Source organism: Thermobia domestica, chromosome 10 (assembly GCF_964235325.1).
Source record: "Thermobia domestica chromosome 10, izTheDome1.hap1.1, whole genome shotgun sequence".
Classification (NCBI taxonomy): Eukaryota; Metazoa; Arthropoda; class Insecta; order Zygentoma; family Lepismatidae; genus Thermobia; species Thermobia domestica.
Window position 1 is genome coordinate 248,618,296 of NC_137463.1, and position 282,203 is coordinate 248,900,498.

The following is a 282,203-nucleotide window of genomic DNA, read 5'->3' on the forward strand; positions in this document are numbered from 1 at the left end:
CTACTTTGTTTTTTTCTTTCTTTTCACCTACTCCCATCTACATAACTATGCCTTCTCTTTCTCTCCCTCTCCCTTCCTGTTTTTTCTGTCTTTCCGCCTACTTTGTTTTTCTCTCTTTCTTTTCACCTACTGCCATCTACCTAACTATGCTTTTTCTCTCTCTTTCCACCTACTACCATCTACATAACTATACCTTCTGTCTCTCTCTCTTCCTGTTTTCCTCTGTCTCTCCGCCTACTTTGCTTTTTTCTTTCTTTTCACCTACTCCCATCTACATAACTATGCCTTCTCTTTCTCTCCCTCTCCCTTCCTGTTTTTTCTGTCTCCGCCTACTTTGTTTTTCTCTCTTTCTTTTCACCTACTGCCATCTACCTAACTATGCTTTTTCTCTCTCTTTCCACCTACTACCATCTACATAACTATATCTTCTGTCTCTCTCTCTTCCTGTTTTTCCTCTGTCTCTCCGCCTACTTTGTTTTTTTCTTTATTTTCACCTACTCCCATCTACATAACTATACCTTCTCTCTCTCTCCCTCTCCCTTCCTGTTTTTCTTCTGTCTCTTCGCCTACTTTGTTTTTTTCTTTCTTTTTACCTACTCCCATCTACATAACTATACCTTCTCTCTCTCTCCCTCTCCCTTCCTGTTTTTCTTCTGTCTCTTCGCCTACTTTGTTTCTTTCTTTCTTTTCACCTACTCTTTGTCTCTCCGCCTACTTTGTTTCTTTCTTTCTTTTACTTACTCTCATCTACATAACTTTACCGTTTCTCTCTCTCCCTGTTTTTCCTCTGTTTCTCCGCCTACTTTGTTTCTCTCTTTTCACCTACTCCCATCTACATAACTATTCCTTTTCTCTATCTCCCTGTTTTTTCTCTGTCTCTCCGCCTACTTTGTTTCTCTTTCCACCTACTGCAATTTACATAACTGTATCCTCTTTGACAATTAGACTATTTGTCTTTTGTTTTCCTTTATTTATTTATTTGCTTTATTACCTTCTAAACCTAACCTAACCAAAGTTTACTTTGTGTTTATGTTTTGCTTTTCTCTTTGTCTTTTCCTTTCTTTATCTTTTGTTTCTTTTTCTTTGCTTTTCCTCTATTTGATTCATTAACTTCTAAACCTGACCTAACCATGATCTGTGTTTCCTTCCTTTTGGTTTTGCTCTTGTACCTTTTTCGTCGCTTGTAGTATTTCCTCTTTACTTTTTCGTCGCTTGTAGTATTTCCTCTCTTCCTCGGTACCTATTATTGTCTGTATTTTTTCTCTTCATTGCTCTCTAGCTATGTCATACACAAATACCTTTCCTATTTTTATAGCTCCCTGGCTATTTGTTTTGTTTGCTATGTACGTTTTCTAATTATCTTTTGCTTTTTATTTTGTAACTTTAATTGGATTATATTTCGCCTTATATTCAATCACTTCATTAGAAGCTCGTTGTTAATTATTTGTATTTTGCTAATAAATTAGGCGGAGCCACTTATTTTTTTACGGATCGTATGCTCCTAAGAACAGCTAAGCCAACTTAACCATACTCTGTATCTCTGTCTCATGGTAGTTGGAGTCTCTTTTTTTTTGGATGTAGTCCTATGCCTTTGTACTAAGACTTCATGTTTATGTTTGGTTGTACATATATTATTCAGCATGCTTCTACGAAACAGCACACATTATATTAGACCTCTCCCATACTAGTCTTGGATATTTACATATGGCTTTTACTAGACTTGTCGCTACGTGTCCATACTTTAGCTTGCTACTTGAAAAATTTCTGCTAATAGATTTAACATACGTAACACGAGAATCATTTTAAGATGAGTCTTTTGAATTTTAGTAGATACTATATTCATATAAGGTAATTTATACTATATAGTGTAACCATATAAGAATCTATACTAGATATATACATAGTGTATACATATAAGACTTTATTGTAGATACATACATACTCCGTATATACATATAAGAATCTATACTAAATACTATATTCATATAAGTTAATTTATGCTATATTGTGTAACCATAAGAATCTATACTAGATATACACATAGTGTATACATATAAGACTATTGTAGATACATACATACTGTGTATATACATATAAGAATCTATACTAAATACTATAATCATATAAGTTAATCTATGCTATATAGTGTAAGCATATAAGATATTCTATAGTAAATATATATACATATAAGACTTTATTGTAGATACATACATACTGCGTATATACATATAAGAATCTATACTAAATACTATATTCATATAAGTTAATTTATGCTATATTGTGTAACCATAAGAATCTATACTAGATATACACATAGTGTATACATATAAGACTATTGTAGATACATACATACTGTGTATATACATATAAGAATCTATACTAAATACTATAATCATATAAGTTAATCTATGCTATATAGTGTAAGCATATAAGATATTCTATAGTAAATATATATACATATAAGACTTTATAGTACATATTATATACATATAAGAATCTATAATAGATGCTATATTCATATAAGGTATTCTATACTATATAGTGTATGCATATAAGATATTCTAAAGTAAATATATATAAATAATGTATACGAATCTAATACAAATTATGTTATGTTTTAGGTTAGCCATTGGTGTGGTCTATTCAAGAACGTACTACCGGAAGTATTAGAGGTACTACCAAAGGTATTATTTTTTGATCAGTTTGTAATAAATTACTCAGACTATATTGTATTAGTGCTCATATTAAAAATTTTGCTTTATTAGCTCTGCTTATTTATTAGATCATTTTATAGCAACTTATTTTGATAAATCGATGTTAACTATAATTTAATCAATTGCTAAGCAAGCTTAGAACACTTACAGTGTGATTATTTTATTCGTTCGTGTTATTTTATTTTATTGGTTCATTTGCTTAGCAAATTCAACTTATTTATTGGATTGTATGCTAAAACATACTCCTAAGAACAGCTACCCTGTGAACCTACAAATAATTTCTTATTTTTTATTGGTTCGTATGCTAAAGTATACTCTGTTGAACACCTACGGTGTTATTCGTTCGTTTGTTTCACAAACTCTTAAGAAACTTTGTTTCAAGTAGTAAAAAATTGTCTTTTTGTTTTAGGATACTCCAGCAGATCAATTGGACTTCTCTCTTTTGGACCTTTGAAGAAATTGGAATTTAAAAAACCTGCAGATATCCTGTAAGTATGCAACCAATATTAATTCCATTACATATCCTGTTTCATAATATACTTTCTTGAAATAATCTTTAATTTGTTCAGCAACTTTGTTTGATCATTTTATTAGAAGCTCAGAACACTTACAGTGTGAACCTACAAATAATTTGTTGGATTGTATCTTTTTTTATTCTCTAGTTTGTTACACAAACTCGTTTGCTGTGCAAGCTCTTTATTTATTTATTTCGTAATAAATTACTCGAATACTTCGTGTGAGCATACTAAGGATGTTTGAACAATATGTGAGTGTACTAATTATTTGTATTTTTTTTAGTCGGAGCAACTTATTATTTTAGTTTGATATTAATTATTTATTGGTTCGTTTTCATTAAAGAAAACTCAGAGAACATTATGTAAAACAGATAGAGTTCCAAATTAATAAAAAAAGCTCATTGTTAAACTGAAAGTTGATAAAAGAGATTACTAAATAGCTTACTGTGCATTAATTTTGTAACAAAATGATAAATATAGAACTGAAATTGTATACTAATAAATGTTTTTATGGTTTCAGTGTTGACAGCGGCATACAAGTGCACCGAAAATTAACACATCGTGTCCTGTTAGATCTGTTGACATCTAACCAGCGGTGGTAAGTGTTGCAAACTTTAAAATTTTTAGTTCAAAGAGTATATGAACATTAAATAATTAAAATTTTAACTTAATGAAACTACAATATTAAATTTTACATAATGAAAGACATACTGACAAATAATTTTGAGTAAACTAACTTTACATGTGCGCAACTTAATTAATGAACATCTAAACTTATATTTTCGTTTGAAACATTTAATTTTTTAAAATTACACTTTGCATTAACATTTTTATTTTGCAGTTAAAGAGTTTCATGTAAACATATAATGAATTACATTTTACAATAGAAGTTTCATGTAATGAAATGAAAAAATTGCATTTTACAATAGAAGTTTCATGTGAAAATTACATTTTTAATTTACACTTTTGCATTTTTTATTTTACAATCAAAGAGTTTCATGTGAAAATTGCATTTTTAATTTACACCTTTACATTTACATTTTTAATTTACATCTTTACATTTTTTAATTTACATTTTTACATTTTACTTTTACATTTTTTAATTTACACTTTTGCATTTTTTTATTTTACAATCAAAGAGTTTCATGTGAAAATTGCATTTTTAATTTACATTTTACTTTTACAATTTTAAATTTACACTTTGCATTTTCAATTTTACATTTCACTTTGTATTTATTTTACAATCAAAAAGTTTCATGTAAACATATAAAGAATTGCATTGTAAGAATTTAGTGTCATTTGAAAAAAATAGACATTAACATTTACAGTTAAAGTAGAAAAATAAAATTAACTGAACTTTCATTAGTAGTGCATTATAAAAATAGTTACAATAATACAAAATTTACAAATTGAATAGTCACAAAAATAATTATTGATGATATTAGTTTTCTTTGTTAATGCATTTCATTGAATACTGTAGAACAGCTATCATATTAATTATTTTAATTGTTTAGTTAATTTAATATGCTTTTTTAGCCGTACACCTTTGAAATTTAGTAATTGATCTTTTAAATAGATATGCTTTTCCTAACCTTATTTATTTTAATTTTGCTATTCCTATTTAATAAATTTTCTCTTCTGATTGATGTTTACCTATGATTTGTAACTAATAGAGCTTTCATTCTAACCATACGTAATTTTTTTAACTATAATTTGTAACAATTAAGTATTTCAATGCTATTTTGAATAAACTGTAATAATTAAGTATCTTTTAAAATCTGATACTGTTACTTCTTAATATTTTGGTAAATTAAATATGGTTTTATTAATCTATTTAAATTAATTCATTATATTCATTTAACCTTTGGTGTCTGATAAAGTTCTGATGCTTTGGGTCATAAAGTGTTCTAAACCTTTTTAACCTTGTTTCTTAATTGATTTTTGCTAAACTATTTCTTTTTTGATATGTTTTGTTTACTATGTTATTTTTATTTAATTGTGTTCCTGTTTATTACTACTTGGATTTTTTTATTGCCAATGTTATTTTGAAATGATTTTTATTCATTGGAATGTTTATATCAGATATGTTCATTTTTTCAAATATGAAAATATTATTGTCCATGAAAAATAAATATTCGGAAACATTCGGTTAAGTTCGGAAATCTTCGAAAATGTGACATGACTTTAAATAATACATGTTTGTAAAATGGCATTATTACTTTAGAAAATATTTTCGTTGATACATGATTAATCAGTCTGTGTACAAAATTACAAACTAAATTATCTGGGTACGAGATTACAAACTAAATTATCTGAGTACGAAACTTTAAAGTAATTGTATTTTTGTACAAGATTACAAACTAAATGCATTTGGGTACGAGATTACATTTCCGAAAGTATAAATAGAGCGCAGCAAGCCGCGGCGGATCAGTATAGAAGAAGTACTGCTAGAGTAAAAACGTTTCTACTTGTTGTTAACGGGAAGTGTGCTTAACTGATAAATTTAAACAGTATCTTTGAGAAAATACTTAGTAAATTATAAGTCGTGTGGAATTTTGGGAATTTACATTATTTACGTGTATATAAGAAGCTCAGAATTATTAATTGGTCATTCTACAAAAAGCAGTTCCATCGTGTAGACGTGTTCTTTTGAATACAGAATAAATAGAGGAATAAGAATATTAGAAAAAGTATAAACAAAGTCCATAAATCAATTGAAAATCATTTCGTTATAATTACTCGTGGAGGTAACATCGCTCCGTTGGTTCTAAGTTAGAAGATTTTTGGAAGTGGGCGTGGTCAAAGGAATAGTATTTATAAGATTTTACGTGAAAACATAGTTCAGTTTGTTTTTGTACTTTGAGGCGTAATCTTCATTTTTAAGAAAGATATTGGATTTACTGTTGACAATCATATTTGAAGAATTTTATTTTGGGTGAGGACAAAATAGTAATTCGATTTCGGTATAATTTTGTGATTACAGATGGCACATATGGAATTAATTAAGGAAGCTGAAAAGCTTGTTGATTTGCTTCACCGATTTGGATATGCTGCCTCCGAAGTAGTATATTATACCTGGAAACGTTTGGTAGATACTTATCATTCCAAGGGTGTACGTGTACCCAATGAAAAATATTATCAAATGTTAGCAGCATTATTAAACCATTTTAAAGGAAGACAGGGTGTAATTTTGGAGGGATGCATATCAGCTGCCGATATCACTGATCTATATCGGGCAGGGTTCTTTCGCGTAGCTGAAATAAAAAAGCAGGCTTGTGAAAAGCTCAACCAGTTGATATCATCTGGTAAGACAAATGACTTATCTGTTGAGATCGCTCGTGAGCTATTAGGTAAACCTCTGAACTTAGCAGGACCGAGCTGTGAAAGTTCCGGGGAACCTATGAAGTTACCAGGACCAAGTTCTGCATGTTCTGGGGAGCCTAGGAACTTGCCAGGGCCAAGCTCTGCAGGTTTTGGGGAGCCTATGAACATGGTAGAATTTGGTTCTGTAAGTTCTGAGGATATGCCTAATGCAATGATTGGTATGGGTGCGCCACAATTTGAAATTGTAGGTAAAAGTCAACGTCATTATGCATATTATGGCATTAAGGGGAGGGAAATAAGTATTAAGTGTACAACCGAAAATGAAATAAAAAACCCTGAATCCTATATCCGGGCATTATTTGATTTTGTAATGAACCAAGCATTAAGTGATGTTGATGAAAATGCCCGGGTAGGAATAACAATTGAGAGCTCGGCTTCAAAGCTGAATAAGCCTCTGTATGTCTCATGGAGACGTAAATCGGAATTGAACTCGGAGGTCCTCTTCTCCGTGATAGAGAACACCCTCAATTCAAATGAGGATTATTTATTCGGAGGTAATGTGACTTGTAAGGTCCATTATGTTAACCTTCGCAAGGGAAGAGGTAAGAATCGAACCAGGACTAATCAGAAATATCTTCCATTAACAGAGTTTTTGGAACAAAAAGTAGTTCCCATGGAGAAGGACGTGTACTGCCTCCTCAAGAGTGTAATTCTGGGGATGGCAAGGGCCGATCAAAATCGTTCACAAGTGTATGAGTTGAAAAATAATCCAAAGCGATTAGTAAAAAAAGCTGATATTTTGTGCAATGATTTGGGGATTGAGGCTGAAAAAAATAATGGATGTACATTGGAAGACGCTAAAAAAATACAAAACCATCTTGCACCCAACTATCAAATCATTGTATATGAAAGGAATCTTGAAACGCGTGAATTTAATGTGATATATCCAGGAATTAAAGGTGGTAAACAAATATTCATATTGTATGACGACGATCATTACCAGCTAATTGAAAACATGCGTAAACTTTTGGGAACCGAAGATTATTGTAAATCATGTTTAAAAGGATATAATAACAAAGGGGTTTATCATAAGTGCTATCTTAAATGCAGATTTTGCGAACACTATCATGAACCAAATAATGATGACATTAAGTGTGAATGTACTGATTGTCATAGGTTATTTCCAACGAGTGAGTGTTTGATAATCACAAAAGTGTAAATAAAGGAGGCAAGAGTATATGTGATTATGTAAAGGTGTGTAGCGATTGTGATGTCATGTTTGATTTACGTCGTAGGAAATCTGAACACAAATGTGATGAACGTTTATGTAAATCATGCTATATGCATGTGGAACGGGATCATATTTGTTATGTTCAGAACCAGCGTCTTACCAGGATTGAAAAGTATTTGTACATTGTGTTTGATGTAGAGACTATGCTGCTAGATACAAATACTGAGGGAGAGCAGGAACATGTTGTTTCTTTAGTATGCTTAATGACTGTTTGTTACGCATGCAAGGGTAAATCATTGGATGATTCATGTCATGTATGTGGGGATGAAAATGGAAATCGCGAGTTTTCTTTCAAGAGCATTGATGAGTTTATTAGTTACGCACTAAAGGTTCATTGTGCTTTTGAAAAAACTATTGTGCTTTCGCATAATGGATCGAAATTTGACATGTACTTCGCAATTAGAAGTCTCATTAAATCTCAGCATCTTTCTCCATCAGTTACAATGACAGGACAAAAAATTATTGAGTTGCGGATCGGGAATAAGCTTGTTTTCAGGGATACCTATCTTTATATGGGAGTCCGGCTGTCTGACTTAACCAAAACTTTAGGCCTTAATCAAAATTTAAAGAAGGGAGATTTCCCGTATTTGTTTAATATTCCGGCTAATCAAAATTATGTAGGTCCAATCCCTGATATTAAGTATTTTGATCCCGATAGTAGAAGTCCTGAAAATAGACAGCAATTGTACGTCTGGTACGAACAACGTACTTTGACTGGCGAGCAGTATGATCTGCAAAAGGAGATGCTAGATTATTGCCGCAACGATGTGAGAATTCTAACGGAAGCCGTTGTCAAATTTTCCGATCTCATTGAGGAGAAAACTGGCGGTATCCAATGTTTCATTTCTGCAGGAACCATAGCCAGTCTTGCTATGTTGGTCTACTGTACCTTATATTTACCAAAAGACTTAATCCCTGTAATTCCTCCTCTTGGCTTTGATTACCGTGACCGTCAAAGTGTGAAAGCATTACAGTGGTTGCGGTATTTAAAGAAAACAAGAGGTACTGAAATTCAATATACTGGAAATGGTGGGGAAAAGAAATTTGGAAAATATAAAGTTGATGGTTATGAACCAAGTAGTAATACTGTGTATGAGTTCCTCGGTTGTTTCTGGCATGGTTGTCTCAGCTGTTACCCTGAATTGCGTCACAAACAACTTGACTCTACCTCACATCATTCTACATCCATGCAAGAACGATTCGAGTCTACCACTATTAAGGCTAATTATCTGCGTAAACGCGGTCTCAACGTTGTTGAAATGTGGGAATGTAATTGGGACAATCAAGTGAAGAAGGACAAGTCCATACAAGAGTTCATTCGAACTCAGTGTGCGGATATTGTCGATCATTTGATCCCCAAGGAAGGATTTAATGGTGGTCGAACCGAATGTTTTAAAGCTCTACATGAATGTAGCAGTGATGAAAGTATTGCGTACCTGGATGTAACTAGTCTCTACCCCTGGGTAATGGCGCGTAAGCCGTTGCCAGTAGGTAAGCCAAAAATACATAGGGGGCCGGACTTCCCAGATGTGGGAAGTATTCATGGTATGGTTAAATGTACCGTTTTGCCTCCAACTGATTTGTATTTTCCGGTCCTGCCATATGTTGCGAGAGGGCGATTACTTTTCGGACTCTGCCGTACATGTATGGAGGAGGAAAACATCAACAATTGTTTGCATTGTGAAAGTGATCGTGCCATTACCGGCACATTCTGCACCCCAGAATTGCATAAGGCTATAGAGTGTGGCTATAAAATACTCGCCGTTAAAGAAATATGGGAATTCGAACTCGTAGGTTCGGAGGATTGTAATGAACGTAGTTTATTCCGCGACTACGTGAATTCTTTCCTCCAAATGAAGCAGGAATCCTCTGGTTTTCCCGATTCATGCCACACTCAAGGAGACGAAGAAAAATTTATTAAGGAGTATCTAGTCCACGAGGGCATACAGTTAAATCATAGCAATATCAGGAAGAACCCGGGACTGAGGTATATCTCCAAGATATTCCTCAACTCATTATATGGAAAATGGGGGCAGCGAACAGATCTTCCGCAATCGAAAATTGTTGATGATCCAGAAACATTTTTGACCTACTTACTGTCAGCGCAATATGAGGTGCAAACAGTGTCACACATTGGTGAACGTCATCTCATTATCACATATAAAGACATCGAAAATGAAAACAGGCCCTGGAAATTTTCGAATGTCGTGCTTGCTGCCTTTATTACATCTTGGGCAAGGCTAAAACTCTATGATCTCTTGACGGCTGTAGGGCCTGAAGCCGTATTATATTGTGACACGGACAGTATTATGTATGTTCAAAAACGAAATGATAAGCCCAACCTTACCATTGGTTCCTACTTGGGTGAGCTAACTGACGAAATACCAAATGGGTGGGAAATTGACATGTTTATAGGTTTGGGACCTAAAAATTATGCGTATAGGTTAAAAGAAATTGGGTCGGGAAAAGTAGATTATTGTTATAATATTAGAGGCATCACATTAGATAGTAGGACTCGGGAAAAAATCACGTTTAATCACTTTTTTGATTTAGTCCGCGGAAAAATTGAAAAAAAGGAGTTAAACAATCCAGGTAGGATAGTTCGTAAGAGAGGGTTTATCATTGTATCTCGACCAGAAACAAAAACACATCGACAAGTCAATAACAAAAGACGTAGACTTAACCCAACTGATAAAACAAATTACAGAAGCATACCATATGGATATAGAAGTGATAGTCTTGTCCTGTGATGAGTGAATGGTTGAATGTATATGTGCAATTTGTAAATATTCCCAGTGCATTAATTTTTTATATAATTTATCAATGATATGAATGAAGGGAAATAAATATGGCAATCATACATTGCGCTCCTTCTGGATATACCATATTAGATTCTTTACAGTATAAGGTTTCTTTCTATAACTCACAAGTTCTGCTTATTATATCACCTACACAATATACCTAAGCTGCATCCTATCTTCAATTTGTAAATAGCCTATTATATATTGTAAATAGATTTTTTATACAAATTTTGTAAATAGACTTTTCATATATTGTTAATAGATTTTTCATATTGCAAATAGTGTTTTTATATAATGTAAATAGCGTATTTCAAATATTAAATTGTTTAATGTTAATCAAATACAAATAATACAAATACCACTATAACATTGTATATATCATTATATTCAAACATATATTTTACAATTTTTATTTTTATTATATATCTACATTTTTATTTTTATTATATATCTATATTTTAATTTTTATTATATATCTACATCTTCTTATTTTATTATATACAATCAATTTTTATTATATATTTTACATTTTTTATTTTATTATATTTACATTTTTTTTAAATTTTTTATTATATATAATTGTTTATCATTATTTTTACAATAAAAATTTTTAAAACTAAATTCGTGCCTTTAATTTCTATATCCTATACAATTAAAAAGGTACATAATACAAAAAGTATGTGTATTCTGTATAAGATAAAGGAAGAATACATATACTTCATATACTATTATATAGGTTTATTTAGGTATATTATACTAAAGTATGTGTATTCTGTATAAGATAAAGGAAGAATACATATGCTTCATATGCATAAAAATAAAGTATAGATAAAGGCACAATATTAATACTTTTCATAAAATTACAATATCAAATTCATATATTCACTCAATGAATTATTATTTTATTAAATTCAATAATAATCTGAATCAAAAATGTCAACCGAGGTTATAAATATATCCTAAAACATGAAATTATAAAATGCGGTATCGCAATGTTTATTTGTTCGCGCAACAAGTTCTACGTCATAAAGAAAATAATCAACATCAATGAAGCAACCAAAAATAAACAGCAGCGCAGGTGTTATCAAAGGTAAGTAAACTTTCTCTTCTTACTTAAGTTAAAGTATTGGGTAAACATACAAAGTGCTCCAAAAAATACCGTTAGCGTTCGCGGCTGTTGGGCGGGCGGCAAATATACAGAGCGGGCGGCGCGACAATAATGGCGCTATCAAAGCTAGCGTTTGGTACAGCACGGGTGCCGGGCAAACGGCAAATATACAAAACAGTCTCGCAACGGTAATGGCGCCAGCGCAAAGGTCACACATACGTGATAAAGTATACAAAGCGAGCGGTAAAAGTATAAAGGGAAGTCGCGACAAACTCCAATAGTAAGGGCAACAGCGCAAAGGTCACACTTGCGTGATAAGATAAAGGATTATCAATCTGGTGTAATTGCAATATCATTACTTCAATTGAAAAAACTAATTGAAGTGTACTTAAAATAAGTCATAAAAGGGAACAATAATTACATTACATACAAAAATTATCGAAAATCTAGTTACTTTTCGGTGCAACACTGCAAAAAATCACTAAAAATCCCTTTAAAAATCAGGAAAATTTACCTATTTAGGGGAAAAAAGAATCACTGTAAGTATTCTCAATACAGGCAACACTGCGAAATCCCGACAATATAGGGATATAACTACTGCTGATAGTATACGATAGTGTCGGGGATGATGACACCTTTACATCGAACTTTGCTTGTCGTGTAAACATTATTTAACATTAGTGTCTTCATCTTCGACGTACCTATGAGCAATTTACTGTATATTCGTGTATTGAAACTGGTGAAACAAATTTCAATGTTTTAGAATTTAAAAAGAAAAAAAGAAGCCAGGGTCGAGAAGACTCAGACAACTAACAGCAGAGATATATTATCTTGTAAACTATTTGTCCTTGCCTTGTGAGCTTATTTGAATTTATTTTTAAGACCTTTAGGCAACTTTGGCCGAATGGATGATGATGGGAAAATTAGTGGAATGAAGAAAGTGGTAGGATACTAGACAACTTCGAGAAAACACACACATTCGAAAAATGAAATGAAATGAAATGAAATCTTTGAGTTTTACGTCCCACGTTTATGCCGTTTAGGCTAAAGGAGACAGTGATGATGAGTAATGAATGAAATGGTGGAATGAAGAAAGTGGGAGGAAACGGGAGAACCCCGAGAAAACCCACGCACACGGTGTTTGTTCACCACAAAGTTCACTTGGCGGGGCTGGGATCGAACCCGAGACCCCAAGCACCAGAGGTGAACGCTCTACCACTGAGCCACCGCGGTCCCCACACACACTCAATGTTTGTCCACCACAAAGCTCACATGGCACTAACCGAGATCGAACCGACTTCCACATACACCAGAGGTGAAGGCTTCACGGTGTAGCTACCATGACTTTTCTTGTCTTGTTTGTTCTGGGTAATACTTGTAACTTACAAGGGAAGAGAGGGAGATTATATATCGAAGTGGAAGATGGTTTATATACCAATCGAAAGCACTAATGAAGCCTATTACAAAACTGTAATAAAAATTTTCCGAATGCATATACTATGCGAGTTATATGGATATATAGAGTGTCCAGATAATCCGTTACCACACCTTGAAATCACAAACGATAAGACAGATGCCAAAACTCGAAAACATGTGTTTGATCATTTTAAAAGTACAACGTATCAAAGCAAAAATTCTTGTCACAAGGCCACCCGCAGTGTACTGGGTGGGATCCAACTCAAAAATTACAAAAGGTAAGGGGGTCAAGTAGCATATCGTTCGAAACTTCTTGGGAAATGAAAGAAGACGGAACAAGTCTCAGTACTCTAAAATTACCTTGTGCAAAATGGCGGCCGGTCAAACTGTCAGCAAAAACGTCATTGTAAAGTCGATGGCCACCCCCAAAAAAATCTTGAAACGGTGAGGCAGATGTCAAAACAGGAAAACATGTGTGTCATCATTTCAAAAGTACAATGATTGGAAGTAAAAATATTTGTCTCTGGGTCCTCCACAATGTCCCAGGCGGGGTCATGTTCAAATTGTTCAAATGGCAAGGGAGGTCAAATAGCACATCGTTTAAAGCTGTTATTAAATGAAAGCAGAAAGAACAAGTATGGACGCTCTACGATAATACTGTGCAAACATCTTGCATTTTAGTTGTTCTTTCTGTAACCGGGTTTTAGTTTATTTTCACTTTAATTCTTGTACTCAACGGAAAGAAAGGAAGTGCCCCTACTGTGAGATTCTGCTCTTTGAGCCCAATAATATCTAAATAAAGAAAAGAAAATAATAAAATAAAAGCAAATTAAGACATAAAGAAAAGAAACGACAACATTTGACATCTTTGAGTATAGAACTGACTAGTTAACATATAATGTACTTCCACGAACATAAATAAGTAGAGGTTGGAGCCATCAGAAGTAAAGACTCTTACCTCAACTTATTTATGTTTATGACTGCACAACAGTGGTACTTATGCTCGTTATCTGGTTTATCAATTATAAAATGATTCAAACGAAAGAATTCCTTGCATCAGGAAGAGTAAATAGGTACAAATATCTCAGAATGAAAACAAGTGCCGATTGCAAAATGGAAAGTGAACGTGCTCAGAAAATCGAAATGAAGATGTACATTTTGACCGGCCGCCATTTTACACAGGGTAATTTTAGAGGATCGAGACTTGTTCCGTGTTCTTTTATTTCTCAACAGCTTTATTTGACCATATTTGCCATTTGAAAATTTTGAGTAGGACCCCGTCTGGAACCTTGTGGAGGACCCTGGGACAAACATTTTTACTTTCAATCATTGTACTTTTGAAAAGATGACACACATCTTTTTCTTTTTTGACATCTGTCTTACCGTTTCACTTTTTTTTCTTTCTTTGGAGGGTGGCCATAGACTCTACAATGATGTTTTTGCTGACAGTTTGACCGGCCGCCATTTTGCACAGGGTAATTTTAGAGATTTGGGACTTGTTCGTCTTCTTTCATTTCCTAAGAAGTTTCGAACGATATACTACTTGACTCCCTTACCTATGTAATTTTTGAGTTGGATCCCGCCTGGGACTCTGCGGGTGGCCCTGGGACAACAATGTTTGCTTTGATACATTGTACTTTCATAATGATCAAAAACGTGTTTTCCAGTTTTAGCATCTGTCTCATCGTTTGCGATTTCAAGGGGTGGAAATGGATTTTCTGGACACCGTGTATATTCATATAACTCGCACAGTATATGCATTCGGAAAATTTTTATTACAGTTTTGTAATAGGCGTCATTAGTGCTTTCGATTGGTATGTATCCCTTCGACATATAATCTCCCTCTCTTCCCTTGTTAGTTGTATCTTGATTAGCATGGTGCAGCCTGCTACATTTTACTTTCGTTCCCATGGTATGCTGCTATATTTTTACGAGACAAGACGAGACAAAACGAGGCGAGACGAGACGGGACAGAACCTCTCGAGACGAGACACGAGACGGGAGGAGCACATTTTTTCGAGACGAGACATGCTTTGCACGAGACGAGACGAGACAGCCTGAAGTCTCGTCTCGTCTCGTCTCGTGGTAACACTAGTGGAAAATTATCCATGACGAATTTCACCCATCTAAGGTATCTGTGCACTGGGTTCCTCGTTTGCTGACACATTTCCAGAAGCACTAACTCATTGATCTCAAGTTGCTGTCGGCAAAACAAGGGCGCGTGGCTTCCAGGTATTGCAGCATCCGCCTTATTCTCCCGACCTCGCACCTAGTGACTGCCTTGTTTCCTTAAATGAAGAATTCGTTGCGTGATCACCATTTTGACATCACAGGTGACGTCATTCATGAGGTAGAAGAGTGGTTTAAAGCACAAGTGCAGACTTCTACAATGACGGAATTCGTAAAATGAAGGAAAGATGGGGGAAAATGTGTAAATATGGGTGGTGATTACATAGAGAGGGGTTAGCAACTACAAATCACATCAATCCCTGTGTACTGATTTTTTTAACTATGATAATTAAAACTTTACGATACCCGCTAATGGATATCATGTTTGTCATGAAAAAAATACTAGCTTCTTTAGTTGAAATATGTAAGTTGATTTTAAATGAAAATAGCCAAATAAAACATATACTTAAACAATTTAATAAACGAATAAGACAAATACGGTAAATTATTTATCGTAAAGCGCATTAATTTCCCGCATTTCGGCTTACTATGTATCATGGTATGTTTCTGTATCTTGCGTATCACTGCAAAGGTGAAAGAAATAAAGCCTGCACGTAAATCGTGTAATTCTTGTTTATAGAATTAAACAAATTGTATATGAAAACTCGGAAAGTGAAAATCAGGGACACAGTCGGGAGGGGGGAGGGGAATCTTGCTAAGCACTCTGCCTCCACCACGACGCCAAAAATACAGACCGTTGAGAAAAAGTATAACACATTTAAATCTCAAAAATGTTTTTTTTTTTTAAAAAAAAAAGAAGTACACATACACACACAAATCAATTTTGGAAATATTGTAATGGAAACGAAAATACCAATATTTTCACTTTTCTTACATACATCAGCACTACACCTCCATTGTCTTAAGGGGGCAGACTATTAAATATTTTTCAAAAGCTAACAATTTTTCTTTTGCCAGTTTTTCGTAAGTGAAAAGAGATAATGAAATGTAACTTACCTCAGTAATAGATAATGTTATTCTACACCCGAAAATACGAATCGGAAGATTTTTTCAGAGTTGCCATCCATAGAAATTACAGTGTGACCAGAATTTGAATCACCCAAAAATCTAGGTTATGGCAGCGACTAAAAGAATGAACTCAACGGCAATTGATGACTTATCATGCTATCTGTGTTCCTTGTTAACTACTTTTTAAATAATATGTGTATTTATTTTGTAATAAAGAGTCCAAAATAAATAACTTTTAATAAACAGTAGAATTAAAATACAAGTGTTATTTAAAAAGTAATTAACAAGGAACACAGACAGCATGATAAGCCATCAATTGCCGTTAAGTTCATTTTTCTAGTCGCTACCATAACCTAGATTTTTGGGTAATTCAAATTCTGGTCACATTGTAATTTCTATGGATGGCAACACTGAAAATTCTTCCCATTCGTATTTTCTGGTGTAGAATAACATTATCTATTACTGAGGTAAGTTACATTTCATTATTTTTTTCACTTACGAAAAACTGGCAAAAGAAAAATTGTTAGCTATTGAAAAAATATTTAGTAGTCTGCCCTCTTAAGAGCATAGAAACAAAGACTATTATCTGTAGTTTAGATCCTCTTTCTTATGCTTGTAAATTGTCATCATATGAGAAAATGTGTTTACGTCTGTGCCAGGGGCGAACCCTCATTCACCGGGTCCGGACCTCTCTCTCGAAATTTCGTAACTCGACATACACATATACACTTTGTTAATAAAACTATACTTGTTTAGCAGAGAAATCAGGACTGCATCAATTTATCTGGAGGCCTGGCGCTACAAAAAATATGTGAACCCTGCTGACTTCACCTAATACATTTCTGTAAAAGTACAGTAGGAAAGTTAAGGGAATATGTTTCATATTTTTGGTCATATTTTCTTTTATAATCAACATTATATCTTCATGATGCGTTTTAGATAGCTAGTTCATATTTTGATCACAATGGGGGCTCTGTACACCTGGAAGCCCGGGACTATTGTCCCCCCTAAGCCCCTTCCTTAATTCGGCCCTGAGAGAAATGATTGATGTAAGGCCCCCTAAAGATTTGATTTTATACTTTGTTTGCACTCTTTCTTTTCTTATAAAATCAAATTGAGCACTTTTTCTTCTGTATTTCGCCTTTTCGGGTATATAATAACACTGATTCAATACTACGTAGACGTCGTGTCGAATATTTTTAGACCTCCCTAAACTTTGAACCTCTCCCAGCAAAAATTTCTGGGTGCGCGTGCTCTCAAGCTCGGTGCAAAGTCTCAAGCATATTACCAAAATTGAAAGAATGACAAAAAATAGATAAAAAGGACCGAAGCTTACCAAAAATGACGAAAAATTCACCGAAACTTAGATAAAACGTCAAAAAATACCTAAAATAAAAAAGCTCAAAATTGGCAAAAAAAAAAAAAAAAAAATGCTAAGAAAAAGTCTACTTTAAATTTGCTACTTTTTTCAGAATAAAGTATAATATAATATGTACTTGATAAGAATTGTATCCGCTAGCTCAAGTGGTAGAGCGTTGGCTTCGCATTCGGGAGGTCGTGGGTTCGAATCCTGCTGCCGACCATTCTGACTGAGGTTTTCCAGGGTTTCTCTCAGTCCTACCAGGTAAATGCCGGGATTGTACCTACTGAAACAGGCCCTGGCCGATACCTTCCCAAATCCTTTCCATTGTTATTGTTGTTGTTAGATATCCAGTGTAAAATGGCCTCTGAGCTGTATCTGGTGATTGTTAAATAAATAAATAAATAAATAAAATACCAGAAAAAAGATGGCATTTCATAAGCTTCCGCCCCCTAAACGATAGCCAACCGAGTCTTTCTCAACTTTTTTTCACTGGTGACACACTTTACTGAACCTCCAGGGCATTGTGACACACTTATTTGATATTATTATTATTATTATTATTATTATTATTATTATTATTATTATTATTATTATTATTATTATTATTACCTGACCAGGATAGCTGTGCGGTTTTGGAGGGATGGCGCTGCTGTTGTGTTTACATAATTTTCGTGGCAAGCGCAGTGGGACAGGGGAGCGGAGAGTTTCATTTTGCAGTGTATCCAACGTTTTTTTAAAGTTGCAGTTTAGATGTTGTGCATAGTCTAATCTCTTTACGCTTAATAGAAAACGCCGTAACTTATGTATGCATTGTAGTGGACCATCTCTGAAGTAATGCAGACATATTGTGAATAGTGATTTATGAATGGAAATTACCAATTTAAGAACAACATAGCACAGTTGACAATTCAGTGAGCTTCTACCGTGTATTAAGCAGATTGTATAAAAATTGATTACGTTTTATTCGATTTCATTATAAAACAGTAGCAGCCTGTAAAACGCAGGAATGACAATGTCAGTGACTAAAAGATTAATTTTGGGTTGATTGCTTAGAGTTTTGCGCAATATCTTGTAACTGTAAGTTTAAATCAAGTTAAGGTTAAGGCTCATGATGCTGCTGTTTAAGTGTATGTTTATCGATTGACAAATAAATAATTTTTTCGAGTTTTAGCCAGGGAGGAATCTCGAAACGTTTCCTCTCGAGAACTGTGAAAGTCCTTTCCGCTGGTCTAATGGCCAGCGCATGTGCTTTTATTGTATGTGGTTCTGGGTTTGATTCCCATTGAGAGAACAAAATTTAATTTTTCAATCCTTCACTTTCATTAATCATCTGTCTCCTCTAGCATAAACAACATAATCATGGGACGTTAAAATAAAGAAATTTCATTTTTTTGTTCCAGAAATATGAACCCTTTCGGGGAAAAGGAGGTGAAGAAATTTTTCCTTCATTTTTTAAAGAATTATGGGATTGGATAGCTTCCCTTTAGGGATTGATTTGTACAATTTGGTTCAGTGCACCCTTCTTTTAGGATCATTACAGAAAACCAGCCCTTTGGTAGAGTTCGAATAAAAGTATTGATAAAACATCAGCGTATGGGTAGTGTAAGAGTAAGTATCATTGCTTCAGCACACAATAAATTTTATTTATGAGGAAAGAAATTACCTCTGGACTAACTCTGAATTTCTCTCAGGTTTTAGCTATCAGGTCACAAAGAATTAAATCTACTAACTGTTTTCACACACAATATAATTTTGAAACTTGGGAGCCTAGTGTTATATTTGTGTCTGTAGTATATAATAATGCTGATACATTATTCTGTTGAACATCTTAAAGGTATTTGTCGATTGACTTCAGAGGACTGAGTTTAGCCCGTAATCACAAGTTGCCTATAGTTCAAACATATCAGATGTACGGTCTTGTTTAATAAAACCTGCTCCTCCCAGTCCTCTATCTGAAAAGTCCTATATTGTTATTCACAATGAAATTCAAAGGCAAAGTCAGTCGTCTTTATTCAGTTGTATTTTTATTTCAAGTGTAAGTATTGAAATGCGCTACGCATAGTTGCAAGAGGTTGGGTGTTTTTTTTTTTAAAAATACTGAACTGACATATCTAACATTGGCACTCATCTTCTTTATAAATTGATGTAAGAAACGGCCGATTGATTTCCAGCCAATTACTTCATCACCGGTATCTTTGAGCAATGAGATAACAATGGAAGACAAACTTCGTTCTTTTCAAACTTGATGCTTTGAAAAACTTATGAAAGTGGTTTTGTTATTCAAATACATATTCCCTCTAATCAATTTCAGAAGTAAGATTAATCTTAGAATAACGTAATGGCTGTAAGAGTTACCCTGAAAATGTATTTTGTATGTTTTCTTTTCTACGTAATTCAGAGATTTTGTCTGAATTTTACTGAAGTTATAAGGAACCTTCAATTATCAGGCACCCCATTTTAATCGCTCCCCCTCCGCCGTCAATGCAACACTTCCAACCGTCTCCCCAGGGGTCCTGGGTCCACCCCTGATTGAGATGGTACATAAAAATAACTTTGTCCAATCCCTGTCATTATTTAGCATGGTTTAGTATTTAAAAAAAAAACGATATTTCTGCCACATTTTGAAAACTTTATTTGAAAGTTTTCAAAATGTGGCCGAAATATCTTTTTTTTTTAAATTACTAAAGCATGCTAAATAATGACAGAGATTAGCCAAAATTATCTTTATTCACCCTCTCAATCAGGGGATGGACCCAGGACCCCTGGGGAGACGGTTAGGAAGGTGGCGGTGAAAGATTATCAGTTCTCTCTCTCTCCTAATTTTTGAAGTACATCCGAATATGATGTCAATGCAAAAGAATTTTCTTACTCAAGACCCCGATCGCTCCGCCCCTGACTTGAGCATTTGCGTGGAGTGGTTTATTACGAACAAGACAGAAAGAACTGTGATAGATTGATTACAAGTAGTCCGGTTAGAAACACTGCTGCTTGCATTTTAGTTCCAAAACCGGCCGCCCGCACTCGTTCGCTGGTTGTGTTATATTATTACAGTGGAACCTGATTAATTCGAACTTCTGTAATTCGAAAACTTCTTTATTTCGAATTTTTCTCTTGGTCCCTAGAATTTTATATACAAACAATGCTAAAAAAAATCATGGTTAATTCGAATTATAATCTGGATAATTCGAAGTTTTTGCCGTGTAAATCTAAAAGGAGGTCAAATCACGTACTGTAGCAGGCTTTCCGCCCTGCCCGCAGTCTACTCAGCTTGAAGGTCATCGCACCCCCCCTCCACTTCTCTCCCAGTACGTCCCAGTCGGTCGCCTTCCGTTCCTTGAATTTGTTAGATTCGTTTGTAATGACCGAGAGACTAAATTCTAGGAAACAAGCAAAGATCTCAGCATTTTTTGAAAAATGTTTATTTTTTTGAGTCTCATGACAGTTTTCTGTTTTTTATGATTTTTTCAATGTTCATGCATAATACAGTACTAGTGTATGAACGTACGTATTAGAGTACAGTATTTTACTTCATATTGTATTAACCTAGGCCTATGTTTTTTCTAGTTTTACAATGAGTGTATGGTACTTAAAACACTTATTATTAGCTCCAATAATAGTCTTTATGTTAAACCCTGAAGTTTGATTGTTTATTTCAACCATTTACAAAAACTTTTCTAATTCGAAATTTTGTATAATTCGAATTTTTCTACTAGTCCCTTGAGGTTCGAATTATCCAGGTTCCACTGTAATGATAATAATAATAATAATAATAATAATAATAATAATAATAATAATAATAATAATAATAATAATAATAATATCTATTATAATAGTGAAACCAATTAGTTTTTATAATGACTCTATATAGCACTGAGCATTATTGCTACAGCTGGAGGTATTGACTGGTACAGTCTGTCTCCATTTTAACTAATTATTATTAAATTCTCCATGGTTTTTAAATCGTAAAATTTCGCGACACACTTTAGGGGACTGCGTAACACACAACAGTGTCGCGAAATATCGGTTGAGAACCACTGAACTAATATATTTACGTACGAAGTTTACAATGATAAAAAATAAAACTAAATTCATACTTCTGGTGCAAAAACTCTTAGGAAGACAGGGTCTACGGTTGAATTCTGAATCGGCTCTCCTCTCCGTTAATTCTGGCTTTTTAGACTGGAGTTAGCTACTTAGCTCTCCAAATTGTCTTTATGTTGCTTGGCAGACGCAACAATGTCTACACCATCTTTACGACCTTTGACCAGACTTGGCACTGCTTGAACTCACTAACCTCAAAGGAAATTCTATTCCAGTGCGGCTGCGTTTAGAACAGTCATTTCGAACTCGCCAACGTACGAATTAGGAGCGGATTTTAACAATAATTTTCTGAAAACGATATTGAAACCGGAAGTTGTAATAGAAGTCTGTCACTTCCGGTCTTAATAGAGAGATTAGAGTGGAGATGGAATATATTCTTAGGATGCTTAATTGATTGCAGGAATCTGCTTGTCGCTCTCTATTTCCGTTTTTACTCTATATTAGTGGTGGTCTTTTATTGTAAGGATCCTCACTTTCAGCGCAAGCACGTGTTAACACAAAACGTGCTACTATTTACAAAACAGTACAAGCAGACGAGAAACTACAACCAGGAAGACACGAAACGAAGACGATGGAGTCCGAGGAGGAACAAGCCACCAGGAGACCATCTATAAAAGCGAAATCTGAAGAGGATCCCAGAGCGCGGACGGCCAGGAAAGCACCTTTCCGTGATTGGCCAGTTCAGCCCCAAAATCTTGACGTTGATTGGCTGAAGCAGTTCTCCATACTAGCTCCAGTATAAAATATAGGACAGGCCCTTATCATTTTAGGAGGCATAACTCAAAACAAGAAACATCTCATCCTTAGATTTCAAGAACGCACTAAAGATGCTATCCTTCAGAATTTTCAAGAACAAAACTTTGGACCTGGTGCCAAGATAATCATCTTGCGATCACAAGAAGAAGAAGAAGAAAAAATACATTCTCTGTCGTCTAATCTGAAATCAGAAGCAAGCAATCAAACCCACCACAGGACTCTGCCAGTACATCTCCCAATTCAGCCATTATATATGTTTCACATGAAGAGTGTACACAGATTACACCTTCGCCAAACTGCCTCAACAAGAAGAACATTGACATCACTCACAAAGATCAACCATCTGCACCACGAAGAAGAACACTGAAATAGCACAACCAATATCATGACCACCCACAAAGAAGAATACTCATCTAACTCAGCCAACAAACACGAAATAGTATATTAAGAAGAACAATGACATTTATCATACAATCAAAACTAACTCACAAAGAAAAAAGAACATCAATCGCACTACATACACATGTGTCATAAAAGGTGTGGACACGCAGCTCTCATTACCACGCATCAAGACTGAACTCACTAAACAAGCAGTTGACTTGGTTAGTATCACTCGCATCCAAGCCAAGAATGGCCCTATACCTCTCGTTCCTCTTTTCTGTACAAATCCTGCGCAGATCAATCATCTCATCAAGAGTGGGATCCAATTATTCCAGATTCACTTCAAGGTTAAAGCATCAAAGGCCACAGCAAGACGACAACCATGTTGTAATTGTTATCAGTACGATCATCCAACTCATTTTTGTGTCAATCAGAAGATTTGCTACAGGTGTGGTGAGAGCCACGGTGAAGAGTGTGACAGGCCCACCCATCCGAAGTTTTGTGCAACGTGCAAGATAATTGACCATAGAACCGTCCATAGCAGTTGTCCCAGAAGACCCACTCAAACAGTCTACAAACGGTTTTCAAACATCATTACCGCCAATCACTAGCAACCCACAATGACACCGGTTCTTATTAGGATCAGTTCCAGTTGGTGGACTCTACAATAGCAAGACAACAAGAAGATACAAACCAGCCAATCAGAGAAGAGCCAGCTCTTGAAACTCAACCAATAGCCACCATTCTTCAGGAAGCAATTCAAACAGCTACTCAGAAGATTATGAACTGGGTGGCTTCTATCTTAACGATGACCACTGTTCCAGACCAGCGACCACTATTGATGAAGGCCATTCAAAGAGCTTCCAAACAACTTCTTAACGAAGAAATTAACATCTTGACGTCTACACATGGCGAAATATATATCACTCACCCACGATCATCCAATACACATAATAGCCAAAGAAAAATTATCATCCCATATAAATCACCCATCTTTTTCACAAACAGAACACCCACCTGTTTTTGAACTAAATGCCGGAGCTTTTGACTGGCAATCTCCAAGGATCAAGAAATATCCAAACAAGTGAAGAACACACATTCACCATCAATATACATCCAGACCCACAGTTTAGGCCACCACACAGAAGCTGCCTTTATTTCTGATTGTCCAACTACACACAATATACATATTTTATTTAACTCTGGGTAACGTAGATGATGCTAGAAACCCTTCCACCCTCCCACATGTGTGTGAGAGTGGAAAATAGACTTAACTTGACTTGACTTTACTTGCCACTACAGACAACACAGATTTAACTAAATTTAATATTCAGATAGGCTTGACAGATAATTATATATTACTACAGACAATTTTACATGGAATTTTGCCCCCCTTCAAATGTGGTTTTGCCATGTAAATGCTTCAGCATGCAACATGACCGATTAAGGGTCTTCCCCCCTGGATTCCAGGTTTTTTGCCCCTCTATCAAAACACAAATAACTCTTCTCTTGCGCTTTCCTATCTTCTTGTTTACCCTTCTTTCCTTTTATTTCACACAATGACAGATTCGCGTGTAAATGTCTTTCGTTAAAGATAGAAACCGCGGCACACACCTACACCCGACAGATGCTTTAGTATACTAATTGCATGTGAGGAGAGGCATGTAGATAGATGGTTAATACCTTACTCTCTGTCAGGACGCGGGATTTCCTGAGGGGCGTCCTTACTTCTAACTTTTCTGTTTCTGGGCTCATCCAGTCTGTCCCGCGATGCGGCAGCGTGCGGTCCGCGGTGAACAGTGCACAAAAATTGAAACTAAGTCCCATATTATTAATAAACATTGACTAACCATACCGAATACAATATAGTAATCCCCAATAGTGTCTAAATGGCAAAAAGAAAAATCGGTCAGCCGGGAGCAAGTCAAATAAGCCCCCGGCACCTATAGAGTGCATCAATAGTGCAGAGACAAACAATTTCAGTGACTTTTTTTTAAGAACCACGTAAATTCATTCCGCAGTGGTCCTTTCCAGGGCCACTGTGAACATTTTGATAGGGAGTCTCTCAAGACAAAACAGTGCAATCACAATAGTGCAATATCAGTGCTACCAAGCAACTTTGGAAGTGCCGCCGAGGCCTCCCACAATCTCCAGACTCCCCGCAAGAACTCCCTGAGTCAGAGAGATGACGAAAATCACGCCACCAGGGCCGACAGGATCCACAGGAGGGGCGGTAGTCACCGAACCCCCATCAGAAAAGCCCTCACTACGAACCCAATGGCCACGCTGATGAATCAGCTTAAAACAATGAGATTCAGCAACATCGGTGCTGTACAGAAAAAAGAACGAAACCTAAATCCATCCCCATTAACAACCTGGATGAACTGCAGGAGGTGGCCAACCTCAATGTTGTTCCCCCACAGCAACCACCACTGCCCGACAGAGAAGAAGTACCTCCCACCTCAGCCTCCCTTGCGGCTCCGGAACAAGAAAACTTAATTGACATGGATGCCTACTCAGATGAGGACAGCCATCAGGAGTCAGACAATGACTTCAAGCAAGCGAAAAAGCAAGCCGGTCGGCAAGAAACTACCAACATCGGCTCTCTCATACAATTCAGAAACCAATTTGCCCCCCTAGCGGACGAAAACCTCGAAGATCCCTTGCCAGTCAACGCTTCAGACGAGACAAATGGACAAGAGAGAACTTTCACCAAGAAGCACATACCTCCTCTCCACATCTATGGTGTGGAAAAAGTGTATAACTTTACAAGAACAGTATCAGCCATCTGTGCCAGCCCCTCCAAAGTGGACAATCATGGTAAAGACTACATCACGTTCCCTTGTGCCACACTCAGTGATGTGCCACAAACAGGACGCTCTTATGCATCCGAGACCCCAAAGCGTTACCGCCCTTTCAAGGTTGTGATAAGAAAATTACCGATCGACACAGATCCAAAGGACATTCAGCAAGATCTAATAGACTTTGAATATCCCGTCAAATCAGTGACACAACTCAGGAGGAGGAGTGGCCCCGACGGTAAGAAACCACTATTCCCACTGTTTTTGGTCTCTCTTGTAAAAACCCCAGGACTATAAAAAATTTACAATCTGAAAAACTTCCTCAGCTACAGGGTCGTGGTGGAAGCGTACAGAGGCCAGAGTGTTCTCCAGTGCTACCGCTGCGAGCAAGTAGGACATTCGCAACGAACGTGCTGCGCCTCACCAAAATGCATAAAATGCGAAGAAGGACACCTCAGCACAATGTCCCTGAAGACCAGCAGGGACACTCCATCTAAGTGCACAAACTGCGGCGGAGACCACCCGGCAAATTATCAGGGGTGCCCAACCCTTAAGGCAGCCCGAGCAAGAAGAAGAATGCAACAACAAAGACCAAAAACTGAGCCAGAACCGCCCAAACCTACCAACGACACTGCAGACAAACCATCACCAATACCGACACCACCACGACGACAAAACTACGCTGGAGCACTCAACAGAGATTCAAAGTAACCCACACCCAACCCAGGAAAGACGGAAAACACAGAGAACAAAGCCAACAAGCAGACACCAGCTGATCAATCCTTCAGGAAAAAGCCACCAATGCAACAGCAGACGTAACCTCGATTACTGACATGATCAAGGAAATCAAGGACCTGTTCCAGTGGCTCAACCTGAGAACATTCCTTGAGAAAATCAAGACGGGACAGAAGATGATTGCAGAAGCAACTGACCAGGTCACAAGGATTACGACCATGTTTGAAATCATCGCCACCCTCGTTGATGATGGCACAGACTAGGACGACAATCTCCCGTTTTATTCATTTTCATATATTTTCCCTTCTCCCCTCCCCCTCCCCGAAGATCTACTATCAAAATGAGACGATAAAAAAACTTCCCAAGTTCGAACTTCATATATGTTGAAAATTTGATTGAGATCGATCGGGTAGCTAAAGAGTTATTAATTCACGAACATAGTCACTTTTAGTTTTATATTTAATGATTTTTGTGTATTTCTCCCTTCTCCCGCTTATCTACGTTGCTCTGTCAAAGTGAAATGATAAAAATCATCCTAGTCCCGAACCTCATCTACATTGAGAATTTGATCAAGATCGGTTGAGAGGTTCAAGAGTTATTTATTTTTTTTTCTATGTCTTCCTCCTCCCCCTCCCCTAAGCTTTACCGTCAAAGTAAATAGCTAAAAAAAACACTCCCAGGCCAGAACCGCATCTACGTTGAAAATTTGATCGAGATCGGTCGGGCGGTTCAAGAGATTAAGAGTCACAAACATAGTCACTTTTAATTTTATAATATAGACTAGCTGGGGGCTCCGCCCCAGACCCCCGAGTTTGCTTGGCTTACGGCCTCGCATTTCTTATCTATCGCCCTTTGCATTAACAGTAAATTTTATGAACTTGCTTTTCATATTTCCTGAATCTTCCCATCCGGGAGCTTCGCGCCCACACATTTTCTTTGCTCGGCCTACTGCCTCGCACATCTTGAACCCACAATTCTATCGTTTCTTTTCCTATTTCAACTATCTAAAAGAAGATTTTGTATCCCAAGAAAACGCCCATTTAAATAACATGTTAATTTCTTCATCCCCCTTTAGGCCCCTAAAAAATTAAAAATATTCACTTTTGGCAATTTTTCTGTCGGTTAGTCCTGGAAGGCTACAATCATGCCAAATTTCATCTAATCTAATCATGCCGAAAGTGCCTAAACATTTTGGGGTGTAGAAGACGTCCCATATAACATGGGAAAGATTTTTCAGCTCCCCATAAAACCACTCTATGGTTGGGAAATTTTTATTTCTGGTGATTGACTTAGGTAACGTTAACGAAAACGTACAAGCATACCAAATTTCAAGTTTTTATTCCAATTCTAAGTACCTAAAACATGAGATTATAGGTCCAAAAAAAGGCCCATTTAAGTAACATGGGGAAATTCTTCATCCAATCTTTAGACGACCTAAAAATTAAAAATATTCACTTTTGGCAATTTTCCTGTGGGTTTGTCCCGAAAAGTCACAATCATGTCAAATTTAATCATTGTAGCCCTACAGGAAGTGCTCAATAATTTGGGGGTGTAAAAGGTGTCCCATATAAATAACATGGGAAAGATTTTTCAGTTCCCTATAAAACAACTCAAAATTTGGAATTTTTTATTTTTATTGATTTACTTAGGCAGTACTAATGAAAACGTACAAGCATACCGAATTTCAAGTTTTCATTCCAATTCTAAGTGCCTAAAACATGAGATTATAGGTCCAAAAAAAGGCCCATTTAAATAACATGGGGAAATTCTTCATTCCCTCTTTAGACCCCCCAATTAAAAATGTTCACTTTTGGCAATTTTCCTGTCGGTTAGTTCCGGAAAAGCTACAATCATGCCAAATTTAATCATTGTAGCTCTACAGGAAGTGCTCAATAATTTATGTCAGCTCATGTAGTTTTATATATAGTTAAGATTTTATGTAGTACCCTAAGATGGCAAGAAGATATAATACCATTACGTAATTTTATGCAGCCCATGAGAAAAATTAAATCCTTGGAATCTCAAACAAAATAGCCGCGAGAGTCATGCTTGATTTAGTCACTGCTCTATAGTGATGAAAATTAAAACCGGAAATGGTTTATTTCTACCACTTCCGGTGGATGGATTACTTTCATCAACCAACTCGATTCCTAACTTCTGACCTTTTGCATTCTGGCTAAAATTGATGGTAATCCATCAAGGTAGTTCTTTAGGATTCCTTGTCTCCCGGAAGGACGGATATACGGACAGGGTAAATACTGTACAGGGTGTCCCAGTAGAAAGGGATAATATTTCGGGAAATGGTAGTATGTTTGATTCTAAGCAAAAAAGTTCATATAAACATGGGTCATAATCTGAACGGTTTGAGAGATACAAGTTGTGAACCATTTTTGACTTTATGTTGCAAATTGCTTACTCTGTAGTTATTCTACAGAGGTCGGACATAGCGGAATTGAAAGATGATGATATGGCCTTTCCAACGGTATGCAATATGCATCAGTGGCGTCTTCGAAATAGAAGTTATTGAGAGATATTTGGGAATCAGTGTTGCCATTAAATTTCTTTAAATAACCTTAACTTTCTGAAATTTTCCTCAATAGCACCCCTTCCAAAGATGGCACTGCTTCATGTTGCATACCATTCGAAAAGGCATTCCATCACCTTTCAAATTCGCTATGCAGAGTTAATACTAGGGATGGCCAGAACCGGTTCCTGGTGGAACCGGTTTTCGGGTCTGAACGGATCCGGTTCTAGAAGATCCGGTTCCGGAACCGGTTCTTCGGATCCAGGTCTGGAAACGGTTTTTCGTATCCAGGTCTGGAATTGGTTCTTTGGATCCAGGTCTGGAACCGGTTCTGAAAACCGGATCTTCAGGAACCGGTTCCTAAAATTTGTGACCATCTCTATGCTAAACCCGAGCTGCTGGCAGGATGTGAACAGTGTGCTAGATGAAATGGTGGAATCGACAGGCAGGCGCCCAGGCGGCGGCCGCTTGTCTTATTTGGCTAAATAAACTGGGTAACTGGCAAACTCATTGGCTAAACAGGCTAACTGGCCAACTCATTTGGCTAAACACCCACTGACGGACCAAAATTTTTTTCTGGGGGAACAAGCGGGTCTGGGCGGGGAGGGCACAAGCGCATGGTCCTCTTTGCAGTGTTTTGAAGGTGAACTTTGTGCCTCCTTTACGGGTCTTTGGGGGCTTCCGGATCAAGGTCTGGAACCGGTTCCTAAGATCCGGTTCTGGAACCGGGTTTTTAGATCCAGATCTGGAACCGGTTCCTAAGATCCGGTTTTGGAACCGGATTTTCGAATCCAGGTCCGGAACCGGTTCTGAAAACCGGATCTCCGAGAACTGGTTCCTCGCAGAACCGGTTCCGCCGGAACCGGAACTTTGTGGCCATCCCTAGTTAATACCGGGTGAGCAATATGCAACATAAGGTCGAAAATGGTTAACAACCTGTAGCTCTCAAACTGTTGAGATTAGGACCTATGTTCATATGAACTTTTTTTGCTTATTATCACTCATACTGCCATTTTCCAAAATATTACCCCTTCCTCCTGGGACACCTTGTATATATAAATGAGTTTGAAAGGACACATGAACAAACATGGTAAATATATAAAGGAGTTTTGACGGAAACATGGAGAGACAGGACAAATATATCAAGGAATTTTGTTTGATAAAGAAGTTCCTTAAAAATATGCACTACACATGTCAAGACAGCATTTAGAACGTACATGTGTCACACAAGATACTGTCGTTGGGTTAACGTTCTTGCTATTCAATTAAATGAGAGTAGTTAGTACGGTGGAATCAAGTTCTGTGAATTCAAATCTATGGTAAAATCAAGTTTTATGGATTGAATTTTATGGTGAAATCAAGTTCTGTTAATTCAGATTTATGGTGAAATCATCTTCTGTGAATTAAAATCTATTTTAAAATCAAGTTATTTGAATTCAAACCTATTTTAAAATTAAAGTTTTTGAATTCGAATCTATGATGAAATCAAGTTCTGTGAATTCAAATCTATGGTAAATCAAGTTCTGTGAATTCAAATCTTTCGTGGAATCAAGATCTGTGAATTCTAATCGATAGTGAAATCAAGTTCTGTGAATTCAAATCTATGATGTAATCAAGTTCTGTGAATTCAAATCTATGATGAAATCGAGTTCTTTTAATTCAAATCTAGGGTGAAATCATGTTCTGTGCAAATGCAGAAATTTTAGTTCTGTTAGTTCACATAGCATTTTCGTAGCTTGTCACAATGGTCTCTTCCGGAATATTCTCTTCAATGTGGTGCAAGTGATATGTAAATAATTGTATAACATTTCTGAATCCTGAATTACGTTCCTCCTTAACCAAACAAATTGCATCACGTGCTTATAACATCAGGTTATCACGACTAGCAAGAATCTTTACGTCATCGTCACCTCTTTATTTGCATGAATGTGAGAAGCAATTAAAAAGAGTTCGTAAACATATTACAATGGGAGAGTAAATTCTTAAGTGTCAAAGAACAGGAAATAAAACTGTTTAGCTACATTGCCTGATAAAAGGTTATTTCTTGCACGTGTTAATTTTTAGAATTTATACTGTAGCATTGCTTCCTAAATAGGAAATGTAGTTTTGTAATTGGAGCATATGGATATATACGACTTCCTTCATAATTATTCCCCGTCTTTTGTATGCGGCCTCTCTAACTCACACTTCAGGATGACATTTGTGAGTAAGGAGCAAATGTAATTACCTGAATTTGGAATCCCTGGTTTGTTTCAGGGATGGGCAAAACCGGTTTCTAGTGATTTTACCTAAACAGGCCAGTGATTTTGCCGCAAGCAGTTCTGTTTTTTTTTTTCACAAAACAAAAACGGTTTGGTTTTCCAACGAAACCGTTTTCCGTTTTCTCCAAAAGAGAATTTTGGTTTTTTACTGAAATTAGTGAGATTTTCGTCAAATTTGCCAGTGTAAAACGGTGATATCCGTTTTAAATCATGTACTTATTTTCAAACAAACTAACGAAGAAGCAATCCGATTTGGTTGAACATCGAACCAGTTTTAAATACGTAGCCTATATAAATTTGTTAATGTTCTGTGGGTCACAAATATACGAAAATGGGGCAAAAAGGTACAAGGAGCAAGATGGTATTTTTCCTCTAGTGGCTATATTTGTAAGCAATAAGTAATCATAGAAGTTGAGGAGGAAGAAGATATCAAGGCGGAGATACTGCATAAATGCCGATGAATTTGCTTTAAAAACAGAGTGTTTATCTAATGTGAAAGAAAAATGGTAGTGTGACTGTAAATTCCAGTTGATGAGTACTTAAGTATTTTATAAATGTAGTCTGAACATGCGAAAATTCTAAGCATTACGACGAGAACCGATAAGTGTTGGGAAGAAAGATATATAGCCCTCATGGCGCCATAACTACAAGCAGTGTTGGATAATAACGAGAAATATTTACAAATGTACTTCGGGGCAAGTTGATACAGAAAGACATGGGGCAAAATGGTACATGTACCATCTTGCCGCATTATTATTTATATGAAGGGTACAAGTAAGAAGTACGTCAAGTCACACTTTGTAAATTGTTCAGAAGAGCGTATCTACAGTTCGGAAGCCTATGCTTTACTCCTTGAGGGCATGTCACCCTGTACGCGAATCATTTAATAGCTAGTAAAAAATGATAGAGAAAGAACTTGCGTCAAAGAATAGGAAGGGAAATCGCATTTTGGGGAAAATTAAAAGAAGTCATCAGCACCCAAACGTGAATATTACTGCCTAATATGTTCAGAAATATATGTCGGTCCGGTGTTCATTGATTATATTGAATGTTGTGACTGCAAACAGTGGTTTTATGAGAACTCTACAAATTATAAAGGTGTTAGTCCTTTTATCTGTAGTGATGAGCGATATCTGTAAGTGGTGAATGATTAGTGATAGGAATTCTGTACACCTCAAGTTTCACCTCCCATTTATTTTTAATTTTAGTTTTATTGTTATCATTTATATTCAATATTACTTCAGAATTAGTTAATTGGTTTTTCATTAAAATTATTATTTGCGAACGAAGAATATGCAATAATAGTTTTGTTTTAACCTCTTATCGTACAGATTTTCAACCGAAAGTTGTTCCATTTTTAATGTATTTTTTTATTACTTTATTACAATATTCACGTAAGAACCTTATAAATGGTGGTGATAGTGTTCATTGTTGACCGGCAAGACTCGTAAATGATTTCTTCAGCAGCACTATCTGGTAGAAACATAAAGAAACATTAGAAAACGTGTATATTCGATCTTTTAAAAGAAGAACGAGTAAACGGAAGCTAGAACGAGTATACTCGTCGTTTTAAGTTTTCGATAAAAATAAAAAAAAAACGAGCATACTCGTCCTTTTACGTTAAGAGGTTAAAGTTATAAGATTAGAAGAATAATATGAATATAGACTATGAGTATACTAATACTATCAGGTTTCTATTTTCAAATTACAAATGCTGTATTGACCTAGTTTTTTCTATCTGCATCGTTGAATCTCTCAGTGTAACATTTGTGTTTACCACTAATATAGATTTAAAATGTTTGATATAGGTTTATTTGTACTTTTAGATTACAAAATTATATATTATTTATACGTAAAGAAAGCATTAATATTCTATGAACATGCCCAAGTATTAATATAATATTGACCCAGTATGTGGGGTAAGATGATATTTTCAACCTAAGCAATCAATGAAACATTCCTCGGCAACCACTGGGGAAACATCGATACCACTTTGTTCGTTTTTACTAGAAATACCAATCTTTCTGTCGGTATAAAAAGCTGCGACTTGCAATGAATAGTACTTTCACCACGTGATAACAAACAACAACTGTATCACCTTGCCCCATCTTCCCCTATATATATACCTACTACTATAAATTTGGGTTTTCCTGCTTATCCTCTTCTGTGGATAAAATGTTGCCAAATATTAGGGCTAGTATTGCCACATAGTTAGTTACTGACCTAATTTATGTACTTTGATGAAACTTTTGCATGTTATATCATTGAATGGATAAGTATAGGGGTTCATTCTCTTCTCATAGGACATGGGTACATTGATACTACCTTCTTAAAATTTGAGAGATGTACAGTCCGCAGCAAAAAGCCTGCAACATGAGCATGTAAGTTTATTGTGAAACGACGAAGTCTTTTGCTCCAAAATAAGTGTGCAGGGGAGGACGCCGAGGTTTCTCCTGGTGTGATTCGTACCACTTAGACGTTATGTTGATTCCCTTGGCTGTTAGGCATAGTTTCATAATAAACTTACATGCTCATGTTGCAGGTTTTTTTTTTTGCTGCGGACTGTACATAGGACCACTCCTTCAATTAGGGAATTGTCAAAAAACAAAATTTGGTAAATGTCCTCTAGGTCTCAAACATATAAGTTTGAAAATTTAGGAAGTTCTGCTTATCCCCTTTTAAGGGTAAACAATTGCCAAAATATTCATATTATCACGTGGAAGGTTATTGACCTCATTTATCTTCTTACATGACGCTTTACTACAGCATACGAGGTGCTCTTTTTCAAAACTTGATAGAGCACAAATATCTTTTTTACAACAATTGCATTTTTGTTCTTATTGTACATAACCCCTATCGAGTTCTGACAAAACGCTCATGATTTAGTGTTCTAAACACATGGCACATTTCGAGATTTGTCAATTCTGATTTCACAGCTCGACTGGTAGCATAAAAAGCATACCAGAAAAAAAAGCATATGTACCTTCGTTTCTCAAAATTTGCTCTATCGAGTTTTGAAAAAACGGTCTTCATACTATTATAAGTTGAGTACAGGGTCAGTTATCTTTTGATAGGACGTAGGAGCACTCCTATTAAATTTTGGGAAGGGTACACTGGCCCATCTCTTAAATTTGAGAATTGTGAAAAAAAAAAAAGATTTTTAATGTTCTCTACGACTCGACTTGTATATTTCTGTAAATTCGGATGGTCTAGTTTATTTCCTTTTATGAGTAAAAAATTGTCAATAATATATACGTAGTAACAATTGTATAGCAACAATTGTATGTATAGTAACAATTGTCAAAAATATATAGTAACAATTCAGATTTAGCGGGAAATTTAAATTTTGGCGGGAAAATTGAATTAGCACAAGGAAAGAATTCTGAATGTAGTGCTTAAGGTTCACTAAAATGAATTGGAACAAATAATAATATGGATGTACACAATGTATCGTTTTCTTTCTTTGAATATGAAAACCTTAAGACCAGGAGAAGTGCATTTAATTCACCTTTAAATTTTGGAATTGTCAAAAAAAAAATATATATATATATATAATTGTTCCCTAGAGCTGTGGTAAATTTAGATTATCTAACTTGTAACCTTCCATAGCAAAACAAACAAACAAACCAAAAAAATGAGAATGTTGAACTAATATATATAATCTTTACACTTTGAAATTTACTGACAACTTATAGTCTGTTATTGATGTAAAAGTTTAGGACTTGAAACTTGATAAGTAATTACTAAAACCGATTTATTTGAAACAATAAAAAAATTAAACTTTGAATTTTAGTCACAACTCATAGTCTACGATCATTAGTGAAAAGTTATCTTTGTTGACATCTGATTGGTTGAATACTACCTCTAGGTTCAATTTTTGGGTTTGAAAACTACATAATTATTGTAACTTATTAATTGGCATAAACAATTTCACACTTTGAATCTTAGAATTGTAGTTATGACTCATAGATAAGGTCATTGGTAGAAATGTTATTCATGAGGAATCTGTTTAGTTGATCAGTTTTAAATGTGTTTATTTTTTAAAAATGTTTCGAAAAGTTTCGTTTAAATTTTTTCGATCAAGCATCCCCCCCCCCGACCCAAAGTCTAGTGATCTCTAAAAAAAACTATGCTTTACTGACTGAAGTCCCTCTCAAACTATATTTTCTCAATCCACCATTGTCCGTAATTTATTTTCCAGTAAGAAATCCATTCCGTCATCTACCTAAATAGGAAATTTACTAAATATTAGAAGGCAGGAAGTACCAGCAGTAATTATTTCCTATCTACGGGATTACTTTGGACCGGTGCAAAGTAACCCCGATTAGAGGCTGAAATTTCCTTCTTCCAGTTTTATTTTATTTATGACATTACAATGTTTCACATTTCAATTTCAACTCTTGCTTCAAAATCCCACTATACACAGTAGTATTCTACGAAACTGACTTAACTTTGACGGAAATTCTTGTAGGTGATATCTTTCAAATTTTGTCGGCCTTTACAATGACTGCTTTCCGTACCTCTACAAACAACAAACCGTCCGGGTAATTAGAACTGATGTTAACCGCCAACATTATAGCCAAAATACAGTTATGTATTCTATCTTACTGTGACAGTTGAAACTTTCTCTTTACAGTTCATGGTTTTACTGACAGAGGACTGTGCAGCTCTTTTTCATATTTTGTGCGAAGTTACCCGCACGGTACACTAATTAATTTAAAGTTGCAAGACATTCATATCTAGTTTTGCTTTAATTTTAAAATTCTCTACGAAGTTCTGTTTTAAAGCGGGATAAAAAATAATTTAGGACTGCCTGCTCTAACCCGTTCCTCCCTAGGGGCCTGAGAAAAAACTTTATGTTAGTGACATTCTTATATAGAATTTATAAAGACACGACACTTTTTTCACTAACTTACAAAGTTCGTATAGTATTTTTCATTTTAAAAATATATAAAAGGGGCATTCATTTATCGACTATGTAAAAAAAAAAAAAAAAAATAAAAAATAAAAAAAATAAATAAAGGCGATGACATATGTCTGACAGTAATTTCCTGTCTTGCATCCTGGTATTATGTAATATAATCGTACTCTGATTTTTTCTTTTTCTTTCTTTTTCTTTTTTTACTCCTGTAGTAGTTGGTGGCGGCTGTTTAACACCATGATCTATGCCATTACAAGTACTTAACATGATCACACATCACGGTTGGACAATTACACATATCTAACCACATGTCTAGACACTTGTCTTGTTGCAGTTATCGCATACGGATCTTCATATGCAAATTTCTTTTAAGATCTTTATGAGCGGTGATTATCTCTTACTACAATCGCATACAAGAAGGCTGCACCAGTTAAAGAACTAATCCAACAGTATTATGAGAAGATTGAGCATTTCACATTCAATATTTACCGATCTAACCATAACCTAAGCATCAATCTTATCGTCATGTCAACGCTTTCACTTCACCATGTCATGCGGGAGGCGGGGGCAACGCCGACAAATGCTGGAGGGCTCGTGAAAAATTATCTTAAAAAAAAAAAAAGACTTCTCTTCATTCAATGGTCATTTCCACTGATCATTTTTTTATTGCGCTATGAAATACTTTCGAGCTGGCTGATTATGAAAAAGACTTCCCTTTTCGCTCATGCGTTGACTCTAACTAGTCGAAAGGACATGGGTGGATAAATGTAGTGAAATGGCCTCAGATGAATCTTCGGACGAAAAGTGGGTGGTATGTAGGCACCCCCAAGATACATTAATCCCTCACGTTTCAAACCTCAGGTCTCATTGGTTCATGAGAAATGGCACAAAGTCGGAAAAGTGGGATTAATCTATTTCTCAAGAATGGTTCCATCAACTTTGTTCAAACTTGGATGTATGTATAGGAGTATACAAGGGCTTCGTCTGAAAAATTTAACAGCTTCCTCCCCCACCATTTTCCCCCTCAAAAAATTCGATTCAATATTTTGATCCCCTTTTGACCTATGATGGTCTGTGAGCACAATTACAAATAAATAAATAAATAAATAAATAAATAAATAAAAATAAAAAATAAAAAAATGTCGCTTTAACCCTAGAATCACATATATTTTCTCCAAAATTGTATCAAAATTGGCCAAAATCGACCATACCGCACCTATAACGGGGCAATTGCAAAAAGAATAGTTATTGATGTAGCTTTTGCACTATTTGCTACGTGAATGAATGAGAAATCACACGTAAAAAGTGCTAAATTCACTGACGTTCCATTTGATGGCCTGCGATGCCCCTATCCCTAGTTTGGGATATAATGAAACAGTTGATATCTATCAATTTATTTGGGGATGAACACCGTTGTCACCTTAAAACGATCACGAAACAATGAATCATTGTGATTGTGTGAATTTATCACGAAAAAAAATACTGACAGGCAGGAGCGTTTGCTGCGATTTTTCTTGGGGGCAAGAGCCCCATCTACGTAAGAATTGTACGTTTTAATATATTAGTAAATTAGAAGCCAATGGATTAAAATATAGACTCTGTAAAACTTACATTGAGGACAAAGGTTATGAAGTTCTTATGCCTGGATTTAAAGGCAAAAAATCACAATTGTCTACTGCAGAAGCAAATGATATTAGGTTTGTTACAAGAATTCGTTAGGCAGTTGAAGCTATACATGGAGATGGAATGCTGAAAGAAAAGTATCGTCTGTTTGATGAAATATTTGACAATGAAATGATAGTTAGTATCGGTCCGTGTTATAGAATTGTTCAGTTTTTATACAATAAATTATCCAAACGTTCGACACCAGATGAAAACCACACTCCAATCATGAAATCTGCGAAAACTTCAGGAAACGAAAATTCCTTTGCAGCCTTTGTTGAACAGAAGAAATTGCGAACAAGAAAACCCGTTTGCATCTATTTATTCACAGGATCTTGAGGATTTTCCTCGAATGACTAAAATAGATTTGAAACTATTGTTTTTACACTTTTTTTTACACTTTTTCGACCGAGTGGCCTAACCGGGAATCGAACTCGGGATCATATGTTCGATGAAAGAGGTAATATTAGTATGCAGTATGTTAAAGACAATGACAAGATATTGAAAACAACAGTGTATTCAAGTAACATGCAAAGGAAGATGTACAAATGCTTAATCGAATATCAAATACAGAAGATTACAAAAGTGTAATTAGGTACTGTTGCGACTTTGCAAATTGTTATCGTACAGTTGACTCTTGCTTCCATGTTACAGCCATGTATTACCTTAGTTCTGGAAGATATTTGTCGAAGATCCCAAAACCAACACAAATATTGAGCAAAATATTCGATCACGACATTTGTGTGGTCATAAATGAAAACAATGAGGAGGACTGAAGTACGTATTACAATGCTCCTTTCACCCTTATTTGTTTTACACATTGAAATACACTGTACTTGTAGATCTTACATGTAACTTACTTTCCGTTTGCATTTCTTTTATTTCTTGGATGAAATGTACCTTTTATTCAAATGTTGAAATTTTCCACTACTCCACGATTTGTGGAATGCAAGAAGACAATAGGTATCTCTGAAATATATAATAGCATCTTCTGACAGAATAGGCCTTCTTATCCCCCCCTCTCCAGGACCTATGAGAGAGACTAGAACAAAGGTTACATTACATTATGTTGTTGATGGTTATTCTATTTCCAGCTGAAGTTATTTCACTTTGATCGTACACTGTAAGTATAGGTAACATTGATTTTTTTTTTCTATATATGAACACTCACATTGAAACTTCACGAGGTAGACCCTACTTACGGGAGTTTAATGGTAATTTTGACCTCATAATCATCTTCAGGCTCATTGATTCATATGAAATAAACACCAATATCAGTATTTTCACTTCGGCCCAAAATGGGGATGGGGACGCCACAAGGCCAGCAAATGGGGCCTCAGTGAGTTTGTCGCTTTTCAAGTGTGATTTCTCATTCATTCACGTAGCAAATAATGCAAAACCTACATCAATAACTGTTCTTTTTGCAATTGTCCCCATATAGGTGCGGTATGGTTGGTTTTGGTCAGTTTTGACCATGGCGTACCCGCGATACAATTTTGCAGAAAATATATGTGGTTCTAGGGTTAAAGCGACATCTAAATTTCATTTTTTCATAATTGTGCTCGCAGACCATCACAGGTCAAAAAGGGCTTGAAATATTGAATCGAATTTTTTGAGGGGGAAATTTTGGGGGAGCTGTTGTTTTCAGACGAAGTCCTTGTATACATCTAAACATACATTCAAGTTTGAACAAAATCGATCGAGCCATTCTTGGGAAATAAATTAATCCCACTTTTCCGATTTTGCGACATTTCTCGTGAACCAATGAGAGTTGAGCTTTGAAACGTGAGGAATTAATGTATCTTTAAGGTACCTATATACCACCCACTTGTCATCCCAAGATTCAACTGGGGCTATTTCACTTTACTTATCCACCCACACCCTTTGCGATTGAATTTCGGTACGCTTAAAACAATGACTGCCATGTTTGTACGTCATTTGTCGGTTCAAGGGAAACTGTTTGCGACCGTCAGTATAGGAACGGTTAAGGAAAAATACGATGTGTGGTTTTCAAGTGTCTATGACGTTGCTAATAAAATGAAGAATGAAAGAAGTAACAGAACTACTTTCAATCAAAGAAACAAAATTACTTTCAATTGATTGATTCATTGCAATTGATTCTCATTTGTCAACGGCCACAGAGACGGATCTGAATGATAACCTTCCACAAAGTCAGTTACGCCACATCCACAGTCAGTGGTCAATATCAGGCCAAACTAGAGAAGGAACTTGGGAAACATGCTGCAGAACAGCACGGAATTGATAGAACCACTTAGATGCAAAGCTCTTGCGCATATCTCCGTCGGAAGTGGTAACACCAGTGTTCGAAGTGGGGAAAAAGCAGAGACGGTATGTCTTATTACGATTTTAAGCCGACATACCGGTTATCTAAAGGTTGAAATAGATTGAAGTAATATGTTGTCTAAAAGATTGCATTTCTATTTACATAATAGAGAAACCACTGGAGAGTTTCTCTTTAGTTACGGGGGGAACGGACATGGAGAGACTTTGATTCCTCGGCAACAACTTTCTGAAAAGACAAACAAATAAATAAAAATATCCTCTCATGTTGTACCTTCGAAAATACTGAAAAATCCAGTTTTTATATTAACAATTTCCTGTAAGAAAGCTCCCGATCCCCTACTCGACTCAGGGGTACGTGCTTTATCATTGATGAAATATTACGGAATGGTAGGTCTTCATCCAAATCTGGCCGTATCTGGATTTATATTAGGCATTTTGACCGTAATACAATACTTCCTTGTTATAGTATAACATGGAAGTAATAACAAACACTCACAGAAATGTAATAAGAATATGACACCAATGTTGTAAAGAGTCCACTTGTACCTACAGTATTTTTCCAATTAGCAAATGTTTTGACTTGTCAATATCAAAACGTACCATTCGCGAAGTGCCTGGAGAGATTTAACACCCAATACCTTCCAAATAGTATTGGCTACTGTGCGGTAAAATTCACTACACCAGTGAATTTCCGAGAAAATTATACATAAGTTTGATGTATCACTTGCACCTATCCACACTTGAAAAACCGAAAGTTAAATCCAATGTGGCGGATCCAAGATAGCTGAGGTCGGTAACATGTGTCAGAAAAGTAGTACTTGATCCAATTTGTTTTGCATATTCCCACATTCATGTCCAGTTAATCTGAAGAAAGTAAAAGCAATTTTGTGACCGAGCGTTATAGCAGCGTATGATTGAATTCTGGATATATGAATATGCAAATACCCATAAATGTGCAAATTACCGGTATGGGCCGCTAAAATTAGTACAGCACACATTGGGTCGCGGAGAACTTTGCATTTGAATCAATTCTACACGAATTCCGAGGTGACACTTCTCGAACGTACCTTGTTAGACGCGAAGTAGTACATTATCAGCTTTAGCTGTCTTTGGTTGAGTTTTATGCAGGGGCGTACGCAGGGGGTGGGTCATGGGTATCCGGACCCCCCCAGAAATCCCGACTTTTTTGTAAATGTAGTCTACTTTTAGAAGCAATTTTAGAAATTTGCATATAATTTAGCCTGAAATAGTATTTGGACCCCCCGAAACTCTTTAGAACCCTCCCGAAATTAATTCCTGCGCACATCCCTGGTTTTATGCATACAATAATGCACATTAAGTGTTGAAACATTAATTTACTAACATTTCAATTCTAACATTTAATATAAATTTGATTTAATTCAACAATTTAATAGAAATAAACAGTAAAAATTATTCATATAAAAACTGCTGTGGTTGTTTCACTCTATGCCTTTCCGTTTACGGGTATCCTTGTACATTTCACGAAACTTTTCTGCTCCAGATTGGTTCAGCTGCTGGTAATCTAAAATTGTACTTTTGAAATGATCATACCATCTGGTCACATTTGGGTACTTGTGGACGTCATATCCAACGACCTGAAAATACAAATAACAGGTTGAACCACTAAAGTATCCATTTAGCTTTTGCTTTTCAGTATTAGCCAGGACTGTTGATGCTTGCGATCAAATTATGAGATAAAACTGAAAGGACGCTACCGGAGCTAAAAGTATTCAACCGCTCGAATTTGAATTTAGTACACGAAGGTCGTCCCGAAATTAATGCCTCCTATTTTTTTGTTGTTGGCTATGTATGTTCATGCCAGATGTCGTTGGTGTAGTGCTAATGCTTGAACCTTCCTCTTTTATTTGCAGCTGGTCCCGTTGTTCTGCGGTAGTTGGCGCCAGCATAAGACTATTCCAAAATGGAGCCTGATATGGACATGCGTATAATATAACGAAGTGTGATTGAATTCGTCACTGCTGAAGGAATTGCGCTGATTGAAATCCATTGTCACTTGGTAAAAGCTTATGGAAACGCTACAATAGACGTGAGCAATGTGAGGCGATGGGTACGACATTTTCAAGGTGGTGAAAAGGGTGTTCGTGACAAGCCACAACTCGGTCAACCCTGCACAGATGTCATCTCTCGCAATGAAGAGCGTCTTGATCAACTCGTCCGTGCTGATGGTCGGATAACGACCAGAGAATTGTGTACAAAGCTGAATGTCGGCTGTAATGTCTTGGAAAAAATGCTGGAACATCTTGGTTATCGCAAAGTCTGTGCGAGATGAGTGCCGTGGATGCTTACAGAAGATCAGAAATCTGAGCGAATGGAAAATTTGCCGGGACCTGCTGGACCAATACGAAGCTGAACGTAACAATTTTCTGGATAGCATTGTCACTGGAGATAAGACGTGGTATCATCACTGGGAGCCGGAATCCAAAAGAGAGTCCATGGAATGGCGACATGCGAACTCTCCTTCAAAGAAGAAATTTAAGACAGCCGATTTTACACGCGCGGCATACAGGCTCTGGTTCATCGTTGGCAAAAGTGCATAACGAATGGTTGGAACTATGTGGAAAAATGACATTCTGTAGCTGAAATATTGCTCTGTTTAGCTATGCTTTTGTTATTTATGTATCTCCATTAGTTTCCATTAAAAAAAAAATGAGACATTACTTTCGAAACGACCCTCGTAGAAATGCCAGATTTAAAAGGACGCTACTGATTATAGGTTAAGGGCGTGGTTAATAAGTCGCAAAATAATATATTCTATTCATTCGATTGCAAAGAGAATCTTCCAGGTACTCAATATAAGTGAAGGCAATGTCTAAATATAGCAAAAAAAAGTATAATTGATACATAAGTGGTCCCACCTAAGTTTTATATATGAAAATGTTCCTTTTTCCTTTTTACTATGTTCAACAATACTAATAGATAGATGAATATGGTTCACCCTTGTACAGTGCGGCAATTTGAAATCGAGACTGGTTGTAGAAAAAAAGAGAGAGTGAACATGGAGTTTAAAGTACGACCCTCCTGCACCCATACATCGTTGAGCCCTGACTGTCAGTGCATAGAAGGATTGCTGAAAGTTCTTTTGTGAAATACTGTTGAAAACCTTTATCGTAGCCCTCTTGATGGCCGTTACGTCAACAAAGTACAAACCTTTGAATGCAGACTTGAGTTTAGGAAATAGAAAATAATCGCACGGGATCAGATGTGGTGAATAGGGAGGGCGGGACAACACAAAGGTCCTCTTTCGGGACAAAAAGTCTTGCACAATCATTGCCTTGTGATTTGGGGTATTATCATGGAGCAGACGGCAATGAACATCATCCCGATACCCAGGCTTTATACGTATAATACGTTGCAGTAACCGGCTCAATACCTCAAAGTAAAATGAGTCATTAACTGTCTCTTCTGTAGATACAATTTGCTTATGCAGAGTGTACTTACTATCGTAAAAAATTGAGCAAAAGCTTGATTTTGGATTTTGGTTGACGCAATATTTTGGCTTGTGGAGAGTTAGCAGACAACTGCTCTTTACTTTGACGTTTTTTCGATGGATCATGTTGAAAAATCCCATGTCTCATATCCGGTAACGATATTCTGGAGGAAGTTAGGGTCTTCATCAGCGGCAGCAATCAGTTCTTTACAGTGACCATCCTGTTACTTTGTTGTTCATTTGTTAAGGAATGAGGCTGGAGATGGACACAGACCTTCCTCTCGTTGAAACCATGGATTATTATTTGCCGCCCAGCATTTTTTTTTATTCGCCTGCAACTCCTCAGTAAGGATTCACAGTGTTTCATTGCGGTCTTTCGTAATGAGTGTCCTCATTTTCTCCGCCAATTCCTGTTCTCCGTCAACCCACTACACTTAGCTCATCTACTGGTTGCCTAACAGTAGGATAATAACATTAGCAATGTCATAGTGTTTTTTTTTTTTTTTTTTTTTTTTTTAATGGAACGAGACACTACAGGCCTTTGAAGCAGGCAGCATGCAATAGGTTTCGTCATTCACACTAAAGCAAAGCGCCTGACATACATACAAGCCCGGTATACGTAGTTCTTCTGCTGTTTGTGTAACACAAAGTTATCGACCTTAGCAACGCCCTAGGGATCATGTTAATCTTACTGGCTCAACAACTCTAAAACGTTGAAAAGAATAACAGTGGCTCGTTTTTTTTTTTTAATTATATTCCAATGAAAATTGGCAAATGTACACAAAATTTGAAATTGGCTTGTGATTTTCGAGATCTCATTACTGAAAGAAATTGGTTACAAGTAAACATAGTATTTTAATTTAATTTAATTTTAATTTACCGTTTTTTTTTCAGCAGAGAGGTGATATGAGATGTAGACCTGCAGCTTAACGTAGGATCCGAACCACACGAAGTCCCTCCAAGTATCGAACCCGGTTTTCCCACGCCGAAGGCGTGTACACTAACGTTTAGCCACGAGCGAGCTTGTAGTATTTTATTATGAAGGCCTAGATTTTTTTCTTTCAAAAATTAGCTCTCATGTTACAAAAAAACTGTTCTCTTCATCCCCCGTGAACCAACTGTGGGAAGGATGTGCATGAATAAGACATTGCTTTACGGTAAACAAAACTACCAGTTACGACCGACTGATTTCACGACAACAGCCTTTTCTGTGTATTTCATTCAGTGTTTATCTTATCATATTTGCTTTATCTTTTGGGTGCCGAACTTTGCTCCTCTGAAAGAGGTTATTCGCTCCCATGACCACACCCACCTCTTATCAACAGTATGAAATTACATCTATGTTGTTAGGGCTTAAAGTCTTACGATTCCACAATAACTTTGTTTCTCGTTCCACTTTTAAATATGCTTTCTGTGGTCTAAAGGGACCCATAGACGATCCACGGTTTGTGTAAACATCATGTTTGTGCAAACACTGTGTTTGCGCAAACACTCGACCATACACGATTCAACTATTTGCACAAACTTCAGTTCAATTTTGAGTTTGATCACATAAACATATCCACTGAAGCAGCTTGTTTAGCGGTAGTAATTGCTTGTGCTTTGGAAGGGGAAAGACCCGAGAAACCAAAAAGGAGGAAAAGGGTGGTTCAAGAAACGGTCTAGTTTAGTCATCAAAATTTAATAGCCAAGGTTGAGATAAGTTCGACTATGGACTTATTTACGAATGGATCAACTATATTTGGTCAAATATTGGAAATAGTTACGCCTCTTTTTCAAAAACAGGATACAAATATGAGAGATGCGATATCTCCCGATCAGAGGTTGTTCGCTACTTTGCGTTATCTTGTGTGCGTAAACACGTAGGAGGACTTAAATTTGAAACAGCCATTGCACCCCAGACGCTTGAACAAATTATTATAGAAACATGTGAGGCCGCAATTTTCAGATTCCTGTTTTTATAATCTTCACTCTTTACCTTCCACAGTTCAGGTAAATTTCGATAAAGTTCAATAAATTCTCTCCAGAATTCTTGAATCATATTCATTGACGCCACAGCACAAGAAATAAGCGTTTGTATACTAGGCCTCCTACTCGGAAATAAATCTCGTGTTTGCACAAACATGTCCATACACGGTCCATATGATTGCGCAAACATCATGTTCGTGTAAACAATTTTTGAACGAGTTCGATGTGGAAAATGTTTGCACAAACGTTTGCGCAAACAGTTCATACAGCAGCATACACGGTCAAACTGTTTGCACAAACAGCCTTGTTTGCACAAACCGTGTACCCTGTATGGGCTCTATAAAGCAGAACTTCAGAAATAGATAAGTAACGATAATGAAAGAAATCGGGCAATAAAGTATCTACTCATGTGCAAGGCAAAGCAAAACACGGTTCCTAGGCTTAAGTAAGATAAATTTGTTTCACTTCTGTAAATAGTGTCAATGCCACTTATGACAAGACACCTCCCTTGTGGTTGTATCCAGGGCGCACCTACGGGGAGGCTCTAACGGATCCAGACCCAGGCCCGTATCCAGGGGGTCTAGGGGGCCGGGCCCCCTAAATTTTTCTGCCCCCCCCCCTAAAATTTTCACGGCAGGCTTGCAAATGAACTGTAATATGGTGTTGAACTATAATATAGTTGGATCAGGCCCTCCCTAACTTCAGCCGGCCCCCTCTACATTTTTGGGCTGGCTACCGGCCTTTCCGGACCCCCAAAACTTCGTAACTCTACTAACATTCTTAACTATACTTGTAACTATATTTATACTTAACTATACTTAACATTCGTAAATATACTTGTTCAACATAAATGATTGATGTAACCTAAATGTTTGATTTTAATCCTTATCTCTATTCTTCCTTTCTTTATAAAAATAATATAGTTCTATCAGATTTTCTCAGAATGTAGATGGCAGTGGTTAACACTTACCGTCTTTTCGGGTAACACAGAATAACACAGGTCTAATATTACATAGACGTATCGAACCCTCGAGAAAGAAAAGAAAAGTTGGACCCCTCCCAACAAAAAATTCTGGGTGCGTACCTGGCTATATCATTATTATTCAAACCTTTTGCATGCGAAATCCTAGGTTTGATTCTTCGTGGAAGTTCATGTAGTTCGGACCACGTGTTTAGAGTCATCTAAACTAGACAGTGACGTAACTAACGAGGCGGAAAACGGGGCTTGTGCCCCGGGCGCCGGATTGGGGGGCACAAAACTGGTCAAATACTTATTTTCACTATAAGGCAAGGAAAGGAGTTTTACCAAACTAAAGATCGTAAAAATTATCTCAGAAACTTAACAGGACAACAACGAGTCACCAACCTTAGGGTTAGTTTCAAAGCTATCTTTTGAGGACATTGTAAAAACCTTTGCAGCCAAAAGAGCCCGCAAAGTTAAAGTTTAGTTCCAACTTTTTGTGTTTTCATTTAACTTACATCGATCTAAGAGATTTGCAAAATGTTCGAGCATAATACTTGAGACAACAGCTTGACTGTCATGATTAAATATTCAATTCTAAAGCAACAGACTGTTGATTCATTCTACACATATACACATTCCGAGGGCTCAGTGGTAGAGCGTTCACCTCTGGTTCATGGGGTCCCAGGTTCAAACCCTGCTCCTGTCAAGTGAATTTTGTGGTGGACAAACACCGTGTGCGTGGGTTTCCTCGGGGTTCTCCCGTTTCCTCCCCCTTTCTTCATTCCACAATTTCATTCATTTCTCATCATCACCGTCTCCTTTAGCCTCACTACATAACTGTGGGACGTAAAACTCAAAAATTTCATTTCATTTTATTCGCAAACTTCTACGATTTTATGAAACCGGAAATAAATATTTTGTTCATGGATGTACAATCAATGATTTTCGGTGTATATAGAGTAGTTATTTCAGTTATGCCTACTGCCTGATTACTTCTCCTGCTTCAAAATATTCCGTTTGAGTGAACTTTTTTTTTTTTTTTTTTTTTTGCCTTTTTAGAAATCACAGACATCTGTCAGTTATTAGACAACATCACACATTTGCATGCGTTTAAGAACTTCACCTCAAGAGATGAAACATAACTGAAACATGTTTTGCAATTATACTGTAGTTATGCCTCGACTACTGAACAATGATAGGAACATTTTAAGGAAGGCAAGTAACTACGTGTGGCTTGAGAAACGCCGGAAGGCTGCTCTTAACAAAATTACAGTCCGCCAGCCACGATTTGTCTGTTTCCATTCTAACTTATAAGCTTGCACATATATGGTGTGTGTGTGTGTGTGTGCAATTTTTTTTTTATCTTCCAACAATCTTCACTCCATACTCTTGGTAGGAGAAATTAGCATAAACTAGAAAGAAGCACTGTAGCCAATAGTAAGTCCATTAATTCTGGGCAGATTTGCTTAAAAGCTAGGAATCATTATAAATTCTGTCAGTGTGCAAGTAAGATTAATTCAGGTTTACATCGGAAAAATTCTGAACTAAGTGAGAATCGTGAGTTAAATTTGTGTATAACGAATTTTGTCGTAAGAGTCAACAAAACTTTAGACAGGGTAGGGACAAATAGCTAGGTATTTAAATTATAGTAACAACAATATCTACTACTACTATTACTACTACTACTACAATAATAATAATAATAATAATAATAATAATAATAATAATAATAATAATAATAATAATAATAATAATAATAATAATAAGTCCTCATACCTGATGCCTCTTTTCTAGTCTAATGAGTAAACTGCGTGCCTAAAATGCGTGAGGTCTCGAGTTGGATTTGAGGCCGAAGAGCAGTAAAAACGGACTACAAGGGTTCAGATTCCACTTTAAAACTGCATGTTTCGTTCTATGTAACTTGAATGCTGACAAAGAACGTAAAGACATGAATGAATCAATTATAACTGAGTCCTAGAGATGGTATGGTGTTTCTCACTTGGCCACGGCAGTGGTAGTGGGTATAGACAAAAGTTTATTATTCCGCATTAGTGTCGTATCAACCAAACTAGGTTCGTGGCGTAACGATTGATAGAGAAGCCATGATTGAAAGCAGCCGATTAAACATTAATTCTGAATCTGAAATCGTTTGTCGATAGCTCTTTCTCGTATCGAAAATCAATTTTGATATAATATCGAAATTTGTTCGATTTATCTAAAAGTATCGAAAATAAGACATTGAAATATCAACAAATATTAAATACGAAAATATAGATCATATCCAATATTTAAAAAATCGAAAAACATTACAATATCGGAAAATTCAGTATATTTATTCAGTAGTGTAGCCAGGATGTGTGTTTGGGAGGGGAGAAATTACAAACAAAAAATTATATATATAAACATAAAAATATATAAATAATTACAAACATCAAAGTACCAAAGTACATTGTCGGACCTCTTTGGGGGGGGGCAGCCCCTCTGCCCCCCCTTCCCTACGCAACTGTATCTATCAGTCATAGGATTTATGATGATATTGCGATATCTGAACATTCTGACCGATCAATCAATATATTGAATATCACAAAAGCCAGTGATACAGAGCGTCAGAAGAAAATATAAAATGGCGAATAGACAAAGGAAATGTAAAAGTGTCTTTTTCCGAATAAACTTTTTAAAGTAAGTATCAACATCCTGTACGTATAACGGATCACCACGCAAAACTCACATTAAAGTTTACATTTAACTGAAACATCTACAGTAACTTTCTTGTCTGAAATGTAACTTTAATTCAAAACGTACTTCATAGTGGATATCATACACGTAGCGGTGTTTTTTTAAGGTCTAATTTCTAATATCAACTCTACCTTCGTGTGTACTTTCGCTAGCTACTTCATCTGATGTAAATATAGAAACCTTTTATTGTTTTATTTATTTATTTTTTGTGTCCTAAATTTGAATGTTATTTATCTGTATGAATCAATTATTAAAAGTATTAGATTCCTATTGTTCATAATGAAAATATTTTTAACTGAATATCGTGTACATCACAAATGCCTATATTTTTTTCCTAACATGTATTACTGTTTTCATTCACTTTTTCACATCCAAAAGTAATATGATGTATTGAACTAATTTCTTTTTTGCACCAACACATCTTTGTATCTGTTTTCTGCACTTTGAGAGCCAGAGCAAATTACATCGTCATAGCCGTCGGTAAGGTTACAAGAGTCAGCAAACATTATTTAGCTTCTGGAAGTTTGGCCAAGCCTTTCAATAGGCAAAATAAAATTTTATTGTTTCTTAAGGACTTTGGTTCACCAAAACCCTGTATGTCTGAGTATCTTTTATTCCGGAAGACAAAATCGCAAAGGGAGAAATTTGGATCTAGCGTCCCGTTGAGCAGTGAGGTTATATGAAACGTGAACCTACTGTTTAGCGTGAAATCTGAACTACATAAGCTCCCGCTGGGAATCGAACCCAGGTCTCCCGCTCCAAAGTCGCGTACGCTATCCATATAATCATAAGGAAACTGAGATAAAATCTAAAAATTTACTTGAGGAATAAGGATCAATTTTGGCTACGATGTACGGGATCAAGAGTCAGAAATCAAATTTGCTGATAGGGCCGTGATATTCTAACCGAAAGAGGTAAAATTAACGATTTCCGGTTTTAACGTAGATTACTTTAGAGCAAAAACGATGATAGAGAGATGCAATTTCCTGCAATCAAGAATACAATTCATTTTCTCCTTAACTATTTACTAGAACCTTAAGTAATAGAATTCTACTACAACTTGCGGTTTCAATATTGAGCAAATATCACACTATTTGGTCCAAAATCCCTCACATAGTGTACACGCGACACTACTACTTGTTTTGTACTTTCTCTGCTTCTTACTTCTGTTGATTAGGAATTATTCTGATTACGATGAACTTCAGCGTAATAATGACACAGATTACGGCTCGCTCGCTGTGTCACGGTTTAGTCTATGTATACCTAATCTGGGTCTTGGTGTCGCTTATAGGATCTGGTACCTGGTATTTTCGCGAAGCAGCCCAAATGTATCGGTTTTAGAGCACCATTACAAGATGTTATAGTGCGTCAATGATTCCCACTACTCAAGATCGGTTATTCCAGTGTTCGTTTCCGGATCTTCATTATATTGCACATTATCTGATTGTTCAGAGTTAATCATCTTGCAAAACTATTTTCATTAAGATGAATATTTACAACTTACGTGACTCACATTTCTACCAGTGTTATTAGGATCACGCTAGTAACGCTCACAAAATTGTACTGTTTGTCCGTCCGTCCGTTATTCCGCACTTTCTTCAACGAAAGCGATTTTTTGTTATAGGTAAATACACCGATTATCTTGGCTGAGATCGTTAAAGAACTCAATTTGTTAACGTCTTCACGGGTAACGGTGACTTTAACAGTGACTGTCCATATCTGTTAAAAACCTCTCATATCCTAGCTTCTATGCAACCTGCACAGTAGCAAAGAAATATTGGTTGCCTATATAAAAGGATGCGAAGCATTTCTTACTGTGAAATCCTCTGCTAATATCCCATACATACAATCGCGTGAAATCTCTCCTCAGTTCAACGAGGCAAATGCTGAAATTATATCTTCAAATACAGTCACTGGAAACTTGATTTGGCTTAACTTTAGAGGTACTTTTACTATTTGAAAAGTATCAAAAATGCACTTAAAATATTAAAAATTTTCAGGTTAGGTTAGGTTACATTACCTTTTAAAACACCACTACCATGTTCCTGAAGCATCAAAATCTTCCGCGTTTAGCAATATCAACTTCTACATATAAACTGAAATATGCTGTTGTGATCTGGAACCCATCGCAACAGCAATACCGACACAAACTGGATAAAGTCCGATCTAAATTTATCAAATACTTGACAGACAAGGGAACTGAAATCTATCCATCTTATAAAACTATCTAGCATTAACAGACAACTTGTGTATCCCTACGCTTGAACAAAGGCGAAACGTAATAGATCTGATTTTTCTCCATAAAATAGTACAAACAAGTTTAATTGTACGGATCTCATATCAACACTAAATTTTCATGTCCCGACAGTTAACCCTCGTGCTGATAACTCTGGCCTGTTCTATTGCCAAAAAAAAAAGCAAGGACCAACGTATTATTGAAATCACCAACCTGAAGAATATGCTCTTCTTATAACAAAATATGTGTCGAACAAAAAAAAAAAAAAAAAAAAAAAAAGACATCTGTAATAGGAACTATATGTTTAAGAAAACTACTGTAAATTTATTTTGTATTACATCATCATTATTGGTATTATGCCTGTTGTGTTAATGACAAATAAATAAATAAATAAATATAATTTATCGTATTAAACATAACTTTACTCCCAAGCATACACACTTAACGATCACGTAAGAACTCCAAATCATTTCTTACCTCCTTTCTCCTATAAATTTTCCAAATTTTTAGTAGAAACCACTAAAGTTAACCCTTGCTTTCATTGAAAATTCTGTCCCCTTAAGAGAAAACAAATCTGCAACATGTTTAGCAAATATAAGTGCGCTAACTGTTAGGCTGTAGGAAGAAGTTAAGTTAAAAAGCAATTTTTAAGTTAGGTTATTGTTTTAAAGATGACTCTATAAAAGTATTTTAATCAGACTTTTTATTCCATAAAGCGAATATCATTACAGAAAAACAAAACAGCATATCTTTGACAATATAAAAAAGTGTAATTAATATTTGTCCATTTTTTAAGAATAAGAAACTATAGTTCCTGTTATTATACGGACAACAGAAACAAAACAGATGGAAAGAGTGTAATTAATTGCTTTGATGCTCGTAACATTTTAATTACAAAATTATTCCCAAAATTTAAATTAATTTTCGTCTGTCTTGAGGAAATTTTGATTTAATGTTTATGAAGTGCACTTACAATTACAGTAGAATATTGCTATGTTGAATGATCTATTTACAGGCCTGTATTCACAGGGGGCTCGGGTCCCCCTAAAGTTCTAGTGACCTTCTAAAATTTTCAGGATAAGCTTGCAAATAAACTATAATATGGTTGGATTGGGCCCCCTATATTTTTAAGCTGGCTACGGGCCTGTCTATCTATCGTTTTAACTTGGTTAAAATAATTACAAACAGTAGTCTCAACGTACAATACAAGTTTATTGAAACGCAATGGCCATCGCAGCAACGTAAAATTTATGAGACGTATATATGTAACTCTAGTTTGCACAATCGGAACGCTGCACTGACTCAAGGTTTTAATCAAAACATGTAAAACTATTTTTCTTTCTTTCTGTCATAATTTCACTAAACTATTTGTTTTAATGTAAATAGTGCGAAAGTAGCTGCTTTTAAAAAATGCAGTCAGTATTTCAGAATCAATTCACCCGAAAAGTAGAAGATATTTGAATTATCAATTCATTTATCAACAAGAATGACCAGAAGCTGATATACAGGTTGGTGCTTACAGCGAATGTTAGTTATAAATAATATTGCGTGGCAAATAAATGACTGATGAGTCTAAACAGTTTCTAGTCTACAAGTAAGAAATGGAACTGAAGATGCGTAACAACAAGACTTAAATTTAGGCTGAGAATTAAGTAACATTCTTAAAAATTAAGAAGAAAAAAAATACAGCAAAAACATTGAAAAAGAAGTATAATACAAGACGTTGCGGGTAGGCGATATTAACCTCCATCTGTTTTAGCATTAGACTATGTATACATTTTTATTACTATTTCCTGCTATAAAACTGACACAAATCACACAGTACATTTGGGGTTTGAACGAACAGTGGAGAGGCATTCAAAGAAACGAAACAGTTCACTTGACCTTCACCATCTTCAACTCTCAGCAGTTTTATTACAGTTTTATTTCTGTAGCTCTAAGAGAGAGTAGTTACAAATCGGAAAAACAGATTTTTTTTTTTTTTTTTTTTTGCCGTCGAATTCAAATTTTAATTATGAAGATATAATGTTTGCTGAAAAGGTTATTGCTGATAGATTACACAAAGTTTTAGAACTCGACCCTAAAATTTTACTTATTTGTTACAAAACAATTTATAATCATTAATTTCTTTTAAACTTCATACAGGGTGAAAGAGCTTATGACCAGTAATATTCCCACTAGACTTCTGGCCAACTTTACAACGCCATCTTTGTGATTTTTCTTAAACAACGATAGAAAATGACTTTCAGAACCCAAGTTCTAAGACCTAACAAGATTTTATGAAATATACCATTTAGTCATCAAAGTTTAACAGGGATCAGGATCATAAACACTTTCCACTATATTGGCATGACAGACGTTTGTGGGCCTGAGCCTCTCCAACGCCATCTTTCAGCGACCACTTGAACTACATCTAGCCTAGCGACTAACAGATTCGTTACTTTTCTTTCATTTTCCGTTCAGGTGTGACAATTATTTTCACATGTAAAGCTTAAGTATTGAAGTGTATTAAACAACGCAGTAAAGTAAAAATCATAAGAAAAGAACAACACAAATTAGCAATGCCGCCCCTGCCTCAATGTAAACCATTTTTTTTCCTTTGTTAAAACTCAATTCCTTTTCATCTTAATAGTGCAAAAGTAGCTGCTTCAAAAAAGTGCATTTCATTTGTTTCTCTTTAGTTTACACGTATTCGTTTATATATAAATATTTTATTTTCCTAAACTTCTAAAAAAAACATTTAAAAGTCTTTAGGCCTTCATTCGTCTGCTTCTTCTTCTGCAGTCGCTTTTTGATACATTTGTTTCATCGTGTCGATCCCTGGTTGGTTGATTTCTTCGAAGCCATCGATAGATTCTTTCGCTCGTTCCAAGAAACCAGCAACGTTCTCGTATCGCGAGATATCGAAGTCCACAGCCTGTAACAAAATCGATAAGAAACATAAGTTACAAGATTATATTGTGTCTCGTTAGTTCTGTTAAAATGCAACACAAGACAATGAATACAGTTGTAACCAGTGAAGGAGCCTAGAGGAATATCTTGGAAAGAGTTTATATAAATCACTATAACTTTGTACCCTACGTAACCTCATGTGAAGGTATAAATTTCACAATGTGGCAACGTCGCAGAGATGACCTACCAATCCATCAAGCAGTTGCATCAACTTATTGCAGATGGCAGTTAAAGCCGTTAGCCTTGAAACTAGCACCATCTATTAGCATCGGTGAAAGTTACGTATATATGAATAGAAACCCAACACAAATCTACAAGATCACAAGATCAACACAATGCAGCACATGAAGCAAAATTCGGCTCTGAAATTAAACGACTTCTCGAGAAAAATAAATCATGATAGCCTTATCATTTGATTAACTTATAACATTTAAACAAATCATAACCAAATTGCGTAATAGAATCATTTTGCCACAACAGCTGTGGAACATGCCACCTAAATGTCCTTCAAGTTCTTGCGAGACTGGCGAACCCACGATTTGATGATGGTGACGATAAAATTTAAATCAGGATAAGACAACAAGAAAACGACACTGAAAATTTTGTAAGGGCGGAGACTCAGCCCTCTCAACGTCAATATTGGTTCCGGCGCCTATTTCGAACTAGCCTATGAAATTAAGGATTCTTAAACTTTAACAGTAGCGATCCTCGAGAAAATAATATCAATAAACAAAATTAAGTTTATCACCATAGGTAAGAGGAGGAAGTTTCATAGAGTTTTAAAAAGCTCTCATATAAGAATTAATGTATTAGGTAGGTAGGTTTTCTGTCCTTAGCTGGTAGAGCCGTCTCTAAACTTAAATATCACAATTTCACGTATACAGGGTGTTAATGAACTATACCGACAAACTGTAACAGGTGATTCCTCACATCAAAATAAGAGAAAAAGTTCATATGGACCTATGGCGAAAAGTGCATAGTTTCAGAGCTAGGGCTGTCCAAAATCGCGAAAGAGCCAAATTTCAAGAGGTGCTCTTTCGAATTCGAGAAACTGTGGATGGTGGTCCTTATCAGCGTAAAGGAAGTCACGCATGCGCATTCTAAAAATGCATATTTCATTACCTCCTGCCACTTTGGACCCTCCTTGAAATCAGGGTATATCTGAGGACTCTATTGGGAGCATATCTGAGAACTACACCGTATAGGGAATACCCTGTACACCTACTGAAAATTGACGAAATATGCACTTTTGGATTGTGTATGCGTGGCTTCCATTACACTAATAATGACCGCCATCCAGAGTTTCTGGAATTCGAAATAGGGCCTTTCGAAATTTGGCTTTTTCGCGATTTTGGACAGCCCTAGCTTTGAAACTACGCACTTTTCGCCATAGGTCCATATGAACTTTTTATCTTATTTTGATGTGAGGAATCAGATCTTACAGTTTGTTGGTATAGTTCATTAACACCTTGTATATGACTTCAGATACATCTATTCTTCTTGGGTGGGGGGCGCGGTGGCTCGGTGGTAGAGCGTTCACCTCTGGTGCTTGGGGTCCCGGGTTCGATCCCAGCCCCCGCCAAGTGAACTTTATGGTGGACAAACACCGTGCTCGTGGGTTTTCTCGGGGTTCTCCCGTTTCCTCCCACTTTCTTCATTCCACCATTTCACTCATCTCTCATAATCACCGTCTCCTTTAGCCTAACCGGCATAAGCGTGGGACGTAAAACTCAAAGATTTCATTTCATTTCATTTCATTTCTTCTTGGCATATACTTCACTAGCTGAAACATAATTCGTTTGCCGCAGCAATGTCACTTGCAGGAAAGATGATGATGGTGGTGCAAGATTATCTCATATAAATAACAATTTCACGTTTCTTATTAGAATACAATTGACTCAAAAGTATATTCAAGTGGGCATGCTTTCCCTTGGTCCACTACTGCGATAGTTCGTATCAAAACCCGTTACTAGGAAATTATAGCTGTGAGATTCAACAGTGGGAAGACTGTGGTGAGAAATTAGCAGTGTGCTATCTTTTGGATCTTTGCAATTGAATACCTATTCCCATTTTGTTCTCGGTAATTGAAGTCTCCTTCAGTAGCGCTGGTATGCTTTCGTGCACAATTAAAGTCATAAGGCACCCACAGTGGGTAGGCTCACTTTCAGCTGTGATGATGTTTCTTTGGCACCTTGTGATTACCCTCCAGATATTTTAACTTAACATCAATCAGTGTTTTTGCCTTGATTCTTCTTATTTATCACTACTAGTTATCTAACCTGTTAATAGATTTCACCAATCTTTATGTTTACTGTCAAATACTCTAGAATCATGACAAACAAAGAATGTGAATATGCCAGGAGAGACTGATTCGACTATAAACGTTGGTTGCGTCTACCAGTGTCGTGCCGTGGAAAATCAGCGCCCGGGGCGAGAGTATACGACGGCGTCCCCATACATATATTCCAAGCAATTTTTCCTTTTTTCTTCCGATTTTTTCGCCCCCTTACTTTGGCGCCCGGGGCCGTTGCCCCGCTCGGCCCCCCATGGCACGACCCTGGCGTCTATAATATCTATACCGTACCAAATAACTTAAACTACCTGCAGATGGTATAAATATTTGAAGCAAAATACTTTCCCAGCTTAAATTAAATCGTTTAAAGTTATCTATCCCTTATGAAAGAAAAACCTGCTGTGGATTAATTTGTGATTAGAGGTGTAATTTTTACAAATAAATTTTGGTAAACAATGGCTCTTCACAAGAGTTACGCAGCATATTCAATCTATTGTCACTTTCTAGTTATACAAAATGTTTTACCTCTGAAAGCGAAACCGTGACAGCTATAGCGTAGTCTGCAATGGTAATATTTTCTCCTGCCACCCAATCTTGTCCTTCCAGGAATTTATCCAGCCATTGATATGCTTCTTCCAGTTTGGATACCTTGTCTTCATCTGGAGAAGTTGCAGCACCAAACAGAACTGGATACTAAAAATAAAATAAAATACAATAAAGCAATGTCGGAAGGCATACCTATAATAAATTAATCTTAAGGTGGATCACTACGTGTTCTCGGTGCTACGCTAAAGGCTGCTTGAATAGTGCAGCATTGCCAGATAGTGTCGAGTGTTACTGATGCCAGATAATAAAGGGAGTAATGATGGAATTCTGCTTGGATAATTACTGGAGATATTAGTTTTTGACCTTTGCCACAATTCACAGCTAAGTTCCGCTTCTCAAACTGCAACGCTAGAATCCAGGGATTTTCTTGTTGTAACTACCACAGTAAAAGTTCAAATTTGGCAACAACGCATTATGGCGTTCTGCGCAAGTTTCTTCTCAAAATCTATTTCTTTATATGTAAATTAATATTTAAATAAAATGTGCAACATAATACGAAAAATGGCTCAGTAGTAGAGCGTTCACCTCTGGTGCTTGACTCCCGGGTTCGATCCCAGCCCCCGCCAAGTGAACTTTGTGGTGGACAAACCATGTGAGTGGGTTTTCTCGGGGTTCTCCCGTTTCCCCCTACTTTCTTCATTCCACCATTTCACTCATCTCTCATCATCACCGTCTCCTTTAGCCTAACCGGCATAACCGTGGGACGTAAAACTTAAAGATTTCATTTTTTTTTCAACTTTCAGAGGAGAAATATTTGTCGTCTTCTAGTCATTCCATATACTGTCTTTGCTAGGAATTTGATGTCATGTAGGAACTTTCTAGGTTTCGTGAAACTTCAGGGCATTATATCTTGACTGACTAATGGATGCTTAAGATCAACGAAGCCTTAATACTTTGATTACTTAGAAACTCTCTCGTGGCTATATAATTAACGTACGCGAGTGTGGCACGGGAGGTTCAAGTTCGATTCTTGGTGGGAGTTCATGTGGCTCGGATCCCAGGTTAAGCTGTAGGCCCACATCTGAAATAGCATCGCTGTTGAAAGAAACACTAAACTCAACTTTAATTAACTTGGATTAATTAGAAGTGACTTGAATTACCTTGGATAACTTGAAAGCACCTTATATCTAGGTTTATGTTGGATTGTGACTGGTTGCTTGAAGTTATCGTGACCAGCGAACGAGTGCGGGCGGCCGGTTTTGGAACTAAAATACAAACAACAGTGTTTCTAACCGGATTACTTATAATTAATCTATCACAGTTATTTTCGCCCTGTTCATAATAAACCACTTCACGCATATGTTCAAATTACGACAAACACAATTTCAAAAGTTATGTAAGTTATTTTCAGGACATTTTAAGGGACTGCAAAAAAAAAAAAAAAAAAAAAAGTACACACACCCTCCATATTAATTTGTCAATAACTTGCCAGTAAACTAACCTGAGTGTTGTACAAAGGAACACTGAGAACTTTGTAGCATTAGAGTGTAAGGAATTTCTACTTCATCTGTTAACAAAACCTCGAAGTTCATCTTTGGGAATCAAAGTTATACTTTGGCAACTGCGCTTTCATTGTTTAAAGGAAGTTTTATTGTGTAGTTTTGAGATAAGGCGTCTTCGAAATTGCTACCAATTTGGACCATGTGATCGATCGATTGACAGTTCCTTCAATAACAAATTTGCATTGAGATCATTCTCGGATGTGATGCAAAAGACTGGTGATAGAGAAACTGATAATCTAACCGCCTCCGAAGGAGATTTTCGTAATAATCTTTGTAATTATAATCAGTTTAATAGAATTACTGTGCAAAATGGCTAACAACACTCGTTATAACAGCAGAAACAATGGATTGAAGTCACCGGCTGCACTTTCAAGTAGGTCAGAAATTATGAAGGATATATGTGATGAAGTGAAACGTACTGTGCAGACACCTGAAGTCATGAAGCTAATCGTTGATTCAATAATTGAATCTGTAACGCGTGTTGTGATAGAACGTTTGGAAGAAACGCTAAATTTCAATAGTGAAGTGATTGAGGACTTACGGAAAGAGTTGGTACAAAGAGACAAGAAAATAAGTGATCTGCAGGAAAATATAGATGAGTTAGAACAATATCAGCGTAGAAACAGCTTAAGGATCTTCGGTGTACCTGAGAAGATAAATGAAAACACAGACAACCTTGCACTGGAAATCTTTGAAAAGAGACTGGGCGTAAATTTAAGTACAAGGGACATTTGCCGTTCTCATAGAGTAGGACAGAAGAAGCCTGGTAGTCACTGGCGCAAATCCCGGGGGGGACGAGGGGGACATGTCCCCCCCAATCTTGGACCTGGGGGGGACTGTCCCCCCCAATAATCTGATTTAAAAAGTGCTTTTTCGGATAAGTGTCATGATTTTGTCCGACTGCTCCAAAGGAATGTAAGATGAAATTGATTTCTCTTGGCTTTTCCATTTTTTTTAAAAAAAAGAATCGTATTCTGTAGTATTTCAAACTGTACTTCGTGCTGTAGTGAGTTTAGTAGTCTCATCAATATGTATTAATTCCACTTCCGCTATTTGGACACAAATTGCAATAAATGCCAGAGGAGGATACGCCCCTCTCCTCATGCTGGAAAGTTGTCTCAGCTGTAGGTACGGGCAAAAATTCCGGGGAAATGAGGAGACATGTCCCCCCCAACATTGGAACTGGAGGCTCTCCCAATAATCCGATTTGAAAAGTGCTTTTTGCAGATAACTGTGATAAGTTGTGTCCGACTGCCACAAAGGAAAGTGAGATGAAATTTGTTTCTCTTGGCTTTTCCATTTTTAATGAAAATGAAGGAGTGCGACTGTGCGTGCGTGACTATGAAATCTTATTTCCTTCTCTCCCCTAGGCCCTAGCACAGGAAGAGTATATAGACTATTCAGTGTCAGTAGAACCCATCTTTTCAGTAAATGCGCATTTAATCTATTTGTAGTAACAGCCTAGGCATCTACTCATGCTTCGTAAGCTAACTCTATAGCCAATGGAACCCGGAGGTTCAATGCCGCGTTCACAAAAGCTCTGTACTGACTTCTATTCTTAGACAACTGGATCCAGTTTCTATTTTGTATTCTTATTTCTGCCAGATCCATCTTAATATTGTCTTCCCATCTGCGCCTAGGTCTTCTTAATAGTCGTTTTCCGATTGGTCTTACCGCTAACACTTTGAAAGCGTTCCTACTTTCTTCCATCCTAGCTACATGTCCTGCCCACCTAAGCCTCCTAGGCTTGATGACCTTAACAATGTTTGGTAAGCCGTATAATTTACGTAGTTCGTCGTTATGAAGTTTCCACCATTCCTCATTCCCGTTCCTCTTGGTCCGAATATTTCTGTCGGGATCTTCTCAAATACTTTCAGTCTATGCTCTGCACTCAGTAAGCGACCATGTTTCGAAACCATACAGAACAACAGGAATGATTATCGTTTTATACATTTTAAGCTTCAAATTTTTCGACAGAATTCGCGACTTCAGGAGGTTTTGAACTGAATAATAACACGAATTCCCTGTTTTTAGTCGACATTTAATTTCTTCGTGAATATGATTTTCGTTTGTTAATATTGATCCTAGATATTTGAAAGTATCCACTTTATCAAAAGTATTATTTAATATTTTAACACATACATAATTTGCCGTATTACGGTCCCGACGCACTTCCATGTATTTAGTTTTCTCTGCATTTACTTCTAAACCCATGTCCATGCAAGCGCGTCTAATAAGACCTCTACATTTCTTTCTATTTTTCTCCTATCATCCCCTACTAAATTTACATAATCAGCGTACGCATAACCTGGTGAACACCGTTCAGCTCTAGGCCCTGGTTGCTATCTTTGATTTTCCTTATAGCGTATTCCAGGACAAAGTTGAATAATAATGGCGACAACGCATCTTCTTGTTTCAGGCCATTCTTAACGTGAAAGCTCGTGGCCAAAAATTTTCCTACCCGGACTTTACTTTGGGATTCATTTAAACATGTCTTAATTGATCTAATTAGCTTTTTCGGTATTCCAAACTCTGTAAGAACGTTGTACAATGTTTCTCTCCTAACCGAGTTATAAGCCTTTCTAAAATCAATAAATAGTTGATGTATCGGACTACTGTATTCCCGCTTGTTTTCGAGTATTTGGCGAATGGTAAATATTTGGTCGATAGTTGATCGATTTCGTCTAAATCCATACTGATAATCTCCAAAAATTTCATCTGCGTATGGGGTCAATCTTGCTAATAGAATATTTGAAAGGATTTTATAGGATGTTAACAGAAGAGAGATGCCTCGATAATTATTACAGTCAGTTTTGTCGCCTTTCTTGTGGATTGGAACAATGATTGATTCTTCCCACTCTTGTGGCAATTCTTCCTTGTTGTAGATAAGGAGAATGAGTTTGTGTATCTTGTTCCACATTTTTTTGTCTCCAGCTAAAACTAACTCAGCCGGAATTTCGTTTACACCCGAGATTTGTGTTTCTTTAATTTCTTTATAGCGATTTTTTACTTCTATTCGATTGAGTTCTGGAATATATGGTTCTGCGGTGTGTATCTTCCTTTCTCCACGCACATTAGTTTTTGGCTGCGTGTTAAGCAAATCGTCAAAGAAATCTTTCCATCTATTTGAAATTCTATCTGTATCAGTGAGAACTGTTCCATCAGCTTTTTTTTCATATATAAGAACGAGGTTGATAGCCTTTCTTAAATTCATTGATCTCTTTGTACATGTCCCGAATGTTTTTATTTTTACTATTGTCTTCAAGTTCCTAAATTTTAGCTTTCAAAATATCGCGTTTCTTTGTTCTAAAAGTTTTGGAAGTTCCTCGCCTGATGTCTACGAAATTTTATGTAGTTATTTCATTCGGATTTTGTAGCCAACGTAATTTTGCCTGTTTTCTCTTCTCTGCTAGTTCGAACCATGGTTTGTTCCTACGTATTTCCGCGTGTCCCAATTTTTCTTTTGAGAGAGGATATTTCGTAAGCAAAGAAAAGAATTTAATTGCTGGAATATTTTTCTCTATAATCTTAAGGTTACATCTGTTAAGTAAAGAGTGTGACATGAGTCAGATTTCTGAAACGATTCCTGTAATGCTATTGAGATTATAGTCATTTTGCTCAAAGAGCATTGTTGCGTCATACATAATTGATATTCTTTCTTCATAGTTTTGGGGAAGTCGTCATTTATATTACTATAAAACAATTTTAACGTGGATCTTTGTGGATGCCTAATTAGAAACATACCAATTATAAATATGCATGTATTCAGATTTCAGAATGTTTTCACGGCAGTGATTTGTAATACTGATATGTACTACTACTTCATCTACATCACCTAATATATAATATACTCTACAACAGTTGATCAGATTCATCTACCGTAATATGAGTTTCATCTCCCTTATCTAGAATAAGCCTCAAATCTGCCTACCTTCCAATGTTGAAGACAACCAATGGCGTATTTAAGATTTTCTTTCGAGGGCTATGCCCAACACAAGGAAGGAAGTGGGCAATTGCCCACCTGAGTTTGAGAATTAAATATATTTTAATTTATGCATAAATTGAAGTTATAATGGCAAGAATTACAGATCGATAAATCCTATATGATATGATACAAAAATTTAGAAGTGAATCTAACCCTTTATTCTATTCATACAAGAAAAAGAAAGCATCCTCTTGGCCGTCCTAATTTCCCGGGCTAATTATTCCCCCGTTTTGATTTTCTTTAATTCAAACATTTCCTTCTTTTAAAAATAACTAAACGATATAATTGTTCCTTTGTTATAATAACTAAAGTCCTGTCATGTTGATATCCACACATGTTGGTGTGGAACACTAGTTTCGCTTATCAACTCCTCTTAGTTTTGGTGTTACTGTTGACGGCCAACTTGAGTCACAATTGACAACGGTCGATAAAGTATGATAGGCGAAATGAAAGTAGTAACGTCAAGAAAAAGAAACAGAAAAATAGAAAGGATGACAGAACAATTAAGGACGCAGTTCTTACATGGAATGAAATTTGACAAATACAGTATTATTTCTGAACAAAAAGCATAAGAAAATGGAAAGTTAATGACATTCTTAGAAATGGTAAGAAGGATTATTTTTGTACGTGGAATGCGTAAAACTAACAAATTATTTCGAGGGGAGAATGAGCCCGATAGCCTCCTAAAAACGTCACTGAAGACAATTCTGCTCCCGTGATCCTTCACAGCAGTTTTTCAACTTCATAAATATTTTGAACATCGCATATATATATATATATATATATATATATATATATATATATATATATATATATATATATATATATATATATATATATATATATATATGGGAACGTCTTACCCGTCCCCCCCAATGTTGAAGACAGATTTGCGCCTATGCTGGTAGTACACGGCCAATTATTGTTAAATTTGTTAGTTATCGCTCACGGGCTGAAGTGTTTAATCAGAAACGGAAGCTAAAGAACTCTGGAATTGTATTATGTAGTTCACGATTGCAGCTACTGCAAAAGGCACTTAAGAAATTTGACCCCAAGAATGTGTATACAAGGGACGGAAAAATTGTTGTAATCATCAATGGCAAAAAGAACTACGTTACGAACGCTTCTCAATTACAGGAGCTGTAAAGTTTGCACTCTACAGTGTGTGAATGATAACCTTACAGTGTGTGCAAAAGTGTGTAACTTGCAGGTAGTGCAAAAGTGTATTTATGTTACAGTTATCTGTTCTGTTCTATGTTAGAAATATATTTTATACTTTAAAGGACAACTATGGTAAGTCCAAATCAATTTTGCTCTTTTGTTATCTGTGTACCGTGAGTTGACAAATTTATAATATATTAGTGGATATAGAAGTTGAACTTGTACAAGGGTACTTGTACCAATGTTGTAAGTTAGTTACTCATCACGTTACAAATCTCAACTGGACACGATGAAGTTAACAACTTAACAACACGATGAAAATGCTAAATTTTAAGCACTGTTTTATTAAGTGTGCGTTAAGTTATAAATACAAAAACGCCTATGTTAGAACTGCATTTATAAGGCAATTTTTTCCCATACTGTTATTTCTTCTTTACTGTAAGTTTAGTCATCTATGTTCTATGGCATTTTATTTTATGTTTATCGGTAGAAAAGGCAGTCATCATGTCATGTGTGTCAGTGTAGCCTTTCGGTTTCGTCAGGGCTTAATTACTGCTTTAATGGTGTTTTTTACATACATTTTAATTATAATCTTTGTATTTGAATATGGGTAGTACAAACATAAACAATGTGGGGTTTCAGATCCTTACTCAATCTGCTGCTTCGTCAAATTTTAAGATTATGCATGCAAATGTCCGTTCTCTTTTTTTCCTAAAATTGACGAAGTACGGCTACTCGCTGTCTCCACAAAATGTTCCATTTTGATTATATCGGAAACATGGTTGGACGATTCTATAAGTACAAGGCAAATTGAGATTCCAGGATATTCAGTCATTCGCAGTGACAAAGGGAGGGGTGGAGGCATGCTGATTTACTACTTAAAACATATTAAAGTGAAAGTTGTTGAATTTCAATCTAACGATGTTTATCAAGATATAGAAATGTTAAATCTTGTTGTTAATGTAAACCACTTGTCAATTGGTATTACTGCTGTATATAGATCTCCCAGCATACCATATAGGGAATTGTCAGCGATCGAAGATGCCGTATTGGAACTATATCCACAAGTCGACCAAATATTCGTTGTTGGTGATTTCAATTGCGATCAACTCTGTCCAGATAAACAAGAAACTATTTACTTGAAATTTATTATTAACATATTAGGTTTCACACAGTTAATAAATGAACCCACGAGAGTCACTGAAACTACCGAATCTTTGCTAGATTTAATTATTACTGACAACCCGGAACAGGTACACTCGTTTGGAGTTAGTCCACCCATTGGAACATCAGACCACAGCGTAATTCACGTCACTCTCAAGCTTCATACAATATCCAAAATTCCCAGTAGAGTAATTCAGTGTCGTACTTACGCTTCATTTAATACCGAATCGTTTTATCATGATGCACAAAATTACAACTGGGATGATATTATTCAAATGGAAACAATAGATAGTAAAGTTGAATTTTTACAAAACTCTATACTTGACATTTTTGATAACCATGCACCGCTCAAAACGAAAAGGCTATCTAAGAACACTCTTCCCTTTATTTCAAGTAACACAAAACTTTTAATGAAGTTGCGTGACCGTGCTTACAGAAAATATAAAAGAACGAAGAATCAGTTGCATTGGGAGGATTACAGACGTTTGCGTAACTTCACAACTACTGTTGTGCGACAAGAAAAGACTGCGTATTTTTCTGATCGTATGAGATCCACTACTGATGTACGTAACATTTGGAAAACTTTGCGTGATCTTGGTGTAGGTAAAAGCGATTCATGCTTGATTCTTCCAGATGATGTAAATGACATTGAAGCTATAAATTCACATTTCACAAGTGTATATAAAATGTCTGAGACAAGCACTGAAGTACTTGATCAACAAACGCATTGGTTTTCATCGCGTAAACTAAATAGCAATATTGAAACGTTTAAGTTTCACACTGTAAACGAAACAGAAGTTAAAACTGCAATACACAGTATTAAATCCAACACATGTGCATTTGATGGAATAACAGGAAAAATGCTTCGTCTGTCTGTTCCGTTTATTTTAACTCCACTAACTCACATAGTAAATTACTCACTAACTCAAGGTTGTTTTCCAGAACTGTGGAAGCGAGCGAAGGTGGTTCCACTGCCCAAGAAGACAGTTGTACAGTCGCTTGATGAGCTTCGTCCCATCAGTATACTTCCAATTATCTCCAAAGTACTAGAAAAGGTAGCATTTCAGCAATTAACAACTTTTATCAATAAAAATGAAATATTGCCTGTTACTCAATCCGGCTTCCGTAAAGAACATAGCACAACCACAGCCCTTTTAGAAATTACAGATTCAATTTTGAATTCAATAGAAAATTCAATGGTAACAGTTTTGGTCTTGTTGGATCTTTCGAAGGCTTTTGATCTAGTAAATCATTAACTCCTACTGGCCAAAATGAAATATTACAACTTCTCGGAATCAGGTATTAAATGGTTCCACAGCTATCTCTCTTGTAGACAGCAACAAGTAATATTAAGAGGAGAAAAGACTCAGGTATCTACCCCATCCCTGATAAAGGCAGGAGTTCCGCAAGGTTCAATATTAGGTCCCCTATTATTTTCACTCTTTTCAGCAGATCTTTCTACAGTCATAAAACATTCATCAGTTCACTTCTATGCGGATGATACCCAGATCTTCATCAGTAGTACGCCTGAAAATATTATGGACACAATAGAGTTACTTAATACGGATCTTTCAGCTGTTAGCAACTGGTGCCTTAAGAATGGTCTTTTACTTAATCCATTAAAATGTGTTTTCACTGTATTGGGAACATCACATCAGTTGAGCAAAATCAACCCTGATGACCTAAAAGTAACTGTAGTGAATTCCAGTATTCCATTTTCTCCCTTTGTAAAAGATCTAGGCTTAATAATAGACCAAGGGCTTAGCTGGAATAAACACATTTCTGAACAGTGTATTAAAGCTAAGCGCATCTTACGACAGCTTTATAAATTGAAAGGCTATTTATCGCAAGAAACAAGACTATACCTTGTTAACACTCTGATTTTGCCTCTGTTCGATTACTGCGATTCAATATATGGTAGCTCTCTCTCCACTCAAAATACTAGAGCAATTCAGAAAATACAGAATTACTCTATACGCTTCTCTCTCAATTACAGGAAGTCTCATCATATTCTGCCGGTACTTAATGAAAACAATATCCTAACCATGTCCCGAAGACGATATCTTCGATACTGTTGTTTACTATACAAAATAAATTCACATAAAGCACCATCTTACTTGCATCATAAATTAACATGTAGATCAGAAATTCACCGTTACAATACCCGAGGAAGTAATAAGCTGAATATGCCCCGGCATTCTTTAAAAATAACAGAGAAGGCATTTTCAATCTCGGCAGTAAGAATCTGGAACTCCCTACCAAAGTCAATCACTGACAAACCGTATAATTTATTTAAATCATCACTCCAAACATTATTATTTAGAGATCAGAGACAAAGCATTGGCACACATGACAAGTTTACTACAGTTTGAAATTGGACTAGCAGTATGAGTATAGTTTTTTTTTTTCATTTACATTTACTGAGTGTTTTATTTATCATTAGTATTATTGAATGTATCATTTTATGTTGTTATTTGTATCTTGTATCTTATTTGTGTCTTTATTTTTTTCCTTTCTTTTCTTTGTAATTATGACAAGGGTTAGGTGGCAGAGCAGCCTCCGGCTGAACCTCGCCCGCTGAAATAAAGAGAAATTCAATTCAATTCAATTCAAAATTCAAGATTTGAATCCGCCCCTAATTAAGATGGTAGATAAAGATAACTTTCTCTGATATCTAACCTGTCATTATTTAGCATGGTTTGGTAATTTAAAAATCCAGTATTTCTACCATATTTTGAAAAATTTATTAAAAAAAAATAAACTCAATGTTACATTGGGGGCGATAGGGGAGCGATTAAAATTTAAAGTGGGGAGCCTGACAATTGATTTCTTATAGCTCCAGTGAAATTCAGAAAAAAATGAATTTCATATTAAAAAAGAAATACAAAATACATTTTCATGGTAACTCTTACATTAATTATGTTATTATAAAGTTAATGGTACTTTTGAAATTGATTAGAGTGAATAGATATGTATTTATGTAACAAACCCACTTGCTTAAGTTTTTCAAAATATCAAGTTAGAAGAACGAAGTTTGTCTTTCACTGCTATCTCATTGCTCAAAGATACCGGCAATGAAACAATTGGCCGGAAATCATGCGACCACTTCTTACATAAAATCATGAAGAAGAAGATGAGTGCCAATATTAGGTACGTAAGTTCAGTTTTTTTTTTTTTTTTTTTTTTTTTTTTTTTTTTTTTTAAGGATCCCCTCTTGGAACTATACGTAGCACGTTTTAGTACTTACACTTGAAATAAAAATACAACTGTTTAAAGACGATTGATTGCCTTTGTCTTTGAATTTCATATGTGCACACAGGATTTGTTATACAAGACCGTACATCTAATATGTTTGAACTATATGCAACTTATGCTCACGGGCTAAACTCAGTCTTCTGAAGTCAATCGACAAATGATTATATATTACAGATAGAAAGGCAACACTAGGCTCCCAAGTTTCAAAATTATATTGTGTATGAAAACAGATAGTAGAATTAATTCTTTGTCACAAGAGACCTAGGGTCTGAAAGAAATTCAGAGAGAGTTCAAAAGGAATTTCTATACTCATAAATAAAAGTTGTGAATTTATTGTGTATTGAACCAATGATATTTATGCTTAGGCCCCTACATTACCCATACGCTGATGTTTTATCGATACTTTTATTTCACATTTACGAAAAGGTTGAATTACGATAATAATCCTAAAAGAAAGATGCATTGTAATCAGGTTTTACAAGGCAATCCCGAAAGACAAGCTATCCAATCCCGTAGCCAATTAAAAAATTAAGGAAAATTTCTTTTTCACTTCCTTTTCCCCCAAAGGGTTCACATTCATCGAAAAAATGAAATGAAATTTCTTTAGTTTAACTTCCCATGATTACGCTCTTTATGCTAGAGGAGACAGATGATTAATGAAAGTGAAACATTGTAAAATTAATTGTTGGGCTCTCACAGAACCACGTACAACAAAGACACATGCGCTAGTCATTAGACCAATGAAGAGAACTTCCACAGTTCTCGAGTGGAAACGTATCCGAATTCTTTCTTGGCTACAATTCAAGAAAATAATTTAGTTGTCAATCGATAGACCTACATTAAAACAAATACAACCATCGCGAGCCTTAACTTGATTTAAACTTACAGTTACAAGATATTGCGCAAGTATCTAAGCTACCAACCCATAATTAATCTTTTAGTCATTAACATCTTATTACTGAGTTTTACAGGTTTCTACTGTTTTATAATGAAATCAAATAAAACGTAATCATTTTTTATATAATCTGCTTAATACACGGTAGAAATTCACTTGTGTGCTATCTTGTTCTTAAATTGTTAATTTCCATGCATATACCATTATCCATAATACATCTGCATTACTGCAGGAATAACCATTACTGCATTCAATAACAACTATATAATTTATGGAGTTCTTTATTAAGCGAAACAGATTAGGCTACTTATAACAGGTAAACTGCAACTTTTGAAAATCGTTGGATACACTGCAGAGTGACGCTCTCCGTTCCCCTGTCCCACCGCGCTTACCTAGAAACTGATGTAAACACAACACTAGCGCCCTCCACGAAAAACCGCACTAATATCCTGGTCACGTAATACCTTGGATAACTTGAAAGCATCTTATATCTAGGTTTATGTGGGTTTACCTTGGATAACTTGAAAACATCTTATATCTAGTTTTATGTGGGATTGTGATTGGTTACTTGAAGTTACCTTGGATAACTTGTAAGCACTTTGGCTCACTTGAAGGTATCTTAAATAAGTTGGAATTATCCGATTGCTTGACGGTATTTTAGGTTACTTGGGACTGTCTTGAGCTATTTCAGGATAACCTATCTCCGTTCATTTGAAAGTGTGCTAGATTAGTTGTTTTTTTTTTTTTGGGGGGGGGGGAATATGAATGTTTTAGCTCAGGATGCATTATCCTTTTAAAATCTTTTATCTGGGTTATAATTTACAGATATTCTTGGGATTAGGTGCTTGCTCTATAACAGATTGCTTAGAATACTTATTTATGGGAATAGTCTAAATTCTTCTTTATGTGCCTTTATTTAGTTGAAGTTATCTTGAGAATATATTGTATCCTAGAATCTGCTAAGTTATTTAATTTTATCTTGGGTTTTGAAGTGTCTTTAATTTCTTAAATGTTTCTTGTCTTTCTTGAAAGTCTATTGGAAAATCTGAGAATGTGTCTATAACCTACCTTATACATAGGATTGGTTGGAAGTCTAAAAACTCCGAATAGGTATTTATTTTCTTACGTACTATAAATTAGAGACACAGATATGACACATTACGTACATAAGTCTCTGCAAATCTGTGGTAGAGCGTTCCCATGTCGAAGTATAGCCGTTGGTCCACAACAGCCCTCTTCTTAGGTTCTGCAGGGTAGAGCGAGTCATCTTCACCATATTGGTTGACCAAATACGACATGATGGCTCGACTATTTAGTGTTAGAAAAAAAAAAAACAAGTGTAATAGGTAATTAACACAGGTATATGAAAACGTATATTACATTTACATTAAACATTTTAATTAATTTCTTACGTTAAACAAGTTATTAAGCATTAAAGAAAATTTTACTCAAATATTTTGTTTTATAAGGATTCGTTAAAACAAATGATGACAAGAAGTAACTTGTATCACATAATTACAAGCATTCCATTTATTAGGACGTCACTAAAAGGTTTTATCACATTGTAAAGCTAGCACATTCGTTACTCTGCACGGTTATTCTTGAACGAAAGCGATTTTTTACGTTCTTTACACCGGAAGGATACTCTTGAACAAAAGCGAATTTTTACATTCGTTACTCCGCACGGTTACACTTGAACGAAAGCTATTTTTTGACGAAATGAGGGGAAATGATGAGGTAGGAAATAGGACAGAGATAAAAGGTTGAGCAAATGAAGGGAAATGATGAGGTAGCAGAAGGAACAGAGATAAAAGGTTGAGCAAACGAGGGGAAATGATCAGGTAGGAGAAGGGGCAGAGGTAAAAGATTGAGGAAATGAGGGGAAATGATGAGGTAAGAATAAGAACAGAGATAAAAGGTTGAGGAAATGAAGGGAAATGATGAGGTAGTAGAAGGGACAGAGATAAAAGGTTGAGCAAACGAGGGGAAATGATCAGGTAGGAGAAGGAACAGAGATAAAAGGTTGAGCAAACGAGGGGAAATGATCAGGTAGAAGAAGGGACAGAGATAAAGGGTTGAGGAAAGGAGGGGAAATGATGACGTAGGAGAAGGGACAGAGATAAAAGGTTGAGCAAACGAGGGGAAATGATGACGTAGGAGAAGGAACAGAGATAAAAGGTTGAGCAAACGAGGGGAAATGATCAGGTAGAAGAAGGGACAGAGATAAAGGGTTGAGGAAAGGAGGGGAAATGATGGCGTAGGAGAAGGGACAGAGATAAAAGGTTGAGCAAACGAGGGGAGATGATGAGGTAGGAGAAGGGACAGAGATAAAAGGTTGAGCAAACGAGGGGAAATGATGAGGTAGGAGAAGGGACAGAGATAAAAGATTGAGGAAATGAGGGGAAATGATGACGTAGGAGAAGGGACAGAGATAAAAGGTTGAGCAAACGAGGGGAAATGATGAGGTAGGAAAAGGGACAGAGATAAAAGGTTGAGGAAATGAAGGGAAATGATGAGGTAGGAGAAGGGACAGAGATAAAAGGTTGAGGAAATGAAGGGAAATGATGAGGTAGGAGAAGGGACAGAGATAAAAGGTTGAGCAAACGAGGGGAAATGATCAGGTAGGAGAAGGGACAGATATAAAAGGTTGAGGAAATGAAGGGAAATTATGACGTAGGAGAAGGGACAGAGATAAAAGATTGAGGAAATGAGGAGAAATGATGACGTAGGAGAAGGGACAGAGATAAAAGGTTGAGCAAACGAGGGGAAATGATGACGTAGAAGAAGGGACCGAGATAAAAGGTTGAGCTAACGAGGGGAGATGATGAGGTAGGAGAAGGGACAGAGATAAAAGGTTGAGGAAATGAAGGGAAATGATGAGGTAGGAGAAGGGACAGAGATAAAAGGTTGAGCAAACGAGGGGAAATGATGAGGTAGGAGAAGGAACAGAGATAAAAGGTTGAGCAAACGAGGGGAAATGATCAGGTAGGAGAAGGGACAGAGATAAAAGATTGAGGAAATGAGAGGAAATGATGACGTAGGAGAAGGGACAGAGATAAAAGGTTGAGCAAACGAGGGGAGATGATGAGGTAGGAGAAGGGACAGAGATAAAAGGTTGAGGAAATGAAGGGAAATGATGAGGTAGAAGGGACAGAGATAAAAGGTTGAGCAAACGAGGGGAAATGAAAGGGTAGGAGAAGGGACAGAGATAAAAGGTTGAGGAAATGAAGGGAAATGATGAGGTAGGAGAAGGGACAGAGATAAAAGGTTGAGGAAATGAAGGGAAATGATGAGGAAGGAGAAGGGACAGAGATAAAAGGTTGAGCAAACGAGGGGAAATGATGAGGTAGGAGAAGGGACAGAGATAAAAGATTGAGGAAATTAGGGGAAATGATGACGTAGAAGAAGGGACAGAGATAAAAGGTTGAGCTAACGAGGGGAGATGATGAGGTAGGAGAAGGGACAGAGATAAAAAGTTGAGGAAATGAAGGGAAATGATGAGGTAGGAGAAGGGACAGAGATAAAAGGTTGAGCAAACGAGGGGAAATGATGAGGTAGGAGAAGGGACAGAGATAAAAGGTTGAGGAAATGAAGGGAAATGATGAGGTAGGAGAAGGGACAGAGATAAAAGATTGAGGAAATGAGGAGAAATGATGAGGTAGGAAAAGGGACAGAGATAAAAGGTTGAGGAAATGTGGGGGAATGATGAGGCAGGAGAAGGGACAGAGATAAAAGGAGAAAACTTACCTACTAAAAATTAGGTCTACAATTTTACAGCCACAAGTTAAAAGGAGAAAACTTACCTAATGCTTAAATTTCTGTATGTAACAATTAGTACGCAATAAAAGTTTTTTCCATTTATGCAATAAAATAGTATGTTTTATTATAGATGTGATTTTCCTCATAAGCTGCCACTGACTGATCAAATGTATGCGACGTCCTTAATAAAAGATTTTGTAGTGTGCAAGGGTGCCGATTTCTTAGTAAATTTGGGGGAGGGCATTCAGGTGCATAAGGTATATATGAGAGAATTTTAAGACAAATTGCATTCAAATTATCCCAAATATTGTATATTGATAAATACAATAGGGGGCCACAACAGTTTAGGGAGGCCCGGGCCCCCCCCCCAGGATCGGTATCCATGGTAGTGTAGGTGTAACGTAACAATTATTTCTAATCATAAATTATCTCTTGATTAATTTGTTATGTTGAAGAAAAAGAAACCTTTGTTGATTTATTATACACTATTTTACACACACTAATTTACAGAACGCGTTTAAATAGCTGTTTCACTTACAGTGAGAATATGTAAATAACAAGCTTACTTTCAGAATGCATATTAATTTTATTCTTTCCGTTTCAACACTTCATATTTACTTTCTAAATAACTTTTATTTTAGGCTTGAAAATTAACGCTATAGTATGAACTTAAATAGCAAGTGAGGACATCGTTACCATAAATTAAAAATGTAAGAAAACAAAATTAGATATGTTCATAAATTGACAAGGATAATAGAACCTTAATTGTCAAGATTTCACTGCCTTCACTATGTTAAAGGTAATAGTAGAATTATAATTAAAAACCCATATTGTGTTTTCAGCATCTCCGAAGGTTAGGTTCCTTATTGTAAACAGCTTGCGTCAACGCAACACAAAATTTGCGATTTAGGGCCAGTCCTACAATATCCTGATATTCTTTCTGATTACTATCAGTCAGAATTAGATATCAGGAAGTTGTCAGTTACTTTAACCCGTGGTTCGTTCTACAATATACTGTGCCTGATATATACTCTGTCAGATAGTTAACCCGAAGCAAGGTTTTAACGGACCATTTGATTGGTTGGTTTTCTGTTGATCATACTGAAAACAATTGAAACGTCAAATTTATAACTAAAATTTATAACGTTAATTTCGTTATATATTACACTGCATTTTATAATACTACACGTAATAACACAATCTGAGCTTTTAATTAATTCATTTATTTGATATTCCACCTCTAAAAATATGTAAATTAGATTAATAATTTAGATATGTTTTTATATATCATTCAATTTCAATAATTAAACAGATGCCCTTCTTTATCGCCACCAACGACCCTCCAAACCTCGCCGAGTGACAGACCCAATCTCCTTCAACATCAAGGTTATCGAGAACAAACTTTCCGATGGCGATGTCCATGGAGCAGTCAGACTCCTCATCTCTGATGACACTTTGGCGCCTCCAGAAGCTACAGTGCTAGATGCATTACGCAACAAACACCCTACACACAGTCATACTTTCACACCCCCTGCACTCATTGACAACGCTCCAGCCGTCCCTAGAGTTTCTGTCAAAGAAGTACAGAAAGCTCTTCGATCCTTCTCTTCCGGCTCTGCAGGAGGTATGGATAGTTTACGCCCTTCCATTCTCAAGGATCTTTTGCTGTGCCAGGATATCGATTCTAGAGACCGTCTGTTAAGCACTATCAGTGATTTTCTTCACATAATCCTCACTGGAAACGTACCTACAGAAATTAGACCGCTATTTTTCGGACCGTCGCTTATAGCGTTAAGGAAGAAAGGTGGTGATATACGCCCCATCGCTGTCGGTAACGTTTGGAGACGGCTTTCAGCCAAGATAGTATGCCAAAGAATTAGGGAACCGTTAACTACTTTCTTGTCACCACATCAGTTGGGAGTGTGCGTTCCTCATGGCTCAGAAGTTACAGCCCATGTCACCCGACTGTATTATTCTCATCCCCACAAACAAGAGAAAATTTTCTTGAAACTAGATTTCCGGAATGCGTTCAACGAGATCAACAGAGACTCTATGCTTACAGTCGTAAAAACGCACTTCCCTTATATATACACTTTCATACATCAGTGTTACTCACAGCCGAGTCATCTATTTTTTGGTGAAGATATCATACTCTCCCAGCGAGGTGTTCAACAAGGCGACCCCCTAGGACTTGCTTTATTTGCGCTAACACTTCAATCTATTGTCAGAAATATCAATACCGAGTTAAACATTTGGTACCTCGACGATGGGACTATAGCTGGAGACAAGGAAGATGTCCTCGAAGCTTTGTCCAAGATTCGTACTCAATCTCGTGACATTGGATTACAACTCAATTTCTGCAAATGTGAAGTCGGTTTCCTGGGAGTCTCAAACGAACAGGCCAGGCCCGTGCTGGCCCACCGGGACACCGGGACGTGTCCCGGTGCGCCCTCCGAAACATAACAGTATAAATAAAGGTACAAGATTTAGTAGTAAATTCTTACAATTTTATTGGTAAAGAACCCGTGAAAGGTGCAGTGCGCCCTTTACATTAGGCGCCCTTGCGAGTCCACATCAAAGGTGAACGATTTTATTTACTCTTCTGTATACCACAGTTCTGTACAATAAATACATACAGTTACTATTGGTAAATAATTCGTGAAAGGTACAGTACGCCTTCTACATAAGGCGCCCTACGAAACATCACATTATAGATATGTGGTTTTAGTTATCTTGTATACGAGCTTTGTATAATAAATTCAAATAGTGATTTTTAATAAAGAAGCTGTAAAGAAGACAAGGCGCCCTTTACATGAGATGCCCTGCGAAATATCACATTAAAAATATATATATATATATTCTTCTGTATTCCAGTTTTGTATTATAAATGCATACAGTTGCTATTGGCAGAGAACAGGTAAAGAGTATAATCACTTGAAAAAATATTATAAAGTTATGTAGCTATAAAACGAAACAATGTAATACTTTAAGAATAGTTCGGATAGTCAAACGTACGAAGCATTCATGAAATACTACATTGACACTAGTCTCTAATTTACGATTTTTACGGCATCGAAGCTTGCACAGTCTTAATATGCATCCATATATCCGAACATATTGATTGTTCCTGTGTGTTTTAAATCAGTGTTCGGATAATCAGCACCTATTGTATTTCTAAGTGGTCTTCCTGTCACCACGGCATGGTGCGTCCTCAGGTTGTGGCTCCAGGAGAAGGCCTCTAGATATAGATGTTAGCTGCGAATATACTGAATAAGCAATCGCGGACAGACAAGGCGTGGTCCTCCAGCTTGGGGATTTGGTGTGGCGCTAACAACTCATCCTGTAGGAAAAAAGGCTTGTTCAGATATATTCACAGAATCCTCGGATCAGAACTGATAACTTGGCAGGAACTCAGCAAAGTAAAATCGACATGAGAATTGAAACATGGAAGATAAGAAGTCTCTATAAAGCAGGCGCATTAAAATGTGTAACGAATGAGTTTAGAAATAGAAGATGGACCTAGTGGGATATCAGGAAGTTAGATGAGAAGGAAATGGAGGAGTCAAGTCGGGAAATTTTACGTTCTTTTACGGGGAACGAATTGAAAATTACCAACTAGGTTCAGGGCTTTTCGTTCACAAATATCAGCAATATATAATACGTAATATCAGCAATTACATGGGTTGAATTTGTTAATGGTAGACTTTCTTTTACTTCTCTTAAGACTCGGTGGTGTAATATTATTGTTTTAAATGTACATACCCCAACAGAAAATAAGGATGACAATAAAAAAAGCTTTTATGGAAGAATATAACGGGTATTTGATCATCTCATGCAATACCATATGAAAATTCTGTTAGGTGGTTTCAATGCGAAGGTAGGACGAGAGGGTATTTTCAAACCGATTATAGGGAATAAATGTCTGCATAAGGAAGGTTGTGACAACGGCGTTAGACTCGTGAACTTTGCAAATCCAGAAACCTTATCGTGATGATTACAAAATTCCCACATTGCGACGTTCATAAATATACTTGGACCTCACCAGACGGAAAAAACACATAATCAAATTGATCACGTTTTAGTAGATGGAAGAAAACAGTCTAGCACAACTGATGTTCGGTCGTTCAGAGGAGTTTATTATAATAAGAGAGACTATCGTTGAATAAGAAAAATATTCAATATCTGAAAACGGAGCGGTTTAATTTAAAGAAATTAGAGGAGAATCAGGTGAGAGGGGAGCCAGATTGAAGTGTTGAATAGATTCTCGGTTTTAGAAGGTTCGGAGTGCACTAGTGTTCAGGATACTTGGTTGAAATTAGAGATAACATTAAGATTTCAGCAAAAGAAATATTGGAACACGCAGAAATACGTAGGAACAAAGCATGGTTCAACCAGGAATGCACTAAAGTAGCAGAAAAGATAAAACAGAAGAAACAGCGTTGGCTACAAAATCCGAACGAAATAACTACATAAAATTTCACTGTCATCTGGCGGAAAACTTCCACAACTTTTAGAACAAAGAAATGCGATTTTTGAAGGCTAAAATTAATTAACTTGAAAATAATAGTAAAAATAAAAAACATTCGGGACATGTATAAATGCATTAACGGACTTCAGAAAGGCTATCAATTTCGTGCTTATATATTAAATGAAGCTAAAGGAACAGTTCTCACTGATCTTAAATAGCATCTTAAATAGATGGAAAGATTTCTTTGACGATTTGCTTAACACAGAGACAAAAACTAATGTGCGTGGAGAAAGTGAAATGCATACAGCATAAGCGTATATTCCAGAACCTAACCAGACAGAAATAGAAATCGCTATTTAAAAAATAAAGAAACACACAACTCCGGGTGTAGACGAAATTCTGGATGACTTAATTTTAGCTGGAGGGGAAAAATTGTAGAGCAAGATACACAAACTCATTCTCCTTATTTGGAACAAGGAGGAACTACCACAAGAGTGAAAAAAATCAATCATTGTTCCAGTTCAGAAGAAAAGCAACAAAACTGATTTAATAATTATTGAGGCATTTCTCTTCTGTCAACATCCAATAAATCCTCTTAAACATGCTATTAGCAAGATTAACTCCATACAGAGATGCAATTATTGGAGAATTTCAGAGCGGATGTAGGTAAAATTGATCAACTATCAACCAGATATTTACCATTCGACAATACTTGAAAAGAAATGGGAATACAATATCCTGACAAATCAATTACTGACTAGACTCGAGTAGGAGGGAAACATTGTACAACATGCTTACAGAATTTGGAATACCGGGTACCAAAAAAGGTAGATTAATTAAGATGTGTTTAAATGAATCCAAAAGTAAGGTTCGAGTAGAGAAATTCTTGTTCACGAGCTTTCACGTTGAGAATGGCCTGACACAAGGAGATGCGTTGTTGCCATTATTATTTAACTTTGTTCTGGAGAACACTATTAGGAAAATCAAAGACAGCAATCAGGTCTTAGAGCTAAATTGTATTTACCAGGTTATGGTGTATGCTGATGAGGTTAATTTAATAGGGGATGATAGAACAATAGAAAGGAATGTAAAAATCTTAATTAAGCTTGCAGGGATATGGGCTTAGAAGTAAATGCAGGGAAAACTAAATAAATGGAAGTTTGTCGGGATTGTAATACTGCATTTTATGAATGCGTTAAAATACCAAATAATATTTTCTTTCGACAAAGTGGATACTTTCAAATATCCAGAATCATTATTAACAGACCAAAACCATAATCACTAGAAAATTTGATGTCAACTGAAAGAAGGGATTTCGTGTTATTATTCAGTTAAAAATCTTTTGTTGTCGCGAATTCTGTTGAGGAATTTGTAGCTTAAAATTTAAAACGATAATCATGCCTGTTGTGCTGTATGGTTGCGAAACATGGTCTGAAGGAAAATCGCAGACTCTGAGGGAAAATCGCAGACTGAAAGCATTTGAAAACAAGATTCTTAAACCAGTATTCAAACTCTAAGAAAAACTGGAATGGGGAATGGCGGAAACTTCATAACGAAGAACTGCATAACTTTATACGGTTTACAAAAACATTGTTAGGGTCATCAAGTCTAGGAGGCTGAAATGGGCAAGTTATGTAGCCAGAATGGAGGAAATTAGAAACGCTTTCAAAGAAATTAGAAACTGGAAATCCAAATAGGAAAACGAAAATTAGGAAGACCGAGGCGCAGATGGGAGGACAATATTAAAATGATTTTCGCAGAGATTGAAATATAAAGTAGAAACTGGGTCCAGTAGGCTAAGGACAGAAATCAATGGAGAGTTTTTGTAAACGCGGCACTGAAGCTCCTGTGTCCATAGACCATAGAGCTATATTAAGTTGTTGATACATTTAGCTTCTTTTTATTTGACAGAAAGGTTATTAGGGGAACTAAAAAGTTTTTCTCTAGTAAAGAGGCTTTCGATTCAAGGTGCCCACAAATTAGCTATTTACGTTAGTACCAAAACAAATTTGGTGGTGATTTTGATATAGAAAGGCATCCACACTTTCTTTGAAAGTATATATATATGACAGGGGATGACAAAAAAATCTACAAACACTTCATATAGGACACGTAAGTTTGGCCCTCCACTGTACAACACGTGTTGCAATTGCCGATCGTTTGTTGTTTTCAATGTGTCATGTGGACCTTCCTCCTCCGTCAGCAGTAAACACTTTACGTGTGAGTGTCGTGGTGTGAAAGTGGTGCGTAAAATGGGCGATATGACAGACTTCCAAAGAGGCATTCAGTGATGTGCCGTAAACTATAATTTTACGTCTACGCGATTGTCTACTGTAATCTATACGTAATCTACATTACACCTTTTCCCGTGTAGACTATGTAGACAATCACTATCAAATGTAAGGAAGAATTTCGTTGCTCGTTTGTTCATATTTCCTCATTCAGTTGTTTTGCTTCGGTGCAGCGAAAGATTAGGGAAACGACTAACATATAAAAAGTAGAGGAAATTGTCTAATCTGTATGTTTACTCTGCTCTGCACATACCACTTCCTTAGATTTTCCACTTCGAACACTGCTTTTATAATGAAATTTACAAAACTAATTCTCACCTGTGGGCTTTCAGTCTTGAATCTGCTGTATTTGCCAATTTTTTCTTGCATATTTTACAAAATGCATAATATTTTTCATTTTCCTTTATCAAGACGAAACTAAGTATTCGAAAGTTACTATTCGCTGGTCTAGGCATTTTATTTTGTACGCAATTTCGCAAGGTAACGACAAAAGAAAGCTCCTTTATTGTCCACGACGCCATATTAAATTACGTGTTGTTGACATATTCTACATAGTCTACGTTGTTTACATTGTCTACGCATAGTTGACACGTAAACGTAAACTATCGTTTTTTACGCGTAGACGCACATCTCTGGGCATGATAGTTGGTGTCCATCTGGTTGGAGCTTCAGTGGCAACAGTGACGAACATTGTAGGGGTATCGAAAGGCACTGTGTCCAATGTCACGAGGGCATACACAATTCATGGGCAAACGACGTCTGCAAAGCACAACAGTGGTCGAAACACAATCCTGTCAGATAGGGACCGGAGGGTATTAAAACGGATTGTAGCAGCTAAAAAGAAGACCACTGCAATGAAAATTACGTCTGAACTCAATTCCGGCCTACAGAACCCGGTTTCATCGAAAACAGTACGACGGGAACTTCATAAAATGAAAATTCATGGCAGGGCCGCTAAGGCCAAACCCCTGGTTACAGCAGTAAATGCGAAGAGGCGTATCCAGTGGTGCAAGGACCACAAGGCATGGACTCATGAGCAGTGGAAACACGTAATGGTTCCGATGAATTGACCTTCACCTTGTTTCCAACAACTGGTCGTGTTTACGTATGAAGAGTACCATCGAAGGCCTATGATACAGATTGTCTGCTCCCAACTGTAAAGCATGAGGATGGTTCTGTTACAGTATGGGCAGTGATATCGTGGTTTTCTGCAGGGCCATCATAGCCCTGCATGGAATGATGAATGCTAAGGCGTATGAGGCCATTTAAGGGAACAGGTTATACCCGTGGCCCAAATATTGTTCCCTGATGGTGATGACATCTACCAAGATGATTTGGCACCCTGTTACGCTGCAAAACGGTGAAATCATGGTTTGGGGAGCATCACCAGGAGCTATCACATCTCCCCTGGGTCCCACAATCACCAGATCTGAACATCATTGAGCCATTGTGGTAGTCTGTTAGAAAGGCGTGTTCGGTCTCATTTACCCTCCACCAGCATCCCTTAAGGAACTGGAGCATGTTTTGGAGGAACAATGGTACAAAATTCCACACACCACGATTCAAGAGCTGTATAAGTCCATTCCACGTCAGGTCCAAGCTGTTTTGGGGGCAAAAGGAAGCCCCACACCATACTAGGTCTGATTTTCACACTTTTGCAAACGTTTTAGATTTTTAGATTTTTGTCCAACCCCTGTATATATATATATATATATATATATATATATATATATATATATATATATATATATATATATATATATATATATATATATATATATATATATATATACCCGTTTGTATTGGCGCCCTTTTAGTAGAGTTGTCCACCGCCCTCATTAGTATCCCAGCACGGCCCTGGAACAGGCCAACATCCTTTACTCCCTTTTCAACGAAGTTGCACCTGGAATTCAACTTATATCATCCGACAGAGCCTCCCTTTTAGGTGCAGCGCTACACACTGATACTCGACGCATTTTGTTATTGGACAAGATATCTAAATTAGATCTCTTCTTCACTCGCCTGTCAAAGTTATCTACCCACTCAGCTTTTTATCTCCTACGGGCCTCATTAGCCATTCCAAGACTGCTATATTTCCTTCGTAGTTCTCCATCCTGGCATGAGACAGATCTTTTGGAACAATATGATGAATCCATCCGACTTGGCCTAGAATCTCTTCTCAACTGCTCTCTCACAGATAACTCATGGCTACAAGCATCTCTCCCTGTGGATCACGGAGGTCTAGGAATTCGTCGAGCCCTTGACTTGGCTACTCCATCTTTCCTTTCATCCATGTATAGCTCTTTGCCTTTGATCACTTCTCTTCTTCGCAAGGATATTCATCAGGATTCGGAAGCTGAGATAAATGATTGTATCTCCCAGTGGATATCGTGCGGCGGACTCGATCTACCTGATTTCGATAAGAGAAGTTTTCAAACTTCATGGGACGCTCCTCTTATAGACTCCAGATTATCTTCTATTCTTCAGTCCTCCACCAATCCTGAAGATAAGGCACGTCTTCTTGCCACTTCTTCCCCTGAAGCAGGTGCCTGGTTACAAGCTATCCCATCTTCTTCCCTAGGGCTGCATCTTCCCGACGAAAGTTTTCGAATCGCTTGTGCGTTACGTTTGGGAGCAGATGTCTGTGAACAACACCAGTGCCCTGCTTGCGGAAGTTAAGTGGGTAAGAAAGGTATACATGGGCTATCATGTGTTCACAGTGCTGGCAGATACTCTCGACACTCCACTGTTAACGATCTCATTATGAGAGCCCTCATATCCTCTGGAACGCCTTCCGTGAGAGAGCCAATGGGGTGTAGTCGCTCTGATGGCAAGAGACCTGATGGAATGTCTTTGGTGCCTTGGAAACGAGGGAAGGCTTTAATATGGGATTTCACTTGTACCGATACCCTAGCCCCCTCTAATCTTCCTTCATCTTTGACAAAAGCTGGGACGGTTGCAACTCGCAGAGAATATGAAAAGAGACGAAAGTATAGCAACCTGTTGGACAAATACCACTTCGTCACCATAGCCATTGAAACTTGTGGGTCCTGGGGTCAGGAAGGTCTAAACTTCATTAATGAAGTTGGACACCGTATAGCTATTAACACAGGAGACACCCGAGCTTCATCCTACCTTATACAAAGGATAAGTATGGCTGTGCAAAGAGGGAACGTAGCAGCGATGCTAGGAACTCTCCCTCCAGGAAAAGCTTTGGACGAAATTTTCCTTTTGTAATCACTCTCCTCTCACCAAACTCTCGAAAAAAAATATTATTGTGTATTTAATGACTTTAGATTTCTGGAAACAATGTGTGCAGAATAAAGTGATTATAGTGGGAAAAAAAATGTAAAAAAAAAAAATCCTTATAGAATTGTTAATTTTCAAATAGTTGGAATGATCCCCAAATCTATTTGTATCAATCAGTTTTAATTTGTTGTTCCTTGTCGCCTGTATACCTTCAAGATTTTAGTAAATTGAACAATACCTGATTGTTACATATTAAAAATTTAAAATTGTAAAATAAAACAATTAAAATTATACAACATATAATTAAACTCTATATTTTATATAGAATATATTTCTTCATCTTCTAACTACACAAATTACATGGCGCTTATGTGCGGGCACTTGTAGCCAACGGGTACTACTCATCGTTATAAATTGGCATATATTCGAGCTAAAATGGTCTTCTAGGCTTCGCTATGTATTGAACAATCTCCTAATCGTCCTCTGACAATATCAACAATTCTTCGATTTCGTCCATGATTCACTACACGACAACTAACAAGTAGCTGATAGTTGTTAACAGGCAATTGAACTTCCTGTCAAAGTACCAACCAGCTGATAGGGTTTATCAGTCACCTGATTGTTATCAGGACATTGTAGAACACTTATCGGGAAAATGTCAGAAGGATATTTGTATCAGACAGATATCAGAAGATGGTAGGATTAGCCCTTAGTGTGCTGTCATCGGCAACGGCTTTTAATTTCTTTTTTTTTCGTTCCGTTTGGGGCTTGCGAATTTTGCGAGGACTAGTACGGAATGAAATACGGAATTAAGGTCACTAACCACGTTGTTACCGGTTTGGTGGTTGATTGTTGAATTTTTTAACAGACATTCCAAGTACAATTATTTATGATATTTGAAAATCATACTATATAAATTACTCTGTCATATTATTACGATTATAGTTAAATGTTCCAACCTTCTCGGTAGAATGTTCTAGAGTCAATAATGCTTCTTGTAGACGATCAAAGAAAACTTAAACAAGACCATTCAATACCTCAACTTTGCACGTTCAAAGGAGTATTGTTCAAGACACTTGAACAAGAGTCTCGAATGGTTTTGAAACAACTTTTACACGATCATAGAGGTATTGAATCATGTTTTATATACTTGTTGATAGGTAGCAGTCAGAAACAAGTGACTGAAAGTATCGAAACTGCGTACTGATTTAGTTCAGACCTGCGCATGAGTATCTATAATATTAGCATATCTTGCCTAACTTTCTGCAGGCATTTGGAATTTAATAGATTAACGGTATATTAAATCATTTAGAAAACAGGTCAATTGATTCTGTAGCAATCCCCTTCGACTTTTCACCTTTGGCGCAAAACCCGGGGGGTTGAGGGGACATGTTCCCTCCAATCTTGGAACTGGGGGGGGGGCTGTCCTCCCCAATAATCCGATTTGAAATTTGTTTTTTGTGGAGAAATGTGATTTTTTTTGTGTCCGACTACCACAAAGGAAAGTGAGATGAAATTGATGTTTCCCCCAGAATATGCCTCAAATCTGCACCTCTCCCAATGTTGAAGAAACCTCTGCATCCCTGATCCTTCAGAACATTCTTTTTCAATTTCCTGAGTATTTTGAACATTGCTTACAAAAAAAAAAAAAAAAAAAAAAAAAAAAGATTATGGGAACGATTCCCCCCCCCCCCCCAAATGTTGAAGAGAGATTTGCGCCGCTGCACTAAGTAAAGTGCTTTTTTACATTAAATGCACGTTGAGTTATCTTAAGTTAAAAGAGTAAAGTGCTGCTTAGATATAAAATCCCTCGATTAAGCTTTCTAAAAAGCTGATTCTTCAAATGGCGTACTGATGGCAGAATCACACTCAAAAAGAAAAAAAATCGAACTGTTTCCAACAAAATTTTATCACGAGGCAATGACTGTTTTTTGATGTTATTTATGTATGGCATCGAAGACTGTTTAAAGAAAAGATGAAAAAACAGGAAACCAAACGAAGCAATGATAATATATTTTTTTTTCAGCCACCGGACTACCAACCATATCTGCATCAGGCTTCACAAACCTATCCTCATATTTGGTACTGATTAAGAATAACCCGTCAAACAAATAGTAATTTTACCTTTAAAATGTGTAAGTGCGTATGAAAGAGGAATGTTTAGGACAATAATTTCCACTGTCGAAACATGCCTGTATAATGTAGGAAACAAGTAATTTATGTTTAGAAGTTTAATGTTACCAGTATCAAATCATTACAAGGGCTATAGTTGAGTTTAAATGTGTGAATATGATGTCAAGGATTTGTTGCACTATTCTATCCTTAGGTTTCTTGCACTATAACCTCCGTCGATGGCGCGCCTGCTTCCGACGGACGTACTCTCGCGTGGACCCCTTTCTATGTTCCTGCCCTGAAGCTGTTAAATAGCATTCTCGATTTTAGTGTTTTTTTTTTTTTTTTTTTTTTTTGTTTTTTTCACTTTCGTATATGTGGCATATGTCTGGATGCGCATTTGTGCCTTACGGGAAAGTCCTCGCAAAATTAACCTGCACGCATGAAAGCAACTCCTACTTTAAGAAATAATTCCTGAAATACTACGTGTGAATTCCGTAATAAAATAATTGCATATTTTATAATAGGATAACATGTAATCAAGGGTATTCCAGTTTACGAGCATACGAGGTGTGGCAATTAAATAACAAGACTTCCCACCTCCTGTTGCGCAGGATCGTGGGGGGAAGGTAGCTAATAATGTGTTGTTGATCTTGAACCTTCATGAGCAGCCACTGTTTGTTTCATGATTCTGAACGCTTTTCTTTTCTTTGCAGGCTTGCATGAAGAGGACAGTGTTCTGTAGTAGTACCGGAATCATGGTCAACAGTAAAGTTGAGCAGTGCATTAACATCAAACTTCTGGTGAAATTAAACAAAACACCGACGGAATGTTGTGCAATGTTAAAAGATGTGTATAGTGATAATGCTATGTCACGTGCGCGAGTTTTCGAATTCTACAAACGATTTTCAGAAGGTAGGGAGGAGGTTGAAGATGATGAACGACCCGGCCGCCCTTTGAGTTCAAGAACGGACGAAAATGTTCAAAAAATTAATGAACTTGTGCGGAAAGACAGACGCCTGAGCTTTCGAACGGTCGCAGACATGGCGAACATTAACAAAGAGACAAATTTTGCATGACAATTTAAACATGACAAAAGTTTGTGCAAAAATTGTCCCGAAAAACCTCTGTGAGGAACAAAAGACATTCGAAAGACCATTTGCTGTGACGTCATGGAACGACTCAAAGCTGAACCAGACTTGCTAACACGTGTGTCATCACATGTGATGAAACATGGATTTTCCAGTATGACCCGAGACTAAGCGTCAATCCATGCACTGGAAGACTCCCACGTCACCAAGAATGAAAAAAGCACGAATGAACAAGTCGAAAGTGAAGGCAATGCTGATAGGTTTTTTTCTTTTTGATATTAGAGGTATCATCATGACGGAATGGGTGCCTCAGGATCAAACTGTGAATCAGACCTACTAGAAAGAAGCCCTAATCAAGCTGAGGGAAAAAATAAGGAAGAAGAGACCGGATTTGTGGAAGAACGATGCATGGATCATCCACCAAGACAATGCGCCTGCCCATAATGCCCTTTCTATGAAGCAGTTTTTAGCAGCCAAGCGCATTCCTGTGCTCGACCATCCTCCGTATTCCCCAGACCTGGCTCCCTGTGGCTTCTATCTACTCCCAAAAGTGAAAAGTACATTGAAGGGAACACATTTTCAGTCTGTGGAAGAGCTGAATCGAAAAACGGCAGAGTTGTTGAACAGTGTAACATCTGATAACCTACAGCATTGCTTTGAACAATGGAAGGCACGTATGCAGCGGTGTATAGATAGGGTAGGGGAGTATATTGAAGAGGATAACAGTCAATTGTAACTTAATAGATCACATTTATGACATCAGTCTCGTTATTTAATTGCCACACCTCGTATTATCAATCTGTACACAATTTTTTTATTATCACAGATTAATAACAGTAAAACGTCTTATTAAAGCAAGAAAAGTCATATATATATATTTGATGAGCTCTTTCTTAATCTACACCCGATTTTCTTGTATATTAAATTCTCAAATTAATACTTATACCTATCATTGCTTCAAAATTTAACAATAGTTATGAGCATGCAAGCACTGTAACTACATAAATCGTGTATATTATCAACAAAAATACGAACTAATAATATCTTCCAGCCCAGATATTAGCTTTTGTTATTTAAAGCACACTTTGGCCATCAGGTAATTATGGAAAAGAGTAACAAAAAGATATTTATTCAACAACTGCCGCTCTGTCTCACGAGTCACGACGCAATCATAGTTGTTTTGTATTTTCCTGCACTCAATTCGAGCGCTGATTGGCTATTGAATGCTCTTGAATTAGATTGTTTAGAACAGGACCGAAACGAAATCTCTTGAACGAAACTATTGAATTCAAGACAAAAATGACGTCCGTGCTGACGTCTTTTTCATCAAATAGTCTTGAATGGTCTTGAACAAGACTCTTGTTCAAGCTTTCTTGGATTATCTACAAGCTGTATAAGAAAGAATGTCTACATAATATTGTACAGTATTCTGCGTATCTTGATGAGGCTTTCAAGGTTAAACAGAGATTCTTCATTTGCTCTTCTCTTCGAAGTTTTTCGTACACCTCCCCGCCACACACAAAAGGGTAATTTAACCCTTTATAGGCGGTTGTGGCATATAAACACCGCCGACTTTTACATTCATTGTGAGTGTGGTATATAAATACAACCGGAGAGTACAAGTGTGGTTTCTAAGACTATTTTACTTTAATTAGTCAAATAAAACACTCAATTACAAATCATAGGCTTGAATGGCTTTTAGGGCGTCCATTTTTCGTCCCTGAAGAAGACCCATAGCCGTTCCTAAAATCATAAAGGTGGGGCATATAAACACAAATAGACCATTCCTTTGATGACGTGTGTGGTATATAAACACACCTGGACTGATATGGCTTATAGGCCTCATTTGCTATCAATTTGCTGAATAAGATACTCAATAACCAATCATAGGCTTGAATGACTTTTAAGGCTTCCATTTTCTTCGTCTTTGAAGAAAGGCTGATAGCCATTCGTAAAGATATTAATAAATCCCGAAAACCGATTAAAAAAAAAAAAAAACTATTCTGACGATTTTGTTTACATTACGGTTATAAATGATTCATTACCAACCCTACAATATTGAAAACTGATCTCTCTTGGAAACAATCGATAAGAGATAGTTTGCTGATTGGATTAACAGGATGATTAAAAAGCAAAAACAAAAACAAAAAAAAAAAAAAAACGGCTGTAGACGCTAACGATTTCTTTAAAAATATGTCAGATACGAGTATAAATGTTTCGTTAATCAAGTTTCATTACAAGATAAATGAACTAGCACTCTTCAACACAAAACTATGTCATAATCATGACCACATAGTAAGAATTGGCACAAAAAAAAACTAAAGGATTTTAATTTGCACAATCACATAATCTCCTTCATACTCTCTTGACCTTGTTCCAACCGAGTGTTACTTTTCTGCTTTCTCATCGATCAATCACTTACAGTGACAACACGATGACAACAGTGTTAAGAAATTGTATAAAGTACCTTTTCTGGCTTCAGAAAATCAACAAATCTATCGGAAGTGAAATCAGTTGTCTTATTAACAAGGAAATATAGCCACTGGCAACAGCAGTGACTGTATTGTCTTCTAGTAAATAATTATATTAATTTTGAAACCTGTAAAAGTCTCAATGTTTCGTTTATTAATGTTACAATTTATAGTACAGAAGATTTTTGAATGCCGACCGCAGGCCCGTAGCCAGCCCAAAAATTTAGGGGGGCCCGGTAGAAGTTAGGGGGACCCGATAGAAGTTAGGGGGGCCCGACCCAATCATATTATACTTCATCACCATATTATAGTTCATTTGCAAGCCTACCGTGAAATTTTATGGGGGCCAGCCAAAATTTAGGGGGACCCGGCTCCCTCTTGCCCCCCCCCCCCGTGGATACGAGCCTGTGCCGACGCTATCTTGATATTTCTGCCCACTGATTTGTAAAGTATTATTCCTTTCCTTTTGTAATATATTATGATTCTAATGCTTTGTTTGTACTTTTGTCCTTCAAATCCATTCGAATGCCACTGCGCTGTAAACATGTATTATTTTACGAGGGTTGATCAAAAAGTAAGATTACAAAGCCTGTAGTAAAACATGTATATATTATTTCATGCAACCAATACAATCAACAGAGAGTACGACATAGTCTTCATATTGGTTGAGGGACTTGTTGCATCGTGGGATGAGTTTGAATATTACCTCTTGGTAAAAATTAGGGCCAATTCCGGCCAATTCCGGAATTTTCACTTTCCGGAATCCGGAAAGTAAAATCGGAAGATTCCGGATTTCGGAAAAATTCTGGAATTCAAAAAAATCTGGATTTCGGAAAAATTCCGGATTTTTTCCGAATGTCGGAATTTCTCTGAATTCCGGAATTTTTCCGAAATCCGGATTTTTTTCGAATTCCGGATTTTTTCTGAATTCCGGGATTTTTTCGAATGTCGAAATTTTTCCAAAATCCGGATTTATTTCGAATTCCGGAATTTTCCGAATTCCGGGATTTTTCCGAATTCCAGAAAGTAAATTTTCCGATTCCGGAAAATTTTGGCCATCCCTAGTAAAAATCCTGTCCTTACGTGTTCAGCCATGTTGTCAATAAGTGTTTCACTTCCTCTTCTGAAGTGAAGCGACTGCCTTCTGGGTGCTCCTTCAAGTGCGAGAACAGGTGAAAGTCGCTTGGAGTGAGAGAGAGAGAGGTCGACGATGCCAAGCGAAACTGCTTCAACAGCATAGTGGTCTTCTGGGTTTATGCAGAGGCGCGTTGTCGTGAAGAAAGATGACGTCCTCGGCGAGAAGTCCTGGCCGTAAATCTCTACCAGCTGCTGGTGTATTTCGCATGTTTCACCCACAGAAATCGAACAACTGAGCGGACGTCTTCGGGAGACCAGTTTTCCAAACGAGTCGATATTTGTGTTTGCCTACAACTAGCATCGTAAGTGGTGAGTGCCTCAAACTCAGCACAGTTGCCAACTCCATGTATTAAAATTATCGCACACTCCTCATTTTTCTATAACAGACGATTTCCAAAAATATCGGCCTAGTAACCTTATTTTCCGATCGTTCCTCGTACTTATTCGTCCTGTAGGCTAAAAGAGACAAATGATTAACGAAAGTTAATTATTATAAAATAACTTGTTGGATGAGTATGTGGAAGGTAATGGGAAAAGTTTGCGAAAACTCACGGACACGATGTTGTTCATTACAAAGTCACATGGCGTGGGAATTGAACCACGGAGCCCTCGCAACCAATAAAGAACGTCTAAGACGCTGAGGATATCTATTTGTTTTATTTACACGAAATAACTATACAAGTCCTAATTTTGTGCGGATCACCAACTTCATTTTAACCTTTATGAAACGATGATACGAATTTCTCGATATAACTTATTCGAGAAACTTCCGTCCAACATTTGATAATAATTCTCGCATCACACTTTCGACTTCCTACTAGAAGTACTATCACCGCTTTGCTAGTTCTTTCACTGGAGAAGCAAGATCTGGGCTGTAAGATGGGAGTACATATCCTTCACGTCTCACGTAAATGTTCGTGCGCCATAACTTATCCGGTGTGTTTCCAGGTGGTCTATGTTAATTTTATATATTTGAACCAATGAAAGAACTATGAAAGTAGCAAACCAGTTCCATTAGGAAGTTTGAAATGAAACGCTAGAATAGTTATCTAATGTCGCACATAACCCTTTGAACAGGTTATCGGGAAAATTTTTCTGCACTATAGTAAATGGAAAAGCAGCTCCTGTATATAGTTTCATGTAAATAAAAATATGCTAATTTTTGTTATTTCCATGTAAGTGCAACTAACTTTAAGACTTACTGTCATATTATTTAAATTAAATATTTACAGTGCTAAGATTAAATATCTATATTTAATAGAATCTAAATTTTAACAACTGTGGTAAAATCGAAGTAAATTTATAGAGACAGCAAACGGAAGCCATTGAAATGCACGTACGTTAAGAAAAAAAACTTTTCCATATACAGGGCAAGTCAAGATGATGGATCCGATTTCAGTAATTAATCCTGTGTAATCTAATAGACATATACCAGGTGTACCAGTTAATAATACGGATTTGGTCAGCAAAGAAAATACGAAAAGTTCAACAGAAACAACAAAAGGGGTTTATTCAAAGTAATGCCCATCACTGTCTACACATTGCTTCCATCTTTCAGGCAATTTGTGGATACCGTCCCAAAAGAACTTGGTATCCTTGGAAGCAAACCATTCAGAGACCCACTTTCCCACTTCTTCATATTCGGAAGTGCTGCTGAGAAAAGTGCGTGTGTCATTGACCGGAACAAGTAATAATCTGAAGGAATAAGGTCTGCTGAATAGGACGGGTGAGCTAATATTTCCCAGCCTAGGTCCTTTAACGTGTCTTTAACAGGCTTTGAAGTGTGTGATGACGCGTTATCATGAAGCAAAATTACTTTGCCGTGTCTTGTTGCCCATTGTGGTCATTTGACGATCAAAGTCAGGTTGAGATTGATTACTTGTTATCGGTAGCGATCACTATTAACGGTTTCATCGAGTTTGAGAAGCTCATAGTATACTACACCCTCCTGATACCACCACACACAGAGCATTGTCTTTTGTCCAAACCGATTTGGAGTTGCAGTCGATATTGATGGTTGGCCTGGATCAACGCACGACCTTTTGCGTTTAGGATTTTCAAAATAAAGCCAGTCATCAGTCACTATGCCATGTAGAAAGGATTTTCTTTGGTGAAGTTGAAGTAGGTCTTCACAGATGACTTTTCGATTTTTCATTTGTCTCTCAGCCAGTTCATGTGGCACCCATTTCCCTTCTTTCGAAACCTTACCCATTGCTTTTAAACGATTGGAAACTTTGCTGAACAACGTTTAATTTTTTGGCGAGTTGTTTCTGACACGCATCTTTATCCAATAATGCTTGCAGTTCTTGGTCCTCAAACTTTTTCGGTTGACCTGGTCGTTCGATGTCATTAACATTGAAATCGCCACTCTTCAAGCGCTTAAACCAGCGTTCACACGTATCTTCAAATGAAGCATGTTCACCATAAGCTTTCCGAAGAATTCGAAAACTTACAGCAGCACTTTTCTTCAAAATGAAGTAATGAAGTAACACTTCCCAGCACTTGCTCTTTTTTCAGCACGAACTTTGCCATGTCTGAGCATAAAAATTTCTATACAGTTAACAGCTTCGTCCCATTTGACCCCCAAGGACTGCACGCTTCTTATCACTAGAACGAAATAGCAACACACCTGACATTGAACCGAAAGCACTCTGCTGCAACACCACCTATCGAACAAAATCCGCATTACTAACTAATACACCTGGTATTATGGTGAGACATGCGCATCGAAACCATGCAAAGTTTAGTTTCCACGCAGTGTTTCCACTTTCTACCGCTAAGAGTCAGCAGCGAGCAGCCAAGGAAAATGGCATTGACTAGAGAATACAGTAGATATCTTTCTGTGTTCTTGATTATCACGTAAACAAGTCTGTGATTACTTTGCAACGGCATTTCCTTACCGAATATCGAAGAGACCCACCTACGGAGAAGGCCTTCGTACGTGGTATGAACATTTCAGAGATACAGGCTGATCGACTGGCTTGGATTGATATTGACCTCACATGATACAAACTGCGTAACACTGTGTAGAGTTTCAGAATGTACCTGCAGGTTCATAAAATTTGTTACGGAAATGATCGTGTCCACACAGACACTCTAGATCAGCGTTTCCCAACCTTTTTCAACTTGCGACACATTACGGGTGTGGCTTGAATTCTCGCGGCACACTCATAGATATTATTATTATTATTATTATTTGCAAATATAAAATACCATGGTATTTCTTTCTGCGATTACTGATCTGCTTCTCACAAAGATGAAAGCTCGATCACTGGTTTTCCCCCATGCTAATTCATTATGCTAATTTTTTGTTCTAATTTTAAAATAGAAAACAATTGCAATGAAATATAGGACTCAGATTTTTAAAAATACGCTTTCGTTTCCGAAAACTGTATTCAACCTTTCACTAAGAACGAAGATCACTAAATAACGAACAAATGTCTTGTATTTTTAACTTTGCTGCTTTAACAAAAACCGGTGCATATTATTGCAATCACACAGCTTGCGATGCGTCGAAGTCAAAACACAGCTGTTGAACAAAGTGCTGTTCTGTCATTCACGTGCGAATGAGTGTTCTACAAACGTTCACTTGACGCGTACCGTAAAAGTGCTTCCCATTTCTCGGTGTTAGCATGACTCTCCATTGAAGCGTAACATAGCAGCTAACCGTGGAAATGTGTACGAGCCGAAATACTGTCTGCTACACAGTAATAGGTGTAGAATAATATATTACAATCACAATATTTTTTCCATGGTAGAGTTTCATAGTAATGTGAAATACAAAAATATACAGTTTTTTCCTATGTCTTGCAATTTGGTTGCTATAGAATTAATAATTTTGTTTCGATTTCCTCACGGCACACCAGTACGCCGCGGCACACCGGTTGGGAAACGCTACTCAAGATTAAAGTATCATTTTCTCCCTATCACATTGTATATTTTTCTGATCTATAACTTCACGTCATCGCAATATACATAAATCAAAGGAACTGTTTGATTATCCTGTGCATGGTCTGAGATATCAAGGCGGCGCAAACACGTAACAATGTTAAGAGTCAGTATATCTAATTTATAGGCAATTACATTATATGTTAATTGTGACGATTTGAATTCCATTTTGTTATAGAAGCAACCTACCTCTCCCAAAGCGTCAAATCTTCATCAACAAGAGTTGGAATACAGTGTTGTGGATTGATCTGAAATAAATAAAATTAAGACTTAATCTTGAACATATCCTTAATTAATCTATGTACGTAAGAATAAAGGATACGAATTATATGTTTGAGCTGTAGAAATATGATGACATTATTGTGGCTATGGCGATGAAGGTAGTGCTGTTAAAAAGTTATTTTTTTAATTGGAGAATACCAATAGCAATCACACTCGTATTTTATTACCTTATTTTGCTCACCGTTTAAAACTAAACATAATCCCTATCAGTATTAAGAGTTTTCTCCTAAATTTTGATTTGTAATAATCCGAAGTTTGCTAAAACTACTGCAGTCCGTATTTTCAACGCATCTGTTCAGTAGCTCTCTAGCATAATTATGACAGTTACGTCGATTAACACATGGAAGACGGCTCCATCACAAAAGTGCATTTCTTCAAAACCAAAGATCGTAGTTTTTGCATTCCCTTAAGAAAATTACCACAGTACCAACCCAGTTAACACATTTTTACATTGAACAAAAACAAAAACAAAAAAAAATCTAAGTTTTACGTCCCACGGATATGCCGGTTAGGCTAAAGAAGACGGTGATGATGAGAGATGAGTGAACTGGTGGAATGGAGAAAGTGGGAGGAAACGGGAGAACCCCGAGAAATCCCACGAGCACGGTGTTTGTTCACCACAAAGTCCACACGGCGCGACTTGGGATCGAACCAGGGATCCCAAGCACCGGAGGTGAACGCTCTACCACTGAGCCACCGCGCTCCCTTGAACAAAAACATTTATACTACTCTACGAATCGGCACAGTGAGGAAATATATTTTTTATAGAACTTAATAACACCATTTACGGAAATATTACGTTTCTTTCTTTTGCACTTACAGCTGAATCTGTTGAATTTACTTGGAAATTGAGAGCTTCCTCGTGTCTATTGGATAGCGTTCACGCCTTTGGCGTTGGAGGCCCGGGTTCGATTTCCAGAAGAATCACATTTGATTCGGATCCTATGTTAAGCTATAGGTTCACGTCCCATAGCCTTGCTGCTGAACCGCACGCTAAACTCAAAACCCAATCCAATATTCTCCGAAATTTGAACATTGCAAGAGTATTATAGTCAAGTCGCTGTATGAATTGTCCTCCGACCATGTACCACTACCGTCTAAAGGAAAAGACAGCGGCCTGTTATTGGCTGCTGATGAATTCATGTCCTAAAAAGCATTCGCCTGTTGCAAACGTCACGCCAATAAGCAAAAGCCGTACAGTCGTAACTGATTGGGAAATTTCAGGAGGGGTGCGCTAAATTGTAATACCATTAACTCCACGTGCTTCCAGGTCAGCGAGGATAAACAAATGGTTTGACCCAAGCCAGTAGTACCAGGAGTGGAAGTATTATATTAATAATTATTTACAAATATATATTACGAAACTTGAAGCAATTCTGTATCCCAAAAGAGACATTTCTTCATTTTCCTAAACACCTGCCTGGATTATTTTTGTGACCCGAAAAGCATTACATAACCCCAAAAGAGACATTTCTTAATTTTCCTAAACACCTGCCTGGACTATTTTTATGACCCGAAAAGCATTACATACCCGTGCAAAAAAGACGTTTGATAACCCTAAGTGGGAGTTTAAATGAATATTGACTTCACGGCTATAATTTAAAAATTATCTAAAGTTCAGGCGGGGTGGTAGTTGACATCTTCAGGGTGGAAAGCACTCTCCCCGCCACCAAAAGTATGCCTTGACGAAGTTCTGCTTGGTATCGGAATTGGTTCTTAGCGTCCAAAGCGGTAAACGCTGACTATTTAAGTTAAAGGTTATATCTATCTATATTTTTTATTCTTTTTTTAAGGGTGGGGCCGCGGTGGCTCAGTGGAAGAGCGTTCACCTCTGGTGCTTGGGGTCCCTAGTTTGATCCCAGCTCGCGCCAAATGAACTTTGTGGTGGACAAACATGTGGGTTTTCTCGGGGTTCTCCCGTTTCCTACCACTTTCTTCATTCCACGATTTAATTCATTACTCATCATCACCGTCTCCTCTAGTCTAGCCGGCATAATTGTGGGACGTAAAACTTAAATATGCCATTTCATTTTTCTTTTTTTTACGGGAATGATACATTTTCTGCTAACCTTGAAATATCTGGTTTCTCTTATAAAACTATTAATCATTGAAACAAATTTGAATTTTAATATTACCTCAAGAAATTCTGGTTCCATCTGTTCTCCCGCCATTAAATTCAATTCCTTTAAGTTCAGCTCCACTCCAACTGCTCGGGCCACCAACACAACTGTTCTGCATGGTGCACTCAACTGTAGCCAATACAAGTCTGGCATTCTGAAACTAAGAAATGATTTAGTTATATTATGACATCATACTCCAATTGTGTACTGGAATCTGAAAACGATGGTTAAAGAAAACTCAGCAATATACGTACTTCCAGGCCGTTTATTATGTTTGATATGTTCAATTTGTTTACTATGTTTGAGATGTTTTCTACAAGGTGTAGAGTTATATTTTCAAACCGCACTTGAATAAATTTCAAATTCCAATTTTACTAATAATTACTAATTCTATACTAACAGACCTATAGTTTCATTTGATTTCGTGCTTTGAAGTTAGTGTAAAAGCGCTGTTTGAAATGTATCTAAGCCTTAGCACTTTTACATTGATATGAGCAGTAGTTCTTTGAAGTAGACATTGTGCATTTAAAAGTTTTGAGAAATATTTTGTTAAAATATAAAGAATTTGCTAAGAAGACTTTCAAGATTTGACGTGAATAATTTAAATCTATAGAGCAGTCTCTCTATTACAAAATTTTAAGTAAAATATTCTTTGTATTATTAATAGCAATAAAATAAGAAATTCATAAAAAATTCAGTATTTTCTGCTATAAATTCCATAATTTTTCCGCCTTAAATTGATCTGACCTTGCTCACTCAGAAGAGCATTGATTTCTTTTAATTTTAATCAATGCTGTACGTCTCCAATACCTCCACAATCCTGAGTATGTTCTCCATAACGACGTGTTGTACATTATTTTCTAATTATTTCCGACTAATTTTCCTTCGTCTCTCCTAAAATTTCAATAACGCACTTTGAGTCGAAACCAGGCCCGTATTTAAATATTTTACACTCCTGGACCGAAGACAATGTTGGCCCTCCCTTATTTGTTCGGTTTCAGTACACCCACGGACGCTTAACTTGAGTCACTAGCAACAGGGCGGGGCGTACAGAACCTGAATTACGCTAGCAGCCAATAAGCAACCACCTCCCTTATTTGTTCGTATTTAGTATAGGCCTAAACAATACGGCCACAGACGCTTACATTGAATCACCAGCAACGAGGCGGGGTGTACAGAATCAAATGCTCTGATTACGCTAGCAGCCAATAAGCAACAACCTCTCTTATTTGTTCGTATTCAGTATAGGACTAAACAATACGGCCATGGCCGCTTACATTAAGTCACCAGCGACAGAGCGGGGCGTACAGAACGAAATGCACTGATTACCCTGGTAACCAATAAGCAAAAAACCTCCCTTATTTGTTCGTGTTCATAATTCGCCTATATAATATGGACACGACTACTTACTTAAGTCACCAGCAATAGGACGGGGTGTATAGAACCAGGCTCGTAGCCAGCACGAAAATATAGGGGGGCCCGGTGGAAGTTATGGGGAGCCGATCAAAAAATATTAGTTTATCCCATATTAGTTCATTTCGAAGCGTTCCGTGAAAATTTTAGGGGGGGCCAGTAAAATTTTAGGGTGGCCCGGCCCCCCTAGACCCCCTGGATACGGGTCTGTATAGAACTAAATGTATGGATTACACTAGCAACAATCTCCCTTATTTGTTTGTATTTAGCATAGGAGTAAAAAAGTACGTCCAATTCCACTTACATTGAGTCACCAGCAACGCGGAGCATACAGAACCAAATGCAAGGATTAAACTGGCAACCAATAATCAAAAACCTTAGGTCTTTATAGCTCAATGAGCGTTTTAAGGAGAAAATTCGGTCAAACTATGGTATCATTGTTTTCAGTAGAGATCTTCCTTAAATTTTTAACTCGTGATAGTGTCTTTTCTCCATACAGCATACCTTAATCTTGATTCGTTAATATGCCGCCTTGGGCCCAGGATCCTGTGCCGGGAAGATTCTAGAACACAGGTCCCCCCATATAGGTTAAAAGCTAAGTTAGTTCTTTCCTGTACCAAAGTAAACTATTTAATTCACATAGTATTGCCGAGCGAGCGTTAGCGAGTGAAGGTGGGTTAGAGTCCCGCAGAGCACGTTGTTTTCTGTCTTTATTACAGCTAAGTGGGAAGGGGGACCTGTGTTCTAGAACCTACAGCGATATATCCCTATTATAATTAATCTGTACCTATATTATCAACATTGATCAGAGGCGCAATAATTAAGCATATAGCTTAGATATAATTAAAAGAAAGAATGCTGTTATTGACAGGACATGTTGTCATGAGTAAGATTATTAGTTTATTATTGATAGAACATGTTGTTATTGTCGAGATTATTAGTTGCTATGGGAAAGCTCATTACTGAGTTATACACACGAAATTAGAGGATACGTATACGAAAGATATGGTTGTTGTTGATATTTAATGTACGTATAAAACAGAAGAATAAATCGACGATTTCTGGACGCAATTCATGTTTATGGTTAGTAATTAGTAGCTGATATGTTTATTATAATTAACATGATAATTTAAAGATACGTAAAACGAATCAGGGCTAAAGCGAAGTGTTTATATATATTTCGTTTTATCTGGTGCCGAAGACACGGGACTATACTATACTATTTAGTTCCGAAGAATAGTAAGAACTGAGTTTATGTGCATACGTATATATACCTTTTTATGAGTTTCACTATTTTGAGAAGTGGGAAGAGAATACAAAGAATTGCTAATATGCAGAATTCCGAGATTGAAGAAGTACCCAGCATTTCAAATGAAACCATACCTGGAAATGCCGTAACTCTGTCTGAACATTCTTATTCTAAACTTATTGATATGTTTAGTCAACTACTAGACCAGAAATTTGATCAACAACAAAAATTATACGATAAAAAGCTAGGTGAAAAGCTAGATGAAAAGCTAGAACAGAAATTTGACCAACAACAAAAAAGGCTAGAACAGATACTAACGCAGCAAAAATCTCTTGCAGATAAAGTACAAGGTGTACAAGAAAGTTTCGATCGGCTACAACATAATTTGAAAGAGGATTTGCACGTATTGATTAAAAGGGTGAACGGTACTGATGTGAATAAGAAAGTAGAACCGGAAGAAGATCAGAAGAAAGTCGATGAACGAAATGAAAATATTGAAGAACAGGATGGAAATGAAACAATTGAACCTGTGACGAATGGTGATGCGGAAGATGCTACAATTGAAGAAGAACCGTCATCTCCGGCCAAGGAAACCTCCACTACTACTACAGGCGTATTCAAAATTGAAGTGAAAGGTCTACCGAGATTATACAGGTTAGAGAAATTGAAGAAATTGTTGACAAACGATTTGAAGTTGGGAAGCCATACTATTTGGTCACCGAAAAGAGTGAGTTCTTGGATTTATTTGATCTTTAAAACTGAAGAAGACCAACAGATGGCAGTGAAGACCTTGAATGGATACAGTTGGAAGAAGCGAGTTCTTTCAGCCGAAGTTGCCGAAGCTGATCATCGTAAACGAAAATTGGAAAACTCTGTTGATAAGGATTCTAAAAAGGCGAAAGTTGGGCTACCTGTAGGAGATAAAATAAAACAGGCAACAATACCTTTGTGGGATGTTACTTATGGAGAACAGTTGAAGAAGAATAATGAAAAAATAAAATCTTCACTCACGCGACTGATGGATTTGTTGCCGAGAAGGAATTTGGATTTAGCAGATTGGACAGAAGAAAGAAAAGAGAAGAATGAAGGACTTGCAGACTTTCTGGAGCATTCGCCTATAAGAAAAATTACGCATGATTTGAAAGATTATTTCCAAAACAGAGAAGGTAACTGTTTGAATGTGACATCGTTCTATTTCCTGATCTCCACTGAAAAGGAAGAAGGTGAGAAACCTCCACCACTGCAGCTGTTGTTCGGGAAAGAATATGTGAAAGAAACTGTATGTGACGTGAATTTCCGAGTATCTACAGATTATTATTTTCAAGTGAATGCTTTGATAGCCGAGCAGCTTTATACTTCCATCACGAAAGTGGTTGAAGTTGATGAAGAAACTTCCTTCATAGATGTGTGTTGTGCCACTGGAGGAATTGGATTTATTCTTGCTAAGAAATGTGCTCAAATTCTTGGCATAGATACGTTGAATCAGACAATTGAAGATGGCTATATTCTCGTTTGTGACTCCTTGTTTAGTTTGATTGGATCTTTTGGACATGTAACTTAGATTTGAGTTACGGAGTTTGAGAAGGTTGTATTTAAGTAATTTTACTTTAAATAACGTTATGATTTTGTCTATTATCAGTACTTTGTTCGAATAATAACATTTTGTTCAGAAGGGGAAAACAAAATATTTTTATGCCGATATATTATGTATATTTTGTTTTATGTTATTTAATCTTGTTGAGTTCATGTTTATGATCGCGGTTGCTGAATTTATGTTAGCATATGTCTTAATATTATGTGCCTTATTAAGTCTTTCTCTTATGATATACCTATTGTTTTGTTCATCTCTATTTCATCTTATGTGTTTAAAAAGAGATTCGATTGTATTAACTTGAAATCCATGACAGTGAACTTAAATTGAAGCTTTTAAATGTAATTATTGCCTTCTGATCTTGTTGTTGTTTTGATAAGATGACGATCTTAATTATAAATAATGTTGTTTGTATATGGATGTTATCGCTCAATGTAAAAGAGGAACAATCAACTAGTAACTCTACGTAAGTCATCAATTACTTATAATTTTGAATAGACCCATAAATGATATTTATAGTGAATCGACGTTTTATGATATGTGATTAGTAATAAAAGAAAAATATTGTTATAAATGAATTGATATATATATATATATGGAGAAAGAAGAGAAAAGAAAAATATTTATATAGATGTAATAATAATAATTAATACGAGGATTGATGTAATAATAATTAGTACGAGGGCTATTCAAAAAGAGAATGTTTTGAAAATACACAGGGTTCTTTCCTTCACTGTAATACTGTTACGGAATTCCCGTTCTGGGCGACATTTACAGCGATATATCCCTATTATAATTAATCTGTACCTATATTATCAACATTGATCAGAGGCGCAATAATTAAGCATATAGCTTAGATATAATTAAAAGAAAGAATGCTGTTATTGACAGGACATGTTGTCATGAGTAAGATTATTAGTTTATTATTGATAGAACATGTTGTTATTGTCGAGATTATTAGTTGCTATGGGAAAGCTCATTACTGAGTTATACACACGAAATTAGAGGATACGTATACGAAAGATATGGTTGTTGTTGATATTTAATGTACGTATAAAACAGAAGAATAAATCGACGATTTCTGGACGCAATTCATGTTTATGGTTAGTAATTAGTAGCTGATATGTTTATTATAATTAACATGATAATTTAAAGATACGTAAAACGAATCAGGGCTAAAGCGAAGTGTTTATATATATTTCGTTTTAAACCTTGCCTCCTGTGCCCTGTGCATAAGCCCGGGTCTGGTTATAATCTCCTCCTTACGAGCACTCTTCATCTAAAGTTTTACCATAGATTCTATGGTACTACTGGTTCTTAATAATGTGTTTCATTTTCGTATCTACCATTACTAGAGCCTCTTCTAGTTCGTTATTTTTTATCCACCCTGTATATAGTGCTACAACATAATTTCTCAGATCTAAAAAATTTTGAAGTCTATTTATTTGCTGTACACTGTAATTCCACTAGAAACCAAGCAATTTGCGTGTGTTTTGCAATTTTTATGTCAATTGCTGAACAGTGCCAGAAGAAAATTAGAGTCACGTAAGAAAGAAGAAGAAAGAAACGATAACAATAGGTTATGAACTCAGAAATTAGTACAAAGAAGATGAAGAAAATACACGAAAAGGGCAGCACAGATACGATAATAGTTGTGGGTCAAAAGGAAGGTCATTTCCATTGCACCCATACTAGTGACTACCGCTGTTATATTAGCATTCACTAGACGTAGTCACGAAAACGAAAATAGCAATTCGTTTGCATTCCTGATTTTCTTTCTTCCCTATCTTTTATGTCGTTTGTGTGCAACATGAAAGAAACTTGTTAAACAGAACTTAAAGTTTAAAAAAATAATCGTTAACGTTTATTGGGTAATTATATGAAATATTTCTTTCAGAATATGTGAAGAATTATAAGAATGTATGTTTTACATGTTATAATAGTACAAATGTAAACGTTTGCTCCCGATGTGTCATTTCCAAAGGCTAAAACATATGAAAACTGTAATATATGGTTAAGAGTCTTCATCCCGGCGAAATTAAAATACCGCTAATTTTACATTAATTATGTGATATTTTCAAATAGATAAAAGATAATTGAAATGTGGAACAAGAGCGCCCTAGACAATATCATTTTACATGAGAAACCGTTATCATGACTCACTTATCTGCCTTCGATTTCGACCCATTTTGAATATCGGCATTTATTTTCGCGTTTCTAAACAGCTGAAAACGGAAAGCCACTAGGTGACTTGTGATAACGGTACCTCACGCAAAATAATATTGCCTAGGGCGCTCTTGTTTCACATTTCAATTATTTCTTATCTATTTGAAGATATCACATAAATACTGTAAAATTAGCGGCATTTTAATTTCGCCGGGATGAAGACTCTTAATAAAAAAATAGTTACTGTCTGCAACCACACACCCTTTTGCTATTCCTTAGCCTATGCCTATTGGTATACGTGTGATATACGCTTAACCTTATTGGTATACGTGTCGAAGGAAGTCTGTGATGTAAAGAAATCTTCAATACATGTTACTCCGCCCGAATATCAGAGAAGATCTTCCCTCTCAGGAAGTGCTCGAGGTGCCGGAAGAGATTATAGCCGGTGGGAGAGACGTGAGGAGAATGCGGTGGATGAAGAAGGGTTTCATACTGTAACCCATGCAGACATTTTGCGCGTGCATTTTCATGCAACAAGAAAAGACCAGTCCAGATGACCATTGCTGGATACATGCGAGAAAAAATGTGTATTTCGTGGACTTCAGCAATGTAACGCCTGCAGATGGTTTCGCCTCTCAGAAAGATAAGATGAATCAGATCCACCATAGATCACTAGACCAGCAACAACAACTTCCAGGGATTTTGGAAACCGTCCTAGACTTTGATCAAGATCCAACCATTGTCCTTGGCCGTTTACGATTGTCGTCGCAGTTTTTTAAAAAAATCTAAAGTGATAATTCCGATGCAGGAAGCTTTTCCAGTTATTCCTTACAATTAGAGAATTGCACGTTTTCAGTGTTAGGCAATGTACAGTACATCCATGACACTAATGTTTTCACATTACTGGTTGCATGAGCCACCAAACTACAGTGGTGTGAAACTGAAACATCAAAAGACTTTTTTCCCAGACTTCCTTTCCACGGTATCCATGAAGAGCTCATCCGAACATGATGTAACTCAGTGTTCACGAGGAATGGAGCGTTCATTCGTCATTTCTGGCCCAAATGAACTGTGAATATATCTTGTGCCTTGTTGTGTACAATATCCCAGTTTGAGTTTGTAAAAGAAAGTCAATCTCAATTGTGTTCTTCGTGGTGACTTTCGTACAACCCTGTTGAACAACGCAGTGGCTCCTTACTGTCTGAGTACTGTCCTTAGCCTGTTTGCTAGACGTGTACAGAATTGCGATGTTAGATGCGTGAACTTCGTCCATCGCCGTGTTCTATTGCGCTGAGGTGAATGTCCCACTGCACGCCATACGGACGTTTCATTCGCACCGACTTAAGATTGTTTACAGTTAGACATGACAGCTCTTGACTCAGATATTTGCAGTCACATCGGTATGCAGAATTAAAGTATTTCATAGAAACGTCGTACAGATGACACTAATGACAAGAAACTGTATAGTATTGAAATAAAACACGCCGGACATTTTGGGTCTAAGCTAAAAAAAAAAAAAAAAAATCGCATCTTGCTCTTAAATTCGATTCCTTCAATACGTCCGCTTTTTAAAGTCTTTGCAGTAATTACCTTCGAATCGTGAATTTTTAGTTTATTACCTTTTATTACAATGAAAATGTAATAAAATCTTATAAATATTATAAAAATGTTATGAAAAACTTTCTTCTTTGCTTCCTTTACTTCTACGAGGATATATTTTTTCGACTTCCGTTAACCCACCATAGGAGAACCACTGAGACACCGAGACGGTGAAATGCGCATTAGTCAAGTCTATCAAATTAATCATGTAGTTCATACTTGGTGAGCGCTTTGGTTCCATTCGATATGTTATCACGCTCGCTACTCTACAATGATTGAACGGTAGAATTGTGTTTGTGTAGTTCACACTTGGCGGGCGCTTTGGTTCCATTTGATACGTTATCACGCTCGCTACTACAGAATGATTGAACAGTAGGATAGTGTTTTGGTAGTTCACATTTGGCGGGCGCTTTGATTGCATTCCGTATATGTTATCACGCTCGCTACTCTACAATGATTGAACGGTAGAATTATGTTTTAGCATGGCATTTGCGCGACATCCAGTGAACAGATTTTGCTTATCCACGTTTTGCCATCACACATGGCTCAACAGATGCTTCTCGAACGCCCTCTAGAACCAATAGAAGCTTGATTTAACGCTCAGATGACCACACTGGATACATTGGTAAATTCTAGTGCTGTTAAAATGGATTCTTCGAATATTCGAACAACGAATAATTGTTCAAATATTGGCAGCGAATATTCAAATATTCCATGAAAAATTATTCGGACAATCAATTTTAACAGCACTAGAACATACACCAACGCATCCAGTGTGGGCATCGGAGCGTTAAATCAAGCTTCTATTGGTTCTAGAAGGCGTTCCGATGTTGCAAGATCAGAATCTCACGGTATTACAACAACCTGGCAAAGTCTAACACAAATCCATGGGGGAACGGTGGCTAAGTGGCAGTGGGCTTATCTCTGATGCGTGGGACCCCTGGTTCGATCTCCGGCCAGGTAAGTTTATGGTGGACAACATCGTGTCCGTGTGTTTCCTCGGGATACTCCTGCTTCCTCCCACTTTCTCATTCCATCAATTCTTCCATCATCATTTAGCTACTTGTTTTAATTATCGTCTTCCTTAGCTTCACAGGCATAATCGTGGGACATTAAACTGAAAGATTTCATTTCTAATACAAATCCAACAACTCCCTGGAGAAGTTGCGACATTAGATTACTGCTGAGGAACCATACAAAGTAAAAAATGGGTGTGTTTATTCAACTTAATTTTAACACAAGGTAGTGGTTCCAGCGTGACTACCACTATGCGGTGTTAGTTCAACACAGACCCCGTGGTGTTGGCGTTTAACACAGGGGGTGGGTTACGTCTTTAACACACAACCGGTGTTGAGCCGTGCCGTAAGCGTTAATGAACCACAAAATTACTCCCTCAAAATATGTTAAATCGCCTATATGCGTAATGTGTTTACATTATGCTGAGTCTAAAAGAAAAACACTTTAAACGAGTAAAAAAAAAAAATACGCCAGTGGCGGGGGAGGGCACGAACCACCACTCCTTCGAATACTAGTCGAGTGCTCTTCCGACTTGGCCACGGAGGCGATGAAGAAAACGTCGCTTGTAGAGGAATAAATTGTTGAGGTCTTTTGAATTTGGCTAATCAGAGTGCTCCTTTAAGCCGCGTATATTCGACGATCACCGTTCGGAACAAGATAAAATCCGCTCGCCATGTAATTTTATAACTAAATGACGACTGTCTATTTACTTTATTTTATAGTTCTTCCATATTCACTTTCAAATGATCGGCGACAGTTGCCATCTAATAAAGTTGGTTGCTTCTAGTACACAATCGCTTAGTAAAAGAGGCAATAAATGCATCAAATGTGGGAGATGAAATTTTGCGTATACCTGGATTTGTTTAAGTATTTATTTCTACTGTGTTTGTCTGTAGCTTCAATTCATAAGCCTTTATAATTAGATGCCCAACATATTTGGCAATCACGCAGAAAACAACACGGAAGATTCTACACTTGTGTTAATTTAACACACAGGTTGTGTGTAATTTCAACTACCGGCATTTGACACACAACTCCAAATGGAGAGTGAGTTGTTCTAAGCACTTGTTTGTGTTATATTTTAACACAATCGTGTTAACACATACGCATGTCGTTGAAATAACACAACGATCTTTTTACAGTGTATGATCTACCAGAGCCTATGATTAGTGTCCATTTGAGTATGAGATTAACCTCCCTTATCTACAGTTCGCAGTGGGATTTAAACTACCAGAGTGTATTTCATGCTCTCCTACCGGGAATAGAACCTGGAACCTCTTGCACCACATGAACTGCTCTTTAGTCAATAGATTATTGATGAAGTCTACGACCGCCTTGTAAAGTAGAACTGAATATGAAGTTCCACTACTGTGAATATACGTATTTTGATGTTCAGAAAATATTTTTAGTATGCGTGATAGATAGCTATTGTGCATGAAAAGAACAAATCACACAGAGATGCGTGAGCAGAAGTTGTGACGGATATTGATGGATGCCCTCCATTTTGATAGGCGCTGCAGCAGAGACATAGCAATCTGTCTCATAGACAATGAAAACGCAGAGTATATATTATTTTGTTACTATAAAAGTAGAAAAGTAGGACATAAAGGGATAACTGTAAGAGAACGGGTCACGTGATTTCTAATCATCAAAAGAAAATATTCGCTTCGTAGTATTTTTAGTCTAGAAGATGTTACTGTCGTGCCTTCTCTCTAATGATTGGGAGGAACGCCGCACGCAAATGAAGCAGAAGATGTCCTTGAATATTTGGATTTCACGACTAAACGGTACCATCCACTTCTTTTTTCTCATCTCTCGTTAAAAATGCGGTGGCTCAGTGGTAGAGCGTTCAACTCTGGTGCTTGGGGTACCGGGTTCGATCCCAGCCCCCGCCAAGTGAACTTTGTGATGGACAAACACCGTGTGCGTGAGTTTTCTCGGGGTTCTCTCGTTTCCTCCCACTTTCTTCATTCCACCATTTCATTCATTACTCATCATCACCGTCTCCTTTAGCCTAACCGGCATAAACGTGGGACGTAAAACTCAAAGATTTCTTTCGTGAAAAATAATTAAAAAGAAAACTATAAGTACACAAAACACAAGAAAGTGCATCCCACAAAAATTTGACACATCAGTGTGTATCGATTGAGTATGAAAAGAAAAAGCTTACGGAATTCGTACCAGTGAATTCAATATAGAGTAATACCCAAAGAGTATTTCCTAAAACGTAAGACGCAGTGGCGCATCTAGAAGGTAGAAACGGGGGCAACCAGAACCCAGACTATTATATATATGTCATGAGTTTACAACTTTTCCATGGGCCCTGCACAAGTTTCCAACTTAGAGCTCCTCCGTGGCTAAGCGGTTAGCGTACGTGCCTTTAGCGCGGGAGACCCGAGTTCGATTCCCGGCGGGAGCTCATATGGTTCGGATTCCACGTTAATCAGTAGGTAGACGTCTCATATAGCCTCGCTGCTGAACGGGACGTTAAACTCAAAATCAATTCAACTCATCTCAACTCAAGTTTCCAACTTACCTCTCTCCCGATGGATTATGGCTGTGTTGGACGTAGACGTTGTGGATATCATGTATTGTTTTACACATTGCATAATAGTAAAATTTCAACTGAAACTATATCTAATGTTTAACAACTTTTCTAATAAAGAATAAAAGGCAACGTTTACCATACACTTTCAAAAATATATAAACAATAGCTTCAATCATTTTTGTCACTCAAAAAACTGGGGGTGCTAGGCTCCTTTGGCCCAGGCTGGATCCGCCAATGGTAAGGTGTATAACACACTGTTATGAAAGAAATGATGGGATGACTTGTAGAATTCAATGGAACGCATTTTTTTAAAAAAAATCAGCAATATAATGCTCCTTGCGACATTTTTATATAGCCTGATATAGAACCCACGACATCTTGAATCGCGGTTAGCCCTCTCTACAAGAGAATCACACATAAAAGTGAAATATGTAAACGTATAAATCAATCAAACTAACACAGTTCTAGCTACATCTATGTTAATATTTCCGATCAGGGGCGGATCCAGGGGGTCGATCGGGGCAATCGCCCCCCCCAGAAGAGGAAACTTTCTTATTTTATATATATAAATAAAATCCATCCCAAAGTTTGGAGTCCTTAAAAGTAGCAGTATGACAACCTACCGTCCACCCCAGAAGTCGGTCCTGGATCCGCCCCTGTATTCTATGATGTCACAGTTTGTTGTTCCTCTTCTCGGTAAATCACAAAGAGAGACCAAGATCATCAATAGCGTGATCAATGACTGAATACACTGGCAACACTTACTTAATCTATGCTCCACCTTATTCCATTCCTCCCTTTCCTTATTAGAGGCATTATATAGGAGCGTAATGTTATTATAGTCACACTAGTGGGATACATGACATTGTAATGTTATTAGTATCACTATAGTGAGTTATATAACATTGTAATGTTATTAGTAGGGCAACCCAAAAGCATTAAAAGCATAATAGCAATTTACACATATGGTTGGTACCTTGAACATGGTTGTGGTTGTCTAAGGGTTCAAAAGAAACTAATTTTAAAAGCATAATTTTAGAAAATAAAGCATAAAGCATAATTTAAAATATATAGCACAATTCTTGGAAAATTCTGTTTAACTGCAAGTTTAACATACCGTATTAATATATTTTTAAAACAAATATTTACATTGCAAAATCATTGAGAACATAACAATGTAACAATGAAAAGCTTATTTTTATTTCTGTAAATTTTTCGGTGTAATCCTTTGATCTGGAGAAAAGAAAAAAGGAAGAGAAGAAGAAATCTTTCTGACAAAAATGAATTGTACAGGAGAACTCCACACTATATTGTTATGTGTACCTCTTGAACTTGAGCACTTTCTGTACTTTTTGGTGGCATCTTTTGCTTTCCCTTTCTGTATATATGCACCTCTAAGGCGCACACAAGTGATAGAAAAAACTGACTCAAGTAAAGCGTATCTCTTTATAGTGCATTAAGTAAAAAGTTCATTAAATATGAAAGAAACTGATTGCATAAAATATGAATAAATAGATCAAGATACACACTTAGAATATTTAATGTACAGTAAATATGATCTTATGAATCCGTTAAATAATGGATATTCTATACATCAAATATTTTTCAAGAATGAGCCGCTAAAATGATTTTTTTTTTTTTTTTTTTGAAAATTTATAAGGGGAAATTTATGTTTAATTAAGATAAAAGATTTCTTCTAACTTGTGTGAAGGGAAGGAGCTTAAGATACTAATCGCAGTGCCTCTTTGTATAGCTAGGCTAATGCGTTGTATTATACAATATACACGATTAATGTAAAACAATGATTGAAATTAACAATAAAGCATAATAAAACAAAATTTGGAAAAAAATAAAGCATAATTAAACAAAAAATAAAGCATAATGTGGGTTGCTCTAGTTATTAGTATTACCCTACTCTAGTGAGTCATATAAGAATAGAATTAGGATCGCGCGTAATTAGGATCACATTAGTGAGTCTTATAGGATTGTAATGTTAGTACTTACGTACGTTACTCTACACAACTCTTGAACGCAGGGCCGGATCCAGGATGGACTTCTGAAGGGGGTTGTAATTTGTAATACTGCTACTTAGAGCTACTTTTAAGAGCTCCAAACTCTAGGATGGGTTTTATTTATGTATAAAATTAGAAAGTTTCCTCTTCTGGAGGGGGGTGTCAAACGCCCCGATCGCCCCCTGGATACACTCCTGCTTGAACGAAAGGTAAATTTAAATTTTGTTTTTGAAATATGTAGATAGCTAGAGTGATAATCTCAGCGAAGTTCGTTACTGAAGTCAATGTATTAACATTTTCATGGGTAAAGTGATCTTAATGATGGTTTCTCATATCCCATACATAGAAATACACTATATGATCACAAGTATCCGGACACCTGGCTGATAAAGACTTACAGGTTCGTGGCGCCCTCCATCGGTACTGCTGGAATTCAATATGGTGTTGGCCCACCCTTAACCTTTATGACAGCTTCCACTCTCGCAGGCATACTTTCAATCAGGTGCTGGAAGGTTTCTTGGGGAATGGCAGCCCATTCTTCACGCAGTGCTGAACTGAGGAGAGATATCGATGTAGGTCGGTGAGGCCTGGCACGAAGTCGCCGTTCCGAAACATCCCAAAGGTGTTCTATAGGATTCAAGTCAGGACTCTGTGCAGGCCAGTCCAGTACAGGAATGTAATGGTCAAGAAACCACTCCGCCACAGGCCGTGCAGTATGAACAGGTGCTTGATCGTGTTGAAAGATGCAATCGCCATCCCCGAATTGCTCTTCAACAGTGGGAAGCAAGAAGGTGCTTAAAACATCAATGTAGACCTGCGCTGTGAGAGTGCCACGCAAAACGATAAGGGGTGCAAGCCCCCTCCAAGAAACACAAGACCGTACCATAACACCACCACCTCCGAATTTTACTACACACGCTGACAGATGACTTCACCGGGCATTCGCCATACCCATACCCTGCCATCGGACCGCCACATTATGTACCGTGATTCGTCACTCCACACAACGTTTTTCCACTGTTCAATTTTCCAATGTTTACGCTCCTTACACCAAGCGAGGCATCGTTTGGCATTTACCTGCGTGATGTGTGGCTTATGAGCAGCCGCTCGACCATGAAATCCAAGTTTTCTCACCTCACGCCTAACTGTCATAGTACTTGGAGTGGATCCTGATGCAGTTTGGAATTCCTGTGTGATGGTCTGGATAGATGTCTGCCTATTACACTTTACGACCCTCTTCAACTGTCGGTGGTCTCAGTCAGTCAACAGACGAGGTCGGCCTGTACGCTTTTGTGCTGTACGTGTCCCTTCACGTTTCCACTTCAACCACATCAGACTCAGTGGACCTAGGGATGTTTAGGAGTGTGAACATCTAGCGTACAAACTTTTGACTCAAGTGACACCCAATCACCTGACCACGTTCGAAGTCTGTGAGTTCCGCGGAGCGACCCATTCTGCTTTCTCATCATGTCTAATGACTACTGAGGTCGCTGATAATGAGTACCTGGCAGTAGGTGGCAGCACAATGCACTTAATGTTTTGGGGGTGTCCGGATACTTTTGATCACATAGTGTATATGATGAGGTAAGAATTTTTAAAGGCTAAAAGCATTGACGGCTCTTGAAGGAAGTCGCAGCAGTAAAAATTATTCTTATCTCTTCAAACTAAGAGAGATAAAATTTGCCTAATGTACTAACTTTTATACATTAAAATCAGAATATTGTTCCGTTACTTTGAAACGATGAAACTTAACACATGCATACTGTTCCAGCAAATCATGTTAGAAATAAGGACTATTTTGTGAACAAGTTCCGAGTGTCCATTCTGAATTTAAACTAGTATTATCTTGCTCTAGCACTTCATGGGTTAGAGATAAAGGTTATTTCGTGATCAAATTCTAAGTGTGCATTCTAAATCTAATCTAATATTTATCCTACTCTGTGTTAGAGATACAGACTATTTTGTAAGCAAGTTTTGAGCATGCATTCTGAATCCAAACTAGAATTACCTCGCTCTAGCGTGTATTGTGTTAAATATAAAGAGTGTGAAACTGCGCTAACATCGTTTTGACATAACAATTAATGTTTTAACACCATCTATCAATGGCATCATTTCTACTCTCCTTATTTTTCCTTCCGCCATATCTTCTATCTCGTCTCTTTAGATACAGTTTCTCCTTAACCAACATCTCAACCAAATTCTTTTCCTTTTTAACAACTAAATTTAGAATTATTTATTTTCTCCCTTACCATTCTAAGCAGTTTCGTATTTTTTTCCGCTTCGACTCAGCTAATATTCTTCATTCTTCTCAAGAGTTCTTTGATAGTTAACATACACGCCTTTACATAAAAGTTCTGGGTTCGATTCCTGATGTAAGCTCATGTGCCATAGTAAGCTGATATCCATGTGCATCGGTGCTGAAACTGAACGTTAAACTCAAAACAAACAGAATGCATTCTTCTCCATACTCACATTACGCTTATAACCATCTTTCGTAAGTCTTCGTAGTGTCCATACGTCTGTCCCAATGAAGTAGACAATATTCCACGCGAAACAACCTATGTTTTGAATCTTTCTTTTCGTAACTCTTTGTTCAGAGACCAACAAAATATAATTTTCTTCCTTCTAAAGACTTGTTCTTCCATTTCCATCCTTGGTTCTCAGTAAGATATAATATAAGTCAGTATTCGAAGTGGAAAAAAAAGCAGAGGCGATATGTTTTATTATGATTTTTTGACTCAACACACCTGTTATTTAAATATTGTATTGATCACTGAAAAACCAGAGACGGTATGTCCTCATTACTGAAAAACCAGAGATGGCATGGCATACCACCGCAAACCGTCTCACTTCGACCACTGGTATAAGTGAAAGGAAGAAAGAAATAATTGTTAAAAATCTGACCCAGAAAATGTGGATTACATAAAATTATGTGAAGAAGAAATGTATGGAATATATACACTTTTTTTCTTTCTTTCGGACAGGTGTATTTATCACAATGTAGTGCACTGAGTCATCCTAGGTTCAAGAGAATGGTATTGTTACTTATCTGTCAGGTGGTAAATTGTATGTCATTTGTGACATAATGATACAGTACGCGTCTCACCAAATCAACATCACATAGCATGGTTAAAATGAAAGGATGTTTCTTTTAATAGACACCTGCATTGTGTATGTGAACACGCGTGTATGTCTGTAGAATTCCAAATGAGTGAGTCATCAGTAACGGGAAGTAGACAGCAATATTGTTGCTTTGCTGCGGCGAATGACTGGAGTTATATACACATCGAGTTTCGAAATAGTAATTATTCTTTTACCGGAACGGAGCATATAGTTTCCTGACATTGCAAATACAAATATTTGTTATTGTTTTCAAACAATATACCCTAATTCAGCGTTTCCCAACCTTTTCCAACTTGCGGCGCACTACGGGTGTTACTTGGATTCTCGCGGCACACTTATAGATATTATTATTTGTAAATATAAAACACAGTGGTAATTTTTCTGCGATTATTGATCATATTCTCACAGAGATGAAAGCTCTATCACTGGTTTTCCACCATGATAAATCATTATGTTTATTTTTCATTCTAATTTAAAAATAGAAAAAAAATTGCAATGAAAAATTGGAATCAGGTTTTTAAAAATACCCTTTCTTTCTAAAAATTGTATCCAACCTTTTACTAAGAAATAAGATCACTAAATAACGAACGGACAAACAAATCTCTCTTACTTTTAAAACACAAATGTAGGTAATTTGTCGAAAGGATTGAATGATATTTTAAATTTTCAAGTTACGAAATAGTCTGCAACAATAAAGAAGCAATAATGGTCATAACAATGATAACCATTTTTTTTAACACTAGAAATGTACAGAAAAGTAACCCGGTATGAAACTTAAAATTGTAGATTTATAGTAGAGGTGATGTGAATGTGAAATACGAATATACATTTTCCCTACGTTTTGCAATTTGATTGCTATAAAATTAATAATTTTGTTTCGATTCCTCGCGGCACACCGGTTGGTAAAATCTGCCCTAACGGTTAACAGAGACCAAGGTGGCTCAGTCATATAGCCCTCACCTCTGGTGCGAGGGGTTCTGGGTTCGACACCAGGACATGCGAGTTTGTGGTGAACAATATTGTGTCTGAGTTTTTCCGTGGTGTTGTCGTTTCCTTCCTAATTCTCATTCCACCAATTCTTCCATCATCATTCATTTGCTCTTTTCAGGACCTACAGCTCAGGGGCTGAGACAGCGGTTTAAACATCCGTAGCTGGCTCCTAATTAACCTAGAGCAGTGGTTCTCAATCTAATTCCTATCACGACCTCCATTTTATCACATCCTCTTGCTAGCGACCTTCTTATAATTTCTGGTTTGTAATAAGCTTGACTGGGATTTTTAATATACTTATTGCGGAGATCTCACGATATCCATCTATTTCTATAATAATAGAATCAATTTCTTGTACACTATAGTGGATACAGCAATTTTCCTAACAGCCCATGGATTAAAAACAAATTTGGTCAGTTCATTCATATACAAATATCGAATCCGACCCTTCATACTGTTTCAAAATGGAGACCGTTTGAAAATTTTACAACTTCATAACTCCCTTAATTTTGGGTCATATGATAAAAAATAAAGTGATTTCTAATTTTGGTTTAAAAAACTTGGACAGTTGTTAATAAAGTTATTGAGTATTTTAACTTTCGAGAGGCCGCCACTTTGAGTAATATCCGGTATTAGATTCTAATTATATTTATCTCTTCCGTTTATCTTCGCTACCCCCATGAAATCCTCTTGCGACCCCTAGGGATCGCGACCCCCAGGTTGAGAAACCCTTACCTAGAAAGATGATTTAGGTGTCTATCTCTTCAGTAAGGATCAAACTTTCCAACGGAGAATGTATTTTTTTCATTTTTTAAGTTTTCTTCTTCTCTTGCGGGTTGGGCACAGGGGCACAAAAGTTACCTCGTTGGAATCTGTGTTCCTTGAGCTTTCCGGGCTCGTATCTCTGTGACAATTAGGGGCGTCGCTAGGGCTGTCAACGTCAGGTTAGACGATAGTCCATCGAAAAATATACAGGATGGTTTACGTAGGTACGATGTTCCGATTTTTTTCTCCGTTGCTATTGCACTTATGCCTTTCAATTTTTGTACAATCGTCACCAATATCTACCGTATATGTGAGAACATTTTTTCTTGCGTACGACAAATAACAGTGTTGTCATAGTTCCACAAACTTCAAAAAAATTGTTTTTCAAATTTTGTTTTTTCTTGTTCTTTTACGGGTTGAACACGGGGATCACAAAAGTTAGCTCGTTGAAATCTGTGTTTCACAAGCTTTACAACGAGGTATCGTTGATGTCTCTGTGACAAATAGAAGGGGATACTAGGGTCGTCAACGTAAAAGTCCATAATTTTCTTGAATTCCCCGTCGGCCCTGGAAAGGCTAATCATCCGTCTCTCTTAGCCTAAAGGGCATAATCGCAGGACGTTAAACTGATGGATTTCATTTATTTTTCCCCGTTAGGCTAAAGAGCATAGCCATGGCACATTGTATCAAAAATTTTATTTCATTCTCCGAATGGCTAGCATTCATGAGGTTAGTACATAGTACGTGTGGATACAGGTTCAGTTCATCCTCATAAAGACAAAATGTTCGTTTTTCATTCAGCTTTATAGGAACTTTAGGGGTATTCGAATTAAGAAGCAATGAACTCCATGATAGAAAGCTAGGAATGGAATCGACGGGGAGCCACTGGGATTCCAGTTAACTAATTTTCCAGTTAAACGTGCGCATTGTGGCCAACTATAACGCTTCCTAGGATAGCAATTGGCTTGTCTCTTATCGCAAGCCGACGTCTTTGATTCAGGACACTTAGAGGCTCTGCACACCAGCCAATATACTACAGGTTGCAAAATATCAAATTTCAGCTGACTTCTATAAATACTACTTTAAACTAAAAGTAACTTCTGAAAGGTTGTGTCAGGGCTACCAGGAAATATTCTCGTAAATAGTCACAGCTATCTTTACTCTTTCAAGAGTGAATGTCCACCGTTATGATTTGAAGGTAACATTCTAATGATGAGTAAAAATTTACATTATAAACAGGCTGAGATGTTTGTAATGATTAGCATTACGATAATTTCAAACACAGCCTATTCATGGGCGGAGTTAGGAATTGTCTCCTGAGGGGGCAGACCTTTTGTCTGCTGAGGGGCACGGTAAATACAAAGGAGAATTGAAGGATCTTATAGGTGGCATTTTTATTTTTTGTCAAAAGTTGGAGGGGCAATGCCCCTATGCCTATTAAATAAAAATAGAAATTTTAAGTATTAGATTGTTCATTGAATCTATTTAATATTTTTAATATGATTATGTTGTTGATATTGTTGTTGTTTAACATTTTTTAAAAGTACAAAGTCTGGTTCATTGGTGGATTTGGAGTTTAGTGCCCCGTTGAGCACCAAGCCTACGCAGACCTACAATTTCATGTGCAATCCGAACCCTATGAGGGCTCCCACCGAGAATCCAGCCAGGCTCTCCCACACTGAAAGCGCAAACGCTAAACATATAGCTAGGAGGCAGTTCTATATTACACTCAGTGGCGTAGGGAAGGGGTGGGCCCAGAAGGGACCCCTCAGGAAACCCCTCAAAGGGTTTCGATACTGTACTTTGGTACTTTGATGTTTGTAAGTTTTTTTCTCGCATGTCATCATGTCATCAAACAGTTACTAGACAAGTCGCGTTCATAAACGTCGTCTTTATTCTTTAAGAATGTTTGCATTTTGGGGCTACAGAAATCGAGTTTTCCAAGAATCCCTACTGTCCAAAGGGAAGAAAGGAAAGAGAGTCAGAAGGGCCGATATGCATATTGTGACCTTGAAGGTATTGTTGTACTGTTTAATATGGAATGACCACAGTTTTTACGTGTCTTCTTTGACCCAAAGCCAGCTATAGTGCTGCCAAAATGTCTTGAGGCGTGGCAAAAATGTGAACTAAAGCTCCCCCCTCTACACACCCACACGTTGAGCCAATAAGGATTCAGTTGTTGCTAAGCGAGAGAGCCTTGCAGCCGTCTACGCGAAAGGGAGTTGAATTCCTTCAGCTAATAGCAGCGCTTGGAACGAAAGACTACGTGTCAAGTCAATGTGGTGTATCTATAGTAGACTGAGCCAGGTAATACTGAAAAGAATCAGTTCCTTTTCAATCATAATCAAAACATTTAATCTTTACCTTAGTTGAAGGGTTAAGAGGGAATAGACATATTTGAACCCAAGAAATCATTGACCTCAATAAAAATAACAAAACACGTGACCTATCATCGTATATTTTGACTCATTCACAGCCGTTCCCGATAGGATTAACTACAACAGGAAACCTCGGTTTAATACTACTCACTTCCAGTCCCATTTATTGTGCTGCCAAAATGTCTTGAGCCGTGGCAAAAATGCGAACTAAAGCTCACACCCACGCGTTGAGCCAATAAGCGTTCAGCTGTTGCTAAGCGAGAGAAAGCGATTGGAATTCCTTCAGCCGATAGCAGCGCTTGCAACGGAAGACTAGGGATCAAGTCATTGTGGCATTAGTACAGCATCAAAGAAAATGACGATCAATTGATTTCAATAAATGCTCAGCAGCTAGTTTTCTTAATCCACAAGGAAAATAAAAGAAAGAAAGAAAGGAGGGGTAAAATAAAGATTTTTCTTTGTTTTGGTTTCATACAGATGAAAAATATTTGAGGAAACATTGTTAACAGAAGAGGATGCAAAACAATAGTAAAGACTTGTAGTGTGTGACTATATTACAGCCATCTCCTTCCTATGTTTGACCAGTTAGAGCAATTGAGAAGATTTGCTTGAGTTAGACGTGTTCAGAATGTCCAAATAAGAACTTTGCAATTGCAACATTTCGGAAAACGTTTTACAAAAATACTTAAAGCGGAAAATGGACAATTGTGTTAAATTCAGTGAGAGCAAACAAACAAGCAAGCTAAAAACAAAGAGAAAAATCTAAATAAGAAATATTAGAGGAACTATTGTAGTACTAAATAACCATGTTTCAGAGTTGGGTTGTACTGGCGCATATGATTTTAGAGAGAGAAGTGGAAGAGCGAAACCTATATCGCTGCTCCCTCTATAAAATCCGCTGCACTGATATGTCCCAACTCTGGAATATGGTTATTTAGATAGAATGTGTACTAGTTTCTCTAATATTTCCCTAACCGCCTTTGATATCTCATAGTTTCTGAGCTAGGTAGCCTCAAAGTTACAATTTTCTCGATTTCGGCATCTCGTAACTTTGAAACAACGCGGTTTTCGCCCTATGTTCATATGGATTTTTTTTTATTGTTTAGGTGTGAGGATTTCACCAGTGGATTTTGGCTACATAATAAATGAACACCCTGTATAAGGTATATATATATTTATAACAACACTAAGGCTCCTCGCAAACAAAAATCCTGGCTACGCTACTGATTACACTGTCGTGGCCAAGAGCAACATCACGGAAGGGTGATAATTTCCGTGTCGAAGAAGTGCACATACATACATATGTATGTACTGTATGTATAATATCCCTCACCGCTGGCCTAGTAGCTAGCCCATGCATCTTTGGATCACGGGGTTCTGAAATCGATTCCCGGTCCGAGGGCGTTGAAAACAACACGGTGATTTGGATTCCATAGTAAACTGTAGGTGTACGTTTCATATCGTGTCGGTGTTGGGAAGGGACGCTAAAGATACACACACACACACTTATACCAAAAATTAATGCTGCAAATTTTATTCGATATTCCGATGGAATATTCCTAAATTAATCAATATGTTATTTACGTTATTTATTTTGAGTTTCTTCCTTGTTACCTATATTTACAAGTAAAAAGCCTTTGTAATGTCTGCCATGATGCAACATTAAGGGAAAAAATCAATAAAGATGACAAAAGAAAGAAATACGTACCTAGTGGTGTCTTGGTTCAATTCAAGCTCACGGTACTAAGCGACGAAAGGAATTTTAATTGACAATCCATCTCCCCACCTTTTGTTACCCCTATTATTACGGACATATTCTACGAAGTCTTTTCGTTTTTGTGTGAGAAAGTAGGTCGGTAGGGATAGGGAAATCGATGTAGTTACCAGGAGACAGCCAGCAAAAATAAAAATCTGTACAAAGGCTTTCTATCTTATTGTGCTTCTAGTAAATGGCTTTTGTAGTGAATGATATATTATTCAGAATGTACCCTCTTCATACTTTCCAACGTAAAATATATAAAAAACAGAGATTGGCTACAACTGCTAAGTTCATTTTATAAAGAACGTTTTCAAGAACATACTTGAACAGCTAGTTTTCTTAGATTTTCCTCTATGCAGCAGCGAAGTAATAAAGGAAAGGGCCTTTTTATTAACGTGGGCTCTGAACCGCGGTCAAAGTTTTTCAACGGATGAGCCCTCACTGGGAAAGTGGTTTGGAACCAGATCAATTAAAATAAGCTTTATTCATTAAAACATATTTGGTGCAATTGCAGACAGCCTGGTGTACTAATCGCCGAAATTAAAATTATCCTGGCGCGCTTGCGTGTCGGACACTCTCATCGCCAAAATCCTCCTGGCACGCTTGTGTATCGGACACTCTCATAACCGAAATCAAATTATCCTGGTGCGCTTGAGTATCGGATACAGTCATCGCCAGCATCAAATTATCCTGACGCTCTTGCGTATCGGACACTCTCAGTGCCGAATTCAAATTATCCTGGCGCACTTGCATATCGGACACTTTCATCGCAAAAATTAAATTATCCTGGCGTGCTTTCGTATCGGACACATACACTCTCTCACTCGTTTCTATTTATTGCGTAATGATAACCGCCTGTATTTTGAAGAAAATACATCGCCTCAGTATTCGAGAGGTGAACAAAGGTTCATACCATGATGCCAGGAATAACGCTGGCGTGCCGTTCGACAATATTGGCCGGATGTAACCTCTCCGCCCGACACCGCCACCCATGCACACGATGTTCATCCGTCGTAATACAGAATTGAAACTCATCACTGAACATGAAGTGTTGCCATTCATGAGGATTCTGCGCTGCCCAAGTGCGACATCACTTCACACACTGTCGTTTACGCACTGTTGTTAATGGCAATCAACACAGGGAACGGTGCATCCGCAATCCAGCTGACACAAGTCATCGAGACACGATGCGGGATGACACAGGATGCAGCAGAATCCAGTACCTCTGCCCAGATGGCAGGCGCAGATGTCACAGGGTTAAGTAATGCTTTCAGTAAAGCCATATCTAGCATCTTGGTGCTAGATCTAGCATAATCCACAAGCATTTAGCATCTAGCATCTTGACTTTAGCATCCTGGCCAAATCTAGCATAATTTCATTTTACCCTTTGTTAAAAAGAAAAAGAATGAAAATTTAGATGGTTTAAAGACGTCGGGAATTATTCTTTTTAGTTGAAGCGATGGTTGAAACAATGAAACCAGTCAGTATTTCTGCGGTTGTAATTTTTTGTTGAACCCAGAGCAAACGCAAATGTTCAAAAATAGCAACGTGACTGCAAAACATATTTACTTACCTATAGTTTTATTACTGCCAACTGACACCTGAATGTGTGATTATCTGGGATGTTTCTGTTCCTTTCAATTTACAACTTGAGAGGGGACGGATTTGAGCGTCAGGGGACAGCTAGTAATACACTAAAAGAAATGCTTCAGGGCTGTGTCGGAAGCTGCATGTTGTATATATATTTCTTAAAATGTTGTCCATTCATAAAATATAAATTCGACCATCCTCCCCTATAACGTGCCATTTATTCCTAACAGCGTCATATTAAATTTGTACATGAATACAGTTAATACACTTCATTAAAATAATGAAGATAAGAAGGGGCGTGTCTTTAAAATTAGTTAAGAAAGATAATTTGAAAATCTGGCATAATTTACAAAAATCTAGCATAATTCAGACCCGTGTTTGGCATCATCGCGAGTCTCGAATGTGGCAACCCTGAATGCTTTACATGAAATGATACGATTTTCCCTTATGGTCTGTCGTGGTCGACGGGACCTTCACGTTGTGTGTTGGTGCCTTCACGTATACACTGGTTCCAACATTGGGCCACAGTTACATCGGAATGGTCCACATGTCTGAACCGCCCTGTCCATTCCTTCCAAAGATGTCCCTGATTTTCATTTTCTGATTTTTCATATACAATTTGTTTAATTCTAAACAATAATTACACGATTTACATAGAGACATTATTTCTTTATCTTTGGAATTACGTGTAAGAAACGGAAATACACCATTCTACATAGTAGATAGAAATGCTTAAAATTAGTGCGCTTTACGCTGAATAATTTATTGTACTTTTCTTATTCATTAAATTGTTTAAATTTATATTTTATTAGGTTATTTCACGAAGAAATTAAATGTCGAATAAAGTCAGGGAATTCGTGCTATTATTCAGTTGAAAATCTCTTGTCGTCACGAACTCTGTTGAGTAATTTGAAGCTTAAAATATATATATCTAATACGGTAATCATGCCTGTTGTCCTGTATGGTTGCGAAACATGGTCGCTTACTCTGAGAGAAGAACGTAGTCGGAAAGTATTTGAGAATAAGATCCTTAGAGAAATATTTGAACCCAATAGGAACGGGAATGGGGAATAGCAGAAATTTCATAACGATAAAATGCAAAATTTATACCGTTTACCAAACACTGTTAGAGTCATCAAGTGTAGGAGGCTCAGGTAGACGGGTCATGCAGTCAGAATTGAAGAAAGTAGAACACTTTCAAAGCTTTAACTGGAAATCGAATCGGAAAACGACCATTAATACGACTTAGGCGCAGATGATAGAACAATATTAAGATGGATCGCGCAGAAATAGGAATACAAAGTAAAAACTGGATTCAGGTTAGTGATGTCAACCGGCTCGGTTCAACTGAGCCATCGGCTCGAGCCGGCTCGGTTGCGATGAGCCATCGGCTTGGTTCGGCTCGGCTTAGGTGAGCCATCGGCTCGAGCCGGCTCAGTTGCAATGAGCCACCGGCTCGGTTCGGCTCGGCTCAGGTGAGCCATCGGCTCGAGCCGGCTCGGTTGCGATAAGCAACCGGCTCGGTTCGGCTCAGGCGAGCCATCGGCTCGAGCCGGTTCGGTTGGGGTGAGCCATCGGCTCGGCTCGGTTTGGTGAGCTGTTGGCTCGGCTCACTTCTCGGCTCGCCTCGGTGGTGACTGATCCGTGAGCCGAGCCGCTCGAGCCGTTGACAACACTAATCCAGGTGGCTACGGACAGAAATCAGTGGAAAGCTTTTGTGAATGTGGCATTGAACTTCCGGGTTCCATAGATCATAGAGTTAGTTATTTGGTTATTTTCACTTAAAATCAAACTTTCATATTTCAACTGAAGGAGCTACGTCTCTTTTTCTTTTTTCCTTTCTCATTTTTTGTATCGCGTACACGATGTCCATCATTTTATATATTTGTTGTATTCTTTTAAAGCTACAGTTAGGAATTAAATTGTTATATTTCACAATTTTTAGGTAATTTTTCCATCTTCTCAGAGCATTTTATAGATCATATATCTATCTTTTAGGCAGTGGCGGATCTAGCCCGGGGCCTAGGCCTCCCCAATTTTGACAAAAATAAATTGTTATTCTTTATATATTTTTGAAAGTTCATAGTGAACTCATGATATACCTATCCTAATATGGATTCTGACTGCTACCAAATTTTTACCTTGTAGATCCGCCATTGTTTTTACGTCGTGAATTTCCACTCCCCTATTATCATTAACTCCTAAATTTTAATTTCCGTTTAACTAGACCTCAGTTTGTAGACCACATTCACCTGAACAAAATGATTCTTGAGAATGAATTCGAGAAAATAATAATAATAAAAAATTTGTGGTGGTAAAAAGTACGTAATTTGTTATAATTAACAATATTGTGGAAGAAATTACTTCCCCATTAAGCAAAACACATTATTAACTAGCAGATTGATGTTTATCTTTGCCTGATAGTGACACATATACTCCTTACGCACATATTCATAAAAAAGTCACTCCTATACAGGGTGAGACAAAGAGGTGTTAATATTAAATGGGTGTTCTCTTAGTTTTTGCTTTGCAAATTGAACCATGGCGTGCCAATATTTAATTGATGAGTGCAGGAAAATAATTGCTTGGATGAAGATTTTTCAGTCCCCAACCATCGTACAAGAAATATTCAGGGCCTGGAACTTACGGGATGCACTTTCGCGACTGATAATTGGTAGTATATACGAAGAGTTTGTAAGGACGGGGTACGTTCAAGTCGATTGCAAGGGAAACAGTAGTACAAAGAGATCTGTCCGAATTGAAGAGAATATCATCCTCGTCCAGGGAGCGATGATAGCCAGCCCGACCAAGTCCTTGCCTAAAATTTCTCCAGAGATTAACATTTCTCAAAGGTCAGTGGTTAGAATGTTACACCGTGATTTAGAAATGAAGCCATATCACTTGCAGATCCTGCAGCATCTCACGAACGCAGACAACCAAATATGTGTGAATGCTACACAAATTATCTTGGAAATGATAAGCATGGAGCCGGACATTCTGTTCATGTTTTCTGATAAAGCAACATTCCACATCAGCGGTCGTATGAACAATCACAACTGTGTCATCTGGGCGATCGAGCACCCGCAGGAAGTTCGCGAGCACATGCGGGATTCCCCCAAGGTGAATATTTGTTGTGCAGTGAGCAAATTTGGAGTGATTGTATCCTTCTATTTTGAAGACGAGATCGTCAGGGGACAGAATTACCTTGCTATGATGAACACGTTCATGGTGGAGAACGCGTCACTCTTCAGCGAGGATACTTTCAGCAACAAGGCACCCCTGCCCATTACAATCAGACGGTTCGGGATTACCTGAACGACACGTTCGGTAAACATTGGATTGGTTGAGGTGGTCCTCTCCCATGGCCAACACGTTCTCTCGACCTGCTGCAATATGATTTTCGGTTGTGGGGCATGGTGAAGGATCGTATGTGGTCTAGCAACTTGGACGACCCGAAACACCGCATCACTCAGGCCATTCGCTACTATCCCTGCTGGACAAACTCCATAAGTGCATTGAGTGGGATGGGTGCCAAATTAATTGAAACTCTGCCCTGCTACCAAAACCTTACCTTGTAATTAAACGTGAGTAAACTCCCATTTAATGTTAATATCTTTTTGCCTCACCCTGTATAATTTAGAGGACCATATTACGATTGCTCCAAAGGTTCATGCCGAAAACAGAAACTGCATTTTAGTAATCGGTTTTAAAAAAACTAAATATTACTTGAAGAATAATGTACTGCTTTCCAGGTGGCTTCATTTGTCTGTATGTTAAAAACAATACGATTCGACTGACATCTTTTGAGGAAATAAGAAACTCCTTTGATTTATTACCGTTATGTTGAAACAAAGCATAATATACTATAGTATTTTGTTATCTTCTCTGTTTTGGTATTAAGATTAAAACCGGTTATAAATCAGCAACACGGTTAACCTAAAAAAAAAAAACTTACTTTATGAATGAGTTCTATAAGAACTAGAAAGTCACAAATTCTCGTAGTTCAATAACCAATTTGCATAACTAGTACACTCAATCGTACTCTAGTGATTTGAATTTCATAAACTGATTTTTATTATCCAGACCCGTAGAGTTTATACGCTGACAGGAAAGACACGCAAGGCTACCTAAATAATAGTCTACAATCAAAGTGTTATTCTAAAGTTCTTGAAGTTAATTTTCTTTCTTGTCACATGCTTTATTAGACTCTACTTCCAATGATTCAAGCTCCCCAAATATCCTCTAATTTTGCAATCTTAATTTAACTTATTTTCAGATGCCATATAGTGATGGAATTGTCAGAAGTAGGGTGACAACACTACAAGGGCCGTTCGGAAAGTAACCACTGATTGGTTAAAAAGAAACAAAAATAAATAAGAAGAATTTATTGTATACATCTGAAAACTACTTCTTTGCTTTATTTTTCAACCTAGTTTCCATAAATATTCAAGCACTTATATCTCTGCACTATAGTGCTGCCAAAATGTCTTGATTCGTGGCAAAAAAAGCGAACTGAAGCTCATACCCTCGACATACCCACCCGTTCAGCCAATAAGTATTCCGCTGTTGCTAAGCGAGATAGCGGCTGACGAAAGGGTGTGGAATTCCTTCAGCCGATAGCAGCGCTTGAAACGGACAACTAGATATCAAGTCAATGTGGTATATCTATAGCTTAGAAATTCCATCAGCATAAAAAAATCTCCCGCTCAGTGGCGTAGCAGCTGCCCCCGCAACCCCGCAGTGCGGGGGGGGGGGGCGAGGTATACGGGGCTCCGAAGTCTTGCGATGAATAAAGATTTAAAGAAATAGAGCTTCAACCTTACTTCTGTCGGCTTTACAACTAGGGCCCCTTCTCTATACTTTGCGGGGAGGGGGGGCGGAAAAGTGTGCTACGCCACTGCTCCCGCTTGTCCCTTGAGCCAGGATGTTACAGCATTTTTGAGCTCCTCATTATCACCAAAGCGCTGAGATCGAAGCAACTTCTTCCGAGATTCTAAAAACATCGATTTTTCACGAACTTTTGCATTAATTTTCTGAAGAGTTAATCAGTGACCGCTGATGGCCTGCCACTCTTCTCTTCGTCATGAATGTTTGTTCGTCCACTTTTAAATAAACGAACCAATTCACGAACAACTCCTTCACTCATCACACTTGGTCCATACATGGTAACAAAGTTCTTGATGAATAGCTGTAGAATATTGTTTTGCCATAAGAAAGCGTATAACAGTTCGCATCTCACACTTAGCAGGGTTTTCTATTGCAGCACGCATTTTGAGACGCTACAAAAGTGGAACTAGTGATCAGACAACCTTCACTCTACCACGGCTGGATGCAGATTGATCTATTGCGCACGTTTACGCAAAGACAGTAGCGCTGACCCACTACTTCCTGCGCGATGACCAAGCCTCGTACATTAGATTGTTAATTTTATATATTTCTATGGATTTATATAATTTTAAAGTTAGATCTCTTGTTTGATTTTGTGAGGTTCCTGGTTTGATTCCCGTCCAAGTAAGTTTGTGGTGCACAACATCGTGTCCGTAGATTTTCTTGGGTACCCTCGTTTCCTCCCAAATTCTCATTCCACGAATTCTTTCATCATCATTCATTTGTCTTAATTATTCCTCTCCCTTAGTCTAACAGGGATAATCATGGGGCATTAAATTGAAAAAAAATCATTTAATTTCATTTTCTTGTTTGATTTTAAAAGATCAATATCAGTCTTTTTGTATGCAATAAGCTTTACTCTTGAGTAAAACGGGATTATCTAGTACACAGGTGTTAACATCACAAGTTTGAACAGAATTTCATATTTTCCTGATTTTTCACAACACATTTGAAAAATAGTTTTTTTTTTAAATACAGGGTGGTCCGGAAATGCGCGTACCTCCCTTTAGTTTCAACAGTAGAGTGTTAGTTATGGTAGAATGTCTGTACACAGTTACCTTGAAGTCTTAAGAGTCTTAAGAGTCATAAACAAAGGGTATGATCACCATTTATGTTGTAACCTCTGGTGAAAAACAACTACCTGAATCAGACGTTTCCTGGCCGCTGGATTGGAAGAGGTTGTGCATCTTCACCAACTCCCTTTGCCTGGCCTCCAAGAAGTCCCGATCTGACGACAGCAGACAATGTTCTCTGGGGTTTCATAAAGCAAAAAGTAAGAAACACTCGATCACACAACGCAGGAATTACGAGCAGCTGTGGAACACGTCTTCACCCTTGTGACTCCGGAGTATCTCCGCAAAACATCTGCGAGAACTTGGCGCAGAATTCAGATGTGTTACGACATGGATGGTAATCATACCGATGTTTATGACTCTTAAGACTTCAAGGTAACTGTGTACAGACATTCAACCATAACTAACACTATACTGTTGAAACTAAAGGGGGTACGCCCACTTCTGGACCACCCTGTACTTTCGTTAAAAAGGTTGCAATCAAAACAAAATAAATCATACCAAAAAGTAAAAAAAAAGTCAAATAAAAATATTTTTAAAAACATACTTTTGTTAACAAAGTTACAAACAAAAAATAAATCGCGCTAAAAAGTAAATAGAATCAAATAGAAATATTTTTAAAAATACTTTATTTTTAAAAAGTAACAAACAAAATAAAACCTATAATACTAAATAGTAAAAAAAAAATATGTTTTAAAGAAAATTACTATATAAAAATCCTCTACTTACGCATGATTTTTTAAACAGAATTTTTAAAAGTACGATTTACTTTATTGTTTTCTTTTTTAAAAAAATAAATCATATTTCTTTCTTTTTTCTAGTTTTTAATACAGTTGATTATTGTTGAATTGAAAGCAAGAATTATGTCTGGTCATTGCAAAAGTGATCGAATTGGAAATAAATGACTACTGATATTCTTCTATGCATAAAACCTATTTTAGGCATATTTCAATGAAGTAGAGCTTATGTTTACATTTTTTGAGCTGAAATCGTTTCTTGGCATCTTACTTTACTACCAGTATGTCATATCAGCCTAATTTGACTACCATATTACAATAATCATTCTACCATCACTAGTAATCATCGAACTGTGGTGTAAGGACAAGGGTGGTGAGCTGTACAGAACACTAATGAGACTCTATAAGTTACTATCGGACTTCAGCAAGAGTAGGTATCGCAAAAACTGAAATGGAATTTCTCGTTTTACTTCTCACGACTATGCACTGGGGCTACGCGAAGCGGAGACAGTGATGATGATGAATGAATAAGTGGAATTAAAGAAAGAATCGCACGTACACGGTGTTTGTCCATCACAAAGCTCATTTGGCACGAACTGGGATCGAACCAGAATCCCATGATCAGAAGTGAGAGCTGTACCACTGAATCATCGCAGCCCCGAGAGTGGGTATTGCGTCAAGAGCAAAGAAGCATGTTTTCCCTTAAACTTTTCGCGAAAAACGGCCAAAATTTAGAATCTTCTACGGAATTTTTGGCGATATCGTTTAGAAATGGCATCCCACTGATTTAGTCATGCTACGCCACTGGTATTTTTATGATTAGCTTTAGTGATGAGCGCAAGAGTCTTGGTCTTGCAGTTTTTGCAAGAGTCTTGCATGCAAGACCAAGACCAAGACCAAGACCAAGACCAGGAATCCCGGTGCAAGACCAAGACCAAGACCAAGGGGTGCAAGACCAAGACCAAGACCAAGACCATACCTGCAAGACCAAGACCAAGACCAAGACTCTTGCGCAAGAGTCTTGCACAAGTATCGGTACTACTTGAATTTTTTTACAGAATATAAAAAAGGAGATGAATTTCTTGGCTTCAGTAAAAATGCTGCTGGAGTGAATGTGTTCCCAGTAGTTTATGCAATCCGTGTGAGTCGATCTGCCCCTCTAGCATATAGCTACATTATGTCGTTTTCTGAAATGATTGTTCGCGTTTTCTGTAGATATTGCTCGTTTTCAACAGGTATCATCTTGCGCCATGTGAGCTTTTTTGGTGGACAAACACTGTGTACATGTATTTTCTCGGCGTTTTTCCGTTTCCTCCTACGTTCTTCATTCTACCATTTCAGTCATTTCTCATCATCATTGTCTCCATTAGCCTTGGTGAATAACGTGGGACATTAAACTAAATACTTCATTTCATTTCAAAGCATATTAGTGGTGGTGTTCTTGCAAAACTAAAGAGAAATGTAGTATTGAACATCGGTAATTCCGTACACCATAGTGTCGACTACATGGGTATGGCCTTGGCTCCGAGACTCAAGCATCCGTTGGAAATTTTTAAGGTGTGCTCATAAAATTAATATTGAAAAAACATTTTCATGACATTGACAAAAACTTAGTGCATGTGACCGCAAGTTTGATTTCATGAACGGATGCTTATACGTTGAATAATTGTTTATTAATATAACTTTTAGCCTCCTTAGGTATACGGCACATCGAGGATTGAACCATATAGCCAGACCCGCAACCAGACGGGGGGTAGGGGTGCCTGGCCCCCCTAAACTTTTCGTGACCCATCCAGACATCAGTACAAAAATCACAGACATCAGTACAAAATTTAAGATATTTTTAAGGAAATTTTTAATGACTTGTCCCCTTAACATATTCGTGCCCCCCCAAAACCTCTGTGGCTTTTTTCGGACCTGGATATAACATTATACTATCTATTCTATATTATAAAATTGAAAGTGACCATTTTTGTGACTCCTAACCTCTTGAACCACCCGACCGATCTCGATCAAATTTTCAACATAGATGAGGTTTGGGCCTGGAAGTGTTTTCATCATTTCACTTTGACGGTATAACTTCGGGGAGGGGATAAGGGGGAATTATAAAATAATAAATAAAACTTAATAACTCTTGAACCAAACGACCAATCTCGATCAAGTTTTTAATATTGATAAGGTTCAAACCTAGAATGTTATCTGTCAGTTTACTTTGACGGAGGAGGGTGAAGGAGGAGGGGTAGATGTACAAAAATCAATATAAATAAAAATAAAAGTGACTAAGTTTGTAATTCTTGAACCGAGCTCAATCAAATTTTTAACATTTATGAGGTTCGGTCCTGGAAAGTTTTTTAGAGTTTGTTTCAGTTTGATGGTAGAACCTAGAGGAGGAGGAGGGGAGGGGGAAGTATATATAAAAATAAATAAAACTTAATAACTTTTGAAACACCCGACCGATGTTGATCAAATTTTCGACATAGATGAAGTTCAGGCCTGGAGCGATTTTTATCATTTTACCTTGACGGTGCAATGTAGGGGAGGGGGATGCGAAATATATTTTAAATGATCGAAAATGACCGATATTAAAATTGAATCTATAGTTTTGGGGGTCGCTGAGATAAACAGTGACACTTCTGATGCTGTTTAAATTCAAATTCAGCCCCGGAGCTTGGCGGAGGGAAGGGAAGAGATACAAACATGATCGAAAATGACGCATAATAATGATCAAAAATGATCAAATATTAGTGTCGAATCCATAGTTTTCGGCGTCGCTAAGATGAACAGTGATACTTCCGATCCCGTTTATATGCAAATTCAGCACCGCAACTTCGGGGAGGAACGAGATATATAAAAATTATAGATAATGACCATTACCAATGTCGAACTCATAGTTTTCGAGGTCATTGATATACTTTACTAATAGTAAAAAGTACCTGACTAACGAAATATATTATTATTATTATTATTATTATTATTATTATTATTATTATTATTATTATTATTATTATTATTATTATTATTATTATTATCATTATTATTATTATTATTAGTTTAACCCAACGAAGTGGGTAATTGGTGCTAGTAATCCATATTCACAAGTAAGACTTCAAACAACTTGGAGTTTGATGCCATTATTTTGTATTTCTAATACAGGTCAAAAGTATTTATATAAATTGAGTTTACACAAAAGACATAGACAGTTGAGTTGTTTTCAGTTTTCACTCAAATTATTCTAAAATATTAAGAGGTTTGATGATAATAATTATTATTTTAATTTTCTCTCTATCTCTTTTTTCTTTTGATCAATATTGCTAAACATATCATCATCATCATCATAGCTATTCTGCCATTATTGACAGGTTACTTGCTGCAACTGGGAAGGTTCGACGGTCCTCAGCTAGTCTTTTCGTCTTGACTTAGCAATTTTCTGTTTTAATAATTCCCTTCAACTAGTCTTCTTCGCTCCCCCCTCTTTCCTTCCACAATATCCTCTAGCTCGTCCCTCATAATACAGTTCCTCCTCAGCCAATATCCTAAGAAGTTCCCCCTCCTCCTCAGCCAATATCCTAACCAGTTCCTCTGCCTCCTCTTAACAATATCTAAAATTCTTCTTCTTTTACTCTACTGCTAATATTTCTAACACCTTCTCATTCGTTTTCCGTTCAACACAGCTAATTCTCACCTTTTTCTCAATACCCAGGTTTCGATAACCTGAAACTTTTTCATCGCTTTTGCGTAATTTCAATGTTTCTGCCCTGTAAAGTACATATTGGAATCAGTAAAACGAAATCACAATATTTAATTGGAAGTTTGTTTAATACAAGGATTAGCTAATCGTGGTTGAAAAGAAAGATCTGACGCCTTTAGAGTGTAAAAATAATTTTGCCATTCATGGTATTTCAATGATCTATGCCGTTTTGATTGTCTTTCATGCGTCTCAGGGGTAGCCTCCCCTATTTGGGAACCACTGGAGTATTGACTCTGTTAAAAAATATAGAAAGATTACGAAACGTCGTGATTTATCTTATAAGTAGTGAAGCGTGGGCACCCATTAAAAAAAAAAAAAAAAAGTCATCACCTATGTTGTACACTATCATACTTACACGAAGTTAAACTATATTACATTTAGAAACTTACATTGGATTTCCATTACTGTTGGCGTATTGTAGAGTTTATTATCCCTTATGTCCATAGTAAAATTTACCTATGAAAAGCTTGAGATTTCTTAAATGCAAGACTTGCAAGACTCTTGCATGCAAGACCAAGACCAAGACCAAGACTGGGTGTGCAAGACCAAGACCAAGACCAAGACTAGGGATGGCCAATTCCGGAATTTTTACTTTCCGGAATCCGGAAAGTAAAATCGGAAAATTCCGGATTTCGGAAAAATTCCGGAATTCGGAAAAATTCCGGATTTCGGAAAAAAATCCGGATTTCGGAAAAATTCCGGAATTCGGAAAAAATCCGTATTTCGGAAAAATTCCGGAATTCGGAAAAATTCCGGAATTCGGAAAAATTCCGGAATTCGGAAAAATTCCGGAATTCAGAAAAAATCCGGAATTCGGAAAAATTCCGGAATTCGGAAAAAATCCGGATTTCGGAAAAATTCCGGAATTCGGAAAAAATCCGTATTTCGGAAAAATTCCGGAATTCGGAAAAATTCCGGATTTCGGAAAAAATCCGGAATTCGGAAAAATTCCGGATTTCGGAAAAAATCCGGATTTCGGAAAAATTCCGGAATTCGGAAAAATTATTTTTTCTTTTTGTAATCCTAAGAATTTTGTTCAAATGCAAACGAACAAATTTCCTTTTTGTAATCCTAAGAATGTATGATGCAAGTTAAGCTGAAACTTATATCTTAAAGTATACACTACTCAATCTTCCCATGGTTAATGAGATGTAGTCCAAAAGTACGATGTACTCCTAATATTTAATTTTTGTTTTACTGTGATATTGTCCAGAGGTAAGACATATATTACACTGAGATAAACAACTTGACATAATGAAGATGTTATCATACGTAGTTTTCCAGAAAATCGTGAGAAACGATTTTTTATGAAGTTAAAATATGCGTCGCTTGTTGCCAGTGTAATGCAATTGATAACTTTTATGCTGGAATAGTCTTCTTCTTCTTCTTCTTCTTCTTCTTCTTCTTCTTATTATTATTATTATTATTATTATTATTATTATTATTATTATTATTATTATTATTAATCGTTTATGTACTGTAAAAGAAAAATATGAACCGTTAAGTAGTATATTTTATCTTGTTTTTTGATATCTTCTAACAGTAATAACAAATTGCTTGTAAATACGCAATGATTATCAAGGACAATGGCATATTAATGTAAGGACTACTCTGCAGACTAGCAATAAACAATAAACAATAACATAAACAATAGTCCCAAAAAAAAAGTAACTAACTTGGGCACGTCAGAATATTCGCGAGAATATAGGGACGCATTGAGACTAGCAAAAAACGTGGTGTTATTATTACTCAAAGGGCCGTACGATGGAGGCTTTAACGTTAATGTTAATGGCACCAATGAGCACTTACTTGCTCTAATGGTTAACCTCACTTTTGAGATGATTCTTAGAAGTGGGCGTGTTGGCATGCAGTTGGAGTACTAACGATTTGCGTCACTATCGAACACTAACTTAGCACTAGCGACGTTTAAAGTCGAAATTGGAGTCTGACATAAGTGGCTTGTCAACTTCACGGACATTATATTTTCCTTGAATGCGAGAATTTTGCGCCCTACCACAAAAATAGGAAAAAATGCACTCGCAATATATTTGCACTGGAATGTTTGCGCCCTACCCCAAAAAGAGGGGAAAATGCGCCGGCTATATATTTGCACTGGGATGTTAGCGCCCTACAATTCAACTTATTATTGTATTGTGTAAAGTAACTTCCACTCGCACTTGAACTAGGCTTGCCTCTCATCGTCTCAGTGAGTTACTCCATCCGTTATAATATTCCGAACAAATGAAAAAAAAAAAATACAATTTTAGTTCACTAAAGGGCAATCCATACAAATACAATTTTTCATTATACTACAAAATTTACAATAAACGTATAAATGACTGATATATAATTATTTATTAATATAATCAAAGAGTATAATTTAATCTACAAAAGGCTGTTTGGCTCTACCCAGATATCTCTGTTCACAATCCTTGAGAGTTGTTTGGCTTTTCAGGACACAAAATATAGAAAAGAAAATGTAAAGTGAATGTAAAATCAGTTCAGTAATATTATCAAGAAAACTATGTACAGTGTGTTTACTTGCTGGAATTACACTTCAAACACACAATTGCGTTCAGTCGTTCTTTCAGGAAAAATGTTCCGGGGGGCACATTTAGTATTCCGGAGGGGGGTCACTGCTGGTACTATTCTATTTATTATTATATTATAGACGTATTATTTTGGTCTCCTCCGAGGGGGCACTCTGAGAGCTCTGGGGAGGCCAGTGTTCCCCCAAAATCATCTCTGGAAGAAGCAGTGATTGCGTTGATCCGTTGTGTTCTTTTGGCTTATATTGAAGTTTATTCTCCCCTTATATAGCCACAATGAAAATAAATCACAAATGGCATGGTTGTGGGGGGAGGATTGTTTATGCTGTAATGTCAGCCCCTCCGAGGAAATGCGTAAGCTCCAATAGGTTCTTTTATTTCGCAGGTCTCAAACTTCCCGGTGGAGGTACATCGCAGGCGCAATTTTCCCTGTTCTTGAGGTAGGGCGCAAATTTCCCAGACGCAAAATTCTCGACACCGTTCGAATGACCTCGGAAGACTATATCTTTTTCAATACTTTTTTATAATTTTTTACTCGAGATTTCTTCATAGCTTCTTATTAAAATACTTACTAATATATCCTCATTTTATTGTCCTAACCAATCAATATGGGTATGGTGTCAGTAAAATATTTAGATTGATCGAGCCTCTGGTGTGTAACCACAGTATCATGCCCCCATTAGAAATCTTGGCTAAACGAATCAATATATGTTGCCAATAAAATAGTTTAGAATGATTGAGCCCCTGGTAAATAACCATAGTATTTCGTGACAGACCCCCCCCCCCTTCCTATTACCATATTCTAGCTACGTGCCTGACTCAGCTAAATCTCTACATTCTTTACCAAGCACACATTTTCTAAAGCGGAAAATGCTCTCTAAATACCTAAGCTCATTATTTTCAGCAGATGCACAAACTGGGTAACATGCTATCTACATGAATGTTATATATGTCGATTACTGGAAACCGCTTCTCGCTATCTATTACCATATTTACTATATAATGATTAACGTTAAAACCGGAAATGGTTGATTTGTACCGCTTCCGGTTTGAATATTACATTCATCAGGGAACTCGATTCTTAACTATTGACTCTGTACATCATGGCCAAAATTGATTGGTAATCCATCAGATAGTTCTTGAGACTGTTTGTTTCACTGACGGACAGAATGAATATATGGCTATAGAGTTTTGATAAACTAAATTCGTTAATGAGTGATGATGGAACAAATATAAGAAAGGGAACCAAGAGTACCACCGGGAAAATTTTCGAACACAAAATTAGCCATCGAAAACCCACATGTCCTGGGTTAGAATACCATAGATGAAAACTCTACCACTGAGTCATCAATCACCCGCTTATTAGTTTTGTTAACTATTATATTAATATAAATTAATGAATGCCTGCTTATGTTAATTATTGAACAATTACATTGTATACTTCGTAAAGTCAATTTGTATTTACTGTACATACAGTGAGCGCAGAAAGTGTTCGTACACCTATGCTATTGAAACGAGAATGCCTGCGAAAAAGAAACAGAAAATTTAAGAAGTGTAATAACACACACAATATGAATAATGAAAACTAAGCTTTATGAATATATCAATAAAGAACCACAAAGACAAGTTTAATGGTCAGAAAGTAAATAAATTCCGTAGAAAATATATAGAGTAGACGCAAAAAGTGATCGTACACCTGACGTACGAATACGAAACAAAGATACCACAACTGGGGTTCACTAGTATTCACCTGAGTATACACCTCTGTATAGCATGACGAGTAACAGAATGAGTTTAGTTGTGAATAGGAGTGAAAAAACTGCACGGTGGGCTGTCGAAATGGGAAGCAACCGAACAGAAACAAATGAGGAGACAAGAAAAGTAATTATTAAAGTGCATAAGAAGGGTAAGTCTTTGAGAAAGATAGCAAACCTCAGGGGCAGATCCAGAGGGGGGCGATCGGGGCCATCGCCCCCCCCCCACATGAGGAAACTTTCTTATTTTATATATAAATAAACCCATCCATAACAAGTTTGGAGCTCTTAAAAGTAGCAGTATTACTGCCGACCGCCCCTTCCCCAGAAGTCCGTCCTGGATCCGCCCCTGTATAGAGTAGCCACAATCGAGTATTTTCCGCTGTATGTTTGGAGTCGTTGTCTTGCTGAACAATAAATTGTTTTCAAGAACCATCTTCTGCCCACTAGTATGGAGATATTCCTTTAATATGTTAATATACACTTTGTAGATCATCACTCCATCGATAAGGTGGAGACGACCCACTCCTGAGGCACTCATACAACCCCAGACGAGCACGGACCCTCCTCCGTGTCTTACTTTAGAGACGAGATTTTGAGGATTCATCTCTGTATTCACCTTGCGCCATACCATACGCCTCCCATTGGACTCGATAAAATTAAATTTATTTTCGTCCGAAAATATGACCCTATTCCAGAAAGAAGCCTGATCCCTTATCTTTATACTCTTTTTCAAACTTTAGTCTCTTTATACGATTTGTCTTGTTCACCCAGAACATTTTCCTGGCTATCCGACCATGATACCCTGCAAATATTCCGCACTGTACTGGCTGATACTTTAACACCGCGTGTTTCCAGATCCGTTGCCAATTGCACAGCACTACTTTTTGGAACCTTTTTTCTTTCCCTAATAATGTAACGTTTAACTTGTTCACTCAACACTCTTGGTCTTCGAGTTCTTTTTTTATTATTTTTTTTATGGTTTCGCACAGTGATAGAAACATTATACATCGCAATTATTGTTTGTACTGTTGAACAAGGCCTGTCTGCAAGGTTTGCCAGGGGCGGATCCAGGACGGACTTCTGGGGGGGGGCGGTCGGCGGTAATACTGCTACTTTTAAGAGCTCCAAACTTGTTATGGATGGGTTTATTTATGTATAAAATAAGAGTTTCCTCTTGTGGGGGGGGGCGATTGCCCCCTCTGGACCCGCCCCTGACTCTATAATACCTTGAAACAGCTTCGCACACCTCCCCAATCCCCAGACATGAACCCCATAGAACATCTATGATCTGTTCTGGAGACAAGAATCAGAAGGCACAGCTTGTCTACTAAAGAAGGCCTAAGAAAAGCTATTCAAGAAGAATGGGACATAATCAGTCCCGAAGCTACAGAACTACGAACTACTACAGGTGAAATCAATGCCACGAAGATTACAGACAATCATTAACGCACAGGGTAATCCCACAAAATATTAAATAACGTAATATACTTTATAAGCATTAATTCAAGCATAAGTGTACGGTGACTTTTTGCGTTTACAAAAAAGGAATTCTCTCTTTTCTTCTGAACAAAACAGTGATTGTGTTTGTTTGGCCTTTCTCTTGTATATAGAAATAAAATGTATGAATGTGTAGTCTTAATTCTGGTTATATATATATTTTTTCACCTCCCGTTCTCATGCTAGCTGTTTTCAATATAAACTATGCACGGTGTACGAACACTTTCTGCGCTCACTGTAGGTATGTTGACAATAAGCGAATGTTATTAGAATATTTGTTGAGATTTATTTTCCTTCACTGCCTTTCGCCTGATTAAAAAGTAGTTTGCAGTGCTTTGGAGCAGCTGCAGGTGGGAACGCGATAATGTTTGAGACATACCGGCGACTTTTTTGTGTGTGAAAATAAGATCTTTCTCATAAAGTAGTAAATAACTGCAGTAGCAATTGTCTACGTAAATGATAAAGACATATCCAACTACAAGAAATTAATACAGTATATATAGCCTATTCATTATTGTGTTTCTCTTTTAACAACTACTAGCTAAGGATGGCCAATTGCAGAATTTTTACTTTCCGGAATCCGGAAAGTAAAATCGGAAAAATTCCGGATCTCGGAAAAATTCCGGATTTTTTCTGAATTCCGGAATTTTTCCGAAATCCGGAATTTTTCCGAATTCCGGAATTTTTCTAAATTCCGGATTTTTTCCGAATGTCGGAATTTTTCCGAAATCCGGAATTTTTCCGAATGTCGGAATTTTTCCGAATTCCGGAATTTTTCCGAAATCCGGAATTTTTCTGAATTCCGGAATTTTTCCGAATTCCGGAATTTTTCTAAATTCCGGATTTTTTCCGAATGTCGGAATTTTTCCGAAATCCGGAATTTTTCCGAATTCCGGAATTTTTCCGAAATCCGGAATTTTTCCGAATTCCGGAATTTTTCCGAATTCCGGAATTTTTCTGAATACCGGAATTTTTCCGAATTCCGGAATTTTTCCGAATTCCGGAACGTAAATTTTCCGATTCCGGAAAACAAAATTTCCGGAATCCGGATTCCGGAAAATTTTGGCCATCCCTAACCAAGACCAAGACCAAGACCATGGGTTCCAGTGCAAGACCAAGACCAAGACTGGATGTGCAAGACCAAGACCAAGACCAAGATCACCCCGGTCTTGGTCTTGGTCTTGCATTTGCTCATCACTAATTAGCTTGTTGTAGTTTATGTTCTTTTCCAATGTCGAGGCTATGCGAAATCTATTGTTTGAAACTGGAGACAAGTCTCACAATAGGAATCAAACATGAAAATGCTTACAAAAAAAGCGTGTGTTACCATTCGGTCACTAAGAGGCACAGTAGTTTTATAGCGCTAAGGAATAGCAGTTCATAAGTTCATTGTTAACTTATCACTCTTTACCCAGTAAACAAAATGCTTGGTTTCGCTAGTACCATAACTAGTAAAAATAGTGGTTGAGCTATTAGCTATAATATTAGCCGATTCTAGCCCTAAATGCCAATTCCCAATCAAAATTTCTTTTAGAAAACTATGAATCGAAATGCACAGCTTTGCTATTTTAGACTTCCAAACTATCCTGATGCATAAGTGTCGGATGTCTTATTGAACGACTATCTCCGTCGATCGTCTGTTTGTAAACTGGCATCAGACCAAAAACGGTAGGAGATAACGAGATGCTGTTTTTTGCAATCGATTCAACGTCCTAGGATAGGTTCCATCCGGCACTGGTTCAGTGGTAGAGCGTTCACCTTTGATACATGGGGTAAGCGGTTAGATCCCAGCTCGCGCCAAGTGAGCTTTGTGATGGGCAAAAACCGTGTGCGTTTGTTTTCACGGGGTTCTCGCGTTACCTCTCACTTTCTTTATTCCACCATTTCATTCATTTCTCATCATCACCGTCTCTTTAGCCTAGCCGGCATAAACGTGGGACGTAAAACTCACAGATTTCATTTCATTTTTCCAATACTTCAAGACATTCCAGTAGTCGAAAAGACAATAACTAATTGTTAAGTACTGCCACGTACAATCTCAGAGAAACAAATGTTAGAACTAGGTTGTTTTTATAAGTAAAGACTACAGTTGAAGTGTTAGATCAAATCTTTGTGTTACACCACTTATTTCTCTGCTAAGCAAATACAAATTTATTAAGAAAATGTACACGTAAATATCTAGTTACGAAGTTTTCGGAGGCGTCCAGACTCGGTGGGCTTACCGCGTGGGTGGGCTTCTGGTTGACAACACTTGATAGAACGGGATACTTAGGTTATGTTATGAGTTTTGTGTGGTTCACTCGGACCTAGATTCCGGTTCTCAGACCTCGTCTGACCCGAAGACCCAGTTAAATCCGGTGACTCAGACAGGTCTCAGTGGTCTCAATAGAATCGATGACCCAGAAGCTGGGAATATATCAACTCTATAGCTATACTATCGAATTTTATGATGGATTAAAAATGTCCAGTTCTCATATTCGAATATTCATGTCTTTGATTCCCTGTGTGACACTTCTTAATCAAGACATTATATGTACACTAATTTATGTCAACTGTAATTTCATGTTTACTTGTCTTACCATGCTGAAAAGTAATGTAGTGATTTTGAATACAGGGTTAAAAAAAAAAAAAAAAAAAAAAAACATTGTTCGGGTTCAGTGGTACCTCATATCTATACGACAACACTTAAATCCGTCATTTAAATCGATGTTTTAAAATATAGTGGACACACCCATTTTTCCCGGACAATCAATACGTATTTATTTGTGTTTCTGGATCCGAGTAGATAATTTCATACAATTTAGTTCCAAATAAAATTTCTTTATGGTAGCATATATCAAAAGGCCGTAATAATCTTGCTTTTATTTCTTGTCAACTAAAGTATTGAAAAGCTCCAATTGTAATCGTTTCTCAGGGATTTGAAAATAATAAAATATATTTTTTGATATATTTAGTGCCATCTCTGACGCTATTTCGCCTTTGGTGCGAGCAGTTCCGGGTTTGATTCTCGATGAGGATACTCGGTCGAGAAAGTATAAAAGCTTTTCAGGTGAGCGCCATCCTGTGTAAGGTTTTCCTAATTCACACCAGGCAAATGCCGGAATGGTATCTAATATAATGATCCCAGGCCACTTTCTTCCCTCCCCATTCCATTTTTCCTCCTCCCAAATTTCCTACGTAGTGTGATCGCTGAAAGATGTCACCCAGGGCCGGATTAACTCATCTGGAGGCCCGGGGCTAGAAATAAATATATAGCCCCTGCTGACTTCGCCTAATACATTTCTGTGTAAGTACAGTAGGAAAATTAAGGGATTATGATTGATATTTTTGGTCATATTTTGTCTTATGATGATGAGCATATCTTGTATAATTCTTTTTAGACAGCAAGTTGAGAATTTGATCAGAGTGGAGGCTCCTGTCCAACCAGAGATCTGAGGCTATAGCCCTCCTAAGCCCCCCTTAATCCGGCCCTGACGTTATCTCTCATATATGACGGATTAACATGACCATAGATGCCGAAAGCCCAGAAATCTAATTCCTAATCCCTAATCTTACTCTTTTCTAAAAAATATTTTTTCATTGCAATGTCTAACAAAACTACTCGTTAAAATACTATTTCAAACATTGAATAATAAAATACGCGCTTACCTTATTCTGTTAACTGTGAAAAGGAAGTCGAAAGCACAGACGTCGAGGAAAAATGTATTCTTTTAAAGTGGAGACAGAGCGTGGGGAAAATTTTTCGTTTTAGAAGGCTACCTTAACAACAACAGTTGGTTGCTAAGTTCCAGCACGCTCCGTCGATATTCACCACCACAAATGATAATGTAAGTGTAGTTAGTTGCTCCGTTTCCACGTGAGAGCGCGCACTGGCTACAAAAATCGACCAATACCCTTTCATGTCCATTACCACGTATTTCCTATTTAGTGGTTGGGGAATTTTCTTATTTTATTTTTATTTTTTTCCAATTTTATTTTTCAGGTTGTGCTAGTAAATCCTATCGTTTATTCTAGTTCTCGCTCCGGTTTCGATGCTTTCTGTGATACTATGATCAGGGGCGGCTCTGATGCTAAGCAAACGGTTTGTTGCTCCAAAGTCAGAAACACATAGATACAATTAAAGGCCACATTCCGTAACGGTTTGCGTGAATGCAACACAAAATCTGTGTTCTGTTTTCGATAATAAGCACATTAGTTATAATTGACTTTTGCGTTTCGTTAGGCTCAGCAATATTTGCGAAGGATGGTACGGAATGACGCCGTTAATATATATCACACACTGCACATTTTAAGTAGAACTTTAATATAATAAAGTTGGATAATTATAATTGAGAATCTGCATTTCCAAACGTCTTTTAGATTTCTATTAATGCATTTTGTACTTCAGCTAAAAAAATCTTTTACATAGAAATGAATATTTGTTGTTTATTTGTACTGTACACAAATCAACACCGTTGGCATGGGTATCCATTTAGCAGTAGCGGATCTAGAAGGTAAAAGGTAAAGGGGGGGAAGGCAGCCAGAACCCAGACTGTGATAGGTGTATCATGAGTTTACCATCAACAAACTGGGGGGCTTCTAGGTCCCCCGGCTCCGGGCTAGATCTGCTACTGACTTCTAGGGAACTATATTGAAGAGGCTGTAGTCTAGAAGAGACTATAAATTATTTAGAATTGTTTTATGCGTCTCATAAGGGGAAAGAGGGGATCAAAGGGAAGAAAATTGTTTAAAATTTATGGCAAGAAGAGAATATTCTAGAAGCACCTTTCCCGGTGGGAACATTCTGTACAAAAGTGTAACAGCTTTTTCAGGCAAGCCATCCTGAGTAAGGTTTTTCTGGGTTTTCACACCAGTCAAATACCGTATTGGTACCTACCATAACGATCTCAGTCCCCCTTTTCTCCATTCCTTTGTTTCTCTCCAATGCCCCGGATATTGCGCCCCGTCGAGGGACGTCATCCCTCATACTGATGGGCTAACATGACTTTAGATGCCGAAAGATCAGAAATCTAAATCCTAATCCTAATCCTAACCCACATAGCACACTACGTCCCTGGGACGTCCCATTTTGATCCCAATCATCCCATTCAGTTCCCGGGATTATCGTCCTGAAGGATTCCCATGTAGGATGTCCACGTGACGTCAAAGATGGGACAGGAGGTCCGAGAGAAAACCAATAGACATCCCTTCGTGGTCCCGTTGAATATCCCGTATCCCGGGATATTAGCGGACATCTGAATCTCCCGCGGAAATCCTGTGGATGTCCCGGGAGCACATTCGGATAATCCCGAGCTGTCCCGTCGTCCGTTGCGGGCTCAGTCTCGGACATCCCGTGGACGTACTTGTGCCATGTGGGAAGCTATGGAAATGAAATTCGAAACATAAATTCCTCTTCAAAAGTAAGTGGTCACGTGTTCCAGTATTTCCGAAAATTGTATTTCTAAAGGGAGTAAGGTAGGTGTACACCCAGAACTTTTTCTTGGGAGGGGTCCAAAGTTTGGAGAGAATACAATAGTACAAGACACTACGTCTATGTACTATTGAACCAGTGTTATTTTACATCTGCAAAGAGGATAAGTAATTGTTAAATACAGAGTGGCCCAAAAGTAGGTACAGCCGTAGGTACAAATCAGCTCACTGTAATTTCATTGTTATCAAACATGTAGACCTAACTTCTTTATTATTTGTTGTTAATATCTTTTTAGTTATACTTTAAGCTCGGAACAGCCGAAGCAAATAATCCCACAAGCTAGAATGTTATGCTTGATCAATGCATGGGTGTATACCTACTTTTGGGCCACCCTGTACTGTTGCCTATATTCTCACAAAAAATATAGAATTTGATTGTTTTTTATAAAGAAAGCGTACAAATGAAGTGTAAGATCAACATCTATATTCTACACCAATCATTTTTTTAGTATTTTTTTTTTAAAGAAAAAGAAACTACAAATGTGTCGAGTTAACAAATTTTGGGTCCGCGCTCGGCTGACTCCCACATGCCCTGGAGTAAGGGAAACATTTCTATAATTTATCACGGTTAAAAACCTGTTTGAAATTATTTTTGGAACGCTGTTTTAATTTGGGCCAAGGTGCCTTAATATAATTTCATTTTCATTCAAATATGAATCCTAAAAAATTGACAACGGTACTGACACTCATCAGGGGGAAACGCCTGAACTGTTTTAAAGTGAATTTGGGAAGTTGGGTTGAGCTTTGTTTGTTTTGTTTTTATCATATTCTACTTTGATTGAAAGACGCATCCTAAGATAGAGAAAGATTTCAAATGTACTTTTCATTTTTCATAAATCTTATTCCTCTCGTCCGAAGGCAGTCAGTATTCTAAAGTAATTATGAACATTTATTCGTGTAAGAGTACTCTTAATTTCACATAATGGGTTTAGTTCACTAATCAAAACTCCCTTATATGTTCACACTGTCTGTCCGTGTGTCCGTCTGTCCGAGAAGCAATAAAAATCTCAAGAATTACTTGGTGAGCACCATCAATTTTGGCTAGGATGTATCAGCTCAAAATTAGGAGTTAAGTTGGTTGATAATGATAATATTGAAATCAAAAGTGAAAGAAATCAGCAATTTCCAGTTTTATTGTTGATTACTATAGACCGAAACGGTAATAGATAGCGAGAAATAGTATCTTGCAATATATTAAACGTCCCAAGAATCGCGTCTGAGCTTTGAAGTACTAAGAATCAGACGTAGTACAAAAGTTGGTTTTGTGTTTGTATTACTCCGGGACAAACCGTTAACGCCGTTTTCCACACACACAAAAAAGTCCTCGCGCGCCTGCACAGAGCCGTCAAACGTCGACCAATGATTGCCGATTGTTGGAAGCTCCACCACGACAAAGCTCCAGCCCATACCGCTTTCGTCGTGACCGCCTACCTGGTCCTTGACGCAGCCACCGTACAACCCCAATGTGAGCCCACCAAACTTTTTTTCTGTTCCCAAAGTTCAAGAGATGCCTGAAATATCACCGTTCCGATGATGTTCCGCCCTCCAACAATCTATCACAGAGTCTCTGAAAAATGTTACGGCAGCTGACTTCCAGGGAACCCTTGCAGCGTGGGAATCTCCCAGACAACTTTGAACAGTTTTAACAATGTGTACCGATCGGATCAATAATGCTTTTTATCAGACCCTGTCTCATTACTTCACGGACAAACCCCGTATCTCGTTTCTCTGAGAAAATCCCAAAGCAGTACTTTGTTTTCGATGTGAGTTCTTTACAGACGGTTTTGTCAGAAATTACTCAGGCAATTTGGTTTATATTTCATAAGCAAATGTTCCGTTAAGAAACCTACAATATGACATAAATCACTTTTCATTAAAAATTCAAAAGGTGTAGTTTACTCTAGGAGTAAGTTATTTTTGAACGATTTTATCTAAAACGACTCAGAAAATTTTATTCAAATTTCATGAATAAATGTTCTATTAAAAAGTTCATAGTATGGCATAATTTGTTAGCCATCATAAAATCCATTAAGGAGTACGAAGTGCATTCAAGTTATAACACCTCCAATTTTTTCTTCTCTGACTATAACAGATAGATTAATGCTGTTTATTTTAAAATACGCAAGCACGCGTTGTCAATGCGTGACAGAAATTGCAACATCGTACCATTCTCAACGAGTGCTCGCGTATTTTAAAATAAACAGCACGTATCTATATGTTATCAGTCCAAAGGAAAAAAATGGCGCTGCTGAGAAAAATAAATGCTTTTTTTACGTTTTCTCACAAACTGTTCAGTTAATTTTGTTGATATTAAGTAAATATATATTTCACTAACAATCCTACAGTTCGGTGTAAGTTATTTCGCATGAAAAAGTTCACAAGAGGTAGTTTACTCTTGGGGTGAGTTTACGCACCATTTTCTCAACAACGATCAAGATAATTTTGTTTACATTTTATAGAAACTCATCACAAATTATCTCATTTCCAACTCTTACGGTTAAGGTGGACTTACCTTGTGTTTATACGATTTTTTTTTCACAAAGATTCTCACGTAATTCGATATGAAGAATCGATTGGTAAAGGTTGCGCTTTCTGGAGGTGACTACATCAAGATTAATTACAGGGTCAAATTTCAAGAAAGCCCTTTCGTAATATTACGCTTCTGTGGGTTATTGCGTGCACATCCCAATGTATTTTTGAGCAGCGATAAATTCAAACTTTAATTTTGAATCGTTTTCTCTATATCTTGAATCGCTTCTAGGAATTACGCTACACAAAGCTTAATATCCTCACAAATTATTTCATCTCCGAATCTCGAAGGGGCCGCGGTGGCTCAGTAGCAGAGTATTCACCTTTGTTGTGTGTGGTCTCTGGTTCTATCCTCGCTCACGCCAAGTGAACTTTGTGGTGGACAAACACCGTGTGTGTGTTTTTTCTCGCGGTTCTCCCCTTTCCTCTCACTTTCTTAATTCTCCCATTTCATTTCTTCATTTCTCATCATCACCGTGTCCTTTAGCCTAGACGGCATAACCATAGGACGTAAAACTTAAAAAGATTTTCCAAATCTCGATTCGAAGTTATAAATTGTGAGCCTATTGAAAATAGCTGAATAGTCAACTCTTGGGTTAACTTTACATTTTTTGCTTCAATTGATATCCTTCCTTTAGCTCATAAAGAGAGTCGATTCAGTGTTATTTTGGAATACAGGTTTCATGTTCCACCATATGACATTTTATATAGGTCACCTCCATATGTGCAACGGAAACCTATCTAGAACAAAGTTATCTTTAGTTTTGCGTATATGCAAATATAGATTAACTATTCTCAGAACTAATTCTAAAAATCGATAATGAACTTGACATTTTCAATGTTATGAACATAAAAAACTCCCTGTCATAATATTCTCCCCCCCCCCCCCTGAGCATTCTTTTAGCATGGTGTTGCAAGAACTCACATGTCCAGTGTCAATAAGCACGGAGAGGGCAATCAATACATTATAAACAAACAATGTTTTGCGTGTTAGAGTTGCAAAGCCACGCCAAGCATTAGCACGAATTAGATAACACATTCCAATGTCATGTTTACTCTTAAAGAGAAGTGCATTTTATTGCTGCTTTACACGTCTATTGTCTCACTTGTCAGTGTATGTAGGTCATTAGTGCCATTTCTTTAATAATAATTTATTGTAAATTCTCACGGCTGACATTATCAAAAAGAAGAAATGTGCACAATCTTGCTTGTCTCTTTGTAAAATACAATGTTAGGACCATTATAGAAGTATATAGCTTGTAGTTTTCTTTGCATATTTACCGGGTTTCACCAAGGAATCATAAAATCGATAATTAAATTTTTGACGCAACTCAGGTTCTAGGGATCACGGTGGTTCAGTGGTAGACCGCTTATCTTTGGTGGGTGGAGTCCTTGGTTCGATCCCCATTCAAAAATGTTTGTGTTGGACAACACCGTGTCCGTGGGATTTCTCGAGGTACTCCCGCTTTTTCTCCCACATTCTTGTTTCACCGATTCTACCATCATCACTCACTTGCCTTGATCATCCGTCTCCCTTAGCCTAACAAGCATGTGATCATCCGTCTCCCTTAGCCTAATCGTAGAACGTTAAACTGAGATTTCATTTGATTGTTTCTTTCCATTACAATTCGTTCCCTTAAATCCTAGGCTAGTCGAGAAAGCTGTAGCGAACGCGGCCAAAGTGGCTATTCAGTAATTTTACTTTCACCAGATGTGTAAATCATATTGTGAGCCAGTCAGGGTTTCCAGGTCTTTTTGCCAGGTCCAGGTGTGTAATAGCAAAGTTGCAATACTCTGCACAAACCATCTTCCAAGCAGCTGTTTCTTGCTACAATCCCTTTCCCTGGCAACACGTCTTTCCTTTTTTCCTTCCTTTTGAAATCTTTTAAACAGCAGGCGGTCTATTATTCCGACCCGCACCAAATACGCTCGAGCTGACGTTTTCTCAGCGATTTTATTGCTTTCGCGTTTATGATTAGCCATCTACATTTAAATACATGGTCAGCGTATTCCAAGAGTACGCATGAACAATAAATACGCTTTGCGATCGCCTCAAATAGCCGGGTACTTAGCCTATAGAACAAAACAGCAGGACTTCAAACTGAAAATCTTTCTCTAACCATGCAGGCAAGAAAAGAACATAGTGCGTTTTGTACGGCACATACTATACACTACAAGAAATCTATTTTTGTCTTTCCTTGTGGCCTTCCTAATTTTGATATAGAAAAAATAAAATATCCCTACCAACTTCTATATCAGTTAAGAATAATAAGTTTTATATACGTTAAGAGGAGAATCATATCAGACGTGATACAATGGTTTTTGCCCTGCCCAACTACCAGTTTCCATCTCTTAATAACAGTTTTGTGAGCAATAACTCCATCGTCAAATCACATTTTGGTGGTTTCTGTGACGTGTTGGTTGCGTTTTTGTTTCGAGGAAACGAAAACGAGATTTGTGAGAGATTGTTGAGTTGTTGGAAATGATGATGATAACTCCCCCTTCCTTCCTTCCCCTTTAAAATTTACACACAAACACACTAATCTGTGTGTATGTGACTCATACTATTATGGTCATTTCAATAAAATTACAGACGCCAACCGCAATGGAAATAGATATAAAACAAGAAAAACTCCAAATTGTTGAGGTCAATGATTTCTTTATGTTTTGAACAATAACGGAACGAAATCAGGTAAAGCACAAAAGTTAGGACTTACTTCAATACTAATCCTACTCCGTTGTGCACCTTTCCCTTGTTTGCACCGTCATCCAATTTTGGAATATATACGTAGCTGTACTATCAAGAATTAAATACCTTGACATTCGGGGTAGTTACAGAACCATTTTATTGGAGGTAAACCGTTGTTGATTTACAACGGTATGTTGTATTCTTTATCGTATACTTGTATTCTCTTCGAGCAATAGTTGGTTTATAAATATACAATCCTGTTTATTTTATAGAGGAAGTAAAAGAAGAAAATAACGTACGATTAATATATATATATATATATATATATATATATATATATATATTAATAAAATAATTGAATGTTGATACGTAACTAAGAACGACGAATTGAAGGTTGTCATAGAAACAAACAAACAAGATATAATGTTATGTAATGTCATAGTCTCGCTGTTATGTTGTATGTGAGCTAATGTTTAACGAAGCTTCAAAAAGATAATAAAAGATTTAACAAGGTAATATAGAGTCGGTCAATTTTACTACTTTACGAACCATATTTGTTATATTTAAATGGTGCCGAAATGTCGGGAAACTGTGATTTAGATTAGAAGAATAGTAAATCTTTATCACCATTGACCGAGACGTAAATTTTACTTTGCTTCGTAGTGGAACTAAAATATACAGGAGCGTAAAAATGAGTGTCCCGAGAAATGATTCTATTGCGAATACAGATACGGAAGATGGAACGAATACCCTTCTGAAAATGTGATTAATAGAATGCCACAAGAAACAACCCAATCGAACGTTACCTTGGAAGTAATCTTTCAACAGATGAAACAAATACAACAACAAATGCAACAAAATAATCACATGAACCAACGATTGGAACAAATGCAACAAGGAGGTGATGAACAAAATAATCACATGAACCAACGATTGGAACAAGTGCAACAACGAGATGATGAACAAAATAATCACATGAACCAACGATTGGAACAAATGCAACAACAAGATGATGAACAAAATAATTACATGAACCAACGATTGGAACAAATGCAACAACGAGATGATGAACAAAATAATCATATGAACCAACGATTGGAACAAATGCAACAACGAGATGATGAACAAAATAATCACATGAACCAACGATTGGAACAAATGCAACAACGAGATGATGAACAAAATAATCACATGAACCAACGATTGGTACAAATGCAACAACGAGATGATGAACAAAATAATCACATGAACCAACGATTGGAACAAATGCAACAACAAGATGATGAACAAAATAATCACATGAACCAACGATTGGAACAAATGCAACAACGAGGTGATGAACAAAATAATCACATGAACCAACGATTGGACCAAATGCAACAACGAGATGATGAACAAAATAATCACATGAACCAACGATTGGACCAAATGCAACAACGAGGTGATGAACAAAATAATCACATGAACCAACGATTGGAACAAATGCAACAACGAGGTGATGAACAAAATAATCACATGAACCAACGATTGGAACAAATGCAACAACGAGATGATGAACAAAATAATCACATGAACCAACGATTGGAACAAATGCAATAACGAGATGATGAACAAAATAATCACATGAACCAACGATTGGACCAAATGCAATAACGAGATGATGGACAAAATAATCACATGAACCAACGATTGGAACAAATGCAACAACGAGGTGATTAACAAAATAATCACATGAACCAACGATTGGACCAAATGCAACAACGAGATGATGGACAAGATAATCACATGAACCAACGATTGGACCAAACGCAACAACGAGGTGATGAACAAAATAATCACATGAACTAAGGATTGGACCAAATGCAACAACGAGGTGATGAACAAAATAATCACATGAACCAACGATTGGACCAGATGCAACAACGAGGTGATGAACGGTGGAAACAAGTGCAACAACAAAGCAATTACCTGAACCAACGACTGGACCAGATGCAACAGCGAATTGAGGAACGGTGGGAACAAATGCAAATGCAAAATAAAGACGATTTTATGCAATTATCTGAACAAATTGACCGACTCTAAATTACCTTGTTAAATCTTTTATTATCTTTTTGAAGCTTCGTGAAACATTAACTCACATACAACATAACAGCGAGACTATGACATTACATGACATTATATCTTGTTTGTTTGTTTCTATGACAACCTTCAGTTCGTCGTTCTTAGTTACGTATCAACATTCAATTATTTTATTAAATATATATATATATATATATATATATATATATATATATATATATATATATATATATATATATATATATATATATATATATATATATATATATATATATATATATATATATATATATATATATATAATCTTACATTATTTTCTTCTTTTTCTTCCTCTATAAAATAAACTAGATTGTATATTTATAAACCAACTATTGCTCGAAGAGAATACAAGTATACGATAAAGAATACAACATACCGTTGTAGATTAACGTATGTAACTGAGTACCCAGTGACGTAATTAAGTGAGGGAAACGATGATTGTATCCCGGGCGCCAGATTAGGGAGCGCAAAACTGGGCAAAAATTTATGTTCACTATAAGGCAAGGAAAGGAGTTTTAGCAAACTAGAGATCATAAAAAAAAAATTACCTCAGAAACTCAACGGGACAACAACGACTCATCAATCTTAGGACCATATCTTTATAGAGCATAAGTTAGCTTAGATGCGTTGATTTTGAGTTTAACATGACTTTCAGTAAAATAAACACACTGCTGAACAAGACTGAACTTATTTAATATAAAAACACATTTACACGTGACGTTTCGATCTTCCAGCCAAGATCCTCATCAGACGTACATTCCATGATAAGGATCTTGGCTAGAAGATCGAAACGTCACGTGTAAATGTGTTCTTATATTAAATAAGTTCAGTCTTGTTCAGCAGTGTGTTTATTTTTCTGATTTGATTTGCAAGACGTATGACTATGATTGTGTGTCAGTGATTTTCAGTAATGAAGCTATATGATACGGGACCTACTGATTAACGTGGAATCCGAACCACATGAGCTCAAGCCGGGAAACGAACCGGGGTCTCTCACGTCAAAGAAAAGCGTAAGTTAGCTTCAAAGCTATCTTTTGAGGACATTGTAAAAACCTTTGCCGCCAAAAGAGCCTTCAAAGTTAAATTTTAGTTCCAGCTTTTTGTGTTTTCATTTAACTTAACATCGATTTAAGAGATATGCAAAATGTCCGAGTATAATACTTGGAACAACAGCTTGACTGTTTGTCATAATTAAATATTCTATTCTAAAGCAACGGACTTTTGATTCATTCTACATATATGCACATTCCGATATAATTCCGAAAACACTTCTGATTTGCAGTTATGATTAGACTATAAAAATACTGTATGTTAAGTATGATACTCTCAGTTTATTTGGCAACCAAATAATAATTAGTTGGAGATAAATGGAATAGGACAGTGGTTCTCAAACTTTCCTATAACGCAGACCCCTTGTTCATTCGGAGAGTGATCTGCGGACCCCTAGCAATGCTATCTGAAATTTCATATGGTTTTAAAAAAAATATTGCATTATTTTTCTTGATCATTTTCTTGTTAGTAGTAATTCTAATTAGTATATGCCATCTATTCTAAAGATACATAATTGTTTCCTAGTGAACGAAATTTCAATTGGAAATACAGTAATTTTCAAGACTTTGAAAAGCAATGTCTTTTTTTTTTTTTTTTGGTAGGGAAATCCACTTGATGAATTCTTAAATGTGGGGTCACTAATATGAGGAATTAAATTCTTTGTGTTTTTCCATAATTGCATTGAAAACTGGAATAAGTTTTGTCACCATCAATCTTAGATTCGATTCCCCACATTAAGACTATTTCGTTTTAAGGTTTTAATACTGCAAAGGGCGGAAAAGGTCTGTTCATGTAAGTAAGTGGTAGGAAAAGGCATCAAATGTTGCAATGCCTTTTTTTAGACAGTTCTTCATACTCACAGCGCACACGCAACCAAACGCTACAAAGTTCATTTTCTTTGAAAACGTTTTCTCATGAAGCATCGCAGGATAGTTCAAATAGCAATTCTTCTTCTGTGTTAGAGAGATTCATACCTCGTACGTCATGGATTTCTGCTTTAGTAAAATGATTTCCAATCCAACCATTACGAGGTTGTGGGACAGGGAAATATTCTCGAAAACTTGCAACTAATGCTTTCAAGTGTCCTATAAGCGTTTTGTGCATTTCAGCAGAAAGTTTTTTGCCTGAAGAATCAATGAAACCCTTTGAGACTGGAAATGATGAATAGTTATTGTTTTGTACTCGTACTGCCCATAGCTGTAGTTTCTTAAACTTAAAAAGTACTTCTTGCATAACTACTGTTAGTTCTATTTTATTAAATAACACATTTCAATTTTTAGCCGTTGTGGACCCCATTTTGGGAATCACTGGAATAGGAGAATTACTGTGTGATGCCAACATCAAATGTAGCGGGAAGCGTTTTGGTTTGGTTAGTCAAGAGGGGGGGGGAGAGGGAGCTGAGGCGAGTTCTTACCCTGGGTGACAACTAACCTAGCTGCGTCGCTGTGAATATCTGTGTAATTTGTCACCAGTGACGGCTCTTGAGGGAAGTCATATTGATAAAATTTAAACTTTTTATCACTTCAAACTAATTGTGGCCACGAGACGAGACGAAACAAGGCGACAAGTAATGTTTTCTAAAAATCCCGCTTCCTCTTGTAAAATTTGTAGAAGCCTCGTCTTGTCTTGATTATCAAAGGATTCTTTCGTGGGTTGTCTCAAAAATTTCTCGTCTTGCTTTGTAAATTTATGAACTTCTTATTTGAATGTAATATTGGTAGAATTTTACAATTAGTAAAAGGAGATTAAAGTGTCATACAGAGATAACTGTTTAATAATTAGCATTAATTAGGATTAGGAATTAGATTTCTGGGCTTTCGGCATCTATGGCCATGTTAGCCCGTCACGTATGAGGGATGATGTCTCTCGGCGATCACATTATCCGAGGAAAGGGAAGGAAGAAAAGATTGTGGAAAGAAGAAAGCGGCCTGGAACCTATATGTCAGATACCATCCCGGCATTCGCCTGGTATGAATGAGGAAAACCCGGGAAAACCTCACTCCGGATGGCTGGCCTGGAAAATGGTTTTACACTTTTCAACCGAGTGTCCCCACCGGGAATCGAACCCGAGACCGCTTGCACCAAACTAGCATTAATTGAGAAAAAGATAGCTACGTATCCTTAGGTTGTTTAACTAATGTTCATACTCATAATGAATTTAACTCAAAAATTTCATTTCATTTTCATAATGAATTTAAACATAAAAGTCGTTCACAGCACAGACCTACTATCGACTGATTTTAGAAAACCAAATTTTCGGAGTGTAATGAAATACAAAGAAGAAGAAGGAGAAGAAGAAGACTAAACTTTTGATCTCGTACAAGATCATACAGGAAGCTCATGAAACTTCTCGCCTCATAACAAATTTAAAAGCGTTCTGTCGTGGTTAACAATACTTCAAAATTCATTAATAAATAATTTACTATTTTTGTACATTAAAAAACTAGAATAATAAGTAAGTTTTCTTTACCCTTAGTGGAAGCGATAAAAATTTAAATTTTGTCGATTTGACTTTCCTCAACAGCCGCCATTGTTTGAAATCATAATTACTCGATTCTTGTGTATGTGGCATCCCTAACCCCAGTTTTTAATCTATCTCTTTATTTCAGCTCTCTACCTTTTCCTCCTTTCTAATAATGGCTACATTTCTCCTGCCCCACTACTAAAGAAGAAATCCCATTTATACTGACTGTGAGTGCTCACTGAATTGCGACAACCCCTCCACACAAGAAAGTATGGCCAGTAGCCGAGCTGATTACATGACCACCCCGACTCAGGGGCGCAATTTAAGGGCCCGCAGACCCTGCATTGCAGGGGGCCCGAAGCCATCAAGGGGCACCAAATCGTGAAGTGGGACGTAGAGAAGAAGCCCATTTTACGCTATCTGCGGGAGGGTCCCCAAGCCTTTAGTTACGCCACTACCCCGACTGTTAGTATTACAGAGAAAGAACACAGCATTATCCATAGGGTTAATGTCAGCACAATTGAAGAAACTTGGGAAGGTAACGAAATTTTACTCATTGGAATCTCCAAATCTTCTTTAAAATTTTCTAACAACGCTATTACATATGCGGGCAATACTAACTTCATTTTGTCATTTGATTTTGAATTTAGCGTTCCATTTCAGCAGCGAGACTATATAAGACGTTGGCCTAAAGCCTTCGTGGGATCCGAACCTCATGAGCTCTTCCGGGAATAGAACCCAGGCCTCCCAAGACAAGGCGGGTAAGCAAACCACTAAGTCACGAGGAAGGTTTAATTTTTGAGGGGGAAGGAGAGGGAGAATTCTACAACTTTGAAGGGAAAATTTTCATTCCGTAACATGTATGGATAAAACACTGCTTTAACTAACAGTTCTATAAATTATTGAAGGTAAATATTGTTTCCCTTAGGATAAGCTACATACCGGTACATCAGATGTTAATGGAAAGTCAGTTTCCTTAACAAGACGTTATATAGTCATTAATAGTACGTTAAATTTAAAGATCATTGGTTGAGGCCACGGAGGCTCAGTGGTAGAGCGCTTACCTCTGAAGCGTGGGTTCCCTGGTTCGAACCCCGGCCAAGTAAGTTTGTGGTAAACAACACCGTGTCCGTGGATTTTCTCTGGGCACTTTCGTTTCCTCTCACTTTCTCATTCCACGAATTCTAGCATCATAATTCACTTGCTTTAATCATCGTCTCCCTTAACATAAAGGGTTCGATTCCCGGCGAAGAGCTCATGTGGTTCGGATTCCACGTTAATCAGTAGGTCTAGGGATGCGCACGAGACGAGTCGAGACAGGATTTTCCTGACAAAATTCGAGTCGAGACACGGCTCTTCCAATAGAAAAATATACATTTTTCGAGTCGCGACATCACTTTTACAGCGCATTTTCGAGACGAGACAGCCACAAATCTTGTCTCGTGCGCATCCCTAAGCAGGTCCACGTCTCAAATAGCCTCGCTGCTGAACGGAACGTTAAACTCAAAATCAACTCAACTTAGTATAAAGGGCACAATTGTAGTATGTTAAACTGAAAAAAAAAAGACTTAAAAGTCATTGGTTAGACTTAGCATTAAAACGATTCTTTCCTGTAAATTTGAAGAGTTATACATTCCCTCCCAAACATTAAAATAATAATGATAATAGCAACATTCTGTCATAGTAATATGAATTAGGTCACCCAATGATATGCAGCCTTTAAATTGAATATCCATTGCATTTTACTGATTCTAAATAGGATAATGGTGTCAAATCAATAACGCTTTTGATTACGTCACTTTTCATGCCAGTTTGTCCGAGCAAATAATATGCATTATTTAGTACAAGGCCACAACCCACTCAATGAATGGGGTTGGGCGTCACGCAAATTATAAAAGGCGACATTTTAAATTTTCATCTGTATTTGTCACATGAATATTGATCAAATTACGTGAATTATTTCACGTGAAAATTAAGTAGGAGAAAGGATTGGAAAACACAGTAGTTGAATTGTTTAAGATTAGCTGTAATTTCATTTTGTGTAGAGTATAATGTATAAATGCTCTTTCAGCCCTCCCGATTATGTTGTGGCAAGCGCGCACGCCTTAAGTGTACCATAACAGGTTTGATTCCTAGTGGAAGAAGTTTGAAATTGAATACATTATGGTAGTTCGAATTCTACGACATAGGTCTACTAGAGTGTTGCCAGATATGACGATTTAAAAGTAGGGAAGTTGTGCTCAGGACGGCATAAAGAGAGGAAGGACGTAAATATTGTATAATCTTTTTCAATATTTTCTTTCATTATTTTACTCGAGATTTCTTCATAGTTTGTTATTGAAATACTTACCAACATATTCACATTTTATTGTCCTAACAAACCAATATATGTTGATAGTAAAGTAGTTTAGATTAATCGAGCTCCTGGGCCTTCAGAATTTCATGTCACGCTTCCCCCCTCCTCGTTACGAAATATTGGCTAAACGAACCAATATATATTCCAGTAAAATAGTTTAGAATGATCGAGCCCCTGGTATGATGACCACAGTATTTCATGTCACGGACCCCCCCTTCACGAAATCCTGGCTACGTCCTTGTGTGAGACCATAAACTGAAAGATTGCATTTTTATTTTATTTCATTTTTGGTAAATGTTTATTTTTGCACTTAAAACCCGAAACATCTCCTTGCGCACGCCACTGCACATGTCAACTAATATTCCCATCTTTAAAAGAACCGTCAGTTTCAAAGAGTTAAATTCTTGGACAGAAACCTAAAATTGGATAACCTTAAAAGGAAATATACAGCGCGGAACTTAGCCATACGACATAAGACAGGACTAAACGAGGAAAATACCATTGTAAACTCTGGCTCCATGGAACAACAATTACGTAACTGCAAACCAGGAAGAAAAGAAGAATGAATAGAAGGAACAAGCGGGGAGTTAACTTTCATGACATGAAATCTGCATAATAAAACACATTTTGCAAATAGTTCGTGTGTGTCCTTGAGTTCACAGTGATTATATTGCATCTGACTGAGCGCCTGACTCGTCGGGGAAGTAGGCTCAACTATTTGTGTGCAAGTGAATCGAAGAACATTGTCTGCAAGATTTCCCGAGAGATATTTTTCATACTTAATATATATATATATATATAATATATATATATATATATATATATATATATATATATATATATATATATATATATATATATATATATATATATATATATATATATATATATATATATATATAAAAGATATAAAAGAAAAGAACTGGTTATGACTGGTTGGAATTTATTGAAGCACTCGGAAAAATAAGTAAAGAATGAAGAAGTAAGCTTTCAGAAAGAAGCAAATCGTATTTTGTGGGTTGATCAACGAAGAAGACTCACCATTGGTTCGTGTGGGTTGGATTGTTGTAGTATATGAATTATAAACGTGTAGAATACAAAACAAGCAATGGAATAGTTCGAAATGTGGGTTTGGAGAAGAATGTAGAAAACTAGCTGGGCGGAAAGAAAGATCAATGAAAAATGTGAGGAATAGTTGATGAGAGAAAACAGTACCACAAATGATTAAAAAGGGGCAGGAAAGTATTCAGGACCTTATCTGAAATAAAAAAATAAAGCTCGTTAATCCTAGTTGAAGCAAGGTGACCAGAACTTTTACTTTCTAAAACGGGACGCATACAAATCGTCGCCGGGGGGGGGGGGGAGGAGTGAATTCTACATTGCATTTTGGGACTCAGCAGTGTTTTCAATTTACAAAATACACAAGTAAGAATGATAACACAGTGTTTCTAACTTAAGTATACCTAACAATACTTTTAACTACTTGAACACTCAGAATTCCCACTCAATTCCCACTTGAACCACAGAACACTCTATTCTCATTTGAATATTCAGAAGTTCTAGGCACGGCTGAACCTTTTCAATGAGTGTTGATACGGAAGAGTGTAGAATTTACATTGATCATTTATATTTTGAATAATAATTACCGGACACCTGAGTCATTTTTGCTTAAAAACGGGACATTTAGGCGTCCCGTTTGAGAATCAGAGAAAAAAACGGGACAAGGGTTGAAAATAAGGAACTGTCCAGGGTAAAACGGGACGTCTGGTCACCTTGAGTTGAAGACAAGGTGAGGGGGGGATAAAGGAAGAAGGCTAGGACAGTTATGTGAGGTACCATCCCGACATTTGCCTGGTTGGAGTGAAGAAAGCCTCACTCAGGATGGCTAGCCTGAAAAAACTTTTACATTTGTTCGACCGAGTGTCTCCACCGAGAATCGAACCCGGGACTACTTTCTCCTTCCCCAATCTGCGATCGCCGAGGGACATCATCCCTCACATCTGATAGAGTAACGTAGTCATAGATCACGAAAGTCCATAAATCTAGCTCATAATCTTAATCGTTCCAATTTGCTGAAAAATTGTTTCTATAGAAACAAATGATTTCACTTATAGCAATCCTGGAGCAGAAAATAAAATAGTTTTGTTGACGTCAATTCTCTGTACATTCTTTTGATAAGACGTAAGCGTTCAATTTAATAATGGATCGTTTATCATGTTATGCCCCCATAACTTTTAAACTAACAGGTATAAAACGCTGGAATTTCTTATCATACAAATATCAATAGGGGGACATTGTACTCTACTATAGTCAGATTAATAGTGGTGCCAGTCCAACACAAAATTGTAGCTTTTATTTCAATTTACACTATGTCATGTTTTCACATATTCCAGTTCTATATGTAAAACAAAAATTCAAAATACCACACATGTTATAGAATGTTTCAAAGGACGCTACAGTATCACAAACAGTGGAATACAGTCAAACTTTTGAGGCTTCAACGACACTAATAATACAGGGTGCGGCACGTAAAACCGGCCCGTCGTAATATTCTGGTATATTGTGTTTTTGGCAACACTTAAATAATCTACCTTCCTACCAAGAGATGGCGTGTCGAGGTCGGGTCGACTTACGTGACCTGCAGCAGTCACGTGCAGCCGCAGCCAGTGAAACTTGTCGAAACCAGTTGAGAAAAAGGCCTCGTTGTGTTAAGCCGGGTGAGTGTCAGTGTGTGATAATGCCGTATTCGATACCCGAGCGTGTTGCCATTGTTGAAGGGTTCATTCTCACTGGATCTTTTGTGAAAACAAATAATTTGTTTCGGGAGAAATTTCCAGGACGTTCTGTGCCAGCAAAAAGCACCATTCAGGAATTGATTGAAAAATGGTGGCGTACAGGATCGGTTTAAAATGCTCCCAGGAACAGACGACCATCTGTCTGCACACCTGAATTAAAGATGCAGGTGGAGGAGATAATGACAAGAAGTCCTCGAAAGTCAACCAGGAGATTGAGTCAACAGGTTCATGCGAGTGAGAGAAGTTGCAGACGTGTTTTAAGGGGACTGAAGTTAAAACCGTACAGGATAAGTGTTGTGCAAGAACTGAAGGAGCCTGACCTGCAGAAGAGGGTGCATTTCTGTTTACACCAGAGAGGACAATCAGCAATGGCTTGTGGCCTCCTCGGTCACCAGACTTGTCCACGTGTGACTTTTACTTATGGGGACTGTTAAAGGGAAGAGTATACGAAACAAATCCACACACAATTGAAGAACTCAAGACCAGGATCCAGGATGTCACCAATAGCATTACAACACAAGAACTGACAAGGGGATATATGAATCTCCTCAATCGTGCTCACATGTGTGTTGAAGTGGGCGGAGGACACTTTCAGCACCTGCTGTGAAGGTGAGTAGTCATATTCAATACATTATATTTCATTTATGTGTTGTAGTTAATCATATTCAATACATTACATTTCATTTTATGTGTTCACTTTACGGGCCGGTTTTACGTGCCGCACCCTGTACAAGTAAGACGGGGTAATGGGTATCCAAAGTACCCTAGTGTCCAATAGTACAGTCATTATGTGATGTATTTTGCACAAATAGAAATAAAGTTACAGGAAATTTGACTTTTTTCGAAGTACACTCATGTCCAAAATGATTGTCGCATATCTATAACTGTCTTCTTGTAAGAATATAATTTGATAGTGATTTTGTAGGGTACTTTTAATACTGATACTGTCTATAATCAGGAAATGTATATTTGTGGTAAATTTCATAGGAATAGAATTATAAATACGAAAATTAGAATGAGTAAAACAAAATGTTGCTAAATGGACAAGAAACGTCTATTTTATTGTTCTTATTTACTGATTTTCTCACATGAAATTTACCACATACATGTCTTTGCCGATTATACACATACTAACATTATAAGAAATACCTGGCGAATTCGTTATCAAATTATATTCCTACAACAACATATTTATAGACATGCAACAATAATTTTGGACATAAGCTTACATTATTTCGAGAAAAGTGTTTAGATAAATATCACATCTAAATAAGTAGATAGTTTTCAATAGACATAAAGACATGTATATACATGTAGTATAAGAGGATTCAGCTGCTCTTCCCGCCGAAACTAAATCACGTGACTGGAACCTGTGGTACCGTCACTCACAGTAATTCGGGTAGACCGAATTACTGAAAATAAGAACGAATCAAATTATTCAGAGCGCGTGGGTTTGATAGAGTTAGCCATGATACAATTAGCTACTGCCAGTAGCAGACGATGCGATTAGTTACGACTGCAACCGTCAGGGTGACCGATATCACTTTCGTTGCATTGTGGGAACGATATGGATTTCAATTGTCTGTATAGTGGTGCATCAGGATGACCAGTGTGTAAATACCTAAAAATTTGTTAGCTGCAAAACGTGTTTTATTTGAAAATAATAATTAAAAAAAATTTTACACCTACTAACCGCACTTCAGTGAATTTGCAAATGTATAGTCTAGGACATGTAGTATTTTTCAAAGTACTTTTCGGGTAGCTACCTGAAAGCCTAGAATTCCGATAGAGGTGTCCAATTTTTTTTTTTAAATCGGGAAAAATCTCTAATGTATGGATCGTGCCATTTATAATTCTAAAACTTGATTTATTTTAGAGACAATGAAAGGCGAAGCATGAAGTCGAAGTAATTAGGATACAAGTAACGGCTTCCTAAATGGTAATGAAATTTTAGAAGGGTTAAAGCAGTGTTAATTTCCGGAGTTCAAGATGGCGGAATGATGTGATCTCTATATATCAAATTTTATTGTTCATTTTTGCCAGACACTATTTATATATAAAAATTCTTTTTAAGAATTTTAACTATATTTACACGTGCTATGAAGACACATCAATACTTTTCACTAAAATTCCTCTGTCTCTTAACTTCTCTTCTTATGTCATGGAACCACAGTAACACTGAGCTGCGATAAATTAAACAACTGAAAACAAGTTATACATAATACTGTCCTTAATATCGGCATTTATTCCGAAGTTGGTCATCCGTCTGGTTCTCCACCGAAAGGGTAATAAAAGCTATAAATCTTTAAAATTTTTCAACTTTTACTTTGTTTACCTGTTTGCTTGTCTTATCTCGCAAAGTGGGGAAAGGTTAGGTTGGGAAGACTCTAGACCACAGGTCCCCCATATAGGTTAATAGTTAGGATGGTTCCTTTCTGTAGCAAACATTGTTTAATTCACATAGAATTGCCGAGCGAGCGTCAGCGAGTGAAGGCAGGTTAGAGCTCTGCAGGGCACATTGTTTTCTGTCCTTATTACAGCTAAGTGGAAAGAAAGACCATTGTATTGAAAAAGTACCGTACAACTTTCGACACATATCTTTCCACTTACTTCCTTACCACACTTTCTGTAATTTGTTTTTAGATTCATTAATCCATGACTTCCACAAAGTTTTAAAAGATTTTTCTCATTATCAATGCATTGCTTCACAAATTTAATCGCTGTTAATTCACATCCACCTCAACGTTTTTGTATATTTGCAGCCATGTTGACAATACAAATGCTCATTAGTTTCCCCACAATGTAAACCATTTGGTAACCTTGCGCGAAGTAGTTTCCTCCGCCTGCCAAATAGTTCCATGTTTACAATCCCTTATATATATAAACAGAATTTTTGATTTGCGTATATATTATTAAGCACACAAACGAGCAAATTATCCATTTGTTCCCAGTACATTTTTAATATTTTGCTTGAAACGGAAGACCAACTTTGGAACTTAACCTTTAATATCTTCTTCCAATTCCAATAACACACTTTTGGTTGCTTAATCTTCATATCATGGTTTCAACAGCTCATGTGATCATTCTCCTGATTTCTTTTTACGGTACATCTCTTTTACAATATTGCATCCTGACTGCATGAGTTCATTGTAACCAATTATATTTTCTTGGCATCTTGTGTACCATTTAACCACATTCTGATGTTGTGAAAAATCAAATTCCATGGCCTGAAAAAGTAATAACGTGCATATAAGTTATTAAAAAGGGAGAATATAAGGACGTAATGGTAACCTTAAAGGTAAATATAAGATTGGGTTTATATTTTTAAGGAAAGTCAAATATAACCGGAGTGATATAAAAATAGTTCCTTGCTGCCAATATTTAAATATTTATCTGGATTCATGATTCCACTCAAATTCCACGATATTTCAACATCTCTCTCCTTTTACATAGGGGAAGATCTTGCTTATTACACTGAGGAGGGAGAAGGAATTGAAATTGAAACATCTTGAAAAGTTCGGACTTGCCGAGACTCGAATCTGCACGTTTTGTTTTGAAATCTAATACGTTATCCAGTCACTATGGTAATCAGTTCGTTGGGTTAACACAAACACTATTAACTAGTTAAAATTCTTTCACGTAAGTCTAGACGAGGCACTAAGGACCTATGAAGACATGATCATTACGTCGCATGACTACCAGAGGAACGTAACTCTATTTTCGTAGGTTTACAGGCAAGAGGACAAAAATATTTTCTTACAAAGATGTGTTTTTAATAAGTTGGCAATTGAGCTACATTACAACAGATGATCGACAAGGAGAACAGATGGCGTTACGTTCCATTTACACCAAGTGGGGCTTTCAAAATTGTGTTCAAACATGAAGAAAACGAAAACCACATCTTTGGAGTTACCTTTCTCTGGTTCTCATGCGACGATTAGTTGATTTAGTTTTCTTTATCAAATTTTATAATTAAATTGTTGTAATTCTATTATTACATTTTTATTGTTATTAACGATCATAGCAAACCATTTCATTTCACAGATTCAACTTGTTTCAAAGAAAGCCTGACTTGTGCGAAAAATAAGTTTGTACATTGCAATAGATGTAATTTCCTATTATTCACCGCAAATTCAGTACTAACAGTACTGACTGTAGAACAGAAAACCTAGTGTGAAACAGAAAATCACTTTACACGAAACAAATCTGAAGTAGCGTACGAAATAATCAGTTCGTTGTGAGATCGGCGGTGGAGTGCACCTCGTTGGTGATCTCCGTTGCAAGCTTACTTCTACGTTCGCCTTGACATACTTTGTGTATCCTTTATGATACGTATTGTGTGTCACTCAATGCAACTTCTCAAGCCATATTTACAGTTTAGTCTAGTATAGACCTATATCAGTTTTTGTGCTACTCAACCTTAGTTTTGAATTACTCTCAAGTCTCAATGAATACTTTACATAAAAATAGCGTTACGATTGAATCTGATATGACGCGTAATATCACTCCAAGTGTCACCAGCACCCCAACTTGGTTAATTAACGAATTCCAGTTAAATTAAAGACACTGAGGCCATTCAACTCCATAAAATAGACTATAGCTTGTACCTTAAGTATAACATGGGCAACTTTCTTAGTCAGCAATCAGGAACCATGAATTTTTTGCATAAGTCAAGTATAGCTGGCCGGTACTAGTATACAGTATACCTGTGCTTGTTTCTTGATTCTTCCAATGGAAATCAGTAACGACGAACTCAGTGCAGTGCTTCGCCCATATGGAAAGTGATAAATATCACAGAAGGAAAGTGGTACAGTAGGCTACCTTTCCAGTTCACAGTGGCAATAGACTTATGTAAATGATTTTAGGGAAACATATTCTCTTCAAAATTATGGTTTGTGGTTATCATGCTTGTGTTATGTACCAAGGTCAATCTCCTACATGTTATATTTGCCGGGCGCTTACTTATTTTGGAAGCATCTATTCCAGGAAAATTAAATGACAGGTGACTCTACTTCTGGCACCATTGAATTTAAGAATTTAAGATGACTGAACTATCCAGTGGTAAGATGTAAACCACCGTTAGTTACTGTTCTTCCTCACATGATTTAGAATTACCAACGTTTCTAATCCTCAACCAATGGTCTTAGAGTCCACCGTCAAATCCATATATTAATTTACAATATGAAAAGAGTTTTCCCCAGCTGTCTATCAATACTGGATCCCTTTAGTCAGTTGTATCTGAGAAGCCGAATAAAAAAGATAGTGTCCCTAGTGAGACCTCCAAGAAGATTCAAGATATTCCAATGACTCTGACAGCTGGTTTCTAGGTCAACTGCCCGAAACAGAAGCGTCTGTTAGTTCATAAGCAATTTCGAAATAATTTGTTCTGCTCGAGCCTCAGTTACAATCATTCCAAAGAGAAAAGTGTTCCAAAAAAGGACACCCAAAGTATCTAAAGAACGGAACGATATCACAAGCGTTCTATCCGCGTGGTCTTTAGTATAGTGCAGGGGTGCTCACAAGGGGGGGCTATGACGCAAACTGCGTCATTGAAATATTTGGGGGGGTTAAAAATCTATATAAATATGTTTGATGGGGGGAGGGGGGTAAAATTAATCGAAAAGAAGATTTTTTTCATGGAAGAACACCTACGGATAGACAATCGGGGGAGTGCGTCATGGACATAAGGGGGGGGTGGGCACCACTGGTATAGTGTGTCTCTACTTCAGTGAATGTTGAGAGCAACATAATCCAGTTTAATTCCTACGAGACCATGTTCCATATTGTGTATATCTTAATACGATCTTACACGTTTCTGACATAAGACCACCAACATCAGGAACAGATTTTAACATTTCTGTTTTTCTTTTTTAAAAGAATATGACAAGTTCAAAGACTGATAGTAAGACTTTCGTCATAATGACCGCAACCGCACAACTTTCTTTACAATGTATTTTAATTATACTAAGTAACCAATAATGTTCTTGTTTTTTTTGACGCTCCATTACACTTAAACTGCCGCCATAAAAAATTGATCTTCCCAGGCCATGGGCAATGCGGTATATATACATGTTGCATGATCAATATATATTACTCTCGTGACCAAAAAAGTGTATATTTTTCTTATAAACCAATTTATTGTACCAGCAGGCCCACTAAATGAACCTCCCATAAGAAACTAATGATCGGTGTGCACACACCGTGGGCAGCTCGGCCTGAGCAGTAAGCACCATATGTGCCCACATGCTGGGCTGTCCGGCGCCCTGGTATATTACAGGGATAGCCCATGGTGTGAGCAAAACGGCAGTCTAAGTGTTAATCATGCGCTCACAGAGAGGAAACGAAATGACACACATGTTTGCCAAGCGATTGGAAATTAGTTTGACAATCGACTTTCAATAATACAGGCATATTGCGCACATAAAGAAGTCATAGCTCTTCCAGTGTCCAAGAGAAATTAAGGTATCGAACCAGCTTGTTCGTGTGTCTTCGTTGTATGACTTTAAAGTGGGCCTGTCAACTGCCGCTTGAAGTCGTCGCACAAGCCAAGCATTTGAGGAGAGTGCTGTGAACGAACACACCATCAGACATCGGTTCTAAAAATTCCGTTCGGAAGATGTGTTCCATTCAGATGAACCTCGCAGTGGACGACCACATGTGTTGGATGACGATGCCCTGAAAGCAGTCATCAAGGAGGATAGTTATCTAACGTGTGATGAACTTCCAGAAAGGTTCTGTTTCCGGTGAAATACTATTTGCCCTGCATGGGATAGGGAAGTCATATATGGGTACCCCACACATTGTTGGCAGCCAACAAGGAACAACCTGTGACAGGCTATTTGTCCTTACTCATTCGGACACTGAACACTCCCTTTTTTATCGCCTTTTCACTGCTGACGAGACGTGTGTCCTCTATGACACTCCCAAGTGCACCAGACATTGGTTGTCACCACATGACCCTGTTCCTCACACCTCAAGACCACTGCTGCGCCCACGAAAGGTTATGCTCTCTGTATGATGGAATTGTGAGGAAGTGGTACATTAGAAGCTCCTTGTACCTGGTCACACCATCACTTCTGACCTTATTCTCATCAGTTGCAAATCGTGCACCGCGCATTGCGGTAGGAGCCGGCAAGGATGCGTTATTTTTGCAGGACAATGACAAGCCACATGTGACAAATAAGACCCGGGAGGCCCTTCAGCAACTTGGCTGGAAAACACTGTGCCATACATGATATTCATAGAACTTTGTGCCAACACATTACACTAGTTTTATTCTCTCGACAATTACCTCCGTGAGAGATCCTTCGCAAATGAGGGAGACCTGCAGAACCCACTCATGGACCTTGCATCCACGACTGCCGACATTTATCACTTGGGCATTGTACAGCTGCAAGAACGTTGACAAGTAGTGTTGGAAGTTGACGAAGATTACTTCGAAACCTAAAGGTACGAACCACCCACTGTACTAATCTTTGTTTATCACTGCTCTAGAACGGCAAAAACTTTCTTGGTTACCTTGTATGACGTTGTATTGGTTGCGTACAAATGTGCCGTCTGTTAAGAACCTTAACAGGGAAACCCTTTCGCTCCCATTTATTTACCTTGTTCCAGAGTGTTCAATCCTGTCCATGCAACAAGTCCATAAGTCCAATGTTCGTTTGTGTGTTTCATTAAATCCTAATACCTTTGCAAATGATAATAATCGCAATCTATTACGAAGCTTTATAAACCAAACCTCAAATGATTTCATTTCCTTACAAGAAGTGGCGTTTACAGAATTACACTTTTTATCCCAATGTTTTACATATGTAAATGTAGACCCACCTTACCGAGGTGCCGCTACGTTATGTAAACGAGGTAACAAATGAAGTTTATCTGCCACCTGGGAGCGGTATTAGTACTAATAGCGACACTATGCGTATTCTGGCACTAATAAAATCAAATAGCACGGAAACAATTTTACACTACTGAAATTCTACCATTGTTTCCCACTGTTATGACTAACATAACGATTGCGGGTAATTTTAATGTTGTCTCTAGAGCAAGAGACATAACTGGAAAGTTCATTCCATCTCCTGCTCTTCAGCAACTGCTTTAGTACTAATCCAGGACGCTTGAGTATATCATCAGCTGCATATAGTTCACTTTCAAAACCGGAAACATAAGTATGAGTTTGGACCGCGCTTATGCGTTCTCTAATTTAATATCTTCTCTCACCAATATTAATTTGATAGTATCCCTGTTCAGTGACCATTCTGCATTAATTTGGACGTATAAATGTGCACTTGGTTTCTCTCTAATCCCTGGAAGAGCAGCTTGAAAACTGATTAATTAATTGCTTACTGACACTGAAACAAAATGCTTATTTCGCACTAAGTGGACGTACTGGCTCCAGACCTCCCCGAAATCACGACTTTTCTCTAAATTTAGTAATTTTGGCGGTGAATTGACAAATTTTAGTATAATGTATCCTTATATTGATTTTGGAACCGAGAAAGTATTGGAGTCCCAGAAATACATTCCTGCGGATGTTCCTAAAGTCGACATTGGCGTCCGGGAAGGTTATGCTATGCATTTCGTAGGATTGGAAGGTCATCGCATCACGAGCTGTAGCCGCTCGATGAACGATGCACTCAAACCTGTAATGTCGATAGCTACAAGGAGAAGGTTGATAAGTTTTTGTTTGTTCGATCAAGAAGGACTTTAGCTGCACGTGCGAAAGTTTCAGACTATTCAACGTATTCTTCTCGAAGCTCAATGCACTTGGCAACACGTTGCTCCAACTGCAAATCTCTAACCCCTCCTAAAAGTGATTTCTTCTGTTCTAAAAAAAAAAAAAAAAAAAAAAAGTTCGACAGCTGTTATAACCTCCTCATTTCTGCTTTCCGGTCTCTCTTAGGGAAGAAACAATAGTTAGAGGGCGCAAGGTCTAACGAGTAAGGTGGATTGTCAATTGAAACCTTAAATCCTTCAGAATATCCATTGTTCTTTTAGCCTTGTGAACGAAAACATTGTCTTCTACAGAAACAACACACATGCCAACTTTCTCCGGAACAACCGTGGCAGATGAAAGATTAAATGAACCTGGACATGAGAAAGTCGAAAATCTGACATCGGAACCAGTGGAAATATCATGGGTGATAGAACGACGTTTATCACATTCCTGAAAAAAATGTGAAAGGCTATCACAAAAACTGAAAGCCTTTGTCTATTGAAATGACCCATAATCTCAAATCTGCATTTGTCACATACGAAGAAATTGAATGCTTTCAGTTCATGTGAATTAATTTCTTGCTGGTACGACTTTTGTAAAAGTAGCCTGCGTCATAGTGTTCGTCTTCTATAGTTACCACTTCTCCGTAGATGGAAAGCACACTAACAATTTTAGCATTTTCAAAGTCACTAAAGGGCATATGTAATTTAACTAACTGTGGCGTATTGTGAGTTGAATCGAGATCCCAAAGAAATTCACCGTGTGCGTCACGATAAATCACTTTACCTCGAGAATCACATAGTATTTGTTCATATGTAATCTGATTTAATAGTATAATATAAAGCAGTTTCTTACTGAAGTCCATTTCGATAGAAATTATCTGGTCTGGCGATAACTCAAAAAGTAGAAGCTATCCATTCATGCACTTTAATATACTTAGGACGATTACCAACGGGGTGAAAGTTAATTCTGATCATATTCACTCTAACTATTTCTCAAGACTGTTTGCAAACAATCGAAAGACGAACAACAGACGGAATGAACAAGATCGCAGTTCAAGTTCTCCCTTAACACTAACGAACAATAGAAGATATAGACGTAACGAGCATACTCCAGCCAAACGATGTGCACACCTCACTACACAGACCAAACTGAATATTTCGTATTCTCTTCAGATTTGATTTATGTAAAGTGATTTTCTGTTTCACAGTAGGTTTTTTGATCCACAGTCTGATACGACTGAATTTACAGCGAATACACCGTAATTGGAAATTACACCTATTGTCACACAAGTCACACTTTCTTTTACGTCATAATAACTGATGTAAAACCGATTGAATCTGTGAAATGATAAGGGTTGCTATGATCGTTAATAATAATAAAATGTAATAATGGAATTTTAATAACAATTACGTAAATAATAAAATTTGATGAATACAATTATCTGAACTAAGATAATCTCTTCAAAGAGCCTTGGTGGCTAATCTAGACTTACATGAAAGCATTTTAACTAGCTAACAGTTCTTATGCAATCTCAAGGAACTGATTAGCATAGCTGAGTGGTTAACGCATTGAATTTCTAAGCAGAAGACCCAGGTTTGAGTCCCAGAAGGTCCAATTCAACTTAGAAATAATACATCAGAACATATTAGAATCGCCTTGCGTCTCGAGAGATCCACGTAGCATGTGAAATAGCAACATTTAAACAACATTTATTATTGGAGATTACTTTTCAACATGCTTGAAATTCAGTCTCTACTCAGTGTGATAAGCAAGATCTTCTCCGGTGTAAAAGAAGAGCTATTGGAATGACGTGTAATTGAAGTAGGAGCATGAGTGGAAACAAAGATTTACAAACTTATTTCTTTCAATTGTTGCAAATCGGACATTTAATGTTTATTTCAACAAATTTAAAACTCATCTATGTTGAGTGTTTTTTTTTATTTTTATCCCATATGCAATATGTAGTGAAACAGTACATTTATAAACAACGAGTTATAATGTCTTTATTATAAGGAACTCATTGGACAACACATTGCAAACGATAGAGAATAAACTTAAAATTTGAAAAAGATTTGGAATTTAGTAGGTAGATTCCATCACGTCTCTCTCATAAGTCAGTTCTAAATCTTTTTCAAATTTATGATGTTCAGTATTATGTAAAGTATAACAGTCGTAGAGAATTAACTAAATCGTCAACATTCTAAACAGAAAAGGAATATCGCAAAATACACTCTGACACTACAAAAATATTGAGAAATGCCCTGTGGTGCAGATGCAGAATAGCGTCGCATTACATCTTCACTAGCTACGTGTAGAAGGACACTTATATTGATACATAGAGTGACTACTTTAGGTATTACAAAATTAAATCAAATACCATCTAGAAGAACAGTGCTATTTCTAAACTTACGTCAGCAGTTGATATTGTAGAGACCATGGAAAAATCTGCAATGGTCATGTGGTCACCAGCTACCCAATCTCTTTCACTCAGAACATTATTTATATATTGGAATGCTTCGTGTAATTTCGGAAGCTTCGATTCATCTACATCTGCGTTGCCGAATAAAACAGGAACCTATATGTAAAGTAAGATTATTATTATTATTATCATTATTATTATAGATTGATTATTTTCTATTTACGTCTTCTATCAGCTGCATAGGATAAGATAGCTTAAAGTAGGATCTCACCTATCGTAAATGCATCCAATGCTTTTCCACGGACAAGGGACCACTTTTTTTTTTTTTTTTGACAACTCGATTTCCGGAAATGCTTGCTATCACCGGATGCAGCACCCAAAGAAACCGAGAAAAACAAGTGTTTAGCCGCATACCGTGATCAGGGCTGGAGATGAAGGGGTCCAAAGTTCGAATACACGACGCAGAAAGTACATACAAACATCATGTAATTTTGAAACGAGTGGAGAAATTGAGATCAAATTTGAGGCATGAGTTTCGAGTGTGAAGCTCTTCGGAATAGGTATATTGCGCATCATGGCGGCCATCTTAAAAGTCGCCATATTGGAATTGTCGAAAATAAAGAAACAGGAAGGAAATCATGTGGCATATCAATTTAGACTTGCTTGTCAAATATGAAGTTAATTTTTACCAACTCTGCATGGGACGGGAGTCGTGTTTTGGAAGGTACTACGCCGACATTTTCCGGGGGGGATTACTCAAAAGTAGGTTACAAGTTCAAAATGCTATTCGCTATTAACACTAATTACTGTTGGATTAAGCATCTGTAGGTTCCGTCTCATAAGCAACCTTCTCATATAGCTGTTTCGAGGATGCTCAAGGTGCTATATTGATAGGATTGTATGCACCTTTCAAGCTTGATTTAACAACATAATACTCCCTCATCCACAGCAATAACTCTAACACTGTGCCCACACTCACAGCCCTATTTTGATCATGTTTCTGGTTCACGTTCAATCGACTGAAATGGCAGAAGACACTACCATTAATTTCGCCTGCTCAAAATTTCCAGCATCCGTAACTACTCAACACATAAGGGTTGTAAAAACTAACTTCATATTTGAATTTCTGGGAACAAGCGAGCCTAAATTGATATGCCACATGATTTCCTTCCTGTTTCTTTATTTTCGATAACTCCAATATGGCGACTTTTAAGATGGCCGACATCATGGTCAATATACCTATTCCGAAGAGCTTCACACTCGAAACTCATACCTCAAATTTGATCTCAATTCCTCCACTCGTTTCAAAATTACATGATGTTTATATGCACTTTCTGCGTCTTGAATTTGAAATTTGGAAGCCTTTATCTCCGGCCCTGTTCACGCTCTGCCGCTAAAAACTTGTTTTTTCGGTTTCTTTGGGTGCTGCATCCAATGATAGCAAGCATTTTCGGAAATCGAATTGTCAAAAAAAGAATGGTCCCTTGTGAGAATCGAACCCAATACAACTTACACCAAAGTTAGACGAGCTAGTCACTAGACCATTGAAAATGTCTATTATTTGTATTATTAATATTTTCACTATATTTTGATTAAGGTAGGAGAGGCACTATCTCAGTAATAGAGCGCTCTTTATTGTTCAAAGGGTCCTTGGTTAGATCCCACCGACGTGAATTTGAGGCCGGCAACATCCTGTCCGTGGATTTTCTAAGATTTTTCTCATCCCCCACATTATCATTCCATCAGTTCTTTCACAGTTTTCTTTACATTCATTTACCATCCGTGTCCTTTAGCCTAAATAGCATAACCGGAAGATGTAATGTATTTTAAAAAAACATATTGAGAAAAGCTCTAGTATTCAATACACGATGTCAATACCATAGCCGCAATGGCTTACGGGTTTCTGTGATATCACGTATGGATACCTAGCACTTGAATGAATGTGAATTGAAGAAAACATAAAATGGAATAGAAATGCAATTTTTAATCTATCATCATACGTTTACACCTTTACGCTAAATAATAATAGACGATTAGTGAAAGTGAATTATTATGGAATAATTGTTGGAGTGCGAACATAAGAGAATCCCAAGAAAATCTACAGACACGATTTTCTCCATCAAAAGCTCATATAGTCTGGAATCTAACTAGGGAATTCTCTAACGAGAGGTTAGAGTTCTACCACTGAGCTACCGTGGCCCCGACGGATCTTCAAGATTTTTAATATCTACGTTGTCTTTCTTTTAGTTGCATTTGAGCCAGGAGTAGGGAAAAAGTGCACTATACGTTTTATTTTTGAAGTATAGTGGCGGAGGCACAACATCGAAAGATAAACCCTGAGTCAACCGACCAACAACGTGTTCTACTGAGCTCTTCAGGAACATTGTGAACTAGACACTCGTAAATGTATCCGTGCAATGCTGATGAGTTAGACAAATACCACATAACTGTCATATGACGATTCAGCGTAATCGGTAAAGTGAAAGAGTTGGACACATGGATGCTACATGGGTACACGCCGTCCAATAAGTATCGCCGTTTGAAGGTATGCAGTTCTCTCATGAGTGCCACATGAATTGATACCGCCCAATAAGGATTGCCTTTGAAGATATGCAGTTCTTTCATGAGTGCCACATGAATTGATACCGCCCAATAAGGATTGCCTTTGAAGATATGCAGTTCTTTCATGAGTGCCACATGAATTGATACCGCCCAATAAGGATTGCCTTTGAAGATATGCAGTTCTCTCATGAGTGCCACATGAATTGATACCGCCCAATAAGGATTGCCTTTGAAGATATGCAGTTCTTTCATGAGTGCCACATGAATTGATACCGCCCAATAAGGATTGCCTTTGAAGGTATGCAGTTCTCTCATGAGTGCCACATGAATTGATACCGCCCAATAAGGATTGCCTTTGAAGATATGCAGTTCTCTCATGAGTGCCACATGAATTGATACCGCCCAATAAGGATTGCCTTTGAAGATATGCAGTTCTCTCATGAGTGCCACATGAATTGATACCGCCCAATAAGGATTGCCTTTGAAGATATGCAGTTCTCTCATGAGTGTCACATGAATTGATACCGCCGAACAAGGATCACTGTTTCCCTGAGTCAATGAAATAACCAGGAATGTTTCCTCCATCGGATTGTCACTTGTAATGAAAACTGGATTTGGTAGGACTTGTAAACCACCAGAACACTGTTTCGATCATGATCAATGCCAAGAACGATTTGCAGAAGAAGCCCACAACCTTCAAAAGGTTTCGTTGTCGGCATGGTGGTCTTTGGAGATTATCTATCATGTTTTTCTCCAAATCCTTACAGTGCCAATCTCCATCAAACGCACCACAATATTGTCTGTGAGCATCTAGCAACAGTCAACAGATAGGATGCTTTTGTAACCCAGGAGCCTGATACTGTGTGAGTTTCTCGCCCGAGCTAGTGTCGCTCTACTGCAATCGGAGTGTTGCTATCACTATTATAGCCTTCAATAAACACTTCTACTTTCAATGATGTATATTGTGCTCTCCTATCTACATTACACCCGCAGGACACTGATTTCCTGTATGATGTACCGTATAACACTATACAGATATAAATATAAAGAAACAGGGTAAGACCACTATGCAACACACATATACACAACTCTCTGCAGGAATTCAGTCGCCAACACTATTTACATGCTCACACTATCCTGAACAAATTTAGAACACAAGCAACTTGGTCCGCTACACAAATCAGAGGAACTTGGTGATCGAATCTCGAAATGTGAATCTACCAACTCATGTTGCTGAAAATATTTCAATTCTCCTATGCTCTCAAAGAAACTGATGAAAGAACACAATTGTACCAGCTGATGGCTAGATATCAATACGATAAAGATTCTTCATCACACGCTAAATACAAAACCCATTAGGTACACTTGTATTCAAAAGTTAATGTTTCCTGTCATAAGTTTCTTTCACTAAATCAGATGCGTTAAAATTCTTCAATTCTTGCATTATTTTCTGTTTCCTTGAAACTCTGAACAGAGAAGGTTACACCTTCATGCTGCAAGATAATGCGTACCTCCATCAAATACACACCACAAACTTGTCTGCAAGCATCTAACAACAGTCAACAGATATGGTGTCTTCATGCTGCAGGACAATGAAGCCCCAAATGCTGCTTACAGGACGATACAGATTCTGCATAGATTGAAACCCTTCCTCAGCCATTGTATTCTCTCTCGGCAACTACCATCTTTTCCTTTATCTCTATCACTCTTGGCAGGGAAGAACTTCCCTGATAGCTGAGCAACGTGCGGTTTAAGAAGTATCGCAGATTCTAGACTATTTGTCGTCATAGAATCTAATAGCTGTGTGAACGATGACAAAAGTGTGTGAAAACAACCGAACACTATTGTGACTAATCAGGCATTACAATTTTTATGGTTTTGGTGTTTGAAAATGACACATATCAATCGGATATCTTAGTTGCACCATCCCAATACTTTATGAAAGAAAATCACAATTTATAACTGCGCAAAAGACAGACTACATTGTTTAGCCAATATTATGTAAACCTACAGTTACCTTGTTAAGCAGTTTTGGATGCTGAAATTATGGAACATAAGCAGGATTTGAGTGTATTAGTATAAAAGTTTTGAGCTGCTTCTCATTTCACAAAATTTACGCTTTCTTCTGATTTACACTATTTTCCTCATAATCTCTTGACAAGCGTAAAAGTGGTTTTACGCACTGTCTCCCCTAAGAAACTGGTTTACACTGTTTCCCTTTAAATATTTTGTAAAGTGAAAAGTGGGATAATCTTATGCCATCTCAGAAAGTAATTTACACTATTTCCCCCCCTAATCTCTTGAAAAATGTATTATATGTCTTAAGGAAATGAGTTACATTATTTTCCTCCTAATCCCTTGTAAAGTGTAAAAACTGAGGTAACAATATATCTCCTAAGAAAGAGATTTGTAATATTTTTCTTCTAATTCCTTGAAAAGCGTAAAGCAGAGTAATACTGTGCTTCCTAATAAATGATTCACATTATTTTTCTACTAATCATCTGAAAAGTGTGAAAGTGCGTAAATACTATATCTCCTAAGAAAAAATGTTTTACACTCCTTCCCTTTTTCTCCCATGAAAAGTAAAAGCAGGGAGATAATGTGTCTCCTAAGAAATTATTTACATCATTTTCCTCTAGTCCTGTGAAAAGATTAAAAGCGGGGTAATACTGTGTCTCCTAACAAACTAAACTATTTTTCTTCTAATTTCTTGAAAGGTATGAAATCGGCGTATACTATAGATATCTAATAAGTAACTGAATCTACTTACGAAAATCTCCTGTAAACGCACATACAATGTTCCCATTTCAAAGTCTAGCATTTGATCCACAAGAGCTCTGGCTTTTGGTTCCTTTGGGTAAAGAGCGTCCGTCTCTCCATACTGATCTACAAGGTATCTACATATCGCACGACTGTAAAGATTAAGATAAAATAAATAGCGAAGGACTAGTCATAATGTAAAATATACTACGGATTAATTCTCAGTCAACTAAAATCCTTAACACGCTAACTTTTACCAAGTCAAGGCTTAAATGCTGTACAGTATGTCCGGAATGGGACTGACGGTTTTCGAAAGTGTATAGTTAGTCAGAGTCAGTATGGTCAAAGATACAGAAGAAAAACAGGAAAACTCAAAAAGTTTATTTGGTCTTACTTACAAGTCATTCTAACTCAGTGTAACTCCACGTGAGCTCTCCATTTCTAACTCTTACAATATCTAGCCTGAACTCAATCTCTCTCCACGTATTCTGTAACATCTGAGGTCTTACTGAAGCAATCGCACTTCTAATACCGTTCTTCAGCTCATCAAGGTTACGCACCTTTTCCCCAGAATACACAAGGTCTTTCACATGTCCCCATAGGAAGAAGTCCAGGAGGGTAACAGCAGAAGAGCGTGGAGGCCACCTAATTGGCCCATCACGGCCTATCCAACGGCCAGGAAATTCAGTATCAAGGTACTCCCTCACTTGTAGGCTCCAATGTGGCGGGACAACATCCAATTGGAATATCACTTGAGGTTGCAAATGTTGTAACTGGGGAACAGCCAAGTCTTGAAGCATATCTAAGAACAGATTTCCTGTTATGGTTTGCTCTATGAAAAAGAAGGAGCCTATAACTGCATTATGTGTTAAAGCACACCAAACATTCAATTTGGGTCTGTCTCTAGCAGGGTTGATATGTTTAAAACAAAATGTTTAAAACAAGTGTTTAAAACATGTTTAAAACGAGGGCTGTTGTTTTATTCAGTTTGTTTTAAACGTTTTAAACAAATTGTTTTAAACGTGTTTTTTTTCGATGCTGGTTGGACATGTTTAAAACAACTAAAATATCAGATTGAAGAAGCTAATTTAATTTCCTAACAAACAACCCATCCTCCGCAGGGTTTGTGCATGGAGTAAATTACAAGCAGAGTTATATTCTTATTATAACAGCAATTACTGGAAGAAATTCTGCACATCAGTGTGCTTATAACTAAACCAACAGAAATTCAAGTGAAGCATTTGAACATTTCATGAGTTATACACCATTGGAAAGCTTATAGACCACAAATTCCAACGAAGTAATATGCGTGAAATTCCCGCCGTATTCGTAGAAAAAGAACAGACATAAAAAAATCATTAAAAATATGAAAATATTGACTCTGGGGGCCCTGGCAACCCTTGCAGTTACCTGCGCTGATAAAATGATGTTAATGTGTAGGCCACATACTTGTGACAATAATATAAGAAATGGTAGCCATTGCTGCCATTGCGTAATGAATTCGTTTTATGTAGGAAATATTTTAAAAAAATATGCGCAGAAAAACATTCATTGAATTAGACATTCTCTCCACTCCCCCACTGTAGTACCATGTCTATATGCAAATCATTTTTGCTGCACACATCATGTATACGAACAAGAATTATGCTTCTAGACCACTTCAGTGAAATATATCTTGCGTTATATGGGGCCGTCCCGAAAATAAATGTAAATTAACCAAATTTGACCCCCTCTTCCTCTATACAACAACAAGTACACATACAGGTTACTATCATGTAGGGGACTACTTCATTGCTTCACATACCAATTTTTATGGATGTACCACAAACAGGGGAGGAATACCCGCCAAAACCTGATGAAAAAAATTTGATGAAAAAAAAACTTCATTCTCCCTCTCTCGGCCGTACATACGTACCCCGTATATACATAAAATGCAACTGACGGAAAGCTTTATCTCTCAAAAATACTTTGGTACCAAATTACCTTTCTGGCTTAATTAAGGACTGAGCTATTGATGTTTGTTGTAAAAATAAATGTAATTTACGTCAAAAAACTGAAACTCCAAAAATTGGCTAACTTTGCCCCCTCCCTGCTCCCCATAATAAGCAAGAAGTACAAATCAGGGTTGGCAAAAACCATGGTTTTTATTGAAAAAACAAAAAAACGGTTTTTTGGTTTAAACCAGGTTTTTTTTTGGTTTAAATAATTTGCTCTATATATTCATATCATATATGGACAGAAATAAGTTTGTTTCGCTTTGATGTTATTATACAACTACCGGATTATGCTGGAAGGGATCACATAAGCTTAAAGCGGAATAAAAAACGTTTCACGAGTTACATCCGAGAGAAATTGTCCTCCATTTGAACTCGGAACCAGGACTAATTGGCCACGAAGGAATCCTGATAAAAATATGTTGTACTGATCTTTACGTGCTTCTTAATATAACTGTCAAGAGTCATTTCAGAAGGACAAAAAGATAAACAGTTGCACAAGTGAAACCATTATACAGAATTACATATGGACAATTTCAAAGTACTGCGGAGTACAGAAGAACTAATTTAGTTTGAGTTAGTTAACAGAGACTTTTATTGGTCCAAATTAAAGAAATACAACGACTTAATTTGCATATTAGTAAGAAAAGTGAATAAAGATACGAATTATTTGAGTCCACTTTGGCTCAGACTCATTTATACATAAATAAATACCAAAGAGACTTCTTATTTCACTAAATGGCCCTCGTGGGGTCTGACCCCCTCTCCCCCCCACAAAAAGTACGGCATTTCGATGTATTTTATGAATAGTAAACATTGAAACGAAACAATATTTAGAATTTTTCTTTGATTGCAATTAAATAAAAACAAAAATAACAACTACAAAAAAATCACAAAACAAACATTTATAAACTTTTATGAATATATCCCCCAAGAGGGGGAACGGCCCCGAAAAAACTGTTGAAAAAACAAAACAAAAAAAACACGATATTTACCCTCCTCTTATATACATAAAATGCACACCAGGAAAGTTGCATCTTTCAGGAATAAATTAGTACCAAAACAAACTTCCAGCCTTAATTTAAGGTTTAAGACTGAGCCATTGAGGTTTAAAGCCCTGACACAGCAGTTGCGTCAATGGGCGTTTAAAGATGAAGAATGCAGACGACCAGTAGAACGTAACACAAAGAAACTAAACTATATATTCTGTGAACGGAGATCGGGAAAATCCCGATTTTTTTTCTCCGGAATTGAACATTTGGGCGGATCGAGATTAGGGAAGTTCCCGAAATTTGATCTAGCGGTTGAATATAGATGGCAAGAAGTACCTACGGTGTAAGAGTGTAAAAATGTAATATATATGCTTATGTAGATTATTGTTTTAAACAAAATAAACATTTTAAACATGTTTTTTTTTGTTTAAAACAAAGTACTTTGTTTTAAACGTTAAAAACGTTTTAAACAAAAAAAAACATGTTTTAAACATAAAAAACGTTTTTTATGTTCTTTTTAAAAAAAACATGTTTTTTTTTTCAACCCTGGTCTCTAGAATGTTCTATGTCCGCATGCGGATTCTCAGATCCCCATATCCTAACATTGTGTCTGTTAACACTGCTAGACAAGTGAAAAGTTGCCTCATCAGAGAAAACAACGTTCAATAGGAAATTATGATCATAATCAATCCTGTCCAGAGTTTCAGTAGCAAATGCTGCTCTCTGTGGCTTATCGTTTGGCTTGCAAACATTGCACCTTATACGCGCGCAAACGTAATCGTTTGTGTACCACATCGTGCACTGTTGACTTTGGAATTACCAATTGCCAGCTCGCTCCGCGAATTGACTTCCTCGGGCTACGTGCGAAACAATATCTTATTGCTTCTACATTTTCTTCTGACAAACGCGATTTATCACCGCTGTGTTGTTTCATTACACTCCCCGTTGATAAAAATTGATCCTTTCACGCCTGGATACTATTGCGTGATGGAGGATTCTTGTGGTAAACACGTCGAAAGTTTCGTTGAACTTGAACAACACTTTTTGTCTCTGCAGACCACCACACGCATTGCGCCTTTTCGACTGCCGACGCCATTTATGTTTATCAGCGATACTAGCGTCGTCACTGGTAGTTCTTCAAGTACGAAAATTTGGTAAACAAAACTTCTTGAGTTTTTCTTCAATATGAATGTTTTCTTTCTGTATCTCTGACCACATTAAAACTTTACACTTTTAAAAACCGTCAGTCCCATTCCGGACATCCTGTATAACATTTTACCTCAAATTAAATTAAGTGTATTCTAGAGTAATTGAATATTTGACAATAGAAAATATTTAATTCATTGGATACTTAAATATTTTCATCGTTTGGTTTCGTTTTTATATTGTATATTAGTAAGAGATCAGGGTTCGATTCCCGGCGGGAGCTTATGTGGTTCAATTTCGGCATTGAGTTGTAAGTCTAAGTCTTATATAGCCTCACTGCTGAAAGGAACGCTAAACTAAAATAAAATAAAAAGCTCTTAACAGTGACAAATATGCTATTAACACTGACACACATAGTTCTACGTAATAGTGATCCACATACCCCTTACAATGATACATACTCCTAACAGTGACACATATACTTCTAGCAGTGACATATACCCCTACAGTAACACATACTCGTAATAGTGACACATAGGCTCCTAAGAGTGACATATATCTCTACCAGTGATACACATACTCCTTTTACTTATACACCCAAAAAGTGACGCATACTTCTCACAGTGACACACACACTTTTAACATGGATATTTAAAGTCCTAACAGTGACACATACACTTTTAACATGGATACTTAAAGTCCAAACAGTGACACATATACCTCTAACTTGTAACACTGACCCACATACCCTTAACAGTGACACATAGACTTCTAACAGTGACTTATATTCCTGACACCGGTCCACATATTCCTAACGCTGACTCACATATCCCTCACAGTGAAACATAATCCTAACAGTGACGCATACCCTTTTAACAGTGACACACACTCCTAACAATGATACACATGCTTTTAACATTGACATATATGCTTTTAAAAGTGATGCACACACTCTTAAGAGTGCCATATATACCACTAATGGGACACATATACTAAAACACTTACCTTTCCCATAGTATAAACCCTTCATCATTTATGGTAGGCAGGGTATGGATAGGATTCACCTGCGGAGAAAATAACTTTCATGAGATTTTTCCTACAACTGGTTAGCTAAACGGCGTGAGAAACATCTTGGCATTTGAAGGCGGCGCTCCAAGTTCCCTTTAAATGCTGCTAGCAAATGAGAGGCCAGCGGTATTGCCACGTTTATTTTGTATACGTCCACGTCTGTCCTCTGCCACCTGATCACGCTGTAGTTCGTCTGCTTACCCATAGCCACACTCATGGGCGGCGATTAGGGGGGGCAAGAGGGGGCAGTTGCCCCCCCACTTTTTTGAAGTACCCTAATTTATATAATTTCATTAGGAAATGTAAACAGGGTGTCCATACAATTTGGAGAAAAGATCTCTGACTTTTCCCTGACTTTCCATGACAAAAGTTGCAGATTTCTTTGACCCCTGAATAACTTAAAAATATAGAAAAAAGAAAGAAATCCCAGTCTCCACATTCCCCATAGTTGGCCTTGTTCTATTCCACTTCTGTTTCTTTCTTTTTCAATTTTCTTTCCAAAGGAATGTAAATTTACAAATATGTGCATTAGGCCATTATTGATTAGGCCTACATATTACACAAAATGTAAAGTTACAAACGAAAGTGTGCAGTATACAGAGTACTTAAGATATAAAAAAAATACATATTATAATACCAATTACACAGCATTATAATATTGCCTATAGCAATAAACAGTTCATCCATGATTTTACTGATTATTAAAAACAAAGAACACACACATATTATGTAACACATACTTTTGCTGGTGCAGTTGTTAAATGCAACAAATTTAGAAATTTGTTTTCATATTTTCTCGCATAGTTCTCTTCTCATTGATCTGAATGTCCTTGTCTTCGCAGGTTAATTTTCTTTTCTTCCTCCAGCTACTTTAGTTGTTGCTGAATCTTCCGTTTCTCTCTCCTCTTCTCGTCTCCAGTATTTATTTCTCTTTTCTTTGAGCTGAGCGAAGCGAAGCTCTTATACTCGGGTTAGCCGTTTGGTTGTCCGCGAACTCCTCCTAGACCGTTTGGCCGATCTCAACCAAACTTAGCACGCTGATAGAGTATGTCGTGCTGAGTGACAGCATAGGTCGAAATCAAAAATCCGATGTACCATCGAGGAATAATCACCGAAAAACGCTTGCTCCTAGACCGTTTGGCCGATCTCAACCAAACTTAGCACGCTGATAGAGTATGTCGTGCTGAGTGACAACATAGGTCGAAATCAAAAATCCGATGTACCATCGAGGAATAATCACCGAAAAACGCTTGCTCCTAGACCGTTTGGCCGATCTCAACCAAACTTAGCACGCTGATAGAGTATGTGTAGATGTTGAAAAAGTCAGAATAAACTGATTACGTAGTTTAAGCTCGCTCAGCTCATTTCATTGCAATCGGGTATATCCATTGCATTCCTAGTTTAAAAATACACCTGATATTGTCTCATTGAACTTCTCACTGAATTTATCATATCTCTTGTAATTATTAATCCTGATGATCCACCTATTCTCATCACAGAATCATATATGTTCCGTTGAGCCACCAGAGATTCTTCTTGTAAGTTGTCAACAATGAGAATTTTATTTATTGTGAAACGACTTTCAAAAAATGCGTTTCCGTGAAAGAAGACAAAACACATTTCATAACTGACCATAAGTCAACGAAGTTCTTCCCATTTCCTAAGACTATGTAAAAAAAAAAAAAAAAATCTCATCAAGTCCAATACCATCTCTATCATTGGCTATGAATTCATTCGAGTGTTCCTTAAATTCTTCAGTCTCAGCTTTCACTGTGAGCTGGAGATACTATTTCTTAGCGTTCTCAGCCACCTGTCCAGATATCCTCTTGGCATCATGCAATTCTTTTAGAACAGCGTCTACCCTTTTGAGCAAATATGCCAGGATGTAGTTAGATGTGTTTTTCGCAGAAAATTAGTTTCAGCGACTACATCAGAGAACACTGACTCCCTCAATATCATAATTGAGAACACCACATTTTGAATCCAGTAACAATAAAGAATCAACCATATTTCATAAATTCAGTAATTGAACAATGAACCTAAATCGATTTTTCCCTGATTTTCTCTGACCAATCTCCCATTTCCCTGACTTCACCTGATACATTTTTACTTCCCTGACCTTTCCCTCACTTTCACTTATTTTCCAGAATGTGGACACCCTGGTAAAGGTTTTGTATGTATTACTGTTTCATAGAAAAAAATGGTGCCATATGATATTTGCCGTTGCGTGAGTACATATTGGTTATTTGTCTTCCCATGGAGTTAAGAAAGCTACAGGAATTGCGTTTTAATTGCAATTCAAAGTAATTAATATTGCAATTGCATATTTCTTTAAATGTCATAGCATATGCTTGCAGTACTTACTGTATTTCATTTTCTAAGACTAAAAACATTCATTTAATGGCATGTGTGGAATTAAAAGTATAAATTGTTAATTAATTCCCAGTTTCAATATAACATGTGCAAAACAAGCGTCATTATTCATTACTATTATGATTAATATTATCCCTTCTATTTATTTATTTTACAAATTTATTAAATAATCTGATCACAATTTTCCAGACATAATTTTAAGATGTTCATGAGCAAGAACTCAAATCTCTTCTTACACTTTCGTTGTTTAAGACTATAAAGGGCTAGTACCTATCTGTATTGCTCTTATGAATTTACTTAATAAAATAGAAATATGATATACAACATTTTAAGTGAAAAATATAGTATCCTTTTAGTTATACAACCTTTCATGAAACAGTGTTAGAAACAATCAGCAAATCTAACATTGATATACAATTGTTCAGACCATGTCTTGCCCCCCCACTTCTAACGTCCAACCGCCGCCACTGGCCACACTCCTTAGCACTCGGCAACGTCGCGTCAGAGCTTGCCTTTTATTCTTTTAGCTGAAATGCCAAGGTGTTTGTCACAGGCTTTAGTTTTTGTTACATGAAAGTTGAGTCAAGAATAGCTGTGAAAATGACTGAATTTGTACTGAGAATGAAAGTAAAACATAACATGTTATTGTATGTAATCAAAGAAAGGATCGTATATCAAATGATTTTAAATGAAATACGGAATAACTAGTGACATCTACAATATTGTTAGCATATATCATGAAAAATTTCAAAGATGAGGTAGCTACTAGTCTATGGGCCAGTATAGGTAAGGTGAGTATAATTTGGGGGTACCAGATTTTCTTCAAACTACAATTGTATTGGTACCTGAGGACGACGAAAAACTATGATGGCCGTCTCGGAACGGTAGCTTTTCAAGATGGCGTCGAATGAAAGATGACGCTCAAGTCGATTTATAAAACTGGCAATATCTCGGCTCCTAATTATCGAATTTTAATGCTCTTTTTTTTTTTAAAAAAAAAATGATAGCTCATTATATTTGCAACAAGTATCGTTGTCATCATTTTGCCGTATCTTGAATGATATACGAGTAAAATAACAAAAAATGAATTTCGAAGTTTTATTTAATCTATATATTAATTGTGACAACAAAGGATTTTATGAAAAATACTTTGGGCAAAAGAAAAGCGACATTAATTAGCTTTCGTTTGATGTATTTGTGAACATTCTATCAATAATACAGCCAGAAATATCAAGATTTGAATGTTCAAAGGTGCGCGCGGCAGCACTGCAATTCAAGGCGGAATGTTTCCATAAACTCACCGAGTTGATGACTGTAATTCAGACAGTATCAGACTCGTATTTAGCTCTGAGACCTGTATTTCATAATGATAAGAAGAAAAGGTGCATGGTGTTTGATCATTGACCTTTACCAGAATACACTGGCATATTTACGATTTTGTTTCAGGAGGGGCTTTGTTAACTTTCGGGGCTTTGCCTGGAAATGTGAAAATTCTGCAAGATATTTTATTTACTTTACTATACTAAGTAAGATTTCGGGGGGGGGGTGCTTAAGTCCGGAAGCCACCCCCCTAAATACGTCACTGCCAGAATATATTGCAGGTAAGATGATTGAGCCTCCTAACATTACAACACAACCAATCCCTGCTTACCTTAGCTTGTTTTCGGAATCTAAACGAAAAAAAAAAAAAAATACTTTGGGTTGTAAGTTAGTATTTCAACTCTGGATATTAGACAATTATCTCTTGGACAGGATTTAATATACTAATCAGGACCAACGTTAACCAAATCCATAACTTATTTGCTTTCCATAAATCACCCAGCAACTGATAAGTCAACTGATATGAAATATTGACTGAGTGCAATCAAATAAAGTCAACTCTAAATTTGGAAAATTAGGGATGCGCACGAGACAAGATTTGAGACCGTCTCGTCTCGAAAATGTGCTGTAAAAGTGATGTCTCGATTCGAAAAATATATATCTTTTTATTGGAAGAGCTGTGTCTCGACTCGAATTTTGTCAGGAAAATTCTGTCTCGACTCCTCTCGTGCGCATCTCTATGGAAAATATTGTTGTTGTTGTAGATCAGGCCATTTTTTTTCTAAAGTAGCAGAAATTAAATGGAAATTAAATGGATTCAATGAATTTGACAGTATTTTCATAATGATAGGACCTTTTCACATAGTTTGTAACTTACTTTCTAATATTGGGAAGTTATTGGTAATGCAGTAGAATCAGAAAGAATTGCCATTGGCTTCATTTGTCACGGAAACAATACAACTGTGCTGTAAGACTCCGCGAATGCGTCTACGAAGTCTTAATTGGAATAATTTGGAATGAGTTCTTGGATCATGTCAAAGTCGAGAATTTTCAGCTTCCTTTTACAATTACAGAATTAAATTAGTTATTTTGTTCATTTGCTGAAGACATATCTCAAAACAGTTTTGAAACGTTGTACGGAGACAACAAAATCAAATATTTTTTTTATTCTTTCGAAGGCTATATGAATCATTTGAGACATGAGAATGGAACACTTTCGTCTTTCTGGATGTTTTACATAGATTTAGTGGAGTTACTCTTGGGCCTGATTCCAGCTCATAGGGAGCGTAATTGGTTACTATACCTTTCGTGTGTACAAGAAATGATCCCATGACGTTTTGCTTTAGATAAAATGAACTATGCCAAGTACTTATTAATTCCATTGCCTGAACTATCCCAGTTGGAAAATACAAATCTTTCCATTTTTGAGTTCTACATGTCAGTAGAATTTTCTGTCCAGCTTAAATCAAATAATTCATTTGCACGAATTCCGGACTTTAGAGGAGACAGTAAACAGAGATACACAGACAGCAGATGGGACAAAAGTATTCAGTTTAAAGCTTGGAGCAGTCAGTAAATACTATTTAACCGCAGAATATCGAGCTTCAGCACTTTGGAAGGTGTGAAAATTTGTGGAAATCATTCCAGACAAGAAATACCAGCACCTGGATCTTCACAAGAGCCTTATTTCTAAAGACGAAGAACAAGTCTCGGCCTTAGTTGAGCTTCTGTCAAATGAGTGGACCAACCCTTTCGACAAAAATCCCTTAACATTATGCACATTTGAAAGACTTAGAAGCACAGACAGAAGTTCAAAATGATTTATTACTGGCAAGACAGAAAAAAGAAAAAGCTTACCAAGACTTCCAACATGATCGTTTAGAAAAGAATAAATGTTTCTTTGACTCTACTTAAAAAAAAGAAAAAAAGTTGCAAACTTTCAAAAATAACCAGAAGGTTCGGCAAGATAAAACAATAACAAAGAAATAATTTTAAAGACAGAGAAATATTTTCGAAAATATGATTTTAATAGCAGAAAACCGTAACGTAAACATAGAGGAAGTTTTCAGTCATCCTTTGCCATTGAGTCTAGCGAATCCTGATGGTACTTTAAGGAAAATTAATAAAGCCACACTAGGGAACTTTCTTGAAAGTATGGTTTCACCTACACACCATCCGTAAGGTAAATTTGCATCAGTTACTGATGCAATGGAGCTTGTTCATAAGTTATATTGAGAAAATGTACTTTTGATGAAATATCTTATTTAATACTGCTAGAAGTTTTAAAAGTAGGTCGTTTCAGTCACCCAATAGATCTAGTTTTTGACAATAAAGTCCGCTTAAAGAACTTTCAGAGGTGCTGATGAAGTGATATTATTTCATGTTTTGAAGAATGCACATAAAGTACAAACTGGAAACGACTCTTAAGAAGCAATGACAGCAAGAACAAGCTAACGAGAATCCTAACAGAAAGTTGGCAGCAAAAGAAAAAAGAAATGGATTTGAAAGGGGAAAAAATTGTTCGTAATGTATTGAAACAAGTGTTTAAAAAGTACAGGGAAAGATATCAATAAAGTGCCAGAACTGTCATCTTCTCAAGAAGAAGCTGATACGAGAATGATGTTACAATTTAAACATGAGTCACAAGAGTTTGCAAATGTCATATGTAAATTAAATGACACGGAGGTGTTCGTTGTGTGTGCATGTGCGTCTGTGCATATTGAAAATCAAAGTAATGTTTCCATTAAACGTAGAACAAAAAACAGAATTCGACTTATTGATGTAAGAAAACTTGTCTCAGTTATGTGATCTCCTTTATTGTCTGCTTTACCTTCCCTTCACACAATGACTGGTTGTGATTCAGTTAGTGCTATGTGTAGTCAAGGAAAATTGAATGCAAATAATCTGTTGCGAAATGATGATGAATTTATAAATTTATTCTCGTTCTTTGGAAGAGATTGGAATATAAACAATGAGCTTTTCAGCCAACTACAAAAGTTTGTTTGTTTCCTGTATTTGAGACATAAGCGTATTGATCAAGTAAATGAGACACACGACCAATTATTTCGAAATAAACGAGGTGTAATCGATTCTGTTCAATTTACTCCCTGCAAAGATTGCCTCTATCTGCATTTTCTCAAAGCAAATTACCAATCGGCAATTGTGAAACGATGCCTGGAGAACTCCTAAAATTATCGAGCCTAAAACCATGGTTGGACAATTGACGAGAGCGAACATCTATCTGTTCAGTGGACCAGCTCCAGAAGCTGTCTTGACCCTTTTGAGTTTTCGTTTCTGTAAGCTACCTAGCAGTTCTTGTTTGCGTAATAACGTTAAGTATACACCTGCTTGTAAGTTCGCAGACTGTGACAACCTACCTCAAATAGATCCTGAGGGGTATACAGTTATCGGAGAGGATGGGTATTCAGATAGTAAAGAGGAGAACTGAAATTTGCAAGGTATGTTCATATTTAAAGAGAGTAAAATAATATGAAATGTAGCTCATGTTACGTGCTCTTTTCAGAAGAGAAGTTTTATAAAGTCTACTTTTTATTTGAATTTTTTGAACGCCGCGCACCTTTGAACATTAAAATCTTGATATTTCCGGCTGTATTATTGATAGAATGTTCACAAATACATCAAACGAAAGCTAATTAAGTCTCTTCTTTTGCTCAAAGTATTTTTTCATAAAATCTTTTGTTGTCACGATTAATATAGATTAAATAAAACTTAAAGCTCTTTGAAAGTAATTTCTTTTGTTATTTTCCTCATATATCGTCCAAGATACGGCAAAATGCTGACAACGATGCTTGTTGCAAAGATAATGAGCTATCGTTTAAAAAAAGAGCATTAAAATTTGATAATTAGGAGCCGAGATATTGCCAGTTTTATAAATCGACTTGGGTGCCATCTTTCATTCGACGCCATCTTGAAAAGCTACCGTTCCGAGACGGCCATAATAGTTTTTCGTGGTCATTAGGTACCAATACAATTGTGGTTTGAAGGAAATCTGGTACCCCCACAAATTATACTCAAATCTTGTCTGGACCATAGACTATACACAGATCCTTATCAATTTAATAAAATCAGCTGCAGTTGGAAACACATAGGGGGCACAGTGGTTCAATGTCAATGGTAGTGCGCTTATCTCTGTTGCATGAGGTCCCTCGTTTGATTCGCTGACAATTAAGTTTGTGATAGGCAACCTCGTGTTCGCGAGTTTTCTCGGAGTGCTTATGTTTTTTCCCTCATTCACATTCTATAAATTCCTTTATCATCATTCACTTGACGTCATAATCCATTTCCCTTAGCCTAAAGGCACAATTGTGGGACGTTAAACTGAATGATTTTTATGGAAACATTTTAGGTGCTTGAGTTGGCAACGGTCAGGCGGCGACTAGTTGTTGGTGCTGTGCTATGATAAACTCCATACTACGTAAGGAGTAAAAGAACGGTAGTGTGTAGTGAACTCATCAGATGGTGATAGTATAAAATGGGCGACTTTTATGATTTTTATATGCGTGCAAAGTTTTGGTGCTCGATTATGTGGTGCAAATGGCAACTGCGTTGGATCTGTTCACAAGGAATAATTTCCAAAGGCGATGAAGGTTCCAACAAAACTCTCGACAAAACCATATCGGCGAAGGAAAACAGTGGTCGCAACAAAATATTCAGTAAGAGGTCCTACCGGGCATTCAAAGCGGACTGTCATTCAAAACCGTCACGCGACTGCGGTGCAAGTTATGAAGGAACTCAAGCAGCGCCTCCCACACCCTAAGTTGATAATCACAGTCCACCGCGTGTTATCATTAGGACCTGTCACAAATCAGCTTAGCGACCCCGAAAAATATGAATACGACACTTTTTCAATTATTTTATGTCACACCTTACCACTCCTAGGAGTATTAGTAGAAACTGATTTTGGTCTTTTAGCATCAGGAGTGTTACATATTCATCTCAGCACCATAAAAAAAACAAAAAACGATGGTTTCGACACTAATATTCATAATTTTCTATTATGTTTACACGTCAACCCTTCCCACTTCCTAGATGTGTATTATTCCAACAGTATTTTTTTTTCATATTATAAGTTATAGGTGTACTAAGTTTGGTTGAAATTGTTCTAGACATTCCGCATTACTCGGGAACATGTACACATACATATATTGACTGATGTCCGTTTCTCCCACTCAAAATGAGTAAGTTCACTGGCGAGCTCTGGGGTCAAATCAGCGATCATATAACATTAAGCCACCGCTGCCTCCTGCCCAATTGGCACTTAAGTGGACGTAACAACCTACTCGTACTAAGTGTGCATGTCCACTTTAAGGAAATAATCTAGTGCTTGAAGTATAGATATTAACATTCTTACTTCTCGATCGGCCCCAAGTTCGATTCCGATGGCCAGCCATACTCACTAATCTTTTCCAGTTTTTTTTTATTTCCAGTTTCAGTTCTACCAGATTAATACGGGGATAGTGACTTAAATTATAGTCTTTAGCCGGTTGTGCAAAGGAATGTACGGATACGATAGTTCTAGTTGTATAGACTTACCTTCAAAAACCACGGTTCCAGATGCTCACCAGTAGCTAAATTTAGTAAAACAAGTTTTGGTTGAAGTCCTAAAGCCTTCATTGTCACTAAGACGGTGCGGCACGGGGCACCCATGGGCGTGTAGTAGAGTTCTAGCACCATCTCCTACAATTAAGAAAATATTTAACAAAATCATGAACTATAAACACGATAATGCTGTTAGTGTAAAAGTGTTAGTGGATCTGAGTCATTCGCCGATTCAGAAGAGCCTACTTGTTTTAGGATATTGCATATCTCGCAACAGACATAAAAGGCCCTATGCAGAGCCGTTTTTAGCATTGTATTAAGAGCATGACTAACACGCGTCATGCTAACTTCCATATTTAGAAACACGTTCGTGAAGTTACGCGCTAAATTTTAGGACTTAAACACACGTGCGGAGTGTTTTAGACCCCAACTGTTATATTTTTAAATGAATTTCGTTGCATGTATTTGGGATGTAAGACTGAAGTTATGTAAAACTGGCCTTTTCTAAGGGATGTACTTGAACCTGAACCCACAAAGTGGGGGTGATGTATATATTTCCTGAAAGCTTAGGGAGGTCTCAAGCATTCCGCAATAAGAGCAATAAGAGAAAAGAAGTCTCGACTCTTGATGAAAAAGTCTATGGCCACTCCTATTAATCTAATGCGGTGAGACAAGTGGAAAAACAAAACAAAACAAAATAAAAACTAGAATGTATCAAAGGAAATGACTCGTGCCATTTTGCAATGCTTATCGACAGTCGAAACTTGTCCAATGTCCAATTTTGTATCATTTAACACGAGCTTTCACGTGTCGTGCTTATTTATCCCCCTTGGCATTTGAAACTTTTGAGTTGGACCCTGTCTGGGATCCTGCAGTTGAAACTGGGATATTTCTTTTTTCCTTTGATACATTCTAGGTTTTGTTTTGTTTTTGCACCTGTCTCACCGTTTCAGATGAATAGGAGTGGCAATAGACTTTTTCATCAAGAGTCGAGACTTGTTTCCTCTTCTTTCACTTAACATAAGCTTTCATACGATACTCAATTTGAACCCCTTCCTATTTCAACATTTTGAGTTTGACTCCGTCTGGGACCCTCCCAGGGACCCTGGAACATTTTTTTTTTACTTTGAATCATTATACTTTTGAAATAATGACATATCCGTGCTTTTGTTTCGACACCTATTCCACCGTTTCAGATACATACGAGTGGTCATAGACTTTGAAATGAAGATTGTGTTAATATTTTGACCCACCGCTATTTTGCACAGGCTTATCGTAGAGAGTGGCAACTTCATTTATCTTCTTTTATTTAGCACCAACTTTCATACGATGTGCAAGTTGACTCCCCTTTCCATTTAAAAATTTTGAGTTGGACCCCGTCTGGGACCCTGGGACAATTTATTTTACTTTGATACGTTGTACATTTGAAATTATGAACGACATGTTTTCCTGTTTTCGTATCTGTATTATCGTTTCAGATTTTTCGGGGTTGCAACAAAATGAGTAACGTGTTGCCCTCAAGCGGAATGATTGAGATCTCCCCAATTTTGGTAACCAGTTTTGATCTTACCTTGACCCAAGCTTTCAGGAAATATATGCATCACCCCTACTTTGTGGATTCAGGTTCAAGTACATCCCGTGTAAGAGACGTGATCATTTTTTCCAGTAGATTTTATTAATTTCATCCCTGTTTTTAAAGAAAAATATTTTAACGTGTTTTTGTGTTATATATACTTTTTATATGTTGCTATAAAATATTTTATTATATGTGTTTAAAGTTTCAGCGTGTGTTTCTAGCGTTTGTATGTGTTAAGAGGACGAACATACTAAACAATGCCGTGTGTTTTTTTCATATGTTCATTTCAAACATTTTTCAGAAAAACAGCATTAAACATTCATTACTTACAAATATTCAAAACAACATGCAGTTGAGGTTTATCCACTAAATGAATATAAAAATGTCAGTGGTCGGTGGCTAAATAGTATGCGGTCGAACATTAACAAAAAGTGGTCGAACACTAAAAAGAAACAGTTACTGGTGTTTCTCCAACTAATATTACATAAATAGTGTAATATCTCAGTTTTGGATAAAATATAGCTTTAGGAACACATGTGAGTTACTTGCATCCTCCTAAGTTATTACAGTCAGTGAACAGCGATTAGGGACCATACGAAAATGAGTTCGGTGGTCGAGGACTGGCACATTTACCCTATATCAATTTGCAATTCCAGCGCAAGTAGCTCTTTTATCTTTATTACTTGATTTGCCTGTGTTAATTAACTAAACGGAACAGGTGTTCATGCCGGGCCCGCAACCTGCTTCCCCTAAACTTTCTGTGGCTCTTCCAGACCTCAATACAAAATGCAATTATTAATGCAAAAATCATAATTTACATATTTGTAAGGGAATTTTAATGACTTGGCCCCCTTAAGATATTTATGGCTCCCCAGACCTTTGCGGCTGTTTTTGATTCATGCTGGGATTTGTATGACGATTTGCTTTAGCACTGTCCATATGACCTTAAACTAATGCGACCTAAATATAATTTATGAATGTAGTACCGGTATTCAAATAGAAGGTCTGCGTAGTAAATTTAACTACCACATAGCAGAGGCGGTTCGTGGCTAAATAAATAGGTGAGGCTCAGAGAACCAAGTCGTAGTGTTAGGTGCAGGCCCGCAAGCAGAGGGGGCAGGCCCCCCTAAACTTTTCGTAGCCCCTCCAGACCTCAATACAAAATGCTAATACTAAAAACAACTTGTAGGAGAATTTTTAATGACTTCCCCCCTAACATATTCATGGCCCTCCCAAACCTCTGAGGCTGGTTGCGGGCTTGGTTGGGTGGCGGTGAAATTGGCTCTTCATCCCCCCCCCCCCGTTGCAGGATTTTTCCTCCGATTTCCTCCCTGCTGCTAGTAATCTAATAAACATATTATGAAACCAATCACATGAGGGGGCATAAAAGTCGACGATTCCTGCGTTGTAGAGACGTTATTGACGCCACTAACAATGTTATATCTGTAGAAGACGAAGTGGCTTTCGTTAATCTATATCTCCTTATATTTTATTACAAAATACATTACTTTTAGGATAACGATCTCGGGTTAGAATCTTTTTTTCTTCCTTCAACGTTGAATCACTGTTGGTCCCTCCCTTATCTTAAAAAAAAAAAAAAAAAAAAAATGTACATCCTATACGAACAATAGATAAAACATGTATATTAAACACAGAATTAAGTTATGCATTGAATTTCTAACATAAATATTATAACGAACTTACCTTACTTGTACAGAAGATCGATGCGACGATCCTTTCGTGTTGCATATCGTGTGATTACTTCATCTTACCAAGACGGTTGTTTCATTAATTTGGACAGCAATTCTTTCTCAATTGAAATGATTGATAATGCTGACAGTCTATCTTGGGGCATTGTTATTCTTAGAGTAGTTTCTATGCGATTCAGGCAAGACAAACTTCTTTCAGCAGAAGCGGTTGTAGCTGGGATAGTCGCAATGAGAGAAAACAGTTTACATGCTTTAGGAATTATTTCAGACATTCCATCATGAACTATGCGTTTCAATAATGTTTGTGGATCTGTGTTGCGGAAAATATCCCTACTGAATACAATTTCGAGTTCAGTGCGCAAACAGGCAGTGTTGAAATAGGGTCCATATGTTGAGATCAAGGAAGCCAAAGCATGAGTGGGAAAATCCGCAGAGTATGCATCAAATTTAGTAGAGTCAACTAACTGAAGAAATTCCAATTTATTTAAATCTGAAAATCTGATGTCTACTTGAGTTTCTATAGTGTCAATTATTTGAAAGAACATTTGTTTGTTTGTGTTTGTAGTTCCTGTTTCACGTTCAATGGCTTTAGCCCTTTTCAAAGTACTACCAACTGTAGTTTCTTCTTCGGTACGCCGAATGTACGGTACTCACTAAATTTAATATTGTTCCGTAGCGCAAAAAGAAACTTTACACATTCTTTAACTTCACGAATACATACTTGAATATTTGACATTTTTATCTGAATAATGTTAAACAAAAACTCAGTTTGTGCAAAAATATCTTTAAACAAGAAAAATGAATTCAAATTCTTCTAGTTTCCTTTTGTATCCTTCAGCTTGTCGAATAGTTTTTTCATACGTTTCTACGGACATAATTTCTGAAAACACCTTCACTAAGTTTGCTCTTTCGTTTGAAACGATAGATATAATTTTTGCGTTTGAATTCCATCTTACTTCAGTATGAGTTGGTATCCGCTTTCCTGCAAGGCATTCTAAAATTGCTGTTCGTTTCGAAGATTTGTGAAAAAAAAAAAGCTTGGAATTCCTTACATTGTAGAGAAAAACCGTTGCTGCATAAATATTTTTACAGCTTTGTTGAAGAATTAAATTCAAACGATGTGCAAAACAGTGGGCGAAAATAGCCTGAGGAGCAAATTCACGCATTCGACTCTGAAGATCATTTAATTGTCCTGATAGAACACTGGCTCCATCGTAAGTCTGTGCAACCAATTTTTGTTGGCATCTACAGTATATTTATCAAGAACATCACCAACACACTACATGTTGCTGCAGAAGACTTGTCTTCTCCTAGGTCGCGAAATCCTAAAAAATGTTCCTGAATTTCATCTTCAGTATCCACAAATCGAAGAATCACTGAACATTGAGATACAAGCTCTATTAGTTGTTTAGTCGACTTGACATGATTTTTTTTTTAATCCTTTCTGCAATAACCTCAGTCAGTATCTCGGCTATTCAATCAATCAATTCATTCTGCGTTGCTTTTGACAGACTATTAAAATGACCCAGTTTTTCCCGATAAGCTTTTAGTTCTTCGTTAGAATTTAGCATTAACTCAAAAATTTCTTTAAGATTTCCCCGGGTCAAAGAGTCATGCGATTCAGAATGCTCACGAAACGATAGTTCCTGCTTATATAAGACACACGTCAAATCAATCAGTTTCTTAAAAAATTCTGTTTTTTTTTTCTGACTCTTGTTATATTCTAATTTTCTTCGCTTTTCATGCTCATTTATTTGTTCTAATACGGTTTCAGCTTGTTTGCTGATTTGCTTTAAAATTATTGATGTGCTCTTTCGATTTAGAATGTTTTTCTAAGCTCCGAGACAAGTTCTTTAAATCAAAATAGCCTTCAGAACACCATACATTTTTCTTCACACTTAAAAGCAAGCACGGCCAACAAAACAATCTACCAACTACAATACTACCGCATAGCCACTTATGAATGCCATACCAAGATTTCTTACAAGTTCTAGGGCCACAGTGGCTCAATTGTAGAGCGTTCACCTCTGGTGCTAGGGGTCCCGGGTTCGATCCCAGCCCCCACCAAGTGAATTTTGTGGTGGACAAACACCGTGTGCGTGGGTTTTCTCGGGGTTCTCCCGTTTCCTCCCACTTTCTTCATTCCACCATTTCATTCATTACTCACCATCACTGTTTCCTTTAGCCTAACCGGCATAATCGTGGGACGTAAAACTCAACAATTTCATTTTCTTAAAAGTTCTAGCCTTCTTACCGTCTACTTGGATCAATGATAAATCAGGAGTAGGGAGTCCGTTGTTAAGAATAGCCCGTTGAGCCACTTCACTTCGCCTAGAAAATGGTATGTTTAACAATGAAACGATTACATCACAAGAACCAATGTCTTCTATCATGTACACGTTAATTCAGCACAAGATCAACGTTCTAAACACAGTTCCAAACCATGCACGCACAATGTCACTCGAAAACAACTTACTGTCACAAACTCACGAAAAACACTACACTCGTAAATTTGTTACAAACGCACAATACCGCTCGCTTGAAAACAAGATGAAATATGCAGAAAAACACGATGTTACACCATCTATCTGTCGATTTTCGCGCTCTTACTACAAAAATGTGTTTTACAGTATTGCCATACCTTTTTTTTTTTTTTTTTTTTGGCTTTTGCCATCAACATTTTTAGCATGTTTACTACAAATTAAGTATAAACTACTGTATATTTTGAAACCAGATATTAAAAATTCCCTTTAAAGGAAATCGTAAAAAATGTACTTCCTCAGCAAAATACTTCGTGAGAAATACTACCTCAGTAAAACGTTCTAAAAGTTTAAATGTTGTTCATACGAAGGAAATAGCAAATGTAATTGATTACTTCTTTATAATCAAGCTTACGTTTATATTTATTCAATTTGCTACACTGCATGCCCTTATCTGGAGAACAACGGAGAATATTAGGCCCGTTACACAGTCACGCGGAGCTCCGCGTGGCAAGATTGTTCTATTGATTCTTATGGGTGCATACATAGCCACGCGGAAGCCTCCGCGTGGCCCTATCCGCGCTCCGCGAGGCAGATAAGGCCATTGAACAAATGGGTGCTTACATAGTCAAGCGGAACTCCGCGCGCGGAGCAGCCACTTCTCTTTAAAATTTAAAAAGAAACATGCATGGTAGCAAAAGCAAAATGCAAATTGAACCAGATTTCTTTTCTTATTTTTGATAGTGAGTTGCTAAATAATATTTTATACTGTTCTATAATACTATTTTCATACATTTTAGTGTTATTTTTAATTTAGCTATATTGTCTTCGTTTAATTGGAACTTTCAATTAATGTATTTGCTTAATTGGAACTGTAGGCCTACATATGGTGCCTCTAATATACCACTGTTAACAGTATGTGACTATTGTAATTTTTGGACTTTCTTTCAACAAATTTCAGTTTCAGTTTCAATTATCACGGAGGTTAAATTAACACCATGTTAATGGGATCCCTCTTGTGAGGAACACAAAAAGCTTGACATTCGTTAACAGGCATGGAACGAGATATGTATTTTTTTTTTTTTTTTTGTAAAAATGAAGGTATGGAAAATGAAAAAAGATAAATTGAGGCAAATAATTTATCTCTACTATTAAATAGTTGATTGGATGTGAAGTTCTAACCAAATGTACAAACATTGGTTATTTTCATTTGTTAAAAAACAGCGTGCATATGAATTTTATTTAAACTGCATTTTTATAATTTCGATGGATTTTTTTCAATTAGGTATCGAACGACTGAATTGACGTACGGAAATTATTGAAGTACTTCTCGTCTTCTCGCAAATCTATATACACAGACGTAAAGCTCCCTTCAGACTTCTTTGAGAAACTAAGGGATGAATCTTGAGACATTTATTTTTCTGTGTTCTTCGTTTTCTCTTCTTACAGAAATATTAAGATACGGTACCACTATTGTCGTTTCGAACTTTTTATGTTGACTCGCAACACTGAGTGAGAAGAATCTTGTATATAATCACGTGACGCGTAGCGCGTAGCTACGGATGACTGTGTAAGCACACACGCGTAGTGCAGAGGGCGGAAGACGGAGCGCGGAGCTCCGCTTGACTGTGTAACGGGCCTTACAAGTGTCCCTCTCTGGTTCAAACATGCGCAGTGCGTGTCAATGGCACATTTTCAACTGGCCTCTCTTGAAACACAGAACATTGGAGTAATTCCTAACCCAAGATTATTGCCCTTAGGTTACCCCTCTCCCTTTCAAACTGCAAGAGGGATGTTTTCGTTACAACTGCTTCGCTGCTGAGGAGGCCCAATCTGTTTCAGGCCACATACAGGGTTGGAATTTTTAAAACTAAAATTATCATGCCAAAGAATATAAATTTTCGCTTCTGCCTTTAATTTCTTTTAAATTCAGTAATATTTTACAAACATTTTCTGCACTTGAGTAAATGAATTTTAAGAAGTCTGTTTTGTGTTATACATGAAATAATTTGAAATAAGTTTTATTTCAAAAATTACACAGTAATGTTGAGTTAATTTGGAATTTATTGCAAAAAGTTCATTTACTTTTGCTCAAATACACAGGTGAGGCCAGGTCTCACCTGCCTCACTTGACGAACCGCTAGTGCCACATAGTGAAGTCTGTTTCCAACAAGAAATATTTATTTAAATAATATAGTTATCACAGATTTTGCCACCGCTCGAAACTTGCCGGCCAGTAGAAATGCACGTTGAACGTGTTGCACATATGTAGAGCTGCAGATTGTAAGTAAAATTTCATTAAATTATATTTCAGTATTTCTAACATCAATAAATCTCAAATGTGGTATACTATATAGCTACAATCACTTAGAAAATTCTAGTTATCCATATACAGGTATCTTATAGCGCATAAACTGTTATTCGTCTTTAGTAATAATAATAAAACAATGTTTCTGTTTGTGGACAGGATTTAGAAAAGAATGAAACTGTGTTGACTGAGGAGCCACTAGATTTTGTACAGGTCTAATTGCCTACGAAACCTTTTTTTTCATTATTGTTTTCGTCCCGGGCGATTTTTCAGGAGGGCTACATCTTTTGCTGTTTTCTAAAGACCGCCTGGCCTATATGCAACCAATATTATATTCTGGTGTCGCAGGTTTACATAACAGTAGAGGATAAACATTCTGGTAACAGGATAGTTGTGGAAACGTTCCTCTTCTTCTCATTTAGTCTATCCAGGTTTTTAATTAAGACCAGACAACGAAGGATGCTTACGGCTAATAAGTTAAATGAAACAAAAGATATTTGATTCATTAAAGTACAGGATGACCTAAAAAAACTTCCCATATTTTAAAGCCTATATCTAATATAATAAAACAAGAAGTATTGAAGATGGACAGAAATGAAATCTTTAAAGTTTTACATCCCACAGCTATGCAGGCTAGGCTAAAGGGAACGACGATGATGAGAAATGAATGAAATGATGGAAGTGGGAGGAAACGGGAGAACTCCAAGAAAACCCACGCACACGCTGTTGGTCCATCACAAAATTTACTTGGCGGGACCTGGAATCGAACAAAGGACCCCATACACCATAGGTGAATGCTCTACCACTGACCTTCGATCAGGATAATTTTCACTACGTGGAATAGCAAGCTTTAAGCGAAAAGCTCTTTGCACTGAAATGGCAGAACCACTGTTTTTGATAAACTCTGTATGCGTGACGAACACCTGGTTAAACGACAGGAGAGTATAACTTTAGCACCACTCCTCTTGCAACGTCGTTGAAAGCAATCAAACAATGAATAGTTTTGTTGGGTGTTATTTACAATAATTGCTGTGTAATTACAACACACAATAAAACAGAATAATTATAAACTGTTTTCAATACCCTTTCACATTTTTGAATAAACAAGCGTCTATCTTCAACACTTTTTGTTTTCTTAACCTTCAAAATTTGGCAGGTTTCATTGGCTCACCCTGTATTTGATTCATTCTAAGATAAATAGATTTGTATGACATACGGTTGTAAGAATACCGCGTTCTAAAGAAAGGTAGGTGGACATTAAATATTATTATTATTATTATTATTATTATTATTATTATTATTATTATTATTATTATTATTATTATTATTAATAATAATAATAATAATAATACTTGCATATTCTCCAGTCAGTAATGATTTCAGATTTTTCCAGGGATTCAATATACGGGGCGTGAAGAGTAACGCACGTAATCCATATCGAGCACAATCCGAAAAGACCCCGGGGGGGAATTTACTCCCCACGTCACCTTTGTAATCATCACTATCAACTGTAAATATGTAATAAAACACCTAAGAAGACGAAGACACCAAAGGCGCCGATTTCTCTGTAAATTTGGGGTGGGCCATTCAGTTGCAGAAGCTATCTATCTGAGAATTTTTGAGACAAATTGCATTCAAATTATGCCACATATTGTATATTCATAAGTACAATGGGGGCCCACATGAGCTTTGGGGGGGGGGGGGGAGAGAACAGGATCGGCGCCCTTGGTAGGCACAATACGAAAGCTGAACATTTCATTTAGAAACTGCAAGCGGAAATATTCATCTGTATGAATGTCTTCAAACACTGGACAGCACTGGACAAGTCAAAAGAAATCATGTTCCTAAGCGAATGTGCAATGTCTACTATCACTAATTTCTCTATATTAAGATTAAAAGGATTATAAAATACCTGTATTGTTTGATCAGTATGTATCTGTAGTAACGAGAATTGAAATGTCAGCTGAAAACGTTTTATCACTCACTGTTGTAGTACTGTCTTGCTTATCAGGATTGTGGAATGTTTAAACCAGTTCTTATCTGAGTTTATGACAGCGCATGTCGATAGCTCATGTCTAAAGAAAAGAAAATCGCATTTTTATTTAAATAGGTGATACGGTTGGTTATTATTGATAGGAAGTTTGGTTCATATTCCGGAATCAATTCCTTTCACCCCATTCCACACGATGATTACTTACTTGGAATTGGAATCTTTTAAATCCACTGCATTGATTAATTCCGAATTACTATGTTGTTTCCCAGTTTGATACCTCTAAAGGAGGATTCGTTCCATTGCATCGAAGCCATTCCGTTGAATTGGATAACTCCGAGTTCCCATGTGGATCTCTAAGAATAATGATTCCAGACAATAGGCCATCGATTCCCTCCCCCAACCGAGCTACGAAGTTCCTCTCTCAATATTTATTTTCATGTTTAATGTGGATTACCAGTATGAGCTGAAATAGTGTGACGTCACATCGTTCTTGTTGCCATGGTGATCGCAATTTTATTTTCTAAACAACGTGGCCTAAGAACCTAAGTACAAAGCGAAAATAGTGACATATTAACTTCTTGATTGCAAACATTGGAGTAAAAGGAACACTTGTATACATAAAAAATATTTCCAATGAATGAAATACGAAAAGATAGAAAAAAGCAAGCAATTAGGTAAATAATATGTTAAAATATGACAAGCGTTGATTGTGAAATGTTTCCCCGGATATCGTTGATTTTGTGTATTTATACATTTAGAGAATATAAGTGTCAAAACATATTTAATTTGTTTATTACCCGATATTAAATTTTAATAATTCCGGAATTTTTTTTATTTAGTTCTGTCAGTATCACACATTAGGCCGAGCACACACGTTCTGGTATACCGGTGAGGTTTGCCTGTACAGGTAAACCAGAGCGTGTGTGGCAGCCGCTGCAGGCCAAACAGCACAGGCGTAGTGACTTGTGCAGGTGACCGGAGAAGAATCGAAATTTAATTCTTACTACCTGCGCAGGCGTGTAGACTTGAGGCCGGGCACACACGTTCCGGTATATCGGTGAGGTTTATCTATACAAATAAACAGGAGCGTGAGTGCCAACCGCTGCAGGCCAAACAGCACAAGCATAGCGAACGGAGTAGAATCGAAGTTCAATTCTTACTACCTACGCAGGCGTGTAGACCTGAGCGTGTGTGTGAGTCACTCCGGCACACCTATACAGTGTTAAGTGAGTTGTCAGTGTTGCCAAAAAGTAGAGAAGAAAGTCGCTAAAAATTATTCGTATCCACCTTTGGCGCGGGAGACCCGACGGGAGCTCACGTGGTTCGGATTCGGATGTTAGTAGGTCCACATATTATATAGCCTCACTGCTGAACGGGACGTTAAACTCAAAATTAACTCCATGCCATTTAGAACCTAGAGGTTCAATTCCGCGTTTACCAAAGCTCTCTAGGAAAAAACACATGAACTTTAACCTTTACATTGAAAAAACTTACATCCATTCAGCGCGTACTCGAGCTTTTAGAAGTAATACTGTATTATTTCTGCCTTTCAATGGAAGCGCTGCTAGCTAAATGACATGCAAGGTTTAAATTGTTTCCCATTAGATGATAAGAAGTAGCCTATCAGGAAACAGCGGGATTCTGGAGACATCACACGCTATATGGGCAGCATATTAGCCAAACTCACTGACGCTTTGACTAACTGAATAAAGTAAAAGAAAAAAACATAAGGCCTATACTGGTTTCAACTAATAGTGCTTGATTTGTTCACATCACAAAAATCACTAGATTTGTAAATAAGTCGCCAAATCATCATTTAAAAATCACCAAAAAAAGTCGCTAATCGGAAATGTTATGTTTTGTCGCTATTCTAGAAGTCGAATCCCTTAGATTTAGCGATTTTTCCCCAAATTGGCAACACTGTGAGTTGTGGCTAGATCCTTGAATAGAGAGCGTCGGTCGTAGTCTTCTTGTTTGCTTGCCATCTCTCGACTGAGTTAAAAATCTTCAGGTTTACCGTTGCGTGTGTGTGCTCTAGCCTACACAGGTGTGCTCTTGTATTCAACATCCCTTTCAGCAGCGAGACTATATGAGAAGGGACCTACTAATTAACATGAGCTCGCGCCGGGAATCGAACCCGGGTCTCCCACGCCAAAGGCGCTTACGCTAACCGTTTAGCCACGAAGGAGCTCTACAGATTTACTGTTTAAAACTTTGTGCTGAGCCACAGGCCCGTAGCCAGCCCGAAAATGTAGGGGGGCCCGGTGAAAGTTAGGGGGGCGATCAAAAATTATTATAGTTCATCACCATATTATAGTTCATTTGCAAGCCTACTGTGAAAATTTTAGAGGGGGCCAGTAAAAATTAAGGGGGGCGGCCCCCTAGACCCCCCTTGGATGCGGGCCTGCTGAGCCACTCATACTTTTTTTTTTTTTTTGTACTGTCAGTGTATATTTTAAATGGTCCGGATTAAAAATTCTCAGTACTCACATGATTACAACCTTAGTGTCTTTTTTTATTTTTTGTTTTGTAACCATGTAATTATGGACTCATATTTTAAAGAGGGCTTAAGAAATCTAAATGTGCCAATAAAGTTAACACTATTCTCAAAATAAACAATATTTTTTTCTTGTAGATAAATCGTATATTTGTTTTATTTTCATTGTTCCGACAGCTCGCAATCTGTACCTTAGAGTTTTTACATCGTGTCTAGTTGCTTTTGTTCATATATTACGTGGTAATGGCAATGGCAGTGCTTATGCAGTTTGTACTTTATCAGTTTACCTAGAGATGTGGCCTACACACTTGGTAGTGATTATTGTTCGAAATACAGTGTGGAGGTACGGGATAGAAACTAATGCATAAAAAACTAACCAATTTGTGCTAAACGGCCACTAAAAAACACAAATGCTATCTAACTGAGTCAGGGCAGGAGAGCAGCAGGGGAAAGAGGAGTACCAAGTCGTGGCGAGGGAGTGCATCCGTAGGGAGCAGGCGCGTCAGCGGCGTTGGGTATACGCATTACGAGGATAGTGGAAAAACATTTTATATCTCACAAAATGCATAGCTTATGTGTTACACAGTTTTAGGGGAGATACTAAATGCCATCCAAAAAGGACTAAAATGTACTACATTAGGTTACATTCGACTGGGTGTGGTTAGAAGTTCCTCTTCATTTCTGTAGTTTCAATTTGTTTCCGCACTTACGGTAAACTGTTCGGCTATTTAGTAGACCATGCCCTTATGAAAATTTCAACAGCTGACACTACTTATTTTTGCATAACGCAATAAAACTCAAACACAATATCTCACAATCTTGTCATTTACGCACCATTTCCACACTACCTTCCCCATAAATCATAACAAGTGTACCTCTCCTCTAAATAGTCCCTTCCGCCTCCACATGTAGTGCCGCTCACATCAAAAACAACTTATAACAAGAATTTTCTTAACTTCAACTATTCTTCTCACCTGACTTTCACTCATCTTCCTCACAACCTCCCCCCCAAAAAAACTTCAATTTCTCTGGCAAATCTAAAATTGGTCCATCCGATACAGCAGTTATCCCCTATTTATTAAGGCATTTATTCAGAAATTGGTCGTCCGCTTGATTTTCCAACAAAAAGCGTAATAATACCTACGAAAATTTAAAGAACATTAATTTTTAGGACCACTTTAAAAAAGTATTACAGAGTACGGTAGAGTAGAGTAAAAAAAAAAAGGCCGCCGTGGCTCAGTGGTACAGCGTTCACCTCTGGTGCATGGGGTCCCAGTTCCCGCCAAGTGAACTTTGTGGTGGACAAACACCGTGTGTGTGGATTTCCTCGGGGTTCTCCCGTTTCCTCCCACTTTCTTCATTCCACCATTTCATTCATTTCTCATCATTACCTAGCCGGCGTAACCGTGGTAGAACGTAAAACTCAAAGATTTCATTTCATTTCATTTAGAGTAGAGGAAGGTCAGGGTAGGGTACGGTCAGGCTAGCTTAGGGTTCGGGAAGTTTGGACCCATTTTGTTAAAATTAATAAAGTGTAAGTTCTCGTCTCTGCATAAGGATGCCAACTGAAGTGTCTCTGTACACCTGCAGCCATGTTTAGAATACAAATGCTCGTCATTTTTCCATATTCTAGTCATGAACTAAGTACTTCCTTCCGTTTGCCTAATAGTTCCATTTTTATATCCGCTTATATAAGAAAATGCATACAAGTTCGCTCTCCTGACGTATTATCAAGTATACAAACGAGCAAATTATCCTTTTCTTCCCGGTAAATTTTCAAAATTTTGCTAAAAACGGACGACTAACTTTAGAAGTTAACTTTTTAATAGTCTCATGCTTCTCTCACGCAATTCGAAGATACGTAAAAAAAAAAAACACCTAAAAATTAAAGTGAAGTTGACGTGCAAATGAGATTATGAACTACAAGCCGATTATTGATTTTTATGGGAAAGAAATTCCTACAAAAGTCAGTGAAGTTGAATAACAAATAATTAAATGAAACTACTATGCCAAAATAATATTGGAATTATCATCATCAAGAACTAAACGAAAAAAATATAGAATCTTACTTTCCACGAGTGACAGTAACCGGAACAAGAATTAACTAAAGCCTATTCTGGTTTAATTTCCCATAATATGCAGTTCGGTTAGGTCAACATGAAAATCTGCACATTTTGAAGCTTTATATATTAAAAACTCAACGTTCTACAATGTGACTAGAATTAGTTTAGTTAAATCGAAAACTTAAGATTGATAATAACAAATATATTTACATATTTGGAACTTGTTTTTAAAGTTACATTTTTTAGGATAAGATGTCGATGTTTTAGAGCAATACATAACTTAGTAAAGAAAGCAATTACACATTAGTTATACTTTCATTTGAAATAATTTACTTGTAACGATTATCATTTGTACGGAATACACAAATATTAAGAACTAGCAAAAATTTCCGCTGTGTGACATTCTTCGGTAGATGAACTTTGGACACAGTGATCCACAAAACCTACACATCACAGTTATAATAAATAAATAGCTATTTATATTATTATTATTTAATTAGTAAAACTTAGTTACTATTAAAAGTGTTAAATCATGCAATAAATTTTGAACATGGCACAAAACTGAAATGATTGTTATCATTGCCTAGAACTCTTGACTTTTCCGCACACACCGGTCTACCTTTTTCTTGAATTCTGCAGGATTTTCTCTCCATTCTTTGGCAGCATCTACATTAGCTGGACTTTCATCGTTTGGATCTGCCAAAAGTGATATAACAGAAATTAGAATGGTCTCAACAGTATGTACAGGAAGCCATCTTTCTGAAGCTTTCTCATATCCATATTTGTCATCACCAGGTTCATGCAGAATTGATATGCACACATCACCATTCTTATCAATATTGGGATGCCAGATTTCGGTGACAAATTTCAGATGTGGAGGTCGTAGAGGGTATTCTTTAGGGAAATACAGATGAGCTTTGAAGATTCCGCCTTCGTACATAGTGTCTGGAGGTCCAATGATCAACACTTCCCATCTGTATATATCATTATCATCTATCAATCCAGCTGAAAATCCTTCGATTGGGTTCTTATTTAGCTCTGACAGTTGCTTGCGTAGTAGAAGAGCTGATGGGGAAGGATCTGACATAGTTTACGATTACAAAAATTTGAACAATTACAGGAAATCAAACTATTTAGGCGATTATTGCTCTAAGTTTTATTTTTTTAGCTCATATACTTGTAGATTCACAGCTTCAGATACCCTCTTTCACATCAAAAGAACATAAAATCACACTTGAATAAGGTTTTGGTTTGAAAAACTTCACACTGAATCTTCTCAGACATAACGTTCTAAATCAATATAAAATGTACCAGGTGGACATTGTATCTAGGAAAGCAACAATAACAGCTGACTGTCGAAAATTAGGTAAATTAGATAGATGCTCTACTTAATCGTGGTCTGGCGGCAATACAAAAGCAAATCAGTGAATTCTTTAGGTTCCAGATTGCAATTTTATTTATTCGGTTCGACTGGTTAATATCCAATTACATTTTTCCATCAAAAATGACAAAGAGCACACTGATAATGACAAAGGATGTGCAGTTCTACGAACTGTCGTCTACTTTAAAAAAAATATTTTACAACACTTTACTTGCTTTAAATTATTAGTTTTATTACCCTAATAAATTCGAGTTTTATTTTCCTGGCGCGCACACAAATAATGGTGCAGATTTATTGTACGGATCCATACATAAATTCGTTCTATATATACACGTCTTTTTCAGTAAACCGTCTCTCTATATCCAAAACAATCATTTTTGGGTGCGTGGACTTGTACTCCTTTGTGCAGATTCACTTTAGGAGGGCTTTCGTGTATGTAGACGAGCAGAACTATTGTGCAAAAGACACTAACCAACTTCTGATAGATGTCCATTAAAGGTACAAAATGCTACCTAACCGAGTCAGGGTAGAAGCGCAACAGGGGGCCCGAGCGGTAGCGAGGAAGCGCGTTCGTATGGAGCAGGCGCGTCAGCGAAGGCGAGCATACACATAATCGAAGATAGCGCAAAATATTGTATACGGCATAATTATTTACTTTACGCGTTGAATTATATATTTGTACGTTACTAAAGACGTTGTAGGTAATATCCTGATATACAGGGTGTCCATAACCTCTTGAGTAAAATATATACAGATGATAGGGGGGTCCGATATACGTATTTGGAGATAGGAAAATGAAGGTCGAAAACAACTAACTTAGTTCAAGAGCCCCATCATCTTGAAGTTGCAGCAATCTGTGGGAATAAGTATGACGATTCATTAACAAATGTATTTATCAAGTCGATGTAACCTACTTTATCTTGCTTAACACTAATCTGATACGAGAGTGTCCCACAAGTTATTGCTAAAAATCTGATTGCCACATAGCACATCTGATAGACCATCATGAGAAATGAACATGAGAAAAATTTAAGGTACTATAGACCACAAGGATAGGAGCTAAGGGGGGCTTCCAAATTTAAAATGAAATGAAAATTTTGAGTTTTACGTCCCACGCTTATGCCGGTTAGGCTAAAGGAAACGGTGATGATGAGTAATGAATGAAATGGTGGAATGAAGAAAGTGGGAGGAAACGGGAGAACCCCGAGAAACCCCACGCACACGGTGTTTGTCCACCACAAAGTTCACTTGGCGGGGGTTGGGATCGAACCCGGGACCCCAAGCACCAGGCTTCAAAATTTGAATATCCAAAATATTATATCATTGAATTATGTACGTTTAAACTAAATATCTTGGAAACTGTTAAAGTAATCAAAACAAAAGTTGCACAATATAATGAGAACAAAATGTCCTATAGAAATCCACAAACATTGTTGCCATAGTTGAAGCAGTGTTGCCAACTCAGCATTTTTTTTTTTGAAATAGCACCATATATGTGTGTACAGATTTAACATGCATTATTATCACTAAATAAAACAGTGAAGTGTAGTGGTACAGTGTTGCACACTATTGGAGCTATATGTGCTGAAAATGTAAAATAGAGAAGTCTGGTATGTGGCAACAAAGGGTAATAAAGGAATGCACTAGAAACAAGTAAGGATTTTGCATTATACTTTTGTAGTTCAGGTGAATAAGCAGACAACTCGCGAAAACAAAATGATACACGCGAGGAAAGAAACACGTGTTTTCTATTTTTGTAAACTGGTTCTCCAGACTATCTTATCAATAATTGGGAAGGGTAATTTCTTGGTTAATGTCTTTCGTGTTAAGTGACATATACTTTTATTTCTTCTCCTACATACCATATGATTGTTTGTACACTGTAATATTACCATATTCACATTGGAAATATAATTATTTTATTACTGCCTCATTTCGTTTCTAGTCGGCCAGCATAGCCATGTGGTCTAGAAGGCTAGACAAGCGACATATTAGGCATTGCGGGTTCCAATCTCGCCTCGGACATGTTTTTATTGTCCTTTTTATCTTACATTTCATTGTAATCTTTCTCTTTCATAGAGATACGGGTCCCACTTTACACTCCTAATATATATAAATTCTGAGCTGACACAGGACGTAAAAATGGCATCACTCAATTTCGTTTTTCAAATGCATCAATATTTTGTGACACTGCTTACATGCATTTGAACTAAATTCATAGTATGAGATCTAGATTCCTTTATTACCATATGTTGCCATATTTCAGACTTCTCCATTATACATTTTCAGCACACGTAGCTCCAATTGTGTGAACTCTGTACCACTACACTTCACTGTTCTGTTTAGTGATAATAATGCATTTTAAATCTGTGCACACTTATATATGGTGCTATTTCAAACAAATTATTTTATGCTGAGTTGGCAACACTGCTTCGCCTATGGTAATAATGTTTGTGGATTTCTATGTTGTGCAACTTTGGTTTTGATTGCTTTAACGTTTTCAAGATATATACTTTAAACGTACATAATTCCATGATATAATTTTTTGGATATTCAAATTTTGAAGCCCAGTAGCTCCTATCCTTCTCGTCCATAGCACGTTAAATTTTGTTCATTTTCACTTCTCACGATGCTCTACAGGCCCGTATCCAAGGAGGGCTAGGGTGGGCCGGGCCCCCCTAAATTTTTACTGGCCCCATAAAATTTTGAAGGTAGGCTTGCAAATGAACTATAATATGGTGAACTACGATATGGTTGGGTCGGGCCCCCCTAGATTTTTGGGCAGGCTACCGGCCTGATGCTCTATCAGATGTGCTATGTGGCAATCAGATTTTAGCGACAACTTAGGGGACCCTGCCGTGTGAGTAGGTAAGGTTTAGTACAAACAAAGTACTGCTGGACCGTACGTACCAAAAACTCACACTAAATGCACAAAGTGACAACCATCAACTTCGATGTACGTAGCACAACACCTAAGGAAATTTTGCCTCACTAGCTCAAATGTCCCCGCATCTCTTGCACAATCCAGCAAGCAGCTAAGACTCTTGCAAGCAAGTTCTCCTCGTATTCTACTGGTGATTTATACACCGAGGACTTGATGTGTCCGCAAACGAAAAAGTCGAGAGGGTTGAGATCCTGGGAGCGCGCTGGCCAACGGATGGGGCCTACTTTTTCAATCCAACGATTAGGGAAGGTTGTATCCAAATAATGGCGAACATCTACTTCGAAGTGGGCAGGTGCGCCGTCATGCTGCACCCACCCACATTCTCGCGCGGACATCTAGAGGTACAGTCTCCAACAGTTCGGGCAGTACATCACGAAGGAAGGAAGGTTCTTGCAATGGATGTGTAAATTATTTTGCCGTTCACAGCACTTCGATATCTCAAACCCTTCCGGAGATATGATAATCATTGCTGAAGTTCGCATCACTGTTTAAATAATGTAATTGCGAGAACTTGTAATTACACCTAATAAAAGTTATTCCTGCAATGCTATAAAAGAGAAGGAAAACAACAATTAGCTTAAATATTGTCCAGAAATACGCCATTTTCAGCAGTGTTGGGAACTTCATCTATGTTTATCATACTTACGGAACGGTTTGAGATATCGAGTGCTGTAAACGGCAAAATAATTTATTTGTCAATTGCAAAACCACACAAGTAGTTAGATATGATACTTACGAAAGCATTTTTTCTCGAAATAAAGCCTTTTGAAAAAATTCAAATTTTCAAGCCCTTGTAGCTTCATTCCTGTTTATTCAAAACAAGTTGAGTTGATTTTGAGTTTAACGTCCCGTTCAGCAGCGAGGCTATATGAGACGTGGACCTACTGATTAACGTGGAATCCGAACCACATGGGCTCCCGCCGGGACTCGAACCCACGCCTCCCACGCCAAAGGCGCGTACGCTACCCGCTTAGCCACGGAGGAGCTCTTATTCAAAACGAGTCATACCATGACCATAGTACCCAACGCTAAAGCATTTCCGATGTGCATTGTCTTGTCTATCTCCATTGTGTTGTATGTGTGATAGAGACTTCCAAACTTTGAATGTTTGTGATATTATACCATTCTTAGTTTGCAACACTGAATAATGAATGTGATATTTTAAGTTTTTGTTTAACATGTTGGTTTGAAATATGTAATAACTTGACGTAGTGCCATTTGAAAAATATAACTTTATACTGGGATGGCAACACTATTCACCAGGTGGTGTTATTTATTACGTCAAACGATGTCCCCCCTCCTTATAGTTTCTTAGTGCAAAGTTTCGCTTTTCTCCCTCTTCTGGTTTCTCTGTTATCATTATACTAATTTTTCTTGGTTATATCACTGCAAAGACGAATAAGCAGTTGCCGAGTGACTCATCAGCATGATAATATAATATTGTTCGTAGTGGAGTGTGAGTTGTTAGGATTTGTACTTCCAGATAAATTTCATGGGGTAATTTATTTACATAAAGGAAATATTTTTTGCAATATTAATGATAAAATGTTTAACTTACCTATGGTGTATGTCCGTGAACAAATTCTGCCTTCTTTCGAACAAAACTACATTAATACTCTTACTGATAAACAGAACGATATAGGTCCAACAATCAGACTGGCAAGAAATTGAAAGTCATTATATTAACCTTACGTGCGAGTTTGAAAGAACTCTTTTTCCAATGACGATTACGTAACAAGTGTTGCCAGCATAGAAATATAAAAATGAAAGTAAGAGTAAAACAACGGAAACCGTAGATCTCTTTCACGGATCTGTATTACAGACTTTAGACTTCCTAACTTGTATGCTATGCGTTATCGTGGAACCTAGGGATGGGCCAAACAGATTTCTAGAAAAAACGAAAATCCAACGTTTCGGTTTTCTCTAAAACTGGTTTGTTTCTCAACGAAACTAGTTTTTGATATAAAACTGAATCAGTTTATCATAGAAAAACAAATTGAATTTTGATAGTAAACCAGGTTCACTGAAAGTTTTGGAAAACCGGTTTCGGTATTTCTGCCGACTACGAGTGGGAAGTGACTTTTACAGAACGAGTGTGCGCATTCGTCCGCCTGACTGTCCGATAACCGACAGAGCAAAACGCTAAGAGTATACTGAGAAACGCTTTTCTGATGTGGAATGGATTCGAGATACCAAGAATAGCTTTTCTACACCTATCCCTCTACCGGAAGTGCTAGAAATCTACCATTTTCGATTTTAATATTAATCGCAATAAAGCCAAAACAATAAAAGATACCGAGAAACGGCTTTCGATATGGGAAATAGACCCTTACTTCGCTCTTATCAATCTACTAAAACCGGAAGTGGTTGAAATCTATTACAACTTCCAGTAGAAAGTGGTAAAACTCAAATCTAACTATATCTAGAGCTACAACGGTATGAAGATAACAAGAAACGGTTTTTTTGATATGAATTCGTCCTCCTAACCATAGACTCGTTTTCTGCATTACCATTCTACTAAAATTAGTAACGGGCACGAGCGAGTTTTGAACTCGACTTGACTCGAAACAGACAGCTTTGAGCCAGAACGGCTCGAAACTCGACTAGAATTCGGATCGAATTTCGAGTCGAGTCGAGCTAAATTGAGCCAAATTCTCTGTGTAGTTTCAAGTACTCTCTTTAAGTATATTACATAGACAATATATTTTCTAGTTATTCTAATATAAAGGATACTCACAACAACTTATTATTATTACTATTATTATTATTATTATTATTATTATTATTATTATTATTATTATTATTATTATTATTATTATTATTAATAATAATAATAATAATAATAATAATAATAATAATAATAATATAACAACACCGTGTAGAAACATGAAAGGTAGTCGGTTTGTATCTGAATACTAATAACAACTAGTTGACTGTCGATCTCGGTAGTCGTGAAGTCTAGGATGTAAGGACATCGTTCACGAGGTTCTGGATTTGAGTTCTTGAGGAGCGTATTCAGGCTCGAGACAAAAATTGTTAAATTTATAGGGTGCCGGTCAAACATGTTAAAAACGGGTTGGCCCGGATTTAGGGTTATTAACGGCTCGGCTCACAGCTCAGCTTTTCTATCGAGTCGAACCGAGAAGTAAGCCTAGAAAACATCTCACCCTATTGATTCGGCTCGAGCCATCGGACCAGTTGAGTCGAGTCGAAGCGAGTCGATGGACTCGTTTTAACCGAGCCAATGGCTCGCCTGAGCCAAGTTGAACCCAATCGGTGACTCATCCCAAAGGAGCTGGCTCAAGTTGTTCGCCAAGTTGAAACAAGCTGAGGCGGTTGACATTGTCAGAAACAAGTTCCTTATCATTGAAGTTGGAAACTTTTTTTTTTTTGTTGACAGATGTAGGAGTAAAACCAAGAAATAAAAATAAAAGAGCTAGTTGCACTGGAATTGGAAAATAATATATTGAGATTGAAGCTGGATATTCAATTCTATAAAAATAATTAGGGTAGGTTCCTATAAGAATACGCACTTAGTGTTAGAAGTCATATTGTGGTGGTCTGCCGCTCTTTCGAGCATTTTCCATCCATTTTAATTATAAAGTAGTTCCTACGAAAGAAGTGAAATCACGATTGGAACAATTACGAGGCCACAAAGCTGTTGAATAAAGGACAACAAATAGTTGATTAGCCAACATACACATAAACTATGCTAAATCAAGATTTTTTTAAAAAACTTTATTTTTGGAATCACTAATTTCCAACCATGCCCACCACTTACCTATCTAGGTTGATAATTCCGTAACAATTTGCGTCAACGCAACACAAAATCTGGCAGTTGTAATTGTTTTTTTTTGCATGTTTTGTTTCACTTTTCATTGCATTACACTCCGCAATTTTCTGGAAGGCTGGTAGGGCCAGCCCCAAGCAATTTGCCGCCACATGCAATGGAATCATTTTCCGGCTTTGTTACTCCAGAAAGAACAAATCTTGAAAGTATGTTAGCCCATCATGAACAACGAAGGGGAAGGAAACTGCACTCGTACTCAGAAAGGCCTTAACTCTACAATTACAATCTCATTGTGTCTGTTTATTTCTTTAAATAATAATCTATTGTGTTAGTGAAAGATAAAGCAAATACCTTCAGACAAAAGATGGTAATCGTTTTTATAGAATTGAATATCCAGCTTCAATCTCAATATATCATTTTCCAATTCCAGTGCAACGAACTTTTTTATTTCTATTTCTTGGTTTTACTCGTACATCTGTCAAAAAAAAAAGAAAAAAAAACGTTTGCAACTTCAATGATAAGGAACTTGTTTCTGACAAAGACAAGACTAGTTGTCATATCAAAACTGTGATAACTAACTAAATTGAACAGGTGCTTGCTACTCTTCGAGAATTGAATTCTTGTATTTGACAACAATCAAGCAATTCATGGTGGGATTTGTTTGACCATTTGCTTTAGCACTGTCCATGTGACCTTAAGCTAACGCGACCTAAACGTGATTAATGAATGTAGTATTGAACTAGAAAGTTAGCTTAGTAAATTTAACTACCATCACATGAAGTCTGTTTCCAACAAGAAACATTTACAGTATTTTAAATAATGTACGTAATTAAACAGATTTTGCCGCTCCATTCAAATGCACGTGTTGCACATATGTTAGAATCGTCCCTGAAGGCTGGTACGGAATGAGCTCCTAGGGCAGTGATAGGCAAGTTACGGCCCGCGGGCCAGATATGACTCCCTTAAATGTTCTATCCAGCCCGCGAGAGCTGGAAGAATGAAAAAAATATGGAGGGTTAACAGAGTCCTTTTTTTACCCGGACATGTCCTCTTTTAGGAGATCCAAATATTGTCCAGTTGAGTTTTTAAGAAAATGGGAAAATGTCCTCTTTTTTGGGGGGTGGGGGGAAGAGTACACACAAAACTGCTCCATCTTGTACTATTATTATTTTTAATAAATTTCATTGTCCTGCAGAAAGTTTTTTCTTCCTTTTTTTGGTCCCGTGCTTTAAAACGTTTGCCCATCACTACTCTAAAACATCAAATGTCCTGCTACAGGATTAGCGAAGGCTGTGGCGTACGCAGAAGTTCTTCAGGGATAGGGATTATTTCTTCAGAATATGTTGCTAAATGGAGGCATAAAGTCCCGATTCCACTCCTTGCGTACGCCACTGAGTAGAGGACAGTTGACCTTTTTAAATATGCCAGAGTGATTCGCTAGTAACAGCAAATACTTGAAAAGGCAAGAAACACAAAAAAACTTTTCAAATTAGCGTATTGTCACCGAGAAAACTCCCGTATTACTTAGTTCAGATTCTTCTCTGCAGATGGCAGCAGTAAACCTTGTTATAAAGCAAAACGTACATTTTGTGCAAAAGATGGCAGTGCGGTTCATGAACCAAAGCAAGAAGCACACGCTATTTTCCAAACAGTAAACCAGGCAAGGAGCTACCAATCGCATGGAAAGCATGGGCGGATCCAGGAAGGAAGGGGGCCATGGGGCGATCGCCCCCACAGAAAAGGAAACTTTCTTATTTTATATATATAAATAAAACCCATCCCAAAGTTTGGAGCCCTTAAAAGTAGCAGTATGACAACCTACCGCCCCCCCCAGAAGTCGGTCCTGGATCCGCCCCTGATGGAAAGCATATCATAATTTCAAGTGCTGTCCCAAGTACCGTAGCATTTTCATTATTGTACACAAAAGCACCATATTTCAGGAGATGCGACTCAAGGGCGCCGATCCTAGGGGTTGAGGCCCCCCCCAAAGCTCATATAGGCCTCCGCATTGTATTTATGAATATACAATATTTGGCATAATTTGAATGCAATTTGTCTTAAAATCCTCATATGTATGCCTTCTGCATCTGAATGGGCCCCCAAATTTACAGAGAAATCGGCGCCCTCGATGCGACTGTCGTTTTTCCTTCGCTCAAATATTGCAGAATTGGACGGGTACGGATTTATTTATTTATTTATTTATTGTTTTCTTTTGGACATAGAATCATCACCATCATAGGTATTCTGATATTATTGGCAGGTCACTTCCTGCAACTGAAAAGTTTCCATGATCCACAGTCTTCCGGTAACCTTTCGTCTTCACGTAGGATTTTTCTATTTTGATATTGTCTATTAATTGTAATCTCCTTCGTTCCCTCCCTCTCTTTCTTGTTACCACACTCTCTAGCACGCCCCTCATGACACAATTCCTTCTTAGCCAATGTCCCAACCAATTTCTCTTCCACTTCTTCCATATCATTTCTAACACCTTCTCATTCGTTCTCCGTTCGACCCAGCTAATTCGTTCCATTCTTTTCCGCACCCACATTTCGAAAACTTCCATTCGTTTTTCATCATTTTTCCGTAATGTCCTTGTTTCTGACCCATTTTGAACAATACTCCACACGAAGCATTTTACGAGTCTTTTTCTCAACTCTTTATTCAAGGTCCCACAAAACAGACTTTTCTTCCTCCTAAAGGCTTCTTTCGCCATTCCTATTCTTGCTTTTATTTGACGTTCACACTTCATTTTATGGAGCTATAAATATAATACTGGTTTAATTTTCTCTATAGTATTTATTTCCAGTTTTCGGAGGACGGTACTATAAACATATAATATCCCTGAGTGTTTTTTTTTTTTTTTTTTTTTTTGGGAAAAAATACTATTAAAATGAGGTGTCACATACTATGGTTTTCATTTTTCAAAACCACTTTAATTCAAAATGGCGGATTTCAAGATGGCTGCCGTCAAGGATACCCTTACCGTATCACTTCCCTCTAGGTATAATATGTATTACCGAAGCTTTCATCCACTTATTATCACTAATATGCGGGTTAGAAGCGGAGGTAAGGGACATACGCACATTAAGTTTAAACAATTAATATGCCTGTAACTTTTCCTCAAATGGGCGTATCTTAAAACTAACTTCACCATTGTCTTCCTGATTAAATTCTAGCCCGAAATTATGTATCACATTATCCTATTTCCATTTAAAAAACTTGACCTTAATTCAGCATGGCGGATTTCAAGATTGCTGCCGTCAAGGTCATACGTACCATACGACTTCCTCCTAGGCTTTATATGTATCTACATGGTTATTCTTTCATTAACACTCCGTTTACAAAGGGTAGTAAGAGGCTTCTGCAGTAATCTCTATTAACAACATCACAACTTTTAAAAATTATTAAAAAATAGAAAACATGCACCATGGCAAAAATTTCTGTCATCACAAGTAATGAATACATGTCCTCTATCAGCAATAAAAATTTCATTGAAATCGAAGCCGGACAATTGGGTGATGTCCCTTGTTAGAAGGACAGTAAATACTACAAGCATATGCTACGACATTTAAAGAAATATTTACTTTTGCAGCTTCCCGAAACATGTTCGTTGTCATTAGGTACAGTTTTCACTTTCTTGGAACACATCAAAACACAACAATATTTAAATTACTCCAGTTATACAAAATAATCCTAAAACCTAGAATTATGTTGAATTCACTAAATTTAATTGTATAAACACTCGTACACCCATACATGCACCACTTACCTGTATATTACACTGCAAAACAATGGAAAAGGTAGAGGTTGTCTCTTATTACTCTCTTTTTAATCAATACTCCTTATTATTTGAAAGAAGAAAAGAAATTTTAGCAACCGTCGATTTCTGTGCAATTGAAGAATAACTTGTGAAAGCTTTTTTCTTTCTTCGAAATTTTCTCTCAATTAGTTTCAAAGCGGTTGACATATATATCGAGCCAGCCCTTGTAAGAAGAAATGAAAGTACGCTGGAATTATTGCACTCCAATCAGTCAATTTTGGGAATTTTGCGTGGCAATTAAAACCCAATTCTTGTAGCTTTCTTAACTTCACAAGAAGACAACCAATAGGTGCTCACGCAAGGCAAATATTGTATAGCACCATTTTTTATATGAACCTTAAGATACAAAAACTTTACGTTTCCAAATGAAACTATATACATTAATTGGTCACTTCGAAAAAGTGGGGGGCAACTGCCCCCTTTTGCCCCTCCCCGAATCGCCGCCCATGAATAGGGGTATAACCCTGTGGGCTATGGCTGCTTCTATCTTTATGGTTTCTAGCAAAAAAGATGCGAGCAAACTAGAGTTTATAAAGATCTAACAGATTTATATAAACCCGTTGTAGTTCTAATTATCCTGTACAGATGGCAGGAGTATTCAAGCGATGAAGTGAGGTATACGTTCTCACCAAAAGATGGCAGTGCTAGTCGCGGCGCTAAAACCAATTTCACCGAATATATTATCAGAATCATGTAAGTTGGACTTGGATTTGCAATATTGGAATGTTGTTCGTCCGTCCGTTACTCTAGAAGTGATTTTTTAAATTATTTTATTCGCAATAGATAGCTAGAACGATCATATCATAAGTTCGTTAATGGAGTTCATTCGTAAACATCTTTAATCGGTAACGGTTATTTACGTTCATCCGTTATTCCATACAATATTTTTAGCCAAAGAAAAAATTTCAATTCTGTTTATTTTTGGCAATAAATAGCTTAGGGCAATTATCTCGACTGAGTTCGTTATTGGAGTAATCCGTTAGTATTTTAACGGCTAATGGAGCCTTACGTTAATCCGTTACTCCAGACGATAATTCTCGAACGAAAGCGAAATTTTGAATTTTTCTTTTTTACAATAGATAGTTAAAGCAATTATCTTGGCGTACTTCGTTAACGGAGTCGATTCGCTAACATTTTAACGGGTAAGTGCCTTTAACGATAGCTATCCATATCCTGGTTTGAAGCAAAGGCAGCAGAAGTTTTACATCTTGTAACTAGATGGCAGAAAAATTCTCCAGAGCGGTTACCATCTACGGGACAAAATTGAAACTTCTAGTGTGTGATCTTTTCTTGTAAGTATCTCTTAAACGGTGTTGAGTACATGCGCCTAAACCTAAAAAAAAAGTTTGTTGCTTGCTTGATTCAGCTATCCTACGACAAATTCAAAGAATGCAGTTCGTCAACCAGCCCCTGCTACCAACCAGTCCCGGTCTCCCCTACATGTTCATTCGTATACATATCAAATCCACAGCTACATGTAACTAACCTATCAAGATTGAATTTGTCAAATTGCTTACACCGTTGCCACACATTTCATGGAGGGACACTTGTGTCCATTCCAGAATTCCATGCTGAAAAAAAAATATCCAGTTCAAATGGAGACATAACTGTCTATCGTTCAAAGTCCCTTTATCATGAAAGCAAAGGGAAAAAATGCTCCTCAATGATGCCTCACGAATTCACAACCACTCGTAAGGAATTGAGAACAACGTTCAAGTACAGGGCAAGTCAAAATGATAGACCCGATTTCAGAAATTTATTCAGAATGCAATAAGCATATGAGCGCTTCGAAAGATGAAATTTCTAACTTTTGTTTCCCAGGCAGTGTTTCCACTTTCTACCTCTAAGAGTTAGCAGCGAGCGTATTGTTGATATTCTCCGCCCGAACCTCATCCATGTGGCAAATTTGATCGAGATCGGTCGGGTGGTTCAAGTTTTATTTACTTTTATCCCTCCTCTTCCTCCCCTAAGTTGCATCGTCAAAGTGAAATGATAAAAAACATCCCAGATGTGAACCTCATCTATGTTGAAAATTGACCGAAATTGGTCGGGCGTTTCAAGACGTATAAAGTCACGAACATTGTCACTTTAATTTTTATATATCCATCATAAGCATCAGAGGTATTCTACCCTTACTGGCAAATCACTTGCAGCATCTAATATGCTTCCATGTTTCACAGTCCTCCGCTAACTTCTTCGTCTTCACGTATGATCTTTCTGTTTTTATATCATCCATTAATTGTAGTCTCCTTCGCCCCCTCCCTCTTTTTCCCGCCACTATACCCTCTAGGACGTCGCTCATGATACAATTTCTTCTTAGAGAATGTCCCAACCAGTTTCTCTTCCTCTTCCTAATGCTATCTAAAAGTGTTCTTTTCTCACCCACCATTTCTAACACTCTCTCATTCGTTTTCCGCTCGACCCAACTAATTCTTTTCATCCTTCTCCATACCCACATTTCGAAGGCTTCCAGTCGTTTTTCATCACTTTTACATAATGTCCACGTTTCCTCCCAATACAGTACAACACTCCACACGAAGCATTTTATGAGTCTTTTTCTCAACTCTCTAGTCAAGGTCCCACAAAACATACTCTCTTCCTCGTAAAGGCTTCTTTCGCCATTCCTATCCTTGCTTTTATTTCGCGTACGCACTTCATGTCATTACTAAGAAGACTACACAGATATCGAAAACTATTCACTTGTTCTATTTTCTCCCCTCCCACTTTTATATTTGACATTGACCTCTTCGTTCCAATCACCAAAGCTTTTGTCTTTCTAACATTTATTTTCATTCCATATTTTTCAAAGCCCATCTTCAGGTTTTCTAACATTTTATTGATTTCCTTTTCAGATTCTGTAATAAGCGCCATATCGTCTGCAAATCTTATGCATCTAATCATTCTATCTCCTACCGAAATGCTGTCAATCTTTTTGTTGCCAGCAAACTAGGGAAAAATAGAGTTGTGGTTTCCCGTTGCTTTCCACCCCGCAGTATCCCAGCCGTTAAAGTCACTCTGACCACGTCTGGGACAAAAGTCCAAGTTGCCATACTAATCACTATGATTTCGACCAACTTGGCTACTGGAGAACTGCTGCCTTCTGCCAGAACACTCTTCGTCTGGCTACTCCACTTAGACCAATTCGGTAGGGGTGGCCCTTCTGGTAGTGAACTACCACCGACATAGCTCTAAATTTTACTATAGCACGCAATCCTCCCCACCCGACACGTAAATATCTTCGTAAAGGTGGTGTTTATCAGGAGGTTATAGATTCAGGGGCGTCATTTCAGACTTCGCTTGAAGGGGCCAAAAGCATCACCGACATAAGACTTTCACGTTTTGTAGTAGTATAATAGTAGACAATCCATTCGAGCATATGTATACCTCAAACTCTTGGGGGAAGGGCAATTGCCCCCTCCTGCCCCCCTAAATGACGCCCCTGTATAGATTATTATTAAAATAAATGATTTTATCTTAAAACACAGCTTTATTGATCCTGCGCTATTTTGCAGATACAATGACAACGAAGTTGAGATGCTGCTTTACCTGCTAATAACTATAGATGCTTTGTCTTGCGAAACTGAGCATACTTTTACGCTTTGTGAGGCGCCTGGAGACTTATCTACGAAGTACAGTGTCCCAAAGGGGCCTGAACGCTGTGGCAGTGTGTTGTGCGCATATGGACATAGGCTACTCGGCAAGAGAACTACATTTTGAGAACCTGAGGAACGGCTCTCAGCAAGGGCGCCGATCCTGAGGGGGCCGGGGAGACCCGGGTCCCCCCAAAGCTCATGTGGGCCCCCTATTGTATTTATGAATATACAATACTTGGCATAATTTGAATGCAATTTGTCTTTAAATCCTTATATATATATATATATATATATATATATATCTTATGCATCTGAATGGGCCCCCCAAATTTACAGAGAAATCGGCGCCCTTGGCTCTTAGCATAGACTAATATTATTTGTTATGTTTTATGTTCTCGTGGGGGGCACGATGGTTCAGTGATACAGCACTTGCCTCTGGTACATGGAACCTCCGGTTCGATCCCCGTCCAAGTAAGTGTTTGGTGGACAACATCGTGTCTGTGGGATTTCTCGGGGTACTCCCGTCTCCTCCCACATTCCCATTCCAGCAATTATTCCATCTCCATTCACTTTATCTTAATCACCCTACCCCCTTAGCCTATCAGGCTTAATTGTGAGGTGTTAAACTGAAAAATTTGAAGAATTTCTAGTGTACATTGCACCCTCCAAAATCTAGCTTTGGATATTTCAGGTAACACTTGTTTAATACAAAACAGTTAAACAAAAGTTATTAAATTTAGCTTTGAGGTTGCGGATTAAATATCATGTGTTCCACATGTGGTCTGTGGGCCAAGGTTTGACTCATCTCAATGTCAATTCCATTCATCCTTTGCCCTTGATTGTAACTCAAGGATGATCTTATGAAAGCACATTTATCAGTATTTCTCTGCTTTCTCACATAACATCTTACAGTACTGAGACTTGGATGCTTTTGAATAGAGAAAAAACTGTATTAAACATATATATTTTTCTTTCCTTTCTTCGAAACTATGATGCCTGGAAGAAATTGCCTTTTAACACACAACATAAAGTGGAAAAGAACATAATTTTGACAATTCTGCGACATCGCAGACGAAAAGAAAGAAAATAGGCGATTTTAGGCGAAATCCCAGTACGTATGTCATATTGCTCTTTCAAAACCATGTCCTTGAGATTTATCTTTTTACATAGCTACAAACAAACGATTTGAGCTTTTTTATGTGTAGTTAACGAATTAGAAAAGAAACGCGTACTTCAAAAACGAATACAGAAAAAGAATAGAAAAAGATTCACGTAAAAAAATTAATTGTGCTATATTTAAAACCTCATATAAGTACAACATTAATAAACGAATATTGCAAAATAGTCGTGTTAGATCATTTTTTTCTTGGTTCTGTGATTTGTTTTTTTGTGTTGGTTTATTGTTTTTTTTTACGCCTTTGGTTCCAACTTTATTGGCGTCTCTCTTAAACGAAAACACAAAAATGTAAGACAAAGAACGAAAAGGGAATGTTTTGCCAAAAAAGTGGAACACGGAAATAGGACACAGTGCTACGTGTTCTATCCTACTGACACACAATGTGAAGGGAAAAATTTATCTCAAACTGACATTTACTACACTTTTTCCGTTTGATTTATGACTTCAAGTGCCTTTTTTTATGTACTACAATCGTGTTCTATCTCTCTCTAGGAGAAAAATACATTTTTTTAAAAAGATAGGGTTATTTAATAAGATGTACATTCACACATGTAAAAATCTTTTCTCTGTCTTCCACTACAGAGTACCCAGATGTACGACGTGTATTAGAACAGTGATATGTAGTTTTCAAGTATTTCATAGAAAAGTCGTGAGATGGCTCCACGGTCGTTCGCAGTAGTAATCCGTATTTAAATTTTTAAAACCAGCTTTTAAAAAAACTATCAAATGGAGTTGTAATCTTGACCTGCAAACCCACTATACAACAGAGAAAATTCCATTTTATTGATTTTGTATTATTCATTTAAATAATCTATATTATAAAATTGAAAGTAACTATGTTTGTGACTCTTAATGTCTTGAACCACCCGATCGATCTCGATCAAATTCACAACAGTGCTGGGGTTCTGACCTGGAAATGTTTTTATCATTTAATTTTGATGGTAGAACTTAGGGGATGGGGAGGACTGAGTTATAAAAAAATAAATAAAACTTAATAACTGTTTAACCACCGGATCGATCTCGATCAAATTTTCAAAGTAGATGAAGTTTGAACCTGAGATGGGGTTTGTCATATCACTTTGACGGTGGAACTTAAGGGAGGGGAAGAGGCATTTAAAATCATCGAAACGACCGATACAGGGATGCGCACGAGACAAGATTTGAGACTGTCTCGACTCGAAAATGTGCTGTAAAAGTGATGTCTCGACTCGAAAAATATATATTTTTCTATTGGAAGAGCTGTCTCGACTCGAATTTTGCCACGAAAATTTTGTCTCGACTCGACTCGAACGCATCCCTAGACCGATATTAGTGTTGAGCTATAGTTTTTGGGCTCGTTAAGATGACGAGTGACACTTCCGATGCTGTTTAAAAAAATGAAAAAATGAAATCTTTAAGTTTAACGTCCCACAATTATGCCGGTTAGACTAAAGGAGACGATGATAATGAGAGATGAGTGAAATGGTGGAATGAAGAAAGTGGGAGGAAACGGGAGAACCCCGAGAAAACCCACGAAAATCAATAATATAAAGTGACTAACGGAACATATCACTATTTGCTCTTTATTTAACCCAGCGAAGCAGGTAATTGATGCTAGTGGTTTACTATTGATAATGAGTGTTAATATCTACTATAAATATCAGCAGTAAATATCAGCTCCTATAAAACTGAGAACGTAGTAATGAAGAACAGACACATGTGCAGTTACATCAGTCTCAGTTACAGAGTGTAAGCTTACACTTCTTTGATTGTGTTATTTAGCTAACAATTTCATTTTTTAGAGCAACAATTTCAGCTCAAACATTATGAAGTTCTTGTAAAAGTGCACGGCTTATTCTATTCAAACTTTCATCAATCAAATTGGACAAAAATTCAAAGTCAATAGATAATGTTTATGACTAATATTTCGCCAAGGATATTATAAAATAGAGGATCTGCCCATACAACAAAAATCTTGAAGCCATACGTCACAGGTTCGCCACACCTACTCTGCCCACTCCGCGCCACTAAGATCGCAATGTTTCGGAGCCACCAATCAGGGCAGAAACGAGAGTACCCAATGAGACGTGCCGGCAGGACGATGCTCGGTTGTTTTTTTTTTTTTTTTTTTTTTTGGCTTCCTTGAGTTCATATGTTGAAGATACGCATGGGCAGATCCTCTATTTTATAACATCCTTGTATTTCGCGAATACGCGACAAAACGTACTAGCGACAAAACGTACCACCGACAAAACGTACCACTTACCCTGAGGGATGCTTGTGAAGGGTTTTCTAAAAACACTTTAAATAATGACAAGCGACAAAACGTACCACTTGCCTGGAGGGCTACTTGCAAAGAGTATTCCAATCAGCCATCAAATAATGTCAGGCGACAAAACGTACCACTTGATAGGACGGTATATATATATCGGCCAAAATAAGGTTAAAAGTTGAACAGTTTGGTGCTGAGAAAAGTACCGATGCAAGACCAAGACTAAGACTAAGGCTAAGACTAAGACCATGCCTGCAAGATTCTCGCCAGACCAAGACCAGCAAGAATCTTGCACATGCACTATTTGAATATTTGCTGATTTCCATCACACTTTATTCAGGCTTTGGACCAGGGACGGATAGGTATTATTAGAGGGGCGCGGGCGCTTTCTCCCACAAGGGCCACCAGCATCTCAATGTCACAAATCAAGTTGCACAATTTTCTTTCTACAGTAAGTCAATAGTATTAACAATTCACAATTAACCCTTTCCGGATCCTGGCTTTTTGGGCTATTTTTTAGACTTTCAGTCAAGCAGCTACTGTATCGTCACTATTTATCCTAGGATCATGGTTCATACCTCATTCTCTTCAGAATAGAGCTGGCTTTCAAATGGTACCACTTGCGTGCTCATACCATATACCAGAAGCGGGAAAAAAATGTCAAAGTGAAAATTTCGGAGGGACAAATTTTTTCCTCGAACTTTGGCCCCCCTGGACCCCCCTGTGTGATCGTAGCCACCTAAAAAAATCTGATAAATAGTACTTGGTATACTAAATGTGTGTGCCAAATTTCAAGTTTCTATCTTGAATAGTAAGGGCGGCAGAATTTTTATCAAAAATTCCCACAGTGCCCCAAAGTACCATAAAACACTATGATCTCAGGGAAAAAAATCCTGAGACATCCCTAATTACCCTAGGACTATAATCCGCCAATCATTCTCTTCAGAATAGAACTGTCTTTCAGGCGGTACCATTCATATGTCTCCATCATGTATCTAAGGCGGGAAAATGAGGAAAAACGGGATTTTTTGGGGCAAAATTTCCCTTTTTTCAACTTTTGCCTCTCTGGACCCCCCCTGTTTTTACGCAGAAATCGGAAAAAAAACTTCTGGTAAATACTACTCGGTGGACTGAATGTTTGTGCACAATTTCAATCTTCTACGTGAATAAATAGGCCCTCCAGAAAAAATTTCCCTCCCATGCCCCACTTTTACCCTATACAGAAGTATATTTGGATAAAAATTCACTGAGACGGCCCTAATTACCCTAGAATAATAATACGACCGTCGTTCTCTTCAGAATGGAACGGCCTTTCAGACGGTATGACTCACGTGGTCCTATCATGTTTTTTTGGCGGGAAAATGACGAAATACGGGATTTTTTGGGTAAAAAATCCCTATTTTTTCCCCTTTGCCCCTCTGGTTCCCCCCCTGTTTTAGCACTGACATCGGAACAAAAAATCTGGTAAATAGTACTCGGTGGACTGAATGTTTGTGCAAAATTTCAATCTTCTACGTTCAAAAATAAGCCCGCCAAAAAATATATATATACCGACAATGCTCCATATTACCCTATATAGAAGTATATTTTTCAAAAAATCCCTGAGACGTCCCTAATTACCCTAGAATAATACTTTGACCGTCATTCTCTTCAGAATGGAACGGCCTTTCAGACGGTATGACTCACGTGGTCCTATCATGTATGTGAGGCGGGAAAATGACGAAATACGGGATTTTGGGGGTAAAAAAATCCCTTTTTTTTACCCCTTTTCCCCTCTGGTTCTACCCCTGTTTTAGCACTGACATCGGAACAAAAAATCTGGTAAATACTACTCGGTGGACTGAATGTTTGTGCAAAATTTCAATCTTCTACGTAGAAAAATAAGCCCGCCAAAAATATTGAACATAGGCTTAGAAAATGAGAAAATAAATTTTTGACTTATGACGTCATCACCTCCTATGTCTGGACGCAGGACGGTCTGAAACCATACGTAATGTCTTCTACAAGGTCTCTGGACTTGGAAAAAAAAAACCGGACGAAAAAGCTCAAATAGAAGAGAAATAACGCAATGTACCATGAAAAGTGCATATGGTACAAATTGTACCATAGGATCCCCAAAGGGTTAAACTCTGATATTCCTTCATCAGTATATTATTCTGAATTGTTCAAAATATTATATGAAGTTCAAATAGAACGTATACTATATTACAAAATTACAGATGTTTTAGTGTACTAGTTTTTGATGCTACTGTATCTATCACTTTTGCATTCGAAATATTTTTTAATACATCTTTTTCAATAGACATCAACATGAATGTTTTCAAATGTTCCTGAGACATGGTACCCGTTAGCCTATTTTTAATGTATTTCAGTTTATTTCAGTTTTGAAAAATTTCTTTCACATGTTGCCTGAGTTACGGGCAAAGTCAATAAAAATTTGTATGCTGGAAACCTGGATAAGTATTACTGCAAAATTTACAATTCTGCAAAATTAAAATGCAGCACATTGGACAATTTTGCAAAACGTTTTGCATTCGCTTTCGTTGTAAACAAATGTATTTTCTCCTAATTCTGAATCACTTGCACCATCAGCACAGTCATTTTTTCTCGGTTGTGCTCGTCATCAAGATGACTTTCAAGGATATCCACGTCCTTCAAAAGTCCAAGAGAATACATTTATAGTGTCCTTGGAAACTTCTTTACTGAAGTTTTTCAGAAAATATGTAAGTTTATCGAAAGGCACGTCTGGAAGTTCTGTTACTTGGTTGAAGTGTCTAGGGTCCAAATAATCCATAAAGTACATTGCTTCTTGAATCTTGAAGAAATACTAGAAACTACCATGTCCAATATTGTGTTGAATGCGTCGATGCAGCACCTGGTCATTGGATAGAAGCAGCTTCATCTTCGTACTCACAGGAAAATCTTTGTCCATCTCTGAAGGCGAATTGTCGACAGGTCAATAGAAAAAAAAATCACGTTCTAAGTCTTCAAATTTGTTATTGACCCATTCTGCAAAGCTTAATGCTGCATTCTTAACGGATTCAAAATCATCTCTCTACTCTTTCACTTGGAACAGAGTAGTCTGCACCATCCGATAGAACTACACTAGCAGCACCCTCTATTTTGAGATAGTTTGACAGAGAGGTCGTCACTTGAAATATCTTAAGGAACATTTGTGCTGTCCGAGTTGTTTTGAACTTGAAAAGATCTTTTATATATCCTTTCGCTTTACACCTAGCTTTTGGTTTGATATTTTCTGTAGAAGCAATTTTCTTAATTATTATGGTCAACTCTGTATACAAAGCACTTTCTGGGTTCGAAAAATGACCAAACTTTTTCTGAAAAACAGTGTGTTTTCTACCATCTTGTTTCCTCAATAACTGTAAGACGCCTTTGTTAACATTTGATCTTCCAAATGTCCATTCGCTGATAAGACTCACGCATAAATATCGCACAGTCATTCAGCAGAACAATGACACAGAATCAATGCAATTTTTTATCAGATCACATATGACATGATTGAGTATATGAGCGTAACACCACACGTGTAACGAAGTTCCTTAGTGGTTAAGCGGTTAGCGTATGCGCCTTTGTCGTGGGAGACCTGGGTTCGATTCCTGGCGGGAGCTCATGTGCTTCGGATTTCCCGTAAATCAGTATGTCCCGTCTCATATAGCCTCGCTGCTAAAAGGGCCGTTAAAACTCAAAATCAACTGAATCACACGTGTAACTGATCATAGGTGAATTGAAAAAATCCGAATATTGTCCTTGCATGTTACTTGAGCCATCGGTTGAATTTCCAATACACTTCTTAATATCAAAGTTCAACTTCTACAGAATTTCCAGCAGTAAACCGCAAGGACACTGGCCTGTGGTAGATATGCATTTTACAATGACAACAATACTTTGTTTAACAACCATTTTAACAACATACTGTAAAACAACAGAGCACTGGCCTGAAACTACTATATTTTTAGTGTCTAATAGAACAGAAAATATTGAAGCTTGAGAGACTTCTTTCGAAATATCTTCTCTGATAAGTGTGCTGATAGCATTCAAAACATAATTCACCGTGTTTAGTAAAAGTTATGCGACCACTATCCTGCTTACTTCCTCGTATATGACTCTTCTCTGTGACCTTATCTAAATTACTTTTAAGCGGAAGATCAAATTTGCTTAAGAAAGGAATAATATACAAAAAGTTTCCATGATCTATAGCTGTGTCTTTCAGTTTATAGGCTGCTACATTTCCTCTGTAAATGTACCCTCCCTCTTTTACCAATGAGTTTCTGTACTTTGATAACTCGATACATTACCTGTCTGTTCTTCTCAACCTTATACTGCCGTTGTTTTACCTGTTTATGAGGAAGTAGTTTCTTAACATTATGTTCTCTTTTGTTAGATATGTAAGCACCCACATTGGTCTAATGCATTTTGGAAGACTCGTGTTCTCTTACTCGCTGATAAGAGTGTTTAATGTTACGTTTGTCACGTACAGAACCTTTAAGAGAAGTTTGTTCGATCTGGAGAATAATCTCTGAAAGGTACGCTGCAAAAAGAAAATGCTTGAAGTGGTACGTTTTGTCGCGGATTAAATATCCGAAATGTTTTAATTAGTCCAAGACAGGTTGTAATTTATATAAGTGGTACGTTTTGTCGTGGAATAAATGTCAGAAATGCTTTAATTAATCCATGACAGGTTGTCATTTATGACAGGTCGTCAAAAGTGGTACGTTTTGTCGCGAAAATTCAAGTGGTACGTTTTGTCGCTGGTACGTTTTGTCGGGACACCAGAATATACAGACTCTCCAATGTCAGTAGAACCCATCTTTTCAGTAAGTGGGAATTTAATCTATTTGTAGAATCAGCCTAGGCATCTACTCATGCTTCGTAAGCTAACTAACTCTATAGCCTATGGAACCCGGAGGTTCAGTGTCGCGTTCACAAAAACTCTTCACTGACTTCTATCCTTAGCCAACTGGATCCAGTTTCTACTTTGTATTTCTATTTTTGCTAGATCCATCTTAATATTGTCTTCCCATCTGCGCCTAGGTCTTCCTAATGGCTGTTTTCCGATTGGTCTTACCGCTAACACTTTGAAAGCGTTCCTACTTTCTTCCATCCTGGCTATATGTCCTGCCCACCTAAGCCTCCTAGACTTGATGACCTTAACAATGTTTGGTAAACCGTATAAATTATGTAGTTTCTCGTTATGTAGTTCTGCCATTCTCCATTCCCGTTCCTCTTGGGTCCGAATACTCGTCTCAGGATCTTGTTCTCAAATACTTTCAGTCTATGTTCTTCCTTTAGAGTAAGCGACCATGTTTCGCAACCATACAGAACAACAGGTATGATTATCGTTTTATATATTTCAGGCTTCAAATTCCTCGACAGAATTTGAGACGACATGAGATTTGAACCAAATAGTAACTCGAATTCCCTGCTTTTAGTCGACATTTAATTTCTTCGTAAATATGATTTTCGTCTGTTAATATAGATCCTAGACATATGAAAGTGTCCACTTTATCAAAAGAATTATTTAATATTTTAACGCATCCATAATTTACCGTATTACGGTCCCGACACACTTCCATGTATTTAGTTTTCTCTGCATTTGCTTCTAAACTCATGCCCCTGCAAGCGTTTAATAAGACCTGTGCATTTCTTTCTATTGTTCTCCTGTCATCCCCTATTAAATTTACATCATCAGCATATGCCATAATCTGGTGAATACCGTTCAATTCTAGGCCCTGGTTACTATCTTTGATTTTCCTTTGTTATAGCGTATTCCAGCACAAAATTAAATAATAATAGCGACAACGCATCTCCTTGTTTCAGGCCATTCTCGACGTGAAAGCTCGTGGACAAAAATTTTCCTACCCGGACTTTACTTTGGGATTCATTTAAACATGCCTTAATTGATCTAATTAGCTTTTTCGGTATTCCAAATTCTGTAAGAACGTTGTACAATGTTTCTCCCCTAACCGAGTCGTAAGTCTTTCTAAAATCAATAAATAGTTGATGCACCGGGCGCTTGTATTCCCACTTCTTTTCGAGTATTTAGCGAATGGTAAATATTTGGTCGATAGTTGATCGATTTCGTCTAAATCCACACTGATAATCTCCAACAATTTCATCTGCATATGGGGTCAATCTTGCTAATAGAATATTTGAAAGGATTTTATAGGATGTTGACAGAAGAGAAATGCTTCGGTAATCATTACAGTCAGGTTTGTCGCCTTTCTTGTGGATTGGAACAATGATTGATTCTTTCCACTCTTGCGGCAATTCTTCCTTGTTATAGATAAGGAGAATGAGTTTGTGTATCTTGTTCCACAATTTTTCGCCTCCAGCTAATATTAACTCAGCCGGAATTTCATTTACACCCGGATATTCGTGTTTCTTTAATATCTTTATAGCGGTTCGGTTGGGTTCTGGAATATACGTTTCTGCGGTGTGTATCTCTCTTTGTCCACGCACATTACTTTTTGCTGCGTGTTAAGCAAATCGTTAAAGAAATCTTTCCATCTTTTAAAAATGCTATCTGTATCAGTGAGAACTGTTCCATCAGCTTTCTTTAATATAAGCACGATGTTGATAGCCTTTCTTAAATTCGTTGATCCCTTTATACATGTCCCTAATGTTTTTATTTTTACTATTATCTTGAAGTTCCTAAATTTTAACTTTCAAAAAATCGCGTTTCTTTGTTCACAAAGTTTGGGAAGTTTCCCCCCTGATGTCTACGAAATTTTGTGCGGTTATTTCATTCGGATTTTGTAGCCAACGTAATTTTGCTTGTTTTCTCTTTTCTGTTCGTTTGTTGCTACGTATTTCCGCGTGTCCCAATTTTTCTTTTGAGAGAGGACTCTTCGTAAGCAAAGACAAGAATTCAATTGCTGGAATATTTTTCTCCATAATCTTAAGGCTACACTTTTTAACTAAAGAGTGTATGACATGCGTTAGATTTCTGTAACGATTCCTTTAATGTTATTGAGATTAAGGGGGCCGATCCTGGGAGGTCTGAGTCCCCCCCAAAAGCTCACGTGGACCCCTGTATTTTTATGAATATGTATTTTTATATGTATTTTCTCTTGTTATATGTATTGTTTTATGCATTTTTTACGAATGCCCCCCCTCCAAAGTTACAGAGAAATCGGCGTCCTTGATTGAGATTATCATTTTGCTCAAAGAATATTGTTGCGTCATACATAATTGATATTCTTTCTTCATAGTTTTGGGGAAGCCATTATTTATATTATTATATTATTATAAAACAATTTCAACGTGGATCTTTGTGGATGCCTAATTAGAAACATACCAATTATAAATATGCATGTATTCAGATTTCAGAATGTGTTCACGTCAGTGATTTGTAATACTGATATGTACTACTACTTCATCTACATCGCCTAATATATAATATACTCTACAACAATTGATCAGATTCATCTACCGTAATATGAGTTTCATCTCCCTTCTCTAGAATAAGCCTCAAATGTGCCCACCTACCAATGTTGAAGACAACCAATGGCGTATTTAGGACTTTGTTTCGAGGGGCTATGCCCAACACAAGGAAGGAAGTGGGCAATTGCCCACCTGAGTTTGAGAATTAAATATATTTTAATTTATGCATAAATTGATGTTATAATGGCAAGAATTGCAGACCGATAAATCCTATATGATATGATACAAAAATTTAGGAGTGAATCTAACCCTTTATTCTATTCATACAAGAAAAAGCAAGCATCCTCTTGGCCTTCCTAATTTCCCGGGTTAATTATTCCCCCGTTTTGATTTTTTTAAAATTCAAACATTCCCTTCTTTTAAAAATAACTAAACGGTATAATTTTTCCTTTGTTATAATAACTCAAGTCCTGTCATGTTGATATCCGCGCAAGTTGGTGTGGAATACCAGTTTCGCTTATCAACTCCTCTTAGTTTTTGTGTTACTGATGACGGCCGACTTGAATCACAACTGACAACGGTCGATAAAGTATGATAAGCGAAATGAAAGAAAGTAACGTCAAGAAAAAGAAACAGAAAACCAGAAAGGACGAAAGAAAGAACAAAAGGACGCAGTTCTTACATGGAATGAAATTTGACAAAAACAGTATTATTTCTGAACAAATAGCATAAGAAAGTCAATGACATTGTTAGAAATGGTCAGAAGAATTATTGTTGTACGTGGAATGCGAAAAACTAACAAATTTATTTCGGGGGGAGCTTGAGCCCGATAGCCTCCTAAATATGCCACTGAAGACAATTCTGTCCCCTGATTCTTCACAGCATTGTTTTTCACAGCATATATATAGTGTTCGAAGTGGAAAAAAAGCAGAGGCAGTATGTTTCATTATGATTTTGACTCAACATACCGGCTATTTAAATATTGTCTTGATCACTGAAAAACCAGAGACGGTATGTCCTCATTACTGAAAAACCAGAGGCGGTATGACATACCACCGCATACCGTCTAACTTCGACCACTATATATATATATATATATATATATATATATATATATATATATATATATATATATATATATATATATATAATATGGGAACGGTCTTACCCGTCCCCCCCAATGTTGAAGACAGATTTGCGCCGATGCTTACCACACAACTACAGGTATACGGGACGTTTCAATCACAGTCATCTAAATTATAACTATAACCAACTAAGTGTTCAGTGGCGGATCTAGCCTAGGGCTAGGGGACCTAGACTCCAGGGGTGCCCGAAGAAAATCTTCCTGGGGGACCATCTCCATGGTTGCTATATTGCGTCTGGTATTTCTGGCATTTAATATACGTGGTTTGTTATATTACGTATACATTTTCGTGAGCCAGGAGGGACTCGGGCCCTATCCTTCCCCCTTCGGGTGTCCATGCTAGGCTTCCCAGGTTTTTGAGTAACAAAAAGAATTTAAGCTATATATATACATACATATATATAAGCAGGGGCGGATCCAGGACGGACTTCTGGGGGGCAGTGGGTTGTAATACTGCTACTTAGAGCTACTTTTAAGGGCTACAAACTCTGGGATGGGTTTTATTTATATATATAAAATAAGAAAGTTTCCTCTTCTGGGGAGCAATCGCCTCGATCGCCCTATTGGATCCACAACTGTATATAAGTTTATAGTAAATTCACGATATAGCTATCTTAGTCTGGGTTCTGGCTGGACCCCCCCCCCCAGTTTTTACCTTCTAGATCCGCCATTGTAAGTGTTGGAAATGGAAGTTAATATTTTCAATTAACAGTAAAATATTTAAGTACAAGTCTACTAAAGCAAATGAGTTTGAGTTAACATTGTAAAATATTGAAAACAATAGGAAATATAACCATAATTTAGTGTTTACTGAAACTTGGTAGTTGTTGAAGCTTATGGATGGTAACTCGAGGTAACCTGCGTTGAAGAAATAAGTTAGTTCACTTAATTTTCTGAACCTTAGATCTGAGGGTCTATTTGTAAAATACTAGTTTAGAAACAATCAAAACTTTTTGTCTTGAATTTGTGCTTTAGAGTTAGCGGTTATTCGAATTCCACAATTTTGAATACAGTTTTAAGTGCTTCCATTTACTTTAGCGTAACAGTGAAAATAAGATATTTAATGCCAAGATATGGTCGTAAATGACGTTAAAAAAGGGGATATTTCCTAGTTGACTGTAGAATACATTATAGTTCATTCTATTGACCTTCTGTTGCATATAACTCTTAACAACGCTCTCCAATACTTGACTATTCCGAAAGAAAAACGGGATGAGTTAGATAAAGAACGTCTCTGCTATTGGTGTGATTATTCTACGTACAAATAAAAGTGATAAATTACAGTAAATATTTATGTACAGCTAGTGAACCATATTTTAGAGCGGAATCCTTGTTCTGGATTAGCAGAGTGAAGAATTGCTGGGTGACGCAGTCAGTTTTTTGAAAGCACGCTTCAACGGTTTTCAATTAACGGTTTGAACTCTCTGTTTCAAGGTCAGTTCATATACAAGAACGTAATACTCTAACGCTGCTTTGATTGTACGTGACTGTTTTGACACAGATAATAAATAACACATTTTACACGAAGATTAAAGATCGTGCATAGAAGGGCGATAGTTTGATACTTCAACGTGTATACTGATTAATAGTAATACGTTATTTCAATTATATTACATAAACACAGTATATAAGATGATCAGATGTATTCTTTTGGAGGTTCAAATACTCTGTACTCTTTTTCTCTGTCCAAAATTATTGTTTTATATATTTTTTCTTTGTTACATCAAACTGATTTGATATAAAAGCATTCAAATGTCAAAGGTTATTGTTTGTCAGTTTTAGTGACATCTTAATAGAGACGGTGGATTAACATTTCATTCTTGTAACTGCACTCAGACAGGAAGTAAAGGATTCGCACGTTTCAAACTAAAAGAAATATAATCTGCTCTGCAAAATGTCAGCTTACCGTTTATTGTAGAGGGCACGGCGGCTCAGTGTTAGAGCGTTCATCTCTGGTGCATGGGTCCCTGGTTTCGATCGCAGCTCGCGTCAAGTGGGCTTTGCGGTGGACAAACACCGTGCTTGTGGGTTTTCTCGGTGTTCTCCCGTTTCCTCCCACTTTCTTCATTCCACCATTCTCTTCATTTCTTATCATCACCATCACCTTTAGCCTAGTCAGCATAAAACGTGGGACGTAAAACTTAAAGATGACAAAACGGGACATCTTCGATTCCCCTCCCCTCCTCCCGCAAAAAAAGAAAGAAAACTTAACAACACGTACACTTTTTGGAAACTTTTTTACTCCTTTGAAATTTATACAAGAAGTAATGAACAATCTGATCTGTTATTAGGAAATTTTATGCTTCTGGAGAATTCTCTCATGAGTGTTTTGCATTTACATGAGATTTTATTTGAAAATGCTACCCACATAAGATGCTATTTAAGAATCTAGCAGAGGAAAAAAATCATGAACCTACAGAGTCCTGCATAGACACAATTATGCGTGTTCTGGAATGACTCAAGAAAATTAAATGTTCTTACAACAACAACAATAATAATAATAATAATAATAATAATAATAATAATAATAATAATAATAATAATAATAATAATAATAATAATAATAATAATAATGGGATTTTTACACAAAGAAAATTGTACATGAAATTTTACTCATGTATTGTACGAAATACAAGTTCCGTTTCTTAAATACTAAATGTTACATCTTGCTCAAGGTGACCAGACGTCCTGTTTTAGCCGGGACAGCCCCTTTTTTCCAAACGTTGTCCCGTTTTTTTCTGATTCTCGAACGGGACCCTAAATGTCCCGTTTTTAAGTAAAAATGACCTAGGTGTCCCGTAATTATTATTCAAAATATAAATCGTCAATGCAAATTCTATTCCTTTCGTACCAACACTCGTTGTCAAGGTTCAGCCGTGTCTAGAACTTCTGAATTTTTAAATGGGAATTGAGTGTTCGTGGTTTAAGTGGGAATTGAGTGGGAATTCTGAGTGTTCAACTAGTTAAAAGAATTGTTGGGTGGAACTTGCAATCGGGAACCATTATTTCTTGTGTGGTACACGTAAAGTTAGAAACGGTGTGTTATCACTCTTGTGTATTTTGTAAATTGAGAACACTTCTGAGTCCCAAAATGCAATCTGGAAGTCAGATATCCCCCCCCCCCCGTAGCCGATTCGTATGCGTCCCGTTTTCGCAAGTGAAAATTCTGGTCACCTCGATCTTGCTGATATTGAGGACAGAAATGGGACGGGACTAAAATACGGGACATTTGTCCGTCCCGACTAAGTTGACGGGGATGCGAGGCACTCGGGTTCAAAATCGGGACTGTCCCGTATTTTACGGGATGTACGGCAGGCTTAATATATATATATATCTATCTACTTTTTGCTAAATTGGAAAGAAATTATCAATAACCTTCTGTTTTTTTCTCCCAGTTCATCTGAAGTAATTTCAACGTTTTCTCATATCCGTATCAACATCACATTAGCAACGTAAAAGAATTTCAACTATTGCCTCTAAAGATACAGAGTTCGCTTACGACAGCATACATTACTTAGCCGAACAATATATATGAGCGTTCGTATCATACTACAGAACTTTCTTGAAAGGCTAGACATAGCTAAGCGTCGTGAAGAAACTTATTACACCCTACGAACATTCAGGTATGTTACCATCTACGACCAACTTCAAACATAATATAAGACAAAACCTTGAAACGAAGATCGCTCCAGTACCCATTCGGATTATTAAACCTGACTCATAGTCCTCATTACCATATGCAAGAGAGCAGAGGTCGCTTTCTTGACTATATAGTATGTACATATTCTTTTTTGTATGACAAACATGTCGTGGTTAACATTTGAGTCAGCAAAAAGGTTAGGTAGTTAAGATGTATGAACTCAAGAATAAATCTACATAGATAGTAACGGCAATTAATGTACTGGATTGATGAGGGACTCTACGCTCGTTTAGCACATATTATTATTTGAACTGGCGAACATAGAAACATCTTTATACATAATTTTAAAGCTATATGCATAATATTACTAGTTATAATCTATATATTCGATACAGGGTGGCCCAAAAGTAGGTATACACCCATGTATTGATCAAGGATAAACACTAGTTTCTGTGTTTATTTGTTTCGGCTGTTCCTAGCTTAAGGTGTAAGTAAAAAGGCATTAAGAACAAATAATAAAGACACTAAGTATACCTGATAGATAACAATAAGAAATTATATAAAATGCAACGAGCTGATCAGTTCGGTACTGTATACCTACTTTTGGGCCACCCTGTATAGACAAGATATTGGCTTAATACTTAATTTACGAACAGCAAACTGATGTCAATTCGTTGGCGTCAGCATCACATAAACTTTAGGGGGGACAGACTACCACGTTACTGGGGATAGGTAATACTCACAGAAAAACGGGTTTCCGGAAGTTCTGCCCCCGGAATAGAAGTTTCAATTTTTTGAAGTTCTTCAAGATATTTTCTTTTTAGTTCTAGTGCTCCTAGATGGTCACTTTTAACTCTTGGTAATGAAATGGCTTCAAAATTAAATAAGAAAACTAAAAAAGAAGAAGAAGAAGAAGAAATGTATAACTAGATGGACACAAAACATATTGCTGTTAGCTGGATGAAAGACAGAATTGCTGATGTCCAAAAGTCCCTTACTGCGATTTGTCTGACAAGTAAGAAACCAGATAAGTTGAGAGCAACTGACGCATTAAAGAAGATAGAGACGTTTGAATTTGTGTTGATGCTAGCCATTTGGGGAAAGATCAAAATGTCCATGTACGCGTATGTAACTTCCAAAAGTTTACAGTCTTCTAATATGATCTACAAGTAGCAGAAAAAAATATTTAAAGAAGACACTTCAGGAAATGAAAGATCTTCGGGGAAAAATATGACGAGCTTGTAAAATCCACTAAAGACTTGTGCTCGAAAGTGAGTATTTCAGAAACATTTCAAGAGAAACGCAAAAGGTTTGCAAAAAGATATTTTGATGAACTGGCTACTGATAGTAGACTAGATTTATCGGAAGATATATTTTGTGTCAGTGTATTTTATCCTATTCTGGATTGTATTGTGTCACAACTTAGGACCCGTTTGCATGGAATTATTCAAGTGCTCAATAGCTTTTCTTTTCCCGCCCAAGCAATATTATTATCTGCATCCGAAGAAGACCTTCAGAAATCTGGATATGACTTTGCTACAAAGTACAGTAGTGATATAAACTCAGATTTTCCAAGGCAAATACTGGTATTCAGAGATTGTAATAGGGCTGAAAAAGGTAACAATTCGGGAAATAGCTTTGTTCTTAGTGGAAAATGCGTATTTTACGTCATTTCCTGATGTGCTTACCAAATATGCAATTTTTCTAAAGATAGCAGTAGGTGTGGCTTCTGCAGAACGCTCGTTCTCGAAATTAAAGCTCTTAAAGAACTACTTGAGAAGTAGTACCTCACAACAAATGTTAACAAATGTTGCTATATTAAACGTAGAAAGAAAACAAACTTCAAGACTAAACATAGACAAGATTATTTCGAATTTTGCTGATGCTAAACCTAGGGGAAAAAGCTTTTTGAAACGACATTAATTTTTTTTTGTCTTGTACTTTGTATGTTTGAAGATTTGAATCCATTACAATAAGTTTCTTTTGAAATTGTTTTAGCAGTTGTGCAACATCCCTGATATTACATTTTTATTTCTTAATCACGATGTTCTTTACTGTAAATAGTATGTTTATTACTATGGTACACTATTAATAACTTCATTTCTTATATCTTTTGTTTTATCTTATAACATGCATATAATTAATACCTTTTTTCATTTTAACTAATATTGAAAAGACATTTCACTTACTGGATATGATACTGTGCTTTTAAAAAAGCTCTGTAAAATTATTGTAAATTGTGAAATGTTGTAGTATGTAAATATACCCTTTCTATCTTGGGTCAATCCATGCAAAGTGATAGAGAAAAAAGAAAAATTGCCGCTCGACCTTTTCAAAAAATCTAATTTTTTCATGAATGTTTATCCTATATCAGAGTACTTCAAAACCACAATTAATTATTTTTTACAATATCTCATGGCGACGCAGCAGTTGCCGCCATTTTGCGTTGTTTTTTTTTCGATTTAAGGCGTTTACGTTGTTTCGAATTTCTCAGCATGTATTTGTTTTACCAAATTGAAAATTGCTGGACATCTCCAACTTGTGCAGAGCTGAAACTTTGATCCCTTAAAATTTTTGCCTAAAATCACTTAAAGGATGTGAAATCAGGGCTTGCAGTAGCAACATTTTTGAACATTGAAGACATTTTTAGGAAGAGGAAACAACTTACGTAGAGGTCTGGATTTGTGTGTGCATATACTCGGGGGGCATAAGTTAATACACAAAAATTTACAGACCTGTAGCTACTCCCAAAGATCTGAAAAAATCGTAAAGTTGGAGAATTATGCCAATTTGGCATCTTTCACTGTCCAATATCTCCAATGGGTCTGGATAAAAATAAATCTGAAATTTTGGGAATAGTTACTCCTTTAGTGTACCATAACACTCAACAAAGCGCGTTTTGTGTTTTTGAGCAGAAAGGGGTATTAAGGAATGACGTCATACTCTAGGAGGTGCTTTGTTCAAAAATTCCACTGGAAATTTGTTATTGTAAATTAAAATAAAGTAGGATGAATGGTTAGTCCAGTCAAGACTCTCAAGCTCATTTCTTTCCTCTAGTTGTGACTCACTGTCTTATCACACCCACAGCAGCACTGGTGAGGAATGCCGCTATCAGCAGAAGGCGAGGAAAGTCAAAATACACACTTGACAAAAAGTCCGTAACTACTCATTGTTCTTGCTGCTTGCTTTATTAATGATATTCAATCATTTTTATTCTTGTTTTAACTGTCAACGCATGTAGGAGACTGTTGTCCTTTCGTTTGATCTACATTCCCAAGTCAGTGAGCACTTATTCGCTGTAAACACAGACTGTTGAATTTATGAACGAAACACCACCTAGAGTATGACGTCATTTCTTAATACTTTGATCCCCTTCTGCTCAAAAACACAAAACGCTCTTTGTTGTGTGTTATGGTATACTAAAGGAGTAACTATTTCCAAAATTTCAGATTATTTTATCCAGGCCCATTGGAAATATTGGACAGTGAAAAATGCCAAACTGGGATAATTCCCCAACTTTACGATTTTTTTCAGGCCTTTGGGAGCAGCTACAAGTCTGTAAATTTTTGTATATTAACTTATGACCCCGGATTACATGCACACACAAATTCAGACCTCTATGTCAGTTGTTTCCTCTTCCCAAACATGTCCTCAATGTCCGAAAATGTTGCTACTGTAGGCCCTGATTTCATCCCCTTTAAGTAGTTTTAGGCAAAAATGTTAAGAGATCAAAGTTTCAGCTCTGCATGAGTTGGAGATGTCCAGCAATTTTCAATTTGGTAGGACAAATACATGCCGAGATATTCAAAACAACGTAAATGTCTAAAATCGAGAAAGCGCAAAATGACAGCAGACGCTGTGTCGCCTTGGGATGTTGTAAAAAAAAAAAATAATTAATTGTGGTTTTGAAGTACCCTGATATAGGATAAACATTCATGAAACAAATAGATTTTTTGGAGATGCTCGAGCGGCACACGCTTGATCACTTAGAATAGATTGACTCTCTTATGTTATTACATTATTTAAGATTATTTTGGAGGAAAGTATTTCTGTGTAAGTGTGTGCTTGTGTAATATTGTGTTTGCTGCTTTTACTATTATATTGAAAAATACGTTCGCTTATATGGGACCACCAAATATTTTCTTGCACCGGTGCCCCGAAGAGTTTTGTTATGGTACTGTATCTATGATACTATCAGATCTGTGATAGTGTCTGATGAAACCAATTAGATAGTTGACGAAAGTGTTACAAGTTAATAATGTTCACAATAAACATATAATAATTCTCAGTGAGTTGGCTAAATCAGATTTCTCTATTAAAAGCAAACCTTATGCAACGGAAAATATAACCTGTTAAGCACGGATTCTTGTTCTATAACCACATTGGTGGTTTTATAATATTAATGCCGCAGCCATAAGCCATGTGGACTATTACTCTATGATTGTTAAATAGTAGAAATTGGTGTAAATTAAAATTGTTATGCACTTTGTCAGGATCACAACCGGAGTTGCAATAAAATGGCGCAGGCATAGAGCCCGAAGTCGCCCGTGTTAAACTGTTTGTCTGATAGCTAACTTTTCATGATATTGAAAATTATTTACACTAGAAATGTCCACACTCTTTAAAATTGGAAACAAACATAAATTGGACTCTAAAAAGAACACCTGTAAAAAAATATGTAACATTGTATCAAACTGGAGTTCAAGACAGGGCTCTTTATCACGACGCCATGTTGTCTCGAACCCCAAGCACGGATTCGCCCATAAGATAGCATTTAACAATAGGATACAAAGTGAAGTGAAGTGAAGTATTTGAAGTCAATGTGCTAACTCATGATGTGCAACCATACAAGTATCCGGGAGTTAAAGGATCCACATATTTGTGAAATTTACTTAAGCAATGTGTTATGTTCTTTTAGAACATAATTGTGGAAGCTATGAAATTATATTAACATATTGCCTATAACGTTCTTAGTGACGTACAAACACATAATCCAACACTTAAAGTAAATGCTTTTATGCCATATACAGCGATTTGTGCTATCCTAGTTTATGTGTTCCCACCGTCGCTGACACGCCTTCTCCCTACGGACGCAACCCGCACTACTTCGCGGGTTTTCCGGCTTCTCTTTTGTGGTTAGACAGCAATTGTATTTTTTAGTTGCCACCTAGCACAGATTTGTTGGTTTTTGCACAAGCCCTCCTAAAGTGAATGTGTACTAAGGAACGCAAGTGCGTACTGCAAAAACAATTGTCTAAGATATGAACAGTCCACTCAGCGAAAATTAAAAAGTATAGGCTATATTTTATGAATGTATGTATCAAGTCATACAATAAATCTGCATGGTTTTCTATATGAATCAAATGTAAAATATATACCTGTATGAAATAACAATATTCTGTGTTCTAGAACATACAACATGGAAATAAATTAACAAGTTTATTTATGCACTTTCTGTGCATAAATATTCTTTGAAAAGTTAACAGAAATAATAATTTATTTCTCAGTTTAAGCTATTTGCGGGAAAAGCGTGTTTAGCTTTAGTTAAAGTACTATTAATGTCATAAATTAGAAGAAAGGGTTATCTTCAAAGAAAGATAATAATAATAAAAATATGCTCTGTAATGATTAATAAAATAATCCGTTTTAACTTTAACGGGTAAGAACCTGTTCGGATATTGTTTAGTTGACAGATATCCAAATAAATGTATCCAGATAATGAGACCCTGACCTCATAGTCCTCAGGATTCACTCAGCTATCCCAGATAAAAGCAAGAATCAGCGAGACAATTGGTACTGTTCAAACTGGTATTAGGTCTGCTAACATACAAATGCACTTTAGGATGATTTATTTTTGTCATAATATAGTGGATTCTGGTAGAATTGCATTTGTTTCTGGACTAAATAAACTATTTTAGTTTCCAAACAAAACGATGTATCAAGCCACCCAAGTTCCCAAACGATGTATCATTCATTCCTGCATAGGGCTGCCAACTCTGAAAATTAAAATTACTAGCGCCTGCTCATAATCCTCAAAGCAGATGAAGAATAATTGAAGACCTGAAAAATGTCTCAAGAAAAGTTCTACGGGACTCGAACGCACGGATACCAGACAGTGCTAGAAAGCAGGGATTCCAGACAATGGTGTATGGCCATGAAAGCAGCGTTATCAGTACCACAACTAAAATCACACCTAGATATTGTTCTCTGTTATATTCAAACCTAGGGATTGATTATACAGACTTCTCGGACTCTGTCTTTAGTATGTGTTTAGTTATCCATTTGCATTTACTTATTTCTTTGTAGAAACAGCCTTCGAATGACTGAATTACTTATCGGATTGGGAAGGAAATTTATTTTATAATGCTTACAGTACATAAAATCAAAATTTGAAGCAACATACTGTCAAAATATTTAAAGTAAAATACTTCTTGCTTCATTAATCATATCTCATTTCCTCTTTTTTCAGTTACTACTTGGATAAAGAGGACTTTAAATAAAAAACGTTTCCGCACGTAGTCACCTGTCGGCAACTGGCTTCTTCATGCATTCTTTGTCTCCCTAGGTATCTCAATTCTGTCCATTGCAGAGACGTTTCATTTGTCTCCAAAACCTCGTTCTCTATCTCTTCTTCTTTTTCTTCGTCGTCTTCTTTTTCTTCTTATTCTTGTTCTCCATTCGAGGCGGACAATTTCCCGTCAGATGTCGCTGTGTTTGATTAAAGGCGACCTACCATACTCAAGAGAAGCTAGACTTCTATCACAAGTGCTAAAAGGGATAATGTTGTTATATTTATCTTAAATTTCAGACCAAGTTTATTCACCACTGTATACAGACTAGAAATAAACGTAAAATTTATTTAACAGCAAAAGTTATATTTCTTCATTAATATCCTCATGTTATACATACTTCTGATGTTGGCCCATGGCGAAACCCTAAATGAAACAGGTAATGTTGAAGAACACCACTGGAAGTAATTGTTAAAGAGTTGTAGTTCTTTCTCAGTCTCCTAATGCCTTCTTACTCTTAGTTTCTTGACGCCCAATTGCGTCTTCTTAGGTCCTTAATTGCGTACAGATAAGTATAGGCCTATAATATGTGTGCAAGTTCCGGATGTACCCATAGGGGGACCAAATGGGGACCCAACTCCCCAAATGGAGTTCGATGGTTAGATTTTTAAACATGTTTACTAAAGCAAATGGATGCGTGTAATAGAAAAGAAACAAAATGAAATCGTTCAGTTTTACGTCCCACGATTATGTCGCCTAGGATAAAGGAGACGGTACTGATGAGAGATGAATGAAAGGTGTAATGAAGGAATGGGAGGAAACGAAAAAACCCCGAGAAAACCCACGCACACAGTGTTTGTCCACCACGAAGCTCACTTGGAGCGAGCTGGGATCGAACCCAGGACCAGAGGTGAACGCTCTGCCACTGAGACACCATGGCTCATGCTTGTAATACAACAAATAAACGTGCCCATTCTTCACACGGAAAGAATAAGGTTTAAATGCATATAAAACCGAAAATTTGAATATCATTAAAAATGTCCCTCTTTTTCCTTTTAGAAGCGGAAGTGTCGGAAACACTGAAACATATCTTTACTCATTTTTAATTATTTGTTTAAATATCGAATTTCACACCTGTAAATTAAGCGAATACTCACATTACGCATTTTCTGAATCAGTGCCGTGCTGTGGCATTGAGCGGGGGGACGACCCCGGGCGTGAAGTAAGGAGAGCAAAATTCGGGAGGAAAAAAGAAAAGAAGGAAAGAAAAAGAAAGAGGAAAAATTACTTGGAATATTACTAGTATGTTGTTAAATCCTCTTTCTGCTTTAGGAAATGGTCCTATAATGTTACTCATGTTAGGAAAATGCATGTGCACATATATAAAATGCAAGAAAAAAGTAATAAAACGTGCTCAAAATGAAGGAAAATGAGGGTTCATTTTTGAGAATTCTTTTACACTTCGCGTCAACCATGGTGGCGCTTCGCAGCTGGTCTGTCAACCTCACTCATATGTACGGGGGCGCCGTCATATACTCTCGCCCCGGGCGCTTATTTTCCACGGCACGGCACTGCTCTGAAGAAAGGACCAAAAATTTTAATACTAGATATTGTTCCCTTCAGGTGCCGAAATTTTGAAAAGGCTGAAACACGTTTTCGGTTAATTGCAATTAGAAGTTTATATACCAGACATCTTAGCTCTAACTTAAACGAATACTTACATAAAGTTTTTCTGAATAAAGAATAAGAAATTTAAATATTATAGAAATTGAAGGGTACAGGGAAAAAACAAGGAATGTCCATGTATGTGCTTTTTCGGGTGCTTTGTCCTATCTGTTGATGACTCTCGGTACTATTTGACTGTCTATGGCATGCATGCGTAGATGTAGAAATGTTCATGTAAAATGTGGCAAAAGATTTCATAATCCTATTTTTTGTACACAGTTTTCAATATTAAAACGCCGTTATCTCGAAAATGCAGCTTTGTGACATTCCTTGTTTTTTCCCCTTACCCTTCAATTGTTCCCTCTCCGCATTATAAGCTCAATTGTCGAAATTCGTATTCTTTTATTTTTTTTAGTTAAGAGTTGAAATATGAAATTTACTTCTCTAACTCTCGTCAACAGGACGAGACGAGAGGATAAATTTAGTTTGCAGTGAATAAATTCAAAGGGGGCGCGGTGGCTCAGTGGTAGAGCGTTCACCTCCGGTGCTTGGGGTCCTCGGTTCGATCGCAGCGCTCGCCGTGTGGACTTTGTGGTGGACAGACACCGTGCTCGTGGATTTCCTCGGGGTTCGTTTAATCCCACTTTCTTCATTTCACTCCTCTCTCATTATCACCGTCTCCTTTAGCCTAACCGGCATAACCGTGGGACGTAAAACTTAAAGATTTTTTGAGTAAGTTCAATTCAATTTCTTTTTCGCACCTGCCCCCCATTGCCTTGGATTGACATCGCCTGTGATCCTTCTTTGTGGCCGCCCCTTCAATTCTCCTTAGTCCAGTATACTTCAGACCACACAAACTTACCTTCATTGTTGTCCAACAAAGACGTGACAACGTTCCATTTTTCTTTATCATTGGGTGCTATCAGTGGCGTAGGGAAGTAGGGGGGCCCAGAGGGCCCCCCCAAAGAGGCCCGACAATGTACTTTGGTACTTTGATGTTTGTAATTTTTTTATATATTTTTACGCTACTGGGTGCTATACCAGAGCAAAGCCCAAACTGTTGGTCCAATTTCGAAAATTTCACCATTTTAGATTGAAAAACACATACTTTCCAATAATATTGCTCTCTTACTATTTTTTCCTATCTTCAATAGTTACCAAGATGGGACTTATGGGACACTCCATATATATTATTAATTAAAACGCATAAATTTCTGCCAGCAAGACTTTCACGGATTTATTTAACACTTCTGTATTAAACACTATGAATGTAAATCTTTCTCAAAGACGTTCACTTCGAACTTCTTTGTTTTATGAATGAAAAACTTTACAGAAAGTGTCACTACGCGACACAGAATTCACTGGATGTCTGTGTCACTGAAGTTTTATGGTTTGCAGTGCTTATTATGGTGGGTGACAGGCCCGGAACCAGCCACAGAGGTTTGGGGGGGAGTATGAATACGTTAGGGGGGACCAAGTCATTAACAATTTTCTTACATATATCTAAATTGTGTTTTTGTATTGAGGTCTGGAGGGGTCACGAAAAGTTTTGGGAGGATCAGGCCCTCCTAGCTCCCCACTGGTTGCGGGTCTGGTAGGTGACAATGTTTTTCCGCAGGAACCTCAGACTCAAAGAAATCTTTAAGTTCAACAATCTATGATTATATCCTTAAGGTTAAGGGAGACGGATTATTAAGATAAATAAATGATAATGGAAAAATTAGTGGAATGACGATGTAGGAGGAATTGGGAGTACCCCCCAGAAAAGCCTCGGACACGATGTTATTCACAACCACAGACTCAAAGAATTTACAAACCTGAATAGAATCGTTCTCTGAAACTACTACTCCAGATGAAGTGTGAATTTAGAATCTAAGATGGAATACAAATAATTTTAATGTGTTTAAATTTCAAAGTTCCACCACCGGAAATCAAACCTGTACCAAAGGCTTTGCTACAAACCACAAGACCAGTGTGGAAGTCTTCAGGTTCGACGCTGCACTCTAGATTTGTTATATAAATCAACCAGACACCATGATGGATCTGATTGATTCAAAAAATGAAATGAAATCTTTGAGTTTTACGTCCCACGGTTACGCCGGTTAGGCTAAAGGAGACGGGATGATGAGTAATGAATGAAATGGTGGGATGAAGAAAGTGGGAGGAAACGGGAGACCCCCGAGAAAACCCACGCACACGGTGTTTGTCCACCACAAAGTTCACTTGGCGGGGGCTGGGATCGAACCCGGGACCCCAAGCACCAGAGGTGAACGCTCCTGATTGATTCAAAAACGTAATCAGAGAAATTATTTCCAAACTTAGAACTAACAACGTGTTCATACTATTTTAAAATCACCCTGTACTATATGGTACTCAAATAATCTGACGTAGTATTTCTTACTCAATTTTTTTTGTGAATATTATAGTAGCGTAGGTGTTTAGTGAAAGAAATAGCAGCGAAACCTAGAACTGTTTCTTTAGTAAACATGGCACTGACAGTATGTCTAGAGAATCGAACCAGGTCATCAATTTCCAAAGCGACACCCCGTCCTCTGCTAATTAAAGAAGCCATTCAAAGATGAACCGTACACTCCCTTCAGAGACAGAGAAAGAAAGACGAGTTCGGAAGAAAAATCGAACGGTAATTAGGGACGTTAGCAACAAAAGAAAATCACAGAAGAGGAAGGATTCTCACTCTACAGCTAATAAATCACATCGGTCTCTCCCAGGTTTTTCTCAAAAACATTTTTTCTCTGTTTTTGTATGTACTTATCTTCTGATCAAAGGCTTGACGCGACTTGCGGTAACAAAGCAGAGTCCATAAGAATTAAGAATAATTATTATTTATGTTTGAGGCGTTAGATTTACCAAAACTCCTTTTTAATATTTATTCTGTCAGTGTGTTTGACTGTCTGTCCGAGAGACAGAGAATCTAAAGCGAATAAAAAAACCACTTTAGCCCTAATTCGCAGATATATCAAGTTATTACAATAAACATATCACTTAATAGCTACTAACCATTTTTATTTAATCCTTTGAAATCACCTGACTCGTATCCAGTTATCGTTGATTTACATCTACAGCCATCTATTTCATGTATATCATGTAGATAATAATGTTTACCATGACAACATGTCATGTCAATAATAATGTTTTTTTTTCTTTAACTATATATAGGCTATATGTTTGATTATTGCGCCTCTGATCACGTATTGACAAAATAGGTACAGATTAACAATACCGTTATAACAAGAATATATCGTTGTATAAAATGTCGCCCAGAACGGGAATTCCGTAACAGTATTACAGAGAAGGAAAGAACCCTGGATATTTTCAAAACATTCACTTTTTGAATAGCCCTCGTATTAATTATTATTACATCAATATAAGTAGTTTTCACTTCTCTTCTTTCTCCATATATATATATATTAATTCATTCATAACATTTTATTTTATTACAAATCACATATCATAAAAACGTCGATTCATTAAAAATATTGTTTATGGGTCTATTCAAAATTATAACTAACTGATGACTTACGCAGAGTTACTAGTTAATTATTCCTTTTTACATCGAGCGATAACATTCATATACAAATAACATTCTTTCCAATTAAGATCGTCATCACATCAAATATCAACAAGATCAGAAGGCAATAATTACATTTAGAAACTTCAATTAAGATCAATGTCATAGATTTCAATTTAACACAATCAAATCTCTTTTGAACACGTAAGATAAAATAAAGATGAACATAACTCTTAAAATTAGTGCAAAGATAAAATAAATTAATCACATCATAACATGTTGTGCATATATAAAGTTCAAATGAAGTATTCATAACATAACTCGTAACATACAAGAGAATAAATTAAGAATTGTTATCCAAGTTTAATTTAGTTATCATATCAGGGTTGACTAAAGTTTCAACTAGTTTCAACCATTTGTTTTTCGTGATTTCCGAAGGTCGCCATACCTTTAGTTCATCAATATTGCGAAATCCTATAGATTTGCCTGTTTTAGCATCAACCAATTCAAACACTTTAGGATTAATTTCCTTAACACATAGGTAAGGACCAGCATAGACATCACAAAACTTATAAATCCGCTTTAAGCTAGCATTGCTTTGCGGATGGAGCTTCAGAAACACCATGTCGCCAGTTCTGATCTGATATTTATTTTCCTGTTCTTGCTTTACCTTTTCATTGCGTCGTTGAAATTTCTGAGATCGACGAGTTCGAACCATACTTATCAAATGTGAGGGTTCCAAATCCTCCGAATCTCTTAATTTTATATCAAAATGATGTTCAATAGAGTATATTGTATCAGTTCCGTTATGTATATTTGCCGGAGCCACACCGAGCGAATCAGAGATAGAATAATTTAAGAAATAAGTAACCTGAGTAACATATTTTACCCAATCCGAATGTTTGTCTTTACACAAGTGTCTGAAAAGTGTGCCAAAATGGCGATGAACATTCTCCACCACGGAACTGCTAGGATGATATGGGGTGACAAAATGAACCTTTATACCCGCATTAGTCATTGACCTTATAAATGAGTCGCTACGAAACTGTGAACCGTTGTCGCATAGAATATGTTCTACCGGGCCACAATGAGGTATGTATACATTCAATATACGGTATATAATGGCTGAAGACGTCGCTTTTCTCAAAGGGTAGGCCACAACATAACGAGAAAATATATCCATCACGGTAAGCAAGTAGGATTCTCCAGAAGATGCCCTTGGTAAAGGACCATATAAATCTATAGACAGGAAATAGTGAGGTTTATCAGGTAGTATTGAAAGCATTGGCTTATTGACAGCACGATTATTATGTTTAATACGCATACATTCTTCACAATCGCTAATATATGTTTTAATAGTACTTCTGAGAGATTTCCAATAAAAGGATTTATTGATCAGATCGAAAACCTTTCGATAACCAAAATGCCCAAAATCGTCGTGATACGCCTTCAGTATCTTAGGAATTAATGCAGGAGGAACGCAGATTTTCTTGCGGTTTTTAAATTTAAAGTCTTTAACCAATAACACATCATTTGAAAGCACGAACGTGGTATTCCACCCTTTGGGACAATTACAACCTGGGGCACATGACGATAGATGGTTTATAATTTTCATATAATCCTCGTGATCTCTTTGATTCTTTATCAGATCTTCTACATCTACATGAGCAATTTCGTCCTGAAGAATCTTAAAAACGTTGATACTCAAGATACGCTGTTCTTCACCAGGGAATATTCTTGATAAAGCATCCACGGGACCATTATTTATCCCCTTCACATGCTGTATTTCGAAATCAAAGGACTGGAGTTCTAACGACCACCTTAATAACCTATTGTTGTACCCTCGTATACTGCGTAGATAACGTAGCGAACTGTGGTCGGTGATTACCGTAAAATGGCACCCACTAATGTACGGAGCAAACTTCTGGATTGAAAAACGTACTGCTAGCAGTTCAATTTCAGTTGTGGTGTACCCCTTTTCTGCTTTCTTGAGAGTCCGACTTACACAATGTATGACAGCGGGATTTTCTATTGTAGGATTAGGTTGCCAAAGAATTCCAGATATCCCCGCTAGAGAACCATCACACTGCACAAAAAAGGGCAAGTTATAATTTGGGTGATTTAAACGAATATTACGCATTATACTATCCTTCAGTTGGTTGAAACTTCGTTCTTGTAACTCGCTCCACTGCCATGGCATTCCCTTTTTTGTGATAGAGAACAAAGGTTGTGCAATTTCAGCAAAACGGGGAATCGACTTTCGAAACCAATTGAATAATCCTAAAATTTGACGTGTTTGTTTTACATTGGTTGGCGGAGGTAGATCGCTGATGGCTTGGACCTTGGACTCACTGAAACACAATCCTTCTGAATCGATCTGGTAACCAAGGAATTCTATCGTAGTTTTGAAAAATTTTGATTTTTCTAGATTTAAAGTGAACCCAGACAATTCCAAGCGTTTAAGCACAATATCTAGATATTTCAAATAATCTCGGTAATCTTTTCCCATAATTAAAATATCATCAGCATACACTATAACGTTACTCCTCAGGTCTTGACCCACGACTTGATTTAAGCATGATGCTAATGCCGCACTTCCATTGATCAAACCAAAAACTACTCGGTTATATTCGTATAGATGTCCTTCGAAGGAAAAGGCCGTGTAAGGCCGAGATTCCTTATCCAACAGAATTTGGTTATACGCCATGACCAAATCGAGATTACCAAAAATAACGTTCCCTTGCAAAGTGCTCAAAATTTCCTCAACAGGGGGATATCTAACTTGTTGTAGCTTTATACACGTGTTCAATTTACGCATATCTAAAACTATTCTCAGACGTCCATCCTTTTTTGGTACTACGTGAATGGGATTCAAGTGAATACTTTGGGACGGGCTAATTATCCCGTCACGCAACATCTCTGAGATTTGTTTGCTTACATTTTCCCTGAATCTGTAAGGAATTATATACGGTTTAGTAACAATAGGGTTTTTGTTGTGTACCTCAAGTGAATAGAGGAAATCTTTACAACAACCAGGACGATTAGAAAATACCTTTTGATGTTTATACAAAATTTGTACAAATTCAGAAGTTATATCTTGATCTTTAATTTCCAAATCATGTAAAATCTTTTGAACATAAAGGTCGAACGGATAAGTTTCCTCACCTTCGTCAACAAAATTATCTATCATACTGCATTGTAACGAGCTTTCATCTATACAAGAAATTAATTTTTGTGTTACGCTGTCAGGTAATCCAGGTAAAGTAAATGTTTGATTCTCAAAGTTTAAAATTACATGGAATTGTGTTATAAAATCAAGACCAATTAAAAGATTTTCATTCAATTCATTTATCACTAGAATGGGAAGATTAATATCACGATCTTTCACAGACAGTACAATATGAGTTTTACCCATGACTCGCTTTTTATGTTTTCCAGTATAATCAACTAGTATCAAATTTTCAAGCTTTTCCAATCTAGGATTAGAATATTCCTTAGCAATCCTATTCCAAAGTGAAAAGGACAATAGCGATGCGTTAGCTCCAGTATCAATTAAAGCATTTAGAGAAATTCCATTAACCTTTACAGGAATTCTCGCCGTACAGAACGATTTCAAAAATACAAAATCATTATCATCATCATATGAATCATCAATGTCGTCATCGGTTTGCCAACAACAATTTGCAATGGGTAAATACTGATATAAGCAACGTCTATTTAAATCTAATTCATATTTATCGTTACAGTTATCCATAAATAAATTACCATCATTCTCAAATAAATTATTAGATGAATCTCGGGATGAACGATTACGAGAATCTTCAGCTGATATGGGATTAACCCCAACCATATCAGCAGGTTTTAGTTTAAATTAGGGTTAACAAACGAATCCATTAGGGTGCATTGAACACCGCAATCTTGATTCTCTCTTGATCCATTTCCTGTTTCATTTATTGCTTCGGTCCTATTTCGACAGTTTCTGCCATCTCGAGATCTCCAATTAAATCTGTTTTGAGTCACACTAGCATGCATCACATTGTTACCGTAATTGCGTCTTCCACGAAAGTTTCTTCTGTTCGCCCAACTGTTCCTTGGATTACCATAATTCGTTCCATTTCTACCGCTGGTATCGAATCTTTCATTAGCTCCAGTTCCAGTACGCATAACATATCTTTCACTAATTCCAATGCCAGTATTGTCACGTAATCTCTCATCGCTGCGAAGATTTTCGGAATTCTCATTAGTTATATTCAGGTTTCTGACGGGAATCGGATTAGACAGATTACGGTTACTTCCGCTAGGGTTCGGGAATTGATTCTCAAAGTTCTGAACTAAGATTATGAGATGATTGAAGTTTACGCATTGAGCTGACAACAGAATCTGTTGTAATTTATACGGCAATAAAATGCGTACGGAAGCGATTATTCTGGATTCGGGCTGAAACGGATTGACGAGTTTGAGTTCATTATATGCATTGATTGTAAAATCCGTAAGGGATTTATCGACCCGAGGTGAATAATGGCGAGTTCGCACCATCGCATCGCGGTTAGCTAACAAGAAATCATTTTCGTAATTAGCCAACAGGGCCCGTTTGAATTCTTCGTAGGATTTTATATGGTCGCGAATAGCTTTAAACCACAAGGAACAAGGAGGAAGTAACAGATGTGGTAACAACTTCATAAATTTAGATTGAGCTATGCCCATAATTTCACACTCAGCTTCAAATTTTTCTAAGAACGAGCTTGCGGTTTCGTCACACTTACCGCTGAATTTTGTCATGGCCTTGATTTCGCTGACCTTGACATTTATTTTGCTATCGTTGCGGTTTCGTTGACGTTGGTAATGGTCTATACTCCTTTCACGCTTATTTATTTCATTCTTCCTTTTGCGATCACGATCTTGGAAACGTCTTCTGAGGTTTTCCGTAGCTAAATCATCATCAGTGGAACCTTTAGAGGAAGATGATCTGTCGGTTTCCATTAATGGAGTTCTCGGGCAATGACGCGATATTTCCTGTTGATTGGGAACATCCAAAACCTCCTTATACACAGGATTATTGTGGTTTCCTTCCCTTTCTTGTAATAATCTGACTTCCTCTTGTAAGTTAGTTATCTGTATACTATGTGAGTCGACCTGGACAGTGATATTCGCCATTTGATTCTTTTGTTGGTTTGTAGTAGATTCCATGTCTTCGACGACTTTCTTTATTGATTCAGTTTCCAGGGTTAACTGATCTTGCCTGCATTCCCATTTGTTGCAAAATTGCTGGAACCGGTTATCCATTTCACGCGTTACATCGTTGGTGATTTTGATGGTAACCTCATCAGTCAGTACATGCAAATCTTCTCTCAAATTATGCTGTAGCCGATCGAAATTTTCATGGATACCCTGAACTCTATCTGCAAGAGATTTGTGTTGAGTCAATAATTGTTCGAACTTTTCATCGCTCGATTTTTGTATTTGTTCTAACTTTTCATCGCTCGATTTTTGTATTTGTTCTATCCATTTTTGCATCTGTTCCATCTTTTCATCGTTCGATTTTTGTATTTGTTGATTCGTCTTTTGCATTTGTTCCAGCTTATCAGTTAGCAGTTGGCTAATCGTACTAACAAGATTAGCCTGGCCATATTCAGGTGTGTTTTCTACTAAAGTACTCGGTACATCCATTACGTCAGGATTCTGCATATCTCTAATCCTTTGTATTTTCTTTCCGCTTCTTAAAACGGTGAAATTCATAAAAAGGATATACGTTTGCAAATATACCTCGTCCTTACTTCTTTTCAGAACTTTGAGGTAAGGTCCCGGTTTTACGGCACCAGATAAAGCGAATAAAAAAAACCACTTTAGCCCTAATTCGCAGATATATCAAGTTATTACAATAAACATATCACTTAATAGCTACTAACCATTTTTATTTAATCCTTTGAAATCACCTGACTCGTATCCAGTTATCGTTGATTTACATCTACAGCCATCTATTTCATGTATATCATGTAGATAATAATGTTTACCATGACAACATGTCATGTCAATAATAATGTTTTTTTTTCTTTAACTATATATAGGCTATATGTTTGATTATTGCGCCTCTGATCACGTATTGACAAAATAGGTACAGATTAACAATACCGTTATAACAAGAATATATCGTTGTAAATCTCAAGAACTTATTGGTGTCGCCATCGATTTTAACCAAAATCTAGACGGTTAAAAGTTAACAACCGAGTCACTTGATCCAAGTGATATTCAGACTTGAAGTGTTATAAATCTACCATATCTATTTGGTTTTGACTAGTGATAGCTTTTCGGTTTTCGGTTATTAGAAAAACCGAAATCGGTTTTTGAAAATTAAAAAACGGTTTTTCACGGAAACCGGTTATCGGTTTTCTCCAAAACAGGTTCGGTTTTTCCCAAACTTTGTTCTATTTCTGACCAGAATAGTGTTTCGTTGTTCTCCGTAAGCCGATTCCATTTCCACAGAAATAGTTTTATGTGTTTTCCAAAAGTTTTCACCGAAACCAGTGAAAACCAAACCAGTTTTTGAAGAAAACCGAAATGTCGGTTTTTCTAGAAAACGGTTTTCGGTTTTTTATAAGAAACGGTTTTGCCCATCCCTAGTTTTAACGTTGATTACTATACTTAGGTAGATCAGTGGTTCTCAACCAAATTCCTATCGCGACCCCCATTTTATCACATCCTCTTGCCAGCGACCCTCATAATTTCTGGGTTGTAATAAGTTTGTGTGAGATTTTTAATATACCTATTGTGGAGATCTCACGATATCAATCTATTTCTAATAGTAGAATCCATTTCTTCTATATAGTGGATACAGTAACTTCCCTGAAAGCGAATGGATTAAAAGGAAATTTGGTCAGGTCATTCAGATTACAAATATCGAATCCGATCAGTCATACTGTTTCAAAATTAATGCCATTGGCCGGAGTAGTTTTTCTTCCATGATTAAGTATTAAAACAAAGACAAGTAATCGCTTATCAGTTGAAAATGAGTTGATAATGTGCGCCACGAAGATTGAACCGAACATTGTCGCACGAGTGAAACTACATAATGCTCAGATATCTTATTAGGTTTCAATTTTAATTGTATTTCAATATGTAGGTTTTGTTACATTTGCATTATCTTGGTATTTAATATGCAGTTCTTATTAGTTTCATATCGTACCTCTTTCATTTAAATTGATTTTTAAACAACTCTGCACCTGTTGAAAATGTTTAGTAGGCCTATTTTTTTGTTCTTAACAGTTAGTATAAAAATAAAAATATGCTTATCAGAACAAACTCTAAATAATATTTAAAAATATTTTCCGGTATTTCATTCTAATTATATTTATCTCTTCCGCTTATCTTCGCGGCCCCCAGGTTGAGAAACTCTGCTATAAATAAGAAAAAAAAAACTCTAACAGATAGCGAGAAGCAATTTCCTGCAATTGATTAAGCAATGCATGACTATATTTAGTCCCCGTCTTTAACTCTCTACTGACACCAGAAGTAGTGCTACACATTACTGATAACATACGTAGCTACAATTTGCTATGTTCCACAATACTGCCATCATCATTGACGTCTGAAAAAAAAAAATCCTGAAAGTGAACGGTACGAATACATGAATCAACTCAATACTAAAGGTTATGTATTAATTTGCTTCAATACATAGCGACTGAATTAAGGAGATCCGACATCTGTAACTCATTCTGTGTGTTTGAAATGACATGTGCTCGAATATTTACACGTACTATATAGTACAGGGAAACGTTGGCGTAGGTTTAGTAGTGCGTACTCGGGAGGTTTTAAAGATATTTTTTTTCTTTGTTCCTTAACGTTTAGCAGTCTGTTTGAGCCAATAGTAATTCAGAGTGAAGACTACAAATTGTCTCATTTCCTCCGTTGTTTCCAAGAGTCCAGGGAAAACTTTAATACCAACGGCGGGAACATGGCTGTAAGCTGGAAGAGAGAGAAGAAACATTTTCCAAGCAGATTCTGTGGAAAGTTAGGTTTCTTTTCTTTTTTTTCTCTCTCTTGGAGAAGGTCGTTAGCCCTGGTTCAATTTGACAAGCATTTATATGGTATTACATGTCTATGGGCTCTCTTTCTACAGGCTATTTCTTTTCCTTTCTCTTTTCGTCTGTGGTCTGTTTGCATATTAAGCTTTATTGCTATGGTCTTTTCTCATTCTATGCACTTTTCTCTCTCTCTCCTGTTTAGCTGTCTTTTCATTCAACCTTTTGCTTTTCCTTATGTTCTTACAAGAGTGTTTATCTTGCTACAACGTTTCTTACTGTGATTATTTTTATCATTAAAATGTTACCTGAAACCTATAGCGTATACACTACACTAGAAAAATTAAATATTTAACGTCCCACAATGGTCCTTTAGGCTAAGGGAGACAATGATTAAGGCAAGTGAATGATGATGGAAGATTGATAGAATGAGAAAGTGGGAGGAAACGGGAGTACCTCAGAAACTTACGGATTGACCATCATTAACCCATGTGGTTTGGAATCGAACGAGAGACTTCTTCCACCAGAGATGATGCACTGTCCCCTCAACTACATTAGAAGTTGTGCCAAAAAAGATGAGTGAAAATTATAATAATAATAATAATAATAATAATAATAATAATAATAATAATAATAATAATAATAATAATAATAATAATAATAATAATAATAATTAGGGACCGGATTTTAAGATGCAAAAATGTGGTAGGAAAAAGGGAATAAAAGGAGCTGAAAAGTCATTCAAAAAGGTGCAAAAAATGGTGCTAATAGGATATCTTTATTAAGTGCTATAGTATACAGTTACATGAACATTCTTTATTCATTACACCAGCAAATATTTTTAAAATCTTGGCTTTAAACATTGGACATAAATTGCAAAATTGTTTTATTTAATCCCAAACTTGTACAACATTCAACATTCTTGTAATAAAATTGTGGTTAAAACCAACTCTGTATTAAAAAAAAAAAAGTTTGATTTAACAATATCGTGGCTTGAGAAACCGTTACATACTACTGGGTTTTCAGAAACTGGTCATACTTGATTATGCACAACATTTCTATCATTTCTATGTTTTCGAATGTTAGTTTCTGTCACTTGGAGCTCAGGAGATCTTTGTATCTGGAGAAAACTTCTTTCGACATCAACGGAAACCAGTGGTTCATATTTTGTAAGCACATGAACAGGAAGTTCAGGTGATGTTGCAAAGGTTTCTACGACCGAATTCAGTTCCAATTTACCCCTAGCAAATAAGTCAAGACTGCATCTAAATTTACGGAATGTTATGTGTAAACTAGATTGAGAATAAAACATACGGTACTGTTCTGTCCAAAGTTTAAAAAAAGAGAGAAAAAGGGACAATAAAGGTGCTGAAGGTTAAAAGAAGTGCAAAAAAGGGAAATTTTATTAATCCAGCAAAAAAAAAAAAAAAAAAAAAAAAAAGTTGCAAGATTCACGAAAAAGGTGCAACAAAGTGGATTCATTTCAGTTCGTTTTATGCCCGGAAATACATATTTTGAATTTTGGTTGTTATAACAACTACATTTTTAGAAAAGGTACTGCACCTTAAAATCCGCTCTCTAATAATAAAAGTGCTAATACTATTACCCTTAGAAGTAATGTGTCATTGAGAACAATTTTGGCACTTCTCATTCAAACATTTGAATATTGGCGGAAGTCCCTCCTTATATACCCACTGCAGCAAGATTGTAGAAGTTACCTGGATGTCTGGAATGTTGAGAAAAATTTTCGACTCTTTAGCGGTAATTCTAGCTTTATAAATAATGTCCAGAGCGTAATCCGTCATGAGTCAATCGATTCACTTGTATAGGTGTATAAAAATGAAAGTGAGGGGCCGCGGTGGCTCAGTGGTAGAGCGTTCACCTCTGGTGCTAGGGGTCTCGGGTTCAAACCCTGCTCCCGCCAAGTGAACTTTGTGGTGGACAAACACCGTGTGCGTGGGTTTTCTCGGGGTTCTCCCGTTTCCTCCCACTTTCTTCATTCCACCATTTCATTCATCTCTCATTATCACCGTCTCCTTTAGCCTAACCGGCATAATCGTGGGACGTAAAAACTCAAAAATTTCAAATTTCAAAAATGAAAGTGACTATATATTTGTGACTTCATACTTCATGAACCACCTGACCGAACTTGATCAAATTTTCAACATAGATGAAGTTCGGGCCTGGGATGGGTTTTTATCATTTCACATTGACGGTTGAATTTAAGGAAGAAAGAAAGGGGTGATTTTAAAAATGATCGAAAATGACCTATATTAGTGTCGAATCCATAGTTTTTGGGATCGTTCAGACGAATAGTGACACTTCGGATGCTTTTAAATCCAAATTCACCTTTTTATATCCAAAACAAAACGTATTCTACCCGTGCGAAGAACGGGTAATCGACTAGTATTATTATATAAAAGAGTTGAACTGGGTTGACTCATCATCGCTCATGCCATACTACTATAAGTAGAGAAATTAATTTTGGAGAGAATACATTCTTTGTCACGACAATAAGAGATATGGAAGGATTTTTGAATTATTCCTCCAAAAGAGGATTCAAAATTTCCTCCAAGAATAGTGTATTTCTGGAGTCTCTATGGTAGAGAGATAAAACTCACGAAACGAATTCTTCAATAAAAATAAAGGAGTTACAGGGATTGCGAAAATTCCGAAAGGGGGGGACATTTATAAAAAATACTGAAAATTCCCTTTGTTTAATCAGAAAGTGCCAAATGTGAGGGTCCGCTTAAAACTAGAGATGTGAAGTCGGTGTATAAGCACTGTAATAAAAAAAAATCATTAAATATGTATTTCAATGTCTTTGAAAATTACTCTTCTAAAGAGAGAAGCACCGTGGATCAGTGGTAGGGCACTCCGGTAAGTGGAGTTCTAGTTCGATTCCCAGTCAAGTAAGTTTGTGGTAAAGAAAATCGTGTCCGTGAGCTTTCTCGGAGTACTATTGTTTCCTCCCACACTTGCATTGCACCAATGTTTCCATTATCATTAATTTGCCTTAATCATCGTCATCGTAGCCTAAAGGACATAGTCGTGGGACGTTACACTGAAAGATTTCATTTCATTTGTTTTTTATTGTCCACTTCTGAAGAGGATATAAGGGACAGATTCTATAATATTAAGATTTCCCATTATTTATTCAGGAAACACTTAATGTAAGAATTCGCTTAAATTGGAGGTGTGAATTTCGTAATATAATATCTTAACTTTAGTTAAACATAAGGGTAACACGTAACTTCCGCTCCTGAAACCGAAAGGGGAGTCAATATGTATGATTATATAGAAAAGTGAACGTGATACATTCAGAATTCAGGCTCTATTAATATATATATACATGTAAAATTTGGATAGAAACCCTCTTTTTGTTACGAGAAAAAGTAATAAGAAATAAATTTTTGAATACATTAACGAGGGTAAAGGAAACTCAAATGGTTTGTTCAGAATAGAGTACCTCATAAATCCCTGAGCTTAGAAAGATGAAACTCGCAATACAAATTTCTCATTAAAAATATAGGAAAAAGTGCCCAAGCGTTATTAAAAATTTCCCTTTTACGGGAAAAGAGGCATTTCCTATTATTATTATTATTATTATTATTATTATTATTATTATTATTATTATTATTATTATTATTATTATTATTATTATCCGTGTTGAAAGCGATTTTGTCTTATTTGTGGTCGCATCACGAAAAAACGTCTCACATCATTCGTTTGAAATAATTCTTGCATAGTTAGATATTGCCTTAAGGTTTTTACCGCAGCACATTTATTTACTAAGATCACAAGATCACAGGAATTTACTAAGATCAGTTTCTGAAGTAACAAACTCAGAAACATAACATAGGAACGGATTAAGGTCACGTGTCTAAAATCATAAACTCTGAAACATAACACAGGAATGGACATAGGTCACGCGTCAAAAATCAGTACCGGTCCAGCAAACATGCATACTCCGACATCCTGCAATTCGTTGTTGAGCATACTCCGACATCCTGGGCAACAAAACACAGAAAACATTAGCAGTACATTTCAGCCATGAATAACAAAGGAACGTACCGTTTATTACTGGTTTGTCAAATCTCATAGTGATGAGACAGATTGCAACACGAGTTCCATATATAACGATCAAACGAATGTTCGAAGGTGCTCTCCATGATTATAGTGGGAGCAGGCCGTCGAAAAGGTGTTCGTTGCCACTGCAGATTAATTAGACATACGCCATACCAGTGTCATTCAACAGTTCCATGCAATGGGCAAGAAAAAAGTTAAAGTAGTGAGTACCACATGAGTTTGGCAACAGCTATCAAGAATCGCCGTCTGGTTGTGTACAGTTCTTTGAGTGAAAGTAATAATAGCGAAAGTTTCTTGCATCGGCTTGCCACTTCAGGTGAAACTGGTTCTGCCATGACAATCATACGCGGTCAGGGCAATGTTCGGATTATGATCATAATCCAAAACAGTTTCATAACCACCTTTCCACTCATGGAAGGTGTTGTTGCTGCTATGGTGGTCTATGGTGGAAGTGATCCATCATGTCTCTCAGGTGAGATGAAACCATCTATGCAGATCAGCAAAGTGTTGAACTCCGTGAAATGCACCGCGAACTTGTCCACAAGTATCCAGCAATAGTTAACGGACGTGGGTCCTTGTGTTGTACGCCAACACGTCGTGGAAAGGACAGCGCAGGGCCTCTATGAGCTACAGTATGAAACCATTATGCATACACCGCATTCCCCCGATATCTCTCCGTAATCGAAGCTGACATTGACTACCATCTCTTTTGCATTTCGAGGACTTCTTGGTAGGGAATATCTTTCTTCATAATCAGGCTGCACGACAGTGTGGTTGAGGACATTTTTCGCATCATGACTCCAAACTTCTTTCGCCACGAAGTTCAGTTGCTTATTGAGAGACGGAAAAAGTGCGTAGTTGCACATGATGCATATTTTGATTTACCAGTTATGTGTAGTTTTAATTTCTTTGGATTTTGGAAATGAGGACTTGGAGCGGACACTTCATCAGCACCAACCTCATCTAACACATATTATGCTTGTTCTTGTGCCAAAACTGTTTTTGTTTACGCGACACAAGCACCACCATCTTTAGCTGTACATTTAGGAAAATTTGCTGAAGCAAAAACACCAATGCCCTTGTTGAAAAAGTGAGGTCGGCGTGTGGGAAAATAGGCTAATAAGTATTTAAAGCCTGTCAGTTATAATCAGCACACCTGTACATATGCCTATGTCAATACATACAGAGCGACTTACATGTGATTTTAAAAAGGATTTTCATTCCGTAAGAACATGTAGACAACATAGAATGTTAAGCCTTCTCCATAGTCAGTACAGGATTTGGGAGGATTATTGGTGAGCACAGAGGACGTACAGACCATATTAAAATGAAAGAGGGATGGAGGATCCGAATAAGTAATCTGACGAGGGAACATTCCGATTTGGTGAATTCAATTGCTGAAAATGATTGCTAGCACTGGATTTAGCACCAAAAGAAAAAGAGAAAAAGAGGGTGTTTAGTAGCAGACCGTATACAGGGTGGGAGGTAAGTGAGGGCAAAGTGCGAAGATAGAACGTAGAAAACGTCTACAAATGACATGTTAATTTTGAAACGAGTAGAGGTATTAAGGTGAAATATTTGATATAAGAAATGTATGTAGAGCTCCACTGAATCGGCGCAATGTGGATCATGGGGGGGGGGGGAGCATCTGAAAAGCCGCCATGTTGGAATTAGCGCAAGAAGAATATACGGGAAAGGGGTCATATGATATATGACTCTTGACCCACACCATCTATTGAAATCAAAAGTGGCTAATACATTTTTTGACCTCTTTTTAATAGCAACTGTTAAGGGCCTTAATAATGAATGTGTGGTTGATACAACAATGGAGACAACAGTGGGCACATTTGTAACACGATCAGGCTCCTCTCATGTCTCTGGTATTGAAATTGAAGCAGTAGTCGACAGGTGTCATGAATGCGCCAGGTGTTGTTAGCAAATGTCCAGTTTTGTAGAGAGCATATCTAATCATAGCTTGGAGCCTTGATGCTGTAAACTGGAAGTGGATGAGTGAATGCAAGTTAATGAACTTGTCCCGTTGTCATATTTTGAAGTCACATGAGAAAAAAACGATGTCTGTTATATATTTTACGAAATTCTTATGTGGACGGAAGAAGAACACATCCAACGGTTGTATGAGTGACATGCAACCATCAGGGATAAGGAGTCGGATAAGTTAAACATTGTCCGGACTCTGCACAACTCTTCATCTTTATTGGTTTTCCATGAATCAATGAGGAGCAGTAGTTTTATCTGCTCTGTAAAAGGCCAGGCAACGTCAGTCATGAACTTTATCAGGTTGTCCTTGATCCTATTTGCACTTTTACCAGCATATGAATGAATATTGGATGGATCGGAACGTTTGTTGGCTGGAAAGTGGCCTCATTCACGTTTGTGGTACTTTCTCATTCACACTAACTTTACGACAGTATTACTACATTGCCATGGCGTGGAACATCTTCTCTTACAGAGGTCTCAAGAGCCATACGTCACACGACCCCTTCCCATATATTCTTCTTGCGCTAATTTCAACACGGCGGCTTTCAGATGTCTTCCATGATTCACATTATGCCTATTCAGTGGAGATCTACACGCACTCCTAATATCCAACATTTGACCTCAATCCCTCTACTCGCTTCAAAATTAACATGTCATTTCTAGACATTTTCTACGTTCTATCTTCGCACTTTGCCCTCACTTACCTCCCACCCTGTATACGGTCTGCCACTAAACACCCTCTTTTTCTCTTTTTCTTTTGGTGCTGAATCCAGTGCTAGCAATCATTTTTAGGAATTGAACTCACCAAATCGGAATGTTACCTTGTGAGAAAAAGAATCCAGGATCGGAAATATTTCGTAATGCTTAGAGAATTGTGATTCATAAAAATCATCCACCGAGCAAAGTAGAGCATCCTGCCGACCATCCTGACTGAGGTTTTCCAGGGTTTCCCTCAGTCCTACCAGGCAGATGCCGGGATGGTACCTACTAAACAGGCCCTGGTCGATACCTTCCCAAATCCTTTCCATTGTTGTTGTTGTTGTTGTTGAATATCCAGTGTAAAATGGCCTCTGAGCTGTATCTGGTGATTGTTAAATAAACAAAAAAAAACAAACAAATAAACAAAAAGACAGAACATATATTCTGAACAATTGTGAAACGTAAGTAATAAAAAACGAGCTGGTGATACTATTATAATGAGGGAACCGAATTATCAATATACTACAACGAGGCATAATCATCATCTTGAGATGTATCTATTGACTTAAATTGACGTTTTTAAGCCGGAGAAGATCGTTTGTCTATAAAATAATCCTTACATTTGATAACAAACTCACATATGCAATCGATTTTGCTTTATAGCAACGGTCTTTAAATTAATATATTTGCATTAAAGTTGAAAAAATTGTTTACAGGTAATCGAAAACGGCATTAGGATAAACAAAACGTCCATGCAGAAGTCATGTCATTGGTGTTTGTATTAATTAAAGGAAAGCGTGTTTTCCAGGTATTCATATAACATCAAAATGTTTTGAACAGGAGCGTCATTTTAGATATTACTTGGGGGGAAAGAGGGGCAATACTTCGATCATATAAGTATGGTTTTACATTTCCAATTACAATATTACCACACAGCAAAAAAATGAGGTGTTGAAATAACACAAAATGACTACTATTTTAGCGTGTTGCTTGTGTCAATTCAACACCAGCCACATCGCCTTCAGAGCATATCGGAAATACCTATTTACTGGCTGTAAGTATTTACATTGTTTTTTATTGTTTGGTATGAGCAAACTTTGCGAAACATATTTCGCATTTATGGCAAGTAACTAATAACATTTTATGTTTTCTGTAATCGGCCATAATAATATTGTTGTAAACCTGTGAATCATCTGACAACAGTTACACAGATAGCTGTGCTTCCATTTGTTTCCTTTATTTGTTATTCTTGTGTCTTAGCATATATGAACATAAGATGGCAGAACAGTTGCCTATGTAACTGTTGTCAGACGATTCACAGGTTTACAACAATATTATTGTGACAGATTACAGAAAACATAGAACGTTATTCGTTACTTGACATAAGTGCTAAAAGTATTTTGCAAAGCTTTGCTTATATTAAACGATAAATACCAATGCAAATTCTCTCAGGTAGCAACTAGTTACTTCTGATATGCTTGGAAGGCGATGTCTTCGTGCTACAACTCTTAGACCAACCACATTAAAGTGCAATCAACTTTTCTATTCATGAAGCACTTACCCGAAGAAAGGGCAAAACCCTTTAAACGGGACGACGAACAAAAAAAAAAAAAAAAAAAAAAAAAAATCGTGCTAAAGTGGTAGTCATTTTGTGTTGTTTCAACACCTCATTTTTTACAGTGTATGTTCTTAATTAATGTATATCAATTGCCCCTACTCTCCGTAAATGACCCCTGCTTTTAAATGTCTTACAGTGACACCTTTTATTATCCTAAAGGTAACAAATAAATAAGTGTATAAATAAATAAAGAGTAAGGTTGCCATACTTCTAAACTGTATATGCAAGACACGTGTTGTCATAATAATAATAACAACTGATAAGCAGTTTTCTCAACATGCATTTAATATGTTATTTTGGCATTAGTACTATATCCCCGGACCACACGAAAATCAAAAAATAGTGGGCGCGGGGGGTGGCTCAGTGGTAGAGCGTTCACCTCCGGTGCTTGGGGTCCCTGGTTCGATTCCAGCTCGCGTCGTGTAGACTTTGTGGTGGACAAACACTGTGCTCGTGGGTTTTTCGGGGTTCTCCCGTTTCCTCCCACTTTCTTCATTCCGCCATTTCATTCATTTCTCATAATCACCATCTCGTTTAGCCTAACCGGCATAACCGTGGGACGTAAAACTCAAAGATTTCATTTCATTTCAAAATCGAAAAAAAAAAGAAATATTAGGTAGACTATATTTTGTTTCTACCCAAACTTACTAATTTGTGACCCTGGCTCACTTGGTAGTAATTGTCGAAATACAGTGTGGACGTATCCATGGGTAAAAGAGGGGGAACGCGACGGGACGTCGTCCCGTCACTCCAAAAATATGTACGGGGTCCTCCCAGTTCCTAAAAAAATAAAATGGGCAAAGATAGACTGGGGAACTGCGTGGCATCATGCCACTACCTACCGTCCCCCTACCTTTTCAAATCCACTTTTACCCTTGGACGTATGGCATAAAAACTAGTACATAAAACAAGAAATAACTTGTGCTCGGTGGTCTCTAAAAAGCACGAATGGTATCTAACAGAGTCAGAGCAAATGCGCAGCAGAGAGGCTCGAGCGGTAGCGAGGGGTTGCGTCCGTAGGGAACAGGCGCGTCAGAGGCGGTGAGTATAAGCATAAATGAGAATAGTGGAAAAATACTTTATATGGCACAAAATGCATGGCTTATGTGTTGCATAACTTTGGGGGAGATACTAAATGCCATCCACAAATGTAACAAAATGTACTAAATTAAGTTAGAATAAATTAGTTTATGTTAGATATTCATTTTCTTTTTTGTAATTTCAATTCATTTCTACACCTACGACCAGTGGCGTATTTAGGGTAGTGGCTTCCGGGCTTAAGCCCCCCCCCCCGAAATCTTACTTAGTATACTAAAGTAAATGAAATTTCTTGCAGAATTTTCACATTTCCAGGCAAAGCCCCCCCGAAAGTTAGCAAAGCCCCTCCCGAAACAAAATCGTAAATACGCCACTGCCTACGACTAACTATTCGCCTGTTTAGTTGACCATGCCTTTCACGCAATTTCAACAACTGGCGTTCGTTATTTTGGTATAACTCGATAAAACTCAAACACGATATGTCACAATCTTGTCATTTACGCATAATTTCCACACTGCCTTTCACGTCATTAAATCATAACAAATGTACCTCTCCGCTAAATAGTGCCTTCCGTTTTCAAATCTAGTGTCGCTTACATAAAAAACAACCAACAACTAGATTTATTTTCTTATCTTCAACTATTGCCCTCACCTGATTTTCACTTACTCGTCCTCAAAAAAGAATCTGGTAAATGTCCTAAAATTGGTCCGGCGATAGATCACTGCATCCATTATTTTGCTCAATCAATACATGATAGCTTTGTACGAGTTATTTTGGCCTCTTTTGATTGATGTATGGTGACCAGACATAACGTATTTTACAAGATTGTGCATTCTTTTTAGGAAGTCATCTGGTGTACCGAGAAAAGTGCTAAAGGGACACAAAATATCATCTTTTGAAAAAAGAAAAACCTAATATAGTTACGTAATATAATTTTATGTGTTCTTAAACCCTCAATTGAGTCCTCATTTGGAAAGAGTTCGAACTTTCCTGAAATAGTTTCATATTTTTCGAATAGATATCTCTGTGTGTTTTGATATTTGATAACTTTCCGTGTGTCGATAATTGGTTTCTTCTTTCTCACTGCAATCAATAAGAGCATGGCAATAATTATGTCTTAGACGGATTGTCAAAATAATTATGTCAGTTTGCCTACTGCCCTGTTTTTCCACGTTTTTAATATAAAAATCTGGTACACTCAGATTAATAATTACTTATGAATATCATAAGACAGTTCCCAGCACAGTTCCAGCATCAGTTAATATGTAATAGTGCTTTGGCATTTTTTGGCGTTTCTCAGCGACTATTTCTCTCGCAATGAGTAGTTATGGCTTTAAAAGTTGTACTCTGGTACTAGCAAGCAAGTACGAGAGAAGTGTCCGTGGTGCATAACCTTCAAACAGGAAAGGAAAATATATTGTAAAATACAGGATACTGTTGTATCTTGCAATATCCCGTACATAACTCTGTTTACAACCAACCAAAACATGTTTGTATATATATATATATATATATATATATATAAGACATCATGTGCGTCTTACTACGAAGTACTACAGTGGCAGGCGACAGAAGCAACAGCGGTACCACTGGTCATATGATGAAGAAGGACAATATAACTGGAGGAGGTATAAAACGGAAGGACTATCACTACACATATCAATCTCTGGCTGGTCACACCCGCTCTCTTAAATTGCTTGGAGTTTTGAGAGGAACCTAACCCAAAGCCTTTAGCTTGCTCGAAGCTCTAGGCCTCCTATCCTGCCCATTTAGTTTGCTAGGTATTCTGTGGGATTCCTAACCTCAACCACCCAGCTTTCCTGGAGCTTTGTGGCTTTCTAATCAATCTCTGCTTGTGTGGAACATTGAGGATCCTACACGTAAATCCACTCCACTTACCTTGCTCGGAACTCTGTGGAGATCCTTATCTATGCTGCTATAGGGCCTTGAGCGACCATATTTTATCCAAGCGTTAGAGAATTTGCTGTAAAGTCCATCTTAACGATAGATCCGATAATCACTTGACCGAGTACGGTACTCTACGAGTATGGAGTATCTCACGAGCATAATTGCATCTATTAGGCCTATGTGTAAAATTTAATCTTAGGGTCCCATAATGCTGTTAAGATGACACTGATTACTGTACAAAAGCCAAAAGATTGTGTGGTGCATTTGTATTCGCAGCTACTACATCCTTACCACTTCTAAAGGGTACAAAATTTCGGTATGATGGAGTTTCTCCAAGAGTTAAATTTAGCCAGTAAATATTACAGTACATTGGCTTAAAACCTACATTTATATGTAACATTTTACTCACTGACAAAGCAAACCTTAAATTTTCAGAATACTCATGTTTTCTGTAACAAATCGAGATGAAATTCTAATTCATGACATCAGCAACGTTTCACGACAAAGGTATGGAAAGAAATACTCGAATATTGTCGAACTGTGAGCCATACAGTCTACCAAGGAAACTCAATGGACATTTATATTACTGGTTCTTCTTTATGCTCATCTAGGTCTACTGTATACACTTTTAAGTTTTTTTTTTTTTTTTGCATGATTTGCACCAACACATTTTGCTCTAACTATGCAACGACAACTCACATTATTATTTGCCTGACCGTCGCCTGAATCACATCTGCGTTTTGTGATTGAGGTTATCGGGGAAGTGTATTGCATAATTCTCTCATTGACACAGTTGCTGAATTGTAATTGCAAATTGCTCGTAGTTATATCCAGGTACTTACTGTAGGAAATAAAACAGGATTGTTTTGACAGAATTTAGCACTCATGGTGCTATGAATACAATGTTCACATAGACGAACAGGTAGCACTTTAAATATCTGCTTTTTGGTTCCTCGGTTGATATGAAGGTCGACGTCTCGTTTCAGCTACATGGGACGTGAACCTACAGCTTAACACGAGATCCGATCTATATAAGCGGTCGCCGAGAATCGAACCCGAATCCTTTGCTCAAAAGCCGCGTACGCTTACCATCTAGCAACCAGGGAACTCTGGCTCTGACCCCATCTGTAGCACAACATAAATCTTGCTTAATACAACTGAAACCATCCCAAGTAGCAAGAAAGCTTTTGGGTAGTTGGTGTATGCTTGGCTTTGAACGAATGCTTTCATACAATAGGCCTTTTGTTGTATTTGCAAGCGATACTTTAGATCAGCGTTTCCCAACCGGTGTGCCGCGGCACACTGGTGTGCCGTGAATGGGCCGCTGGTGTGCCGCGAGGAAATCGAAACGAATTATTAATTCTATAGTAATCAAATTGCAAGACAAAGGAAAAATGTGTATTTGTATTTCACATTATTATGAACCTCTACTATGAATCTATTACTTTAAGTTTCATACCGCGTTACTTTTCTGTACATTTCTAATGTTGAAAAAAGTATTTGTTATCATTGTTATGACTATTATTGATTCTTTATTACTGCAGACTATTTCGTAACTTGAAATTTTAAAATATCATTCAATCCTTTCGACAAAGCAAACATGCATACAAATTACCTACATTTGTGTTTTAAAACTAAAAGAGATTTGTTTGTTCGTTCGTTATTTAGTGATCTTTCTTCTTAGTGAAAGGTTGGATACAGTTTTTCGAAAAAGAAAGCTTAGTTTTAAAAACCTGAGTCCAATATTTCATTGGATTTTTTTCTATTTTTGAATTAGAATAAGAAATAAGCATAATGATTTACCACGGGGAAAAAACCAGTGATCGAGCTTTCTTCTCTGTGTGAAGGAGATCAGTAATCACAGAAAAAAATACTACGGTATTTTATATTTACAAATAATAATATCTATGAGTATGGCGCGAGAATTCAAGTTACACCCGTAGTGTTCCGCAAGTTGAAAAAGGTTGGGAAACGCTGCTTTAGATCCTACGAAGAGCTTCATAGCATCATTGACCTGACTTGAGAGTGATATTATGACGCCACCTAGCGTAAATAAAATGAGTCATAGCATCACTGGCTGTTTATTGGCTATTGGTTTGCCACCAGTGTGTAACGCTTGCGTCAAATTGAATGGATCATTGAATGCAAGCCCCATGTAACTTCGTGGCTGGAATCCAGCTTGTGGCATACTTGCACACTTTCCAATCAAGCAGGGTGCAAGCTAGGCCGACTTGCAATGCAAGCTTTCAGCAAGTGGTTTGCAAGTTGTCTCTTCTACTTGGGATGCGACGCCAGCAGAGACATTGAGTTTCTTTCGTTTTCCTTTAAACCGTTAATATTAGTATGATACTCTTTAAGTTCATGGCCGAATTACAACATATTTCCTTGTCTCTCCAAATATTCGTATTTATTGGCCATGATCTGGGGCGGTAGATATGTTCTCGGACAGGTTTTTCTCATACTCTACTATTAGAAATTACAGAAATTCAGAGCCACAATATGATATTAACGGAGCAGCATTTTTTAATCGCCTGAGGAGACAAACATGTTAAACACGGTTCTGTTTATGGTATTATTATTAGTTTATTTCTAATTACTTACATTTCACAACTAGATAGTAATCAGTACCAACAAACGGATGGACTCAACCCTTTTTCAACTGTCGGGACTTTTAAGTCCCATTTTTTTTGTTCATACATTATTTCTCCTGTGCGCGTTATAATGTCGAAGCCTATATGCCTGATGGGACTCCTGGGTCGCCTTTCCCCTCAGCATTGTTGAGCAACAATAGAAGCAACATTTATTTTTATTTAATCTAATGTACTTTCAATTTACTATATCAAATTATAGTAAGAAAAATATAATTCAGGCGAAAAAGGGTTAATCCTTCAAGAGACATTTCTGACCGTGCGTCCAATCACCTCAAACCACTTTTGATTTTCTATTGAATATGTCAGCGTAGACAATTACTTCTGAATCACCCTGTGTTTATAGCAGTGGCGTATGCAGAAATTCCTCAAAGGGAGTTCAACTCTTAAGTTTTTATATTTTTTGGTGATTGTATACATATTTGAATACAGGGGCACGGTGGTTCAAAGGTAGAACGCTTATCTCTTGTGTGTGGGGTCCCTGGTTCAAGCTCCGGCCAAGTAAGTTTGTGGTGGACAACACTGTGACCGTGAGTTTTCTCGGGATACTCTCATTTCATCCCACACTCTCACACGTTAATTCTTCCCTCAACACTCACTTGATTGAATCATCTTTTCCCTTAACCTAACGGGCATTAGAGATGCGCACGAGACAAGATTTGTGGCTGTATCGTCTCGAAAATGCGCTGTAAAAGTGATGTTTCGACTCGAAAAATATATATATTTCTCTATTGGAAGAGCCGTGTCTCGACTCGAATTTTGTCAGGAAAATCCTGTCTCGACTCGTCTCGTGCGCATTACTAACGGGCATGATCATGGAACGTTAAACTAAAAGGTTTTATTAGGTTGGCACATATTTAAATACTTCATATGTTTTATTTTTTAATAGTATTTTGGTTAAGGGGGAAGGTTTAAACATAGAATCCCCTTGCATACGCCACTGGCCTATAGTATGAGGGGATACACGTGATTAATTTAAAAAAGAACATTTGTTAACCAGACAAAAATAGACATTTTGCAGTATACTTCGTAAGCTTTGCAGTCACTTTTTGTTAGAACTTATCTGCTACGGTTTACACTCTTTGTTACTTAAAACTTTCTTGTATATACAACTTAAGCTACTGTTTCTGCCATCTCCACCCACGCCACGAAAGAGCGGTTTTGAATCTAAGCCACTGAAAGCCGTTTCCATGGACCCTTTCATTTCTCCAGCTCCAGCGGTGAATGGTCTTTCCTCTTCAGTGAAGATGCCGCAAAACCTTCAGGTCCTTTTTTTTTTTTTGGCTCGTCTCGAAAGTTCCGGTTGTGCCTTTTGTTCGTCATTTTTGCTTTTTTTAATTTTTGTCACTAATCTTCTTCCGAAGATAAAATGAGGGCGGGAAATCGGTTGTGTTTCGTCCCAACTGTCACTTCCTCCCTTCTTCAGCCGGTTTAATTTACACGTTACAGTTCCTCAACAGAACAATCTTTATCTTCAACAAATAACCCAGTTTCTCCACGCAGTACGCAGAACAAGTGCGCGAATGTGTGTGTGTGTGTTCACTCCAGCTGAAGAAACAAGTTCATTCTTCACGGGAAGAAAGTTACCATTTCAAATGGCTGGGTTCCAAACATCTCATTTCTTTCTTTATTTCAATATTTCCATTTCATTTCATTTAAAGATGCTCACAATTCAGAAAATTGTAACTATTTTTTTTTCTTCTAATGTATGGATGATAAAGACTAGTAATTCTTGGCGCAGCTTCGTGAATGATTAAATGTAATGGATTTAGACTTCCAAATTATATTAATGAAGTTTCCTGATGTTATTAGGGGCTAAACAGGGACAGTCCTAGATTTACACAATTTGTCACTCCCCCAAAAAAATCTTCAAAAATTTCAAATATCCCGGTTTTTTTCTTTTCGGAAACGTAGGTGAGTTTTGGCCTATCATTTAAGTAATTCTGGGGAAATTTGGTGGCTCAGTGGTAGAGCACTTATAGCTGTGTATGCGATCCCTTGTTCGATCCCCGGCCAAGCAAGTTTGTAGTGGACAACTTCGTGTCCGTGTTTCCTCTGGTACTCCTGTTTCCTCCCACCTTATCATTACACCAATTCTCCTATCATCATTCACTTGCCTTAATTATCCGTCTCTCTAAGCCTAAAGGATACAATCGTGGGAAGTTAAATGAAAAGATTTAATTAATTCTTTAATTAAATTTCAGGGGAAAAGCAAGTACATATCTATCCTAGACAGCAATTTAAACTTGCTGCTAGCTTGCAGCAAACTTGCCTTTGCAGGTCAATTTGCTTGCCGTAAGCTTGCGGCAAACTAGTTAGTTACTTCAGAGCAAGGTTTGCGGGATAGCTTGTCGTCACAAGTAAAACCCAAGCCAAATTATTTCAAACACAAGCCAAGTATAAGCGTAACTTATCAATGGAAAGTCTTTTTAAGCTTATTGCAAGCAAAGGATATGCCAAATAAGCCATATGCAAGCTTGCGAGAAGCGAATTTAGATAAAACATAAATCAATAAGAAATCCGTATATATATTCGTGATATTAAGTGTTTTATCTTTCTCAAGTGTGTGCGCAATGTCATTCGTTCAAGCGTTCATGCTATATTAAGTGAAAATTTTGTGTTATTAATAATATCCTTTCGTTTACTATATATATATATATTTATTCAATAAATAGGAATCCCCTCAAGGTAATATTCTCTCTTTTATTTGTATGTGTACGAATGCTTATGGATCGTCAGCTTGTCAGTCGTACGTATGTACGCAACGTGTGTGTACAAAAGTATTTATAAGTACGATTAAACTTGAGTTTCGGAACCATTGAGGCTACTTACGTCATATCGCTGATTTTATCTTATTACTGTCAATTTGCGCTTGGACAGGACACGAACTCTGACCCAGGTTGTTATCAATTGTTTCTTTAGGGAGTACTCTGGAAGCCAGTACCCGAGGGAGACGGTAGGTAGCAAAGGAATAGCGAGAATAGATTTGTTTTCTTGTAATGGATTCAGCGTCCAAAAATTAGGTTTAATCTCCTTCCTTAACCCTGTATTTAAACCAGGCGCACACCCAGTTTTTTTTTTTTTTTTTTTTTGTTGAGAGGTGTTGTGAGGTGCTAGGTGGCCAGAGCCGAAGCTACTGTTTACCTAACGACACCAACACAATATATAAAAAAAAAAAAATGTTGAAGGAGAGTGGCTGGGAATATTTAATTAACTGAAATATTTACATAAAATGCAAATATCAAAAGAATATAAGGAGTTATTTATTCCCTCTTGGAGATCAGGTTCTCTCCTGTAAGGGCCGCCACTCTCTTATGAAGTCGGTAGAGCAAAATTTATTTTATTTCTGTAGAACAGCAGATCTCAGGGCCATCTGCATAACCGCCATGCTCAAGGATGCTATAATAGTGAGTCAGTTATAAGTGTCAATTAGGTTAAAAGAAAAAAAAAATCTATTCTCTAAAATCTTACAGGTAGCAGCCTGTAAAAGATCTCACTATTTCATGGCTGTTATCTTGTTCTTTTGGGCAGAATTCTCTCTGAGCCCCATACAGAGAGATGGTCAACATACGCTATCAAGGGGAAAATGTCTCCTTGAATCACACTCCTGAAACAAAGATATCATTAGTGCAGGTACTCACCCTACAGCAATTGAATAAACAGTTGTTCTGGTATGAGCTGACAGATTTATTTCCCACATAGGAAACAGGCATCTCACACATGGTAGATGAGATGATATCACACTTTATACACTAAATACTTATCACCTTTGTAGTGCACTATCACATAAACACGTTACTTATAGATTGATACACTTGATAACAAAAAAAATAAAATGAATGAGAAATAATGTAGAATGAACTGAAAACCTGAAAAGGTCTGTCTGACCTTTAATTAAATAAAAAAAACTTATATAGAAATATTTACAAGATTATGTTATCTCCTCATCATTTTGAGTTTGTTGTCTCTAACAGTTTTAGAGGAGAGATGTATTTCACTGTCGAAGAAACATATTTCACTATATTTGTGGGCTAACACCACAGATTGAAGATAAACATAAACAAGAGTTTTATATGGTGATGCACTGTTCAAACTTCACTTGACGTACACAAGTTCTGAAATTGATTGAACACAGTGTCCTCCTAGATGCTCATTCCACTACACGAAAATGTTCTGGTAGAAGATATGGTACGCTGAATTTCAAGCATTCTATGAAAGAATGTTTAGTAGCTCCAATTTAATAAGCAAATTAATTGCTGTAAGCCTTGTGCTAAAAATGTCCAAGGACAGGCACAGTTTAATAGCGTTACTGGCCTCGGCGTTATATCTCTATTTGAGATATGTTAGGATATATATTTCTCCCATAGTTGGCAAAATGCGGTTGTTCCATATTAACACTGGGAGTTACGAATAAGTTTCAAATTATCTGATCTCTACTGAGTGTTCTAGGCACTCAGAGAATGGATGAATATTAAATAATGACTTTAAATTTTAAACTTCCATTGTCACTGAATATAATAAGCACCACTGATGTATAGCTACAAATGTGTGTAAGCCATACACTGTTTGTCACTGGACTATATCGTGATCTTGAAGAATTTTGTACAACTCACTCGCGATACAGTTGTTCACAGGACAAATCCCGGGGAACCGAAATAATTGTTCTCACCGTGTCCTGGGTATCGAACTCTGTACGGGAAGTCAGGTGACTTCCTACCACACCGCAAAACTATCTCTTGTTACTTCACGAGTCTAGCTTCAACTACCCCGTTCTCCAAGGAAAACGAGTATATGTTTCTGGCAAAACACAGGAAACGAAGACACTCGCTTCTCCAAGCACCCTTCGACAAAAGGTTCTTGCCTTGAGGCGAATATTGCGGGTGGTCTCCTGTGTCAATGCCCTTCTTCAGCCACCATTCGTAGCCAACTTCACCTTTCTTGGCTGATATGTGCTGCCCCTTCTCCGGTAACGGCCAGCACGGAAAGTTATTGCTTACAGCAGAAACTATGATAGATTTCCGCCTACTTTTGTTTTCCTTCGCTAGTTACATACAAATAAAATATAGAAACATATGATATTATACATTAAAATAAAGTTAAACCTACAAAGAATACATATTTATACATTTTATTAACTGTCATCTCTCTCAGAAGCAGCGGTACACCCAATTTCTGTGGCTGTCGTTCAAAGTGTCTGCTTCTAATGCAGACATGCTTGCTTGGAGAGAGATTGAAGGAAACATATTTGTTAAATATTTATTTTTCACAAATACAAGATCTAAGTGTCTTGTTCGATAAGGGGAACACGTTGTTAAAAATAAACAGAATTTTGTGCGGTATTTCCAAGAACGAGTATAGCTTAGTACGTAAATATTAATATTAAACACAGAAAATAAGTCAAATTAGAGTATACATTTTCAAATTGGTGTTGCATGTTGGGAACCAAGCAAGAGGCTCGCTAGCCAGGTTACTGGTTTTTGGTGAACAAGGGGGGAGGAAGAGACGCTGACGCTAGGTACATTGGAAATCACACCTATAGAAACCTAAAATTTCGCATGTAGAAGTGAAAAAGTTTATGGCATTTTAAACAATACGAACTCCGTGTTTCAACGCACTGTATCAAACCCAGTGTAAATTCACCAAAGGAAGTCTATAGGCTACTTCCTGGGTATACAATACTTATTTAGTTTCTATTCTTGGTATTTCTTTCCGTGGTGAGATGAGAGAGACCTCCCATCCTGTAGTATGGGCGACAGTCAGTCGGGAAAGAAAAAAAAAACTTTTCTCAGCTCTAGCTCTCTTCCAAACGTTCAGAAAAATCAAGTATGATTCTTATAGAATCTGCTCATTTCCTTTTTTAATTAATTCTTCATCTCTGCTTTTAATTCATTATCTTCCATCATCCCCTGTAAGTTATGCATTATGCAACAACGAAGTAATTATATGCAACCCATTAATACTCTATATAATGCCAATAAATGGAATAAACACACTGAAATAAATACAATATAATACAATATTGTATTAATATTTACGTACTATGCTAGGTGTTTCACACTGCATTACTAATAATATCAAATAATTATGCACTGCATATGCTAATGTTAAGCAAATAATTAAACCACAAATTATCATATTTACATTTCAATATGCTAATGTGCCCCTCATCTGCATTTCGATATGCAGATGATGGAGAAGGACATCGGCCTTCTACATAAATTTCCCCCCTATGATTCTAGGTGCTGTACTTTCTAGTACAGGACGTAGATCATACGGAGGGCACATTTTCGATCCTGAAATATCAGAGTTACCCAATACATCCAAGGTTAAAAAAAAATCAATGTTAAACACACAATAAACATAATAAATGCAAATCAATAATCAAAGCTAAATAAGAGAATTCAGTGTTCCCTGAGTTACATGAACATAAAAGACATAAGTTCCCATTAAATACACTTACACTAATACACGGAAATATACACTACACTAACACTATATACACTAGTTGTCACATCCGGTAAAGTGATGCTTATATGTGTGATCTGTGTCTTCTCTATTGACCAGTACCACTTTGATCCTTCTCTTCTCTAGAAATGTATGGTTTCAATAGAAACGCATTTCTTGTCATTTTTACTTCTTTAGTCGCTGGATCTCCTAGTGTGTACATGTTACGACCAGTGGCGGCGACAATCTGCCATGGTCCCGAGTACAAGAGCAAGAGCTTCTTCGACACACCTGCTAGAGCATCCGACTTGGGGAAAACTCTAGTTAGAACAAGATCACCCACTTTGTACTCTACAGTACGGTGTGACTTGCAGCAGCATTCCTTTTATGGTTCTTTCTAGCAATTTCTACATAGTACTGCACGTCATGGCGCTGATCCACTTCTGGGATTTCAAACAGCCTGGCTATGTCTCTAGACATAGACTGCCCAAAGTGACACTCAAAGGCTGACACGCCAGTGGTCAGGTGTTTGGCCGAGTTTAAGCACTTCTCTATCTTTTCCAAGTATTTGGGCCACAATCTTTGGTTATCATGGCACAATTTACGTAGCAAACGTACTGTAGCCTTGACAGCTACTTCTGCCATTTCACCTTGCGGATAATATGGCGTCGAAGTGATGTGCCTGATACCAAGATCTGCTAATTCTGTTTTCCAGCGGTTAGACTGGAAAGGTGACCCTCTGTCTGTTAAGACTAGTTCCACACTAGGGTTAACTTTCAGATACTCCTTCAGTTTCCTTATGGCAGTGGTAGTGTTTGCCTTTCTGCATGCGTACAAGCCTATTAGTTTGGAGAAAGCATCATAAAATACCAATACGTAATGGACTCCCCCAATTCCCTTGGTTAGAGGCCCTAACCAGTCAGCACAGACCAAATAGCCTGGCTTCTCAACTACGACGGGATTCAGTGGTCCCGGACGATAACACTGGGGGGGTTGCTTTTCTGGCATAGTTCGGAGGAAGCACAATAACGCCTCACACTTGCCCTCATCTTTGGCCATACGAAAAACTCTGATAGAAGCGGTAGTAGTTTACTGGCCGACATGTGCCCTCGATCTGTATGGTAATAATCGAGCAGTGGAACTACTAACACTTTTGGGATGCAAATACGGACTCCTTCCCGGTCACGCTTGCATAAGCGCCCGTTCAATACTTCAAAACGGTGACAAGCACCATTCACCTTTGGTGAGTCCGTCTTCTCTTCGACGTCTTTCTTGATCTTGCCGTAGACAGGATCTGAAGACTGCATCTCTGGTAGTATGGCTATCATCTTCCTCAACTCACATGGGATTTCCGTCAGGATGGACATCAGCGACTCCTGGAGGATAGGCTTCCGTGCAACACTGAGGTCTTCTTCTGTGTGAGGAGGGTACCTAGAGTGATAATCACTCAGATTCTCATTGGACTTGACAAACTGGAATTCGAAATTAAAATTTGAGAGCAACATCGCCCAACGGGTGATGCGCTGGTTTGTAAGTCTACAATAGAGAATAAACTTAAGAGCAAGGTGGTCACTGCGTACTATGAATTTAGTACCAACTAAGTACTGTTTAAACTTAACAACGCCATCTATGAGTCCATAAAATTCCTTCTCCGTGATTGAATAGTTGCGTTGCGCGGCATTGAACACACGTGATGTAAAAGCAATGACACGGATGTCATCATTGTCATCACGCTGGTACAACAGAGAAGAACACGCAATATCACACGCATCACATTCGAGAATCAATTGCTTGTCAGGCAGGACGGTTTTCAGAACTACTTCCTCCTGGAAGATCTGCTTAATCCTGTCCATCGCTGCCTGGTGTACTGGTTCCCATTTGAACCTAACATTCTTCTTTAGCAGTTGGAACAACGGATGGAGAACTTCCGAGTACTTCCTACTAAAGCAACGATAGTACTGGCAGTAGCCAATGAAGGAACGCAGTTCCTTGACGTTCCGTGGTGTCCTAAAATCTAACACCGCCTTCACTTTCGCCGGATCTTTGCCGATACCGGATTGCGAAAGATGGAAACCAAGTATGTTCAGTGATTTTCTCGCAAAATTGCACTTTTTCAGCCTGAGAGTTAGGCCGCCCGCAGTGAGTAAACCCAACACTCTGTCGAGGTGTACCAAGTGATCTTCGAAGCTCCTGTCAGCTAGAATTAAATCATCAACATAAGCGCCGCAGTACTCTCTAGCTTCTGATCCAATTAGCATATCTAATGCTCTTACGCAAGAAGCAAGGCTCTGTTTTGTCCCAAACGGAAGTTTTTGAAAAACATATGAAATGCCTTCATGTAGGAACCCAAGATATTTCTGGTCACTTTCTTTCACCTTAATCTGTAAAAACATCTCAGTTGCATCTACGCAACTGAACCAAGAGTTGTCGCAAATATCTTGGAGAACAGATAGGGGTGGCATAGGTCTGTCGGAGAGATCCCCTGAAATTTTGGCCAGAGCTCTTCCATCTATACAAACTCGAATGCGTCCGTCGCTCTTCGGCGTCACTACCAGAGGGTTTATAAAAGCGGTAGGCATCTTCTTGATCACACCCCAGGCCTCCCAACGCGAAATTTCATTCGATACTAAATTCCTGAATTTCTTTGGGTAAGGATACAATTTAGTTTTTATGGGACGTTCGTCCGTTACTCCAACCTCGTGCTCGTAGTTAGTTATGCAACCTGGCTTGATATCAAAAAGCGCCTGGTGCTTTAACAGAACAGCTTTCAAACTCTCTCTTTGGGAGGCTGAGAGATCTGAGTAGTTCGCGACAAAATCTTCTATATCTGAATGGGAGGCACGTGTGTTCACTTTAAGCCACTCTTCTGGTGGGAATACATGAACTGCCATTTCTTGGGCACTTGGGAATCTACCATCATCCAAGTTCGGGGCACGAGCAGCCTTTTCTCTGCAGGTCTTATGCTTATCCTGTGCACTAACCCGTATGGCCTTCCGTCCTTCATCTGACGGGGAAAAATTACACTCAAAATTATCTAACTCCTCAATGAAACTATATGGTTTCTCGCACTCACCATTCAATTCTAAACAACGAACTACTAGATCCTCAGTCTCGCAATCTACAGATCTAAATTTGACTTCTACATCATGAGGATGTTTGAGATGTAGAAGGCCAGTATCATAATCTAACACGGCACGAGATTCTGTAAAGAAGTTGGAACCTAAAATCAAAGATCTGTTAAGACCTGAAATAATGATGCCTAATGTATGAAATTCCTTCCCATGTATCTGAATGACTAACAGCGTCTGGCCTATGATCGTCGCTGATTTACTTCCGAAAGCAGACGTAACCCGTATATTCTTAGCACTCAAAAATGCGGGTGTGGGGTGGCTATTTGAGACGGAGTCCCAAATTTCTTTAGAAATAGCAGAGCAAGTCGCTCCTGTATCTAATAAAGAATTAACTTCCTTTCCAAACAAAAGTACATTAATCTCTGGTAGTGAGATGACGTTATTACTGGGTAGTTCTTCGTTACTTGAATCGAATAAATTCTTAAAAATGCCATTGGCCTCTTCATATACAGCCCTATCTAAATCGATGTGTTCTCCTGTCCTACTTAACAAGGTTAACTTATTTTTGAACATGCCTTCACTGAAATGCTTCTTTGCTATTATTTCTGAACAAATATTACAGTTTTCTTCTTCTTTTTCTACTACATTTTCAAAAATCTCTTTCACTGCGGTTTCACACGTATTTTCATATAAATGAATATTTTCTACATTTTCTTCTAAATTACGCACATACTTGGAATTTTCATTTGTCAACTCAGATGTACTCGTGTTCTCCATAGCCATCTTAACGTTGTCCCAAGCACATGCGGACAATCCTCATTCTCTGGGAGCAGAAGAAGAGGATTGGTTACTCCTGGTCATGTTTTGGTTCTGGCTGGTAGGAGGAGGCGCCTGGTCATAGTGTTCCAGCAGTTGGATTTCCTCGTCCGCATGACGGAAGGAATTTCCCTGTGATCTATCCATGTGGCGCGTTCCTCCCCTCCTACCGCGGGCTCCACGAATGTTGTTGTTGTTGTGAGAGGAGTGGGAGTTCCCCCCACGTGACCAGCCAGACGACCCACTTCCGCTGCTCGGATGGCAAGGCGGGGATCGCTGGTGGTTGTTATTATTCGTGTTTTGATGTCTCTGTCTCTGGTAAGGACGCTGATTTTCTCTCGTTCTATTTTTCTTACGAGCAGCGTGCTTCCCACTGTGGCCAGAGGGGTTATTGTCCTCGTTTTCCACGCACACTTGGAGCATGTTGACCCCTTTCCTCTGGTTACCCTGGAAGAACTGGTCGCGATTCGTCATCGACGACTGCAGTTCCTGTACAAGATTTAACAGTTCTGCTATTGTTTTCGGGCGAGAAGAGACTATCGCCCTAAATAGCCAGTTCGGGAAATGACGCGGAAGTACCTTCAGTAACGTAGCGTCAGACATTCTTGGCTCTAGTATACTGTTCTTATGTAACAAATCCAGCAGATATTCTGCGGGGGATTTGTGTATACGGTTGTCGAAGTGGGAGGTGAGAATCGTTGCCCTTAGATTCACCAGCCGCTCTTCACTAAGGTAACACTGTCTGAAGTTATGCACAAAATCTTCGTAGGTGTTAATTTTGTTTCGGTTAACTTGAAACCATTGGTAGCAAGTATTCCGAATCGCTCGCGGTATGAAGCTGAGCCTCATCTCGTCCGGTACTCCAGTGACCTCAAAGTACCGGTTGAGATCTTGGAGAAAGTTATATGTTTCGGTCTCAGATTCATTCCCAGCATACACAGGTAAGGTAACATCCCTGTGTATTAGTCCAAAAGCTGTTGCGAGGTGTTGTCTCGTCTCATGATTACATGAGCGAGACGTCGACGGGACAGGCTCTGTCTCGCGGGAAGTAGCGAGGTTCCCAGGTTGAGAACCAGGCAGATCGCGACTCGAGATGTCGTTTGGTGACGTATGTCGTTCTGGTGCACTGGAGACAGAGATGTTAGCGAGTCTCCCCTCTATCACCTCACTGGTCTCCTTCTGAATTGAGCTCTTCCACTCCTCCATTTTCTTCTCGAGCTGTGCACACACGTCATGAACGGTCTCTTGCATCTGTTGGATGCTGCCGTTACATTCCGACCTGATCTCATCGAGTGGCGTTTCCTGTTCTAGTTCCCCCCGGATCCTGGCTAGTTGGGAAGCGAAATTCACTTCCACTCGCCTGACCTGATTATTCAGAGTAAGAGTGGTCTGTTCGACACGAGACGAGACCTGTCTAACACTCTCAGCAAGTTCGGTGTAATTCTCCTCTAGTTTCTTAGTGGTTTCTGTGACACGAGAATTGAGATCTTCCCGAGCGCCTTCAATCTCCACCCTCAGCTCTACAGTAGTGATTTCAAGTCGCTCTGTCAATTCCCGCTCACTCTGCTCGAGTCTCGACGTCATGGTATCTAACCGAACTTCAAGCCGAGCATTGACTGACTCAATAGCTTTTTCTACACCCTTTGAGTTTTCTTCCAATTTCTTTTCTAACTTTCTTTCTAAGCTTTGCGCGTTTTCTACTAGTTTACTCTCTAAAATTTTCGCATTCTCCTCTTGTCTTCTAGTACTTTCGTCTAATTTTGATTTAAAATCTTCCCTTATGTTTCTACTATTTTCTTCTAATTTCTTCTCTAATCCCTGAAAAAGTTCACTTAGCATGGCGGCTAAGTTTCCGTTACTTCCCATAGAGCTACATGCAATTGCGGCTGGGATAACACTTGATTCTGCAACTTCTGTGGTTACCTCCCTTTCCTCCCGCAATGGTACTTCCGTCTCCCTACTAGGAACTGGCGGAACCGTTTCTACCGCGTCAGCGTCTCCCACAACGCTGACTGGACGCTCGTTAGCGCTCTGAGCGTCATCAAGACTATTCTCCTCTGAGAGCTCCCCAGCTCTCTGAGCGAACTCTTCAAATGCAAACTCGGTGTCCATATTTCTTTCTCTTCGAGCCTGTGCTCGCGTTACCACCATTTACAAACACAAACGGAGTTACAAAACTTCTTCCCCCCAAAGTTCTAAATAAACTGAATTCTCTAGTAATGTTAAGACAAAATTATTCAAACATAAATAAATTTCAAAACACAAGACACCTACGTTCTTGGAAATTTTCGGGAAGAGAAAAACAAAACATATACCGAAATTTTAACCAACTGTATGTTGACCATATGAGTATATAGAATTATACTCTCTTGCCCTTAACGCTGATGGCGCCACTTTTTATTGTGAGGTGCTAGGTGGCCAGAGCCGAAGCTACTGTTTACCTAACGACACCAACACAATATAAAAAAAAAATGTTGAAGGAGAGTGGCTGGGAATATTTAATTAACTGAAATATTTACATAAAATGCAAATATCAAAAGAATATAAGGAGTTATTTATTCCCTCTTGGAGATCAGGTTCTCTCCTGTAAGGGCCGCCACTCTCTTATGAAGTCGGTAGAGCAAAATTTATTTTATTTCTGTAGAACAGCAGATCTCAGGGCCATCTGCATAACCGCCATGCTCAAGGATGCTATAATAGTGAGTCAGTTATAAGTGTCAATTAGGTTAAAAGAAAAAAAAAATCTATTCTCTAAAATCTTACAGGTAGCAGCCTGTAAAAGATCTCACTATTTCATGGCTGTTATCTTGTTCTTTTGGGCAGAATTCTCTCTGAGCCCCATACAGAGAGATGGTCAACATACGCTATCAAGGGGAAAATGTCTCCTTGAATCACACTCCTGAAACAAAGATATCATTAGTGCAGGTACTCACCCTACAGCAATTGAATAAACAGTTGTTCTGGTATGAGCTGACAGATTTATTTCCCACATAGGAAACAGGCATCTCACACATGGTAGATGAGATGATATCACACTTTATACACTAAATACTTATCACCTTTGTAGTGCACTATCACATAAACACGTTACTTATAGATTGATACACTTGATAACAAAAAAAATAAAATGAATGAGAAATAATGTAGAATGAACTGAAAACCTGAAAAGGTCTGTCTGACCTTTAATTAAATAAAAAAAACTTATATAGAAATATTTACAAGATTATGTTATCTCCTCATCATTTTGAGTTTGTTGTCTCTAACA

The 282,203-nt window shown here is 37.2% G+C and overlaps 2 protein-coding genes and 1 pseudogene across 2 annotated transcripts; 1 reads left to right on the plus strand and 2 right to left on the minus strand.

The window, feature by feature from the left end:
• Positions 1-7,894: 7,894 nt before the first annotated feature.
• Positions 7,895-10,594, plus strand: LOC145661888 (uncharacterized). Its single transcript, XM_081727229.1, has 2 exons — positions 7,895-8,072; positions 8,466-10,594. The coding sequence occupies exons 1-2, from the start codon at positions 7,895-7,897 to the stop codon at positions 10,592-10,594; spliced, it is 2,307 nt and encodes a 768-aa protein (XP_081583355.1).
• A 41,648-nt stretch (positions 10,595-52,242) lies between these two features.
• LOC145661889 (uncharacterized) lies at positions 52,243-199,257 on the minus strand. The gene is made up of 12 exons (XM_081727231.1): positions 199,106-199,257; positions 189,115-189,258; positions 179,806-179,864; positions 174,679-174,820; positions 169,338-169,502; positions 161,291-161,435; positions 148,232-149,405; positions 96,306-96,450; positions 94,078-94,136; positions 70,529-70,670; positions 57,320-57,487; positions 52,243-54,466 (listed from the first exon to the last, which is right to left on the minus strand). Exons 2-12 carry the CDS (start codon positions 189,253-189,255, stop codon positions 54,308-54,310), a joined length of 2,499 nt encoding a protein of 832 aa, XP_081583357.1. The 5' UTR covers positions 189,256-189,258; positions 199,106-199,257; the 3' UTR covers positions 52,243-54,307.
• A 4,675-nt stretch (positions 199,258-203,932) lies between these two features.
• On the minus strand, positions 203,933-205,100 carry LOC145663154 (ubiquitin-conjugating enzyme E2 G1 pseudogene; annotated as a pseudogene).
• Between the last annotated feature and the right edge of the window lie 77,103 nt (positions 205,101-282,203).

Coding starts and splice junctions, on each gene's coding strand:
- LOC145661888 (XM_081727229.1), top strand. CDS start 7,895: ATGCATGTGGAACGGGATCATATTTGTTATGTTCAGAACCAGCGTCTT. Junction 8,073..8,465: donor TGTTTGTTACGCATGCAAGG/GTAAATCATTGG, acceptor AAAATTATGTAG/GTCCAATCCCTGATATTAAG.
- LOC145661889 (XM_081727231.1), bottom strand. CDS start 189,255: ATGGTGCTAGAACTCTACTACACGCCCATGGGTGCCCCGTGCCGCACC. Junction 174,821..179,805: donor GGGTTTATACTATGGGAAAG/GTAAGTGTTTTA, acceptor TAATCTTTACAG/TCGTGCGATATGTAGATACC. Junction 94,137..96,305: donor TGGAACCAGAATTTCTTGAG/GTAATATTAAAA, acceptor TATTTATTTCAG/ATCAATCCACAACACTGTAT.